Source organism: Oncorhynchus nerka, linkage group LG13, assembly GCF_034236695.1.
Source record: "Oncorhynchus nerka isolate Pitt River linkage group LG13, Oner_Uvic_2.0, whole genome shotgun sequence".
Lineage (NCBI taxonomy): Eukaryota > Metazoa > Chordata > Actinopteri > Salmoniformes > Salmonidae > Oncorhynchus > Oncorhynchus nerka.
The window spans coordinates 48,313,314-48,601,671 of record NC_088408.1 but is presented as its reverse complement, the minus strand read 5'-3'; the positions used below and the strand labels follow the sequence as shown (position 1 = coordinate 48,601,671).

The following is a 288,358-nucleotide window of genomic DNA, read 5'->3' as shown; positions in this document are numbered from 1 at the left end:
AGAAATTAACTGTGTGTGGTTAAATGGAAAGGTAAAACACTGATGTGATGTGGCAATATACAGTGCATTCAGGAAAAAACGTCTTTACATAAGTATACAGACCCTATAAATGTCCTGTTTCCATTGAAGCATCCTGTTTCCATTGATCATCCTTGAGATGTTTCGACAACTTGATTGGAGTCCACCTGTGGTCAATTCAATACATTGGACGTGAATTGGAAAGGCACATACCTGTCTATATAAGGTCCCACAGTTAACAGTATATGTCAAAGCAAAAACCAAGCCATGAGGTCGAAGGAGTTGTCCGTAGAGCTCCGGCACAGGATTGTGTCGAGGCACAGATCTGAGGAAGGGTACCAAAACATTTCTACAGCATTGGAGGTTCACAAGAGCACAGTGGCAACCATCATTCTGATATGGAAGAAGTTTGGAACCGCCAAGACTCTCCCTAGAGCTGGCCGGTCAAACTGAGAAATCAGGGGAGAAGGGCCTTGGTCAGGGAGGAGGAGATGGGAGAACATTCCAGAAGGACAACCATCGCTGCAGCACTCCATCAATAAGGCCTTTATGGTAGAGTGGCCAGACAAAAGGCACTCCTCAGTAAAAGACACATGACATCCCTCTTGGAGTATGCCAAAAGGCACCTGAAGACTCTCAGACCATGAGAAACAAGATTCACTGCTCTGAACTCTTTGGCCTGAATACCAAGTGTCACATCTGGAGGAAACCTGGCACCATCCCTACGGTGAAGCATGGTGGTGGCAGCATCATGCTGTGGGGATGTTTTTCAGTGGCAGGGAGACTAGTCAGGATCGAGGGAAAGATGAACGGAGCAAAGTACAGAGAGATCCTTAATGAAAACCTGCTTCAGAACGCTCAGGACCTCAGACTGGGGCAAAGGTTCACTTTCCAACAGGACAACGACCCTAAGGAAACAGCCAAGACACCATAGGAGTGGCTTCGGGATAAGTCTTAATGTCCTTGAGTAGCCCAGCCAGAGCCCGGACTTGAACCCAGTCGAACATCTCTGGAGAGACCTGAAAATAGCTGTGCAGCGACGCTCCCCATCCAACATGACAGAGCTTGAGAGGATCTGAATAGAAGAATGGGAGAAACTCCCCAAATACAGATGTGCAACGCTTGTAGCATCATACCCAAGAAGACTTGAGGTTGTAATCGCTGCCATAGGTGCTTCAACAAAGTACTGAGTAAAGGATCTGAATACTTCTGTAAATGTGATATTTCAGTTTTTTTTAATTGTAAATTTGAAAAAAAAATCTAATAACCTGTTTTTGCTTTGTCATTATGAGGTATTGTGTGTAGATTGATGTGGGGGAAAAACAACTTAATCCATTTTAGAATAAGGCTGTAATGTAACAAAATCTGTTAAAAAGAATCCAGGGGTCTGAATACTTTCCAAATGCACTGTAGGAAGGATCTAGGAATGCTCTTTCAAGGTACAACTAGATCGGAAGTATATTAGTCACACAGAGAATGGTGAGGAAAGACGCCGGAGTTGCTCCGGCGTTTAACAGGTAACATGGTTTTTGGGTTTGTTTGGGAAGTTTGGTTTCCATGGAAAGTTTACTTTTATTGAAGCTGTTCTACAAAAGGGAACATGGATGGGACAGTGTTCTGCGCCTAGATTTATGTCTCCATTTATGTGGAACTTCGATCCTTCTGTTCAAATCCTGATCCAACTCTTCCGTCACTCCAAGCAGCAGCACCAACCATGCTGCATATTTGCTCAACGATTGTATAGACATCGCATGCACTTGCACACATACAGTACAGTAGTTAAATCATATATTATTAGTAGTTAAATAGTGACGAGTTGATGACTACTACTACACAGTATATGGAAAGTCATTATTTTTGGCAGGGGGAAACATTTCATTTTAGATACATTTCCTTGCTTAAATACTGTAGAATTACAGGGTTAAGAGGAGGTGAACACAATCTCATTGTTTTATAGATCTGAGCAAGAAGAAAGGGTTGCAGATTTTCAGTAACTCCAGGATTCTAATAGGGGGGTGAAATTCATCTGGTGGAATGTCCCCCAAGTGCAGACCTCATAAAAGTATGTCATAAAAACAACATCAATATTTAATGACATCTTAAAAGTTATAGTTGGATGCACGATTACAGGACGTGGATGTTTAAAAGGCACGCTATAAAGCAACATTTTTTCCATAGAAGCAAAGGAGAAGGAGTTTGAACATTTAGGACTAACTGGCTGGGTTTGCCATGGAAAGTAAACTAAGAAAAATGCATCATCAATTGATTTTTGGACCCTATTTTTCCTCATTGATTTGTCTTCATTACTTTGTGCGGAAAGGTCTATTGTTCCAAAAGTTAGGATCATTAAACATAATACTAGTGGTTCAATTGACCTGTAGTCTTTGACGGAATCCAAATCTACTCACGTCATCTGATTTACCACCATTTATGTTCCAACCGTAACATGCTACCATTATGATTGTGTTTTTAATTTTTACTCAACACCAGTTGGCAATTGCTCTTAAGTACTTATCCAAGAAGTGTTAATTAATCAGTTTCTTTTATTTGTATTTTTGTTGATTTAAGCTGCTGATTTCTTCACTCAAGATAATGTACAGCACTGCACAGTTTTAATTTATGCTTGTGGGCTGTCTCTGTATCTGGGTTTGAATGCGGAAGTCATTGCCTCGTTGGCCATCTATTTCTTTGTGAGTGAACACAAATAACCCCCAAGTTCCGATAAAAGAACAACAGTGACAACACAAATAATACTTGGAATTACGTCTGGAAAGATGGAAGCCTTAAATTCTATTCTAGACGCAATTGAACAATGTTGGCAGTGTGGGTTTGACAGTTACTGTGATGCCAAATTGTAGATCATTGTTGACTTGTGTTAAACTTCTTTTGAGTTAGAATATGACTGTTGATATTTGTCAGTGACTTCCATTAACCCTAATCAGAACAGTATATCCTGTGATACTGTGCAGTGAATTTTGGAGCATTTAATACCAAAAATCCTTTCCTATATCATACAGTGGCCGGATAGAGTTTAGGCTGATTAGCTACAGTGTTGTTTATGTTTATAACCTTGGTTAAGATTAAGCTTGTTGAAGTTCTGCATCAGAATTCATTAATATATATGGCACGGTACATTACAACATTTTACAGCTCGTAAAACGTATTTTGTGTTTTCCAGTACATTAAACCTTTGTGTTACCAACACTTTTGTAAATGAAATTAACCTTTTTTGGGGGGTTTCTTTGCCAAAATAGCCTTAAACTAATGACGTTCTGGCTTCTGTGCATATGTAAGACTGATGCTGTCACTACATGAATCCTAACAATGGCCGATAAAACACACGGCCAGATGGCCTAACACAAATACAAAATTACTCACTTTAATGCAATTTACTTTCTGGTATGTTGTCATAAAATGCATAACTGATGACAATAAAACAATTGTGTTTTGCTGTAGAATATGTTTACAAATGTGGATTTAGATCATTCTCATGACTGTGAAGACCTATAATCTGTTCATAAAAATATTGCTTTGGGAAGACTATGGACATGGCGCTCAAACCTCAGGAGACACATTTTACATCTGACTCTGGCTTCAAACTGCAAACAGAGAAAACACTTGTCTGGCTCATCATTCAACTGGGAGGGCAGGTAGCCTAGTGGTTAGAGTGTTGGACTAGTAAACTGGGAGGTTGCAAGATCAAATCCCCAAGCTGACAAGGTAAAAATCTGCTGTTCTGTCGCTGAACAAGGCAGTTAACCCACTGTTCCTTGGCTGACATTGAAAATAAGGATTTGTTCTTAACTGACTTGCCTAGTTAAATAAATGTCATCCTTGCTATCTGTCTAGGTTTGTTACAGACAAAGGCTAACTTGTTTACTCTTTAACGCTAAGGTACTTAAAGGCACTACTTTTTTTTAAATTATTTTTTATTTTACCCCTTTTTCTCCCCAATTTCGTGGTATCCAATTGTTGTAGTAGCTACTATCTTGTCTCATCGCTACAACTCCCGTACGGGCTCGGGAGAGACGAAGGTTGAAAGTCATGCGTCCTCCGATACACAACCCAACCAAGCGGCACTGCTTCTTAACTTGTTATGGAGCATGCGAATTTTCGCAGTCTTTAAAAAAAAACTACTTTTTTTTTTTAATTATTTTTTATTTTACCCCTTTTTCTCCCCAATTTCGTGGTATCCAATTGTTGTAGTAGCTACTATCTTGTCTCATCGCTACAACTCCCGTACGGGCTCGGGAGAGACGAAGGTTGAAAGTCATGCGTCCTCCGATACACAACCCAACCAAGCGGCACTGCTTCTTAACACAGTGCGCATCCAACCCGGAAGCCAGCCGCACCAATGCGCCGGAGGAAACACCGTGCACCTGGCCACCTTGGCTAGCGCACACTGCGCCCAGCCCGCCACAGGAGTCGCTGGTGCGCGATGAGACAAGGACACCCCTACCGACCAAGCCCTCCCTAACCCGGGCGACGCTAGGCCAATTGTGCGTCGCCCCACGGACCTCCCGGTCGCGGCAAGGCACTACTTTTGACCAGAGCTCATAGGCCAATTTGTGACAAAGCCTCAATCTCACCAGACTGTTAATGGACCAACAAAGGTCTGTAAGGCCTGTTGATGAGTTCCGTCTATAACTCAACTGTCTTCCCCTTTTCTCCTGCTAATGGAACAAGTGGAGGGAACCCACGGCGGTGTAGCTAATACTCAGTGAGTGCTCACCAGTCACCAGGCAGTCTACCCCAGTGGAAACATAGGGATTGATTAGCACTTTCAGATGCCACAAGAACCAGGCACCATGCAGAGCATAGAGCCCTTTTATGACCCCTGTGACATAGCACAGACGCTAGGATAGTTAGTGTTTCCTAGCAAAGGCGTCAAATTTACTAACTCGAAAAATGATCTCCCAGTAAAATGTGCTTGTTTAGAGTAATTGGATATGACAAAGGCAATGAAAAATGTCTCCAGATTTAAAGAAAATGTGGTTTAAAGGTGGTGACATTATGCGTGAGGACGAGCCTGTTGTTATTTAGCTCATTCAGAAGTGGTGGACCATGAGTAAGAGGAGTATTCCATCTGAATAACTGCAGAGGTGAGTGAGGAACCCACTTTCCTTTAGAATTTGTCATGGTTTCCCACAATTGATGGTCAAATAATCCCAGCAGTATATGCACTCAAAGTACCTGCATTAGACACAATATGCCCCATTAAGTCATTCAGTCTGACTTCAGGGATTCAAGTAACCAACTCATCATCAAGCTTTGATTATTTGAATCAGCTGTGTAGTGCTAGGGCAAAAAGCAAAACGTGCCCCCAGGTGGGGCCCCAGGACCGAGTTTGGGAAACCCTGATCTACATCAATCCTAACAAAGGCGAAGACATCTGCTTTGCTGCATTCAAATCAGTTGGAAAGAGCAGACGGTGTGATGGGGGGGGGGGGGATTCCTACTCTCAAAGCAGCCTATTCATTAGAGAAGTAAATATTTCCAGTGACATCATGTCCACTTTCAATGCAGAAAGCGTAAAGTCGGGGGATTTGCTCCTGTTCCATGGCACGGAGATCTCACTGGGATCGGGATCACTTACGGCCTCAATCAGAAGCAGCTGTTGGGCTGTGGGCACACACTGCAGAAAGTTACCTTTGTCATACGTGTACCTTGTCCTCCAAATAACACCATCCCTCGAAACGACTTCTAATTTAGAGGTCACACACATGTTGCACTTTTGAGTAGCCTACCTTTTCTTTCTTACATACTCCATGTTGTCTTTCCTAGTTGTAGTGTTGAGGTAGCTATATCCCATTGAAGTATTACGGATACTGAGATTATTCCACACCAATACATTTTAACCACCACATGAGTCTAATCCTGCTGTCATGGACGTAGTCGATTGTGAAACCTTAAAATACCCCTATAGCTTCAGATGTCTTTTGAAGAGTTTTTCTGAGGAGTGACCCGTATTTGCGTTGCTTGGTTGGCAGCAGGGGTACATGAAAGGTTGTAAAAGCACTCTTACAGACAAAGTCATCTCTCGTCTTGACGTTGGGAAGGGTTATTAAGGCTATTATCAGATAAATGAATAGATGCCATTGTTCCCAAACTGGATATTGTGTACAGTTACTAGATTTTAGAAGTATATTGAGAAATCAATGAATACAATTTGAGTGAGGACTTTTCATTGAAGTATTTGGATTATATTCAAAGTCTAACCAGTTAAATGTATCCACCAGGAACAACATTACATTAATTTGATGTTAAAGCTGACCAGGTGACTGACCATAAGCAAAATGTATTATATCTTCTTCAATGCAAAACAATATGCAAGCCAACTGACTAATTACAGGGGGCGCATACTTGCGAACATTTGAAAAAGTTTAAACTTGTCATGTGTCTCAAAACGTGCAATCTGCCAGTTAAAATCGTTGACGTAGTTGCATGTGATATAATGCTACATGTTAGCTGTTCCTATTACATAACCTGTGTAGTACATGGGGATGTGAAACTTACTCCTCATCCTGAAGTGTCCCCACTTGCGCCAGTGAATAGCTAGCTTTCCGCATGGCGCCGACTGTTACTTCAGGAGGGTGGTCACATGAGCTAACAAGGAAGAGGTCCTGGGTTTCAGCCTCTGTGTGAGTCGAATCAGGAGGAAGTGGTACTCGCTAAGCAAGCAGCCTTACTTCCGTTACAATGGTCAGTGGTGTAAAAAGTACCCAATTGTCATACTTGAGTATAAGTAAACATACCTTAATAAACAATGGTAAAAGTGAAAGTCACCCAGTAACATACTACTTGAGTAAAAGTATTAGGTTTTAAATATACTTAAGTATCAAAAGTAAATGTAATTGCGAAAATATACTTAAGTATCAAAAGTAAAATTATAAATAATTTTAAACTCCTTGTAATAAGCAAATTAGACGGCACAGTTTTTTTGTTTTTTTTAATTTATGGATAGCCAGGGGCACACTCCAACACTCAGACATAATTTACAAACTAAGCATTTGTCTTTAATGATTCCACCAGATCAGAGGCAGTAGGGATGACCAGGGATGTTCTCTTGATAAGTGTGTGAATTGGACCATTCCCCTCTCCTGCTAAGCTTTCAAAATATAAGGAGTTATTTTGGGCGTCAGGGAAGGAGTGAAGAACAGACACCCCAAAAAAGTACACCACTGACAATGGTGCCTAGTGACTCGGATCTACAGTTGCATTCAGCTCAGCTCTGGGGTCTCTTTTGAGTAAGTTTGAGGGTTGAATGTAGCACATGGTAATGTGTGAAACTTGCTCCCCAGACTGAAGTGTAACCCACAGCATTGTCCTGTCTGGGGTCCTGAGCACTCTGAAGCAGGTTTTCATCAAGGATCTCTTTGTACTTTGCTCTGTTAATCTTTGCCTCAATCTTGACTAGTCTCCCAGTCCCTGCCGCTGAAAAACATCCCCACAGCATGATGCTGCCACCACCATGCTTCACCGTAGGGATGGTGCAAGGTTTCCTCCAGACGTGACTCTTGACATTCAGGCCAAAGAGTTCAATCTTGGTTTCATCAGACCAGAGAATCTCGTTTCTCATGATCTGAGAGACTTTAGGTGCCTTTTGGCAAACTCCAAGTGGACTGTCATGTGATTTTTACTGAGGAATGGCTTCCATCTGGCCACTGTACCATAAAGGCCTGATTGATGGAGTGCTGCAGAGATGGTGGTCCTTCTGGAAGGTTCTCCCATCTCCACACATGACCTCGAGAGCTCTGTTAGAGTGACCATCAAGTTCTTGGTCACCTCCCTGACCAAGGCCCTTCTCCTCTGATTACTCAGTTTGGCAGGGCGGCCAGCTCTAGGAAGAGGCTTGGTTGTTCCAAACTTCTTCCATTTAAGAATAATGGAGGCCACTGTGTTCTTGGGGACCTTCAATGCTGCCAAATTTTTGATGTACCCTTTCCCAGATCTGTGCTTCAACACAATGCTTTCTCGGAGCTCTACAGACAATTCCTTTGACCTCATGGCTTGGTTTTTGCTCTGACATGCACTGTCAACTGTGGGACCAAATAATGACAAATTAATTGAATTTACCACGTGGACTCCAATCAAGTTGTAGAAACAGCTCAAGGATGATCAATGGAAACAGGATGCAATTGAGCTAAATTTCGAGTCTCATGGCAAAGGGTCTGAAGACTGAATATTTAAGGTATTTCCGTTTTTTTGTTTTTAATACATATGCAAAAATGTTTTTAAAAAACTGTTTCTGCCTTGTCATAATGGGGTATTGTGTGTAGATTGCTGAGGATTTGTTATTTATTTAATCTATTTTAAAACAGGGCTGTAATGTAACAAAATGTATAAAAAGTCAAGGGGTTTGAATACTTTTCGAAGGCACTGTATGCTTCAAGATTGTTGGGAGGTAGGGACAAGCTTAGCTTGGGTGGGCAAGGGTTGGTACAAGCTTGGCTTGGTTGGGCCAAAGGGGGAGGAGGAGGTGGAGAGGAGAGAAGTGTTTGGCTTGGGGGAGATAGAATGAAGGATTTAACTATACTACAATGTAATTGTTTTTCTTTGTCTGACTTGCAAACCTGCTATAAAATGAATAGGCATTCCAGACAGATTAGGAGAATATGTCATTATTATTCCTTGTCTTTCATTATTGCTAAGACTCAATGGTGGTTATTGGTGAAAGTGGATAAGGGCTCTATCCGAGCGATTGGTACAGGGTGACTGGGAGGGCATCAGACACTTCTCTGAAGTATGTGTGGGTTCTCCACTCATCTCACCTCAGTCTCTCGGTGGACCCATTCTCCCCAAGTAGACCACCATCAGCCACCATACTTTAATTGAATTTACAAGGTAATACAAACTGACCACAGTACTTAAGTCTTTCTCCAACAATTACATAATCAACAGACTTTTGGTACATTAGGAGAGGAGTTGGAGCATAAAAGCCCGAAAAGGCATAGTGCCACAAAGTACAAAGGGGTACTGTTTTTTTGTGTGTTCTCTGTTAAATGTATGCTCAGCCCACATGTTAACAGCCTCTATATTTGTAATGTAAACAATAACTATGTATTCATACTATGACTCTCCCATTCCATGGAATGCCAACCGCCCTCATATGACATGTCTGCTAAAATGTTTTATCTCGTTCTTCAATGATAGACAGAATAGACAAGGTTAAGTAAAGACCAACAAAATCCAACTTAGTACATGGAATATGCACAGGTTGATGATGGGGGGGATATGGTTCTTGAGATTGTCCGCAGATGTGGTTTTCTTGCAAGAGTTGCATTTTAAAAAATGAGAAATGTCATATTTAAAGAGGAGCTGGGTTCGAGAAGCCTATGTTGCCACCTACTGTAATAATAGCAGAGGGGTAAGCAGCCTGATAAATAAGAATACAACCTTTTCCCTTATATCCCAGCCCATGGACCAAGAAGGCCGTTTTCTAATGTTGAATTGTACCTTACATGGTGAAAAATGCACATTGATGTCATTGTATGTCCCAGCAGGGGCAAATCTGGTGTTTTTAGATAGAATTCAAGCTATATTAGATCAAATCCAGAAAGGAACTATTATTTTAGTAGGCGACCTAAATTAAGATTGACAAACATAGCAACAAAAAAGGCAAATTCAAGGAGCCTCCAAAGAGGCTGAAAATGTTCATCTCCACAAATAATTTACAGGAAACCTGAAGATTACTATTCCCTACTACAAAACACCACTCCTTTTTTTCTCAAAGTAAGAAAACCTACTCAAGAATTTACTACATTCTATTTTTTTAAATGCACTCAACAATTTACTAGGTAAAAAAATCCATTACATAGTGATATTAGATCATTCTCTGGTATCATGCTTAATTACACCAACAGAAAATACACTTAGCGACAGAATATGGAGAATGAACTGAGGACATCTTCAAGACCCGAAATGTATTAAATACGTAAATGAAAAATGAAAAACCTTTAACTTTATAAATGTAGACACGCAGGACAGACCCCTGATATATTTTGGGATGCTTTTAAGACGTACATTAGGGGAATGATAATCTCATGCTCGCAAAAGTTGAATCTGAGTTAGTGATTTATTTTTTATAATTTTTTTATTTCTATCTTAGAAAAAGCCCAGAAAAACCTTTATAAGATAAAGAAGAAAATACCATTTCTGAACTCAAGTAAGAATATAATATTTTACTCTTGAAGAAAACAACAACTACAGGTTAAACCCAAATAAAGCATACAACTTAATGTCAAATAAACCTGGTAAACATCTCTCAGCCCTCACAAAATTAATACACCAAACCAGTTATATGTTTAAAAGAAAGATACAAATGTGTTAATTAGAAACAACAACTAGATTAATGACAATTTTAAAAGCTTCTATGAAAATCAATATGAATCAGAACTAAACAACAGACTGATCCTACAGCCTTCTTAGACTCAAGAACCCTGAAGCAATTATCAGCAGACAAAAAACCGAGACCACCCAAAAATAAATGTAAAAGACAATTAAAACATTGTTGCAGAGATAAGCACAAGGAATGGACAGCTTTCCCATAAATTCTACACTGAAAAATGTAAAAGCAACATGGAACAATTTCAAAGATTTTACTGAGTTACAGTTCATATAAGGAAATCAGTCAATTTAAATAAATTCATTAGCCCTAATCTATGGATTTCACATGACTGGGATTACAGATATGCATCTGTTGGTCACAGATACCTTAAAAATCAGTATGGGTGTGGATACAAAAACCAGTCAGTATCTGATGGGGCCACCATTTGCCTCAAGCAGTGCGACACATCTCCATCGTATAGAGTTGATCAGGCTGTTGATTGTGGCCTGTGGAATGTTGTCCCACACCTCTTCAAAGGCTGTGCGAAGTTGCTGGATATTGGCGGTAACTGGAACACACTGTCGTACATGTCAATCCAAACATGCTAAATGTGTGACATGTCTGTTGAGTATGCAGGCATGGAAGACCTGGGACATTTTCAGCTTCCAGGAATGGTGTACAAATCCTTACAACATGAGGCCTTGCATTATCAAGCTGAAACATGAAGTGATGGCGGCGGATGAATGGCACAACAATAGGCCTCAGGATTTCGTCATGGTATCTCTTTGCATTGAAATTGCCATCGATACAATGCAATTGTGTTACCATAACCTATCCGCCACCATGGGGCACTCTGTTCACAACATTGACATCAGCAAACCGCTCACCCACACAAGACCATACACACTGTCTGCCATCTACCCAGTACAGTTGAAACCGGGATTCCTCTGTGAAGAGCACACTTCTCCAGTGGCCATCAAAGGTGAGCATTTGCCCACTGAAGTCGGTTAGAATGCCGAACTCCAGTCAGGTCAAGACCCTGGTAAGGACGACGAGCAAGCAGATGAGCTTCCCTGAGACGTTTCTTACAGTTTGTGCAGAAATTCTTTGTTTGTGCATACCCACAGTTACATCAGCTGTCCGATTGGACGTACTGCAAAATTCTCTAAAACAACAATGGAGACAGCTTATGGTAGAGAAATGAACATAAAATTATCTGGCAACAGCTCTGGTGGACATTCCTGCAGTCAGCATGCCAATTGCACACTCCCTAAAAACTTGAGACATCTGTGGCATTGTTTTGGGACAAAACGGCACATTTGAGATTGGCCTTTTATTGTCCCCAGCACAAGCTGCACCTGCGTAATGATCATGCTCATGATCATGATCACGTTTATTTCAGCTCATGAAACATGGGACCAAGCCTTTAACTTCCCAACTGAAATAATACATTTGATTAAAATATTATCTAAATGTCCAAAAGCAAAAATATACACAAATAATACATTATCCGATTAAATTTCTTTAGAAAGAGGCACGAGACAGGGATGTCCTCTCTCCCCCCTTCTGTTTGCACTTGCAATTGAACCTCTTGCAGAAAGCATTGCCTTTAAATTGTTTAAATTTGGTCAAACATTTTGGGTAGCCTTCCCAAGCTTCCCACAATAAGTTGGGGGAATTTTGGCCCATTCCTCCTGACAGAGCTGATGTAACTGAGTCAGGTTTTTAGGCCTCCTTGCTCGCATGCGCTTTTTCAGTTCTGCCCACAAATTTTCAATGGGATTGAGGGCAGGTTTTTGTCAATACCTTGACTTTGTTGTCTTTAAGCCATTTTGCCACAACTTTGGAAGTATGCTTGGGGTCATTGTCCATTTAGAAGACCCATTTGCTACCAAGCTTTAACTTCCTGACTGTTGTTTTGAGATGTTGCTTCAATATATGCACATAATTTTCCTACCTCATGATGCCATCTATTTTGTGAAGTGCACCAGTCCTGCCTGCAGCAACGCACCCCACAACATGATGCTGCCACCCCCGTGCTTCACGGTTGGGATGGTGTTCTTCGGCTTGAAAGCAAACCCCTTTTCCTCCAAACATAACGATGGTCATTATGGCCAAACAGTTCTATTTTTGTTTTATTAGACCAGAGGACATTTCTCCAAAAAGTATGATCTTTGTCCCCATGTGCAGTTGCAAACCTTAGTCTGGCTTTTTTATGTCGGTTTTGGAGCAGTGGCTTCGTCCTTGCTGAGCGGCCTTTCAGGTTATGTCGATATAGGACTCGTTTTACTGTGGATATAGACACCTTTGTACCTGTTTCCTTATCATCTTCACAAGGTTCTTTGCTGTTGTTCTGGGATTGATTTGCACCTTTCGTACAAAAGTATGTTCATCTCTAGGAGACAGAACGCGTCTCCTTCCTGAGCGGTATGACAGCTGCGTGGTCCCATGGTGTTTATACTTGCGTACTATTGTTTGTACAGATGAACGTGGTGCGTTCAGGCGTTTGGAAATTGCTACCAAATATGAACCGGCCTTGTGGAGGTCTACAAAAAAATGTCTGAGGTCTTGGCTGAGTTCTTTTGATTTTCCCATGATGTCAAGCAAAGAGGCACTGAGTTTGAAGGTAGGCCTTGAAATACATCCACAGATACACCTCCAATTGACTCAAATTATGTCAATTAGCCTATCAGAAGCTTCCAAAGCCATGACATAATTTTCTGGAATTTTCCAAGCTGTTTAAAGGCAGAGTCAAATTAGTGTATGTTGACTTTAGACCCACTGGAATTGTGATACAGTGATTTATAAGTGAAATAACCTGTCTGTAAACAATTGTTGGAAAATGTATTTTTGCCATGCACAAAGTACATGTCCTAACCGACTTGCCAAAACGATAGTTTGTTAACAAGACATTTGTGGAGTGGTTGACATACAGCCAAAGTGTATGTAAACTTCCGACTTCAATTGTATGTCTGTATCAGCTTTGCACATCTGGATTTAGGGATTTTCTCCCATTCTTTCTTGCAGATTTATCAAGCTCTGTTAAGTTAGATGAGGAGCTGTGGTGAACCATAATCTTCAATTCTTTACACAGATTTTCAATGGGATTCAAGTCTGTGCTTTGGCTGGGCCATTTGAGGACTTTCATATTATTTTTCTGAAGCCATTACAGCATTGCTTTGGCTGTATGTTTGGGGTCATTGTCCAGTTGGAACTTAAATATTTGCCCCAGTCTAAGGTTGTTTGCACTCTGAAGCAGGTTCTCATCAAGGATTTGTCTGTATTTGGCTCCATTCCTTGTTCCCTCTACCTGTCTCCCAGTCCCTGCCGCTGAAAAGCATCCCCATGGCATGATGCTGCCATCACCATGTTTCACAATAAGGATGCTGTTCGATGGGTGATGAGCTGTGTCTGGTTTTTGCCAGACATAGAGCTTTGCGTTCAGGCTAAAGAGTTACATTTTTGTGTCATCAGACCACATAATCTTTTGCCTTATGCCCTGTCTTTCAGGTGCCTTAATGCTAACTGTCATGTGCCTTTTTCTTAAGAGTGGCTTCCATCTGGCCACTCTCCCATAAAGCTCAGATTGGTGAAGTGCTGTAGAGACTGTTGTCCTTCTGGCAGGTTCTCCCATCTCAGCCATTGAACACTGTAGTTCTGTCAGAGGGGTCATTGGGTTCTTGGTCACCTCCCTGACCAAGGTCCTTCTTGCCCGGTTGCTCAGTTTGGTCAGACAGCCAGCTCTAGGCAGAGTCTGGGTAGTTCCATAATTTTTCAATTTCCCAATTATGTGCACTTGGAAACGTTCAACACTCTGGAAATTGTTTTATACCCTTTCCCAGATATATATTGCCTTCAGAAAGTATTCGCACCCCTTCACTTTTTCCACATTTTGTTGTGTTACAGCCTGAATTTAAAACTGATTAAATTCAGATTTGTTGTCACTGGGCTATACACAATAACCTATAATGTCAGTGGAATTATGTTTTAGGAATGATTTAAATCAAATTACATCTGAAATGTCTTGCTTTCCAAGTCACATAATAAGTTCCATGGACTCACTCTGTGTGCAATAATAGTGTTTAACATTGTTGTTGAATGAGTGTCTCTTCTCTGTACCCCACACATACAATTATCTGTAAGGTCCCTCAGTCGAGCAGTGAATTTCAACCACAGATTCAACCACAAAGACCAGGGAAGTTTTCCAATGCCTTGCAAAGAAGGGCACCTATTGAAGATGAGTAAAAATGTTATAAGCAGACATTGAATATCCCTTTGAGCATGGTGAAGTGTGCCAAAAAAATGTCTGCAGCATTGAAAGTTTCCAAGAACACAGTGGCCTCCGTCATTCTTAAATGGAAGAAGTTTGGAACCTCAAAGACTCTTCCTAGAGCTGGCCGTCTGGCCAAACTGAGCAATCGGGGCGATGGACCTTGGTCAGGGAGGTGACCAAGAACCTGATGGTCACTCTGACAGAGCTCCAGAGTGGAAGCATTATGCTGTGTGGATGTTTTTCAGCAGCAGGGACTTGGAGACTAGTCAGGATCGAGGGAAAGAAGAACAGAGCAAAGTACAGAGAGATCTTTGATGAAAACCTGCTTCTATAACGCTCAGGACCTCAGACGAGGGCAAAGGTTCACTTTCTAACAGGACAACGACCCTAAGCAAAGAGCCAAGACAATGAAGGAGTGGCTTTGGAACAAGTCTCTGAATGTGCTTGAATGGCCTAACCAGAGCCCAGATTGAACCCGATCAAGCATCTTTGGAGAGAACTGAAAATAGCTTTGCAGTAACGCTCCCCATCCAACCTGACAGAGCTTGAGAGGATCATCGAGAACCAACAGTGAACAGTTTTTTTCCCTTTTTTTCAATTTCCGCCTAAAATGACACACCCAAATCGAACTGCCTGTAGCTCAGGACCTGTAGCTCAGGATATGCATATTCTTGATATTATTTGAAAGGAAACACTTTGAAGTTTGTGGAAATGTGAAATTAATGTTGGAGAATTTAACACATTATATATTTTTTTTAATCTTTTTTGAAATGCAAGAGAAAGGCCATACATTGAGATAGGATTCTAGGTGTAATTTAGATGTTGTCCACAAATGGCAGCAGTATGTGTAAAACATGTTTCAGACTGATCCATTGAAGAATTACATCACTACAAAATATGTTGTGTCAAATCTGCCAGGAGTTTGCCCAAATGTGCTGAATTGGTCAATGTATACATAAGTACATAACTATAGAGAACATACAAAAATAGTATGGTAATACATACTCCCAGGAATGTCATACATGATGGATCATTAAATCCCCTACAGAAACTGTTATGCAGGTGAGTGAGGACCCAAAAGCGGTTTAACAGAAACAGAGTCTTTTAATGTCCAAACACAGGGAAGACATAAATCCTCTTCAGATGTATCGGTTGACAAAATAGACAACCCGCAGAGAGGGCGACAAATAAATCATAAAGTCCTCTGATCTTTACAGGAGAGTCCCCTTCTAGCAGCAGAGGAGAATAGCAGGGTTAGCGGCAACAGACTGCTGGTCTCTCCGGGTAGGCGCGGGTTGTAGAGGACAGAGGTACCTGATCACACGTAGCATCTGATGAAGAGGCAGATTACGACAGGACGGGACAAGGGTGAAGCAAACGAGAATCTGACAAAGACAGAAGCAGAAACAGAGAGAGAAATAGAGACCTAATCAGAGGGAAAAAAGGGAACAGGTGGGAGAGAGTAAACGAGGTAGTTAGAGGAGATGAGGAACAGCTGGGGGAAGGAAAGGGAGAGAAGGTGACCTAATACGACCAGCAGGGGGAAACGAAGTGAAGAGAAAGAACAGGAACAAGACATAACATGACAATACATGACAGTACCCCCCCACTCACCGAGCGCCTCCTGGCGCACTCGAGGAGGAAACCTGGCGGCAACGGAGGAAATCATCGATCAGCGAACGGTCCAGCACGTCCCGAGATGGAACCCAACTCCTTTCCTCAGGACCGTACCCCTCCCAATCCACTAGGTACTGATGACCACGGCCCCGAGGACGCATGTCCAAAATCTTACGGACCCTGTAGATAGGTGCGCCCTCGACAAGGATGGGGGAGACGAACGGGGGCGAAGAAAGGGCTTAACACAGGAGACATGGAAGACTGGGTGGACGCGACGAAGATGTCGCGGAAGAAGAAGTCGCACTGCGACAGGATTAATGACCTGAGAAATACGGAACGGACCAATGAACCGCGGGGTCAACTTGCGAGAAGCTGTCTTAAGGGGAAGGTTTTGAGTGGAGAGCCATACTCTCTGACCGCGACAATATCTAGGACTCTTAGTCCTACGCTTATTAGCGGCTCTCACAGTCTGCGCCCTATAACGGCAAAGTGCAGACCTGACCCTCTTCCAGGTGCGCTCACAACGTTGGACAAAAGCCTGAGCGGAGGGGACGCTGGACTCGGCGAGCTGGGACGAGAACAGAGGAGGCTGGTACCCGAGGCTACTCTGAAAAGGAGATCGCCCGGTCGCAGACGAAGGAAGCGAGTTATGAGCGTATTCTGCCCAGGGGAGCTGTTCTGCCCAAGACGCAGGGTTACGAAAAGAAAGACTGCGTAAGATGCGACCAATAGTCTGATTGGCCCGTTCAGCTTGACCGTTAGACTGGGGGTGAAAACCGGAAGAGAGACTGACGGAAGCCCCAATCAAATGGCAAAACTCCCTCCAAAATTGAGACGTGAATTGCGGACCCCTGTCCGAAACGGCGTCTGACGGAAGGCCATGAATTCTGAAAACATTCTCAATGATGATTTGTGCCGTCTCTTTAGCAGAAGGAAGCTTAGCGAGGGGAATAAAATGAGCCGCCTTAGAGAACCTATCGACAACCGTTAGAATAACAGTCTTCCCCGCTGACGAAGGCAGTCCGGTAATAAAGTCTAAGGCGATGTGAGACCACGGTCGAGAGGGAATGGAAAGCGGTCTGAGACGGCCGGCAGGAGGGGAGTTACCGGACTTAGTCTGCGCGCAGTCCGAACAAGCAGCCACGAAACGACGCGTGTCACGCTCCTGAGTGGGCCACCAAAAACGCTGGCGAATAGAAGCAAGCGTACCCCGAACGCCGGGGTGGCCGGCTAACTTGGCAGAGTGAGCCCACTGAAGAACGGCCAGACGAGTAGGAACGGGAACGAAAAGAAGGTTCCTAGGACAAGCGCGCGGCGACGGAGTGTGAGTGAGTGCTTGCTTTACCAACCTCTCAATTCCCCAGACAGTCAACCCGACAACACGCCCCTCAGGGAGAATCCCCTCGGGGTCGGTGGAGGCTACTGAAGAACTGAAGAGACGGGATAAAGCATCAGGCTTGGTGTTCTTAGAGCCCGGACGATAAGAAATAACGAACTCGAAACGAGCGAAAAACAGCGCCCAACGAGCCTGACGCGCATTATGTCGTTTGGCAGAACGGATGTACTCAAGGTTCCTATGGTCAGTCCAAACGACAAAAGGAACGGTCGCCCCCTCCAACCACTGTCGCCATTCGCCTACGGCTAAGCGGATGGCGAGCAGTTCGCGGTTTCCCACATCATAGTTACGTTCCGACGGCGACAGGCGATGAGAAAAATACGCGCAAGGGTGGACCTTGTCGTCAGAATGGGAGCGCTGGGAAAGAATGGCTCCCACGTCCACCTCTGACGTGTCAACCACGACAATGAACTGTCTAGAGACGTCAGGTGTAACAAGGATAGGTGCGGATGTAAAACGCTTCTTGAGGAGATCAAAAGCTCCCTGGGCAGAAACGGACCACTTAAAGCACGTCTTGACAGAAGTAAGGGCTGTGAGAGGAGCTGCCACCTGACCGAAATTACGGATGAAACGACGATAGAAATTCGCGAAGCCGAGAAAGCGCTGCAGCTCGACACGTGACTTAGGGACGGGCCAATCGCTGACAGATTGGACCTTAGCGGGATCCATCTTAATGCCTTCAGCGGAAATAACAGAACCGAGAAATGTGACGGAGGAGGCATGAAAAGAGCACTTCTCAGCCTTCACATAAAGACAATTCTCTAAAAGGCGCTGGAGGACACGTCGAACGTGCTGAACATGAATCTGGAGTGACGGTGAAAAAATCAGGATATCGTCAAGGTAAACGAAAACAAAGATGTTCAGCATGTCTCTCAGTACATCATTCACTAATGCCTGAAAGACAGCTGGAGCGTTAGCGAGGCCGAACGGCAGAACCCGGTATTCAAAGTGCCCTAACGGAGTGTTAAACGCCGTTTTCCACTCGTACCCTCCCTGATGCGCACGAGATGGTAAGCGTTACGAAGGTCCAACTTAGTGAAAAACCTGGCTCCCTGCAGGATCTCGAAGGCTGAAGACATAAGGGGAAGCGGATAACGATTCTTAACCGTTATGTCATTCAGCCCTCGATAATCACGCAGGGGCGCAGGGTCCCGTCCTTTTCTTAACAAAAAAAAACCGCTCCGGCGGGAGAGGAGGAAGGGACTACGGTACCGGCGTCGAGAGCTACAGACAAATAATCTTCGAGAGCCTTACGTTCGGGAGCCGACAGAGAGTATAGTCTACCCCGGGGGGGAGTGGTTCCCGGAAGGAGATCAATACTACAATCATACGACCCGGTGCGGAGGAAGGGAGGTGGCCCTGGACCGACTGAACACCGTGCGCAGATCGTGATATTCCTCCGGCACCCCTGTCAAATCACCAGGCTCCTCCTGTGAAGAAGAGACAGAGGAAACAGGAGGGATAGCAGACATTAAACACTTCACATGACAAGAGACGTTCCAGGAGAGGATAGAATTACTAGACCAATTAATAGAAGGATTATGACACACTAGCCAGGGATGGCCCAAAACAACAGGTGTAAAAGGTGAACGAAAAATTAAAAAAGAAATGGTTTCGCTATGATTACCAGAGACAGTGAGGGTTAAAGGTAGCGTTTCACGCTGAATCCTGGGGAGAGGGCTACCATCCAAGGCGAACAAGGCCGTGGGCTCCCCTAACTGTCTGAGAGGAATGTCATGTTCCTGAGCCCAGGCTTCGTCCATAAAACAGCCCTCCGCCCCAGAGTCTATCAAGGCACTGCAGGAAGCTGCCGAACCGGTCCAGCGTAGATGGACCGACAAGGTAGTACAGGATCTTGAAGGAGAGACCTGAGTAGTAGCGCTCACCAGTAGCCCTCCGCTTACTGATGAGCTCTGGCTTTTACTGGACATGAAATGACAAAATGACCAGCGGAACCGCAATAGAGACAGAGGCGGTTGGTGATTCTCCGTTCCCTCTCCTTAGTCGAGATGCGAATACCCCCCAGCTGCATAGGCTCAGCACCTGAGCCAGTGGAGGAAGATGGTAGTGATGCGGAGAGGGGGGCAACGGATAACGCGACCTCCCTTCCACGAGCTCGGTGACGAAGACCAACCCGTCGTTCTATGCGAATAGCGAGTTCAATCAAGGAATCCACGCTGGAAGGAACCTCCCGGGAGAGAATCTCATCCTTTACCTCCGCGGAGACCCTCCAGAAAACGAGCGAGCAAAGCCGGCTCGTTCCAGTCACTGGAGGCAGCAAGAGTGCGAAACTCTATAGAGTAATCAGTTATGGATCGATTACCTTGACATAGGGAAGACAGGGCCCTGGAAGCTTCTTCCCCAAAAACAGAACGATCAAAAACCCGTATCATCTCCTCCTTAAAGTTCTGATACTGGTTAGTACACTCAGCCCTCGCCTCCCAGATTGCCGTGCCCCACTCACGAGCCCGTCCAGTAAGGAGAGATATGACGTAGGCGATACGAGCTGTGCCCCTGGAGTACGTGTTGGGCTGGAGAAAACACAATATCACACTGGGTGAGGAACGAGCGGCATTCAGTGGGCTCCCCAGAGTAACACGGCGGGTTATTAATTCTGGGCTCCGGAGACTCGGAAGCCCTGGAAGTAGCCGGTGGATCGAGGCGGAGATGGTGAATATGTTTCGAGAGGTCGGAGACTTGGGCGGCCAGGGTCTCAACGGCATGTCGAGCAGCAGACAATTCCTGCTCGTGTCTGCCTAGCATCGCTCCCTGGATCTCGACAGCTGAGTGGAGAGGATCCGAAGTCGCTGGGTCCATTCTTGGTCAGATTCTTCTGTTATGCAGGTGAGTGAGGACCCAAAAGCGGTTTAACAGAAACAGTCTTTTAATGTCCAAACACAGGGAAGACATAAATCCTCTTCAGATGTATCGGTTGACAAAATAGACAACCCGCAGAGAGGGCGACAAATAAATCATAAAGTCCTCTGATCTTTACAGGAGAGTCCCCTTCTAGCAGCAGAGGAGAATAGCAGGGTTAGCGGCAACAGACTGCTGGTCTCTCCGGGTAGGCGCGGGTTGTAGAGGACAGAGGTACCTGATCACACGTAGCATCTGATGAAGAGGCAGATTACGACAGGACGGGACAAGGGTGAAGCAAACGAGAATCTGACAAAGACAGAAGCAGAAACAGAGAGAGAAATAGAGACCTAATCAGAGGGAAAAAAGGGAACAGGTGGGAGAGAGTAAACGAGGTAGTTAGAGGAGATGAGGAACAGCTGGGGGAAGGAAAGGGAGAGAAGGTAACCTAATACGACCAGCAGGGGGAAACGAAGTGAAGAGAAAGAACAAGAACAAGACATAACATGACAATACATGACACTAACCTTCACATATCTAGATGGCTGGGTGGGGTGGGTGTGGAGCCAGACAGCAGTGGGGTCAAACTGTAGAACCCAGTTCCTACATTTGAATATAAAAATGGATTTTTATCAAACAACACTATGCTACATTATCTCTGGGACCCTCAGGCTGACAAATCAGAGCAAGATGACAATGTAAGTACATTATTTACCTTCAGAGGTGAATGTATCAAAGCAGTTGCCGTTATAAAAGTGTTTAGTTGTTGTGCACTATCCTCAAATAATAGCTTGGTATTTGTTTTTGCTGTAATAGCTAGTGTAAATAGGACACTGCAGTTAGATTAACAATAGTTAAGCTTTCTGCCCCTATAAGACATGTCTATGTCCTGAAAAGTTGGCTGTTGTTTACAACGTCATTCTAGTCACATTATCACAAATTGATAATCCCCCGGTTTAGGGACACCGATCCCAAAGACTTTAACAAAAAAGCTTTTAATGCGAGGGGACCTCGAACCTAAGGTTTCTGTACCCTAAAGATTCACAGTCAACCGCCTTAGCGGCAAATGCCACCTGGCAGAGATGGTAATAGGGGTACATGACAGTTATTTGATGAGATGATATACGACAAACTGAAATGTTTTATAGACTTCATCTTTAACCACCAAAAGCACATGGATGTGTAATAACATGGGATCATGTATGCAAAAATTTGACTCTTGAACGTTAGTAGCTAGTAGCCTAGTAAAGGATGCATCATGCAGTAATGCCATTCTACAATTGTGAAAGACCAAGTGGAACAAAAGTAAATTTGAAGGTTTAAAATTTGAAGGTTTAAAATATCCCTCTGGTGGCCAAGTTGACTTATTTTAAGAAATGCCATTGGTTGGTGTACATAAAGTCTGACCTTTGATAGGCTGTACTTTGTTACAGGAAATATTCACTGGTCAGGTTAGCATAGGGCTAAATATGCCAGGTTATCTCATGGGAACACCTATATATGTAGCATTGTATCACATGCAACTACGTCCTGATTTTATTTAGCTGATGCACATTTTGATACAGAGAAAACATTTCTAATGTTTTCAAGTATGGACCCAGTATGTCTACACTGGACCCACTATTATGTTCTAACTGTGGAACAAGTCCATTTAATGTTGATTTACCTCGTTCTGTTGGACCTATACAAATGATGACAGCAGCATGCAGCTTTAGTCAAACTGCATGAGGTCTGACAAATGTCACCTCTTTCCTCTTCATAAATGTCTGACAGAGAGCATTAGCACTCCAACCTGTTCCTGGAGAGCTACCGTCCTGTAGGTTTTCACTCCAACCCCTAATCTAGCATACCTGATTCTAATAATTAGCTGGATGATAAACTGAACCAGGTTAGTTAGAACTGGGATTGGGGTGAAAACCTACAGGAGGGTAGCTCTCCAGGAACAGGGTTGGAGACTCGTGTTCTAGTCCCTACTCAAACCTGACTGGTGTGGAGGTGACAACAAACTGGACAGTATCAGAAATCACTCTTTCTGTGTGTGCGTGTGTGTGTGGTGCGTGCGCATGTATGCGTTTGTACGTGTGTGTGCATGCGTTTGCACGTGTGTCTGTTCTAACAAGTTCAGACAAAAATAGTCACCTTTGGCTCTTACCAGCAAGCTGCCCACATCTCTTTGACTCATCTGCACCAACGCCCACACATCACCCACACATAGGTTGTCCCAAATTGCCGCTATTCCTTATACAGTGCACTACTTTTGACCAGACCCTATGGACCCTGATCAAAGGTATTACACTTTATAGGGAATAGGTTTCCATTTGGGATACAGCCTAGAAGATTCATGCTCAGTGGAAAAAAAATATGCACAACGCCTCTCTTCAAGACCTCTTCAAGTTCATGCATTACCAATTGTGGTAATGTGGGGTGTAAACCGAGTCAATCGTGAATGGAGCAATCTAACTGCACTACAATTGAGTACCAAGCTCTAAATCGTCTCTAGAGAATCCACTAGCTACCAGGTATGCCTAGCTAATAAGCAAGCTAACAGGCTAGGTGTGCTAACAGGCTAGGTGTGCTAACAGGCTAGGTTTGCTAACAGGCAAGGTGTGCTAACAGGCTAGGTGTGTTAACAGGCTAGGTGTGCTAACAGGCAAGGTGTGCTAACAGGCTAGGTGTGCTAACAGGCTAGGTGTGCTAACAGGCTAGGTGTGCTAACAGGCTAGCTTCTGTAAACAGGTTAGAACATTTTTCAACTGAAGCTGAGTCCTCAAAGTATCTTTAACCAAGAGAAGTGTGTACTCATCTTATTTCTTATTGGTCTTTGTCAGCCAAGTTCAAAGCCAGAGAAAACTTTCCAGATGACGACAAAAAAAAGAGTTGCAACTGAATTAACACAGCATGAAGGCACTTGGAGAAATAGATTAACAGCAGCACTCTGGTTCCTGTGCAGCTTATGTGCCCACAAAGATCCTGGGAAAAAATATTCTGTTGATGGTTAGGTACTATTGTCCAGTGGACTATCATGATAGCTAGCTGGCTAGCTACATTTCTGTATAGAAGATAATCTTTGATTTCAGACAGTTATTCTCCGAAATGTGGTGGTCAGTGCAGAAATTTGTTATGAGTCGATCATATTTGTCTGAAAACGAACTAGTAGGCAGTTTTTGATGATGGTGTAATCATAGCTAGCTAACCAGCTGCATACCAGCTAACCCTTGATCATGACTTTCAGTTCCATTCCATTGCACATAGGAGTCATTGGATAAAAGTGTCTTTTGTTAAGAGCCCCATCGCTCGGTCTGAACATTAATACTCATCACTTGTGGTAAGGTTTTGGAAGCATAAGGACCTCATCTTTCATATCAGCGAGAAATCATTTTCAAAAAACAAAAGGTTAAATTGATACACGCCTTTTATAGGGTTAGGGTCAGTGTTCCCACACGGGCATATCTCCATGTTACAGTGCGTGTTTACAAAAACAGACAGAAGACAGAGTAGACTACCTGTGCTAATGAACTATCTGTGTCTCCTAACACGTGTATGTAAATGGCAGATGGATGCCACAAACGTGTTGTCACTGAAAAATACTATCAGTTGCAACTGTGTTAAAACAGTGTACAGTGTATAGTTTGTATTTTGCATTTGTGAAATTATTTTGATGTTAAATGAAAGTAGAAGGATTTGTGTTTCTAGAACCATATCGCAATTTAGAATCGATTCACATTTAGGTGGAATATTTGACTGTTTTGGCTTCCAGAGCCAATTTGCCTTTAAACAAAACATGTACAGTATGATCCTTGGACTATAAGGAACAATGATGTAAAGTACTTAAGTAAAAATACTTTAAAGTACTACTTAAGTGTTTTTCTTTTCCTTTTTACTTTTAGTTCACTACATTCTTTAAAAAATGTTTAAACTTTTTACTCCATACATTTTCCCTGACACCCAAAAGTACATTTTAATGCTTAACAGGACAGGACAATGTTCCCCTTCACGCACTTATCAAGAGAATAGCTCTGGTCATCCCTACTGCCTCTGATCTAGTGGACACAAGTTTGTAAATTTAGTTTTGTTCTGTGCCCTTGGCATAATTTTCAGTTTTTTTAATACAAGGGTAGCCATCTGGTTTGCTTAATATAAGGAATTTGAAATTATTTATACTTTTGATACTTAAGTATATTTGATCAATTACATTTACTTTTGATACATAACTATATTTAAAACCAAATACTTTTAGACTTTTAATTAAATAGTACTTTACTGGGTGACTTTCACTTTTACTTGAGTCATTTTCTATCAAGGTATCCTTACTTTTCCTCAATTATGACAATTGAGTACTTTTCCCCCCTGTAAGCTCTTTTTCCACCAGTAAGCTCTGAATACACATAACTACGCTAGCTAGCTAACTCCACAATTTATCTTGCTATAGCTTAGTTGTTTTTATAAGAAAACGGTTGAGATAACTCAAATCATGTCGCAGGCTAGCAAGTCCAACTCGGCAACAATGTTATTGGGGTGCAGGAATATTAGAATAGTCTTTTACTTTTAAGATAACCTTCATTGAGTTTATGGTTAGTTCTGCTTACGGATCTTAAATCTGGTTACGGAGAAATTGTCCACCATGTTTTTTTGTTTTGGTCAATTATCGATACTTTGACGTCAAGTACTGTACTACTTCAGTGAGTGATTAGGCTACTTCAGACAGTGCGGATAACAGGGAATTGTCAAAAGCATAGAACCCAATTTCAGCCAATCAGAATGCAGATTTCTCCAAAGCGGTTTTATAATACAAATGATTTATCCTCTCATCTGAATACATAGTACCTGTCTCAACTACATCAGACCGAGAGAAGCTAGTTGAATGTTAGCTAGGCTAATTGAGACTACATAACTTTAACTGTGCGCTATCTCCCCTTCTGAATCCTACAGTAAATAACAAGAACTTCATTCAAATGATTAAGTAGCAGCCTACCTGTTGGCTCTTGGTGTTGTATCCCGTCCTTCTCATTTAACTTTTAGTTCTGTCATTTTAATACCACTGAGGCAATTTGAACATGAAAAAAAAGGTTAATTCTGAGCATGAATCAAATGGTAGGCCTTACTGTGATCTGTCCTGCAACAGTGAACCACAGAAATATGGACAGTTGTAGGACAATGTGGAAAAAAAATAACATTTACCTCATTCCTTCCAATATCAGAGCAGTATGTACAAGTATACAGTATACTGAATTGTAGTGACCCTGCCTTTACGTACAGTATATCGTCTCCCCCAAGGGAGCTTCATTTCTTGGAGCTGTCAACAGAGTGCAAGTCTACGGACCAGAAGGTTGAGGGTTCGCAGACTACCCCAGACAAACTCACTCTCTCTATCTGTTTCATTACACTATCTATAAAATGTCATCAATTATTAAAGGAAACATAGTAATTGTGGTGCTCGTCGGGGAACCTTGATAACAACCATTATTTCCATGAAGGATGCCAGACAGGACCAGGGCACTGCCTGATATTTAGTGATAACAGACTTGGTGCTCCCAACCACAAATAATAGGCGTTCATGGAATCCGTGGTGATAAAACACAGATACCAACCACACAAGCCTTTGTACTCGCACCTCACAAATATCCCATTGTTTACTCAGGTGAGCATAGACTCTGACAAGGGGAAGTCCAAATAGTTTTCCACACAAGTCACATGTGGATGATTATTGTTTTTTGAAAGGAAATGAAGTTGGAATAAAACAGTCAAAATGGCAAGGGGATATGAGGATCTGTGATGTCTATATCGTGTAGTCATTAGAAGTAGTTTGACATCTTCAATTGCATGTGAACACACATAAAACATCTAAAACTGAAACATGTGCACTGTTGGAGTTCAGTACCTCCTTCCTCTCCCTAGTTGAAAACTGATCTGACAGAGTGGATAGGTGAAAGTATTTAGTTGGAAACTCTTCTTTTCCTGTCCCAATTCCATCAGATCAATGATCGCTTCAAGGGAATGAAGGATGTCGGCCTATGTGTTTTCAAAATATTAAAAAAAGGGACACCTTTTGAAGAATAATTTAGCAATAACTTAAGCTATAATACAGAATGGTAACATCTGTTATTTCTTTCTGACTCTTACAACCCTCTAAATTAACATCCTGTAGCTGCCTCCAAACAGCTGAGTTTTCTTTCCACTACTATGAAAACTTAACAAAGGTGTTTGGCATGAAAACACAGCAGTGAAGGTTGTCAAACCAAAGGGCTTAAAAGGGAACAAACGGACAAACTTCCCCCAATGGTTTCAGTACCTGCATGAAACCAATAATTAATGGAATATGAGGTTATCAAAGACTGAGCTCACCGCAGTTGTCTGCTCACCCCCTGAGGATAAAGTGGTGGATCTTGGGAGGTCTGAAATGGGGAATATGATGATGAATCATTGCTGTTGTTTATTTCCTTTGAGACACCATATATAGTAGCAATACGTGTTTCTTAGTAGCAAGAAATGCTTTTAAAGGTCCAATGCAGCCATTTTTATCTCAATATCAAATCATTTCCGGCTAACAATGAAGTACCTTACTGTGATCGTTTTCAATTAAACTTGTCAATAATAACAAACAAAAAATTGCTTCAATCAATCATTTTGCTAGGACTGTCTGGGAGTGGTCTGAGTGGAGAAGGGAAAATTGAAAATGAGCTGTTATTGGCAGAGAGATTTGGACCTCTCTTTCTTATTGATTAATTAACAAATTTGGAAGGCCAAAACCTCAAAGCTTCTTGGCTCTGTATGTTTCTGGGTCTTGTATTATACAAATACTGATCAGGTTGTCAGTAACTACCAGGGTAGTTACAAACAGCACAGGAATTAAATCATCAACACATGTGTTGATCACATTTTTATAAACGCTGCAGATATTTGCTTTAAAAGCAGCATCCAAATTCATAGCATGTAGTGATCACAATATAATAGCCATTTCTAAGAAAACCAAAGTTCCAAAGGCTGGGCCTAATATAGTGTATAAGAGGTCATACAATAAGTTTTGTAGTGATTCATATGTTGATGATGTAAGGAATATTTGTTGGTCTGTGGTGTGTAATGAGGAGCAACCAGACGCTGCACTTGACGCATTTATGAAACGACTTATTCCAGTTACTAATAAGCACGCACCCATTAAGAAAATGACTGTAAAAACTGTTAAACCCATTGGATTGATGATGAATTGAAAAATTGTATGGTTGAGAGGGATGAGGCAAAAGGTATGGCAATTAAGTCTGGCAGCTCAACTGATTGTCAAATGTACTGCAAATTAAGAAATCATGTGACTAAACTAGAGAAAAAGAAAAAGAAACTACATTATGAAACAAAGATAAAGAATGATAGTTTAAAGAATGACGTGTTGGCGCCCCCAACCTTTTTCTTTCTCTTTCTCTGAGGTCCTGAGCCCTAGGACCATGCCTCAGGACTACCTGGCCTGAAAACTCCTTGCTGTCCCCAGTCCACCTGGTCGTGCTGCAGCTCCAGTTTCAACTGTTGACCTGTTCACCGGACGTGCTACCTGTCCCAGACCTGCTGTTTTCAACTCGCTAGAGACAGCAGGAGTGGTAGAGATACTCTGAATGATCGGTTATGAAAAGCCAACTGACATTTACTCCTGAGGTGCTGACCTGTTTCACCTTCGACAATCACTGTGATTATTATTATTTGACCCTGCTGGTCATCTATGAACATTTGAACATCTTGGCCATGTTCTGTTATAATCTCCACCCGGCACAGCCAGCCACAGCCCTCATAGCCTGGTTCCTCTCTAGGTTTCTTCCTAGGTTCTGGCCTTTCTAGGGAGTTTTTCCTAGCAACAGCATTGCTTGCTGTTTGTGGTTTTAGGCTGGGTTTCTGTACAGCACTCTGTACAGCACATCAGCTGATGTAAGAAGGGATTTATAAATACATTTGATTGATTGATAGTTAAAGCTTTGGGGCACCTTAAATGACATTTTTGGGAAAAAAGCCAACTTGGCTCCTTTAGTTATTGAATCAGATGGCTCATTCATCACAAACTCCACTGATATTGCAAACTACTTTAATGACTTTTTCACTGGCAAGATAAGCAAACTTAGGGATGACATGCCAGCAACAAACGCTGACAATACAAATCTAAGTATATCGGACCAAATTAGGAAAGACAAGAACTGTACTTTTGAATTCCATAAAGTCAGTGTCTATCAACAATGACAAGCCACCAGGGTCTGACAATCTAGGTGGAAAATTACTGAGGATAATAGCAGATGATATTGCCACTCCTTTTTGCCACATCTTCAATTTAAGCCTACTAGAGAGAGTGGGCCCTCAGGCCTGGAGGGAAGCTAAAGTCATTCCGCTACCCAGGAACTCCCCAGGGTAGCAGTTTAGGCCCCTTGCTAAAATGTTTTTTTACTAACAACATGCCACTGACTTTGAGTAATCCCAGAGTTTTTATGTATGCGGGTGACTCAACACTATAGACGTCAGCTACTACAGCGACTGAAATGACTGCAACACTCAACAAAGAGCTGCAGTTAGTTTCAGAGTGGGTGGCAAGGAATAAGTTATCCCTAAATATTTTCTAAAACTAAAAGCATTGTATTTGGAACAAAAGACTGAACCCTAAACCTCAACTAAATCTTGTAATAAAAAATGTGGAAATTGAGCAAGTTGAGATGAATAAACTGCTTTGAGTAACACTAGATTGTAAACTGTCATGGTCAACACAGTAGTAGTAGCTAAGATGGGGAGAAGTCTGTCTATAATAAATCGATGCTCTGCCTTCTTAACAACACTATCAACAAGGCAGGTCCTACAGGCCCTAGTTTTGTCGCACCTTGACTACTGTTCAGTCGTGTGGTCAGGTGCCACAAAAAAGGACTTAGGAAATTTCAATTGGCCCAGAACAGGGCAGCACGGCTGACCCTTGGATGTACACAGAGAGCTAATATTAATAATATGCATGTCAATATCTCCTGGCTGAAAGTGGAGAAAAGATTGACTTCATCACTACTTTTATTTATGAGAGGTATTGACATGTTGAATGCACCGAGCTGTCTGTCTCAACTACTGGCACACAATCGGACACACATGCATACCCCACAAGACATGCCACAAGCGGTTTCTTCACAGTCCCCAAGTCCAGAACAGACTATGGGAGGCACACAGTACTACATAGAGCCATGACTACATGGAACTCTATTCCACATCAAGTAACTGACACAAGCAGCAAAATTTGATTTAAAAAACAGATACAAAAACACCTTACAGAACAGCAGGGACTGTGAAGCAACACAAACATTGACACACACACACACACACACACACACACACACACATTGATTTAGTAATGTACATATGTGGTAGTGGTGGAGTAGGGGCCTGAGGGCACACAGTGTGTTGTGAAATCTGTGAATGTATTGTCATGATTTAAAATTGTATAAACTGCCTTAATGTTACTGGACCCCAGGAAGAGTAGCTGCTTTGGCAGCAGCTAATGGGGATCCATAATAAATACAAATAAACTATTCTGGGTCTGATTTAGTCCTCAATATCAAACTGAAACCCTTTTTGGGTGTGGCAAGTGTAAGTGTAACCGAGAAATGGCTAGCTAGTTAGCGGTGGTGCGCGCTAATATCGTTTCAATTGGTGACTTCACTCGATCTGAAGCCTTGAAGTAGTTGTTCCCCTTGCTCTGCAAGGGCCATGGCTTTTGTGGCACGATGCTTCAAGGGTGGCTGTTGTCGATGTGTGCAGAGGGTCCCTGGTTTGAGCCCAGGTATGGGCGAGGAGAAGTTCTCCAGTGAGGTGGTATACTGCAGTGTGTGCTTTTAAATCTGGACTCATATCATGGACCAAACCCAACTGTTGAGAGCCAGGCGATCCTAATACTCAAATGATGTCCACTGACTCATCGGATGAAGCCTTGTAACTCTTTGTCTAAAAATAACACCAATAATTGTTCATCATTGATTAATATATTAGGCCACGTTTTGTTACCGCAAACATACACAAAGAAACTGTCCTGGCATTCAAAATGATATCAAATCAGCTGTGTGTCTCCAAATCCTGTGGGCACAGTGGGTCCTTGTGGTCTGCAAAATGAAACTGAAGTTGAAGTCGGAAGATTACATACACCTTAGCCTTTAAACGCAGTTTTTCACAATTCCTGACATTTAATCCTAGTAAACATTCCCTGTCTTAGGTCAGTTAGGATCACCACTTTATTTTAAGAATGTGAAATGTCAGAATAATAGTAGAGGGAATGATTTATTTCAGCATTTATTTCTTTCATCACATTCCCAGTGGGTCAGAACTTTACATACACTCAATTAGTATTTGGTAGCATTGCTTTAAATTGTTTAACTTGGATCAAATGTTTTGGGTAGCCTTCCACAAGCTTCCCACAATAAGTTGGGTGAATTTTGGCCCATTCCTCCTGACAGAGCTGGTGTAACTGAGTCAGGTTTGTAGGCCTCCTTGCTCGCACACGCTTTTTCAGTTCTGCCCACAAATGTTCTATAGGACTGAGGTCAGGGCTTTGTGATGGCCACTCCAATACCTTGACTTTGTTGTCCTTAAGCCATTTTGCCACAACTTTGGAAGGATGCTTGGTGTGATTGTCCATTTGGAAGACCCATTTGCGACCAAGCTTTAACTTCCTGACTGATGTCTTGAGATGTTGCTTCTATATATCCACATAATTTCCTACCTCATGATGACATCTATTTTGTGAAGCGCACCAATCCCTCCTACAGCAAAGCACCCTCACAACATGATGCTGCCACCCCCGTGCTTCATGGTTGGGATGGTGTTCTTCAGCTTGCAAGCCTCCCCCTTTTCCCTCCAAACATAGCGAGGGTCATTATGGCCAAACAGTTCTATTTTTGTTTCATCAGACCAGAGGACGTTTCTCCAAAAAGTACGATCTTTGTCCCCATGTGCAGTTGCAAACCATAGTCTGGCTTTTTTATGGCTGTTTTGGAGCAGTGGCTTCTTCCTTGCTGAGCGCCTTTCAGGTTATGTCGAAATAGGACTTGTTTTACTGTGGATATAGATACTTTTGTACCTGGTTCCTCCAGTATCTTCACAAGGGCCTTTGCTGTTGTTCTGGGATTGATTTGCACTTTTCGCACCAAAGTACATTCATCTCTAGGAGACAGAATGCATCTCCTTCAAGAGCAGTATGACGGCTGCATGGTCCCATGGTGTTTATACTTGCGTACAATTGTTTGTACAGATGAACGTGGTACCTTCAGGCGTTTGTAAAATGCCATGATGTCAAGCAAAGAGGCACTGAATTTGAAGGTAGGCCTTGAAATACATCCACAGGTACACCTCCAATTGACTCAAATGATGTCAATTAGCCTATCAGAAGCTTCTAAAGCCATGACATCATTTTCTGGAATTTTCCAAGCTGTTTAAAGGCACAGTCAACTTAGTGTATGTAAACTTCTGACCCACGGGAATTGTGATGCAGTGGATTATAAGTGAAATAATCCTGCCCTCAAACCAGGTGTGAACGGTACTTGCTAGCAGTGAATTGCGAGTGATTAGTGCCGGTGGACCATCATGTCTCAGCTTCCTAAAGAAAAATCTGGCCTCCAAAAACAAAAAAGAAAGACGAGAGAGAAAAGAAAAGTCGTCACCGAATTTTTCACAAAGGAAGGTGGGTGGAGTCCGTGAGTGGTGGAAATGAACCTCTTAGCTTAGTCCATAGTGAAATAGTCTACTTTTGCTCCCCTAACATTAGTTACTTAATATCTTCACAGAAAATTATGTGTTTACATTTCGCTCCTCTTTTAGCCAACATTTAATCAATGCAGGCAAACTTTTAGCAAGCTAATCATACTAAATCAGTTGTTCCTGCCCCTGTCTGGTGCCAGGACTTAAATATGGTCGGTTACTGAGTAGTGGTGGTGATACGCAATTGCAGGTAATTTGGGTCAATATTCTGCAGGATTCAGTGCTGTCAAATTTTTTCTTGGTGTGCATCCAGTTAATTTAAGTCAACAAAATGGTAGTAACTGAAAATTTGGTTATGATGTTATTACAAATGGTATTATATTCTAGGATATATTATCATATGCGTCATGTACACTCTACAGAGCCAGGACCCTTTTCAAGTGATGTAGTTTTATCAGGGAGGAGTGTGGAAATGGAGGAAGTGTCACGACTTCCGCCGAAGTTGGTGCCTCTCCTTGTTCGGGCGGCGTTCGGAGGTTGTCGTCACCGGCTTTCTAGCTGCCACCGATCCACGTTTATTTTTACATTTGTGATGTCTTGATTGTACTCACCTGGATCCCATTACATTATTATTATTTCCCTATGTAACCCTCTGGTTCTCATTACGTTTTGTGCTTGATTGTTCCTGTTTCTGTGTTAGTCTGTTGTGTTAGGGTTTGTGATCCCTAGATGGATTCATTTTTGCTGATTATTTTTCCAGAGTAAAGTACGTTATTTTATTCAGTTCTGTGTCCTGCGCCTGACTCTGTTCTCACCTCTGCACAACTAACGCATGGCAGAATGAAGCACCATTTTAATGGAGTCAGCAGGTGCACCAGTAGAGGAACGTGTCCAGCAGCACACAACGATGCTCCAACATCTTGGCACAGCCATGGATCGCGTGCTGCTCACCATGGAGCGATGGGAAAAAGGGGGATTTCCCACAACCCCATCAACTTCACTCCAACCAACACCACAACCCACACCGCTGTCCACCCCTCCGTCATCTGTCCACCCCTCCGACATCCGTCATCTGGACAAGTGTATATCTATAGAATTTCCTGAGTTTTCTCCGCATTCCCGGCATAAGGCGTTAGTAGATTCAGGTGCAACTGGGAATTTTTATTGACCGGTCGTTTGCTCTTAGATTAGGGATCCCTATTGTTCCTGTTGATATTCCCTTCACTGTACATTCCTTAGATAGTCGTCCTTTAGGGTCGGGCCTGATTAGGGAGGTCACAGCTCCATTATGTATGATAACGCAGGAGGGTCATAAGGAGATAATAAGTCTCTTCCTGATCGATTCTCCTGCATTTCCTGTGGTGTTGGGGCTTCCATGGTTGGCTTATCATGACCCCACTATTTCGTGGCAACAGAAGGCTCTCAAGGGATGGTCACATCAGTGCTCAGGGAGGTGTATAGGTGTTTCCATAGGTGCAACCACGGTGGAGAGTCCAAACCAGGTCTCCACCATGCATATCCCCTCTGAATATGCCGATTTGGCTCTCGCCTTCTGTAAAAAGAAGGCGACTCAATTACCACCCCATCGACGGGGGATTGTGCGATAAATCTCCTGGTAGACGCAGCACTTCCCAGGAGTCACGTGTATCCTCTGTCACAGGAGGAGACAAATCAGAACATTTGAGAGAGAGCCAGAGTCTAATTCGGACAGAACTGGTAGGCCTAAAAACTGCCTAATTGCCAAGTGAAAAGCAGCCTTTTATTATAAAAAATGTACACAAACACTTGTATGAGAAAAGGCTGTCCTGATAACTGGTAAACTAAACACTAACTATGGGTGAATAACTGCTTATTGTAACGTCTACACAATGTCTCCCCCTTGTGGGAGTAAGACTACTTTGGTAACTTTATGACAAGTATTTGTTTGTTTTTTGTTGGAGAGGTTAATAATGAGATGGAAATCCATTTGAGTTACATATCCTTAACTTCTTTGGGACAGGGGGGCAGTATTGAGTAGCTTGGATAAAAAGGTGCCCAGAGTAAACTGCCTGCTACTCTGTCCTAAAAGCTAGAATATGCATATAATTAGTAGATTTGGATAGAAAACACTCTGAGTTTCTAAAACTGTTTGAATGGTGTCTGTGAGTATAACAGAACTCATATGGCAGACAAAAACCTGAGAAACAATCCAACCAGGAAGTGGGAAATCTGAGGTTTGTAGTGTTTCAACTCTTTGCCTATCCAAGATACAGTGGAAATGGGGTCATGTTGCACTTCCTAAGGCTTCCACTAGATGTCAACAGTCTATAGAACCTTGTTTGATGCTTCTACTATAAAGGAGGGGGGAATGAGAGGGGTTTGAGCCAGATGTCTAGCAGAGTGTCACAAGCTGGTCATGCGCATTCAAATGAGAGGTAGCTTGCATTCCATCGCATTTCTGAAGACAAAGGAATTCTCTGGTTGGCACATTATTGAAGATTTATGATAAAAACATCCTAAAGATTGATGCTATACTTAGTTTGACATGTTTCTATGGACTGTAATATGACTTTTCGTCTGAACTTTCGCCTGGACCTACCAGCGCGTCGTCAGTTTGGATTGTGTACTAAACGCGTGAACAAATTAGGTGTTTGGACATAAAATGATGGACTTTATCGAACAAATCAAACATTTATTGTGGAACTGGGATTCCTGGGAGTGCATTCTGATGAAGATCATCAAAGGTAAGTGAATATTTATAATGCTATTTCTGACTTTGTTGACTCCACAACATGGCGGATATCTCTTTGGCTTGCTGGGCTCTGAGCGCTGTACTCAGATTATTGCATGGTGTGCTTTTTCGGAAATACTTTCTCTAATCTCTATGGAGGACCTTGATGAAGAAGGAAAGGCTCAGTTGTTCTCTTTACAACTGGAAATGGACCGAATGTATGAAGAGAGAGCAAAAGGGGCATTTGTAAGATCAAGAAGGAAATGGTTGGAGGAAGGGGAAAAAAATCCAAAATACCTTTACAATTTAGAGAGAAATATTCTGAATTTACATCTATTCATAAGCTTGATATAGATGGCAAAGAAAATTAAAACCCCAAAAATATTTCAAAATATGTTTCAGAATTCTATGGTAACCTTTATACCAGTAATGCCTGTCAGACTATGCAAAATTCATAGATGAAGACTTCCAAAAGTCTTGTGATTCAATTATTTCTATCAATTAAATTAAAAAAATGTATCAGCCAGTTAAAAGAGAACAAATCTCCCGGGAATTATGGCATTATTTAACATTTAACATTTAAGTCATTTAGCAGACGCTCTTATCCAGAGCGACTTACAAATTGGTGCGTTCACCTTAAGACATCCAGTGGAACAGCCACTTTACAATAGTGCATCTAAATCTTTTAAGGGGGTGAGAAGGATTACTTTATCCTATCCTAGGTATTCCTGAAAGAGGTGGGGTTTCAGGTGTCTCCGGAAGGTGGTGATTGACTCCGCTGTCCTGGCGTCGTGAGGGAGTTTGTTCCACCATTGGGGGCCAGAGCAGCGAACAGTTTTGACTGGGCTGAGCGGGAACTGTACTTCCTCAGTGGTAGGGAGGCGAGCAGGCCAGAGGTGGATGAACGCAGTGCCCTTGTTTGGGTGTAGGGCCTGATCAGAGCCTGGAGGTACTGAGGTGCCGTTCCCTCACAGCTCCGTAGGCAAGCACCATGGTCTTGTAGCGGATGCGAGCTTCAACTGGAAGCCAGTGGAGAGAGCGGAGGAGCGGGGTGACGGAGAGAACTTGGGAAGGTTGAACACCAGACGGGCTGCGGCGTTCTGGATGAGTTGTAGGGGCTTAATGGCACAGGCAGGGAGCCCAGCCAACAGCGAGTTGCAGTAATCCAGACGGGAGATGACAAGTGCCTGGATTAGGACCTGCGCTGCTTCCTGTGTGAGGCAGGGTCGTACTCTGCGGATGTTGTAGAGCATGAACCTACAGGAACGGGCCACCGCCTTGATGTTAGTTGAGAACGACAGGGTGTTGTCCAGGATCACGCCAAGGTTCTTAGCGCTCTGGGAGGAGGACACAATGGAGTTGTCAACCGTGATGGCGAGATCATGGAACGGGCAGTCCTTCCCCGGGAGGAAGAGCAGCTCCGTCTTGCCGAGGTTCAGCTTGAGGTGGTGATCCGTCATCCACACTGATATGTCTGCCAGACATGCGATGCGATTCACACCTGGTCATCAGAAGGGGGAAAGGAGAAGATTAATTGTGTGTCGTCTGCATAGTAATGATAGGAGAGACCATGTGAGGTTATGACAGAGCCAAGTGACTTGGTGTATAGCGAGAATAGGAGAGGGCCTAGAACAGAGCCCTGGGGGACGCCAGTGGTGAGAGCGCGTGGTGAGGAGACAGATTCTCGCCACACCACCTGGTAGGAGCGACCTGTCAGGTAGGACGCAATCCAAGCGTGGGCCGCGCCGGAGATGCCCAACTCGGAGAGGGTGGAGAGGAGGATCTGATGGTTCACAGTATCGAAGGCAGCCGATAGGTCTAGAAGGATGAGAGCAGAGGAGAGAGAGTTAGCTTTAGCAGTGCGGAGGGCCTCCGTGATACAGAGAAGAGCAGTCTCAGTTGAATGACTAGTCTTGAAACTAGTCAGGGTAAGGGAGAAGGTCTCCGGAAATGGTCTGGAGAAGAGAGGAGGGAATAGGGTCAAGCGGGCAGGTTGTTGGGCGGCCGGCCGTCACAAGACGCGAGATTTCATCTGGAGAGAGAGGGGAGAAAGAGGTCAGAGCACAGGGTAGGGCAGTGTGAGCAGAACCAGCATTATTAACATTATTAGTGAATTCTATAAATATTTTAAGGAGGCAATTGATTTAGGGGTCCTGCCTGTTTCTATGACACAAGGCCTCATTTCTGTAATACCCAAACCAAATAAAGATTCTATGATGTTAGAAAATTGGAGACCAATCACATTAATGAACAATGATGGAAAGTTACCATCTTTGCAGAAAGACTTTAAAAAAGGTCTCGACCAAATAATTGATGATACCCAGTCTGGTTTTATGAAGGGCAGACATACAATATATGTAATATTAGACTAGTATTGAACTTGATAGACGACAATGAGAACATTATGGAAGATTAGCTTTATTTTATTTCATATAGTTGAACATTGTTTTCTTTTTGAGACTCTTCGATTTTTTGGGGGGTTTTGGTCAATATTTTCAAAGTGTAATTAAGACACTTTACAATAATAGTAACAGCTCTGTTAAATTATCCCATAGAACTTCACAGAGATTCAACATTAGACATGGAATTAAACAAGGGCACTGCGTTCATCCACCTCTGGCCTGCTCGCCTCCCTACCACTGAGGAAGTACAGTTCCCGCGCAGCCCAGTCAAAACTGTTCGCTGCTCTGGCCCCCCAATGGTGGAACAAACTCCCTCACGACGCCAGGACAGCGGAGTCAATCACCACCTTCCGGAGACACCTGAAACCCCACCTCTTTCAGGAATACCTAGGATAGGATAAAGTAATCCTTCTCACCCCCCCCCCTTAAAAGATTTAGATGCACTATTGTAAAGTGGCTGTTCCACTGGATGTCTTAAGGTGAACGCACCAATTTGTAAGTCGCTCTGGATAAGAGCGTCTGCTAAATGACTTAAATGTAAAATGTAATTAAACAAGGATGCCCAGTGTCTCCTTTCTTATTTTTATTGGTCACACAAGTTATGGCACTTCATATAAATAAGGATAGTTTTTGGGGTATTCAGGTACATGACAAAGAGAGAAAATGTTCACAATTGGCTGACGACACCAGAATTTTTTTGAAAGATCATAATGAAGTCAGGAAAGCTATTGAGTGTATTATGGTTTATCTCTGAATATTAGAAAATCGGAATTATTTGCGTTAAAAAGATGTGACTTAAATTCAGTATGTAATATCCCTCTAAAAGATGTGATCACATATCTTGGTATTAAAGTTAGCAAAGATCAGAAAGAAAGGGCCAACTTAAATTCCTCTCCTATTGTAGAGAAAATTGGAAAGAGATTTAACTCCTGGTTATTAAGAGATCTTTCTTTATCTGGATGTGTACTTTTGTCCAAATCTGAAGGTCTGTCCAGATTAGTTTACACCTCCCTTGCCTTGGATGTTCCTCTGTCAGTAACTAAAATGGTTGATACTAAATGATTTAACTTCATATGGAGGAATAAAATGTCATTATTTAAGAAAAGCGGTAATATGTAGCACCCAAAGTGAGGGAGGGTTGAATGCTCTGGATTTTCTTTTGCAGAAGTCGTTGCCTCTCCTTGTTCGGGCGGTGCTCGGCGGTCGACGTCACCGGTCTTCTAGCCATCATTGATCCATTTTTCATTTTCCATTGGTTTTGTCTTGTTTTCCCACACACCTGTTTTCAATCCCATTCATTGCCTGTTGTGTATTTAACCCTCTGTTTCCCCTCATGTCTTTGTCAGAGATTGTTTATTGTCAGTGTTGTGTTTATTTTATAGGTGCGCGATGGGTCCTCGTACCCATGTTTGTTTATATTCTTTTCTTATTAGTGCTATGGAGCATGTTACGTGGACATTCATTACAAGACTCCATTTTACACTCCGTTTGACTCTCCTGCGCCTGACTTCCCTGCCACCTATACACACGACTCTGACATATGGATACAAAACTATTTAAGAAATAAGGATTTCATTTGGAATATCATCCCTCATTTAATATTCCAACAGATTGGTGGTCTAGAATTATTACTCAAATGCAATTTTGATATGGGTAAAATCCCTATTAAGCTTGCAAACTTTCATAAACAAGTACTTCTAACTTGGAACCTCATGTACAAACACAATTTTCCCCGACATAGGTATACAATCTGGAATAATAAAGACATAAAATAGAAAAACAAGTCTTTGTTTTTCCAGAACTGGTTTGACAACATTATTTGGGTTAAACAATTATTGAATAATGATGGACAACTATATGATTATCCAGAATTTGAGAACACACAATGTTACATTCACTCCTGAGGAGTATCAAATTGTGATTAGAGCTATTCCTAAAAGTGATCTTATTTTAGGAGAATATAACAATACTCCAAGTGCAACTGTTGAGGATTTTGTAGCCTTAATACAATTAGAAGGAAATTACGTTTTAAACTATGAATGTAATAACATTTATATAAGGAAACTATGTCAATTATGTTACTATTCCCTCTGCTAAAATGTACTGGAATGCAGCCCTAGGACAAGTGAACTGGAACAAAGTTTTGTTGTTGTCTGGTAAATATTGTATATCTAATAAGGTGAAAGAAGTATCATACAAACTCATTCATAGAATCGACCCTGTAAAGACCTTTATTATGCACAGATTTAAAATAGCTATGGATAACAAATGTGTATTTTGTGATTGTAACCCAGAAACTATTGACCATTTATTTTGGGACTGTTCTTATGTCAGAAGATTTTGGAGTTAGAAGATTTTATTTTAAAAGAAACAACTATTAATGTGAATCTGAGAGACTCATGTTTTATTTTGAACCAAATGATATGGACCCTGATTTAACTTTCATTGTTCATCTTTCATGGAAGATTCTTTATCCATAAAATGAAGTGGGCAGAGAACAAACCCCTCTTCACATTGTTTAAGATATAATTTAAATATTCTTTTGAAATGATCAGTAAATGTAAAAACAAAAAAGAAATACGCACCATGAAAGTATTTAACAAATTGAAAATGAATCTTGATATGTAATACCCCTGTCTGTTAGGTTTATGTCCTCTTGTTTGTATATTTAAGTTTTTTGTATTTGTTGTGTTCATAATAAAAATAATAATAATAACAAAAAATGTATACTTGGTTCAAAAATCTGCTGCTGATTTAATTATTTTGTTTGTTAAATCGTTCCATAGATGAACATGTTAATTTATTTTAATTGAAGAGGTTAATGTATATTTAAGTTATATTTATTTTAAGTTATTCATTAATGTTAAGATTATTTTTCGTTCAAGAATTTTACCATTAAAATTACATTTAGAGTGGAAAAGATGGCCTTTAGCACATTTCTGATATCAGTCAATGTCAGGAATCAGTCTTGCATCAAATAGTGAATTCCACTGTATGCAGAATGTTGCATGCATGTCTGCACAGTGTTATATTTTCACAGCTCACTGTCAGTAAATATCATACAGTAAATATTGGACTACAAGAGAGTTGCAGGCCTGCAAAGTTAGAGTTATTTAAAGCTTTGAATGGGTCGATTGGGTTCTGGACGTGTGTGGTTACAGCAATTGTGCAGAGTTGGTGTGGCCTGTGGTGGTGGTGGAGACCAATGTGATATCTTTCCATGGGGCCCAAAATCCCTGGCGGCGCCACTCCCTACTCCCGCTAAGACACAGTTCAGCACGAGTCACTGACTAAAGTAACTGTGGATGTCTACAATGCGCTGCATTGTGGAAGACAACAGATCTGATCCAGTAATTGGACAGTCATGCGAGGAGCGTAAGTAGAAACAGAGATGGAGATGCAGTAAGGCTCAGTTGTCTGTTCTAATCTGAGATGTTGTGCACAGAGAGCCTGGAGGGTCAAATTAAAAATTGGGATGAAACCAAAGATATATACCTGGCTCTGTATCATCATCGAATTGCTACAGTGAGCATCTAAATGTGGACCACATGGCCATCGGTGTGTGTAAGTGGGTGGGTAAATATGGCAGAGACAGGAGGTGGGCGGGGGGAAAGAAAGATTGACTGCCAACGCCAAGAAACCACAGTACAAAAGTCATTATGATCCACTTAATAAATTCAAGGACTTTTTAAATTGACGACGCAGTGATCAAGACCTATTCAATGCAGGCCTAATTTGTATGTTTGTCACAGTATTTCAAATATTGCTGAAGTGCACGTGAGTGTGAGCATTCAAATGACCCTGAAGAACCTTGAAATCCTCACTCAACAAAGACACTGCCAAGAGCGAAGCAAATAGACAAATACTTCTCAGGGACTGTGGTGTGTCAAATGAAGTCCTCACCTACCAATGAAGACAAACAATACCTCTAAGAACAGAACTGTATAAACCAGATGTTCTCTCCAGATGAAATCTTGCGTCTTGTGACGGCCGGCCGCCCAACAACCTGCCCGCTTGACCCTATTCCCTCCTCTCTTCTCCAGACCATTTCCGGAGACCTTCTCCCTTACCTCACCTCGCTCATCAACTCATCCCTGACCGCTGGCTACGTCCCTTCTGTCTTCAAGAGAGCGAGAGTTGCACCCCTTCTGAAAAAACCTACACTCGATCCCTCCGATGTCAACAACTACAGACCAGTATCCCTTCTTTCTTTTCTCTCCAAAACTCTCGAACGTGCCGTCCTTGGCCAGCTCTCCCGCTATCTCTCTCAGAATGACCTTCTTGATCCAAATCAGTCAGGTTTCAAGACTAGTCATTCAACTGAGACTGCTCTTCTCTGTATCACGGAGGCGCTCCGCACTGCTAAAGCTAACTCTCTCTCCTCTGCTCTCATCCTTCTAGACCTATCGGCTGCCTTCGATACTGTGAACCATCAGATCCTCCTCTCCACCCTCTCCGAGTTGGGCATCTCCGGCGCGGCCCACGCTTGATTGCGTCCTACCTGACAGGTCGCTCCTACCAGGTGGCGTGGCGAGAATCTGTCTCCTCACCACACGCTCTCACCACTGGCGTCCCCCAGGGCTCTGTTCTAGGCCCTCTCCTATTCTCGCTATACACCAAGTCACTTGGCTCTGTCATAACCTCACTTGGTCTCTCCTATCATTGCTATGCAGACGACACACAATTAATCTTCTCCTTTCCCCCTTCTGATGACCAGGTGGCGAATCGCATCTCTGCATGTCTGGCAGACATATCAGTGTGGATGACGGATCACCACCTCAAGCTGAACCTCGGCAAGACGGAGCTGCTCTTCCTCCCGGGGAAGGACTGCCCGTTCCATGATCTCGCCATCACGGTTGACAACTCCATTGTATCCTCCTCCCAGAGCGCTAAGAACCTTGGCGTGATCCTGGACAACACCCTGTCGTTCTCAACTAACATCAAGGCGGTGGCCCGTTCTTGTAGGTTCATGCTCTACAACATCCGCAGAGTACGACCCTGCCTCACACAGGAAGCAGCGCAGGTCCTAATCCAGGCACTTGTCATCTCCCGTCTGGATTACTGCAACTCGCTGTTGGCTGGGCTCCCTGCCTGTGCCATTAAACCCCTACAACTCATCCAGAACGCCGCAGCCCATCTGGTGTTCAACCTTCCCAAGTTCTCTCACGTCACCCCGCTCCTCCGCTCTCTCCACTGGCTTCCAGTTGAAGCTCGCATCCGCTACAAGACCATGGTGCTTGCCTACGGAGCTGTGAGGGGAACGGCACCTCAGTACCTCCAGGCTCTGATCAGGCCCTACACCCAAACAAGGGCACTGCGTTCATCCACCTCTGGCCTGCTCGCCTCCCTACCACTGAGGAAGTACAGTTCCCGCGCAGCCCAGTCAAAACTGTTCGCTGCTCTGGCCCCCCAATGGTGGAACAAACTCCCTCACGACGCCAGGACAGCGGAGTCAATCACCACCTTCCGGAGACACCTGAAACCCCACCTCTTTCAGGAATACCTAGGATAGGATAAAGTAATCCTTCTCACCCCCCCCCTTAAAAGATTTAGATGCACTATTGTAAAGTGGCTGTTCCACTGGATGTCTTAAGGTGAACGCACCAATTTGTAAGTCGCTCTGCTAAATGACTTAAATGTAATGTAAATGTAATGTTCAAAATCCTATTGCCCTAGCTACGTAAGGAGCATATGGCAAGCCTCGGAGGAGTCCTTCTTCAGTAGCAGTAGAAGAGTGAGTTTCCCCTCAACACAGTAAGCTGTGGGAGGTATGACTGTCCCAGTGAAGGAGCATTCCTCCCAGTCAGAACTACTGACTCACACGGCTGGACTGTAATGACTGCATAAGGGACACATGGTTTCTTGTCATCTCAATTGTAGGGCTGGAGAAAGCATTTGGAAAATCAATGTCAACTGGAAATGGGGAAGGAGGAATTCAGCAGAGATTAAATAAAAATGTAAGACTCATTTATCCCTCTAAACATGATGAATGCCCGTACGTCACACGTTCACTCAAAGTCCTGTAAAAATGTGTTTTGCCAACTTTTTGAAGGTCCAAGCAAGCACATTGTGACAACTCACAGGGATGACTCGCAGGATTCCGAACAGTGCACAGACAAGTAAATGTATCATATGGTCAATATTCCTGTCAAGTCAGTATCCCTCAGATCCGCCTTTGTAGCCTAGGTTTATTTATTTTCCAGGAATCAGTTTTCCAGGAATCAGTCAGTTACTGCAGTCAGTGAGTCACAAAGCTGTAGGCCAAGCGTTCACTGGTTACTCACTAACAAGCCTTGGAGAGAGAAGGAGAACGTTTTCTACCATGCATTAATCAGAGTGAAATGGACTTGGGCTCACTTAGTTAGCCGGGCCCAAGCACCCCTTCTATAACACCAACATCTGTCCAGACTCTATTATTCACCCCATTAGCTACTTCATGGAATGATACCCAGCTACTGATTCTTTGGAAGGCGGTCCGCTTACTTTCTGGCAATCATGACTCATGATGAAGGAGCGGTTGACTACTACAGTATCCCCAATGAAGTGGATTCGTCAAGGTGCCATTCCTCGAAACCATGTGTGTTTCTCAATACGCTAACTCCCCATATCTTACGACCAAAATAAGGGTTCCAAAAGGGTTCTTCGGCTGTCCTCATAGGAGAACCCCTTTGGGTTCCATGTAGAACTCTCTGGAGAAAGGGTTCTACATTAAACACAATATGGTTCTACCCGGAACCAAAAAGAGTTCTCTTATGGGGACAACCAGAGAACCTTTTAAGGTTCTAGATAGCACCTTTTTTTCTTAGAATGCATGGTCTCAAAAGGATGAGACAGAGAGGAACAAAAACTATTGGATGACCAATGATTGTCTGAAGCCAAATGGGTAACACTTTACTTGACACACAGTCATAACCAAGTCATAATATGTCATAACAGTTTAAATAACTTATATTGTCATGACCCTATCTGTATATTAACACCTGTTGTGACATACATTAGGTTATTTTATGGCTGGTTATGACACCTGCATAAGAGTGTTAAAACCATTTATTCAAATGTATTTTTTCCCGAAAGTTTATTTCTTAAATCCTTTGTTGTTATTGAAATGAATTCTTTATAGTCATTATTTTAAATAAAATCATATATACTTTGACACTGTCAAGAAGCATTATGGCCATCCTGTGTCACTTTACTTGGACTAAGAAAATATCACTTTATGACACACTCCTGAAGCATTATGACCATGCTAATCATGCATGCCCTTATGTCAGTCATCAGTCAAAAAGAGGGTGTCTTGTCATGCTGCTGAAATCTGCTCCTGCATCCCAGTCATCAGCAACAGAGCATTGGGGTAGGTGTATGATGTCTGACATCAATGTGTGCGCAATTACAATGATAATTTAATATGGTCAATTTCAGAAAATGTAGGCTATGGGGTAAAGGAATGTTTTATCTTGTGTGGTAGGTTTTGTGGATTTAGACACACTTATGTAGGTGTCATAACCAGCCATAAAATAATGCAATATATGTCACAAACGGTCTAAATATGTGTCATGACAGTGTTACGACCATATTATGATAGGTTATGACAAGTTATGTCAGCTGTTATGGTTATGACCGTGTTATGACACTAGGCGTCAAGGAAGTGTTACCGCCAAATTTACTAAAATGGCATAGGTCTTAAAGCGTGATGTTAATCATACACTTTCCTGGGTGACTCATTCAAGTAGCACTTTTAAATAAATCATAACTGAATAATTGAATATTGAGCCTTCAGGAACTTCAGGAACTAACCGGAAGGTCGAATCCCAGAGCTGACAAGGTAAAAATCTGTCATTCTGCCCCTGAACAAGGCAGTTAACCAACTGTTCCCCGGTAGGCCGTCATTGTAAAGAAGAATGTGTTCTTAACTGACTTGCCTAGATAAATAAAGGTTAAATAAATAAATAATAAAGTGACAAATATGATATATTTTGCCCATTGCTTAAAAGTTCAAACGATCATCTGTATTTACTTTGAGACCAATCATTCCACAGCTCAACAGCGGTTCACTGCAGATAAACTCTATTCATTCCTCAGGATAGGGAATTCTTTCCAGCACCATAAATCTAGTTGCAATAGAGTATGGGAATGAAAGAGATGTAAAAAATAATACATTTTCCTGTTAAGTCAATTTTTCTCATGTAGACTGTATGTGCCCTTAAAATCTTGTATGTAGGTCTTGTATGGATTACAATCAGGAGACAAGTTGCAGCACTGGAAGCGTTAAGCAATAAATCACATTTCTGACATTGGTCTTTTTCTTATTGAGAATGATGTACAGTATGTCAAAAAGCTATAACTTTGATGCGTTTCCTAACCATAACCAATGATGTTGTAATATTCTACATCATGTAAGAAACATAAAATGAATGGATTTTAGTCAAGCCAGTGATGATGGAAACTATGGGGGGAGAGTGAGTGTGAGAGAGAGAGAGAGAGAATGGAGGGGAAAGAGAGCGAGAGAGAGAGAGAGAGGGGAGAGAGAGTGAGAGAGGGGGTGGGGGGGGGCAGACTACTGTATTTAGGTACATAGTGTCATTGGTCATTGTACACAGACAGAGGGAGTAGTAGTACCGAAACCTGTCTGATCTGGCGGAAGCTTAGAAAACAGGGAGCTCCCCCTCCTGTCCAGCTCCAGCCACTCCATCATATTCTTGGAGTTCTACCCTTGATGGAGTGCCAAGTGCATCTGTCAACAAGTAGTAAAGCCATCAGACGTTTCGAGGGGGAGAGCATTCTTCAGGAAACAAACAACTGGCTGAACACTCCTCTCCAAGGGGTGAAGAGTACAAACTGTCACATTTTTTTTTTCCGGGAATCATATGCTTTTATTCCTTGAATTACTGTTGGTGAGCAGTTGGTGAAAATCATATTTTTGTTAATAAGCAGTAATAAAATGAGGTACAAATATTTGTGTTTGAAATGGAAGCTGACAATGTACTATCAGTATTGGATATAGAGAAGCTCTGAAGTTCTGTTAAAGTAAATTATAGGCTACTGGTATTTCAATATTCTTGTACATTCACCTCAAAGAACCAAAACAGAATGAGATGCCACGTCACTCTTTAAATATCACCTATTCGCGATTTTCTCCTATGTTGGTGGAAAGAGTCAAAGTAATTTGTGTTCTTTAATTGATTTGGAAGGTGTAGCAATTCTGAGCCTTGGATTGATTATGTATACTACTATCTTACCATCTCCGTGACTCTTTTTGAAATGTAACGATTCTGTTTCAGACTGAAACTTCTTCAGAATTTCTTTCTGAGTTTACTTTAGGTTTACTACTAATCCAGGGGTAATATAACAGCTAAAGTGAATGTAGAAACTAAACGACTAAGGAACTTAAACCAATATTGTTAAAAGGCTGTGTATTTTGACTATTAGCATTTATTGCCCTGACATAATATGAGGGAACATTTTCAGACACTTTGCATTCCTGAGTGATTATGTTGCACAGACTTAAAATTGACATGACATAAACTTAAAGTAAGCACCCTGTTTGTATTTCCCTCATAAAATCTGGTTAAACTGATTTCATTACAATTTAGTCATACGTTTTGCATTAGTTTCCATAAAATAAGCCTGGCAGACTGACCCGCTTCAAATAACACTAGCTATGGAAGTTCAACCTCACCAGGACCCAGGAACTGTGTTACTCTTGCTTGATACATTTTCACAGTTTGGTGAGTGAACTGTTGCAGGCTGATAGCTCAATGGCATTACAAACCCTGGTTTAGCATCACAAACCATTTAAATACATAATGAGCAAAACTCCTCGGCTTGTTTGACTACCTTAGCCTTAGCATTTCAACACAAACTTGTTCTGTAGATACAATGTTAAAACTGTCTAACTCATTAAAGAATTTGAGTGGTGGCTACTCAAACATCTCTAACGGTCAGTAGAACCCAAATCATAAAAGTGGTACTAACTCATGTCAATAAGATATCTTATCACTTAATGTTGTTGAGTACTGTTAACAAATATTAGGTTATTAAGTAAATAGTACAAGTTTTACAAGTTATGATTATTTCATATTTTAAAGTTAATCTAACATGAAATAAGTTGTTCTTATTGTTCAGACCGCACCACTCTCTGGAGAGCACGGTGGTTGTGGGAAGTGCAGTTGCCGTACCAGGTGGTGATACAGCCCGATAGGATGCTCTCAATTGTGCATCCGTAAAAGTTTGTGAGGGTTTTAGGTGACAAGTCAAATTTCTGCAGCCTCCTGAGGTTGAAGAGGCGCTGTAGCGCCTTCTTCACCACACTGTCGGTGGCTCCAGCAGTGCAACGATGCCGGCCTCGGGGATGATCCAGAGGGCGTGGTGCTGGGCGATCCGGACGGAGACGGTGGAACTCCCGTAGCATTGAAGGGTCCAACACGTCCTCCACCGGAACCCAGCATCTCTCCTCCGGACCGTACCCCTCCCACTCCACGAGGTACTGAAGGTCCCTTGCCCGTCGCCTCGAGTCCAGCATAGATCGAACTGAATACGCCGGGACACCCTCAATGTCCAGAGGGGGCGGAGGAACCTCTCGCACCTCAGACTCCTGGAGCGGACCAGCCACCACCGGCCTGAGGAGACACACACGGAAAGAGGGGTTAATAAGGTAATAGAGGGGAAGCTGTAACCTGTAACATACCTCGTTCAGTCTCCTCAGGACTTTATATGGCCCCACAAACAGCGGACCCAGCTTCCGGCAGGGCAGGCGGAGGGGCAGGTTCCTGGTCGAGAGCCAGACCCGGTGCGAACACCGGGGCCTCACTGCGGTGACGGTCTACGCTGGATTTCTGGCGCAGCACGGCCCACTGAAGGTGAACATGAGCGGCGTCCCATGTCTCCTCCGCATGCCTGAACCAGTCGTCCACCACAGGATCCTCGATCTGGCTCTGATGCCAAGGCGCCAGAACCGGCTGGTACCCCAGTACGCACTGGAAAGGGGAGATGTTAGTGGAGGAGTGGCGGAGCGAGTTCTGGGCCATCTCTGCCCTGGGAACGAACGCCACCCACTCCCCCGGCCAGTCCTGGCAATAAGACCTCAGAAACCTACCCACATCCTGGTTCACTCTCTCCATCTGCCCGTTGCTCTCGGGGTGAAAACCCGAGGTAAGGCTGACCGAGACCCCCAGACGTTCCATGAACGCCCTCCAGACCCTCGACATGAACCGGGGACCATGTTCAGACACTATATCCTCACCCCGTAGTGCCGGAAGACGTTACACACGGCCTCCGCAGTCTGTAGGGCCATATGGAGACCGGTCAAAGGGAGGAGACGACAGGACTTAGAAAAACGATCCACAACGACCAGGATCGTGGTGTTACCCTGTGAGGGGTAACACCACAGGGTAACACTGGAGGGGAGCGGGCTCTGTATGTAACGCCTGCTCAATGTCCGCGTCCAGCTCCCACACGACCGGCGCTACCAGGCAGGAGCCGCTCCTCTGTGTCATACAGCCAGGACAGTGCGTCTGCCTTCACATTTTGGGAACATGGTCTGTCGGACAGGGAAACACAAAAAAAAGAAAACACGGCCCACCTTGCCTGACGAGGATTCAGTCTCCTCGCTGCCCAGATTACATTTACATTTAAGTCATTTAGCAGACGCTCTTATCCAGAGCGACTTACAAATTGGTGCTTTCACCTTATGACATCCAGTGGAACAGCCACTTTACAATAGTGCATCTAGGTCTTTTAAGGGGGGGGGAGAAGGATTACTTTATCCTATCCTAGGTATTCCTTAAAGAGGTGGGGTTTCAGGTGTCTCCGGAAGGTGGTGATTGACTCCGCTGTCCTGGCGTCGTGAGGGAGTTTGTTCCACCATTGGGGGGCCAGAGCAGCGAACAGTTTTGACTGGGCTGAGCGGGAACTGTACTTCCTCAGTGGTAGGGAGGCGAGCAGGCCAGAGGTGGATGAACGCAGTGCCCTTGTTTGGGTGTAGGGCCTGATCAGAGCCTGGAGGTACTGAGGTGCCGTTCCCCTCACAGCAGATGTACTCCAGGTTGCGGTGGTCAGTCCAGATGAGAAAAGGGTTGTTAGCCCCTCAAGCCAATGTCTCCACGCCTTCAAGCTTTCACCACAGGCAACAACTCCCGGTCCCCCACATCATAATTCCACTCCGACGAGCTGAGTTTCTTCGAGAAGAAAGCACAGGGGCGGAGTTTTGGTCACCCAAGCGCTGAGAGAGCACGGCTCCTATCCCAGCCTCGGACGAGTCCACCTCCACTATGAAAGCCAAAGAAGTATCCGGATGGGCCAGCACGGGAGCCGAGGTAAACAGAGCCCTTAGGTGACCAAAAGCCCTGTATGCCTCAGCCGACCACTGCAAACGTACAGGACCCCCCTTCAGCAGTGAGGTAATGGGAGCCGCCACCTGGCCAAAACCCTGGAGAAATCTCTGGTATTAATTGGCAAATCCTAAAAACCGCTGCACCTCCTTTACCGTGGTGGGAGTCGGCCAATTACGCACGGCTGAAATGCATTCACTCTCCATCTCCACCCCTGAGGTGGAAATGTGGTACCCTAGGAAGGAGACAGCCTGCTGGAAGAACAGGAATTTCTCAGCCTTGACGTACAGGTCAGGCTCCAACAATCGTCCAAGCACCCTGCGCACCAAGGACACATGCTCGGCGCGCGTAGCGGAGTATATCCGAATGTCATCAATATACACCACTACACCCTGCCCGTGCAGGTCCCTGAAAATCTCATCTACAAAGGCTTGGAAAACTGATGGAGCATTCATCAACACATACGGCATGACGAGGTACTCATAATGCCCTGAGGTGGTACTGAATGCCATCTTCCACTCGTCTCACTCCCGGATACGCACCAGGTTGTACGCGCTCCTGAAATCTAGTTTTGTGAAGTGCGCCCCGTGCATTGACTCAATCGCCGTGGCGATGAGAAGTAGCGGGTAACTGTACCTCACAGTGATTTAATTTAGACCTTGATAGCCAATACACGGGCACAGACCTCCCTCCATCTTCACAAAAAATAAACTCGAGAAGGCAGGTGAAGTGGAAGACCGAATGTACCCCTGACGCAGGGATTCGGAGACATGTCTCCATTGCCGCCATCTCCGCTTGTGACAGGGGATACACGTGACTCCTGGGAAGTGTGGCGTCTACCAGGAGATCTATCGCACAATCCCCCTGTTGATTGGATGTTAACTAAATCGCCTTCTTCTTACAGAAGGCGAGAGCCAAATCAGCATATACAGGGGGAATGTGCACGGTGGAGACCTGGTGTGGACTTTCCACCATAGTAGCACCAACGGAAACCCCTAAACACCTCCCCGAGCACTCTCGTGACTACCCCGTGAGAGCCCCCTGTTGCCACGAAACAGTGGGATCATGACAGACTAATCAGGGAAGACCTAGCACCACGGGAAACGGAGGATAATCAATAAGGAAGAGACTGATTCTCTCCTTATGACACTCTTGCGTCACCATGCCCAGGTGTGCGGTGACCTCCGTAATCAAACCGGACCCTAATGATCGACCGTCTAGGGCGTGAACGGGGAAGGGCATATCCACTGGAACAATGGGGATCCCTAATTTATGGGCAAATGATCTGTCAATGAAATTCCTAGCTGCGCCTGAATCGACGAGCGCCTTATGCTGGGAATAAGGGGGAAACTCAGGAAAAGTACAGTTCAAAAACATGTGGGCAACAGAGAGCTCTGGGTGAGCATGGTGTCGGCTCACCTAGGGTGACTCGAGAGTGCTGCCTCGACTCCCAAAGGAACCTCCCCAGCACCGACCGGCAGTGTGCCCTATGCGGCCACAGATGGTGCATGAAATGGAACCTCCTCCGGTCTCCCTAAGCGCAGCACCTCCCAGCTCCATGGGTGTCGGAGTGGTGGTGCTGGGGGATGGAACCGACAGACCCTGATCTGGACGTCCGCGGGTAGCCAGCAGGTTATCCAACCAAATGGACAGGTCCACCAGCTGGTCAAAAGTGAGGGTAGTGTCCCTGCAGGCCAACTCCCAACAGACGTCCTCGTGCAAACTGCAACGATAGTGGTCGATCAGGGCCCTGTCGTTCCATCCCATGCCAGCGGCCAGGGTCCGGAAGTCCAGAGCGAACTCCTGGGCGCTGTCGTCCCCGTCACCTGCCTCCTTCTCCCCACACGGCGTTGGCCCACTCCAGGGCTCTCCCTGAGAGGCATGAGACGAGGGCAAACACCCTCTCTCGGTCCGAAGGTGCCGGATGGACAATTGCTAGGTAGAGCTCCAGCTGTAATAGGAAACCCTGACATTGTGCAGCCGTCCCATCATACTCCTTAGGGAGGGCAAGACGAATCCCACTGGGACCGGGTGAAAGAGGGGCGAGTAGTGGAGACCTTGGTTGAGCTGGCGGAGGCGCTGGAGGACCTCCCTTTCTCTCCCAGCGATCCATAGTCTGTAGGACGCGGTCCATGATGGCACCGAGATGATGGAGCATCGCCGCATGGTACCCCAATAACAGGGGTACCAATGTGCGAACAATAATGGTTGCCACTAAGCACAGGTGAAAACAGCACCCGGAAAAAAACAAACGGAAACGTACCGACTTGAACAACAAAGAATCACACACAAAGACATGGGGGGAATCAGAGAGTTAAATACATGACCAGTAATTGGGAAATGACAACCAGGTGTGTGGGAAACAAAGACAAAACCAATGGAAAATGAAAAGTGGATCGGCAATGGCTAGAAGACCGGCGAAGTCGTGACAGGCACACACAAACAAGCAAGCTAAAAGCACTGTAGCCTAGCAAGAATAATCAAGTTTTTGTTCCAACAGTCATTATTTTATTTGGGGTCCACAAATGAGTGTGTAAAAGGTGTGTGGTCGAACTGAGAACTGGAAAAACAAAGAAGTGAACAGCTGTCCAGAAAATACCTCCAGTACGTTAATGCTAAAGTGAGTAGCTCATTTGAGATATGTATTTATCTTAGTAACTAGAGTGTTAGCTAATTTAGCCAGCAGCCAGTTGGGCTAGCTAAGCTTGATAGTGGCATAAAAGCTAACTGGTAGCCTAGCTTGCTAACAAATAACAACATTTCCTTCCCTTCAAGGATTTTTTTCTATCCCCTCAAGGTGACAGCTAACGTTTTAAAACATTTAGGCGTATTTTGTATTACTGGCTAATATAAACTAACTTAGCTAGCTAGCTAGCTTGTTCCAGTTATTTTTCTCATCATAAATGAAGTAGGTAGAGTAGCTACCTTGTGGTATGGTTTTGTGAAATAATTATATTTTCTTGCAATATCGACACAATTTTTATTCGTGATTAATATATTTTCAGTTTGGAGTGGATCACAGACTAACACTACCACCACATTGGGTCTGGACTGCGAGGGACCGCTGCTGACGACCTAAGGGGTGTTAAGAGTGTACAACTTAAATTTTCTGTTAAATAAATCAAATACAAAAGATTGGCCTATGTTTGCATTTTTACAAAAAAATGTGTTGTCATTGGAGATCTGGATTTGCTATGCAGCATTTTTTTTAATAGAAATAGATGTGCTTCGGAAATAGCAACTTGGATTAAACATTACGATGTTTGCCTTTCTGTGCCTTGTATAGCCTACTACTGAATATGTTGCAAATGTAAGTTCAGATATGTCAACTTCATGTGAAGAGGCACAATGATTTTCAACACCTGAACAGGTAAAATCATTTGGGAGCTGGACATTTCATGAGTCGGATTTAGCCCATTTTCAATCAGACATACGAGGATGAATATTACTTAAAGATATCTATTAAAATTAGGATTTTTATTTGTACAGATACAAAAATGATCAAGTAATGACTACAGATATGATACATTTCTCAAAATATGTGGATTTGTTCATGCTAAGTATAAAGGCTTAGATATGTCAGCATGTTGACATACCCTTTCCGGAGTTAGAATATTCTACAAATACAGTATGTAAGTGGGTGCACGTACATCAGGTGCGTGTCTTGAACGTATCTCACCCCAGATATCTCCCTGGACTCATACGGTAGCAGGGAGATTTCTGAGGTCCGGATGATTCCCAGTGATTCCCTTACGTCTGAAAAACATGTGAGTGAGCTACACGTTCTGTCAGTTTACAATTCGTGCCTACAGTTTGACCCGGGGTTATCCAAGGTGACCTTGTTACCTACACCACCTTTATACCTAAGGTCAGCAATAGTTCTAATAGTCTCGCCTTAGAGCTTGTGTATTTCCACCCGTCGCCATTCACTTCTGCCGGAGAAGAGTGTCTCCATCATTTATGTCCTGTACGTTCTTTGCATATTTAAGTAGATAGAACGAGAGCATTACGCAAGACCGACCAACTCTTCATTTTCTGGGCGCCTCCCTGCAAGTATTGGCCCCTCTGTCATCAATGGCTATCCCATTTGATAGTGGAAGCTATTATATTGGCTTATAATAGCAAGGGTTTTACAGCCCCCGGTGGGCCTGAGGGCTCATTCCACCAGAGGTATGGCTCTACCTATCGGGCACCTACTACCCACCTATTGGGCATGTTGGGCCACCCCTCATACATTTCTGAAGTTTTACCGATTGGATGTCACTGCACCTTCGTTGGCGCATACTGTCCTCAGTGTCGTAGCCTCTGATGAATGACACTGTTGGGTCTACCCTGGGTTCAGAGAGCATGTCTGCAATACGGGAGTTGGCCATATCCCATAGTAATACATGTCTCGTTTTTTCTCAAACAGTGAAAGAACAAAAGTCTATAGAATATAGGCCATGATCCCTTGAATAAGAAGGTACACCACCATTCAAAAGTTTAGGGTCACTTAGAAATGTCCTTGTTTTTGAAAGAAAAGCTAATTTTTTTATCCATTAAAATGCTGCTACTCTCTGTTTATCATATATGCGTAGTCACTTTAACTATACATTCATGTACATACTACCTTAATTGGGCTGACCAACCAGTGCCCCCCACCCACCACCCGCCAACCCCTCTTTTACTCTACTGCTACTCTCTGTTCATCATATATGCATAGTCACTTTAACCATATGTACATACTACCTCAACCAGCCTGACTAGCTGATGTCTGTATGTAGCCTCGCTACTTTTATAGCCTCACTACTGTATATAGCCTGTCTTTTTACTGTTGTTTTATTTCTTTACCTACCTATTGTTCACCAAATACCTTTTTTGCACTATTGGTTAGAGCCTGTAAGTAAGCATAGCACTGTATAGCACTGTCTACACCTGTTGCATTCAGCGCACGTGACAAATAAACTTTGATTTGATTTGATCAAACTGATCAGAAATACAGTGTAGACATTGTTAATGTTGTAAATGACTATTGTAGCTGGAAACGGCTGATTTTTTTAATGTAATATCTACATAGGTGTACAGAGACCCATTATCAGCAATCACTACTGTGTTCCAATGGCACGTTGTGTTAGCCTTTTAAAATGATAAACTTGGATTAGATAATTGATCATTAGAAAATCCTTTCGCAATTATGTTAGCACAGCTGACAACTGTTGTTCTGATTAAAGAAGCAATAAAAATGGCCTTCTTTAGACTAGTTGAGTACCTGGAGCATCAGCACTTGTGGGTTCGATTACATGCTCAAAATGGCCAGAAACAAAGTAATTTCTTCTGAAACTCGTCAGTCCATTCTTGTTCTGAGAAATTAAGGCTATTCCATGCGAAAAATTGCTGAGAAACTGAAGGTCTGGTACAGTGCTGTGTCCTACTCCCTTCACAGAACAGCACAACTGGCTCTTTAAACAGTTTTCAGCTGTGCTAACATAATTGCAAAAGGGTATTCTAATGATCAATTAGCCTTTTAAAATGATAAACTTGGATTAGCTAACACAACGTGCCATTGGAACACAGGAGTAATGGTTGCTGATAATGGGTCTCTGTACACCTATGTAGACATTCCATTAAAAATCAGCCGTTTCCAGCTACAATAGTCATTTACAACATTAACAATGTCTACTCTGTATTTCTGATGTTATTTTAAATGGACCAAAAATGAGCTTTTCTTTTAGAAACAAGGACATTTCTAGAGTGACCCCAAACTATTGAACGGTAGTGTATATTACTCCAGTATTTAAAGGCAACACAGACATTTCTTTTCACTTAAAAAAATACATGCTTGAAGTAAGGTATTAAATAAGGCCTGACATTAGCTAGGGAGGAATTCTCTGGGCATTGTAAAATCTGGAAGTAATGGAAGCCAAGTCCTGTAAATATTATCTGATGAAATGGTCCATCTGATCCTTTAAATGTTTGACTAACTAGTAATCAGGGTCTCCTCTGGAAAAAATACAACATATCTATGGAAGATTGCATTTGCTCTCCCTCTAGGTTCGTCTGAGACAAATGCTAGAAAGCAGGGAGGACCTGATCCTAGATCAGCACTCCTGAGATGCAATATGAATACGGGCCCTGGCCTTTACTCTATAGACTTCTGTTCTTTCACACTTTTCTCTTGTATTGACTCAATTGGATTGTCATATTTTGTTCCATTGTTTTTGCTATCATTACCATTCATAATATTAATTCAACCAAATATGAAGAATAAAACCATAACTCAAAACTGGCTAGCCACGTGTATGGCTGTTCTGAATCTTGCCTTAGCAATTGATTCCATTTCCCAGTCGGATTAGTCTATACTCCAGTCACTGTTGGTTACCCTCAAATAATAAGAAAGGAAGCGTATGTCCATCAAAAAGTGTGGCTTTACTTGAACCCCTTTTCAGAGTGACACTGATTATTCTATATTCCATATTCCATCCACACCACAATCCTTCATAATATGGGGATTGTTTCAACTTTCCAGCATTACCAAGACCGCACATTCAACATAAACTTTTAGATTTCAGTCGAATGTGTGTCACCTATCCATCTGCCCTGTGAATATAGGTCTATGACTAAATATGATTCATTCAATCTATAACACTAATACAGTACCAATGCGGAAAATGTGCCGTATGGCAACAAGTGCTGCAGTTCTCACACACAGGCTGACGTCAGGACTTCATTACCCAGATCAATCAAAAAGGAACAGCCTGGGTCTCATTTTTTAGACCAAGTTATTCTTTCTTAGTCACGTCAAGAAGTAGCGGGAAGTGGAACTTCTTCACTCAGTGGTTAAAGATGTCAATGTCATCCTGTCTCCATGACAACAAATGCTGTTGTTTAACCCAAAGACTTGAGCTTGCAGCAGGCTTCCCATGTCTCGTCTCTGTCGTGGCTGGGCGGACCTCCGAAATCTCCAGATGAGTAGGAGTGTTTCTGCTCTTGTTCTGTTCATACTGGACAAGGGTGAAATACACATGTGCGGTTTCAGCCGCTTAAATTAAAACATGTTGAAAACAGTGTTGCCCATTTCACCGTCATTGAACCGCAGGGAGACCCAGAGGGCTTGGAGAGCCCCAACACTTGGAAATCTAGGAAATCGATTCCCATAATAAAAAATCCCTATTCACTCACAGCTGGCAATGTACAATATGGCTGTATTCGTTTTAGGAAGTTGCCACAGAGTCAATGTGAACTTAAATGTAGTCGGAGTGTAACGATGCCCAGGAGAGCATTGCATAATGGACATTACATGAACCCTGCAATGGATGAGGAATTGCTCAGAACTACCTCAAGTCTCTCATCATGTCGTGGAGAGCCTTCAAATGCATTAGCTTTCACTATAAAACACATATAAGGTGTTTCATACCCATTAGCGGTTGCACAAGAATTATGATAATTAAACATGGCACTCTATTCCTTGCTAGGGGCTGGATTAAGTAATGCATTTGACCAAACACATTATGTATGAATGGCCATTTTATGTCTAAACTCAACATTGTGAGGGCAGGAAAACAAAAGGCCTTGAAGGAGCATTTAAACATGTTGTCATGTAACCCAACACCCAAGCTCTAATTTGCATTGCATTAGTTTCGGCTATTGTAACTGGCTCCAAGGAAACAAGTGGGCTCAGACATCGAAATGAAATGTGTTTGGGATCCAAGGTTCCTTTAACGGATGTTGTATCTTTAGCCCCTAGTCTTGCAATTAAGTAAAAATGTCAATCACTGATTATCTTTATATTTTGCCTCAAATCCAATATGACATCCAAAATCAAATATAGCTTCCATAATAGCATTTGAGGGAGGTTAAAACCCATGTAAATATGAATTTTGTAAATGAGAGGAATTTTTACAGAATTGTGTATAACACTCACACCTATAAAGACGGTTGATGTTAATCAATTTGATTTTGAATACAATATGGCCAACATGATTACATTTAAACACCTTAGCCTGCCCTTCTTCATTTTGCATTGTGTTACTCTGTCTTTAAAATTGGTGGGCCAATTGTGCGCCACCCTGTGGGACTCCCAATCATGGCCGGTTGTGATTCAGCCTGGAATCGAACCAGGGTCTGTAGTGACGCCTCTAGCACTGAGATGCAGTGCCTTAGTCCACCACACGACTTGGGAGCAGCCGAGCCAACACATTTTTCAATGTGTATTCATGTTTTAATCTCATTCACACACTTAAAGCATATCAACAATGGGCAATTCCACAAAGTAGAATAACAAGCCTTTCACAACACAAGCACACAGTAGCGTAACCAAGTTACAAAGCAACCGTAATACAACAGTCAGCTACTCTAGTAGTGTTTATGTAAAGCCCTCCTTTCCCCACTAAAACTATGTTTGCAAGGTTGATTCAACGTATTTGAGGTGACCAGGACATGAATGCATCCTTAAAGGGTGAGGAGACAAAGTAGCCAGTTGTAGTTCTGGGGCCTGACCAGTTTGCACAGCTAACTTGTCATTCTGGGAAAGCTGCAGCAACAAGGGTAGTATCCTTCCTGTGTGACTGGTGGGTTATTGGGGATGAGGGGTGATCCGTTTCCATTTCTACAGTTCACCATAGGCAGTCCGCAGATGCAGTTTGCATACAAAAGAGGCCCATTTATTAGCTGGAATGTTATCCCAGCCTGAATGATGCTGGGGATACTCCAGTAGTGGAATGGTTGGTTGTCTGGTTGTGAAGGAAAGTCTGTGAAAGGGCTGTCACAAACAGACTTGTCTAAAGATCTTTCCAATGTCTAATTGGCCTGTGGGTAGAGTTTTTTTTATGTTGAATGCGGCTAAAAGTCCCGCAGGTGACATCCTGCATATTTCTTTATATTCCTTCGGAAGTCAGGTACTATAGGATGATAATTTGGCCCATATTAAACATGGGTGGTTAACATTGATTACGGACTGGGGCACGGCCAGCAGGAGATGTGGAGAGTAACCTGAGGTTACCTAGAGTTTGGTTAGTGTAGCTAGGTCATAGACTATGACTAAGAAGCGTTGGTTGTGAGGGACATAGCACAGCTCCACACCCATATACATTTGAAGATGATCCCTGGGCTTTGATGGACAGTAAACGGTTTGCAGAGGTGGAGATGATCAAGCAACTGTCTCACAGTCAAACCCCGGCCAACATAAACGATCACATACAGCAGGTTTAACCATCCTAAAGTGCCTCTTGTTTGCAATAAATGGCATATGTCCTTCTCGGAATGTTGGGATTACTGCAGTTTCCAAGACCAATGCATGAATGCATGAAGCTCATTCTTCAAATGCCACTGAACAAGGCAGTAAGCCAACTGTTCCCCGGTAGGCCGTCATTGTAAATAAGAATTTGTTCTTAACTGACTTGCCTAGTTAAATAAACATTTGTTATATATATATTTTTTTTTAATTCGAGTCCAGTTCAGGTGCCACATGGGCTGGCCAGTCATGGTTGGTAGCAAAATAGGTACATATGAGGACAATGCACGCCAGCAATTTCCAGACGGCAATCCCCCCCACCCTCTCAGAATGGCCTCGTCGGGGCATGGACTTTACAAGGTGTCGAAAGCATTCCACAGGGATGCTGGCCCATGTTGAATCCAATGCTTTCCACAGGTGTGTCAAGTTGGCTGGATGTCCTTTGGGTGGTGGACCATTCTTAATATACAAGGGAAACTGTTGAGCGTGAAAAACCCAGCAGCATTGCAGTTCTTGGCACAAACCGGTGTGCCTGGCACCTACTACCATACCCCGTTCAAAGACACAAATCTTTTGTCTTGCTCATTCACTCTCTGAGTGGCACACATACACAATCCCTGTCTCAAATGTCTCAAGGCTTAAAAATCCTCCTCTTCATCTACACTCATTGAAGTGGATTTAACAAGTGACATCAATAAGGAATCATAGCTTTCACCTGGATGCACCTAGTAAGTCTGTTAGGGAAAGAGCAGGTGTTCTTAATGTTTTGTATAGTCAGGGTAGACTGCCCAGGTGAATGCAGGTAAAAGCTATGATTCCTTATTGATGACACTTGTTGTAGAGCTAGGGATAGGGTGGTCAGGGTTGGATTCTCGTTCCTTTCGTTGAACCCAGTTGCCTCATTGATGCTCAAAGATGCTCAGTTACACATCAAAAAACATGTGTAAATGTATGCATTTTTGTCAGGCAGGACCATACAGCACTAAATGAGAGCAAAGTGTACTTGGGAAGTTGGCTATTCCACCACAGATAAACTGAAAGGTGGTGCCAAAAAAAAGAGCTATTGAGGCAGACACTGCTAAATGTATGAAATTAACTGTCAATAGCCATCTACTAGGCAGTTATACAGTGTGTTTAAAAAACAAAACTAAATACAAGGTCAATTCGGGGACTGTCTGTGTATTTAAATTGTTTTATCAATATTTATTTGCTTCTGAATCTCAGTCTCTTCAGCCCAGCGAGTAGGTTAATGAGCTGTTTTAACAAGTGACTCTTGTGTCGGATTACATTACATAGCCACCGCCACTGAAGGCTGAAAAGTCCTGCCTCTCTCCCGCTTATTTCAAAGACCCACTTCTTTGCAAAAAGATATGCATATGTATGTCAAACGAAGCACAATGCTGGAAATCTATCCGCATCCACATAAACTAGTACCGGCATTGTTCTTTGACAAACACAGAAGGTTGCATATTGAATTCAATAGAAGAAAACAGAGAGAGAGAGAGAGAGAGAGAGAGAGACTGCCAGTTCCTTAATGTAGCCTTTGGCTGTATTATACAGCCAAAACATTAAGGAACTGGCAGTCTCTCTCTCTCCTTCTCTCTCTCTCTCTCTGTTTTCTTCTATTGAATTATATGTAGCCTAATATTTAAACACTTAGGTAAGTGGGCAGGGGAGAACACTTGGCATGACTAATTTGAAAACCGTAGTTAGGCTGTTATAAGGTATTATACGCTGAGTTTACGAAATATTATGAACACCTGCTCTATCCCTGACAGACTGACCCGGTGAATCCAGGTGAAAGCTATGATCCCTTATTAATGTCACTTGTTAAATCCACTTCAATCTGTGTACATGAAGGGGAAGGGTTAAAGAAGGATTGAGACATTTGAAACATGGATTGTGTATGTGTGCCATTCAGAGGTTGAATGGGCAAGACAAAAGATGTAAGTGCCTTTGAACAGGGTATGGTAGTATGTGCCAGGCGCACCGGTTTGTGTCAAGAACTGCAACGCTGCTGGGATTTTCACCCTAAACAGTTTCCCGTGTGTATCAAGAATGGTCCACCACCCAAAGGACATCCAGTCAACTTGACACAACTATGGGAAGCATTAGAGTCAACTTTGGCCAGCATCCCCCGTGGAACTCTTTCGGCACCTTGTAGAGTCCAGGCCCTGAAGAATTCAGGCTGTTCTGAGTTTCAGCTTTGTGTGGCTGAAATGCCAGGCCCTAACTTTTCCCCCAGTCCACCCCTGTCAGAGCTTGCAATATGGGGTTACATGAGCTGCTAGTTGGGGCAACCTGCACTGCAGCGGCTACAGTTTAGCCAATACCCCTATGTGCCACAGCCCATTGAAGGCACTAATGGCACAGTCTCATGGCACAGGGAGAAGGGCTCAAATGCAGGGGCAGGAATGGGTAACAAAGACATAAAACTCTTAATGGACAACACATTTAGAATTCCTGGCACTAAAGAAAACATTTGTCTTAATAAAGGAGGTGTTGATTTGAATAAGTCACCAAACCAGTCTGTGACATACATATGGCCTTCGTTAAACGTTGAAATGATTGTTTGTATATTTCCATGGGACCCTCTGATGTGGCTGAGAAGTAATTATTTTGAATTTGTTTTTTTTAATAAAGGAAGAAATCAAGACATGCATCCCAAATGGCACCCTATTCCCTATGTAGTGGACTACTTTTGACCAGGGCCCATTAGGTTTCATTCAAGATTAGTGCACTTTATGTAATAAATAGGGTGCCATTTGAAACACTGGGCTTGCGTCTGTCCTCTTTTAATAAACATGCCATATTAAGGTTATCAGTAATGAGGAGTTGACAAGGATTTAATGTCTGGTTTTGAGGTCTGTCAATGTGACTCCGCTTAAACATTTCTCTGTACTTGTACTTCGAAAGTATTTGCCCCATACTAGCTCAATTGGCTTTTCTTTTGGAATAGCTGAAAAACTAGCTAGGGCTCATTTAAAACTCATTTAGTCAAGTTAATTATTAGTCAGTCATTAATATAAGTACAAGGACATGTTTTCCTTCAGTTGGGTCTGAATTCATTGCAATGGAATTGTAATTAAAGTTGCCTTTTTGGACTGATAGAGGGAGGCTGCTCTTGTGAGGCATTTGATAAACAAATGGACACTCACTTTAGTGACCTGCAGACAATTCACTAAGTAAGTCTAGATTAGGAATGCGAAGCGAGGCGGCCATCTCTGTCGGCGCCGGAAGTCAATGATTGGAAATTAGGTTAGAAATTGGTTGCTGTTAAACAAATCGCATGGATCAATCAACATGTTCTGTTTCTCTGACGGATACATCTCAAGACGTATAAGAGGGAAAGTTACCATAAACTGTGTTACACTGATCCCTATTAGAAACAAAAAACTAAGTTTTAATTGAGAGGTAGGCATTGGTCTGAAGCTCAAAAATAAAGGAAATTCACATGAACACCACAATGCCTACTCCACCCATGCACTACCAAGGTTTTCCAGCACACAGCTTTGACCTACTACAGTAGCTGTGTTAGTCTAGTGTACATCAAATAATGTGTGGGCAGGTTGCTTAGGATTCAAACCTTCTCAAACTGCCTTATTCATACTCTTAGAGGAGGTGCTTCCACAATCATGTGATTTGTGTCACAATCAAGTTAAAGTATTGGATTCGTCACACACCAGACTAATCGCATCCCACTACCTTTTCAAACTTTTTCAAATGATCTGAAAATAAGCTTTGCTTTTAAACTTACAAGACCATCATTTGATTAAGCGAGTGAGCCGTTTTGTCTTGCAATAATGTGGTGTCTGTCTGTATTTCTTTAAACCTTTTTATTAAGAAAAAAAAATATTCCATTACATCGATTTTTGATCAGTAGGTGCCCAACATAACACCAGGTGGTAGTGTGTTGGACACAGACACTCATATGTAGAGGTCTATAGAGCCTGTCTGCATTCCTGATTTATGAAATAACACATATGGAATCATGTAGTAACAAAAAAAAGTGTTAAACAAATTAAAAATATGTTATATTTTAGATTCTTCAAAGTAACCACCCTTTGCCTTGATGACAGCTTTGCAAACTCTTGGCATTCTCTCACCTAGCTTCACCTGGAATGCTTTTCCAACATTCTTGAAGGAGTTCCCACATATGCTAAGCACTCGTTGGCTGCTTTTCCTTCACTCTCTCATCCCAAATCATCTCAATTGAGTTGAGGTCAGGTGATTGTGGAGGCCAGGTCATCTAATGCAGCACTCCATCACTCTTCTTCTTGGTAAAATAGCCCTTACACAGCATGGAGGTGTGTTGGGTCATTGCCCTGTCATTGTCTGGTTTGCACTTTGTCCCACTAAGCGCAAAATAGATGGGATGGCGTATCACTGCAGAATGCTGTGGTAGCCATGCTGGTTAAGTATGCCTTGAATTCTAAATAAACCACTGACAGTGTCACCAGCAAAGCACCTCTACACCATCACACCAATGCCAAGAGAGGCAAAGGGTGGCCATTTGAAGAATCTCAAATATAAAATATATTTTAATTTGTTTAACACTTTTTTGGTTACTACATGATTCCACATGTGTTAGTTCATAGGTTTGATGTCTTCACTATTATTCTACAATATAGAAAATAGTAAAAATAAAGGAAAACTCTTGAATGAGTAGTTGTTCGAAAACTTTTGACCGGTAGTGTGTGTGTATATATATATATTTAGGCTGTTTGAGAAGGTTTGAATCCTGAGAAACCTGCATACACATTGTTTGAAAGACAACAGACCAACATAGTTACTGTGGTAGATCAAAGCTATAGGCTTGAAAACCTTAGTAGAGCATGGATGGAGTAGTCAATGTGGTGCTCGTGAATTTGCTTTCTTTTTCAGCTACAGACCAATGCTTACTTCTAACTTAAAACATTGCTTTTTGTTTTTAATTTCCATGGTTTCTACACCGGAAGATGATTTTCTTTTAAAGGGGGAACTGCACCTGCTGACTCTTCCTCGTTTTTTGGGTTGCTTAAGAAATGCAGGTGGCCATGAGAGAAGCCAAACGTGTGTTGGCTTGGGGGCGTGGTTTGATATGGGTTTCTTGAGTGTGTCCTTGACACCACCAAAACATACCCATCTGTCAGAACCTTGCCCAAAGCTGTTTCCACCCAGTCAGCCACAACAAACAAACCTCCTGCAGGTTAAGTTCAATAAATACAGGCAAATGTATGGTGAGCAGCTTTGAATAGGTCAGAAGAATGCAATGGCTAAACTTATATAGATATTGTAAACTAAGTGTTTTGATAACTTTCAAATGTAGTAACGTTTCCATGTAGAGTAAACAACCCTTTACATAATGCCATAGAATCAGTGTTCGGCTAATATAACAATGTGCACCTTTCATTGTAATTGTGAGCCGGTACAGATACTGTGCCTATCAGCATTTTGTCTGGTGGTAATGGGGCTACCTTGGAAAACATCCTGTGTGGTGTCCCCTATACAACAGGAGTTCCCTGATCCTGGTGCAGAATACACAGGGTTTCTCCCTCCCTCTCCATATTGATTTTTATCGAATTGAATGGTAATACAAGTAAAAGTTGTCTAGTAAAATCACGTAATATTGCAAATCTCCATGTGCTGACTCCATACATATTTCTGTGAACACATACACACATAGTCACTGTTCTATTACCACTGGCAGTAAGGATAGGTGATATCTGACACACAAACAGGTATTATGTAGACGTTTGAACAGGTCAGATAAAACCTACCCAATGATGGTCTCCCCATCAAACGACTGAGGCTGTCGTCTGGCAAAAGCAGTTCCAGTCCATCTGTAGAAATAGGCAGAGTTGAGGCAGAAGTCATCAGTGACACATGGAATGAAAAGGGTGTTGCTAATACTGGACATGTGTGTTGTACTGTATTAATAGTAATCACCTCATAGTGGATGTGTCGAGTGGAAATGTTGAGTACCAGGTCTCTCTGCATCGGTGAACACACACACAGTCACTGTTCTGTTACCAATGGCAGTTAGGGATGGGTGATATCTGTCAGACAAACATATACTATGTTGAAGTTTGAACAGGTCAGACTAAACCTACTTAACTCTGTTCTGTTCTCCCCACGACGACTGTTGGCGAGAAGGCAAGAGGTGAGGTTGGAGGTAAGGTCTTTACCAGAGCAGCATAGATCAGCTTCTGGCCCCTCATCAAAGATACTGGTCGGTCACACACACAAAACACACACACACAGAGCACTGATTAAATGATCAATGGTGGTTATGAGTAGCCTGGTGGAACCAACCTGATCACTGCTTTCACCTTTCTATTTCACTTCAGATATCATCAAATGTGAAGTGAAATAGAATGGGGAACACAGCAATCAGGCTAGGTTATGCCCTGGATTATTATATGTATGTACGAGGTAGAAAATAAGCAATAAATAATGTCAGTTTACATAAATGATGTCTCTGAATTGGGTTATCAAATGTATCAAAGTAATGAAGAGGGTTGCCTTCTGTATTTGTATAAATGATGAGCCTGTGAAAGCTGTGGCCGCTGACAGGTGAAGGTTGCTGGCAGGATACTTGCAAACATGAGGCTCACAGTGAAGGCATGTCTGCATGATGTTGATGAGGGGCCCCCTGCTGCTTTTCTCTGTGCTGCGTGTTCGGCTGCAAACAGGACATCTCTCGAACAACTGCAGCAGGTAATCTTATGAGGGGGTGTCGACTAGGAGGGCCTGTGACAGGGTGATGTAATAGACAGCCAATTTATTCATTGCATTTTGTTCTAAAGAAAGGACAAAGATTTTTGCTAATACACTTCACAACCAAAATGACTGTATCTGTTGCATCTGCTTGGCTGGGGAATTAGGCTACTAGTTCATCAAGCAGGGTGTTTTTGAATACAACTTTTAAAATATACATAACCAGGTACATAACCTGCAGTCTATGACCATGCTACCGGTATACTCACCACCATGGTACTGGAGACCAACTCCAACCACCTATTCCGCATTATAGGGTCCGTAGACAGGGCATGCAAACCATAGTTGGTCAATCTGTAGAAGGCTTTTCAGTCTCAAATGTCCGTGATCCTTTAAAACAAATTCAGTGAAGGGAAGCAAAGTGGGCTTAGGGGTGATTTGCACGTGAAGCTTGGCAAAAAGGGGCATGATTTGTTCACATAATTGTAATCCAAACCCAACCTTCATTTACTCATTGTGACACACTGAGGATCCAAACTCTTATCCTATTTTGTAGTACATTTTGAGACTCAATCTAAAAAGGATTCTAAAAAGCACAATTCAGTTTCTCTCAAACATAATGGAAAATGAGAAACAAAATGACAATATTCACATAAGTACATAGGTTGTTAGAAAACCAAGACACTGATTTCCAAACGAGGTAACATGTTTCTGACTCCTATCGATGTCATATAGCCATTTTTAAGGGATTAGTGGTTTTTTTAGGGGCAGTCGCTCTTTAAACATTTCCACATGCAAAAAATGATTATTTTTTTTGCAACCAAAAGTCTGTAATTGGCAGTGCTATTGGAACCTTTAATTTGGCCTCTGCTAAAAGGTCTGGGGCCTCATTTATAAAACTGTGCGGAGGATTCACGTCAAAAGGTGGCATACAGACAAAACACAGAAAGTGCTTACGCACTAACATATTCTGATTTATAACACAGTGCGCATGCAAGTCCCAAGCCGGTTTCCCTTTATAAATCACAATCAACTCGAAATGTTGCGCACGTGTGCGAGCGTCTTGTACCACCACCCTTTTAACGCCCATAGTTATAAATTGCCTATAAATAGTCAGTGAAGCGCCCCTAATTAATATTCATCCATACTGACTGCATAAAGGCAAATCCCGACAGAAAGGCAAAAAAATGAATTTCACCCAGTGTGAAATGGAAGTTCTTGTAGGGGAGACTGATGCAAGAAAAAAAAATTGTTTGGTGGACACAGTGTGGGCATTACAAATACCAAAAAGGCGTTAGCGTCCAACCACATACTGCCACTCTGTATGCTGCTGGCTCAGAAGGTCGGAACCTCTCAGAAAAAAGTGGTCCGACCTAAACGTGGAGGCCAAAAGGCGCATAGCCTTACACAGACAAAGTGTTGGTGCCATGGGCAGGGAATGGGGACACCGGAAATCAAGCGACTTGCTGTGTTCTAGAAGAATCGGATATACACGACACACCGGAAGATCCAGGTATGTAATTAGTGTTCCCTCATTTGAAAAGAGTAAACTAAATGCATTCAAGTTTAAACATTTGACAAACAATTGGGACATTTTCTATTGTTTTTAGTTGCTGCGTGTTCCAGCGGAGTCGGTGGTGCTGCAGCTGAGCAGGAGCTGAGTGCGCCCAGCCCCGGGGTCTCCACTGCACCTCACAATGCTCCAGCGTCCGTGTCCTCACAGATGTAATCCTACAAATGCAAAGAGACACCATCGACGCTATCAACGAGGTTGCCAAGGAGTTGAAGTGGGACATGCATGGCTTGTTTTCTGCAGGTGCTACTCTGTGAAGCTGGGCCCACTACAGCACAGAGATCCAAGAGAACAGCTCTTGGTAATCGAAACTGGTTCATAAGCCACTCATCATTGGCCAGTAAATCTGTCTGGTCTCTGAATTCTCTCTCCGAATTCTTCTATTCGCCAAATCTTCCAACCGTGCCAAAGCAGCCATTGTGCGCCATTACGTATTGGTATTGCGTGCCATTTTATACCCACCCATTTGATTGTCAAAGCTTACCAATTTCTTAACACCTTCAGGTGTGGTAAATACCCTGATTGTAACTGACAATGACAGGGCCATTATCACATTGACAGTTCCGCGCAACGAACATGAGAACAATAAACGAAACTGTGCACTCCTATCTGCCCGACTGAGGCATCGAAAACGGCATCAGTTTAAACGTAATTTGTCCTACCGTTCACCTTATTATTTATGAGAATACATTTCATAACATGTAAGTATTGTTTAATAATTACAGATTCAATTAAATATGATTCCCGATTAAACTGTAACCGATTAAACATATTTGAGGGGTTATTTTGTAAAAACATATCTCCGTTTGTATTGATTATCCTAAATCATGTTTTCTTTAGTGTGCACTCAAGGGAACTCTTCATATATAATACATGAGAGGTAATATTTCGATTTATTTTACACAATAGTATCAATTTCAAAGCGTTTCTCAAGTTCCATCCTTCTGCCATCGGACTCCGTTTCTAATTTCTCCAGTTTATGTGCGTAAGTATGGGTCAAAGTGTCCGTGGAGGACCGCACATTCTCCCATCACGTTAGTATTTTATAAATCCCAAAGTTGGCTTAGAAAGTGGCGTAAGCCTTTTGTGCCTACTCAACGCTTATAAATGAGGCCCCTGGGCCTTATTGACATAGGTGGTGTGCTTGCATAACTGCAAGGGTTGCCGGTTTAAAGCCTGGTCTCTTGGCTGTTGCCCTCTAATAGCTCAAATCAACCCCACAACATGATGCTGTTACCCCCGTGCTACACAGTTGGGATAGTGTTCTTCTACTTGCAAGCCTCCCCCTTTTTCTTCCAAACATAACGATGGTCATTATGGCCAAACAGGTCTATTTTTATTTCATCAGACCAGAGGACATTTCTTTGTCCCCATGTACAGTTGCAAATCATAGTCTGGCTTTTTGTTATGGCGGTTTTGGAGCAGTGGCTTCTTCCTTGATGAGCGGCCTTTCAGGTTACATCGATATAGGACTCGTTTTACTGTGGAAATGGATACTTTTGTACCTGTTTCCTCCAGCATCTTCACAAGGTCCTTTGCTGTTGTTCTGGGATTGATTTGCACTTTTCGCGCAAAGTACGTTCATCTCTAGGAGACAGAACACATCTCCTTCCTGAGCGGTATGACGTCTGCGTGGTCCCATGGTGTTTATGCTTGCGTACTATTGTTTGTACAGATGAACATGGTACCTTCAGGCATTTGGAAATTGTTCCCAAGGATGAACCAAACTTGAAATACATCCACAGGTACACCTCCAATTGACTCAAATGATGTCAATTAGCATATCAGAAGCTTCTAAAGCCATGACGTCATTTTATGGAATTTTCCAAGCTGTTTAAAGGCACAGTCAGCAGTGTATGTAAACTTCTGACTCACTGGAATTGTGATGCAGTGAAATAATCTGTCTGTAAGCAATTGTTGGAAAAATTACTTGTGTCATGCATGCACAACGTAGATGTCCTAACCAACTTGCCAAAACTATAGTTTGTTAACAAGAAATTTGTGGAGTGGTTGGAAAAACTAGTTTTAATGACTCCAACCTAAGTGTCCGAAAACTTCCGACTTCAACTGTGTATATATATATTCCAATGCCAACATCTGGTATGTGGTTCTCGGTAACAGCTGGATGGCTCATTATGCGAGGCAGGGAGTGTGTTGTGTACCTCCAATCATGGTGATTTGCAAAATTTCATCGACACATTGGTGTCATATAAACTCTCCTTCCAGACTCATATTAAACATCTCCAATCCAAAATTAAATCTAGATTCGGCTTCCTATTTCGCAACAAAGCCTCCTTCACTCACGCCACCAAACATACCCTCGTAAATCTGACTATCCTACTGATCCTTGACTTCGGCGATTTCATTTACAAAATAGCCTCCAACACTCTACTCAGCAAACTGGATGCAGTCTATCACAGTGCCATCTGTTTTGTCACCAAAGCCCCATATACCACCCACCACGCGACCTGTATGCTCTTGTTGGCTGGCCCTTGCTACATATTCGTCGCCAGACCCACTGGCTCCAGGTTATCTATAAGTCTTTGCTCGGTAAAACTCCGCCTTATCTCAGCTCACTGGTCACGATAACAACACCCACCCGTAGCAAGCACTCCAGAAGGTATATCTTACTGGTCATCCCCAATGCCAACACCTCCTTTGGCTGCCTTTCCTTCCAGTTCTCTGCTGCCAATAACTGGAACGAATTGCAAAAATTGCTGAAGTTGGAGACTTTTATCTCCCTCACCAACTTTAAACATCAGCTATCTGAGCAGCTAACCGATCACTGCAGCTGTACACAGCCCATCTGTAAATAGCCCATCCAATCTACCTACCTCATCCCCATATTGTTTTTATTTACTTTTTTGCTCTTTTGCACACCAGTATTTCTACTTGCACATCATCATCTGCTCATCTATCACTCCAGTGTTCATTTGCTAAATTGTAATTACTTTGCTACTTTGGCCTATTTATTGCCTTTTTTTCTATTGTTTTATTGACTGTACGTTTGTTTACCATTCATGCCGATGCTGTATGTTGACATAAGTCTGCTTTGTTGTCATGTGTTCTTTCAATATTATATGTATGTATGTATATTTGTGTAATTTGTCTGCAGACTGTGCATATTGCATTCAGTTTGAACATGCAAAGGCTTGTCAGTCTTGATATTTATAAAGTCCATTTAGGACCATCAACTGAGGATGTCCTGAAATATATTCTATACTTCTGGTCATTTTATGGGACAATAAGGTCACTTGAATGACCAAACACATTAGCACAGTCCAAGCCTTTGATGATACGTACTTAATCTTACCTATATCTAAGTTGTTTGAACATGTAGCCCAGGTACACACACCAGTGATGCAGCAGAACTTGTGCATTTGCCCTCAGAGATCCTAGTCAAACACTAGGTTTGATCTTCATGTGTGAATCATTCTTTACTGTGACAGTGACATAATTAACAGGCTGTAAATGGTTCTTGTTTGTTTCACACTGGGCTTATGAAGCGACCTGGAACTTGGGATACATCCCAAATGGCACCCTATTCCCTATATAGTGCACTACTTTTAACCAGAGTCTACAGGCCCTGGTCAAAAGTAATGAACTATAAAGGGAATAGGCTGTCATTTGGGATGTAGCCTTGATCTTCACAGAGCCACAGAGGAGCAGAGCGGCAAAATGCACTGAGATCTTATGAGACATACAGTGAAACAGCAGCTAACTTAAGTTAACCCCATAATGAACATAGACTCTACTTCCCTATTTAGTGCACTACTTTTAACCAGGGCCCATAGGGCTCTGATCAAAAGAAGTGCACTATAAGGAAAAGATTGTAGAATAATCCAATGACTTACTGCTTGTTAAATGTTTGCTATTTTTTCTCCAGCCCCTCTCTTTACTTTGACAAGTCCAGATTGCAGGTCCAGATTCACAAACCAGACGGATTACCAGAACGCGTACTCTGAACGTGTCTTCACTGACATTTTAAACCTCTCCCTGACCCAGTTTGTAATACCTACATGTTTCAAGCAGACCACCATAGTCCCTATGCCCAGGAACGTTTTCAAAGGCTGGTAATGGCTCACATCAACACCAAGAGATTCAAAGATGATGCAGTCTCTCCACACTGCCCTTTCCCACCTAGACAAAAGAAACACCTACGTCAGAATGCTGTTCATTGACAACAGCTCAGCATTCAACACCATAGTGCGCTCCAAGTTCATCACTAAATTAAGGACCCTGGGACAGAACATCTCCCTCTGCAACTGGATCCTAGACTTCCTGACAGGCCGCCCCAAGTGGTGAGGGTAGGCAAAAACACATCTGCCAAACTGACCCTCAACACGGGGCCCCTCAGAGGTGCGTGCTTAGTCCCTTCCTGTACTCCCTGTTCAACAACTACTGCATGGCCTCGCACGACTCCAACACCATTAAGTTTGCCGATGACACAACGGTGGTAGGCCTGATCACCGACAACGATGAGACAGCCTATAGGGAGGAGGTCAGAGACCTGGCAGTGTGGGGCCAGGACAACAACCTCTCCCTCAACATCAGCATGACAATGGAGCTGATTGTGAACTACAGGAAATGGGGGTCCGAGCATGCCCCCATTCACATCGACCGGGCTGTAGTGGAGTGGGTCGAGAGCTTCAAGTTCCTCGGTGTCAACATCACTAAGGACCTATCATGGTCCAAACACACCAACACGGTGTTGAAGAGGGCACAAAAACGACTATTCCCCCTCAGGAGGCTGAAAAGATTTGCACAGATGCACCATTGAGAGCATCGTGACTGGCTGCATCACCGCTTGGTATAGCAACTGGTTGGCATCTGACCGTAAGGCGCTACAGAGGGTATTGTCAAAGACTGGGTGGCAAGGCAAGCAGTACCGGAACGCCAAGTCTGGGACCAAAAGGCTCCAGAACAGCTTCTACCCCCAAGCCATAAGACTGCTGAACAGTTAATTAAATGGCTACCCAGACTATTTGCATTGACGCCCTTTTTTCTGCACTGACTCTTTTGCATTGCCTCTATGCACACTCACTGGACTCTACCGACACACTCACACTACTACACTGACACTCCAACACACGCAAGAACACACAATACCTACTGTATGCTCACACACACACACATTCATACTCTTTCACATACTCTGCTGCTATTCTGTTTATTATCTAACCTGATTGCCCAGTCACTTTTACCCCTACCTTAATTGCCTTACCTACCTCGTACCCATGCACATTGACTCAGTACCGGTATATAGCCTCGTTAATGTTATTTTATTATGTTTCTATTTCATTTTTTTATTTAGCAAATTCTTCTTACTTTTTAACTCTGCATTGTTGGGAAAGGGCTTGTAAGTATTTCACCTGTTGTATTCGGCTCATTGTGACAAATAAGATTTGATTTGATTGCAGACTCCTTAAACCAACAGAAATGCTGATCTCCGTGCATTTAATTATCCGATTAGAGCCATTACATTTGTTGGTACTAATAAGAAATATGTGAACAATGTACACTGCAGTTGAATCAAGATGCTAGTCTCTCTTTGTGATAGGTTAAAGAGGGACGTTGCTCCTTTCTAATGCATGAGGATCTATAAGCAAGACAAGGTTTACTATTCAAAACGCAATCAATGTCAGGTACTAATCAGATTATATGAAATCTTTTCTGGCTTTTGAGTCTTTCCAGTTGAATTCATCCTTTCAGAGACATCCTTACTTTGTCAACCACACAGCTTTACAATGTCATCACTGTGATCATGTCCAAGATCCATTTATATTCCATGTGGCAATGTGCCACTGCAATCGGCAAAACCAATGAGAGAGGGCCATACAGACCTTACAGTAACTATAGTTGAGATATAATCTGTAGCGCAGAAGAGCTGTGTCATAGCATGTGTTATAGCTGTGTTATAGCGTGATTGAAATGTAATTTCCGATTCAGTGAATGCAGTCTCCACAAACGTGAGAGCATTGCCTTTAAATTTAAATTTAAACATTTGCATTTTTTAATTAAATCAGTTTTGCGGAAGATCCATGATATAGCATAATTAAAATGTAAAGGTGATATCCAATTGAGCCAACATATGCAGCTTTGCCTTTCAATATAATTTGCGCTGTAGCACGGATCTTCCACGATACAGATTGAATCTAGGCCTAGACCTAAGAGCAGTTAATGATGTCATCAAGTGATACCAGTGCCAGTAGAAACATGTGTCTTTCACACTACAAAGTTAATTGCATTGTTGGAGTACATTTGTAACACTTACACTTCCTAAACAATAGGGTTATGTCATGTTTGGTTAACTTTTGAAAGCTTTCTGAAACTGACAAAGGACAGGCATGAAATGATTAATGATTCACATACTGTACTCTTCACAGTTGTCATAATACCATCCCACCTGTAAGTGTGCGCATGTTAAAACAGAAAGAATGCTGTACTACGTCATGCTTAGCCTGGTGGCTCATGGTCACAGAGTAGCACAGCATATGTCTCCTACAAAGATCAGTAATTGTTGCTATTTGGCTAACAGATTCTTCCAAGTGATTTAGCACCAAAATAGCTATTTATTTGAAAGGCATAAGTGGTGGTCATGCACAATTATTCAACATTTACATTTACATTTAAGTCATTTAGCAGACGCTCTTATCCAGAGCGACTTACAAATTGGTGCTTTCACCTTATGACATCCAGTGGAACAGCCACTTTACAATAGTGCATCTAGGTCTTTTAAGGGGGGAGGGGGGTGAGAAGGATTACTTTATCCTATCCTAGGTATTCCTTAAAGAGGTGGGGTTTCAGGTGTCTCCGGAAGGTTGTGATTGACTCCGCTGTCCTGGCGTCGTGAGGGAGTTTGTTCCACCATTGGGGGGCCAGAGCAGCGAACAGTTTTGACTGGGCTGAGCGGGAACTGTACTTCCTCAGTGGTAGGGAGGCGAGCAGGCCAGAGGTGGATGAACGCAGTGCCCTTGTTTGGGTGTAGGGCCTGATCAGAGCCTGGAGGTACTGAGGTGCCGTTCCCCTCACAGCTCCGTAGGCAAGCACCATGGTCTTGTAGCGGATGCGAGCTTCAACTGGAAGCCAGTGGAGAGAGCGGAGGAGCGGGGTGACGTGAGAGAACTTGGGAAGGTTGAACACCAGACGGGCTGCGGCGTTCTGGATGAGTTGTAGGGGTTTAATGGCACAGGCAGGGAGCCCAGCCAACAGCGAGTTGCAGTAATCCAGACGGGAGATGACAAGTGCCTGGATTAGGACCTGCGCCGCTTCCTGTGTGAGGCAGGGTCGTACTCTGCGGATGTTGTAGAGCATGAACCTACAGGAACGGGCCACCGCCTTGATGTTATTTGAGAACGACAGGGTGTTGTCCAGGATCACGCCAAGGTTCTTAGCGCTCTGGGACGAGGACACAATGGAGTTGTCAACCGTGATGGCGAGATCATGGAACGGGCAGTCCTTCCCGGGAGGAAGAGCAGCTCCGTCTTGCCGAGGTTCAGCTTGAGGTGATGATCCGTCATCCACACTGATATGTCTGCCAGACATGCAGAGATGCGATTCGCCACCTGGTCGTCAGAAGGGGGAAAGGAGAAGATTAATTGTGTGTCGTCTGCATAGCAATGATAGGAGAGACCATGTGAGGTTATGATAGAGCCAAGTGACTTGGTGTATAGCGAGAATAGGAGAGGGCCTAGAACAGAGCCCTGGGGGACACCAGTGGTGAGAGCACGTGGTGAGGAGACGGATTCTCGCCACGCCACCTGGTAGGAGCGACCTGTCAGGTAGGACGCAATCCAAGCGTGGGCCGCGCCGGAGATGCCCAACTCGGAGAGGGTGGAGAGGAGGATCTGATGGTTCACAGTATCGAAGGCAGCCGATAGGTCTAGAAGGATTACATTTATTACATTTACATTTATGTCATTTAGCAGACGCTCTTATCCAGAGCGACTTACAAATTGGTGCGTTCACCTTAAGACATCCAGTGGAACAGCCACTTTACAATAGTGCATCTAAATATTTTAAGGGGGGTGAGAAGGATTACTTTATCCTATCCTAGGTATTCCTGAAAGAGGTGGGGTTTCAGGTGTCTCCGGAAGGTGGTGATTGACTCCGCTGTCCTGGCGTCGTGAGGGAGTTTGTTCCACCATTGGGGGGCCAGAGCAGCGAACAGTTTTGACTGGGCTGCGCGGGAACTGTACTTCCTCAGTGGTAGGGAGGCGAGCAGGCCAGAGGTGGATGAACGCAGATTCATGGATGGATGAGATGAGATGAGAGCAGAGGAGAGAGAGTTAGCTTTAGCAGTGCGGAGCGCCTCCGTGATACAGAGAAGAGCAGTCTCAGTTGATTGACTAGTCTTGAAACCTGACTGATTTGGATCAAGAAGGTCATTCTGAGAGAGATAGCGGGAGAGCTGGCCAAGGACGGCACGTTCAAGAGTTTTGGAGAGAAAAGAAAGAAGGGATACTGGTCTGTAGTTGTTGACATCGGAGGGATCGAGTGTAGGTTTTTTCAGAAGGGGTGCAACTCTCGCTCTCTTGAAGACGGGAGGGACGTAGCCAGCGGTCAGGGATGAGTTGATGAGCGAGGTGAGGTAAGGGAGAAGGTCACCGGAGATGGTCTGGAGAAGAGAGGAGGGGATAGGGTCAAGCGGGCAGGTTGTTGGGCGGCCGGCCGTCACAAGACGCGAAATGTCATCTGGAGAGAGAGGGGAGAAAGAGGTCAGAGCACAGGGTAGGGCAGTGTGAGCAGAACCAGCGGTGTCGTTTGACTTAGCAAACGAGGATCGGATGTCGTCGACCTTCTTTTCAAAATGGTTGACGAAGTCATCTGCAGAGAGGGAGGAGGGGGAGGGGGAGGAGGATTCAAGAGGGAGGAGAAGGTGGCAAAGAGCTTCCTAGGGTTAGAGGCAGATGCTTGGAATTTAGAGTGGTAGAAAGTGGCTTTAGCAGCAGAGACAGAGGAGGAAAATGTAGAGAGGAGGGAGTGAAAGGATGCCAGGTCCGCAGGAGGCGGGTTTTCCTCCATTTCCGCTCGGCTGCCCGAGCCCTGTTCTGTGAGCTCGCAATGAGTCGTCGAGCCACGGAGCGGGAGGGAAGGACCGAGCCGGCCTGGAGGATAGGGGACATAGAGAGTCAAAGGATGCAGAAAGGGAGGAGAGGAGGGTTGAGGAGGCAGAATCAGGAGATAGGTTGGAGAAGGTTTGAGCAGAGGGAAGAGATGATAGGATGGAAGAGGAGAGAGTAGCGGGGGGAGAGAGAGCGAAGGTTGGGACGGCGCGATACCATCCGAGTAGGGGCAGTGTGGGAAGTGTTGGATGAGAGCGAGAGGGAAAAGGATACAAGGTAGTGGTCGGAGACTTGGAGGGGAGTTGCAATGAGGTTAGTGGAGGAACAGCATCTAGTAAAGATGAGGTCGAGCGTATTGCCTGCCTTGTGAGTAGGGGGAAGGTGAGAGGGTGAGGTCAAAAGAGGAGAGGAGTGGAAAGAAGGAGGCAGAGAGGAATGAGTCAAAGGTAGACGTGGGGAGGTTAAAGTCGCCCAGAACTGTGAGAGGTGAGCCGTCCTCAGGAAAGGAGCTTATCAAGGCATCAAGCTCATTGATGAACTCTCCGAGGGAACCTGGAGGGCGATAAATGATAAGGATGTTAAGCTTGAAAGGGCTGGTAACTGTGACAGCATGGAATTCAAAGGAGGCGATAGACAGATGGGTAAGGGGAGAAAGAGAGAATGACCACTTGGGAGAGATGAGGATCCCGGTGCCACCACCCCGCTGACCAGAAGCTCTCGGGGTGTGCGAGAGCACGTGGGCGGACGAAGAGAGAGCAGTAGGAGTAGCGGTGTTGTCTGTGGTGATCCATGTTTCCGTCAGAGCCAAGAAGTCGAGGTACTGGAGGGAGGCATAGGCTGAGATGAACTCTGCCTTGTTGGCCGCAGATCGGCAGTTCCAGAGGCTACCGGAGACCTGGAACTCCACGTGGGTCGTGCGCGCTGGGACCACCAGATTAGGGTGGCCGCGGCAATGCGGTGTGGAGCGTTTGTATGGTCTGTGCAGAGAGGAGAGAACAGGGATAGACAGACACATAGTTGACAGGCAAGCATACTTTTCTACTCAGGCAAACAAGGCAATCCTGGGGGAGCAACCGCTCAATATTTGCATCTTTGGACATATGTGGTAGGCACAGAACTTTCTCAACTACAGAATAAATCTGTGTTGGAGCATCATAATCAATGTTTTCGAGAACTGGTCATCATTTGTCTTCTTATATTTATTTTATAGTCAGTTTCTTCCAGGATGTTCTGCTTCCTGTCATTACACCATTCCATTCAATAATGTCTACCTACATAAAAACATTAAAGGTGTAATACGCAGAAATCGCTCCGCCATTTCCTAGTAGCAAAAATTTGAATATTTTGTCTAATTTAAGTTTATGTGACAAAACAAGCAATGTAGAGAATCTTTGTACCATATAAACCGCTGTGAATTATATTTCCTATAACCCCAAATATTGTATTTTCAGCTTTTTGAAGCTGGTGTACAAAACCGAAAGTAATAGACGCGAAAACGGAATTTAAGAATGGGAAACGTAGAAATAGCACAGGGAATAGATACACCGCTTCTTAGGCTTTCACTAAGAATGACATATCTATATCACACATTTCTATGTGAATTTGATCAGGTCATCCAAAACCTTTCATATTGCAGCATTAAAGTACCAATGTAGCCATTTTTATCTCAATATCATATTTCTGGGTAACAATTAACTGCCTTACTGTGACTGTTTTCAATTACAATAGTCAAAAAGAAACAAAAATTGCTTCTTAGCAAGAGCAATATCTCAAGCAAGAGTTTTGCTAGGACTTTCTGGGAGTGGTCTGAGTGGGGATGGGAAAACTGAAAACTAGCTGTTAATGACAGAGATGTTTGGAACTCTCTTTCTTATTGGTCTATAAACTAATTTACAGCCTAGTGATGTCACCAGACAGGCCAAAACTCCATCCCACCAAAACAAGCTGAAATTTCACTTTTTAAACAGCTCTTGCACTAAAAGGGCAGTATCATCATTTTCACAATTTCACAGCACTATTTCAACCTCCTAGTGTGTAAATGTATATACAACCCCAGAAAATCCCGTTTTTGACTGCACAGGACCTTTAATCCAATTGAATGTTTCTGTGGCTTTATTTTCAACCTCATGTGCTTGGTCACAGAGTGCTGAATCCGCAAACTAAATGCATTTCTAAATATTGACAAGAAGTGATGTAAGAGTAAGATGGAGCCAACTTCAAAGTTTTAAAAATATAATAATATAATTCCATAGGAATGTATTTAGTGCCTGACTTGATAGCAGGTCAGGCAAGTTGCAGACAAACACAATTAATACATTTTACTCTTTATTACTTCGCTCTATAAAGTCCTGTCCATAATAATAATAATAAAAATAATAATGAAAAAGGGGATTGTCATTTACCTTTGCCCTTTTTCAAAGTAAAAGTCACACAAAAGCCCTTCATGGAGGAACATGATAAATGTGTAGTAACGGAACAATGATCTCACAAACATCTTTTAAACGTATTTTATTTTTACCCTTTTATTTAACTAGGCATGTCAGTTTACAATGACTGCCTAAACCAGCCTGGACAATTGTGCGCCTCCCTAAGGGACTCCTGATCACAGCCAGTTGTGGTACAGCCCAAGATCGAACCAGGGTCTGCGGTGACGCCTCTAGCACTGACATGCAGTGCCTTAGACTGCTGCGCCACCCGGGAGCCATGGAGAGACAGCAGAGCTTGTTTCCTGGTGAAACTCAATGCGCAGGGCTGTATAAATAGCATGCCTAACTCAAGGTTTCTAATTGAAACTCTCACTCTTCTTGAACAATTTACTGTCTGTTGTAATGATGTCTGTATGTTAAATGACTAAGGAATCTTACCGAGCATTTATTGTTAAACGGGGAGAAAATTAGACTGCTGAGCCGTGTAATGCTGTACCTTATGTCTAGAGACATTGTAGAGGAGAAATGTGGAGTCAGGGGAGATTGTTTAGAGAGTCATTTTCATTGGACTGTGTCTCAGTAAGAACAGTGTCTCAGTTGACACTCCAACCTTGCGTGAACAGCTATGTGGAGCTAGTAAATGCATGCAGTATGTAAGCGAGTATGATGAATGCAAGCTATAATCTAAGACGGATTTCTGACGTAAACACAAAAGGCACAGGTTCTCTCAAGTACTTTCTTTCAAATATGCGTAATGTAGTGTGTGTACTGTGTACTGCGGACACCCTAAAAGATTCCCTTGTACAGTAAGGGTTACCGTCTGTTCCAAAATGTCCATAAAAGTTCCTTACTCTTCAGTATTAACAGTATTTAGAGCTGAATTGACACTAAACTATGATCTATACTTGTTCGTGGTGTATAATCAAGAACACACAAGATGACAGTATATCACCATTTACCTCATAATTTAAAACAGCTTCTATCTCCAGGCCATCAGACTGTTAAACAGTCACCACTAGCCGGCATCCTGCTCTGAATCTTAGACACTGTCACTAGCCGGCTACCACCCGGTACTCTACCCTACACTTTAGAGACTGCTGACCTATTAACACTGGTCACTTTAATAATGTTTACATACTGTTTTACCCACTTTATATGTATATATTGTATTCTAGTCCAAGCTCATCCTATATTCATATACTGTCTGTTCACATATATATATATACACACACAGTATGTACACAGTATATACAGTGGGGAGAACAAGTATTTGATACACTGCCGATTTTGCAGGTTTTCCTAATTTTTATCATAGGTACACTTCAACTGTGAGAGACGGAATCTAAAACAAAAATCCAGAAAATCACATTCTATCATTTTTAAGAAAATCAGAAAATCAAATCACATTGTATAATTTTTAAGTAATTAATTTGCATTTTATTGCATGACATAAGTATTTGATCACCAACCAACCAGTAAGAATTCCGGCTCTCACAGACCTGCTAGTGTTTCTTTAAGAAGCCCTCCTGTTCTCCACTCATTACCTGTATTAACTGCACCTGTTTGAACTCGTTACCTGTATAAAAGACACATGTCCACACACTCAATCAAACAGACTCCAATCTCTTCACAATGGCCAAGACCAGGAGCTGTGTAAGGACATCAGGGATAAAAGTGTAGACCTGCACAAGGCTGGGATGGGCTACAGGACAATAGGCAAGCAGGCAACAACTGTTGGCGCAATTATTCGAAAATGGAAGAAGTTCAAGATGACGGTCAATCACCCTCGGTCTGGGGCTCCATGCAAGATCTCCCCTCGTGGGGTATCAATGATCATGAGGTGAGGGATCAGCCCAGAACTACACGGCAAGACCTGGTCAATGACCTGAAGAGAGCTGGGACCACAGTCTCAAAGAAAACCATTAGTAACACACTACGCCGTCATGGATTAAAATCCTGCAGCGCACGCAAGGTCCCCCTGCTCAAGCCAGCGCATGTCATGGCCCGTCTGAAGTTTGCCAATGACCATCTGGATGATCCAGAGGAGGAATGGGAGAAGGTCATGTGGTCTGATGAGACAAAAATAGAGCTTTTTGGTCTAAACTCCACTTACCGTGTTTGGAGGAAGAAGAAGGATGAGTACAACCCCAAGAACACCATCCCAACCGGATGCTTTTCTGCAAAGGGGACAGGACGACTGCACCGTATTGATGGGAGGATGGGGCCATGTATCGCGAGATCTTGGCCAACAACATCATTCCCTCAGTAAGAGCATTGAAGATGGGTTATGGATGGGTCTTCCAGCAGGACAACGACCCGAAACACACAGCCAGGGCAACTAAGGAGTGGCTCTGTAAGAAGCATCTCAAGGTCCTGGAGTGGCCTAGCCAGTCTCCAGACCTGAACCCAATAGAAAATCTTTGGAGGGAGCTGAAAGTCTGTATTGCCCAGCCTGAAGGATCTGGAAAAGGTCTGTATGGAGGAGTGGGCCAAAATCCCTCCTGCAGTGTGTGCAAACCTGGTCAAGAACTACAGGAAACATATGATATCTGTAATTGCAAACAAAGGTTTCTGTACCAAATATTAAGTTCTGCTTTTCTGATGTATCAAATACTTATGTCATGCAATAAAATGCATATGAATTACTTAAAAATCATACAATGTGATTTTCTGGATTTTTGTTTTAGATTCCGTCTCTCACAGTTGAAGTGTACCTATGATAAAAAAAATTACGGACCTCTACCATGCTTTGTAAGTAGGACAACCTGCAAAATCGGCAGTGTATCAAATACTTGTTCTCCCCACTGTATTTCAGTGGAGGCTGCTGAGTAAATGGAATGGCATCAAACACATGGAAACCATGGAAACCATGGAAACCGTGTGTTTGATGTATTTGCTACCATTCCACTAATTCCACTCCAGCCATTACCACGAGCCCATCCTCCCCAGTTAAGGTGCCACCAACCTACTGTGATATATTTCAATTCCTGACTCTGACATTGCTCGCTCTGATATTTCTTCATATTTTCTTTTTACCATTTGGATTATGTGTTTATTGTTATTGTGTTATATTACATTACTACACTGTTGGAGCTAGAAACATAAGCATTTCACCGCACCTGCGATAACATCTGCAAATTTGTATACGCAACCAATAAACTTTGATTTGACCTTCTTGTCTTTTTATGCCATAACAAGCAACAGTTAAATATGCTTTCACCATTTAATTTACTACACTGCCATATTATGATGGTATAACAACCAATTGAATGACACTGCATAGCTTATTACTGTGTAAAAGTATGATTTACTGTGTGGGTAATTACACAATTGACATGGACTTTCCCTTGACCTTCTCAGGAAAACATCTGTAACTACATGTTTTGAAGGAGCGTCTCGTATCACGGCTTAAACACTCATCTTTGCTCTTTCCTGACTGTCTCTCTGTGATGATGGAGTTTGTGTATGGACTCTGTCGGCGATTGAACTGAGGCGATACCATATCAGTTGGGAAAAGAGCCGATGCTACAGAACCATGTTGAGTTCTTCTGTCCTTTTGAATTCCAGGTGCTCATCCTCGGACTCCGCGTTGGAACTCTCTATTGGAATGTAAGTAAACAGAGGAGAAGGTGAAAGGAATGAGGAGAAACATCACCATAATAGATATGTGGGATCATCTCTGTGGGGGTGGTGAGGGAGGCAGATTAAGCAACTATCAGGAAAAGGAGTGGCTGCTCAAGGAACACCTCGTGTTGTGCAGACGAGCCCCTCTGCCAGACTATCTCCTAGCTGTTGCTGCCTCTTTATCCATGAGGTCATCCCTAGCCAGGGAGATTCTGTGTGTTTATAGTTCTGCTAAGTGCCTTCAAAAGCCAGACAGAAGATAGGTTTTTCTTGCACGTCACAGCGACATATAAAACAAGGGTCTCTACATTGTGTTTGAAAGCTGCTCTCCTGTGACCGAATGGTTTGAAACGTTAACGTCTTTGCTAAAAGCAACAGGGTCAAATCGTATGGATTCAATATTGTTTTTCACACATGACCAGGTGAAGCATGGTAACTTTATACTTTTGTTAATTTCTCCATCCACACTCGAGTCATTGTGACACTACGGTATTAATCACTTTCAAACAGATTTAAGTGCTCGAGCCCTGTGTGTATGCAACACTACAGTACCCGAGTTCCATTAATCAGAGAAGTCCGCACTGACAAATGAGGCGTCAAGTGTTTGATTATATTCTGCAGATGTGAGAGGTTTGAGCACCAGCTCAAACGTGAGCCCCAGTGGCAGACCCCACAGTCCACCAGACACGGGAATGCTTCCCAAATGACACCCTGTTCCTTATATGGTGCACTACTTTTAGCCCTATGACCTCTGGTCAAAGGGAGTGCACTATAAAGGAAATAGGGTTCCATTTGGGACGCACCCAACTGCATCGGGAATGGTTTGCAAATGTGCAAACGGCTTCTCCTTCATCTGGCCTGGCGTCTGTGAGACAATGTGCTGCACTCAAAGTCAGAGCACCTGTGCCAATAGTATCGTCTCTGACCCCAAAAAGGTGAGTCACGCCTGGCTTTTGAGAGGTGGATTACTTTTTATAAAGTCAGTAATATTATGCATCCATAACACGACGATGATGACACACTCTTTTCCTACCGTGTAGTGCTTACAATGTAGGTCGGCCATAAATCATGAATACTTCAAGGACCAAGGATGCTGTTTAAACAATTGGATGTGAATTCGAGTCGTCCCTTTGATGAGCTTTTTGGTGGACAGGTTCAAGGAGAGGGCACATGATATTGCTTTTATTCTCACTGACCTTGGCTATATCATCAGAGAAAATGGTGACTTGAAACTATTTCTGCAGGAATTCTGTTGAGAAATGTACCAGCATCAAAGAGCAGCATCTTAATCTGCATACCTCTCTAGCAACGGTCCAAGTCAGGGATTCACATCAAAGGCTCATTATTGATAAGAGTGGTGTGAAAACAGCAAACCCACTCCTCTTCCCTCCCTGCTCATCCCTTTTCAGTAAAGTACCAGAACTGTGCTGATGAAAAATGCCAGAGCTGCATATAGACGTAGTGAACATCCTTAAATATTTTCAGTTGTATCCTTAGGAAAGCGCTTTCAGTCCAAATGTTTGAACTACATCTAAGGGAATGGTGCAGTGCACATCCATGTCATCTAACCATCAGACATAACTGGGACACATGGCATCCAGTTGAACAAAAATCATCTATATTTTCCCAGCTTCCAGTTGCCTACATGGATGTATTTAAGTTCATAGCAACAAGTAGTTTGTGTGATTCAGACCATGCTAAACGTACCCTTAAAACAAAAATGAAATCAACTCCAAAGCAGTTAAGCCAGAGCTGATGAGGTGTTTCCATGTAGTTAATAGGTTCTGACATGATGATTGTAACAAATACAAAGTTGTGAGCCTGACTTGTGTACTTAGCCATTACGATTTATGTTCGGGGCTCAGGCAAATGATTCAGGAGGAAAATATCTGATGAGCAAAAGTGGTGCGCAAATTGGTCAGATTAAATTAATTAGTGCCTTCGGAAAGTATTCAGACCCCCTGACTTTTTCCACATTTTGTTACGTTACAGCTGTAATCTAAAATGGATAAAATAAATAAAAAATCCTCAGCAATCTACACACAATACCCCATAATGACAGGTTTTTAGAAATGTTTGCTAAATGATCACAAATAAAAAACAGAAATACCTTATTTACATAAATATTCAGACCCTTTGCTATGAGACTTGAAATTGAACTCAGGTGTGTCCTGTTTCCATTGATCATTCTTGAGATGTTTCTACAACTTGATAGGAGTCCAATGGTGGTAAATTCAATTGATTGGGCATGATTTGAAAAGGCACACACCTGTCGAAATAAGGTCCCTTAGTTGACAGTGCATGTCAGAGCAAAAACCAAGCCACGAGGTCAAAGGAATTGTCAATAGAGCTTCAAGACAGAATTGTGTCGAGGCACAGATCTGGGGAAGTGTACCAAAACATTTCTGCAGCATTGAAGGTCCCCCAAGAACACAGTGGCCTCCATCATTCTTAAATGGAAGAAGTTTGAAACCACCAAGACTCTTCCCTGAGCTGGCCGCCCGGCCAAACTGAGCAATCGGGAGAGAAGGACCTTGGTCAGGGAGGTGACCAAGAACCTGATGGTCACTCTGACAGAGCTCTCAAGTTCCTCTGTGGAGATGGGAGAACCTTCCAGAAGGAAAACCATCTCTGCAGCACTCCACCAATCAGGCCTTTATGGTAGAGAGGCCAGACGGAAGCCACTCCTGAGTAAAAGGAACATGACATTCAGCTTTGAGTTTGCCAAAAGACACCTAAAGACTCTCAGACCACGAAAAACAAGATTCTCTGGTCTGATAAACCAACATTGAACTCTTTGGCCCGAATGCCAAACGTCATGTCTGGAGAAAACCTGGCACCATCCCTACGGTGAAGCATGGTGGTGGCAGCATCATGCTGTGGGGATGTTTTTCAGCAGAGACTGGGAGACTAGTCAGGATCGAGGCAAAGATGAACGGAGAAAAGTACAGAGAGATCCTTGATGAAAACCTGCTTCAGAGCGCTCAGGAGCTCAGACTGGGGCGAAGGTTTTACCGTCCAACAGGGCAATGACCCTAAGCACACAGCCAAGACAATGCAGGAGTGGCTTTGGGACAAGTCCCTGAATGTCCTTGAGTGGCCCAGTCTGTGCCCGGACTTGAACATGATTGAACATCTCTGGAGAGAACTGAAAATAGCTGTGCAGCATCGCTCCCTGTCCAACCTGACAGAGCTTGCAAGGATCTCCAGAGAAGAATGGGAGAAACTCCCCAAATACAGGTGTGCCAAGCTTGTAGCGTCATACCCAAGAAGACTCGAGGCTGTAATCGCTGCCAATGTACTGAGTCAAGGGTCTGAATACTTATGTAAATGTGAAATCAGTTTATTTTATTTTATAAAAGAGCAAACATTTCTAAAAACCTTTTTTTTGCCTCAGCATTATGGTGTAGTGTGTGTAGGTTGATGAGGGAAAAAAACAATTTAATCAATTTTAGAATAAAGCTGTAAATTAACAAAATGTGGAAAAAGTGGGGTCTGAATACTTTCCGAAGGCACTGTAAGTGGCATATAAAAGAAAATGCTCAGAGTAGCATGCTCATTTTCTCTTGACTACACTATACTAAGTTAAGTACCTTTCCAAATTCATCTTTATATGTTCCTAGTCCCCTCATTCCTTCCATATTTCAATCTCATGGCAAAGAAGTAGCTCAATTTGCTAAACTTGTCCTCGCGTTACAAATTCCTGTCAGACACTTATACTCTGATAATTTGTCAGAAAAAAACATGGTTAGAAATGCATAATGGTTTCACAATTTATACATTAACTGGCCATTTTCTCTCTCGCCACTTGACTTTTTCTTTGTTCAAACTAAACCACACCTCTCATGAACTTTGTCTCATGAACTAGTACCAAACAAAATAGTTCTGCCTTCAGGGTGTCCAATCAAAATGAGTTGACATCCTGTCCTCATAGGCAGATTTGTCCCAGAACAAAGTAAATGTTATTATAGTTGACTAGATTTGATTGTGGTAGACGTGTTAATACATATCCCTGAAAACAATCCATCTTCAAATCATCTATTTAGCTGGTGTGATATAATGATTGACACGATAGTACATTTTCAGTAGTTTTATTGAAAAATGCCTCTTGTGTTTCAGAAATAAATAAGAAAATAAGGCAGTGGAATTCACAATGTGCAGTTAAAACATGAAGCAGCAATACCATATCCATAGTCTTGCACACAAATTCCAACTGCATTCGATATTAATAAAACAACAAATGACAACAACTATATTCTGATTAACAAACCATACTAAATATACACCACAGACATGCAATTCCACCTTTTGGTCAAATCAGCTGTGAGTTGATATAAGAAAACGGATAAATATTTTGTCTAAAGTTACAAAATGGAAGCCATGTTTAACTGCAGTACTGAAGATGAAAACTGTAGGTAGATGGTGAACAAATGGCCATCTTTCAAGTGAGAAAAAAGGCAAAAGTATAAAATAGGAAATAAAACAACATTTTTGATAATCAGCCATTTTGGATGAACCGTAATTTTGGATGAACCGTAAAAGAGGCGTTTTTTTGTTGGATGCCCCAACACTGTGTGAACAAACATTTGTTTTCCTTTAATACCTTTGAATGATGGTTTTGTCATGAAGAGTGCATTGTCCAACACTGCAATTCAATAACACTTAATGCAGATATGTTACAAGCAAAATACACAATAGGGAAGACAGCAAGCTTACAGATGTGTCATGTCTTTGCTTCCCCCTCCCCCAACATATGATTTAAGGTACTTCCAAATATAGAGGTATCAAACCCCTTTTTAGTGGAATGTGCATAGCCCTTAATGACACCATATGTGAACACAGCAACAACAAAAACAAGAACAAAAAAAAGAATATCCTCTTTTTATGAACCCATACTTTTGGATTCCATTCTTGATAGTGACCTCTTTCGACGCTCGTTTTGTGAGTCGTCTTCTTCTTCGGGTATTGGGACTACGTAGGTTTCAGGCTCAGGTGGATATGGGTCTGCTTGGAAATAGTGTTTTATGCCAATTGAACAGGAGTGTAATTTGCAGAGTATGTCAGGCTCAACATGCACAAAAATGAATTGCTGTGTTAGGTTTTCTATTCAGGCTTGGACATACAGTATACTGGTGAAATGACAATTGAGTGGACGTGGTCATATCCCTCCATATGTTCTTTTCAAAAGGCACTGATAGAAAGTAAACAATTCCGTGCGTTTTATATATCTGTGTGATGTTAGTATTACACCATGTTAATACAGTTTGAGTGGTGGGTGGGTTCAATCGTTCAGTGCATTTTCTATGTCTGTGTGATGTTAATGATACAATGTCAATACAGTTTGAGTGGCGGGTGGGTTCAATCGTTCAGTGCATTTTCTATAGCTGTGTGATGTTAGTACAGTTTGAGTGGCGGGTGGGTTCAATCATTGAACAGAATCATCATTGCCATTTGCTGCAACTCATTCATTTACAAAATATCAACACAAAATATCAAAAGATCAAGTAAGAGCTCTTACCACCAGCCTATTCATACATTTTGGAATTGGGAGGTCATTCCTCATAACATAACAGAGGTAACCAGCTGGTACTGGAATCAATGCATGCTACAGCATAATGAATGGCGATTCTCAGAATGCTACTGCCGTGTACATAGGTAGAAAAGCTAAACCTTCAAGGTCACATCGGCGCAAAAGGCACGTGGTTCAATATGGCCCTGAGCAGTCTGCGTGTGTTTATGCTACAGAAACATCCCTTGTAGGGACGTGATAGAAAAAGGAAGCATTCGTGTTGGCATTCACCAAGCAGCAGGTTACTAGGCAAAAGCATAACTACAGGTGTTAAAAACCACATTGAGTGGATGCGATTTAAACATCATTTACAAGGCATCATTAGTTTATTTACAGATTTCACCTCAAGAGTAACCATGTTAATGTTGTTGTTGAAGTATTTGGTGTTTGTTTGTTTGTTTGCACATGCTTCTCCACCTGATAGAAGGTCTTTGTCTGCTCGTTCTCTGGCTTCAAGATGCAAACAGGCAACTATGTTGTTGTCATCACCGGTGCTTGTTTGATCTAGTTGCTCTACAATGTTGTTAGTACCGGTCCTCGTTGTTCTTGTCTTTCTCAACATAGCTTGTTAATCTTATCCTTTGGTGGCTTATCCTCAAACAGCTCTAGAGCGCGTGAGCAAGCAGGCCTTTTTTTTTCTCAGGAATTCAAAGTGAAAGCAGCACAGGCGATTTAGAAAGTTTACTATGGTGAACCTGAAATAGGTCAAACGAGGTGTTAGTCTTCAGTTGGTATGGGAATATTTACTTTCTCTCCAAATGTTAACAAATGAACTATCACAATTTATATATAGTAGTTTCTGGAATAGATCCATTTTGTCAGCCTATACTGTACTCACTTATGTTACGTAATAACTATGTAGTAACTACACATGCTTTTCACTCATGTTTCATGCTTCGGTGACATGCAGTCATTGAGGATGTCATGCCCATCAACCTTTCCAGTTATGTACCTCTGTATCCTTGTCCATTGTACGGAATGCTGACGCACTGGGAAGAGTCACAGTAGCCAGGAGTGCCAGGTTGGCCCCTAATACCTGTGAACCCTTGGCGCCCAGGAGGACCGCGGGGCCCGGAGGAGCCTGCAGGGCCTGGAGGGCCGGTCCGAGCTTCGCCTGTTGGGCCTGTGGAGAGAGAAATCACAATCGACCAATTAGAAGGCATCGGCATGTCATCACATTTACATTTAAGTCATTTAGCAGACGCTCTTATCCAGAGCGACTTACAAATTGGTGCGTTCACCTTAAGACATCCAGTGGAACAGCCACTTTACAATAGTGCATCTAAATCTTTTAAGGGGGGGTGAGAAGGATTACTTTATCCTATCCTAGGTATTCCTGAAAGAGGTGGGGTTTCAGGTGTCTCCGGAAGGTGGTGATTGACTCCGCTGTCCTGGCGTCGTGAGGGAGTTTTTGTTCCACCATTGGGGGGCCAGAGCAGCGAACAGTTTTGACTGGGCTGCGCGGGAACTGTACTTCCTCAGTGGTAGGGAGGCGAGCAGGCCAGAGGTGGATGAATGCAGTGCCCTTGTTTGGGTGTAGGGCCTGATCAGAGCCTGGAGGTACTGAGGTGCCGTTCCCCTCACAGCTCCGTAGGCAAGCACCATGGTCTTGTAGCGGATGCGAGCTTCAACTGGAAGCCAGTGGAGAGAGCGGAGGAGCGGGGTGACGTGAGAGAACTTGGGAAGGTTGAACACCAGACGGGCTGCGGCGTTCTGGATGAGTTGTAGGGGTTTAATGGCACAGGCAGGGAGCCCAGCCAACAGCGAGTTGCAGTAATCCAGACGGGAGATGACAAGTGCCTGGATTAGGACCTGCGCCGCTTCCTGTGTGAGGCAGGGTCGTACTCTGCGGATGTTGTAGAGCATGAACCTACAGGAACGGGCCACCGCCTTGATGTTAGTTGAGAACGACAGGGTGTTGTCCAGGATCACGCCAAGGTTCTTAGCGCTCTGGGAGGAGGACACAATGGAGTTGTCAACCGTGATGGCGAGATCATGGAACGGGCAGTCCTTCCCCGGGAGGAAGAGCAGCTCCGTCTTGCCGAGGTTCAGCTTGAGGTGGTGATCCGTCATCCACACTGATATGTCTGCCAGACATGCAGAGATGCGATTCGCCACCTGTGACTCCGATTGGGCATAAGCAGCTGAATGCGTTGAGCTCATCAGAGCAGGAAGCTCCGTTATCACCGTGACATCAGTGGGAGCTATAAGTGTAGTAACTGTTTCTGCCACAACGGTTTGGAAAATATTTGTTCTTTTCTTTTTTTTAACTGAAGCAGGAAAACCCTGGATTCATTCGTTGATCCTTTTTCCCCCTCTGTTTCGTCTAGACGTTTTATAAAAGCTAAGCTTGGAATGTTTCCCTCAGTCTCTCATCCATGGTCCTCTAAGTCCTTTAAACATGTGTTGTTTATGTGACCACGAGAGAAAGACCTCAGTAAATACATCCGATTGGCCCCTGAACAATGACTCACCATCAGCTATCTTCCCCTGTCATCTGGGCATTAACCCTTTCCCTGATTCAAGACCACTTCCCAAGTCTTGACCTTGTAGACCTTGAAGCCCAATGCTGTATAGTTACGCGTGCTGAATTACAATGGGAACGGATGTCTGTATTAGCTGTATTGCAACTCTATGGCCACTGGCAAGACAAGCTCATATTATTGTTGGATGACCTGGCAGGCAGTTTGGCTGGAATCTGTTCCTGTAGCTCCATTACAGGGTTCACACTGTCTGATCTCTGGTTTCAGAACTCAATCTATGATCTCTGTCAGCGCACTGGTCCAGTGTGCCGACAGAGATCGTAGATCAGCGACAGCTTGTAATGACTGTGGTACTGCTCAAGACGTTAGAATGGATGAAGACTAAGGCGAGCACATCATCTGAAATGGACCAACTCTGGTTACTATCCATATCAAGTTTGACGCTGCTAATCTGTTTGGTACATTAAATCTGTGATGTACATAAACCCAGTGGTGTAAAGTACTTAAGTAAAAAATCATTTTAAATACTACATTTTTGTTGACATTTTACCTGTGAATAGAAAATGTATTTCAACATCTGTGCGTACGAGCACCTCACACACAAAGACAACGTAAATCCCCTAGAAGGCAGAGTGTTTAACTGGGAAAATGCTGAACGGCAGCGTTGGTCATTTATTAAACACAGCTGCCCCAGCACTGCTTCAGGCAACACCTCTGAGCTTAGCAACGCTTGGTTAAGCAGCCTTTAGTTACAGCTAAGGAGATTTTAACTGGGAGAAATGGTTCAATTCATAGTGACACATCCAGCTTTAAATGAGAGATGTGGCCAGAATGACCCCCATTACTGCAGCTAGAGCAACGTAACGATTGATTTCCCCTGATTCTACCAAAGAATATGACGCCATGCGAATCACTCGGAGAGATTTAAGCTTAATGAATGAGAAGTATTGCCATTTAGACAGATGTGACGCAATGCAGGACAAAAGACAAAAGACTGGATTGTTATGGATCTGGAGCAAAAATGTGAAACTAACCAGGTGGTCCTCTTTGTCCTCGCTGTCCGACTGCTGCTGACCCTCGATCACCCTTCTCTCCTGCAGGGCCTGGGAAACAAATAGAAAATCACTCACAGCCGACAAAGACAAGGACACACACTCAAAGAGTAAACCCTAATGCAACCACTATGAGCGCACAGGAATTGACATTTTCATGAAGTTGCGGGGGGTAGACATTTCCTGAGCCACTGAAAACAGTCTGAGACAGGCCTATGGAAAGACACACAGAAACACAGACATAACCACTGAGATGAATGGAATATGTTGTGAAGATGAGACTTTGGAAAAGTCGGTGAAGGCTTCATTCCATTGCTATCGCAGCAATTCTAAGACGGAATTGGTATGTCTATGGAAAAATGTCCCGTCTTCGTTCCAACCGTGACAATACCACAAAGCAAGACACTCTAGTTAAGCCTACTGATACTGAACAGCTGGGCTAAGGGTGTCAATTCCTGGAGGCCCATGTGTCTGTTGGTTTTTGTTACTTCCTTTCAATTTGTAGTAAGACCTAGACAACCAGGTGAGGGGAATTTCTAAATAATCAATTACCTTAATTGGTCAATCATGTACATGGAAGGAGAGAAAATCCGCAGACATACTGCCGTCCAGGAATTGAGTTTGACACCCTAGAGCTAAACCTATTGATAAACAGCTTTATCAGTTAACATAGGGGAAATCTTGGGTTCCTGACAGTCATGGACATCCTGACGACGTACCTCTCTCTCCTTGCTGGCCAGGTTGTCCTGAACTTCCTGGGAATCCATTCCTGCCTGCCTGTCCAGGCTCTCCACGGGGACCCTGGTTACCGCTGGGCCCAGCGGGTCCGGGGGGACCTGGGTTGTTGCTACTACGGTAACCGCTGGGAATCTGGTTCAGCATGGAATTGACTCTACTCATTTGTCCTGAAAAAACAATGATAAACATAAACACTCAGAAGGCAACAGACATTTTGATTTCTCTCTGGTGAAAGAAGTACTTCCAAATGTAGTGCTGAAAAAAAAGGCCCACTCACCATTTACTATCTGCTCACACACTTGTCTGGCAATGGATCGCATCATATTCTGAGGAGCAAAGTCGCCCTAGAAACAAACAGAGAGGAAGGCTTGGTGATGAATATACATGACTTAATGAGATTTACTGTGGTTCACAACTTGGAGCTAGAGATGTTACTCACTCTCTCTCCTCTGTCCCCTTTAATACCATTGGCTCCCTGAAATGAAATGAAAGTACAAGGCCGTTACATCTCACTGCATACAGATGTATGTACTGTATGACACAAAAACGTTGCCTTTCAGTGGTTTGCATGACATGCAGAACTGTATTATGAGATTTGGTGAGGTGGATGCTTACCGAAACACCTGTGTCACCAGGCTTTCCTGGTTTTCCTGAAACCCCAGGCATTCCAGGAGATCCAGGAGGTCCCTGAATAGTGACAAGACCAAAAACAACCAATCAAATACATGTATTGCACCATGCACTTCAAGGAACCACAATGGGAAGTCATCGACTTTGTTGTTATCCCTGTCAAGTTTTAAAATTGTATTTACATTTTTTTTTTAAGTATGTATTTTTTTTAAACTTGCAAATAAAACAATCAATCAATCCGGTGACACAAACAACGGACGGAACAAATCAGAAACAGTGACGCAAACAAAAGAACCATTCAGATACAGTGACACAAACAACGGACGGAACAAATCAGAAACAGTGACGCAAACAAAAGAACCATTCAGATACAGTGACGCAAACAACGGACGGAACAAATCAGAAACAGTGACGCAAACAAAAGAACCATTCAGATACAGTGACACAAACAACGGACGGAACAAATCAGAAACAGTGACGCAAACAAAAGAACCATTCAGATACAGTGACACAAACAAAAGAACCATTCAGATACAGTGACACAAACAAAAGAACCATTCAGATACAGTGACGCAAACAAAAGAACCATTCAGATACAGTGACACAAACAAAAGAACCATTCAGATACAGTGACGCAAACAAAAGAACCATTCAGATACAGTGACGCAAACAAAAGAACCATTCAGATACAGTGACGCAAACAAAAGAACCATTCAGATACAGTGACGCAAACAAAAGAACCATTCAGATACAGTGACGCAAACAAAAGAACCATTCAGATACAGTGACGCAAACAAAAGAACCATTCAGATACAGTGACGCAAACAAAAGAACCATTCAGATACAGTGACACAAACAAAAGAACCATTCAGATACAGTGACACAAACAAAAGAACCATTCAGATACAGTGACGCAAACAAAAGAACCATTCAGATACAGTGACGCAAACAAAAGAACCATTCAGATACAGTGACGCAAACAAAAGAACCATTCAGATACAGTGACACAAACAAAAGAACCATTCAGATACAGTGACACAAACAAAATAACCACTCAGATTACGCTCAAGAAACTTCTGGTCTGTCTTTACTATAGTTTAGGAGGCTGAGTTTGACAGTTCTTAAATGTCTTTATCTCCCTGACTTGACTTTGTCTGAGCATACCATTGGGCCTGTTGGACCTCTGGATCCAGCCTGTCCTTCCTTTCCTTGGGGTCCCTGCATTCACAACACACAGACAATAGAGTTAAACAAGTTGAGCTGATGGGATGAAGTTCATTTGACAGACGACATTGCATGATCATTAGACAAAGGCCCATTGATTTTACTGACCCTCGGTCCAGCAGGTCCGATTGGGCCGGTGGTCCCAGCTATCCCAGGTGGACCCTGGGGGAAAAGGCGGAAACACAACCCACGTGAGAGCTGGACTTTCTTCATTTCTTTCTCACAGCTCACATTAACACAGGACACCTACCTTTGGACCAACCAACTCAAACCAGTTTATTTAACCACCAGTTTCCTGTGTGTCAAAACAGCACATTTCCCATTTATTTCAAATTTCCTTTTGTATTGTCAAATCCTCTCTGGCCTTTGATGCTTCGCATAAAATGTACAGGGAACATAATATATTCCAGATCCGTTTTATTGGCCATTATAAATCAGGACTGCATACTCTGCAAGTCGTTAAATCCATTTTGCTATATCATCTGTTCTATCATGTTCACCTGCAAACACTAGCCACAATCTATTTAAGCGATGGGTTCACCAAGGCTTTTATCTTGGAATTGATCATTATTTTACACTTGGTAATTCATTCTTCAGTGTCTTGTGGCATCAACAAACCGGCATGAATTCTAAACTGAGGTAAAACAAAAATGTAGGGAGGGGGAAGGCTTTGTTCCCAATTGACTCCTCTGCATAGATGTACTCTGAGTTTACTGGTAGACACACAGGGGGCTTCTCCTTGTAAATCAGTAAATAAAAGGGACAGGCTTTTTCTAGAAATACAAAGATGCCATTTCATGTATGAGGACTGGAGGGGGCTATTTGTTTATGGCATTGTGAGTTTCATGGAAACCATCTCAGAGGATCTCTAAAATGCAGACGTTTGACGACACATGGAAGTGCATTGTTGCTCTGTAAAACGTCACAGGCGAGGCCTGGAAATCATTGATGGGCTCGCATAATGTTGTCAATATTGATGAAGTAGAAGAGCCAGCTATGTTATGTGAGCAGAGTAATGCTCGTTTACCATTATGTTCTGTGTAGCGATGCCATCTATCATAGAGGTTTGGTATGTTAAAAAAAAAAAAGACGGGTGTTTGTGAAACTGGATTTTCCATTATTCTATATCACCTCATCCGCTTTGTATGGACCACAGTACAACTGACACAAAGAGGAAGGACTAATGTGCACAGCCTAAACCGAAGCCCCTGGTTAAGAAGCGTTGTATATCAAGGTGATTTGTTTTCCACTCAGTTATTCTTAACTTCAAGAAAGATTCAATACAAATGTGGGAATCTCAACCTGCCTCTTTGTGAGTTCTCCTCATATGAAATATTGTCTGTGGCTTGCCACATGAAGAGAGGCCAGAGACGCAGAATATCTGTACCCTGTGAATTATCCCCGATTTACTGTTCTAAACCACAGCCAGGCCGGTGAGCCAAAGCAACACTCACTTTCTGTCCAGGTAGCCCAGAATCACCAGCTTCTCCCTTCGGTCCTTGGCGGCCCTGAAACAGCGGAGGGAGAAACACATTCACACTCAGTGGATAACAACATAATACTTCCTCCAAACTCAACACTCACTAACCTTCAGGTGACAGATCTAAGAAAATGTGTTGTGCCAATCTGTCTTTAGCCCAAGATAAACACGCTGTGATGAAAGTTCTGTGCGAGATGTGTGGAAGTGTATTGGTGACGTCTGAACAGTCTAATGGCAAATTCCTTTTTTTTGTTGTGAAGAAGTGGATAAACATTCGTCTTGAGTTTGGGTGCTTTTCAGCGAAGGAAATCCCAGTGGTGATTAATGTAGCATTGAGCTGCATTGAGATTAGGCTGGTTTAACATATCCCTAGACATGAAGAAATGCAGGCTCAACAGGCCTCTGCCACAATTACTCTGCAGCTTGTGATTTCCTTACATAATGAACGGACAAAATGATTCCTATTCGGTGTGTGGCGGCATCGTGGGATTTACGTGCAACTGCTGGAAACTAGCCGTGCGCAGCAGCAACGCCCGTGGCTGGGGAGAGGGGAGGGTATGTGGCGTGTGGAATGTGTGAGTGTGGAGTGTTCAGTGTAAGAGTGAGACTCACAGCTTCTCCTGGAATAGACAGCCCGCTAGATCCTTGAGGGCCAGGCAGACCCATAGGTCCTGGCAATCCTGTATCTCCACGCGGTCCAATTGGACCCTATCAGAGAAACAAAGACAAGAGATAAGTATCAATTAGAGCTGGAAAGAATGTTGCTATTGAGATCTCCAGACTGAAAATAGCAGTGCAGTCAAATATGCTACTGTTGCAATCTCTGGAAGAAGGCACCAGAAACCGTGGAATGCCTACACTGTCAAACCAAGCCACCCTGACATTTCGAGAAGACTGACATACTCCTAATAAGTGAATTCAGATGTGTTCCTTCCTCTTCAAAGCCATGAAACTGTAAACAGTTCTCAGTTTTCATCAAGAGCAGAAAAAGCTTTAAGGAGTCTCCAATATCCCACATTCTCCAAACTGTGTCAAATGCCTTGACCACTTTATGACTTGCCTGCCGTCGGTTATAGCCCTGCAGTCCTAAAGAGGGAATCTGAGAGGTGAGGTTAGTGAGGTACTTACAGCCGGGCCAGTCTCTCCTCTTTCACCCCGGGGACCTTTGCTACCAGGTGCGCCCTGGTGAAGAAAGATCATTTGTCAAGTTAGCACCGGGTGTCCAGAAGCTCAGACCCATACTCATGATGGATACTCCCTCCCTGGGGGCTTCATAGTCATCACTGTAGTTTCCTTCTGGCTTGCCCTTTTAAAATGAAATACCAGCCAACTTGTTGTTGTGCATTGTACAGTCAGTCCTACATCATGAATGCATGTATGTCAGAGGCAACTGTACAGTACATGAATCAAAATGTGTCAAAAATATACTTTTCGATCAGCAGATCAATGAGTTCACTAGAAACCCTGGCCTGCAGCATAGAGATGGAAGGAAAACAAGTCCTAAATGCCACCCTATTCCCTATGTAGTGCCATATGGGCCCTGATCAGAAGTAGTGCACTAAATAGGGAACAGAGTGCTATTTGGAGACAAATAAATAGAGAGTGTAGTGGGTGTATCTGGTGCTTACCACTGCCCCCTGTGTTCCCTGGGGTCCTGTGCTTTCCGAGGTACATGTGCAGGCGTTGGGGAGGGACGGGCACTTGGACTCTTCTCTCTGATAACAGGGGAGGGAACAGACAAAGAGAAGTGTTGAGCTGCGATAACTAGAAGGAGTTGGGCTAAAACACAGACCCATTACTGACTAAGTCTCTCCAGATAAAAGTGTCTGCTAAATGACCGAAATGTAATGTAAATGTAAGCAGAGGAAGGGTCAGGAGGTTACAGGATAAATGTTATTACGTTTGTACTAGCAGTACGGTATATCTCAAGGAAGACAAACTGATGAAGTACATGCTCACTAGATAAGAGCAATATTTTATAGAACAACTCTAATCAGGCAGATGTGTTGGCATGCAACCCTATTCAGCCTGAGTTTCCAGGAAGTCCATTGTTGTAAGCCCTACCCACAAGACATGAAACACATTAAAACACATTCTGGGTGTCCAACCGACAGTGATTGTGCAGCTCTGATTTGTTGAAACAGAGGCGTGTTCTTGGATCTCTCTGGCGGAACAAAAGGGAGAAAGTCCAGATCAAACAGGGGCATTGTCTTGACAGTTTGGTATTGTTTTCTGTAGGATGTACGTACTGTTGAAGGCCGTTCGAAGTTGTGATGCCTTTACAGTCGACAGACGTTGCTTCTCCGCCTACCGGCCGGGCTCTGGGACGGCGTAACTGCTAATCAGCAACACTCTCTCCTTGACAAAAGGTGTTTGAAGCTGCAGCTGGGCCATTTAAACCCAGACATGGTTCTTTAACAGTCAGGACAGGAGACCATAATTATAGAATGGCCAACTAGGATTGTAAAATGAATGTGCCTCACAAACATCCATTGAGAGTCTTCCAAGAGTTTGAATAATTTAAGAAGAAAACAAAAAAACTCAGATTTCCTGTTCTAACTGATGAACGTTCTTTTTCTGCTGCCAAAATGTGCTCTGTAGTGAGGCACTTTTTCATTCAGCTTCGACTTTGACATATTAGAGAGAACTGCCTAGGGGTGGTTAGTCAAGTGCTAATCATGCCATACGTAGCTGCTCGCCATTCACTTTTCCATAGGTTGAGTGAAATATACGAAGCTTTCTGTCTGTTTGGAATCAGATTTGTAGGGATGCCGTTTCACTTTTACTGCATCTGTTATACAAGTTATCAGGACAGCATTAGAATCCAAGACACGGCTCAGAAAATACAGGCTTGTTTTTCCATTGTTCCTCTTTACGTGTTCAGGATGAGGTAAGCATGTTCTAAAGCAGAGATGTTCGATGGATATGAGTCTGTTTGCTGCCGTGTTAAAAGGTGAGACAAGCAAGATGCATTGTCTAATACGCACATGTTCACACGCATGCACACACACACACACACACACACACTGGACTTGATCTCAGTCACGGACACTCATGCCAGGCCGAAGGCACACACACACTCAGAGGCTCAACAGGTGTCAAAAGGACTATGGATTTGGGTCAGTGAAGATGCTTACAGACTGCTCAAGAGCTTTTTTTTGCAGCCTGTTAAGTTGTCCCGCCTCTCCCCTCCAGGGAGGTGTAGGGTGAAGTTGTCCCTAGTCACTGATCGGCATTTTTCCCCACTGATGGTTAAGGTTAGGATTGGGGGGAGAGGAAGTTGATCCTAGATCTGTACCTTGGGGAAATTTCAGTGGAGGTCCACTGAGGCTCCTCTTACTCACCATAGACGGAAGGTCACAGCATCTGTCTCTGCTCGTCCAGCCCAGGGTGCACACTATATCGAACATCTGGAGCTGGAACTGTGGAACAGGGGGAAAAAAGAAGGAAACTTTACATACTTCCTCCGCATCCCAAAATATAAAATAAGAAAACAAGGAGAACGTGGAGACAGAGAGCCCGCAGAGCATCAGATAAGGATAACAGGCACATTCCACTTGGGATGCACTGTGTTGGAGGGAGTGAGCTTCAAGGCTTCCTCCTGTCATAACAGCACTCAGATACACAGGAGCACTAAAACCGTCATGCTAGTAGGCTTGTAGGTCCATATCCTTTGATGTTGTAGGACAGTTCACTTACAGTTGCAGATTCACCCTTGGAGCCAATGGACTTGGACATTTTGCCCAGAACTTGATAGCCATCCGTGGACGTGTTTCCAGCTTCCTTAATCTCCTTGTCCGCCACCTCTTGGCAGTCGAGGTTCAGCTTGACATTGGTGGGGGAAACAAGGATGTGGAGCTGCAGACAGAAAAGATTGAGAGTTGTTACATTCTTCGTCCAGGACATACTTTCGTCTAGGAACGTCTGCTGTCTATCCTAAAACTCTGCAAATCATTGGGTTATCTGGGGTTGGCAACAGAGCACAGAGAGACACAGGGTGTATTTGGATGTGTTATTTCCTCTCCTTGATGTGTTGAGCCTTGAATCTCTCCAAAAGAGATAGGCCAGAGTACAATAACAAGAGCAGCACACAAACATGATTTCAATGTGTTCCGATGATGTAGAGTATCCTAAAAGTGCACACAGGGTAAGATACGCTCAGGATAAGATAATCACCAAAATTCCATCGATGTCATCTCCATTCACTGTTAAATACATAACATTAGTCATATAGCATGTCATATCATCAGTAAGATTGAGCGAGTGTGGTAGAACACAGTAGGCAATGCCAGATCAGCTGTTTTGCTTGCCTACTGATTTACAGAGCACCGCCATCCAGTCATCTGTCTCATTTACTTTGCGGTGATGGGTTTAAAGTGATGTGGTGCACACCAAGGATGAGTCTTTCCACCACTGTGTTTCACAGAGTCAATGTATACACTGCGTTGCTAGTCCTGACTCAGATCGACCTCACCACATTTTCTGATGATGTTGTTTTGTGGCGCGGCATAAGAAGTGCTCCCTTTTCACCCTTTCCCTCTATTGCCAAACTTTGAGAGGCTAGCTGCTGTTCTGGGGAGTTCAGCTGTAGCCCAGTAACCACATTCTTACTGAGCATGCAAAATGATATTGTACAGTACCGAGCCATGGAGTCAGCCCCAGAGGTTTGACAACCACACACTGTTTAATTCATTGTGGTCGACAAATGTACAGCTATGTTTAGCCGACCACGAGCAGAGGAAACTCGTATCTCAGGATTCTTCTCGGAGAGCATGCAGACAGACAGCGGAGCACGCTCCGTAATTTATGGAAACTGTGAGTCTATTTTGGACAGCAAGAGGGTAAATAAGGCAACGGTACTGTGAGAAAGAAACTCGGCTCAAGGAAATGACATCATCATCAGCGCTCTAGCGTGAAGAAGAAATGCAGCACCTCTAGGAATGCTCTACACAGCCTCAGACTGTCTCCGGTTTAAGACCTTGGGCTGAGCCATTCAGAAACAGCAATACAACAAATCTCTCCTTGTAGCCCATCAAGAATCAGACACACAAAACCTTCAACTCTAAGAAAAGGGATACTATGCTATCGTAACCCCAAAAAATGTTGTGTGCAGCAGGCAGGACCGTAAAGATGGCATTCCCGGTGAGCTCACTGATGTGACATCCAAGACAGACGTCGGAGTTTCCCTTGACCTCTGGTCAGTGACTGGGACAGATTATACAGCTCCTCCCAGACCTTCTACCATCATATGACCATATCCTCTCTCTCTCTCTCTCTGACATGACCATCGCCATGTATTACCCTTTTCATTCACAAGTCTTGGGTGTTCTCTATCCATTTGGTCTACATATGGTTTGCGTTTTGCTCACTGACTCAAGCTTCCATGAAATCCATATGCCTTTACAATATGCATTAGGTTGTTATTGTATTATCCAAACACAAGACAGTGGTTTTTGATAACGAATTAAATGTTTGATACTTTCAGCATGATGAAAAGCAGAGTCCATACTGTCAGGGTATGTCAACACTCATTTATCATCTTTGTGGATATTTAAACGAACTCCAAACGGCTATTAATCTTGGTTTAAGAAACTGCTTTAGAGTTTGATTCCTGAGGGTCTGCTAAACCTACTATATGCTTACTGTAATCTTAGTTGAAAGAAAGGGTTACTGGCGAGAGAATAAAGCATTCAAACTGTCATCAGAAACAGGCAAATAGAGATGGTTTATACCAGGGGTTTTCAAACTGGGTTACAGACTGTCTGCATATTGCACCAAATGGGTACTGAATGGGGTCCGCAATTTTGATTTTTTTGCTAGCTGCAACATAACACCATGGATAACATTTTTATTTCTCTGCATCCAATATAAAGGAAGTTAGAGGTAGTTTCTAGCTAGCTTTAGCGCAATGACTGGAAGTCTACAGGAACAGTTAGCATGCTGGCTGGTTTAAACCCCCAGCATGCTGGGGGTTTAATATGGAATCAAATTACATAATCTTTTCTGTATAGTAAATTGCTATTTTAAAGCAAATTTTCTTGCATGTGTATTCATGATATATTTGAGTGACTAAAAATTACAACAATATCTATGGGCTAACAAAACTAAATAAAAAAACTATTTCTAGATCTGGACACTTCTGACAAATTATAAATAGCTCTCTAAGGTATGTAATGACTAACATGACAAGAGGAACTGATGATGTCCTACCCAATTTGGAAATTGCCCCTTGTGCATTCTACTACTACAACTTTCAAGAGTAAGTTTAATACAGAATCGGTGACCCGTCCTCGTGCTCACCTCATTAGCATGAGGTTGTAAGAAACCAAAAAAAAGCCCAGGACATAGACATATCTGATATGGGCAGAAAGCTTAAATTCTTGTTAATCTAACTGCACTGTCCAATTTACAGTAGCTATTACAGTGAAATAATACCATGCTATTGTTTGAGGAGAATGCACAATTATGAACTTGAAAATGTCTGAAGAAACCAATTAGGCACATTTGGGCAGTCTTGATACAGCATTTTAAATAGATATGCAGTAGTTCATTGGATCAGTCTAAAACTTTTCACATACACTGCTGCCATCTAGTGGCCAAAGTCTAAATTGCGCCTGGGCTAGAATGATTCATTATGGCATTTCTCTTGCATTTCAAAGATGGTACAAAAACAAAACTTTTTTAAAAAGTATTATCTTTTACCAGATCTAATGTGTTATATTCTCCTACATTAATTTCACATTTCCACAAATTTCTAAGTGTTTCCTTTCAAATGGTATCAAGAATATGCATATCCTTGCTTCAGGTCCTGAGCTACAGGCAGTTAGATTTGGGTTTGTCATTTTAGGTGAAAATTGAAAGAAAAGGGCTGATCCTTAAGAGGATTTATTAAAGCTGCCCCCACTGCCGACCCATAAAATATATTAAACTATGTATATATTTTTAGAATACCGTCTTTGAAAACTAACAATCAAATAAAAGCTAGACAGTCAGGGAGATAAAAAAAATAACTGTATTCAGGGCATATGGCTATTGATTTTGTTCTAAGGTTTGAGGATTTCTTTTTGTGTGAATTTCAGTACAATTTTCTCTAAACTGCCAAGATACCTTTATCTATCTAGCTAATAGACTATGTTTGGGTTTACACTTCCTCTTCCAATGAACTGTGGGGAGGTCAAAATAATGAAACTGTCTACCAAATTACCAAATCTGTTCATTCTAAAATGTTGATTACTTTTATTTGCCATTATCATTCACCTGATAATAAGACACAATGTGATTGTATTTTTTACTAAGATATGATGGGGGTTCCTGGGTTGCCGGTTTGCCTGGGCAGGGGTCCCTGGTTAAGAAAAGTTTGAAAACAAGTGGCTTATACAATAGTAGCAGTGAGGTTTTTTTTACTGACTGATATAATGGAATTGTATTTTGACCCAATATACACACAGGAGGCTCCCAATTCCTTCAGTGGAGCACATCTGTTAAACCTATTTTAGGGAATTTTGTATCATCGGCGGTAAGTAAGACCTTTCAAACGCTGAATTAGCAATTTCCTGACTGCTTAGGTCGAGATAAATCAGCCTTGCGGTGAAGCAGTGCAACCCGGCTGTTTAAAATCCCATAGCCCTCCTCACCACACAACACTATCCTAAACCTGCCAGAGTTGGCTAAGAAAACAAACCAGGACATCAATCAAATAAGGGAGTGAGAGTCTGGGTTCAAGCTAGCCCATCTAAATTGTGTTTGTTTATGCTGCATATTCTGGCAGCAGGGCGAGAAGAGTGGGTTCTATAAGTCACCAGTTCTGTAACTGACACGGTCATCTACTTCTTAAAAATACATTATGCATCCTGCAAAGGAAAGTTTCAACCGCTACACTGACTGAGGGAAATTACAAGTGAAAAGCGCTTACCCTACTCAATCCCTACTCATTACTGTCTGTCTGTGAGTCTGTCACTGTAAGAAGTGTGGTTGAGGTCCTGTCCCCAAGTGAGAGCTGGACATTTCCTAGCTTTGTTTCCAAATGGCACCCTATTCCTTACACTTTATTTACATTTTTTTGATTTAACTAGGCAAGTCAGTAAAGAACAAATTCTTAGAGCACTACTTTTGAGCCCAGCTGGACAACACTGGGAGAGATAGTGCATACATAACCATGCTGGAAGACTGGGACAGATACAGCATACATAACCATGCTGGAAGACTGGGACAGATACAGCATACATAACCATGCTGGAAGACTGGGACAGATACAGCATACATAACCATGCTGGAAGACTGGGACAGATACAGCATACATAACCATGCTGGAAGACTGGGACAGATACAGCATACATAACCATGCTGGAGGACTGGGAGAGATAGTGCATACATAACCATGCTGGAAGACTGGGACAGATACAGCATACATAACCATGCTGGAAGACTGGGACAGATACAGCATACATAACCATGCTGGAAGACTGGGACAGATACAGCATACATAACCATGCTGGAAGACTGGGACAGATACAGCATACATAACCATGCTGGAGGACTGGGAGAGATAGTGCATACATAACCATGCTGGAGGACTGGGACAGATAAAGCATACATAACCATGCTGGAAGACTGGGACAGATACAGCATACATAACCATGCTGGAGGACTGGGACAGATACAGCATTCATAACCATGCTGGAGGACTGGGACAGATACAGCATACATAACCATGCTGGAGGACTGGGACAGATACAGCATACATAACCATGCTGGAAGACTGGGACAGATACAGCATTCATAACCATGCTGGAGGACTGGGACAGATACAGCATACATAACCATGCTGGAAGACTGGGACAGATACAGCATACATAACCATGCTGGAGGACTGGGAGAGATAGTGCATACATAACCATGCTGGAGGACTGGGACAGATACAGCATACATAACCATGCTGGAAGACTGGGACAGATACAGCATTCATAACCATGCTGGAGGACTGGGACAGATACAGCATACATAACCATGCTGGGAGGTAAACCGCAGAACAGAGTCGCCGCCCCTACAGCAACGGCGAGAATTCCCCTGCGGTCGGCTACCAGAGGCAACAGAGGCAAGGCTTGCATCCAACATCCAGGCAGAGAAACGGCAGCAGAGCCAAAAATGGGATAGCGATAGAGAAAGAGAGAGAAAGAAAGAGAGAGCGAGCGAGCGAGCGAAAGAGAGAGCGAGCGAGCGAAAGGCAGGCAGAAAAACCTCCCCCCAGCCTGGCATTCCACTGCCTCTCTGATGTAATTATTTAAATAGTTATAGCAGTGACCCAATATTTTCCAGACTAGCACGCCAAGCAGCGACTAGCAGTACATTTTAATGGTCTCCGCAAGAGGACTTATAGATTCTAGTGAACGTTTGTGATAGCGTTGTTAAATGACTATGTCCACAGCCCCTATGAGCACACGGCTCTGACCTTATGGTAAATGGAAACTCCAGTAAATACCAGCGGGAAGTACTTCCATACAGCTCTCAATGCACAGAGTATACACAGACTGCCTATGGTTCATCTTTAATGGTCTCCCTCCCTCAGGCTACAACTTAATGCGCTAATCCAAGAGATCCAAGAGATCCAATATGCCAACAGAGTCTGATTTCTCTGCCCCACTTAGTCCAGTTTCTCCCGGGAAACCAACAGCCATCGAATTAGAGCCCAATGTGGAGTTGGAGCTGGACCAAACATGACCACTTCAGCTTAGCATGAACCAGTCATTTGATTAGCTTCAAAGTCCAAACAAACGGGTAAAAGATCAATGGCCACTTCCATCGCTTGATTACTTTGAGAGGCTTTGATTACCATCAATAACGTCAATCTATGCGTCATGTAACATTGGGTTTTATACAACTTACAGCCAAAGACCATCTGTTTGCATGAGCAGACACTGTTCTGCAGAACACATGTCTGTAGCTGTACCGGGAGGTACACCTCCTGTAATATACAATTGTATTAGGAATGCCATTATCTGTGTATCCTCAGGACATGCAAGCTGACGGCAAGAAGAAAGGAGACAAGTGTGATTGACGTGCCATACCTCAAGTCCAGTCGCCAGGCCCCTGAATGTTCCACAATCTGGCCATTAACTTCACTACACCCAGTATATTCCTCCAATCCAAACAGTCACGCAGACAGGCAAGTCAGGTAAGTTTACCTTGTGGAAGCTTCCATGGAAGATTCTCTTCACTTGATCATTGTCGAATGTGACCCTCTGGATCTCCCCCCTCGTATCCTTGTTATAATAGGAAATGGTTTGGCTGGAAGCTGAATAGAGAAAAAAGGAGATTGAGGAGAGAAAAGAGGTTACAGATAGCTCTCCAACGTCGCATTAGGACTTGGTGTCATGCAAAGCTCCTAAACTAGAAACAGGACTCCAATACCATTGTCATCAACGGGCAGTGTATCATGAAGCAGATCTGCTTTGTGAAAGCTGCATCACAAACAACATGGCCGGGGATTTATAAAGGCCAGCTGAAGATAGCTTATACAGGATGTTGGAACCGGAGGAGGGCGAGTGTGGTTACTGAGGGAGACCAAAGCAGCCCTGGGCTCTGGAGCCCATTACGGTCCCTTCACTGCTCCCATGAGAGAACGTCAGACAGAACAACAGAAATCTATCTACAGCTGCTGGATATGATATCGCCTCCTCACACAACACTACTTCCTCCTTCCTCCGATGGCTGTGTCACAAATGGCACCCTATTCCCCATGAAGTGTACTACTTTTTTTTGACCAGGGTCCATATGGTTCCGGTCAAAAGTAGTGCACTATGTAGGGAGTAGGGGGTCATTTTGGGACCCTATTCCCCATGAAGTGTACTACTTTTTTTTGACCAGTGTCCATATGGTTCCGGTCAAAAGTAGTGCACTATGTAGGAGTAGGGGGTCATTTTGGGATGCAACACCAGTAACATCTTGTAACCCTCATTGTAAAACCCTATGTACTCGACCCCTTCAAATCCTCAGAGCTACAGAGCCTTACGATCAATGGTGACCCCGACTTCAGGCTTGTCGTCCTTGGTGGACACCTGCCAGATGTCAAAGGCCTCGTTGGGTGTGTCCGGGAGGAGACGGAACATCATGATGATGGTGTAGGAGTGAGGTAGTCCGTCTGGGTGGATCTCCCTGTTCAAACCCCCACACAACCCCAACAATAAGACTGACCATTAAAAAAAAAGACAAAATACACAATAATCATTTCACCATTAATATACATGTGTACAGTATTACTCTATGCCTATGAACCACCGTGATGTGGCTGATGTTTTTCCATAGAGTCGCAAGCAGAGGTAAAACTCTGTGGCGGAAGGTTAAGCTGACTGGAGATATACAGTATTTGATAGGCCTACTGTGTGTGTGGCTGATAAAACGCTTAGAGATGTACGGTGTAGGAGATAGCCAGTGTAGTTGGATGTCTCGGAGCTACGTGGGATGAGTGAACCCAGCAGTACGCCAGAACTTCAGATTAAGCTAGAACACTGCTATAGGGCAGTCCATATTCTGACATGTTGGGACCTGTTGGGTCAGCCAATTACAAGCGAATAAGCAGGACATCGTACATTAATTGACCTAGTTTAGAGGGGAATGGGGTCTAACATTTTGTCTGAACATAGTTGAGTATGACGTGTCATCTCCAAGTGCCAAACCAACATTAATACAGTTTTTACTGCATGGGAAAGGCCCACAAAAAGGTAATGTTTAAACAAGTCATTTCTTAACACCTGCACTCCCTGCATTGACCTACATCTCCTCAGTCTTCCTGGATTCGAGCAGAGACAAGCTTTCAGAGTCTGAGACTATCATTATAATGTGCTGCAACTCAATTATCCCTTAAATCCATTAGCTCACAAAAGCAGTGCAGAAATACACTGCAAATGAGTGGATTCGGCTATTTCAGCCACACCCATTGCTGCCAGGTGTATAAAATCAAGCACACAGCCATGCAATCTCCATAGATCAATCAATCAATCAATCACATGTATTTATAAAGCCCTTTTTACATCAGCCGATGTCACAAACAGACATTGACAGTAGAATGACACGTATTGAAGAGATCAGTGACTTTTAACGTGGCACAGTGATAGGATGCCACCTTTCCAACAAGTCAAGTTTGTCAAATTTCTGCCCTGCTAGAGCTGCCCCGGTCAACTGTAAGTGCTGTTATTGTGAAGTGGCAACGTTTAGGAGCAACAATGGCTCAGCCTCGAAGTGGTAGGCCACACAAGCTCACAGAACGGGACCCATCACTACAGAGTTCCAAACTGCCTCTGGAAGCAACATCAGCACAATAACTGTTCGTCGGGAGCTTCATGAAATGGGTTTCCATGGCTGAGCAGCCACACACAAGCCTAAGATCACCATGCGCAATGGCAAGCGTCAGCTGGAGTGGTGTAAAGCTCGCCACCATTGGACTCGTTCTCTGAAGTGATGAATCACGCTTCACCATCTGGCAATCCGACTGACAAACCTGGGTTTGGCAGATGCCAGGAGAACGCTACCTGCCCGAATGCATAGTGCCAACTGTAAAGTTTGGTGGAGGAGGAATAATGGTCTGGGGCTGCTTTTCATGGTTCGGCCTAGTTCCAGTGAAGGGAAAACTCAAAGCTACAGCATACAATGACATTCTAGATGATTATGTGCTTCCAACTTTGTGGCAACAGTTTGGGGAAGGCCCGTTCCTGTTTCAGCATGACAATACCCATGTGCACAAAGAAGAACTTGACTGGCCTGCACAGATCCCTGATCTCAACCGCATCAAACACCTTTGGGATTAATTGGAACGCCGACTGCGAGCCAGGCCTAATCACCCAACATCAGTGCCCGACCTCAATAATGCTCTTGTGGTTGAATGGAAGTCCCCACAGCAATGTTCCAACATCTAGTGAAAGCCTTCCTAGAAGAGTGGAGGCTGTTATAGCAGCAAATGGGGGACCAACTCCATATTAATGCCCATGATTTTGGATTGAGATGTCCGACGAGCAGGTGTCCACGTACATTTGGCTATGCAGTGTACAACCACAAGAATTGACCATTCAAAGCCAAAGACAATGATAGCGTGTAAAATTTCCAAACAGGACTTCTGAAAAACCTGGTGATTTTGTAATCCAAGACAATGGTATCGCCGACTCACGTGGTGGGCTGGGTCAGGAAGGAGTTCTTATGGAGTCTGTAGGCTGTGTAGCTGTTGAAGGAACCAGGTTCCATAGACACTCCCTTGATATAGCCATAGGTCTTCTCTGTCAGGTTGAACGCCTCCAGCATCCTGAAGCCTACAGCACAAGGTGAAGAACTCGTTTTAAGTTCTAGAACTTCTCAAACCAATGAGGGAATGATGCATGCGGTTTCTGCAGACGGTTCTAATTTGAGATGTACATAAATAATAATCTGAGCATTTTTACCAGGCGATGTGAATCCATTTAGGTAGATCAGGGGACAAGCTGTGAAAATAATATCAAAGATTAGCAACAGTTCAATTTGTTTCTAGAGTTTTATCTTGGGCGATAAATGAAATCGCTTACAGCTAAATACTATAAGTGGTATCCAAAATAACAAACAACAAAACAGCTTACATGACGTCGCTGTTTCGCAAATGAAGGTCACAAGGTTGTCTTGGATAGTTGCAAAGGCGTCAAAGTCGTCCACAACAAAGATGTGTCTGTCGCTTGGCTTGCTGCCAATGTTCTGCAGCTCAGCAAAATCCACATCGGCAACACCAACCACAAACACACTGTAACCTGGAGAAGGAGCACATGCATTCTCAGAAAACCAACTGCACTATGTGCATGGGGTGATGCTAAAATGCTACAGATTTCTAATACCTCAATGACAACATTTACAAGCATTATGGGAAATGACTGACACTGGGTTGACTTGAAGATTGCTGTGCAGCAAATTGAGCAACCCTTACCAGCATGCTGCAGCGTGGCAGCGTTTTTCTTCACCTCATCCTGAGAGCGACCGTCTGTGACAGCTACCACAACCTTGGGGACATTCCTCCTCATTCCATTTTCTGGGGCGAACACCTTCTCCTTGACATGCATCAAAGCAGCGCCTGATCAAGAACAAAGAAAGGTAGATTAATGAAGGTGATAGACAACAATGTATACTCAAAGGGTGGATATATGCCTGGCTCCGATGAAACATGTTGGTGTCCATTGCAAAGTCACTTTTACCTAAGGCCCTGGGCAAAAGAAGTGCACTATATAGGGAATAGGGGGGCATTTGGGAGACAGCCTAGTTGATGGAAGCTGGGTTTGGGGAGCCTCACCGGTCTTAGTGTTTCCTCCTCGGTACTGGATCAGCTGTAGAGCAGCGAGAGCGTTGCCCTTGTCCGAGTAAGAGTTCAGCCTGAACTCTGTCTTTGCTTCATCGCTGTACTGCACGAACGACACCTGTTTCCAAAGTAGAACGCATTACAAGGAGTTATAGTACGATTTCATACCGCACCTATTATTCTAAACAGTTCGCCAAGTTGACTAACAATTACAACTTGCTTTTCCCACTATTTACAGCATGACACACCTGCATTCCTGTCGATCCGATGACGTCGAAGGCTCCAATCATGCTGAAGACGAACTGCACCACTTTCCGGAAACTATCTTCTCCAATACTCCACGAGCCGTCAATAAGGAACACCACATCTGCCTTGGCACCTTTGCACACTGAGGCAAAAGAAAAAGAACTCAGTGAACTGCACTTAAAAGATTCCATGGCAGGCACCAGATTCTGGGCCGCCTGGAACACCAGGCCCGATAACAGAGAAAGGCATGATAATGAGAGTCGGCAACCTCAAAAATAAAAATAAAGTCTGCATGAATCTCACAAACAAAATCATTGAGAGAATGAAATTACATAATGAAGCTATACATGGCAATTATTGGTTTAATTGATCACACTTTCCTGAAGAAAATGAAAAAAAACTAGGAACATTTGGTTACTATAAAGGCTTCGAGATAATGTCTGCCTGATGTGATAGAGCACTTTATTTTTGTATCTCTCGCAATCCCCTTCTTCCAAGTCAGAATCCATAAACAAGTTTTACACCATACCTTATCAAACAAACAGCTTCTTTGGACTTTCTCAACACCTAGGTCAGTCATTAGTCAATGGGGGAGTTCCCATTGAAAACCCTGGAGGGTCTGTGTGGAGCATGTGGCGGCCATTACTTTAACACTGGCACCACTCTGATCCAGAGGAAATATCTCTGCAAGTCTCTGCTTCTGCCAAATAGTGAGATTTTGATGGCATTGCATGTTTTCTGAACCTGGCTTTTTATGACCCGCAACATTTTGCACTAAAACACACTCAAATTCAAATGTCGATGACTTTGCAGTTGACACCTTGTTTGGGCTCCAAGGAAGGCTTCAAATGTTCTATATAGCATTGGTGAATGTGGTGCCGTTTGGTGCTTTGGCAATATGGAGGTGATGGATACTGTATGTCGTAGTCATCATGGCGCCATTGGTTCTTACCTGCCCATGCAGGAGGAATGGTAGGTGGTGGTGGAGGAGTGGGGGGTGGCGTTGGGGCTTCAGTAGGTTTGACCACTTTGAGAAAGAGACAACAAAGTGTCAGTGAACATCAACAAAGAAATGACAAATTCGGATAGCACATCGGCACCACTTGTGTAAAAAGCTGAAGACTACTGAGGTAAATGCACTGACTGTAAGTCACTCTGGATACGAGTGTGTGCTAAATTACTCAAATGTAAATACTCACATGTTCTCTCTTTGGTGCTGACTCCAGGGCCCTCGAGGTTAGGGGTCTGAACGAACACGGTGGCGCTATAAAGAGCGTCAGGGGAGAGCCCCTTGAAGCAGTACTGGCTCTGAGCTGCAGTAATGGTGATCTCCTGCTGACCTTTACTGGAGGCTACACACAGATAAAACAAGGAGAAATGTGAGACATGTTGACATGTGTTGAGAAGAGAAACATGTTGACATGTGTTGAGAAGAGAAACATGTTGACATGTGTTGAGAAGAGAAACATGTTGACATGTGTTGAGAAGAGAAACATGTTGACATGTGTTGACTGCCGAGGCCGCTGCCTGAAACGTTGCTCCTCGTAAAAATCACGGGTCTTCTCTGAGTACGAAAAGCAGAGTTAATGCCATTCAGCTGGGGCCATGACAGTGCAAATAGATGTAAGATTGGTGTTGTCACGCTACACATGTAATTCAATATGAATTGTTTTGGGGAAAATGGAGAACGTTTTACAAAATGTGGTATTTTTGGTCAAATGAACCATGAGACCAAGACAATGGCCTTATAAGGGCAAATATCCCCTCAATCACTTCTCCTGGGCTGACCCCTTGCTGCTCAAGGTAGAAGACCAAGATTATTGCGCAGAGATGTATGCTATGATCCTCATTCCTCAACCACATTCCACTTCAGTAACAAACACTTGGCATTCCAATACTGACTTGGAAGCTCAGTCTGTCTGGGAAGCATCTTTAAAAAGGTCGCTAGCTTTTCAAACCTTGGGGACTGTTTACTTTCGGTGAGTGTTCTCTATTCTCTACCACAGTTGTCTTTCTGACAGAAGCAAAGCCTGCTTAAGTTTGGAAATATGTCATGGGTAGTGATTACCATGTTCATATTTAAATCCTTGAGATACTGCGTCTTGTTTTTAACAGTTTATACCTCTACTGAAAAAAATAATAATCGGGAAACAAAATAATGATTGTTGTTATACAATACATAGCCTAATAGACTACCGCGTATTACGCACGGCAGAATTAATCATATTATTTTTTACGATTTAATACGTATAATAATTGGTCTAACCTATTGGATCCTCCAAAATGAAACTGAATTGTCCGTAGAGTTCCGAGGAGGATTGTGTCGAGGCACAGTTCTGGGGAAGGGTACCAAAAATGTCAGCATCATTAAAGGTCTCCAAGAACACAGTGGCCTCCATCAGTGGCAGGGACTGGGAGACTAGTCAGGATCGAGGGAAGGATGAACGGAGCAAAGTACAGAGAGAGATCCTTGAGGAAAACCTTCTCCAGAGCGCGCAGGACCTCAGACTGGGGCGATATTTTCACCATCCAATAGCACAACGACCCTAAGCACACAGCGAAGACAACGCAGGAGCGGCTTCGGGACAAGTCTCTGAATGTCCTTGAGCGGCCCAGCCAGAGTCCGCACTTGAACCTGATCAAACATCTCTGGAGAGACCTGAAAATAGCCTTGCAGCGACGCTCCCCATCCAACCTGACAGAGCTTGAGAGGATCTGCAGAGAAGAATGGGAGAAACTCCCCAAATACTGGTGTGCCAAGCTTGTAGCGTCATACCCAAGAAGACTCGAGGCTGTAATCGCTGCCAAAGGTGCTTCCACAAAGTACTGAGTAAAGGGTCTGAATACTTATGTAAAAGGCTGCAGCGTAACAAAATGAGGAACAAGTCAATGGGTCTGAATACTTTCCAAATGCACTGTATGTGGAAATAGCACTTTTCTATGTTTTGCAGTCAAAAATATAGAGGAAGATAAATGTTTACAATGACATCATCAACCAATTACTAGACAATTAGTAGGCGAAAGCACATGGACACTGATTATGTCATTGGAAACATTTATCTTTCAACAAAACATATTTCTTTCAACAAAACATAGAAATGTGACATTTTCACATATGTTGATGTTGGGATGATGCTGGAGATGATGAATTTGAAGTTGAACATGTAAAACAGTTTAAGCACATTTCTCTGCTGTGAAACCGGAGTAGTCTATCAGAATGATTGAAAAAGGGACAACGGGAAAGCGCAGCCGCCATTCGCTATTCGAGTGCAGACGGATGATAATGGTCCATTCTAAATCAAAACAAAGGCAGCACATTAATAAAGACAAGATTACATTGAGAATAGTCTGATGAGTTCGAATATTTTCACTTGATGAGGGAACAGCTAGTGCAACAGAGCTTTTTGTTTGTGACTTTTTACAAAATCACCAATATAGTTGCATAGAGCAGCCCATATATGTTTGGATTTATAAGACATTCTGAAGTTTTGTGTCATTCACAACTAAAGTTGCCAAATAACTCAAAATCTAGCACTGTAGGACCTGTTTCAAATGGTCACTTTCACACTCAACATAGCTCATATGCGCACTCGCTCGGGAATGGTAAAAGTTTACTATAAAATCATTTCATAAAAAATAATGGCACAGAATTTATGAGCCAGTCAGACAGTCGGCCATCTGACACAATGTCATGACAGTCGCCATCTGACACAATGTCATGACAGTCGCCATCTGACACAATGTCATGACAGTCGCCATCTGACACAATGTCATGACAGTCACCGCCCTAGGTCTACATGTGAACATGAATACAGATGGATTCAAAGGCCGACAGTAATAAAAAAGGATGTCATCTTTTCAGACAGAGACAACTAACACTTGGTGGTCGGATGCTGTCAGAACACGCCACATTGATGCATTCTCCTTCGAGAGATAAACACAGGGGCGGGCTGAGGATAAACAGTCGTGTGAATCTCTAGACCCAATCTCAACAGCCAGCACCATTCCAATGTTCTGGACACAGAGGAGGTTGTGGCTCTGATCACTGGGGATCTATAGCATCTCTGACTAGTGACTGACTAACACCAACTACAGCATGTGTCGATGCTCCTTCTGAAGTCTCCTTTATGGCTTCAGACATAAGAAGAAGCATAAACTCAATTATAATGCAGCAATTCTTCAGGGTAGAAAAAGAGTCCCTCGTGTAGCCAAGCTTAAAGGTGCGATCTGAAATGAACGTTTGGCTGAGACTTACGGTCCAGAGGGTTGAGCTTGATCCTGTAGGAGGTGGCAGCCCTGTGAGGACTCCACTTGACGCAGAACTTGTCGAAGCCAACGTTGTAGGTCTCGAGGTTGGTGACGTTCAGGTAGACTGGAGCAGAACACAAAAAGACATTTCTCAGACTGACTTCAAGACCGAGTCCCAAATTTGCACCCTATTCCCAACATAGTGCACTACTACAGACCAGGGCACAAAGGGCTCCGGTCAAAAGTAATCCACTATATAGGGAGCCATTTGGGGATGGTTGACATTGATGCTTCAGAAAGATGATATTTGTAGATCAGATACATACGTGTTGTTCCTTGTCCTTCGAGGGCCCCGCTCATGCCAGCATCATACTGGGCAAACACTTTGACATCGTAGGTGGTGCCAGGGAGGAGGTTCTGGAGGGTGTATGAAGTCACATCACCCACAAACACATCCAAGCTCTTACTCTGATCTTCTTCTGCAGGTAAAAACAACACAACCTCTACATTAATAACAGCTACACTACAACACAATCTCTACCTTAATAACAGCAACAGTACAACACAATCTCCACATTAATAACAGCTAAACTACAACACAATCTCTACTTTAATAACAGCTACGCTACAACACAATCTCTACTTTAATAACAGCTACGCTACAACACAATCTCAACTTTAATAACAGCTACGCTACAACACAATCTCTACTTTAATAACAGCTACGCTACAACACAATCTCTACTTTAATAACAGCTACGCTACAACACAATCTCTACTTTAATAACAGCTACGCTACAACACAATCTCTACTTTAATAACAGCTACGCTACAACACAATCTCAACTTTAATAACAGCTACACTACAACACAATCTCAACTTTACTCATGAGGATAAGGAGAAGAGCAGACCTATCTAAACCTGAAATCATCTCATTTGAAATGTAAAGATGGCCCTTAGATTTCATGCAAATGATTCTGGATCCTTACATAGTCATTGCTGTCAAACTTTTACTTTGCACTGCGACCTTTGACGAGTAAAACACGGTATTGTGACATTGTGAAGTGCTGTAACTTTTATTTCCGAGCGTGTTATGGGTCCCTGCTCATGATTGCATGCACAGAGTCGGACGTCATCTCACCCGCAGGCGTGTAGACCAGCTTGTATCCGAGCACCGGAGACGGCGAAGGGTCCCAGGCAACACGGAAGCGGGTGTACCACTCATCCGAAACGCGCAGGTTCCTGGGCTCCAGCAGGCCAACTGTAACCAAGGCAGAGCAACAGAGTGAGTAGAAACATGTCCACATTCAATCAGTCACAGCAATTACCCTCAACAGCAAGTAGGGCCATGACACCATTTCCAGTCTTGCTAACCCTCAGTGCAGTAAGGCACCACATTACCATAGCACACAGCCCGGCCTGCTGCTAGACTACTGCTGTTTTTCCTCCTCCTGTGTTTATGAAGACTATTATGAGTAATACATGTGTTTAGATTGGATAGATTTTTCCATGGTCTTGCTGAGGGAGCTGGGCAGTGGATGGGTGGGTAGTCGGGTTGCGGCGTAAGCTCCTCGTTGGAGCGAGGCCCATCCAAACTGCCTAGCTGGCACAGTGGTGCCTCGGTCTAAGCCAAGACATAAAGTTTCTATTGTTTGTGTAACTCGGGACTAATGTTCGCCAGTCGTTGAGCTTTCCCAGTTGCTCTACTGTGAATTCCCCAATCCTCCAAACTCTTCAAACTGAAACATGTTGGAATCGGTTGGCTATTTTGTATGGCTCTTTAAAGTATTTTCCACTCCTGTGCACAGGTCTCACTCCCAGCTCATCAGGCTTGGAAATTATGTACAACTAGCTAGACCATTAGGTGTTCAGTATACCAGACTGAACACTTCCTGGCCACTTTTCTAACCGCCTTACCTGTGCGTCCGGGCCCGTTCAGCGATCCCCCTGCTCCATCAGCATAGATGGCTTCCACAGTGATGTTGTAGGGAGTGTCAGGAAGCAGGTTCTGCAGGATGGCATTGTTTCTGTTGCCAGGGACAACGGTCTGTAAGGAAAAACACCAGAAAGAACTGTCAGTTCCTTCAAAAACAGCTTCTCAACACACTTGACATAGTCCTTTCAGCTCCTAGCGGAGCAAAGCGCCTCAACACACAAAGGAATGTAATTGCTAATGGAAGCTATTTGTCGCTGCTAGCCTAGCTCCTACGTCACTGCAGCATAGAGAAAACGGGGGTAACCAGGAGGCTAATAATGAAAGTTACCTGTCCTCTTAAAAAAAAAAACATCTGACGATTTAGCTCAAGTGACCTTTCATTTCAAATTCAGCATGCTAAAAGACTCCTTACATTTTTCTCTAGTTAAGTAGAGTTTGTTAACACAATAGTTACCTTGCTAGGTAGGGAGCAATGATGCAGCACAGCTGGGCTATCCTTAACTGGTGCTCATGTTTAAGTCATTAATAATAGACTGTAAGGTAACGTAATGTTTCCAGTGATAATGTTGATCTTACCGAGCATTTAATTCATCTTACTAATCAGCAATTAACTGTTGTGAGTGATATGCCTTCAGTGCTTTGGCAGTAGTAACATTATCACGTTGAACAGAAGGCTTAATGCTAGTGTATGGGATGTGTATTTGATTTGCCACTCAGCTACATATAAAACGAGACATGTTTAGGCCATAAACTCAACTCATCCCTCGAGTCAAACTCGAAGTCCTGTGCTACATGAAAGTTTGTTGAGAATGACTTTGAACTCACAAACTCGGTGATGGGGTCTCCTGTGGTGGGGGCGTAGGCTATCTTGTACTGCTGCACGGTTCCCTCAGCGTGGTCCCACCCGATGGTCAGAGTGTTGGTGGTGGCATCAAACACCCGCAGGTTCCGAGGTCCAGCACGGGGCACTGCAACAACACTGGGTTACACTCACACACATGCACCTAGCAACCACCGCTACACCGTGTGTTTGTTGTATATAGCTACGTGTATGTGTGTGCGGACGTGCTTGAATGTAGACTACAGTATAAGCAAGTATGCCTGGAAGCGTGAGTAACGCGATCATGAGCCGGTAGTATCAATGTAAACAAAAGTCGCATGAGTCAGTAGTACCAATGTATACAACAAAGTCAGATTGATTGGATTCAAGTCTCACATGTTTTGCCGTCTCCCTTCACCGGTGGTCCCTCCCCGTCGGCGTACAGAGCCAGGACGCTGACCGAGTACGGTGTGTCGGGAATGAGCGAATCCAAGAACGCGTTGTTGATATTCCCCGGGACCAAGACCTTTGGCAAGGTCACAGGACATAGATCACAATGATGGCTTACAAGAGAGGAATCATGGTTCGTGTCCCAAATGGCCCCCTGTTCCCTATTTAGAGCACTCCTTTTGACCAGGGCCCGTAGATGCACCCTCAAATGAGCTTCTTCAACCATACTACTCTGGCACTAGACACGGACATAATGAGCTCACTGTGAATCCCTGCTAGTGATTCCTTGGAAGGAGCCTAGTGCAAAGGCTAGCGGGAAGTACTAACAACGCCCCGAAGAGGTTTAAAAAGATAAACAAATGCATTCATTTTGCTTAAAAGTGACTGATAAACAGTTAGTGTTATGGAGGCAAATGAAGACGACGCAACCAACAGCAAAGAGACCAGCGCTCTGTCATTGAACAGGCCTCAACGTGTATCTCACCCCTGTTTCTAACAACAGTGGAGCCTAGACTCGTCATATCATCAGGGTAATCACTATCACGACGCAGCCCATTATCCATTAGCATGTCCGAGGGAATGCTATTACATCATGCTAAACACAGCTGCTCTTTAAAGTGGTCTACCCTCGTCTACAGTTTATCAGGGGATTCAGCAGAACATCTCTGTATATAACACAGTATATGTCCTCCAATTCTTCAAATGTAAGAATTTGCAGATCTCTCGCGTATGTGCACATCCACATTTTCCAAACTCCTAGTGATACAGTAAAAGCTGTTTGTTGGGCAATTAGCTCCATCTTTCTCCTGTAATCCAAGATATGTTCATCGGTGCATGAAACAAATCCTGATATTCAGATAATTAAAAGCCAAATAGCCTGGATTTCCGCATGAATGAACACTAACCTTATTACAAAGTACCATCTGTGTCGGCTTCTAAACAGACTTCCTACAACACTCTTCCAGAGGCCTTTCGATATCGTTGCTAAACGTGGAGCCCAGCAACCATTTTCTACTATTTTTGCTTACGTTCCCTTTCCTTCTGAGTGGTCTGAGCAGAGAGGGAGAGTGAACGGGAGGGTGAACATACTTCCCACCACACCACATTGGAGAGAGATAGCTAGTATGTCCCAAATGGCACCCTATTCCCTATATAGGGCACTACATGGGGAATAGGGTGCTATTTGAGATGCATCCATTGAACTTACCGTCTCTGCAGGTCTTTCTCCGGACAGAGGTGTGTAGATGACACGGTACTGCTGCACCTGGCCAGAGGCTGGCGCCCAGCGCACGTTCAGGCTGTTGGTGGTAGGGTTGTACACCTGGACGTTCTTAGGAGGGGTGCGTGGAACTGGGGGTCACAGAGGGTCATAGAAAATCAAAAGGGGAGAGGGCAACTGCTAGATTGACTTCCCCTAACAAGTTAAGCTATCTTAACAACCCAAACCAACAACAACTTTGATTTGACTCTCTAGGAATTAAGTAAAGATACCACAAGAACATTTTAGAATTATTTGACTGCTAAGTTTCAAATAGGACGTAGCTCAGTAAAAAAAAAGAAAATACAAATGCTGAGGGGTGCAAACTCTCCAGTCTCCAAGTGATTTTATAGTGTCTATGTAGACAGCACATAGAGAGAAGCAACACAGTTTGGGTTTATGAAAAAAAACTCTTAACTTCCCGTTTAAACTAAAACAGATGTTCATATTCCTCTGGCATTCCGCACTTTAGCCCAATAAAGCTAGATGTAGTAGGTAGACAGACCCAGCCACCTTATTGAGAAGCAAAGTAGAACCTATTTGTCCAACAGTGAGCTTCATTCTATACTGAACACGTGTACAAGTGCACATGCATATGGTGTCTTTAGGAAGATTACTCTGTCAAACATCTCTTCGCATTTGGCCGAGGATCAGAGCACATCAGATGTGAATCCATGATCATAAATCTGTGTCCGTCTCAAGACTTGAAACTGACAAGGACATAGCGAGATCAAATAAAATGCTTGACTTCCATTAGACGTCTTCATATTAGCACAAACGGAGTCTCTGGCACCTCCCGTGGAACCATCACGCACCATCAGCTCTGTAATACTGATATGCTCCGCTGGTATCACAGCTTTCCAATTAACTTCTCTGGGATGGATTTCTGCTGACTCAGCATGGCAAGCCATTTGAGCAGAAACAAAACCGATGCACACAACCTGGTGCAAAAACTGCACAGACACAGGCAGGGCAACCCAACTAGCAAGTATTATTTTTATGGTGAGATAAACTACCCCTCTGTTGCGGGGGGGGGTATGATGCTACTGAATCAAAATAACTGAATAAAGCACATCTTTGTCCCAATAAGAACAACATGGATAACTTACGTGTCTTTCCAGTCTCAGACTGGCGCAGGCCCTCTCCCTCGGGGTAGACGGGGACCACTGTGATGGTGTAGGGCGTGTCTGAGAGAAGGTTCCTCAGGACGGTAGAGGTGGTGCCACCAGACACTTGCTCCTGTTCACAGAGAGGTGTTTGAGATGCATTATCAATGTTTATACCATTGATTGGTTGAATGCTGCAGCATCCGTATTAGGAAGTAAACAAATTCCTAATATGGATGCCGTACTCGACTCAATTCTGATTGGTCAAGAGATACCCTGTACAGTATCAGATGTTAAGGCACAGATAGTTGGTGGTCTTACCATGTCCTCGGCTCCGCCAGAGGCAGGGACGTAGAAGAGACGGTACTGGCGCACGTTGCCCTCCGCTGGCTCCCAGCGCACCTTCAAGGAGCTAGTAGTCGGGTCTATGACCTGCAGGTTCTTCACACCACCCAATGCCTCTGACAAGTCACCAAACAACGAGTTGAGCATCAAATCACTTTTTCGATTTTGCTGCATATTTGTCTTTTTCTCACTGTATTGTACCTGTATTGTGTAGTTTGTTCAGTCATGACTTACTTGTCTTTCCATTTTCAGAAGTTCTCTTCCCTTCAATATCGCCATACATAGGCACCAATGTCACTTTGTACTCTGTGTCTGGCACAAGGTTCCTGAGAACGGTGTTGGTTGACATCCCAGAAACTGTGGTCTGAAAAAGAGTTATCGGATTAACAAGAATGTAAAGTAAAACCACACTACTAAAGACATAGCATATTCAATTATTCACCGTACATGTTTATAGTACGCAAGTTAGTGAGTGTGCAGATAATCGCTTTGATGCACTATGAAAGGAAGTGTTGACTTTGTACCGTGAGTTCAGGCCCTCCTGCTAGTGGGGCGTAGATGACAGTGTACTGGCGCACATCCCCCTCAGCTGGCTCCCAGCGTACCCTCAAGGAGTTGGTGGTGGGGTCAGTCACCTGCAGGTTCTTCACTCCACCCAGAGGCTCTGAAGAAGAAATAACACAACAACATCCCTGTAAGTAAATGGCGCCAAGATGCTCAATCTGTTACTGAGTCTGATATGGAAGCATATACAGTGGGGTCTGAAATGATTAATACCCTTGATAAAGATGAGCAAAAATGACAGTGTACAATAAATCATTTAAACACTGAACTATGCTCCAAAGACATTGGGAAACTATTTTATTTTATAGTAATACAAAAATGTGGATGTCGGAATTTGTGACACCTCTGTTTTCAATACCTTTCAATACCTCACCTTGCGAGGATAATGGGACTGAGCCTTTTTCTAAATGTTTTTCTAGTTGGACAACATATTACACCATTCCTCCATAGAGAATCCTTCCAGATCCTTGATATCCTTCATCTGCGCTTATGGACTGCTCTCTTCAATTCAAACCACAGGTTTTCAATGGGTTTCAATGGTTTTCAATGAGTTTCAAAAGATTGAGATGGCCATTGCAAAACTATTGATGTTGTTACCAATTAACCATTTATTTGTATTTGGGGTAATGTTCTTGCTGGACGATTCACTTGCTGCCAAGTTTCAGGCAACCACGTGTTTGGCTAAAATATCCTGGTACTGGATAAAGTTCATGATACTGTTGTTGAGCAAGGGCCCAAGGACCAGTGGAAGCAAAATAGTCCCATAACATCTAAGATCTACCACCATATTCTATAGTAGGTATGGGGTTATTTTCTGCTCCTGCATTGTCATTTCAATGACAAACCCACCACTGGTGTGCATTGCCAAATACCTCTATTTTCATGCCCTTGTTAAAGTCAACAGCATCTTGAACTTGACCCATTACCAGAATATTTGAGCCAAAAACCTGGTTGCCTCTGCCAAGAAGTTGCAACTTCCAGCAAGACAATAACCCCAAGCTCACATCAAAATCCACAAACAAATTGGCCACAAAATCATTATTTTGCAATGGCCATCTCAGTCTCCAGACTGAAAACCTGTGGTTTGAATGGAAAAGGGCAGTCTATAACCGCAGATGAAGGATCTGGAAGGGTTCTTTATGGAGGAATGGTCTAAGATCCCTCCCAATGTGTTTTCCAAAAAAACACTTGAGTAAAAGTTGCCTTTATCCTCGCAAGCTGAAGCATTTATTGGTATTGAAAACAGGGGTGGCAATACTTTTAAATTCTATCTTTTTGAGAAAAATAAATATTACTTGTTAATTAAACAAAATCTCTTTCTCTGAGCAATCATATTAGTAAAAAAATATATCATTGTATTTTTGCTCATCTTTTCATGTGTCAATAATTGTAGATAGTTGACAGTTACATTCTTCACTAGTGTTATAGTATGGGGTTTCTGAGTAAAAAGAAAGTTTTGAAACGCTTCACTCACTTGTTTTTCCCATCTCAGACTGCATTATGCCATCCACGTCTGGGTAGACTGGGACAACAGAGACGTTGTACTGGGTATCGGACTCCAGATTACGCAGGATAAGGTTGTTGGTGCCTCCAGAGACTTGCTCCTGTTCAGGGCAAGTGCAGATCAATGTTAGTACTGTAGAACAATTCCATAATTTACTTATAGTGTAAACATGGCTAAGTTGACCGTAAAATGGCTAGAGAGATGAATAGGAGACGTGCCATTTGCTCCTTCCCATCTGGCTGGGCCACGTAGAAGACCTTGTAGTTGCGCACGTTGCCACAGCCGGGTCCCAGCGAACAGACAAACTGTTGATGGTGGGGTCGATGACCTTCATGTTCTTCACTCCACCCAAAGGATCTGAGGCAAAAGAGACCATTACTGTACAAGCTGAACAAGTAGCAGACATTTTGAAAATGATCTGTTGCTTAGATGGTCTTTGAATAATTTCACCCCGTTCAGTTCAACTCACTTGTCTTTCCATTCTGAGACCTAGAGAGACCCTCCATCTCATGGTAAACAGGCACAACTGTCACAGTGTATTCCGTGTCTGGATTCAGTTCCTTCAGAACAGTGGTGGTCGTTGTTCCAGACACCTGGTCCTGTTCAAGAAAGAAGAAGGGAGAATATCAGTCAGAAACAGGGCTAACTTACACCTGAGCCATGTTGACTAGCTATAGGGGAATACACCATAGGCTTATGACACTTTAAATGGAAGGATGGGCTGATTGTAATGGATTTCACCCTCCACCAGCCTCCAATGGAATACACAATTTTTAGTGCGTTAGTAGGGGTGTTGTGTTCGTGAGGTGATCCGGACGTACCACTTCCTGCTCCCCGCCTGCAGTTGGGATGTAGACGATGATGTACTCGCGCACGTTCCCCTCAGCTGCGTCCCAGCGCACGTTCAGGGTGCTGGTGGTGGGCTCAATGACCTGCAGGTTCTTCACGAAGCCCAGGGGCTCTGAGCACCAAGAGGAAACAGGGCAGCTTAGCCATCACGGCCATTTGAAAACAATGATACACCTGTTGCACAGCTATGTTTTACTACTACTATATACCTATTGATTATGTCTGCAGATGAGCTAATACACATTATGAACTGGGTGGTTGAAGCCCTGAATGCTGATTGGCTGAAAGCCATGCTATTTCAGACCGTATACCACAGGTATGAAAAAAATATATATTTTTACTGCGCTAATTACATTGGTAACCAGGGGTTTGTGGTATATTGCCAATATACCACGGCTATATATGCATGCACTCCGCTTTGCGCTGTACATAATAACAGCCCTTAGCCGTAGTATATTGGCCATATACCACACCCCATCAGGCCTTATTGCTTAAGTAATTAATGTCTTTCACTTTAGAATTTGCCCATAACTATCACCAGTCACTGAGAGCATCGTGCAATAAGTTGTCGTTACTCACTTGTTGTTCCATCCTTGGTCTGGGTCTGACCATCTCCTTCCGGGTACACTGGCAGCACAGTGACTCTGTACTGTGTGTTGGGAGAGAGGCTCTTCAGCACTGTGGTGGTTGTGCTCTCTGAGACTTCCTCCTACAAAGGAAAAAAAATTGATGGTGTCACACCAACAGAAACTCCAACAGACATACTGGAACACTATGGCTGCATCCCAAAAGACGCCCTATTCCCGTGCATAGTGCACAACTTTTGACCTGAGTCTTTGGGCCCTGGTCAAAAGTAGTGCACTATATAGGGAATAGGGCGCCATTTAGGACGCAGTTATATCTCATACACCAGATCCACACGAGAAGGCCCATGTACCACCACTGTTCTGTGATCTGTAAAACTACATGTCCTGCTCTAGTTTCTCTCACCCTTCTGTGGAGTTTATCTTGACAGGTTTGATTTTGAGCAAAAGCCATGCGCCACACTGTTCAGGCCAATTCTAAACAGATAAACCAAACAATGCTTTAGACCAGTGGTTCCCAAACTTTTTATAGTCCCGTACCCCTTCAAGCATTCAACCTCCAGCTCCGTAACCCCTCTAGCACCAGGGTCAGCGCACTCTCAAATGTTGTTTTTTGCCATCATTGTAAGCCTGCCACACACACACTATACGATACATTGATTAAACATAAGAATTTGTTTTTGTCACAACCAGGCTCGTGGGAAGTGACAAAGAGCTCTTATAGGACCAGGGCACAAATAATAATAATAATATAAATAATCAATAATTTTGCTCTTTATTTTCCATCTTACATATAAAACCTTATTTGTTCATAGAAAATTGTGAATACCTCACCACAGGTTAATGGGAAGTGTGTGTTTGATAGGATGCACATAACTCTGCAATGTTGGGTTGTATTGGAGAGAGTCTCAGTCTTAAATCATTTTCCACACACAGTCTGTGCCTGTATTTCGTTTTCATGCTAGTGAGGGCCGAGAATCCACTCTCATAGGTACATGGTTGCAAAGGGCATCAATGTCTTAGCGCGATTTGCCAAGGCAGGATACTCTGAGCACAGCCCAATCCAGAAACCTGTCAGTAGCTTCTGATTAAATTAAATTTTCACAGAACCGCTTGTTGCAATTTTGATGAGGCACTCTTGTTCAGATATCGGTAAGTGGACTGGAGGCAGGGCATGAAAGGGATAACAAATCCAGTTGTTTGTGTCATCCGTTTCGGGAAAGTACCTGCGTAATTGTGCACCCAGTTCACTCAGGTGCTTCGCTATATAACATTTGACATTGTCCGTAAGCTTGAGTTCATTTGCACACAAAAAAAATCATACAATGATGGAAAGACCTGTGTGTTGTCCTTGTTAATGCAGACAGAGAAGAGCTCCAACTTCTTAATCATAGTCTCAATTTTGTCCCGCATATTGAATATAGTTGCGGAGGGTTCCTGTAATCCTACATCACCCAGATAGGCCAGTCGTGTGAGAAACTCGCATCGTGCAAGTGGTCGGACAAGTGAAAATTATGGTCAGTTAAGAAAACTTTAAGCTCGTCTCTCAACTAAAAAAAAAACATGTCAATACTTTGAACCCTGATAACCAGCGCACTTCTGTATGTTGTAAAAGCGTTACATGGTCGCTGCTCATATCATTGCATAATGCAGAAAATACACGAGAGTTCAGGGGCCTTGCTTTAACAAAGTTAACCATTTTCACTGTATTGTCCAAAACATATTGCAAGCTGTCAGGCATTCCCTTGGCAGCAAGAGCCTCTCGGTGGATGCTGCAGTGTACCCAAGTAGCGTCGGGAGCAACTGCTTGCACGCGCGTTACCACTCCACTATGTCTCTCTGTCATGGCTTTTGCGCCATCAGTACAGATACCAACACATCTTGACCACCAAGTCCATTTGATGTCACAAAGCTGTCCTGTATTTTAAAAACATCCTCTCCTGTTGTCCTGGTTTCCAGTGGTTTGCAGAAGAGGATGTCATCCTTAATTGACCCCCCATTAACGTAACAGACCAGGAGCAGTGCCAGGCCTGCCACATCTGTTGACTCCTCCAGCTTAACGCATAGAATTCAATAGCTTGTATGCGAAGCAGTATTTGTTTCAAAACATCTCTTGCCATGTCACTGGTGTGTCGTGAAACAGTGTTGTTTGATGAAGTCATTGTCTGCATAGATTTTATGGCCTTTTCCCCCAGCATTGTCCCAGCCATATCCGCGGCAGCAGGAAGATTTAAGTCCTCCACAATAGTATGGGGCTTGCCTGTCCTAGCTACTCGGTAGCTCACCATATAAGACACTTCTAGCCCCTTCTTATTAATAGTATCTGTTGCTTTTATACATATCTTACTACTCGAAAGTCGTCTTAATTCTCCCTCCAAAAATTCCTGTGACTTAATTTTCTAATTGGCATGTTTTGTTTCTTAATGTCTGCGCAAGAGTGAAGGTTTCATCAAGTTGTTAGATAGAACTTTTGCACATACAACACACTGTGGCTGGGGAAAGGCATTACTCCCAATATAAGTGAACTCCAAATCAATGTAGTTCTCATCATATTTGCACCTCTTCGATGGTCCAACGTCCCTGTCTGTTGTTCGGTGCTTTTCCGGGTAAGGGAGCAGTAGCTCTTCGGCTGCATCAGATTCACAGCTGTCAGTGTCCATGCTAGCTGGGCTAACAACATATGTAGAATTACTGATGCTAGCATTGGATGTGCTCGTGGAAGCAGAACAACTTGTGTCGTCGACAGGTGCAGGTGTAGTACTGCTGGTAGTAGAATCTAGGGCCTTACATTTTTTTTAAACATTAATCAATTTTCGAGCAAACGGAATGAGCAGCAGCTATGATTGGCTACATATGGACCGTTAGTGGAATTCCCGCGAGAGAGTAACGGTTAATGTGATTGGATGTTCATTATTTGACTAGGCCACCTGTATTTGACATTGTGTTGTTATTTTTGCTGAACACTAGATGGTTAAAAACACTCATATCCCACTTTGGGAATACCTGCTTTAGAGTATCTTGTTCCGTATACGCCAAACCAAACCAAAAAGTCCATTGCATTAGAGTTGTGATCACAGAGCTGTTCACACTCTGTTAGCTCCTACGCAGCCTGAACTCCATCCTCGCTAGGCTACAACGGCGTTACTACTCTGCTGCGGCCTCTCGTCATGCTTAACACAGCAGGCGAACTGCTAACGCTAAGTCCTCAATGTTAACTCCTCAACACTACTCCTCATGCTGGGCTGACGAAATGCCCACTCCACAAAGTATGCCGTGCAAGGAAGCTGGATTCTTCCCTCCCACAGGATTGGAAACCATTGTGTTAGGCTGAGCTCAGGGGGATTACACTGTCAACAAATGTAACATTACCGTATCAGTGATGAGTTATATGCTTATGGAGATAGGCAGTGTGGATCGGAGTACAGTAGAATACTCACAACAATCTCAAGGCCTCCTGCGACGGGAGTGTAGATGACTTTGTAGCCCTGCACATTGCCGTCAGCTGCGTCCCAGCTGGTGGTGAGGGTGGTGTGGGTAGGGTTGGTGACCTGCAGATTGGTCACTCCACCCAAAGGCACTGGGAATAGAGATACAAGTGTGGCATTATGATTATTATATGATTCTGTGATTATTGGAGAAAATCAAGTAGACCATATTTCACATTTCCAATATTCCCAAATCACAAAATAGGCTGTATAGGCTATCAGTTCATTTGATGTTTCTACTCACGTGTCTTTCCATTCTCCGACTGGCGTTTCCCGTCCCTGACTGGGTAGATAGGCAACACTGATATTGTGTAAGGTGTGTCAGGCTTGAGGTTTCTCAGAACAATGGCGGTGGTGCTTCCAGGTACTTGCTCCTATTTACACGAGAGAAAAAGTGATGAAATGCTTTATCACAGTTTAATTTCCTAAACGCTATTTATGAGGTCATAAGGTGAAAGAGACCCACCATTTCCTCTGGTGTTCCTCCAGCCACAGGAACGAAGAAGATCTTGTACTGGCGCACGGCTCCGTCTGCTGGGTCCCAGTCCACCTTCAGAGAGGTCATGGTGGCTTCAGTCACCTTCAGGTTCTTCACTCCCCCCAACGGTCCTGGTGAGGAAAACAACATCAGAACCAAAACTATAGAAAACCTGGCCCTCATCCATTATATCCCTCTTATCTCATTAATAATCATCTTACATTGAAAACTCACAGTTTACGGAAGCTTATTGCTGCCAAAAAAAGAAAGAAATGGCCGGACAAAGAGAAAAGTTCTCTTTCAGGCAGCAATGAGGTTCCGTACCTCCATACCGTAAAAGGAAAATATAAAAAGTGAATACAAATAATACAGCATACAGTGGGTACTAATGACAATTTATGAGATTTATGCATGCCCTGGCATCTGAGTTGTTCTGAAAAAGTAGAAGTGTGTCTTGGTTGCAATCAAGGTTCACGCATGGCGAAAGATTGCTTGGATGTCAGCCAGTCTTACTTGTCTTTCCGTTCTCAGACTGCCTTCTGCCCTCTGTCTCGGTGAAGACAGGTACCAGTGAGACGGTGTAGAGGGTGTCTGGTTGGAGGCCTCTCAAGACAGTGCTTGTGGCAGTAGCAGCCACAGTTTCCTAAAGATTACACAAACACAACCCAACTATTAGCCTCTACCCATCCCAACATACATGTGTTATTATATGGCAAGCAATGGGGAAACAACCATTTCTACACTATCAGCTACAGCACTCGTCCTACCATGGCCTCAGCAGCTCCACCAGCAGCAGGTACATAGAAGACTTTGTACTCCTTGACTTTCCCATCGGCTGGCTCCCAGCGCACGTTCAGGGTGGTCATTGTGGGGTTGATCACCTGCAAGTTCTTCACTCCACCCAGGGGCCCTTGGACACACCAAAGTTCAAGTTAAAAGCCATTAATGAAGAGCTACCCTCTACTTATGATACTCTGAAAGTATCATTATCTCCGTCCTTCGTCCGATGTCAGCCGGGCTTACTTGTCTTTCCATTCTCAGACATCTTCTTGCCATCTCCCACTTCGTAGACCGGCACGACTGAAACGGTGTAAATGGTGTCTGATGTGAGGCCCTTCAGGACTGTGTTGGTTCCAGCCACAGTCTCCTTTACATTATGCAAACACAATACAAGTATTAACGTTTGCCCACTCCCAACATAACAATAACTAAGGTTGTATAAATCACAAAATATGACAAGCAACTATATTCAGTCAAACAGGAGTGTATAAGGATTATGAGTACTCATACCCTTGACAGTAACCACACTTTCTACACTGTCAGTTACCAGTCCTACCATGCTTTCAGCTCCACCGGCAGCAGGTGCATAGATGACTTTGTACTCTTTGACTTTCCCCTCGGCCGCGTCCCATTTCACGTTCAATGTGACCATGGTGGGGTTGGTCACCTGCAGGTTCTTCACTCCACCAAGAGGCTCTGGACACACCAACCAGGGCTTTAATAATATAACTTGATACTGATTGATAGTACTTATTACAAGTACCATCGTATCTTATGGAGTTTGCATGTAGTTCAAATCCAGCAAAAAAAGAGTTATCCTCTCCATTGATGATACTAATGGGTTTCAAGGCCATTAGGCAGTCTCTGAAACATTATACTGATTGAACTTGGTATTGCAAGGAGTCTGTATAAAGTTTAAATACAGACTCAATGTAGAGTTATCCTCCGCATTGGTGGATATTTATGGATTCACTCCATAAATCAGCTTTTAAGAAGGCCATTATCAGTCCCTGAAAAGATCACTGAATAAGTGATCTTTAGAAGATCTTTAACAATCTTTAGACGTAGATGTCAGCCAGTCTTACTTGTCTTTTCGTTCTCAGACTGTTTCTGTCCATCTCCCACTTCATAGACAGGCACCAGTGAGACGGTGTAGAGGGTGTCTGGCAGGAGGCCTTTCAGAACCGTGGTGGTGGAAGTGGCATCCACAGTCTCCTTTACATTACACAAACACAACCCAACTATTATTAACGACTGCCCACTACCAACATGCCAACTATACATGTTTTGAATGGCATGAAAACAACCATTTCTAACAAAACTGTCAGCTAGAGTACTAGTCGTAATTAGTGATGAGGGGGAGAAAAAAAAATCGCAATTTATATAATCGCAAAATAATTTGAGGGAGATAATATATTGATATATATATATATACACATACAGTACCGGCCAAAAGTTTGGACACACCCATTCCTTCCAGGGGTTTTCTTTAGTTTGACTATTTTCTACATTGTATAATAATAATGGTGAAGACATAAAAACTATGAAATAACACATATGGAAACATGTAGTAACCAAAAGAAGTGTTAAAAAAAATCTAAATATATTTTATAGTTGAGATTCTTCAAAGTAGCCCCCCTTTGACTTGATGACAGCTACCTTGTCACAACAAAACTGGCTCAAACGCATTAAGAAGGAAATAAATTCTACAAATGAACTTTTAACATGGCACACCTGTTAACTGAAATGCATACCAGGTGACTACCTCATGAAGCTGGTTGGGAGAATGCCAAGAATGTGCAAAGCTGTCATCAAGGCAAAGGGTGGCTACTTTGAAGAATATCAAATATAACATATTTTGATTTGTTTAACACTTCTTTGGTTACTACGTGATTGCATATATGTTATTTCATAGTGTTGATGTCTTCACTATTACTCTACAATGTAGAAAATAGTACAAATAAAGATAAACCCTTGAATGAGTAGCTGTGTCCAAACTTTTGACTGTTACTTTCAGAGCTTGAGAGGATCTGTAGAGAAGAATGGGAAAAACTTGCCCACTACAGGTGTGCCAAGCTTGTACCCAAGTGCCTTCGGAAAGTACTCAGACCCCTTGACTTTTTACAGATTTTGTTATGTTACAGCCTTATTCTAAAATGGATTAAATTGTCTACACCCATAACGACAAAGCAAAAACTGCTTTTTAGAATTTTTTGCTAATTTATTACAAATAAAAAACAGAAATATCACATTTACATAAGTATTCAGACCCTTTACTTAGTACTTTGTTGAAGCACCTTTGGCAGCGATTACAGCCTCGAGTCGATTTGGGTATGACGCTACAAGCTTGGCACACCTGTATTTGGGGGGTTTCTCCCATTCTTCTCTGCAGATCCTCTCAAGCTCTGTCAGGATGTATGGGGAGCGTTGCTGCACAGATATTTTCAGTTCTCTCCAGAGATGTTCGATCGGGTTCAAGTCCGTGCTCTGGCTGGGCCACTCAAGGCCATTCAGAGACTTATCCCGAAGCCACTCCTGCAAGTGTCTTGGCTGTGTGCTTAGGGTCGTTGTCCTGTTGGAAGGTGAACCTTCGCCCCAGTCTGAGTTCTTGAGCACTCTGGAGCAGGCTTTCATTAAGGATCTCTCCTAACTTTGCTCTATTCATCTTTGCCTCGATCCTGACTTGACTCCCAGTCCCTGCCGCTGAAAAACATCCCCACAGCATGATGCTGCCACCACCATGCTTCACTGTAGGGATGGTACCAGGATTTCTCCAGACGTGACGCTTGGCATTCAGATCAAAGAGTTCAATCTTGGTTTCATCAGACCAGAGAATTTTGTTTCTCATGGTCTGAGAGTCTTTAGGTGCCTTTTGGCAAACTCCAAGCGGGCTGTCATGCACCTTTTACTGAGGAGTGGCTTCCGTCTGGCCACTCTACCATAAAGGCCTGATTGATGGAGTGCTGCAGAGATGGTTGTCCTTCTGGGAGGTTCTCCCATCTCCACAGAGGAACTCTAGAGCGCAGTCAGAGTGACCATCTGGTTCTTGGTTACCTCCCTGACCATGGCCCCTCTCTCCGATTGCTCAGTTTGGCTGGGCGGCCACCTCTAGGAAGAGTCTTGGTGCTTCCATTTAAGAATGATGGAGGCCACTGTGTTCTTGGGGACCTTCAATGCTGCAGAAATGTTTTGGTAACTTCCCCCAGATCTGTGTCTCGACACAATCCTGTTGTGGTGCTTTACGGACAATTCCTTTGACCTCAGCTTGGTTTTTGCTCTGACATGCACTGTCAACTGTGGTGTCTTATACAGACAGGTGTGTAGGACTACCTGACATGATGACTCCTTGCTGTCCCCAGTCCACCTGACCGTGCTGCTGCTCCAGTTTCAACTGTTCTGCCTTATTATTATTCGACCATGCTGGTCATTTATGAACATTTGAACATCTTGGCCATGTTCTGTTATAATCTCCACCCGGCACAGCCAGAAGAGGACTGGCCACCCCACATAGCCTGGTTCTTCTCTAGGTTTCTTCCTAGGTTTTGGCCTTTCTAGGGAGTTTTTCCTAGCCACCGTGCTTCTACACCTGCATTGCTTGCTGTTTGGGGTTTTAGGCTGGGTTTCTGTACAGCACTTTGAGATATCAGCTGATGTACGAAGGGCTATATAAATACATTTGATTTGATTTGATTTGTGCCTTTCCAAATCATGTCCAATCAATTTAATTTACCACAGGTGTACTCCAATCAAGTTGTAGAAACATCTCAAGGATGCTCAATGGAAACAGGATGCACCTGAGCTCAATTGCAAGTCTCATAGCAAAGGGTCTGAATACTTACGTCAATAAGGTATTTCAGTTTTCAATTTTTAATACATTTGCAAAAATGTCTAAAAACCTGTTTTCGCTTTATCATTATGGGGTATTGTGCGTAGTTTGCTGAGGATTAAAAAAAAAATCATTTTTAGAATAAGGCTGTAACGTAACAACATGTTGAAAAAGTAAACAGTCTGAATTCTTTCCGAAAGCACTGTATGTATGTTTTTGCTACTGTAGTTGGCTGTACCTGCTCCAGAATTCCAGTATGTTTCATCCTATAGCTTGTTTTCTATCTTATTTTAAATAGTGAGCCAACATGCGTTTAGCACATTTATTTCCCTGCCTGATCAAAACCAGTTTTCTCTTGTCTCTCTGCAATTCTCTCTCGTGAGAATTGCAATATACATTGTTTTTGGCAGCTAAGTATTGTGATTTCGTATTGTGAGATCCCTGGCAATTCCCAGCCCTACCTACCATGGCCTCAGCACCACCACCAGCAGCAGGTACATATAAGACTTTGTATTCTTTGACTTTCCCCTCAGCTGGCTCCCAGCGCACGTTCAGTGTGGTCATGGTAGGATTGGTGATCTGCAAGTTTCTCACTCCACCCAGGGGCCCTGGATACGCCAAAAAAGGCTTTAATAATATCACATTATATTGATTGATAGAACTTAATAAAGTACTATCTTATCAAGTTTGTATGAAGTTAAAATCCAGCAATGAAGAGTTATCCTCTCCATTGATGATACTAATGGGTTTCAAGGCCATTAGGCAGTCTCTGAAACATTATACTGATTGAACTTGGTATTGCAAGGAGTCTGTATAAAGTTTAAATACAAACTCAATGGAGAGTTATCCTCCGCATTGGTGGATATTTATGGATTCACTCCATAAATCAGCTTTTAAGAAGGCCATTATCAGTCCCTGAAAAGATCACTGAATAAGTGATCTTTAGAAGATCTTTAACGATCTTTAGACGTAGATGTCAGCCCGTCTTACTTGTCTTTTCGTTCTCAGACTGTTTCTGTCCATCTCCCACTTCGTAGACAGGCACCAGTGAAACGGTGTAGAGGGTGTCTGGCAGGAGGCCTTTCAGAATTGTGGTGGTGGCAGTGGCATCCACAGTCTCCTTTACATTAAACAAACACAACCCAACTATTAATGACTGCCCACTACCAACATGCCAACTATACATGTTTTATATGGCAAGTTGAATGGAAAATGTTATGTTTGTGCTTTTCTAATAACCAATTTCTGTGTTCATGCAAGGGACTGACTGAATGAATCCTCACTATCAGCATCTGCAATTTGGCAGTATGCCCAGAACCTTGTTTTGAGAACGAAAGAATATCTCAGTTTCAAGGTTATAGCTTGGAGAGAAGAAGCATTGTGAGGTATTGGTCTGTCACATTCAAGAACCAGTATTTGTCGGTCACATGCATGAACCAAACATGAATGATGAATTAATTACGAATAATGATTCAACTGAATCATGCAAATATAACTGTCTGTGTACGCAGTACATTAGAGGACTAACGGACAGCCCCCGTGGAGCTCCTGACAGACGTGTACTATGTTGCATCAAGTTTGTTGGAACCTCTCCAGCTAACGTACAAAAACAATTATTCATTAAATTTGACTTTGAATATCCCTCTGTAGAATTTCCACGACACAAGCAATGGGGAAACAACGATTTCTACACTATCAGCTACAGTACTCGTCCTACCATGGCCTCAGCAGCTCCACCAGCAGCAGGTACATAGAAGACGTTGTACTCCTTGACCTTCCCATCGGCTGGCTCCCATTTCACATTCAAAGTGGTCATGGTGGGATTGGTCACCTGCAAGTTTCTCACTCCACCCAGGGGCCCTGGATACGCCAAAAGAGGCTTTAATAATATCACATTATATTGATTGATAGAACTTAATAAAGTACTATCTTATCAAGGTTGTATGAAGTTAAAATCCAGCAATGAAGAGTTAACCTCTCCATTGATGATACTAATGGGTTTCAAGGCCATGAGGCAGTCCCTGAAACATTCTACTGATTGAACTTGGTATTGCAAGGAGTCTGTATAAAGTTCAAATACAGACTCAATGTAGAGTTATCCTCCGCATTGGTGGTTATTTATGGATTCACTCCATAAATCGGCTTTTAAGAAGGCCATTATCAGTCCCTGAAAAGATCACTGAATAAGTGATCTTTAGAAGATCTTTAACGATCTTTAGACGTAGATGTCAGCCAGTCTTACTTGTCTTTTCGTTCTCAGACTGTTTCTGTCCATCTCCCACTTCATAGACAGGCACCAGTGAGACGGTGTAGAGGGTGTCTGGCAGGAGGCCTTTCAGAACCGTGGTGGTGGAAGTGGCATCCACAGTCTCCTTTACATTACACAAACACAACCCAACTATTAACGACGGCCAACATGCCTATGCAACCCTGTTTGACTGAAGATACTGTAGTTGTTTACCATATTTTGTGATTCATAAAACAAACTATATCAAACAATACAGTGATATGCTAATTCTTATTTTTGGATGTGAATTGTTGGGAGTATTTTCTACAGTCAGCCAACTGTACGCTGAGAGACTTCCTACCGGTCCTACCATGCCTACCATGCTCTCAGCTCCACCGGCAGCAGGTACATAGATGACTTTGTACTCTTTCACTTTCCCGTCGGCCGCCTCCCATTTCACGTTCAGGGTGGTCATGGTGGGGTTGATCACCTGCAGGTTCTTTACTCCACCAAGAGGCTCTGCGTAAAACCAAATGGCTTTAATATGGGGTTTCAAACATTTGACTGTGTGTTCTTGTTATAATATTGATTGAACTGAAGTCAAAATCCTGTACAAAATGGTCTTATCTTCTCTATTGATTGTACTCTAAAAGTATACATCTATTGGGGGAATGTTGTGGGTGTTCTCTGGCCTGTTATACGCCTGAGGGTTCGAGAGATCCTGTCGTCAGGTCCACTTACTGGTCTTTCCTCGGCCTGAGATGTCTTTGGCCTCTCCGCTGGGGTAAATGGCAGCCACGGTGACAGAGTAGGGAGTGTCAGGCGTTAGCTTCTGGAGGATGACACTGTTCTTCTTCCCTCCTACCTGGGTCTGTTTGGGAGACAACATGTCAACAAGTCAGAGTCTTTTCTATGTCTCTGGGAGGATAGAACCTCTCACTTCAAAGTTTAGAGAGCAATACATTATAAAGGGCTGATAGATGGATGACAAGTAACACTGTTTCAATGGTTAGCGCTTTCCTCGGCTCTGAGACTAAATGCCCTGAAGCCCACTAGCTAGCTACCTCGGCAGTTGAGGCCAAGCAGAGTTCTTCGACACTGTCCCGGGGAAGCCATCCAAACGTGACCAATGTAAACTCCAACTCTATCAAAGCAGCAATTGAGTTTCTCTATAATCAACCAATACATGAATCGTTTATTTACCTGATGCCATTTGTGTGAACAGAGTTGCTCATTCAAACACCTTAGGAGAAAACAATTGCCTTTCTCACACTACTCTGTTCATCAACAAGTAGTATGTAAAGGGAAGACGAAATGGTCTTGAGGGACACTGGACGTCATGGAAGCCTTTTACGTTGCAACATCATGCCGATTAATGGGCACTACAGTAAGCAACAACTATTGACAGCAGGAAGCGGCTAAGCCATTGAGCGGAAAGACATACGATGCCGTTTCCATTGCATTTGCTTATATCTGACATATCTACTTCGCAGCTCACCTCAGCAACACATCCACTGTTTGTGCTTTGACATCCCTAAACCATCATATCGGAGAAAGGCACTTGAGGATCCTCATATCACCCAAGTGTGAACGTCATGCCTGGCTTATATGCCTTATGTTAAATCAACAAGTCTTCAGACCCACAGCAGCAGATGTCTCCATACTGTTTTAAGTGTACAGAGACACAGTACTATAATAGCAATAATGTGCTATGACGCGATCAGATGTACATGCAACAGCTCTGTCCCAATGGTGTCATGTTGAGATCACGGTTTAGAGAACTGACACCTTGTTTGGGGTGCCCTGTCATAACTTCTCAGAGACACTTAGGAAAATTGTTTAACTAACCAAATTCTTTTCATATTAGCGCATTGTCAACCCCCAAAAGTTCCTAAAGGAATTCCCAAGCAATTTCCGTCGCTGCTCACAATTAAGTTATCAGTTAGGAATGTGGGCTTGGCTGCCAGATACAGTAAGTACACAAACAGACCGGATAGGAAGACAATGTCATGATCAAATGTCAAACTAACGATGTGCAGGAAGACAAAAGAGCCTGTTGTTAATACATTTACATTTTACACATTTTAGTTCTGGTCCCCTGTGGGAATTGAACCCACAGACCAGCGCCATGCTCTGCCAACTGACCCACACGGGACTACTACTTACTACTCTTGTCAGTGGGGGGGGGAGACCACTAGTGGGTCCCAAGAGGCAAGGGATTTCATGTTACAATGAACCAATTCAGAAATGCTTCAGTACTTCTATGCACACGGATTTAGCCCTTTGACTTTAAAGGCATAGTTTTGGCCGAGTTACAAAATGACATATTGGTTTCGTTACCCTGTAAGCAGTCTCCGGAAAATGTATGACAGCAATCCATTCTTTGGTTTAGTTTTCCTGGCACTATTTCCACATGCTAACGTTGTAGCATTTGTGGCACAAATCCCATTGATGTCATGGGACCGATGTTAGCCTTTTTTGCACGTCATGTCCAAATCATCCAAAAGTATCTCAAATGTATTGCTGAAAGTCACTTACAGATGATTTTAACATGATGTGCAAAAAAATGCTAACATCGGTCCCATGATTTGAATGAGATTTGTGCCATAAATGCTCAAACGTTAGCATGTGGAAACAGTGCCAGGGAAACTAAACCAGCGCATGGATTGCTGTCATACCTTGTCCATAGACTGCTTACAGGTTAAGAAAACCAATATTTTATTTTGTAATTTGGGTGAACTATCCCTTTTAAGGTTTTGGGCTGTTTATCTGTTGGCCTTAAAAAGTACTGATGCACAGATTTTCCCGTTTTCATCATTGGGGTTAAACTACTTCAGGCACATTGGAGAAATTACACTGATAACAACCGACATCACCGCTCACTTACAGACCAGAAAGTAAGAACAACCTACTCTAAATTATAGGTGAGTAAACTGAGAGATATCATACCCAGAAGGTATAATTAATCAAGTTAAAGGATTTAGTAGTCAGGGTCGTCATGGGCGGCCAAAGCTTATCAGTTGCTCAAAATACACTCTTAGTTAGAATTATTCAAATGTTTCAAGAAACTACTGGAGGTTGTGTGACTTACTGAGAGAGCTTTGCCTCCAGCTACAGGTTGGAAAGAGATCTTGTAGTTCTGTACGGGACCTGGGGCGTGGTCCCACTTCACTGTCAGAGTGACCGTGGTCGCGTTGAACACCTGCAAGTTCTGCGGAGGTCCAGTGGGAGCTAGGAACACATTACAATCAATACACTGACCCAAGACAGTGGTCATGTATATACAATGGCTGCAGGGCACATGACACAGCCTTTACCAATTCCCAAATGATCACTTGGGGGTCATGAAGCTGGATGAAGCAATGACGGTAATGATGGGGGGGGGGGGGGGGTGAGATGATGGGAACACATGATTTGGTGATGAAGTACACATGATTTGGTGAGGAAGAACACATAAGCGACACAAAAGGAGAGTGAAGCAGCCGGTCAGGTTACCATTAAATATGGCACATGCATTTCTAATGATGGGGACATTGATAAGGAAGACATTGTGACATGATGAGGCTTGACATTAAAGACATGAGGAAGGACAACATTACGGCATGAAAAACGACATTAAATGACATGAGAAATGATATTATGACGAATGGTTGACAATGAGGTGTCTGTGGTGGAATGTCCGGTCCCTGCGGGTCAGTAGTCACACTTTTGCATTTGCAGCTCTTTAAAGGCACATCAATGCACATGCAGATGATGATTTATTTTTAAGTGTGTTTTCCATCAACAACACTGTCATTATCGTTCGCATTACCATAATAATTATAGTCATGAATATTACAATGACAATGTCCTTCTCCGTTTCAAATAACATACCAGGTGTGGTCATCTTTAACACTGGAAAAAGAGAACGTTAAAGAGAACAACAGGTTATTTCAATACGCTGTGGACCACATCTGTGGTCTAACTGGAAAACATGAATGGAATTGATAGGAGGATGACAGAGGAGAAGAAGAGAAGGGTCAACCTACATGTGCGCTGGCTGCCAATCAGGTCCTCGCTCTCTGACTCGTCTGGGTAGATGGCCGTGACGGTGACATCATACAGGGTGTCCGGATCCAGGTTCTCCAGATTATGGGACGTTTCATCACTGTTCAGGATAGACTGGAGAGGGGAGGGGTGGGGGGAGTGAGAAAGGGAGAGGGAAAGAGAGAGTTGAGTGAGAAAGCATAAACAGTCACATTTCACCACTCCATTCAATCCTGTCCGCTCTATAGCAGTAGATAGTCCAGTCAGCGATCACCGTCGGCTAGCCACTTGATCAACGTACATATTGGAAGTTGTTCTCTCCCTTCTTGGTCCAGCCAATTCGGTAGAGGGCCACGTCAGGGGCCCCGTGTTCCCAGGTGGCCCTGAACGAGGTCTGGGTCACCTCGGACAACTTCAGATTCTGCGGGGCAGGAACAACATCTGTACACATGGACAGAGACGTGAGAGAGGGAGACGTGATTATCATGAGGAAGTCCTGAGAGATGAGGCACAGCCATTTCATCAGAAGGGCTGCGAACCATGTGAGGAACATTTTTGCTGCGAGTCCATTTTGTGGAACAATCGTCGACAAATGGGTTTTTGCGTGTGAGTAAAACAAAATGTCCTCAAATCATCTGTGATTAATGATGAAGAAGGCCCCATGCAGTGAGTGACAGCAGACACACACAAACACACAATTAACTAGACACACACACACACACACTCCCCTCAGGGAACAGTGGCTTCATGTTTGGGCTTCATCTAGAAAGACGAGAGGCTGAATCCAAGGGGGATCTGCAGACTGAATTCTCACCATACAGACACACTCAATTCTCACCATTACAGACACACTAATCTCTAATCTACTGCTCGTCAGCCAAACAATAAATCAGACAAACGATTGTGTACCTGTAATGGCTTGTCCAAGCATAGAGTTTCCAATGCCTTCGTCGTAAACTGGGGTGACAGCAACGTCGTACTCAGATTGAGAGATGAGGTTGGTAAGAGGCAGGTATGTTATATCACCATTGACTTCAACCTGGCAGAAAAGGGGTATTAGGATTATAGGATCAACAAACAATTAACAACCGTATTTTCTGCTGAACAACTAGCATGAACTCCCACTACTAACATTAACATAAACTCAGATTGTCCCATTTTGAACATTGATGTTAACCAACACAATGTTCTCGAAGTGAAATCCCCCTCTTTCCTCTCTCCAATTTCTTTCCTTGCTATTTCTAAACGTCATCAGCACATTTGAGAAAAGCCTCATGAATAATAGTACGTGTCCTTAGAAAAGTCCTCCGGCTATATTGGTAATTCCAGAGGATGTTTAATGGTAGGAAAAACCCTTGAAGTCAAAAAGCTTCCAGCAGGAATGCGGATAAATGTCTCTTTCAATTCAGTTTCCACTTCAAACTTCGAGAAAGAAAATCAAGAAAAAGGTGTCCATAACAGCGACAGTCCTCCAATTGTAACGTGGAGGAAAAATCTGTGGCAACCGACAGGGCAGACCTTAGAACATAAATCCACAGAGAGAGGCTACTTTGGAGACAGCAGACTTCAGATGTTATCCATGAGAGGAGCTGGTTGGATGTATCCAGTGGAGGCCCATAGCTCATCCATCAGTCATTTCTGGAGGTTCTTTCAGGGGTGTCCAAAGAGACACCTCCTTCAACATCAATTTTGAGCTTTCTTCACAGCTTGGCGGTCTCTTAAATGTAAGTGAGAAATGATGACGAGTGACGCCAGTGATATATCTCTGAGCCTGTGGCTGGGTGCTGGGGCCAGGGTCTTCTCTGACTGCCAGTAGGCTTCTTTCCCCACATCGACGTGTGCTGGCCTGCCCATGGAGTCAAGATCCCAGTCTACTGAAAGGGCTGCTATTATAACCCCTGACTTCAGTGGCCTTCCCTAAACAGCTAGGCGATCATAGAGAACGTTGAGTTCCTCACTCACACTTTTCCCATGACCTCATGGCACCACTGTAGAACCTTGAGGACAGTATTTGTGTGTCCTAAATGACACCCCATTCCCTACATAGTGTACTACTTTTGACCAGGGCCCATAGGGCTTAACCATACATGTTATTTATTGCTGTAGCTAGAGATTGTGTTTCAAAACCTTTCAAATTGAAAGGAAAATTCTATATTAGCGACAGGCCTGTTTAAATGTGTGGTGCTCTCGTCACCTCTTTGAGCTCTCCTTCCTCTGGCTTGTAGGTGATGATGTACTTGAGGACTTTCCCTGGGGATGCGTCCCATCTGAGCTTCATGGCACTATGGGTGACACCAGTGATCCTCAGATTACCCGATGGTGGCAAGGGCACTGGGTAAGAGGAATGACAGAGAAAGGGATAGAGAGGGAGAAAAGATGATCTACCTCACTTGCTTTGGCAATGTTAACACATGTTTCCCATGCCAATAAAGCCCTTGAATTGAAAAGAGAGCGTGTGGTAGAGGGGGCAAGGGAGTGAAAGTTAGTGAGTCTTAGACCCATCTATGTATTGTAAGGTAGTACACAGCTCTATAGGGTCATGGTGGGGGAAAGAGATGTTGATACACTCCCATATCTATTGGGTGAAATACCCATGTGGCATCACAGCAACAAGGGCAACCAGTGAAGAACAAACACCATTGTAAATACAACCCATATTTATGTTTGCTTGTGTTCCCTTTTGTACTTTAACTATTTGCACATCGTCACAACACTGTATATAGACATAATATGGCATTTGAAATGTCTTTATTCTTTTGGAACTTTTGTGAGTGTGATGTTTACTGTTACATTTTTATTGTTTATTTAACTTGTGTGTATTATTTATTTGACTTGCTTTGGCAATGTAGACATATGTTTCCCATGCCAATAAAGCCCCTTAAATTTAATTGAAATTGAGAGAGAGAGAGAGAGAGAGAGAGAGAGAGAGAGAGAGAGAGAGAGCGAGAGCAAAAGAGAGAGAGAGAGAGAGAGAGAGAGAGAGAGAGACAAAAAGAGAGAAAGAGAGAGAAAGAGAGACGAGAGAGGAAGAGAGAGACACAAAGAGAGACAGAGAAAGAGAGAGAAATAAAGAGAGACAGAGATAAGAGGAACATACAGGTGACTCCTTGGTCTATGAGGGGGTTGCTGGCTGCCACTCCATGTAGGGCGAACAGGGTGAGTGTATACGCTGTGTCGGTGATAAGATCCTTCAGCTGAACATCATTCACATCTGCCCCAACTCGTACCTGCACGGCAGGGGAGGCAGGAGAGGGGGGAAGGGGAGAGGGAGAGAGAGAGAGAGAGAGAGAGAGAGAGAGAGAGAGAGAGAGAGAGAGAGAGAGAGTGTTAGAGCAGGCCGGACGACAAAGGGGAACAAAACAACAAGACAGGACTTGTCAAAAGGACACCTTTTGAACACCTGGTTCACAGCGCTAACTGGTATGCCTGCCTTGCTGCCTTCAGTCCATAGTGAAATCCCTCTAAAGGGTACACTATGTCTTGCCAGCCCTTGCAGAAGCCTGCAGTTCAAAATATACAGCATTTGTTAAGATTTTCTTTGGTTAATATCATCTCAATGACTTCACTGGTGAAAAAATCATCTGCACAGGGTCAGCATGAGCAAGTCCTTCCCATTACCCTATGGGTCCAAAGGGTCTGTTTTTTTGTAGGCCTTGCCTGAACACCACTGTAAACGTCCACTTCCTGCTCTGTGCAGAGATCATCACATTGCCATCTGGAATGAGTAAGGCCCCACTAGCAGAGGCCTTGGCTTCAAGGAGTTATAAACTGGATGGGGATATGCTGATCATGCACATGGAGCTCCTATCCAACGCGTCCTCCACCAGGATATGTGTGTGTGTGTGTGTGTGTGTGTGTGTGTGTGTGTGTGTGTGTGTGTGTGTGTGTGTGTGTGTGTGTGTGTGTGTGTGTGTGTGTGTGTGTGTGTGTGTGCGTGCGTGTGTTCTCCTACTCACCTCTTTCTCCACAGTGGGCACAGTGGCATTGATGGCACGGTAGAGCAGCATATAGCCTGTCGCCCCTTCAGCCTTCTCCCACCTCACCTTAAAGGTGGTCATGGTCTCGTCGTACACAGTCAACTTGATCACCCCGGGTAGTGGCACTGCGGAGAGAGCAGGTAGGAAACCCACAGTTAGTCACCACCAGTCGAAGCTCTCCTCTATCCTGGCACCCCAACAGTGGAACAAGCTCCACCCTAACATCAGGAGAGCAGATTCCCTGCCCATCTTCTGGAAATGTTGGAAAACCTACAACCACAGCTACCCACCTAACTCTAGTCTATTGACATCCACAACACAACCCAGCCACCCACATCTCTGTGTTTACAGCTGAGCCACACTAACAGATTACACAGGAGGGCCCTGGTCAAGAATAGTGCACTATTATAGGGAATAGTGTGCCACTTGGGTTGCAAACGTCAGTGGTGAAAAGTACTTAAGTAAAAATACTTTGAAGTACGAGTAGTTTAAGTAGTTTTTTGGGAGTATCTGTACTTTACTAATATTTTTTGCCAACTTCTACTTCATTCCACATTCCTAAAGAAATAATGTACTTTTTACTCCGTACATTTTCCCTGGAACTGAAAAGTACTCATTACATTTTGACAGGGAAATGGTCCAATTCACACACTTATTAAAAGAACATCCATGGCCATCCCTACTGCCTCTGATCTGGCGGGCTCACTAAACACAAATGCTTCGTTTGTAAATTGTGTTGGAATGTGCCCCTGGCTATCTGTAAATAAAAATGTAATAAACGAATATTAGGAATTTGAAATGATTTATACTTTGACTTTTGATACTTAAGTATATTTTGGCAATTCCATTTACTTTTGATACTTAAGTATATTTAAAACAAAATACTTTAAAAACTTTTACTCAAGTAGCATTTTACTGGGTGACTTTTACTTGATTCATTTTCTATTAAGGTATCTGTACTTTTACTCAAGTATGACAATTGAATCGTTTTTCCACCACTGATCAACGTGTTAGCTTAAACTGACAACTAAAGGAAACTATGGTGATCTCACCCTACTATTACGGTGTCCAAGTGGAGGGCGACAAAACAATAACCATGCTTTATGGGAGTGAGAAATATCTTAGCACATCCACCATGTAAATCAAAGGGACACATTTCAAAAGTAACAACGTCCACTAATTAAGTACAAATAGAACAATGAAAGTGGTCAGTGTATTTAACCATCATGTGAAATTATGTCCGTTTTCTTAAGACACTTTTAATGAGGCCCAGAAATGAGAGAACAATGGTTATTCTCCTCATAAGAAGGGAAACCTTATGGGAACTTGTTGTTTAACACTTTACTGCCACCAATCAGATATACACCCAATATAACCCTGGTGGTGTAAACAACCCTGTATAATACGCCTCCAAGAGCAACATAAAGTTCCATCCATGTTCAACCCATTTAAAAACAGCCTAATAAGCATGGAGGGCATGGGGATGTAGTTAATTTCAGCATCGTATACCGTAATGAAACAAATGAGCTCCTACACCAGTGGAACTCATTGGAGCGGTGTTGCTATCCCTACATTAAAGTTCCCTTTTAATCATCCCTGAGGGCAACCGACAGACGTCTTTGCGAAACTCATCTCATCTGCAGCTCTGCTGAGTCATTCAACTTCCAAATAAGGCTATTGGATTGGCTGAACCGGGCCACCTTTCCAGGAAGTGATTACAAGGTTTACTCTGGGTAATTGGGACGAGGTTGTGTGAGGAAACGGCGGAAGAGGAATACAAGACAGAGAGGAGAGGGAGCAGCACGGCTGCAACACTTACAGGTGGTTTCAGTGCCCTTCAGTGGCTCTTCGCTGGTCTCCCCTCCGGTCACAGAGAAGACGTTGATCACATACTCCGTCAGAGGGGTCAGCTTGGTCAGGACCACAGTGGTGACCGCCCCATCGACAATCATCTGAGGAGTGCAAAGGAACACGGTCGTTATGCAGGAAACCCCGCTTCAAAATCCAAGTACAACAGGAGGATGGTCCAAAAAGCTGAGCAGAAAATAAACAGCAACCGCAGATTCGTCATGGGATTATATTGGAATTACAGCAGGTCAAAGTCAAATGTCCCAACTAATACGGCACACATTTAGGAAACCCCAAAACAAAACTAACAAAACTAATCTTCTCGCACACATACTACTCTCTCTTCAAAATGTCAGAGGGCTATCCAAAATAACGGAGCACATATATCATCAAATTCAATGTTAAATCTGATTTACTTGTGTGAAGAAGATTTTTGGGGTCCAACGCAAGCATTTGAAATGAGGTGAGTATGGATGGATAAGCCAATAATCCGTTTCTAGCAGGAGAAGTTTTGTTACAAGTCTAAACTACAGGCCTATCTCAAACCTCCCCTTCAAAACATGGCCTCTCATGAACTTTCCGAACCCTTTCAGTCAGGCTTCCGGGCTATACATTGCACTAAAACTGCCTTGGTAAAGGTAGTGAACAACCTCCTCTGTGCTGCTGATGCTCTCAACACTCTCTTCATCCTTATCCTCCTGGGCCTGTCTGCAGTATTTGATACTGTCTGCCATTATATTTTAACTGACCGTATGGAGAGGCTTCTTGGAGTTTCCGGAACACTCCTTGCCTAGTTCCACTCCTATATATCTGATAGACAACAGTTTGTCTACATTGGCAACTGCATGTCTGCCCCAGCCCCTGTATCACAAGGTGTCCCACACGGCTCAGTGTTACATCCATTGCTGTTTAGTATTTACATGCTACCCCTTGGCCAAATCCTCTGTCAATTTTTACTCAGATTTCACTGTTATGCAGATGACACACGAATCCACATCCACACAAACCCCAACTCCACTATGTCACCCCCCCTCTGTTGTAGAGTGTCTCCGTGAATTGAAAACTTGGATGACCATCCTCACCATCCCTCGCACCAGACTCTGCTCCATGTGAGACCGGGCTTTAGCAGTTCAGCCCCCCAAAACTGGAACTCCCTCCCTCTCCATGTCAGAACCTCACAACCCATACACATATTCAAATCCACACTAAAGACGCACCTCTTCACACGGGCTTACCCGCATTCTCTGTTGTCTTAGCTTTTATGCTCTGTCTAGTTCACTTGCCTGGTTAATCTGTTATCATGTTTAGTGTACTCCATGGTTAGTCTGGCCTCACTTTTAGTGTACTTTTATATACTTCTTGCTTTTTATCCTGCTGATTTTATTGTGTATGAAAAGTGTCTTTGGGAGTCGAGAAAAGTGCTTAAAATACAATGTATTATTAAACTGACTGGGTCTGGTCTTAGGTTGAGGCCTAGTGGAAACTCTTTGGTCTCGCTTTCAGACAGGGCTCACTAGAACCACCCAAACCCTGAAGAGGGCCAATGAAAGCAAAGCATGGAATAGATCCATTCTTTCACATAAATGTGAAACTGAATGCAGGTCTGCCTCAGCCACTGTTGTCCACTTCTCAAGGGTGAGAAGAGAGCCAAATTAATCTGATCAACATGATGAAACGGATCGATGATGACAACTAGGTGGATTTAAGCAAACAATTCACTGTGGATAACACTTGATAACCATGAAATCTCCCGTTAGGCAGCATAGAAGGCAGTTCCTCCTTCAGAAACTCCTGGATAAACAAAGTGAAATGAGGCCGTTGCCTAAGTGACCCTGATCACCTCTGGCAAGATGAACCATAGAGGTCTGAGAGAGGAATTCAGAACAAAAGGAATAATAGAGCCAATTCTCTGTTACACACTCGTTCTGCATATTTATTTGGACAGTGAAGCAACACATTTAATTTGGCTCTTTACTCCAGCATTTTGGATTTCAATCAAATGTTTCATATTAAGTGACAGTACAGAAAGTGACCTTTAATTTGAGGGTATTTTCAAACATATCTGTTTTAATGTTTAGAAATTAAAGCACTTTATGTATCTAGTCCCTCCATTTCATGGGGTAATAAGTATCTGGACAAATTTACTGACATGTGTATTCAAATAGTCAAAAGTTTAGCATTTGTTCCCATATTCCTAGCGCGCAATGACTACATCCAGCTTGTGACCCTGCAAATTTGTTGGATGCATTTGCAGTTTGTTTTGGTTATGTTCCACATTATGTTGTGCCCAAATAAAAATGTATGGTAAACAATGTGTTGTGTCATTTTGGAGAAACTTGTATTGTAAATAACAATATAATATGTTTCTGAATACTTCTACATTAATGTGGATGCTACCATGATCATGGATAATGATGAATGAATCGTGAATAATGGTGAGTGAGAACGTTACAGAGGCACAAAGACTCATACCAACCAAGACATGCTAACTTCTCACCATTACCAATAAAAGGGGAGGTTAGAATATTTTATTTTGGGGGGGGGTATGATATATACTCCTCTATAACATTCTCACTTCACTGATAGATAGACTAGAATATACTGTATTCTAGTCAAGGCTCATCCTATATAACTACTGCTGTACACACCTTTTCTATTCACATACTGTCTATACACACCATTCACATACATACAGTGCTCGACTTGGACTGAAATAGGTGCCGGTACTCATGTTTGTACTGTTTATATTTAGGTGGAGGAGTTCAACAATACTTTTGAGCTAATATTTTATAGGAGCAGCAGGAGCTCAGGCAGTAGAACATTTGGAGCTAATTTCCTGCAATTCTATCCATTTTTTAAATTTTCTATTTTACCTTTATTTAACTAGGCAAGTCAGTTAAGAACAAATTCTTATTTTCAATGACGGCCTAGGAACAGTGGGTTAACTGCCTGTTCAGGGGCAGAACGACAGATTTGTACCTTGTCATCTCGGGGATTTGAACTTGCAACCTTCCGGTTACTAGTCCAACGCTCTAACCACTAGGCTACCCTGCTACCCTTGACGTGGGGTTTTGTACTGCGTATTTATATACTGTCACGACTTCCGCTCGAAGTTGGTCCCTCTCTTTGTTCGGGGCGGCGGTCGAAGTCACTGACCTTCTAGCCATCGCTGATCCTCTTTTCATTTTCCTTTGCTTTTGTCTTGTCTTGAATCGCACCTGGTTCCAATCCCATCAATTACATGTTGTGTATTTAACCCTCTGTTTCCCCTTATTGTCTTTTGTCGGTGATTGTTATTTGCAAGTGTTTGTGCACGTTGGTCCTGTCGTGCGTAGGGCATTGTACCCATTTGTTAGATGGGTTATGTTTCCCGGTGAGTTTTTGTTGAATAAACTGCGCCGTTGGAAACACAGTTCTCTCTCCTGCGTCTGACCTCTCTGCCGCCACATAGCTCATTCTATTATTTCTACCACTGTACATTGCATTTTAGTTCAATTCTATACACTGGATTCTTTACATAGATCACTCTAATATACAGTATCTAATGCTGTACATAACAGTCTTAGTATATAGTGTAAATTCATCCGGTGTATTTACATATGGATTGCATTTGGATTACTGCTACAGTGCTATTTGGATATTAATTGGATTCGTTCCCGACATTTCTTGATTTATTCATTCAATTTGTATTATTATTATTATTATTGTGTACTGTTTGACAATTTACTGCATTGTTAGCATTAGTAACATAAGCATTTCGCTACATCTGCTAACCTGTGTATGCGACCAACAAACTTGGATTTGATTCGATTTTGGGTGTACTGTATCTAAACCAGGTGTGAGAGCTGACGCTCTTCAGTTCAAATGCAGTAAACGTGGAGAGATGTGCTGAGCTTGGAGAGGTGAGGTAAGTGAGGTACAGTACTGTAGGCTATAGGCTTACCTGTTCGGTGATTCCTCCCACCACGGGCATGTAGTCGACGCGGAACTTTTCCACAGGACCTTCAGGACCGGTCCAGGTAGCACGGAACGAGTGGTGGGTTACCTCGGAGGTTACCAGGTTAGTGGGCGGGTCTAGGCCCCCTGCACGGGAAGTGGCGGGAATTGAGCAAACACGTCAAACATTTCATGACCTGAACACTCTCACAAATCTGTCCCGAACACCTTAGCCTCATTGACACAGTGCTGTTGGAGCTTTTTCTATATATCAGACCAAAGTCTTCTTGAGGAAATAGTTTCCCTCCCTGTGTAGTAAATCACCATTGTGTTTCCTCCTAAATTTGATTTAAGGACAGGAGTGTGTCCAAAAATCAAAAGTTTCCATCAAATGGGTGGACCTTATGTAACATAAGTGAAGAAACTCAATTTATCAAGTGTGTGAGGCAACCTTCGAGACAAAATCCAAGTGTTGGCGTTCAATCTGTCTTTTTATTGGCTCGTCTCATTAATCACGCTGCTCTTATTACTATTCTCTGCCTTCTATGCTAATCCATTTATGCAACTGATGGGAGAGATCAGTACAGCTTGTTCTGGGTGACAGATTAAATTACTTTCTAATGCCTGCTCTCTGCCATCTGTGCTGCTTTTGGCATCTTAGATTAGAAAGACCCCTAACCGCTGTACCAAGTACAATACACAGCTTGACTCGGGAGAATAATTTTACAATAGCAAAACTTTAAGTTGAGCATTGCTTCACAAATCCATGTTTCTCTCAGTGATTGGGAGAGAGTTCGATAATTAGAGAGCGAGAGCGAGAGCGAGAGAGAGAGAGAGAAAGAGAAAGAGAAAGAGAAAGAGAAAGAGAAAGAGAGAGATGGCCTTACAGTACCTGGACCCTTCACACTGTTACAGAGGTTGATGGTGAGCTCATCCACTATGTCTAGCAGGAAGGAGAAATCATTCACATTGTACATGTGAATCTCATCTGGGTCTGAGGCAATGGATCTCAACTCATTCTCATCAGCGTTCTTCACACCTAAAAGTCACACAACACCACACTATTTACTTATGTGGGGTCTGGACAAAAATATTGTCTTCTCATCCATCTTTTTCATACAGTCCAAGCGTTGAAAACCTTCTCATTGTAAAATGTCTGTTTTCACTTGACATGGTCACGACCTGATGATTCGCTGAACCATGACAGATTTAGAGTTATACACTAGGAGGGTCACTCACCGATGGCGTAGAGCTCGATGTTCTCATCCCTCAGCACCTGGGAGTTGGTGATGATCTCGTCCTGTGACTTGCCATCAGTAATGAGCACACCGATCTTGCGCGAGTCCTTACGCAGTCCCACGTTGGTCTTGAAGTTGTTTGTGAGGATATAGTTCAAGGCCATACCTACAGAGAGACATTCGAGAGATTGTTTACCTCATTGCAACTCCCCTCCAAGTCTCCGACCACTACCTTGTATCCTTTTCCCTCTCGCTCTCATCCAACACTTCCCACACTGCCCCTACTCGGATGGTATCGCGCCGTCCCAACCTTCGCTCTCTCTCCCCCGCTACTCTCTCCTCTTCCATCCTATCATCTCTTCCCTCTGCTCAAACCTTCTCCAACCTATCTCCTGATTCTGCCTCCTCAACCCTCCTCTCCTCCCTTTCTGCATCCTTTGACTCTCTATGTCCCCTATCCTCCAGGCCGGCTCGGTCCTCCCCTCCCGCTCCGTGGCTCGACGACTCATTGCGAGCTCACAGAACAGGGCTCCGGGCAGCCGAGCGGAAATGGAGGAAAACTCGCCTCCCTGCGGACCTGGCATCCTTTCACTCCCTCCTCTCTACATTTTCCTCTTCTGTCGCTGCTGCTAAAGCCACTTTCTAAATTCCAAGCATCTGCCTCTAACCCTAGGAAGCTCTTTGCCACCTTCTCCTCCCTCCTGAATCCCCCCTCCTGAATCCCCCTCCCCTCCCCCTCCTCCCTCTCTGCAGATGACTTCGTCAACCATTTTGAAAAGAAGGTCGACGACATCCGATCCTCGTTTGCTAAGTCAAACGACACCGCTGGTTCTGCTCACACTGCCCTACCCTGTGCTCTGACCTCTTTCTCCCTCTCTCTCCAGATGAAATCTCGCGTCTTGTGACGGCCGGCCGCCCAACAACCTGCCCGCTTGACCCTATCCCCTCCTCTCTTCTCCAGACCATTTCCGGAGACCTTCTCCCTTACCTCACCTCGCTCATCAACTCATCCCTGACCGCTGGCTACGTCCCTTCCGTCTTCAAGAGAGTGAGAGTTGCACCCCTTCTGAAAAAACCTACACTCGATCCCTCCGATGTCAACAACTACAGACCAGTATCCCTTCTTTCTTTTCTCTCCAAAACCCTTGAACGTGCCGTCCTTGGCCAGCTCTCCCGCTATCTCTCTCAGAATGACCTTCTTGATCCAAATCAGTCAGGTTTCAAGACTAGTCATTCAACTGAGACTGCTCTTCTCTGTATCACGGAGGCGCTCCGCACTGCTAAAGCTAACTCTCTCTCCTCTGCTCTCATCCTTCTAGACCTATCGGCTGCCTTCGATACTGTGAACCATCAGATCCTCCTCTCCACCCTCTCCGAGTTGGGCATCTCCGGCGCGGCCCACGCTTGGATTGCGTCCTACCTGACAGGTCGCTCCTACCAGGTGGCGTGGCGAGAATCCGTCTCCTCACCACGTGCTCTCACCACTGGTGTCCCCCAGGGCTCTGTTCTAGGCCCTCTCCTATTCTCGCTATACACCAATTCACTTGGCTCTGTCATAACCTCACATGGTCTCTCCTATCATTGCTATGCAGACGACACACAATTAATCTTCTCCTTTCCCCCTTCTGATGACCAGGTGGCGAATCGCATCTCTGCATGTCTGGCAGACATATCAGTGTGGATGACGGATCACCACCTCAAGCTGAACCTCGGCAAGACGGAGCTGCTCTTCCTCCCGGGAAGGACTGCCCATTCCATGATCTCGCCATCACGGTTGACAACTCCACTGTGTCCTCCTCCCAGAGCGCTAAGAACCTTGGCGTGATCCTGGACAACACCCTGTCGTTCTCAACTAACATCAAGGCGGTGGCCCGTTCCTGTAGGTTCATGCTCTACAACATCCGCAGAGTACGACCCTGCCTCACACAGGAAGCGGCGCAGGTCCTAATCCAGGCACTTGTCATCTCCCGTCTGGATTACTGCAACTCGCTGTTGGCTGGGCTCCCTGCCTGTGCCATTAAACCCCTACAACTCATCCAGAACGCCGCAGCCCGTCTGGTGTTCAACCTTCCCAAGTTCTCTCACGTCACCCCGCTCCTCCGCTCTCTCCACTGGCTTCCAGTTGAAGCTCGCATCCGCTACAAGACCATGGTGCTTGCCTACGGAGCTGTGAGGGGAACGGCACCTCAGTACCTCCAGGCTCTGATCAGGCCCTACACCCAAACAAGGGCACTGCGTTCATCCACCTCTGGCCTGCTCGCCTCCCTACCACTGAGGAAGTACAGTTCCCGCTCAGCCCAGTCAAAACTGTTCGCTGCTCTGGCCCCCCAATGGTGGAACAAACTCCCTCACGACGCCAGGACAGCGGAGTCAATCACCACCTTCCGGAGACACCTGAAACCCCACCTCTTTAAGGAATACCTAGGATAGGATAAAGTAATCCTTCTCACCCCCCTTAAAAGATTTAGATGCACTATTGTAAAGTGGCTGCTCCACTGGATGTCATAAGGTCAATGCACCAATTTGTAAGTCGCTCTGGATAAGAGCGTCTGCTAAATGACTTAAATGTAATGTAAATGTAATGTAAATGTTTAGAGGCCCAGTGCAGTATATTATTTTATATCATTTCCACAAGTTGGAATAATACTGTGAAATTATGAAAATTATGATAATCCCATTTTAGTGTAAGAGCTGTTTGAAAATACTGTTTTGGTGGGATGGAGTTTTGGCCTTCGTGGTGACATCATCAGGCGGTAAATTAGTTAATAGACCAATAAGAAAGAGAGTTCCAAACCTCTCTGCCAATAATAGTTAGTTTTCAGTTTTCCCCTCCCCACTCAGACCACTCCCAGACAGTCCTAGAAAAATTATTGGTTGAGAAATTGCTCTTTGCTAAGAAGCTATTTTTTAAAATATTTTTTTACCATTTTCATTTAAAACAATCACACTGGGTACTTAATTGTTAGCCTGAAATGATTTGATATTGAGATAAAAACATCTGCTTGGACTTTTATCACGATTAAGTTAAGTGAAGTTATTTTAAGTTAAAGTAAGTTAAGTTAGCTTAGGTTTTTTAAAACAGATGACAGCTCGGAGTTATCCCTTCATTTGATGATACGTCACCTGTCATGGTGTTTCCCCCTTTGTAGGGCAGGTCAGCCACAGCTTTGAGAAGCCCATCACGGGTTGGGTGGGCATTCAGATGCCACTCAGTCTTGGGGTCTCCACTGTACTGAACCATACCTGGAGACACACACAACACAGCATGAGACTATACCTACCTCCAATCAAAGTGATTGTTCAGAATGTAACATTGATTTTCAATTATGGCATCAACTCCAGATCAAACTCAATTGAGTTGGGTGGTGAACCTATGCCATCGTACACATTGCTAATGGGATTTGATCAAAAGAAAGATTACCGATCATGACTCTATCAGGGTTGATGTCAAAGACACCAACGATGCGAGCGATGAAGGCGCGGATGGTTTTGAAGTTCAGACGGCCAATACTCCATGAGCCATCGACCAGCAGGATGATGTCAGCCTTGGCCTGGCTCTTACACTTGGCTTCTGTAAGGGGTGGAGGAGAGGGCCGTGAAAGGGAGGCCTGATACCATGGACACCCCTCGGATTTGACCACTTAGTACAGTCCATGTAGTGTGACAGTAGAGAGGATGTGTGTAGGAAGGGACGAGGAGAGGGGTGCCAAAGAACAATAGAATAATAAAAAAAACTGTTTCAGACAGACATGCACAGGCAAAATACACACACCAAATACAGACATCAACAAGCAGGAGGCAGAAAGGCATTACAAATATCACAATAACTATACTAAAAAACAATACGTACTATACAATAATGTTTCTACAATAAACTATCTATTGCTTCAACATGTTTTGCAGCAGTATTTTTATCTTGCGGGGGGGGGGGGGTCAACTATTTTCTTTCCCCTGGGGGTCCATCTTCTTTTTTTCTGTGTATATCCAAAAAGCTTTTTGTGGCCTGCGGCTCTTCGGGAAGCTTGTGGGGTTTCTGTCGTTGGGTTTGTCCCCTGCCTCTGAACAACAAGAGCAACCAGCTCACAAACGATATACGAGAGACTCCTCTCCCCGAGTTATTGCACATTCCTGCTGTGCTCGCTCCTCGACACCTGTGGGGGTGAAAGGGTGGTTGCTCGCTCGTCCTGCAGCCGAGCAAAAGGACCCGGAGTCGTTCAGACACGGAGCTATGCAATCTGCCCACTGTATCTGCAAATGAAAACAGATTAGAGGAGAAAACAAAACATTTACCCACTTTCTTTACTGCAGCATGGAGAAACAGGTGCTTGACGATGTGTGGGGGATAGCCCCTCGTAAAATGTGTATCTGGTTATATATGGAAGCAGTTTGTTTGAGTTACACAACGCGGGTAAACAAAACGCTTGTAAGCTCAATGTAAGTCTATGAGACATTCCCCAACAAAACCACCTGTCATCAACTGAGACAGTAAGACACTGTAGAGGAGTCTTAACGACTTAAGTCTGGTCATGATGGACTGGAACGTCCCTAGCTCTGCTCTGATCGGTGCGGTGGGCAGTGTGTCACTGTGTGTCAGTGTGTCTGCTCCCCGTTACTGAGAGGAATTTCGGGCCAAGGTCGGCAGCTCTCTTAGGGTCTTTTATGAGAAACATTTTCCTAGCCGCATAGAGCTCTGCTTCACGGCAGCTCGGGTGCACTGCATACTCTCCTGGTTGTAAAACATCTCTAATTAAAAGCAGAGAAACCCCCCCCCCCAACTAACTTTTTTTTTTGCGAAGTAAAAATGAGAAATATGAACTTTTGCATGTCAGGAAGGATTAAGGAAGAAACAATATGGCTGCTGGGTCAAATGGGCACAGTGATGAGAAATATTTGTTTGTGGCAAAAGATACACAAACATGTTTGGCACGCTGAACGTTTGGAGTTGTGGGGGAGTGTAAGTCATCACACAGTGGCACTGCAAGAAAAAGGAGGTCAAGACATATTACCCATAATTAATTCATCCTACAAATATCATAATGTCTTGTTTATCACCATGCTGTGATAAGTATCATATGCACCATATGAAATTACCCTGGTACCCTGGTTCAGTTTCCTGGAGCGTTTGTGAGAATTCTACAGAATATGTTTTGCTTTCACGAGACCAGAAAAATAATTGTTTCTCGTGCGATTAGCAAGACGCACATTCTCCATGACGTTAGCGAGCTAGCTTGTTTATAACGGGCCAAAAAATGTCACCCGACTCGCGCTGTCGCGTCACAGTACCTGGTACTCTGGTCCTGGATCTTGGACCCGCTACTCACGCAGGACCAGAATTCGTTTCAGCCAGTGTTCGATTGTGTTTCGCACATGCTTTAAAGCGTGATCAGGGTACCAAACGCTCCAGAGATTTTTGAAAGTGCCTTTAACATGATATGAGGTAGAAAAAAGGCCATTGAAGCCAAACAGCTATAAGTGATTAGAATTGATGGCAGTGTGATGTGGTGCTTTATTCCAATGAGTTTGTGATGTGGATTAGTTTAGACAGACACATAATTCCCTGTAATGGGATGATTAGCGTCATACTCTAACTCGCAGTGGAAAAGCCGGCTGTGGCTAGGACATTGTGTGTCTGTGGTTTGGTCTGTGTGTCTATCTGAGTGGTTGTTCTGTGGCTGCCTCCAATACGGTGCCCTATTCCCTATATAGTGCACTGCTCTGGTCAAAGCTAGGAAATGAGGTGCCCTTTAGGATGCAACAAATGTCTGTTTGTCGGTAGTCGGTTACGTTATGGTATTGTAAGGTTTTACCGTTCCAAGGTTCCAATGGGACTTCGGGTGCATCGGAGAGGGTAGTCTTCTCCTCTCCAGCCAGTGCAGCAGAATGGCCTCCATCAAACATTCCAAACACTGCTACAGAGTACTTGGTTCCGGCCCTGATGAGATGGAGAGATGAGATTCAAATGACTATAGTCAATAGTAGTGCACTATATGGAATAGGGTGCTATATGGGACGCAGCAAATGTCACAAGGCAGAAGACTTCCTGTCTGGGGTTATAACTTCCTGTCTCTCACCGGAGCTCCTCTAATACCACAGTGTTGTCATAGGGCCCAACCAGCAGCTCTCCTAGGTCGATATCATTGCCACTGGGGTGGAATGTGACCTTGTAGCCACGCACATCTCCAGGGGCTGCGTCCCAGGAGACTCTGAAGCTGGTCTTGCCAGGGTCCGAGGTCTTCAGGTTTCTGGGAGCTTTGTAAGGTGACACTACAAGGGGACAAACAGAGCAAACATATCAGTTCAAACTCGTGAAGAAAGATCGTAACTTCATCTTTGGCAAAGCTAGCCATTTTTCAATGAGATCAGCCAACCCACATTCCAGTCAGTTTCTCATTAGTCCATAATACAAGTCTTGAGTCCCAGCATGGGTCCCAAATGGCATCCTATGCCTTATAGAGCGTACTACTTTTGACCAGAACCATATGCACATCAACAGTAGTGCACTACAAAGGGAATATGGTGCCATTCCGGCGTCAAAGAACCCAATGTCATTCCATGTGTTAGTAAGTGGTAAGATCTCTCTCTCTATCTCATATATATATATATATTCTTTTATACCTTTATTTAACTTTGTGTTAAATATATGTGTGTATTAACCAAGTCTCTGAGGTGTCCTTAGTGAAAGATACCTGTCCCACTCCCACAGTGTTTCCCACTGCACCCTACTGTCTCATCTCATGGGGTTGAATTATGGACCAACGTACGTGTCGTTCCTACTCCTTGCCTTGCTTTTCCTTCTCCCCGCTTGTAGATGGGGTGCACCGTGATGTCATAAATGGTCATGGGCGTCAGTCGCTTCAGCACAGTGGAGGTGGAGGTGCCAGGAACCTTGGCGAACATCTCTTTGCCGCCATCGGTGGGTACGTATGTCACTCGGTAGTTGATGACTTTCCCCGGTGCCGCCATCCACGTTATCTTCATGCTTCGCTCGGTCTCATCAGACACAGTCAGAGCCTTCGCAGCAGCAGACACTGAGGACAGAGAGGAGGAGAATGTTCGATTCGTAGCGAGGATGTTGAGAAAAATAATCTAAACGAGAGTTTGACTCATATCCCCAAATCTGTTTATCTTAAAGGCCCAGTGAAGTCAAAAACTTGATTTTTCTGTGTTTTTAGATACAGTTGAAGTCGGAAGTTTACATACAATTAGGTTGGAGTCATTAAAACTCGTTTTTCAACCACTCCACAAATGTCTTGTTAATTTCTTATGGCTGCAGGGGCAGTATTGAGTAGCTTGGATGAAAGGTGCCCAGAGTAAATGGCCTGCTCCTCAGTCTCCTCAGTCTCAGTTGCTAATATATGCATATTATTGTTAGTATAGAAACACTCTGAAGTTTCTAAAACTGTTTGAATGATGTCTGTGAGTATAACAGAACTCATATTGCAGGCAAAAACCTGAGAAGAAATCGAAACAGGAAGTGAGAAATCTGAGGTTGGTCGATTTTCAACTCAGGCCCTATTGAATTCACATTGGGATATGAATGAAGTTGCACTTCCTAGGGCTTCCACTAGATGTCAACCGTCTTTAGAAACTTGAATGAGGATTCTACTGTGTTGTGGGACTGAATAAGAGCTGAATGAGTCAGCTTACTGGCAGAGAGCCATTTCCTGGTCACGCTCATTCCGCATGATATCGCCCTGCGTTCCGTTGCTCCTGTAGACACAAAGGAATACTCCGGTTGGAACTTCATTGAAGATTTATGATTTAAAAAATCCTAATGATTGATTCTATACTTAGTTTGAAATGTTTCTTCGACCTGTAATATAACTTTTTAAAATTTTTGTCTGAAGTTTTTGTGTACCTAACGCTAACAAAAGTAGCTACTTTGACATAATTAACGGACATTATCAAATAAATCAAGCATTTATTTTGGAACTGCGATTGCTGGGAGTGCATTCTGATGAAGATCATCAAATGTAAGGGAATATTTATCATGTAATTTCCAGTTTCTGTTGACTCCAACATGGCGGCTAATTTGATTAATTTTCTGAGCGCCGTCTCAGATTATTGCATGGTTTGCTTTTTCCGTAAAGTTTTTTTGAAATCTGACACAGCGGTTGCATTAAGGAGAGGTATATCTATAATTCCATGTGTATAACTTGCATTATCATCTACATTTATGATGAGTATTTCTGTTGAATCGATGTGGCTATGCAAAATCACTGGATGTTTTTGGAACTAATGAACGTAACGCGCCAATGTAAACTCAGATTTTTTTATATTAAATATGAACTTTATCAAACAAAACATACATGTATTGTGTAACATGAAGTCCTATGAGTGTCATCTGATGAAGATCATCAAATGTTAGTGATTAATTTTATCTCTATTTGTGCTTTTTGTGACTCCTCTCTTTGGCTGTTTTTCTGTGGCTTGGTGGTGACCTAACATAATCGTTTGTGGTGCTTTTGCTGTAAAGCATATTTGAAATCGGAGACTGTGGTGGGATTAACAACAAGATTACCTTTAAAATGGTATAAGATACATGTATGTTTGAGGAATTGTAATTATGAGATTTCTGTTGTTTTGAATTTGGCGCCCTGCACTTTCACAGGCTGTTGTCATATCATCCCGTTAACGGGATTGCAGCCCTAAGAAGTTTAACAAACTATAGTTTTGGCAAGTTGGTCAGGACATCTACTTTGTGCATGAACCAAGTCATTTTTACAACAATGGTTTACAGACAGATTATTTCACTTATAATTCACTGTATCACAATTACCGTGGGTCAGAAGTTTACATATACTAAGTTGACTGTGCCTTTAAACAGCTTTGAAAATAGCAGAAAATGATGTCATGGCTTTAGAAGCTTCTGATAGTCTAATTGACATAATTTGAGTCAATTGGAGGTGTACCTGTGGATGTATTTCAAGGCCCACCTTCAAACTCAGTGCCTCTTTGCTTGACATCATGGGAAAATCAAAATAAATCAGCCAAGACCTCAGAAAACAATTGTAGACCTCTACAAGTCTGGTCCATCCTTGGGAGCAATGAAGGTACCAAATGCCTAAAGGTACCACGTTCATCTGTACAAACAATAGTACGCAAGTATAAACACCATGGGACCACGCAGCCATCATACTGCTCAGGAAGGAGACGCATTCTGTCTCTTAGAGATGAAGGTGCAAATCAATCCCAGAACAACAGCAAAGGCCCTTGTGAAGATACTGGAGGAACCAGGTACAAAAGTATCTATATCCACAGTAAAACGAGTCCTATATCGACATAACCTGAAAGGCCACTCAGCAAGGAAGAAGCCACTGCTCCAAAACTGCCATAAAAAAAGCCAGACTATGGTTTGCAGCTGCACATGGGGACAAAGATCGTACTTTTTGGAGAAATGTCCTCTGGTCTGATGAAACAAAATAGAACTGTTTGGCCATAATGACCATCATTATGTTTGGAGGAAGGGGGGGAGGTTTGCAAGCGGAAGAACACCATCCCAACCGTGAAGCACAGCGGTGGCAGCATCATGTTGTGGGGGGTGCTTTGCTGCAGGAGGAACTGGTGCACTTCACAAAATAGATGCCATCATGAGGGAGGAAAATTATGTGGATATTTTGAAGCAACATCTCAAGACACCAGTCAGGAAGCAAAAGCTTGGTCGCAAATGGGTCTTCCAAATAGACAATGACCCCAAGCATACTTCCAAAGTTGTGGCAAAATGGATTAAGGACAACAAAGTCAAGGTACTGGAGTGGCCATCACGAAGCCCTGACCTCAATCCTATAGATAATTTGTGGGCAGAACTGAAAAAGCATGTGTGCGCAAGGAGGCCTACAAAACTGATTCAGTTACACCAGATCTGTCAAGAGGAATGGGCCAAAATTCACCCAACTTATTGTGGGAAGCTTGTGGAAGGCTACCCGAAATGTTTGACCCAAATGAAACAATAAAAAGGCAATGCTACCAAATACTAATTGATTGTATGTAAACTTCTGACCCACTGGGAATGTGATGAAATAAATCAAAGCTGAAATAAATCATTCTCTCTACTATTATTCTAACATTTCACATTTTTAAAATAAAGTGGTGATCCTAACTGACCTAAAACAGGGAATTTTTACTAGGATTAAATGTCAGGAATTGTGAAAAACTGAGTTTAAATGTATTTGGCTAACGTGTATATAAACTTTCGACTTCAACTGTATATTTGCACACTATGAGGTTGGAATAATAACGTGACATTTTTAAAATTATGATAATGCCCTTTTAGTGTAAGAGCTATTTGAAAAGGCCGCCAGAAATTTCAGCCTATTTTGGTGGTATGGAGTTTTGGCCTGCCTGGTGACATCACCAGGCGGTATAAGTCAATAGACCAATAATAGACAGAGTTTCAAACCTCTGCCAATAACAGCTAGTTTTCAGGTAACATATCCCTCCCATTAGGCTAATCCAATTAGGACCCTTCACTCAGACCGCGACCAGACAGTCCTAGCAAAATTCTGTCTTGAGAAATTGCTCTTCGCTAAGAGGCTATTTTTGTTTCTTTTTTTGCCATTTTAATTGAAAACAACCACAGTAAAGTACTTAAGTGTTACCCAGAAATGAATTTATATTTTGATTTAAAAAAACAGCTGCATTGGACGTTTAACTTTGCCTTTCCCCTATTGTGAATGAAGCTAAGCTCCATAGACCATGTAATAAGGTGCATTTGTTCCACCATTTCGGAATAGTCAAACCAAAGGCAATCCTTCCAAACAGTTAATTATCCACTAGTCTTCATCCGTTCACTAGGAGGATTGTTATTGGCGGAAAAAAACATGACCTCCAACTTCTCAATGTGTTGATTGACCTGAATGAACCTGTAAACCTTGTTACCGGAGATCCATTGGTTCCGCTGTGCGAACGTAATGAGGTAAGTACGGATATGAAAGGTGAGGTCCCCTGAGAGTGTCTCAAGGTTATTTACTGTTCAAAATATGCTTGACTTGGCCTGCCAGAGTCAATAAACTAAATTACTTTCCATATCTACAAATGTCTAATCAAACCATCTCACTGGTTCCTCAAGTGTTTGAGGACATTTCCATCAATGTGATTTCCCATGTGTAGGATAGAGGGATGTGTGGTGGATTTGATAGTGTGTCTAAATACTGCTCCCACGCACCCTAACAGCAGTATACAGGAAAAAAATTAAATCCCCTCCACAAAAGTGAGGTTATCTTAGATTCTAGAACACATAATGCATAATAACTGTCACCACCTCGGCTTTCCACTGCAAACCACAGCTTAAAAGGGAGTCTTAGAAATGACCCTTTTCCAAAATACCCGACACCAAGACAAAAGAGTTCCAGAGAGTGAGGATGATGAGTACTGGAATGGAATATTTTCATATTTTATCAATTTGTTTAAAAGAAAATCTCAATCTTGGCACTGGCATAGTGCTATTGTATGAAAATATATGTGATGGCCCAAGGAGAGTTTCAAACCGTTCGACAGGTCTACAAAATGCTTCATGGATACATCCAAACCACCACAACTAGCACCACTTCAGTGACTCATTACTTTGGTAATCCCAGTGGTGAGACTTTGATTGTGTCCCAAATGACACCCTATTCCTTACTTAGTGCACTACTTTGGACCAGGACCATATGGGCTTTGGTCAAAAGTGTTCCACTATATGGGGAATAGGTTGCAGTTTGGGATGCTGCCATTGTATCCACCTCTGACGTCCAACACTGAGAGCCACAAACAGAATGAACGGAGGATGATGTGTAATAAGTCTTACCATCGGTGGTCTCCTGTCCGGTCAGTGGGTCCCCGTCTCCTCTGCCGTAGGATGCCACGACAGACACCTGGTAGAGGGTCTCAGGTGTCAGACCATCCAGGACAGTGTTGGTGACATCTCCAGGGACCGTCTTCTCCCCTGACTCGTCACTGTACAACGACTTCCAGCGGATCCTGTACATCTTCACGTTTCCAGGGGCAGCCATCCAAGACGCAGCAAAGCTGGTGTCCGTTACGTCGCTGGTGACCAGGTCCTTGGGGGAGCCCAGTTCTGAAACAAACACAAAGGGGAAAAAAAGATCAGATTTCTGGGTGAGGATTTGGGAGAGGATACGGGATGCAATGGTTGGTTAATGAGAGTCAATGAACGCTCCACCACACTATCCGGATAGGCCCGTATGCACTTCTCAGTAAAGGAAGAGAAAATGCTCAACTCTAAATCATCTTGCATAAACAAGTAAAAAGGGTGCTTAGAACCGTAAACAATATGCACTTTTGCAAACAACATAGAAATGCAGTGCCTTTGACAAATCCCCACAGCCCAGCTGTATCTAAGCATCCATTTTGACTGACTGCATCTGGCCAATGGCACTACTCAAAATGCAAAGCATTGAAACCCGTGTCCAGAGGACAGCATAGTTAAACAGCTAGTCACATCTATAAAAGGCAAAAGAGCAGCAGAGATACCACATATCTACCTCGGATGACAAACATGCCTCGCACTCCGACTGGACCTGTGACATATGGGCTGACTTATAGGAGACTCCCAATTAACTAAAGGTCAACAGGGCACATCTGCTTCATATACTGGATGGATGGAGAGAGTGGTGGAGGGAGGGAGGACACTGACAGGAGCTATGGGTCTATGCGAGAGCGTGGTCATGATGTGGGTTCTCACCACTGTTCCTAACTGATAAAGCAGACAAGGGAAGCCTGTTTGCCTTCACATATAGATTTGTTTCATTAAACAAGACCAAAACTAATTTCATGTGCACATGGCTCATGTTACTGCAAAAAGACACATGAAGCTTATGCTGCACAGAGCCAGCAGTCTATAGGGACTAAAGACATGACTGGGGTTTGTGAATGGCGGTGACTATCTGCATCGCCATTGTATATGTTACATTGGGCGCATTCGTTTTGCATCACTCTGTGCCACTGCCGGGCGGAGTTTGCTCCTAAGGGCGATAGCTCACCGACCCTGGGAACCGAGCGATGCAAAACAAACTCACCACATTGGTCATGAGTTGAATAGAGGTAAAACATTGCATAGTAGTACAAACTCTGTCTGTTTTTGATAATAATGAAACATGTCTGGTCGAGTGATCTAACTAAACAATGTAACTACAATGTAACAGAGAGTAGCCATTAGACATACAACACTTCACTTTCTGCCAATGGACATATTGGGATTGTAATGGATAGTGCACTGCACAGTCAACCGATTATAGTGGACCACAGCCAGTATTACTCTGCAGATACAAGATGACATTTTCACGAATCATCAAAACCTGTGTTTGGTTCATAGTGTGGTGGATCCGAGACAGACTCTCTTAATTGTTGTAGGATAGCCCAGAGCAGGACTACTGGTGGATATTTACTGGTAAGACACGTGACCAATCTAACCATGCCACCACGAGCACATCGAGCAGATTCTGACTTAAACCATTACCTTTTGTCGTTTTCTCATCTTACCACTGAAGCCAAACAAGCTAACCGATAAACGCAAACGTCCGGTGGGGCACCGGATCAACATGTGAACATGTGTCCTCTTTCATATTGAAAAACAAACATTTGGAAGTACTGTTATACCTCAGGGGGGAAAAAAAGATTTGTTTTTTTTTTCCTGACAAAGAATTGTACAGGGAGAGATGTTAACTTTAAGCATGTGTTTAATTTTATAGATCAACAAGTAAGCTGCGTCTGATTTCAGGAAAAGTCTTTCCAACTGCCACGCCAAAAATAATCTATCAAACATAATATAATCTGAAGCAACCCATTCCAGTCCCGGCTAAAAATCTAATTTCCTTCATTTTACTGGACATGTACTGCCTCAGTCCACATGGGCAGGCTCTCCGTCTCCACCACAGAGGCACAGCAGCAGCCACTGCCATTGGCTCTCACTTTCAATGTCTGGGGGTCTGGAGGTTTTCTAAATATCAAGCCACAGGCGGCTCTCGCAGGGAATCTGGCGCTCGGCGGCCCGGCCTGAAACCCACTCAACCCTATTATAAGGCAAAACTGAACAAAACCACAGTAAATTCAACTCGCTTTCTTTTAAACACTACACTTACCATTTCTCTCAAAAAAAACAATCCACTATTTTGGCTTGGAATATTTTCTGAATAAACAACCATGTGATTTTACGGCTGCCTGCATAACATTGAATAACAATGTTAAGCCAATCAAATGAGTCAATTGTTGAAACGTAACAAAATATATACACTATGTTTCTATGTTCTATTTTATCTGCGCTCACTGTAGCCTTCCAACACCAGGCGGCATTGATTTTGTTCAGGCCTTTGACATTCTAAATAGCCTTGACATATCAAGCACGTTGCAATCTCCTCAAGACTCAAGACAAAACTCTATCCAGCGGAGAAATCTGCTGTGCATTTGTATCCAGCACTGATATTAAGCCAAAAGAGCCTAAAAGTTCAGTACCACAGTCAAAACAAGCTGGAGCTTTAATGTTTGAGGTTTGAACCTTGCTTTCATATTCTTTAGACCCTGGTCCAATAGAAGGGAGAGTGCAGGTCCTGAAGTGCAGTCTGCCCACTACATGTTTGTCTTCACGGCATCCCTGAGGATCAGTCAACAGCAACTGGAATCCTTTATAAACTCTGACAAATGCCAGATAGGGGAGGGAGAAAACGTTCTGCTCACTGCGAGGGGGGATTCTAAAGGTGCTATCTATCCTAAAGGAAGACAACTATATAGCTACAGAGCCCGAGTCCCAGTAAGAGTAAACCACCTCTTGACTAGGCCTTCAACCTCCTTTATGCTCGTTGTTGATTCAATTTCCATGCCTCGCTTTGGTTCTTTTTGATTCCCGGCAGTCTGGGCTCCTCGTCATCACCACTCCCTGATGAAAGTGGATGGTGAGTGCTCAGTATGGAGGCGGCCAGCGTTTGCACAGCTTTGAAGTATTTTCCCAGGTAACACTTTCCATACGCCTCCTTTGTCTTTAACATTCATTATCTCACCACTTTCCCTTTTTCATTTGTTTTCTTACAATTATTCTGTCCTCCTCCTCCCACATCGAAATATTAAATTAGCAGGGGGAAAACGTACAGTGTGCTCCGTCGATTTAAAAAGGAATGAAAAGGAATGTGAACTCCAAGTCAGAAGTCATCCTTTTCCCCCAATAGGGACTGGAGCTGTGCTGGAGTGTGTTGCGGGCCAAACTGGGCGCTCCACAGAAACGGCCACCCCCATAGGCAGGCCTAGGGTACGGCCGAAATGGCACCCTACTTCCTATACAGTGCACAAGGGTGCCATTTGGGACGCAGGCCGGAGCAAGGTGAGGGTCCACTACCCCTTAAGTGTGTCCAGGCATAAGGCCTGACAAATAATCACAAAATGGACTCCCCTGGTCAAATTTACTCCAAATCCCCACTACCTCACTGGGGCCAAAATTATTGGATTTTGCTCTGTTTATAAGGACTTGCAGCTAGATACTGTACATATTCATCATTAAAGTACGTGCCTTCTACAATATACCACTACGGTTCAGTTTTGTTTTAGGAATTCACACAACATTGTTACAGTGGGAGAAATTGCAACACACCAAATCCAGTAATTCCACTGTTTTCAGTTGGGAATTGAAACATACCATAGGTTCTTCCCAGTGGTTGAGTCCCTAGCCTTCCAGTGGAGCCCAGCACAAAGTGATCAGTGTGTGTCGGCTTGGCGGCGTGAGCGAAAGTAGAGAGAGTCCCAGATGCTGTGTCAGAAAACTAACTAACTCAGAGACTCTGCGACTCTGTCGCTCAGGAGAGAAGAAAGTCTGCCAGCAGGGGGCCCGGGGCCTCCCCAAGTTGCCCCGACATCCATGGCAGGCTCAGACACGTTCAAGGACCATGGCCCATTCCCAGTCACACCAAGTCAAGGTCCAGTCAAATATGCACCATTGTGCAAAGCCTGGAGACGGAAGGCTGGCTAACGTCAAGCTCTTGGCATTTTTTTCATGAATGTAAAAGGGAAGGATTTAGTGGAAAAGGCAAAAGGGATGAGATGTTCTCAGTTTAAGACTCCTCTTTTGCTCCTTCCTATTGCATTGCATGTGCGACTGTTGCCAAAACAGTCTAATATCGCCTAGTGGTTCTGCTTTATGTCAGCTCTGATGCTACTTCAAAGTCCATTCCATTGAAAATGGGCCACAGTGGCAGGTAAAGAACTAGGTGAGCACCACTGGGTGTGATACAGTAGCTGTGTTATTGTGGCAGCGATCCGGGGCAACCAGCTTGACACCGCCAGCCAAAACACAAGCACACAACGTGATCTCCAGCCTCCAGAGGGATGGAGCTGAGCTGACTAAAACAGCTATAGGAAAACCAGATGGCTGACTCACTGACGCTGGCTGACTCTCTCTATCTATCTATCTATCTATCCCAATTGGTCCCAGGGATTCGCACAGTGAAAAAGCTGAAATTCGCTACTTCATTCATCTGCTTGCTCTGCCCTTAGATTTAGCCTCACATTGAAGTTGTATACCATGTTATTTTCAGGACAACCAGGGCTACAAGTAGAACACAACATTTGGCATAAACAGTTGCATTCATGAGTTTTATTGACAAATGTCAATGAACAATAAGGTCTGCCAAGCAAAAACATGATACAAATTTATACCAATACTAAAAGTAGAGGGAAAAAAATCTCAGTTGGAAATTAATATCCAGCTAGTCAGTAACAACTATGTGGCATCAGCCATATGTGCTATTTCATAGTTTTGATGTCTTCACTATTATTCTACAATGTAGAAAACAGTAAAAATAAAGAAAAACCCTTGAATGACTAGGTGTTCTAAAACTTTTGACCAGTAGTGTATGTGAGCTTATTACAGTATCATAGACATTATGTCCTCAGATTTCCTATGATCTTCTATGTAGACGAACCCCTTACCTTCTAACGATATTTGTGTGGCTTGTGAACATTATATAGCAAAGCAGAGCGTGTTCGTGAAAGTCACAACTCATCATAGTGGGGTCATAATAGCTTGTAGTTCAAACCGTTCAGACTTTACATACGTTTTTGTGAGAATAACTGTTTTTCGGGATCCGCCCTTGTCTCACAAACACCACTCTAGCTGCACTCCAATGAAACAACTCTCTGCTTTACCTTCCAGTGTGGTTCCTTTCCCCTCCAGAGGGTCTCCTAGGCCAGAGGAGTAGCGTGCGCTGACCGCCAGATCGTACTCCGTGCCAGGCAGCAGGTCCTTCAGAAGGGTGTTGGTGTTCCCTCCCTTCACCGACACCTCCTTCTTCTCGCCACCCGCCGACGGACGGAAAATGATACGGTACTGGAGGACGCGGCCCGGTGCCGCCGCCCACGAAAGCCTCATGGTGGACACGGTCTGGTCAAAGACCTGTAGGTCACGAGGAGATCCCAGCGCTGGGAGAGAAGAGGCGGGAAAAGCCACACTGTCAATGGAGGAGCCAATCAAAGTTGAAGTTGTTGTCTGTAGGCTATGGCATATGACCAATTAGCTGAGGTGTCCAGTATAGCCTGATTATAGTCTGTTGTTAGACAAGACAGATTGTAAAGACCACAAGTCTTCATTAATGCAAATCTTAAGTCATATAATTACAGAAACCTTTAGATTTTTGGAAAGGTACGCAGTGGATAGCACAATAAGGGCAACATTGTGAAGAAGATTGAGGTAAAAACACAAATCCATCTCTGAAACAGCTGGGTGGTGAATGCCAAAGAGGCACAGGCTGGAATACTTTCTACCCTTTCAAAGGCTCTGGAAGTAAACAGCTGCCTTATTTAAAGGAGCTGGAACATCCGTGGGCACTAACTGCTCTGAGAGCTGATAATCACTGAGAAGAATGTGGCTGCCGTGGTGAATAAGAGTACATTTCTGTTTATTTCCCCTTGCTCCTTTGGCTCCGACGCTGTAAACTACAGCATGACTGGACACACACACACAAACACACCTCCGGTATGCATCGAAAAAAATCCCCTCTTAGATTGCAACCCTTTTGTGATGCCTTTCCCCCAAAAATCTAATGACACAGTCATTTTGGGTGGAAAATTAGCTCAGTAGACCACGAAGTTGAAATAAATTAACACTTTGTCGGAAACAAAAGGCATGTTCCGTTCACACCCCTGGAGGGATGGTATAAGGGAGTAGGATTCCTAGCCTCAGTCCCCAGCATGAAAGGTCTCAAATAGCTTTTCTATAACATAATTGGCTAAGACGTTGCAAGGCAGAGGAGCCCTAGTCTGAGCACAGTGAGGGACTGCGATGTAAAAGCTATACTATTAAGCAAACGCAGAGATGCCTGTTACATAAGCAGAGATTTTAGTCACCTTCTTTGGTGGTGCCATCGATCTTCATCTCAGCACCAGCGCCCGACTGGTACTCTGCAGCCACCATCACGCGGTAAGTTGTCAAGGGGAAGAGCTCTGGCAGCACGATGGTGGTCTCATCGCCGACGGTGGCTGTCTCTAGTCTTGTGCTGTCACCCCTGACTGGTACGTAGGTTAGACGGTACCGTACCACCGCCCCTGGTGCTGCCGCCCACGACACCCGGAAACTGTCTGTCGTTTCCTCTGAAACCCTCAGGTTACGCACTGGTCCTTGTTCTGCAACAAAGACGGTGGGATTAGAGGTCATAAGGAATTTAGAGGTTATACAAATATAGTAGAACAGAAGTTAAGGCATTGGCATCAAATTCTTTATCTGTTGGTCTGACGGTGCTGACCATCTAGTGTGGTCTCGAATCCATTCAGAGGGAAGCTGTCTCCTTCGGTGTACTGGGCAAAGACGTTGACCTCGTAGTGGGTGAGGGGTGTGAGGTGAGGCAGCAGAGTGGTGAGCATGTCCCCAGGCAAGGACATGGACACAAAGTCCCCGTTGACGTCAGCAGCAGGTCTGAACTGGATCAGGTAGGACAGGACATTGAGGGCATCGGTCTCCCAAGTGGCTCTGAAGCTCCTGGCGGCAACCTCAGAGAAAGTTAACAACCTCGGTGGGAGTAAGCCTGGAGGAGATGGTAGATGACTACACGTTAGGTCACAACACTCAGGATGCGTCCCAAAAGGCACCTTTATTCCCAGCCTCCCATAGGGCTCTGGTCAAAAGTAGTGCACTGTATAGGGACTCAAGTGCCATTTGGGATGGAGCCTCAATAACACTCAAACATCTCTATTCCATTAGTGTATTGTTTTCTATGTGTACAGTTATTTATGTTGTCATAATAGATAAGGAATATATCGTTGGGTAACAAAACCTTGTGTGAGTTACGCAATACACTGGCCATGTAATGCAGGGCGACTAATATTTGGTATTATATTTCCACATGCAAGTCATCTTACTGCCCTGAGAGGGCAAGAGTTTTTACATGTGTGTAACACATTGCTAAACAGAAGATGATAACTTTGGAAAAGAGTATTGTGACAGATGTAATTGCAAGCATATGTTGTATACAATCTTCGGATTTTCTCTTCTACTTCTCAGGTCATGGACCAACAAGACCAAGGTAGAGTGGAGTCATTTTCAAGAGTTATTCTCTCCGAATTGTCCAAATAGAAGCAGTTGATCAAAACTACATTGATTAATAAAGTATTTTTTTTAAATTATTTAAAAATGTGAACAATTTTTGCCACAATTCATCCAATTCATCAAATTACTCATGTATAGTATTTCAAAACATGGTTATTTGCTCAAAATCAAGAAATCAAAAACGTAAAAAGCGACTAATGTTTCGGATGTAAGTTATACATCGGAAATCCGTGCTCCTTGCTTGCTGCCATATGGCGCTGTATGATACTGTCTGTGCCAGATGTTAGCTTCACACTTTACACACTGTTCGAATCTCATCACAAACAACTTCCGCATTTGAGCTACTTTGCAACTACTTAGCATGCTAGCTAATCGAACACTACCCTTAACCCTTTACCCTAACCCCTAGCCTAGCAAAAAATTGGAATTCGTAACATATCATTCGTTTTGAAAATTCATAACTTATTGTATGAATTGCAATTCGTAAAATATTGTATGAACTGCAATTCATAACATATCATACGAATTGTAATTTGTCACATGGATGATGGCCTTCCACAAATTAATACATACCATACGAAAAGTAACATATCATATTAATTGAAGTGCCCAGGATTTACTTTTACTATGTAATTCAAAGAATGCTAGCATTTATTTTTGTATTGCAAACATACTGTATCTAAGGCACTTCCATTAACATCTTAGACTTTGGAAATACTGGGTGCTGGGCCATTATCTCCATTGAGAATATATGGCATACACAAATGTCCCCCATATTTCTTGTTTGCAAGACATTCTATTTAGCTCAGAAATTCCTTTACTTACTGTAGCCTAGCAGTTTGGTGAGTTGGGCCAGTAACCGAAAGGTCGCTGGTTCAAATCCCAGAGCCAACTAGGTGAAAAGTATGTCGATGTGCACTTGAGCAAGGCACTTAATCCTATCTGCTCCAGGATCGCTGTCAATAATGGCTGATCGCTGGCTTTGACCCCACTCTCCGAGGGGGTCTCAGGGGGAGTGGGATATGCCAAAAAGGAATTTCCAATTCACACATGTACATGTGTGGAATACGACAAATGTAAGCACCCCCCTAATTACTATTATTTTTAACCATTATCTTCACTTGAGTACAGTTGGCATGGGTTTACTGACTAACAAAAATAACTACATCATGCAGATATAGAGAGGGTCCTACTCACTTTTCTTCCTGATGTTGAGGAGCTCCTGCTCAATCCTCAGGCAGATGGCCTGGGTGAGCTCTTTGGAGATCCTCTGGAAGGCGTCAAAGTCCTCCACGGTGTACACATGGGTCTCCACAGGCTCGGTAGCAATGGCTTCCAGTTCAGACCTCACAGCGTCCTTCACGCCCACGGCAAAGATCTCCACGTCTGCTTTCTTCAGATTGGTGGCCGGGTCCTTGAAGGAGTCGGACGACTTCCCGTCTGTGATGAGGATAGTGACGCGGGGGACGTTTGGTCGCGATCCTCGGGTGGTCAAGAAGATCTTCTCCCTGACATAGGTCATGGCCCTTCCGGTGTTGGTGGAACCGCCACGGTAGGGGAACGTCCGGACGGCGTTGACCACAGCGCTCATGTCGTGGTGGGTGTTCAGGTAGAACTCAGTGTGAGCGTCCCTGCTGTACTGAACCAAGCTGATCTGAATCTTGTCCTGTCCAATGTCAAAGGAGTTCACCAGCACCTCCAGGAAAGCTCTGACTTTAGCGAAGTTGGACAGTCCGATACTGTACGAGCCGTCGACCAGAATGACAACATCAGCTTGCACGTCTACTCCAAGAGAACATTCTAGAAGAGGACACAAAAACATCTGTCATGTCATGACAAAATCAGACACTGAATAACTACAACAATGACTGACATACAGTATGACTTTAAGATATTGTTGTAGAGTATACTCACCAAGGGACACTTTGACCGGCTCAGTCTTCTCCATGGTTATGATGGGCTCACTGGGGGTCAGGCCCTTGAGGGCAAACAGGCTGATCTGGTACTCTGTGTCTGGAGACAGGCCCGTAACCATCACTGAGGTCTGGCTGGCGCCTACGTACAGCTCGTGGCGCTTGCTGCCGGCCATCATGGGGATCAGCTGGAGCTTGTAACCCGAGACATCTCCAAAGGAAATGTCCCATGTCACCCTCATAGACTTGGAGGCCATCTCCATGACTCTGAGGTTTGATGCTGGTTCAATAACTGTAAATGAACAATCACAACAAATAAATCACGACGGGAATTTGTTCCTCTCCCTAGCTGGAAAAGTTTTGATCCACCCCCATTAATTCCTTCATCTCTAATAATTTCTTCAAAGTTTATCCACGCCAAAACCACTTCCAACATTTGAGTCGTAAAACTGCATTTTTACCTTCCTCTCCGCTGACGAGCGAGTTGAGTTGATCGTCCACCCCCGAGCACACATGGGTAATGAGCTCTTTCTGCACATTTTTGATAAGGTCAAAGTTGAGAATATTATAGACATGGGTCCTGTAGGGGGTTGAAGCCATTTGTTTTAGCTCGTCCTCATCTGCTCCTTTGATCCCTAAATTGGACAAAGAACAAAAAAGTTGTGTAAAATGTATATGGTCTCTTATAAAAAACTGGGGGAAATGTTCCATATCACCATTGTAATTCTGATCTCCCGACAGTTTCAGAAGGTTTACTCATTCATAGTTAAAACCAATAAAGTCCAAACACTCCTTGTTAAAGTCAATGGCGGCACATGAAAATTATTCCGAATGTAGGAATTAATTGCGGCATAGTTTCTCAGGTTCTTATTATACTGAATAAAACAAGTGATCTATAAAGATATGAAATGATACAAGAGGTCTTTCCTTCTTTTCCACTTTTAAGAACAACCAGCTGGATTCACTATGGAATATATAAATTTTTCAACAGGCCATGTCATAACTTCAGTTGGAAAGAATGACAACATGGTCAAAATGTGTGAAACACATTTCATACCATTCTAACTTGTAGGTTTCTCAGGATCCTTTACTTTGTGATATGAATACGTCAATTTACTCTCGTGACTATAGAATATATATAGACAGGATTAGCAGTATCAGTAAGACATAAACAGGGTTAGATGACAGAAAGGTAGCCTGTAGTCACATACCCAAGGTGAAGATCTCCACCCCCATGTTCTTAAGTTTCTTGGCAATGTTCTCCACAGGGTCTTGAGACTTCCCATCTGTGATAATCATGGCCACCTTCGGAAAGCCTTTCCTGGCACCGTTTGCCTCAGTAAACGTGTTTTTCAGCAAATAGTCCATGGCCTCACCTGTAACAAAGTGGCATGACGTCCCTTTTGGTTATAACATTGCTCATTTGATTCACTCTACCAACCTCAGAGAGTTGTTAATGACGAACTATGGCTTTGTCAGTTGGTATTATGTTATTATTGTCTATTGTATAGCCAGGTACTGTACATGGGATGGGTAAGTACCTGTCATGGTGTTTCCACCCTTGTAAGGCAGTGTGTTGATGGCTCTGAGGAGCTCGCCCCATTTCACGTGCTGGTTGAGGTTAAACTCTGTCTTGGTATCAGTGCTGTACTGGACCACGCCCACCCTGGTCTTGTCCTCCCCAATCTCAAAGGCACCCGCCATGGCGGAGATGAAGTTACGGATGTATTTAAAGTCTCTTCCAGCGCTCCATGAACCATCAACTAGGAACACCAAATCTGTGACGGCACTGAATGAGCACTCTGGGAGAGAAGGAGTGGTAGAGAGAAGGAGAGAAGAAGGAAAATGAAAAAAAGTAGCATAGACTGGAAAAAATGGGAGAGGCAAATTATTTGAGCTGAGGAGAAGCATGTCCTGTTTGCGTAGCTTTACAAGTCCCCGATAGCTGTATCATTGACCAAAGAAAACAATGTGAAGAGTGCTGCTAGGCAAATATATACAGTGGACAATGAAAGTAGCCTCCAGGTGCAAACTTTGGTCCAGGCGTTTTAACATTATTGTATGAAGAAAACAAGGAAAACTACCCTCTTAACACTCATATACTAGACAGGAACTATGGAAAATCAATTAATATTTCTTATTGGCAAATGCAAATGCTCAGATAGGACCCTAAGGTGACAAAGAAAGAATGCAGTAAAAATGTTGATGTTATAGCCATCCCTTTTGACAGAATACCAAAATCAGCACTGTATTCATCAGGCTCTTCATCAGACTTTTATTTGACGAGCCGGTGGTCATTCACCATCCTCACGAGACCAGATACCGGGTTAGGGATAGTGGCATCAACAGTGCAGTCAAGAATAATCAGATTGATATAAACCCAGCAGCCACCATCCAGCTCAAATGGTTATATAAACTATTAGGGTGATACTTTGAGATGTAAGCCCTCATAGCGGGTACAGTCTTTGGGAACACTACGAAAGGTGCAGTGAAGGTACAGTGGGTGAATAGGGGGTTACCTGGAGGGTATTTTCCAGGTAAGCCTTCTGGATAGAAATAACATCAGAGAGAGAGAGGTTTTCCCCAAGCAGCAGTAAGCATGCTGGGGGAGGCCACAGTGCTCTTGTAAAGAGCTGTATCCATAACAGTTTCCACTTTTCTCAACCTGGCTGTGTTCTCTTCCAGGTCCTGCCCCCTGACACAGGTGTTAGTTCCACACCACTGACCCCCACACTGAGCATGTGCAAACTCCTTCACTTAGCATGATTGACAGCCTGACTATGACAGGCAGCAACGTTATGATCTATATTTTCGAGAAGAACTGATTTGGCTATACAATGGGGCATTGACTAGAATAATATGTGGAAACTCCCTCTACTGTGCTGTCGACCACACACCAACGGAAAGAGACCAGGCACAATAAGATACATTTTAAAAAGACTGTAGCATATGAACAAACTGGAAAATGTTGTTAACTGTGAAGTGTCAGAAAAAGAAAAGGACAATGACGCAATGGACTTACTGACTGAGTCTGTGACCTGTGGTTTCCTGGGACCTCCTAGTTCTGTGCCACTTGAGTGGACTGAAATACAAGCAATGAGACAAAGAACCATGTGAGTTAAAAAAACAACAAATAAATATATTTAACCTTACCCACAACACCTTAATGTGAAAGAGTCAACTAGTAGCATGGGGGGGTATATATTTGATGAGGTTGTCTCTAATAAAATCAAATCCATTAGGGGTCACAACGACCAGGCAGGCGAAGCCAGCTCCCAAATTATAATGGACTGATGCAATTAGTTACGGCAGTTTTCTCAGTAATCTCTAAAGACCCGGACTGGGCTGCTTAGGACTCTAGCATCAGAACTAAGGACCGGTTCCAAAGAGGCTTCCCCACCAAGCAGTTCATATTACATTACATCATACTTGAATCACTGTTAGACTTGGGAGAGGGGTTGCCTCTGTGTTAGGGCCATGGATTGTCCTTCCTCTTTCTATACATTTGGAATCATTCACCAGTAGACTAAATCCTCAAAAAAGTTATACAATTGCACCATTGAGAGCATCTTGACTGGCTGCATCACCGCTTGATACGGCAAGTGCTTGGCATCCGACCGCAAGGCACTACAGACGGTAGCGTGTATGGCCCAGTACGTCACTGGTGCCGAGCTCCCTGCCATCTAGGATTTCTATACCAGGCGGTGTCAGAAGAAGGCCCTAAAATTTGTCAAAGACTCCAGCCAACCAAGTCATGGTCTGTTCTCTCTGCGAACGCACGGCAAGTGGCAGCAGAGTGCCACGTCTGGGACCAAAACCTGAACAGTTAATTAAATATCTACCTGGACTTTCTGCTTTTTACCCCTTACTTACATGTCAATCAATCACCCCAACTACCTTGTATCCCAGTACACTATCATGGTACTGGTACTCCTAGTATATAGGCTGTATATATCCTCGTTATTGTTATATTATGATGTTACTATTTTCTTTTTATCTATTTGATAATGTTCTTACTTTTAAACTGCATTGTTGGGAAAGGGCTCTTAAATAAACATTTCACGGTATGGGACAAATACAATTTGATCTGAAATAAGACGTCGGGGGGGTCCCAAAAGGCACCATATTCCATATAAAATGCACTACTTTTGACCAGGTCCCAAAGGGCTCTGGTAAAAAAAAGAATAGTGCACTACATAGGGAATAGGGTGTCATTTGGGATGCAATCTCTGTGATAAAGGCCATGCAGTAATTCAGTGTCATTCCTCTCTCTAGTCTGAATCAATCACCAGTAGACTAAACAAGTGTCTGTGACCGTAAGTGACTCACTTCATTCATCAGTATAGTCTACATAAGATGTGATAGTAAACGACTCACTTGTGAGCTTTCCTGAGATGGGCAAACTTTCCTCTGACCCAGAGTATGCAATGATTGTTACTACATAGTCCTTGTCTGTTGTCAGATCTGTGATGGAGGTCTTAGTGGCAGTGGCATGGAGGGATACATGTTTTGTTGGTTCGTCTATGGAAATAATACAGTTAAAAGTTAAGGGTTAGGGAAATGAACAATTCTGAATCTCAAAATCAAGCAATTTATGCCTTAACATTCTTAGGTGTTCAGTGCATGAAATGTTTAATATGTGGATCCCATAATGAATTGGTGAAAACAGGAAATCTAGGTGTTTTGTCATGTCAATGGCAGTGATTGCTTGCTACACAGGTAATGTTGCAGTAAAGGTAATGAAGTTGAGAGAGATGGCCTGCAGAAAAACAGACCACCCACCTGTGTCTGAGGCCACTTGTATCTTGAATCCCTCTATCCGTGTTAGTGGAACATTCCATGTCATTTGTACTGTGTTCTCATTTAAAATCTTAAATCTCAAGTCTGAAGGTGGTTCAACTGTGAAAAAAAAGTTGCAAATGTTAACCTCAGCTTTTGCACAAATAAATGTATTTATGATTAAACATAAGGTGTAGGTAACACATATCCCAACAATCAACACTTCAAGGTTGAAGTTATCCGATTCATTGTTGGGGCAAACAGCAAGAGGTGACAAGGCAACATAACATTTGAGACACGAGCAGCCATTTTGGAGAAAAATGACATTCGTTTGAGCTGTCCGACCACAGTCAACAACTCAAGCACATACAATATAGCGAGGAGAATAACAAAGGGTGGCAAAAAAAAATATCCACGGGCACAATGACTTTTGTTTACATTGACTAACTAACATTTTGCATGCTGATAAGGTCATGCCTAAACTGAGTCACCTGACAAAAACATATGCCTTTCATAAAACTTGTGGAAATGGATTTTACAATGGAGTCTTCTCATACCTCATATACCATGGTTGTGTAAAGGCCGACATGCAGTCATACATAGCCTTCAGTACATTGTTGCTTTTGATTGACCCATGTGTATGAATCCCATCCATTGCAAACCTCTTAAAAGAATACACAACGCCATTTAAGACCATTGGGTACATCTTTTCCAACCCCTCTAGCGCTAAGTAGTGAGAATCCACAATGAAAAAAATATATTAGGAAAACACAAATCAAACAGAAAAGCAAAACAAACCATAAATGTGATTGGTCACAGTGAATGGACTGTCTGAAGATCATGCACATGTACATGAAAAGTTGTTTATAACAACTTAAGGAACCGGACAAAAGTTTCCATGTACAAGACGGACCAGAGAACATATTTTAGAAATATTTTAAAATGATATTCGTCTATTGGGGGATGGGTTTAAGTAAGTTAGGCTATTAAGAGAAAACAGCATTAACAAGAGTAAAGTATTAAAGGGATGCCTTTGGCAGTGAAGGCCGTTATCTACTTCCCCAGAGTCAGATGAACCCATGGATACCATTTGTATGTCTCCACAGGCAGTTTGAAGGAAGTTGCTAACTAGCATTAGTGCAATTGCTAACAAGCATTAGCGCAATGACTGTAAGTCCATGGTAACTGCTAGCATGCTAGTAGATACCATAGAGTTCGTCATTGCGCTAACGCTAGTTAGCATTGGCTTGAGAAACTGCCTCTAACTTCCTTCATACTGGATGCAGAGACATAAAAATGGTATCCATGAGTATCCTTTTAAATAGCCTATGTAGGAATGACAGAATGTCTAAAGATGTCTAAAATGACAAATACAGTAAATGATAAGTATGTGGTTTAAGATCAATCTGCTTGTTGATTAACTATAACAAGATAGTGTGTCAGTGGATAGTGCAGTGGTGCATAGCAGTGTAAGTATGGGTTTCTAGTCTAAATAAGGGTTTTCTAAATAAAGGGAAGCTGGTGGAGATCAAGAATATCATTCTAAAATATTGTTGAAAAGCCATGACTCAGGACAAATTGAATGCAAATTTGCACAGCAAATGACCTGAGCGAAGCTTGTCCAGTACAGGATATCAAAAATGAGAACCACCAACCTGGCAGATCAACTCAAGGGCCATGGTCTGCTCCTTCTCTGTTTCCAAATGGACCCATCAAAACCATACAGTACTACCCACATTTTCTTTGTTACGAAGCTCTTAATTAAAGCACACACACCACAAGCAAGCACAGGCATACGCATGTACACACAGTCCACAAAGGCATGCACACGCAAACACACGCAAACACACACACACACAAACCTCAATGATGGGCCAAAAAGTTTTGTTGGAGTTATGACTCTTTCTCTTCGTTTCTGGTTTTTCCAAGTAGTTCAAGATTTGGTCAGTGAGCATCCTGGTCTCAACATGTCAAGCCATTCAACAAGGAACCTACAAATGTGGGGGGTGGGTGCTACTATGACCTCTGTTTTTGACCTCTAGTTCTGGCCATCAAGGTTCAAGTGTGTAGGCTACAGTCTCCTAAAAAGAGAGGCCTTCTCTTAAAAAATACGGGGTCTATATGATATGCTAACAGAATACTATAGCCTGATTATAGCCTGATTTAATGAGAAGAAGGCAGTGCTGTAATCTGTAATTTATATGAATGGTCATGGAAGCTTCTGAAGAATGTTTTTTCTCAGTTTTTGGAAAATCATTTTAGACACTCATATTTTGTCTTTCTGTTCCATCAGACAAGAAGGAAAATCAAGCCCCCTTTTTCTCCAAATGAAAGAGGAGACAATTGAGTTCTCGGTTCATTTTTACTTAGTACTGTATTAGCATTTTTACTCTATTACATCCCTTACGGGCAAAACATGTGTTACTTCCTTCACTTAATTGTTTTACCTAGCTCCTTTATCATTACCTAGTTCTTGTATTATTTCCTAGTCCTTTATCATTACCTAGCTCCTTTATCATTATCTAGTTCCTTTATCATTATCTAGTTCCTTTATCATTATCTACTACACTGTCATGACTTCCGTCGAAGTCGGTTCCTCTCCTTGTTCGGGCGGCGTTCGGCGGTCGTCGTCACCGGTCATCGCCGATCCACCTTTCATTTTCCATTTGTTTTGTCTTGTTTTCCCACACACCTAGTTTACATTCCCTCATTACTTGTCGTGTATATAACCCTCTGTCCCCCCCCCCATGTCTGTATGTGAAATTGTTTATTGTCAAGTTGGTATGCTTCTGGCTGGTGTACGCCGTGTTTTGTTTTGTACCCGTGCTTTGTGGCAGCCAGGCTTTGTACTTGATTGTGTGTACTTTGTGCTGCCTCACTTGTTCTTTGGGCATTTGTTTTTGTGATGCGGTTGCGTCCTGTTTTAATAATTGCCTGAGTAGAGTGCTTTGTCCACTCATCTCTGCTCTCCTGCGCCTGACTTCCATGCACCAGCTACACCCACCCACTGACATGTACCTTCCATTATCATTACCTAGCTCCTTTATTATTATCTAGTTCCTTTATCATTATCTACTGTACCTTTCATTATCATTACCTAGCTCCTTTATCATTACCTACCGTAGTTCCTTTATCATTACCTACCGTAGTTCCTTTATCATTACCTAGCTCCATTATCATTACCTACCGTAGTTCCTTTATCATTGCCTAGCTCCATTATCATTACCTACCGTAGTTCCTTTATCATTACCTATCTCCATTATCATTACCTACCGTAGTTCCTTTATCATTACCTAGCTCCTTTATCATTGCCTAACTCCCTTGTCATGACCTAGCTCCTTTATCATGACCTAGCTGCTTTATCATTACCTAACTCCTTTATCATTACCTAACTCCTTTATCATTACCTAGCTTCTTTATCATGACCTAGCTCCTTTATCATTATCTAGTTTCTTTATCATTATCTACTGTACCTTCCATTATCATTACCTATTTCCTTTATCATTACCTATCGTAGTTCCTTTATCATGACCTAGCTGCTTTATCATTACCTAACTCCATTATCATTACCTAGTTGCTTAATCATTATCTAGTTCCTTTATCATTATCTACTGTACCTTCCATTATCATTACCTAGTTCCATTATTCCTTTATCATAGCTGCTTTATCATTACCTAACTCCATTATCATTACCTAGTTTCTTAATCATTACCTAGTTCCTATATCATGATGAAGTTATGGTCAGATTTGCCAAATGGAGGGCGAGAGGAGAGCTGTGTAATCGTCTCTGTGTGTGGAGTAAAGGTGGTCTAGAATTGTTTTCCCTCTGGTTGCACTGCTGATAGAAATCAGGTAAAACTGATTTAAGTTTCCTTACATTAAAGTCCCTGGCCACTAGGAGCGCCGCCTCAGGATGAGCGTTTTCCTTACAAATAAAATGTCATTTGATTACCCAGCTCCTTCATCATTACCTAGTTCCTTTATCATTACCTAGTTCCTTTATCATTACCAAGCATCTTTATCATTACCTAGCTCCATTATCATTACCTAGCTCCTTTATCATTACCAAGCCTCTTTATCATTACCTAGCTCCTTTATCATTACCTAGCTCCATTATCATGACCAAGCTTCTTTATCATGACCTAGCTCCTTTATCATTACCTAATTCCTTTATCATGATAGAGTTATGGTCAGATTTGCCAAATGGAGCACGAGGGAGAGCTTTGCATGCGTCTCTGTGTGTGGAGTAAAGGTGGTCAAGAATTTTTTTCCCTCTGGTTGCACTGCTGATTTATGTTTCCCTACATTAAAGTCCCTGGCCACTAGGAGCGCCGCCTCAGGATGAGCGTTTTCCTTACAAATAAAATTTGATTTGATTACCCAGCTTCTTTATCATTACCTAGCCTCTTTATCATTATAAAGCTCCTTTATCATTACCTAGCTCCTTTATCATTACCTAGCCTCTTTATCATTATAAAGCTCCTTTATCATTACCTAGCTCCTTTATCATTACCTAGCTCATTTATCATTACCTAGCTCATTTATCATTACCTAGCTCATTTATCATTACCTAGCTCCTTTATCATTACCTAGCTCCTTTATCATTACCTAGCTCCTTTATCATTACCTAGCTCCTTTATCATTACCTAGCTCATTTATCATTACCTAGCTCCTTTATCATTACCTAGCTCATTTATCATTACCTAGCTCATTTATCATTATCATTATCTAGCTCATTTCATTATCATTACCTAGCTCAGATTTATCATTACCTAGCTCATGATTATCATACCTCAGATCTTTAAATTAGGAGGGCCAGGGAGAGCTTTGTATGCTCTCTGTTTATCTAGAATTGGTCTAGACCCCCTCTGGTTGCATATTTAACATGCTGATAGAAATGAGGTAAAACTTTTATTTCATTAAAATCCTGGCCACTAGGAGCTTTATCATTATTCCTTTATCATTACCTTTCCTTTATCATTACCTAGTTCCTTTATCATTACCTTCCTTTATCATTACAAAGCTTCTTTATCATTACCTAGCTTCTTTATCATTACCTAGCTCCTTTATCATTACCTAGCTCCTTTATCATTACCTAGCTCCTTTATCATTACCTAGCTCCTTTATCATTACCTAGCTCATTTATCATTACCTAGCTCCTTTATCATTACCTAGCTCATTTATCATTACCTAGCTCCTTTATCATTACCTAGCTTCTTTATCATTACCTAGCTCCTTTATCATTATCTACTGTACCTTCCATTATCATTACCTAGTTCCTTTATCATTACCTACTGTAGCTCCTTTATCATGACCTAGCTCCTTTATCATGATAGAGTTATGGTCAGATCTGCCAAATGGAGGGCCAGGGAGAGCTTTGTATGCGTCTCTGTGTGTGGAGATGGTCTAGAATTGGAAAGGTGGTCTAGAATTTTTCCCCCTCTGGTTGCATATTTAACATGCTGATAGAAATGAGGTAAAACTGATTTAAGTTTCCTTACATTAAAATCCCTGGCCACTAGGAGCGCCCCCTCAGGATTAGCGTTTTTACAAATAAAATTTGATTCCTTTATCATTACCTAGTTCCTTTATCATTACCTAGTTCCTTTATCATTACCTAGTTCCTTTATCATTACAAAGCTTCTTTATCATTACCTAGTTCCTTTATCGTTACATAGTTCCTTTATCGTTACCTAGTTCCTTTATCGTTACCTAGTTCTTTTATCGTTACCTAGTTCATTTATCGTTACCTAGTTCCTTTATCATTACCAAGCTCCTTTATCATTGCGTAGCGCCTTTATCATTACATAGCACCTTTATCATTAACTAGTTCCTTTATCATTATCTAGTTACTTTATCATTACCAAGCTTCTTTATCATTACGTAGCGCCTTTATCATTACCTAGCGCCTTTATCATTACCTAGCTCCTTTATCATTGCGTAGCTCCTTTATCATTACGTAGCGCCTTTATCATTACGTAGCACCTTTATCATTACGTAGCACCTTTATCATTACCAAGCTCCTTTATCATTACCTAGCGCCTTTATCATTACCTAGTTACTTTATCATTATCTCGTTCCTTTATCATTACAAAGCCTCTTTATCATTACAAAGCTTCTTTGTAATTACCAAGCCTCTTTATCATTTCCTAGTTCCTTCATCATTACCTAACTCCATCATTACCTAGCTCCTTTATCATTACCTATCTCCTTTACGGTTACCTAGTTCCTTCATCGTTACCTAGTTCCTTCATCGTTACCTAGTTCCTTCATCGTTACCTAGTTCCTTTATCGTTACCTAGTTACTTTATCGTTACCTAGTTCCTTCATCGTTACCTAGTTCCTTCATCGTTACCTAGTTCCTTTATCGTTACCTAGTTACTTTATTGTTACCTAGTTCCTTCATCGTTACCTAGTTCCTTCATCGTTACCTAGTTCCTTCATCGTTACCTAGTTCCTTAATCGTTACCTAGTTCCTTAATCGTTACCTAGTTCCTTCATCGTTACCTAGTTCCTTCATCGTTACCTAGTTCCTTCATCATTACCTAGTTCCTTCATCATTACCTAGTTCCTTCATCATTACCTAGTTCCTTCATCATTACCTAACTCCTTTATCATTACCTAGTTCCTTTATCATTAACTTGTTCCTTTATCATTATCTGGCTCCTTTATCATTATCTGGCTCCTTTATCATTATCTGGCTCCTTTATCATTACTTTACTTATTTTTTAAACAGATTTCTTCCCTTCACCAGAGAGTTGGGCCTGCTCGAGGAACTAGGTACTGATGACAAAGTCCTATAAAAAAAATAATCAAGCAAGTGCCCCTCCTAGCGCAAGAAAGACTTCACTACAACTATCATGCTGAGGGAGTCGCCCCTTCACTAATTTCCAGACTAGCCTACTACACTATTAGAAGAAAAGGTGCTATCTTGAACTAAAAAGGGTTATTCGGCTGTCCCCATAGGAGAACCCATTGAAAAACCACTTTTGGTTCCAGCTAGAACCCTTTTAGATTCAATGTAGAACCCTTCTACAGAGGGTTCTACATGGAACACCAAAAAGTCATACCTGGAACCAAAAAAGGGTTACCCTATGGGAACAGTCGAAAAACCCTTTCGGAACCCTTTTTTCTAAGAGTGTATTCCACTTTGAACTTTTGAGATTTTAAAAAAATCAACTAACCAGTTTTAGATAAAAAAATATATAATTGTGCATTCCATAAACTGTACTCAAAAGTTTAAAGTGTAATGTTTGGAAGTATAGGGGGTTGTCACTAATTACCACAGCCACAAAGTCAGAATGGGCTATTGTAAAAATTCATGACAACAAATATTTGCTTTTTGGTCTTAATTTAAGGTTAGAGTTAGAAATAAGGTTATCAGTGTGGTTATAGTTAAGGTTAGATTTCAAACCAGATTTTAAGAATATACATTTTAGAAATAGGCAGGGTTTAGTGAGGAGTACTACTTTGTGGCTGTGGTAACTAGTGACGACTAAGTAAAAGGTTAGCCTACCTACCCTAGGCTACTTGTTTGAGTTGATTCAACCTTTCACAATTAATAGGCAGAGAAAATTGGATCAAAAGACAAATGAAATAGCCAACCTATTCAAACACAACAAAAATACAATAATCCATAGGCCTACCGATGAAATAGGCCTATAGGCAAAGGCCTACATGAGATACAAATACTGTAGACATTTTATTTCAGCAAACATTTATTCATAAAATAAAGTATTGTAATTTCACCTTGAGGAGTTAAAAAACAGATACAACTAGCTACAGAGATGGGGGGGGCTGCACAATTTTCATTCGGATCAGATGTGTTTAATTAATAGTAGGAACATTGGAGGGGGGAGGGAGGACAGGACAGCGGGTGAGGGGTAACTTTACCTTGAGCCTCGACGGAGGATAGTAGCACTGCAAGGAAGGCAGCCGCTGCCAGAGACAGCCTTATCTTCATTTCGAATCGCTCTCTCTCTCTCTGGCTCAGCAGAACATGAATGAGGCTACAAAAGGCACGGGCAATTACACAAGGATCTCAGCAATGCGCCATCCTTCAACACACAGCCTACCTTTAATGACCACAAGCAAAATTTGACATTTTAGTCATTTAGCAGACGCTCTTATCCAGAGCGACTTACGGTAACGAGTGTATACATTTTGTTCCTTTTCGCAAATGTCCTATCATCCAATAGCCTACTCTTATACATACAGTGGGTATTATATCATGAGTTTTCACCCCCCTTGGATGTTTTGTTGTGTGACAAAGTGGGTTTGACTTAAATTTAGTTGTGATTTTTTTGTCATTGATCTAAACAAAATACCCCATAATGTCAAAGTGAAAGGATGTTAACAAATTAATAAAGATTGAATAACTAAAATATTGCAAAAGTATTCACCCTTTTTTTTAGGCGAGCCTAAATTAGTTCAGGAGTAAAATTTGGTTTAGGAAATCACATAAATTACATGGACTCACTCTGGTGAAATAATGTTTCAATCTGCTTGAAAATCTATGATCCCTAAACACTTTGACAGCGCTTGAAGAATTTTGAAAAGAACACTGGGCATATATTGCACTATCCAGGTGTTTAATTTTGAATTCCTTTTTTTAATATTGCATTTTTATTTTCACTTTGACATTATGGAGTATTTTGTGTAGATCAATTTGAATAAAATCTCAAAAAATACATTTCAATGCCACTTTGTACAGCAACAGAATGTGAAAGAAATCCAAGGGAGGGGACACTTAGGATATGACACTCAGAGTGGGTAGTTAATATAAAAGACAAATGGCAAGACCATTGAACGTCCAACTGCATTGGCTTAATAAATTAACATATTGTTAAATAGCATCTTAAATAGCATTAAAATTATCCACAAAAACACACAATCAACTTTCAATGCGGTTTAAATGCACAGCTACAAATGGAAAAAAGTCCCTGGTAGGTCTACACTTTTCTATGGGACAAGTGAGCCTGCTGTAGTATCTGATCAAAAAGGCTGTCCCCACTAAATCAAAACGTGCCTTGAGGAATACATTAGAATAGATGGAGATGGAAACGCTGTGCCTCACTAGCAAGACATAAAAACCATAACTTTCACAAACTTGTACAAACCCTATGAAAACACAATGCATAGCATTCCGTGGTCTCACAACACAAAATCCAAATAAAAGGTTCAAAGGCGCCAGAATGCAGGTGCGCCAGATGCAGGCTGCTGGCCATCACTCTGCTGCTGATAGAGTAAACGATTTCAAAAACTTGACCATCTTTATCCAGCATTGCATGTTGATGTTAAGTGTTATAGCGAAAACTGAATACGCTAACAAGTAATCAATATGTTGTTTCTTCTCAAGTTAAATTCTACTTTACATCACATACATCATTACACGAAGAAGCAGTCAAATATTCCAACACGCACGGCATTTACGTCATGGTTGTTGGGCTATAATTATGGGCTATATTTAATTTCAAACCAACACGACACCGTGATGATAATAAGGTAAATGAACAATATGGAAATGCTAAAATACTTGCCCAGAGTCCAATTTTGGGATAGCCTAGCCTACTTCCCTGGTCTCCGGATGACCACAACTCACCTCACTCTCCCCATCTTCCTCTCAGAGAGCCTAAGCAATAGTCTAATCCATACTCAATTAATTCAATACTGACCTGTGGAAATGATGTTTTCTCTCGTCTCAGAATATGAAAAAGTAAAGCCTCTTTGGATATGCCTCTTCTGCCTAATGATGGATAAAAGCTTCACTTGAGGAGAATCAAGTAGCCTAAGCACAGACGAAAACTCAGTGCTCCTCTTGCGGAGGTCCCAGATAAGAAGCCTTTTTCCAAGTGGGAAGACTCTACACAATCTGCTACTTAATAGGGGGCTGTTCCCAACTCTCCCTTTTACATCGTAGGCTCTTACGACAGCCAGCAAGCATGGAACCCTGCCATGGATTGACATGTGCAGCCTCTCAAAGTGTGGGGATTACTTTTGGAAACTTTGCATAGTTTTCTGCATTCCTTTGCAATGATGCCCCTCTATGTGCTGTATCCACAAGTCCACTGCAAATTAAAGGGATACGCATCTGCGTTTGGAAACCAGGAGATGTTTTACTGGCAGCCGTTAAGCCGTTATTTTTGTTTGACAATGGAACAATGGAAAAATCCTCAACAGCCCAATATCATTTATTAAGTGACCAAGTTTAAGAGTCAGTAACCATGTCCTTCTAATTTAATGTGCTTTATGTCAGTAGATAAATATTTATAAACGTATTATGTTATTGAAGTATTTAATAGGTCTTTGGATTCAACTCAGAAAATGTCAATAAATTCTTAACAGTCCAATCAGAATTATACAGGCAAGGCACGGGGAAAGGGTGATGCTTTCTGTCCTGGTTCCTTCTCGGTGAAAAAAGTGAATTGATAGGCCTAACTGAATTAAGGCCTAGGCCAAGATAAAACAAACCCTTTGTCCTGCCTATCTAAAATAGGCTATTGGAGTAGTCTAATAAACCCTCATTTATGATATACAGATTATAGCCCTACAGATCATTTGGAAGAGTAACTTTCCCAAATGAACATTTTTGATAATTGACATGTTATTGGAATGAAAAGAGATAGTCACGTTTAAACTATTTTATGACGGAATTCAGTTACCTGGCCATAGACCGATCATAATGTGCGCCCCAATCCATTCCCTTGAAGACATAGCCCTCTAGTGACTCAAGAGGCAAAATGCTCATGCAAAAGAAAATTCCTGCAGTGCTGGTTCCTTGCGCAAATAAGTTCATTCAAAAAAACATTACATTTCATGAGTTAAAGGTCTGATAAAAACACTTTCTGCTACTCAACTTCGTAACGTGCACAACCTATCACCATTTATTAAATATACAGCAAATTGCATCTCATGACATTTTCCCATGATATAGTCTTGATTTCTGTAGGCTTAGAGCTCAAGGGACATTTCAAAATAGAAGCATCATTTTCTGATCTAGATATACTAATTTCTTTACAATGTATCATGAAATAAATTTAAGACTGCCCTTGACCAAATGTAGCCTAGTAATCTTAGACTGGCTTTAAGCCAGCCAAACTGTGCAAAGTAGGGAACGTGTAATCAGGTAGCCTAGTGGTTAGAGAGTTGGACCAGCAACCGAAATCCCTAGCTGACAAGGTAAAAATCGATTGCTCTGTCCCTGAACAAGGCAGTTAACACCCTGAAATTGGGGCATAATTGTTCTCTTTGATGCTGTTTATAATAAGATCAGTGTGTATATCCAGTCAGGAAATTTCTAAGACAAGATTACTTTCCATTTACAGCACGGATAATAAATTCCCATCATGAGAAAGTCAGTAGCAAACCAGATTAACAACATGGTTAACGCCTTTCTTCCTCTGCCTGCGTTGATGATAATGAACACTTACCAGACATCCAGATGTAGGCTACCACCAACATTCCTCCATACAGACTATTGTGAGCATTGTTCATTCAGTGTAGTTTAAAAGGACAAGAGAAACCAACAAACTTCAGCCATGCCCAGTAGATCACCTGCTGGGTTTCAACAAACGGTGGCAATACCACATACAAAATGGTTGGCACATTAACAGAAAATGACAACCAATGTTCTGTGGTCAGAGGCGATAGGATGGCCGCCCGCTGCCGACGTTTATGGCGTCCCGTACTTAAACTATAACATTTACACACAAAAAGAGACCACTTGGTAATGAGAGGCATATTTAATCATCCTCAGTTATAAATAAACAAATAATTAAATAAATATTGATCCCATGAACATGAAACAAAGCCATTATGACATGCCAAATCAACCCCCTGATGACACAGAGACTACTTTTTACAACTAATAGGGTGTCATGTAGAACAGGTAAGCCCAGCAGCTGGAGTCACTCCTTCTTCTTGGGGAAAGCGGCACAAACCAGTTCATATACGACATATGCAGATCCTGCAATAACATAAAACATCATTACTAATTAAATAGTGTTATTACAAAGGTGTTGAACAACTTAAAGTGGTAATTCACAACCAGACTATATACACCAAGATCTGGTGTCACCATGGATTAAATAAATAAATAAAATGTTTTACCATCGAGTCCATCTGTACTCACCTAGGATGGTGAGTGCCATTGTTGCTCTGTACAGGATGGCGTCGCTGACACCCCCTTTCAAATGAATTGGAATCCCATTGTCCTCCTGGTGAAGAAAAACATACTGTATCAAACTCATGTCATGCACAGCAACATGTAGTATAAGCATCCTACTTCCTTTAAGCCCACCAAAGATGTGGTATTTGCCGAGTGGACATGGACTTACTTGACATTCCATTCAGCTTCTAGTGGCACAAAGGGCCTCAATGGTGCATCTACAGCCAACTCTGTTCTAGGTGGTTGAGTGGTCATTAATACCCCCAAAATGGACCAGTCTAGATAGCCACAGAATGCAACATGTTGCCATTTTCATTATTGACAGCAAGATCTGCAATGCACCCGTTTTAGAACGCATTTACAGCAACAGTCTGCAGTTATTGAAAAGCAGCCAATGAGGCATAGTCCATGTCCCGAATGGCACGCTATTCCCTATTTAATGCACTACTTTTGACCAGGAGCCACACTTACACTCTACATGCAAATAAGTAACGCCAACCCAGTGAACTGTCCTTCAGATGTACTTATCTGTCAACTACACACATCTCAGGCTTCATCGTGTAAAAAGAAACTACAGGAGCAGACATGTCACCAGTTATTAAAACACATATCACATTGTCATTGATTTGAAACGACATTTTCCTTGACATTGAACTGAAATCAGAGTACGTTTTTAATGTTGAGCTTGAAATAGACATTTTAAGTGTAAACTGCCAATTACCTGGAAATGCTTCTGTTTATGTGGGACCTTGTTCTCCACCTGCCTGCGCGCACTAGTGCTCAGTGTCCGCCGCGACACCTGCTGGAGCGCCTGTCAATTAACGGAAAAGAGGCATCCATTTCTAAGCCCCACACCAGCACCGCAGTTTCACAGATCTGGAGATTGTAAGATCAACGCTGGTTTGCAATAGGCCTCTGTCTATCTGAATATTCAACAAATTAGCTAGTCTGCCATAAAGACTTGTCAGAACGTAAACTATAGAGAAGCTACGGGCACCCAACGCAAGTCTGATAGGATATGTCCTCACATGCCTGCTAAAGGCTCGTGATGCTGGCTTCTCGTGACCTTTTAGAATGCATTAACAAAAAAGGCAGACCGATGGCATGGAATGCAATTATATTAAGAACTCCACTCAAAACCATACCAAACCGCATCTTACTTGAATGTGTCGGTACATAGCTCCACGTCAACAGTCGTCGTATGGTCGTACAAGGACACCGGAAGACTGCGCATCCACTATTTTCTTCTTTGAAAGGATTTACTGACGCATCACGAAAACTTGCGCATGCTGCCACATAATGGTCAGGAGTGGGTACTTGGAGAGTAGCCAACACATGAGCCACCATTCTCTCCTTTTCTGAGCTATAAAAAAAGCCTTAAGATTCTCACAAATTTGTATACATATTCACTTTTTCCATTTCGCAACAAAAGGTACATCTCAAAACATTTCTAAATAAAAGCAGGTGACTAAACAAAATGAGTTCAGACATTTTTTGTCAAGCAACAGACAGAATCTCCAGGTAATAAATCCATGGCAACTCTAAAGTGCAAAACAAATTTCAATTTGCTGCTGTCTTAGTAAGAAAACAAATGGAGGTTTACACAGACTAACGTGAACAGTAGCCTGGTCCCAGATCCGTTTGTGCTCTTCCCTACTCCATTGCCAAGCCAAATATGTTTGGCATGACAATTCCATAGGGAGTTGGCAAGAGAGCAAAGAGCCTGGCACCCAGACTCCTGTACATGAATAAAGCTTTGGTCCCTGAGAAAGTCATTTTCAAGGTTGTGTAATATTACATAAACTTGACTCAAGCTCTGCACATTCCAGGTAGCTAATCATTACTGTATATACTGAGAGTAGAAGTAGATACAACGCAAGCAATCCGTAACACTTGCCCTGAAAATGAGTGCACATCCTTGTACAAGCTATAGACTCCTATCTGCAGTGTAAAAAGACCAGACAAATGTGCCTCAAACTACTGTACAGTAACACATAACCTACTTGTATGAAAACAAAAAGTCTATAGCCTTGATTCTTGAAGCAATTCTAGCCTAACAGACTGTTCAGATTTGCTTGACAATATTCAAACGTTCTTTTAAATAATTTATTCATAGAGATGAAAACATCTATGACTGACATGCACATATTTCTGCAATAAAAATGATCTGCGATAGAATGCTCACGTCGATGTAGCGTCATTCAATTTCAACTTACTGCCACTATAACGACTTGACAGCAAAACTGCCTACAGTACATAGCTGCATAGCTTCCTGACCATGAAAAATAAATACGAGAGAACTTTCACTTTATCGTAACTTTCCCCTGACATCTACTCATCCAATACTTGCACAGCACTTTTGACAAGCAGGCCATTCTTACATACAGTACACAGGCCAGGCACAAGCGTACCACCAGAGCTTGTAATTAGCCACTGGCTATGTCCGCTTCCTCTGCTAGCCAGCATGCAACATACCTATAGGACATCTTTAGTTAGGGATATCAGCGCTGTGGTTGCGGCTGCCATATTTGTGGTGGATGAGGACCACCCCCAGGAAGAAGCAGACGGAGCCCACAGTGATGTAGGCGACGCCCAGGAAAGGGTTCTTGCCCCCCCACCTCCATCTAGGAGACGGTGCTCAGGATCACACGCTTCCACACTTCAAAGCTACGAACAGGATAGTCTGGGATCAGCTCATTAAGGTTGAAAAAATGTTAAACTTCAGACGCATTTAACATCTGACTAACCGAAGAACTCTGTAGCAATAAGGACCTTAACATATCATACAAAAAAAAAAAAATGGACTCATTATGAATATGTTAGTTTATATTAGTGGAAACGACAAAGAAAGCCAGCATTCATCTACATCCAGCAGGTGGTATCTATTGTTATAGCAAGTGAAGGAACGGCCACCTACTGCACACGGCTGGACATCGACCTGGTCTGTCTGACCTATTATGACAATGACTGATTTGAAAAAAATGAATACTACATCACAAGCCATCATTCCACAGACCCAAACTTCCTGTACAGCTGTATCATTTGAACAGCTGCCTGTGAAAGGATACTGTAGGTGACTTCCAGGGTGTAGTTGCCCCGGGGAAGAGTCGGCGTCACGTTCTTCTGGATAATACAGTACAGCTTACAGAAGATGGGGAAGGCAGCTGTGCGCATCCACACAATAAAGTCCTCATTGATGAAGTCATTATTTTCAGCGTCTGTGTCCAGCTCATAGACAGGCTTGCGCCAGTTGATCGGCTCGGTTGTTCCAGGGGGAGGAAGTGACCGTGAGTTTCCTAGGAAAAGACAGTGAGACTCCTTATCAACTTCAACGTTAACAATTCTGAAAGCTTGCTTACCTTGGAAAACACTTGAGGTTGGGGTTGCCTCCTGGGTTCCTGAACTTCACATGCTTGTCTGTCCACCAAGCGATGCCCTTCAGAGGAATTTGGATTCTTGTGCCATTAGGGTCAATGTAACACAGCTCCAAAGTGTGAGGATAAAGATCCTGACTAAACGGAGCTGCTCTTATTTCAATCCTTGTAATTCTGACCTAAAGAAATGCTGTTGGCGACGGCACAATGGGCATGTTTTCATTACGAGCGTAAGGCTCACTCCTTACTAGGGTTCTTTGGACATTACAAGCAGACAGGTAATGTTGCATGTAGGTCATAGCACAGAACATGACATCTTGACAATTTGAGGGATATGTCAAATAACTGAACATGTAATGCTGATCAGTCAAAAGTAATTGCAGATATTCAGGAATGCAGTGTCAATGTTATTGGTACAGAACAATATTGTTCATTTTGGACTGATGTCCAACTGAGCATTCTGCTCAATGCATCAATGAGCGCTGATGAAGATTTCTTTAAAAGCGCATTACAGCGGCTTGGAACTATGACATTCAAAAGGAGACATAACTAGTAGGAAAAACATATTGATGTCGCCAGATTGACTTTATACGCAGTATAAGCATTGCTAGCTACTTTTGACTAACTTTGCTAGCTAATGACTACACGGTCATCTGTCTAAAGTAAATTTGACGACATGATAATGCTGGAAAAGTGGTTTCCTACTAAATATTTGGACTCCTTTAACAATGTCATTGTATTTCCTGGCACTAGTGTAATTTAGACAGAACGTGACTGAATGACGGAGGTGCAACATATGAATACAGCACAAACTGAGTGAATGAGACATCATGCTTCAGACTTACTTCAAAAGGCTGTTCCAGAGAGAAGGGCAATGCACAGGTGCTGTTCCAACTAAAGCTCTATGAGCAGTCGAAGCATGGGCTGGACTTCTCAGTATAATCAATCTGTAATTAGTTGTGATGTGTACAGCTAAACATACTTTCCAAATATCTAGCAATCTGCTGCATCTGGGGGGGAATGAAGAGAACTATTAACATTATTTTAATGGTGCACCTGGCGTCAAATACATAACCTTGATAGGACTTGTTCAAGTTCATATTCTTTATTGATACCAATCATTTAAAATGACAGTGGTAGAAGCATATATACAAGTGGTGAAGGTTCAAACAAGCAAATATGTCAAATAAAAAAAAGTTTTGCTCCATGAAGTAATCAGACTGTGCACGCCGCAATCTTGTCTATTTGAAGTCTACTCTCATCAATTGAGACAGGTGGGTCCACCCTAAAGATGGCAGCGTACACATTGTTGGATTACTTCATGGAGCAAAAAATAATATTTTAATAATGGAGCATTTTCCAAACTCAAAAACAGAACCCATGCAATTGGACAGACATTTTATTAGACTGTTTTCACGACTCGAGGACGAAGACCGTATCATCGACTTAAGGTTGGTCGAACATGTGCTTTGCTACACCAAACAGTACCTAACCTGTAACTCCCAGGATAATGGATACCAAATGTTCTTGGTTAAATCAAATGATCTGGTGTTACAATCTGTAGCTAGTTTGGGACCCCTTCCCTTCGGGCTTGTTGAGTAGCTAGCTTGCTCCACATAGGAGTAGGTTGCTGGTTATCCCAAAGGCCAGCAGATGGCAATAATGAGTTGTTTCATTTTACAGTCCAAACGCATTGTATGCAGCAGGCAATACACTCATATCCCTGGTGGACCGGTTCATACCTAAAACATTCTCCATTCAGGCTGCAAAGGTTTCAATGTCCTCCTAAACTATATTTAATGGTGAGTGGGAACTGGGGAAAATAGGCTTACTTTATGTAACACCATTTTCCACCACCATGCTAGAGAGGCTAATGCCTAGGAATGCTAGTCCCGGATGTTGCGTATCGCATTCAGTCAATCAGGTTGCAGCAGACTGCTGCAACAAATCTCTACACTAAACAAGCAAGTAAAGTGTAGAGAATCATTGTCCATCAAACAGCTGTGAAATATTTTCCATAACCAAAAATGTATTTTCAGCTGGTGTACAAAACCAAAAGTAAGACGCAGTATCTAAACTTAATGGGAAGCATAGAAATAGCGCCCATAGAACAGATATACAGTTTAACTTGCTTTCAATGAGAAAGAAATGCATGTTATAGATCTGTCACTGAATTGTCAGGTTGCCCAAAAGTTACATACCAGTCTCTTTAGCTAACATTACACTCCTTTTCATTGCCAAACAGACTTGCCTTTCTGCCATTTTCAAATATGAACATTCTATAATAATGAGCTTGAGAAGAACAGCGGTAACCAGTCTGTCGAAAGTAGCTAACAAATATCTAAATTCTCAACCTAAATACATACTGCAATTACAATCACAAAACCGTCATGCTTTGATTTTTAAAGTGGAAGTGATAACATTTTAGCAACATGAAATCTTATAAAAATCTGTTCATATACACCCCCAGGAAGAATGACACCCTCTTTAAAGTTTTCTAACGAGAGCACTTAGATATGGTCATTTTCACGGTTTCATAGAATGTTTGGGAATTACTATTAGTAAGGCATTGGTGAAGATTATATAGTAATATAGAGTGAGAAAGTGGCCATGCTTTCGCAAAATGAAGACACTTCAGTAAATAAAACCTGTCTTGTCCAGGGCCGGACGCAGACCGGTGACCCATAGCCAAGCAGAGCTTCAGTAGGCCCATATGCAAATAATCAATTTGCTACACCAGCCTGACATTCACTTTGAACTGGACTGTGTTAACATGCAGTAGCAACAGCGCAACTTTAGAATGTATTCCCTAAAAGCCACCTCAATTATTTCTGCAAATATGTATATTCCACGAGAGTCCTCTTATATTTGTGAACTTCAGTCCTATTGATTATAAAAACATGAAGGTAGGCGTCTCCCTCAGTTGCCTATACACATTAACAACTAATGCTAGCCAAAGTGAGATCTTCTCAAATCTAAAAAGGGATAATTAGATAAGCGCTCAAGCTAACTAGTTCGCCGTCAGTGGCACTGAAACGATTGGGAATAATAGCCTGCTTGTCCTTCTGCATCTTGCCTGCCAATGCATTCTTGTTCCAACCCACGTTTTGACAACTGAATGAGAACTTGCCTGACTGACCATTTGATCAATGCCAAATACATTTGATTGACAACTAAGAGGTATGCGAACTATGGATAACAGTCGTTCAAGTTCAGCATCGCTAGCAAAGCGATTCACGTTTCTAGCTAGCCAACCAAATGACACCTGCATCTCTAGCTCTAGCCACCGAAAAAACACGAGGGGAAAAAGTAGGTCACTCAACAACTCTTCCAATAACATCCTCCCAGCAGCTAGCTAACTAATGTTAAGCTCGGTGTTAAAAGCTTGCTAAATAAATAGCTAGCTACATAAGTAGATTGAGTTTGACACCCCTGAGCTAGCCTATCAGCGCACAGGCATATTGGAAAAAACAAAAGCAGAATTCGCGGGCCAGATATAGCCCATTTTGTTTTTGGGTCGTGCAACTGCGACCCAAACTGGCCATTGATTTATTAGAAATTATGGCCCTTTATAATGTCCACTTATGTACGTAAAATAGCATATTAAAACAAACTAAATAATATTGGTCCAGCCTTGGCTGCAATGCTTGCAGATGTGCATAACATTTATTTATTTTACTTTACCTTTATTTAACTAGGTAAGTCAGTTAAGAACAAAATCTTATTTTCAATTACGGCCTAGGAACAGTGGGGTAACTGCCTGTTCAGGGGCTGAACAGATTTGTAACTTGTCAGCTCAGGGATTTGAATTTGCAACATTCCTGGGCTACCCTGCCGCCCCAATATTCTGCGAGCCTAAATAACAAAAACATAGCAATAGTTTTGTTGTAATATTTGAACTTAAAACATATTTATTTTTTGCACTGCATGGATCACCGTTGCAGTTGAATGCAGCATTGCTGCCTGCCTAGGTTATTGCTAAAATATTACAGTAAAAGGCCTACATGTTGCTCCTTTTTATGGTGTTTTGTTGCAGGTATAGTTTTGGTTGATTGTCAAGCTTTAAAATATCGATGACACTACAACATTTTAGTAGCCTGGCTAGGACTGCATTTGTCTGTACACTTTCCCCTCCACCGCATGCACGCACGAAAGCAGTGCAATTGAAGTTGAATTCACCTACGTGAGCGCATCAGGCTGTAATTACATAAAGTAGATTACTCATTTACGCTTGTGTGTCCTATTCGCCCCGCGGGCCTTGTGTTTGACACATGTGCGCTAGCCCATTAGCCACTTTATGACTGATTTGCGATCATCGCATTGACATTTCCAGTGTCAGTTAAAATCGTGTTTTTATCAAATAAAATGTCATTGAAACTGAAACAGTGCATCCTAAATGGGTGGAGGCAGCAAACAATGTACCAGGCCAGCTGTGATTTAGAACCCGATAGCAACATTTATTGGACTACCAAGATATGCATTGATCAATTATATTAATCAGGCATTTAACTGCATCCATAGATTCTGCCAACGGCTTACTCTATGTAATGGCATTTTGAATCAATCCATTTTTTAAACCGCTTATAAAGTTGGTTTATGCATACTGAGAATTTGATATTTGACTGATATGATTGTTTCATATCTGCAAAGTAGTTTAGGCTGTCAGTTCCACTTTAAGCATCAAAATACAACGACTTGCTTACAGCTAAATGTTTTTTTACTTATAATTCTAATTTCGAGGCTCCACATGTTGGAAATAACATTAAAGTAGTTTTCCATGACCACAACCTACTCCGCCGTAAATCAAGCTGCACGTTGAGTTTGCCGAAGTGAGTCACCTTGGCAATGGCAAGGAGTGGAATGTTAGCTAAAGACTGGTACCCAGAATAGTGGAAACTAGTGAACCTGCCCCCTTACCTCAAACTCTTTGATGTTAGACGTGATGTAGAGTCCGATACCAATGGGGATGAAGATAAACCAGATAACGAAGAAAGCTGGGAGAACTGTGCCCGCTGTCAGAATGAGTTGCCAAGCAGGTAATCGTTGTTTAAACTCAGTTACCGGGCTTTTTATTATTGATGGTCCCACAGGTACGGCGATGTAACAGTCTTCCTCCTGCGCGTTGTAGCTCGACGCCATCATGGTTTCTGACCGAAAACAACCAGTGTGTCAGCTATTTTAGGTAGTCTCCCTGAAGCTGAAGAAGCTAACAGTTTAGCTGAGGCAAGTCTGAGAAAACGCTCTGATATATGTGCTAGTTTTATAAAATGTTATTTCTCCATATATAACTGTTTTATATTAAGATGGCTTGCCCGACAACCCAAGCCAGGAAGTTCTTACTGCGAAGCGAAAATAAGTGATTACATAACATATGATAAACGTTTCTTTGTGGCAAATATTATCATTCAAACTATAGCTAATGTCTAAGTCAATGAATGATAATTATTTTATAATTCTCGTGTTTTTCCCCAATAAATTGATATTGAATATTTTCACCGGACCTGAATTAGACCAAACCCATTTATCGGTCTAGTAGGAGATATATTTATGAACTCTCAAATAATGACAATCCATTTGAATTGTCAGGTTAATTGTTGCAAACAAATAACCAGCTGATAAATAACCATAAATGACCATTTAGGGCATAATGCAGAGTTCCCCAAATGGCGGACTGCAAGTGGAATTTGATTGATATTAGCACCTCAAAGTTATTTTATTTATTTTGGGGCATCAAATACTGTAAAAACACCAGCAAATCAGCTCCAAGTTAATTTAATTTTGAAATTCTGTTCCAAAGTACTCCCACACGTAATAGAAAGATGCACTCACTTGCCCGTTTATTAGGTACAACCGTCTAGTACCGGGTCAGACCCCCATTTCCCTCCAGAACAGCCTGAAAGGTTCCACAGGGATGTTGGTCCATGCTAATGTGATGGCATCACGCAATTGCTGCCGATCCGGTACATTCATGCTGCGAACCGCCCATTCCATCTCATCCCAAAGATGCTCTATTGGGATGAGGTCTGGGGACTCAAGTAAACGGAACTCGCTGTCATGGTCCAGTTAAAGTTTCCACTCCTCAATTATCCAGAGTTGGTGATCGTGTGGAGCCGCTTCTCGTTTTCAGCTGATAGGAGTTGAACCCGGTGTGGTCTAATGCTGCAATACCCCATCCATGACCAGGATCACACCACTGTTGTACTGCGTCAGTGTCCGTTTGTGGCCCATCTGTTAGCTTACACGATACTTGCCCTTCTTTGACCTCCCTCTCATCAACAAGCTGTTCTCACCCCCAGGTAGGTGCTGATGTTTTGTGTTTGTCGCACCATTCTCGGTAAACCCTAGACACTGTGGTGAGTGAAAAGCCCAGGAGGGTGGTCGTTTGAGATACTGGATCCAACACGCCTGGCACCAACGATCAAAACACACTTTCGCTTAGGGCACTCGTTTAGCCCATTTTAACGTTCAATCCATCAAGCTATCTTGTGATCGACAAAATTACTTTTGTTATTTAGTGATATATATTCCCTCGTTAATGTCTATTTTTGTCCTCTCAGGACTTCCTTATTTTCCAGCCCTAATGCCAGGTTTGACAATGTACCTGTCAAACAGTAACAGTTGGTTATGGCATACATTTTGACAGCAGAGTCGCAACTTATCCAGCTGTGACACGCAAGGAACATGTGATTTGGGACTTGTATACTTCGTATTTATAAACATAACACCTTTCCCACCATTTGTTTTATTTGATTAAGTCCTTTCTTTTTGTCCCGTCAACACCATCGATAAAGTGTTTGGCTCGAGGCCGCTTGGAAATTAATCTTAATCACCAAAGCTTCATTCAAATATCAAGTTTGTGAGGAGCAAAACAGTGAGCTGACGCTCCCTTTTAATCTATTATAAGCAGGCCTAAATTATTTTAGCTATGCTTTGGACGTGCATAAAACCCCTTCTATGACGTAGGTTACATGCCCATCATGAAATGAGAGCTTCTGTGAATACCGGTGAACCTCGTATTTAGAATTTATTCTCCTGTAACAATTGTTTATTTTCCCCATTTCACATTCTTAAAACCCAAGCCCTCTGTAAGCTACCGTTACTCTAGGCCTACTATAACCTAGTCCGGTTCAACAGCAATGCGTCACCTTTTTTCTATCATTCCATTTTAAATGTATTTCTTAAAACATTTTTTACAGTGCTTGTTTTTCATAAAATCTTATTAAAAACAAATTTATTAGAATGATTCACTGTTCTGGTTTTATGATGAGAAAGTTTGTGGCACGCATGCAATGCAACTTTTGGAGTAGTCTGAATGCAGTCGTTAAGATGGTCCCGATATGTACAGTACCAGTCCAATGTTTGGACACCTACTCATTTCATTCCAGGGTTTTAACTTGATTTTTTACTCATTTCTACATTGTATAATAATAGTGAAGTCATAAACTATTAACACATATGGAATCATGTAGTAAACAAAGTGGCACTCTCAACCAGCTTCATGAGGTAGTCACCTGGAATGCATTTCAATTAACAGGTGTGCCTTTAGTTAACATGTGGAATTTCTATCCTTAATGCATTTGAGCCAATCATTTGTGTTGTGACAAGGTTCGGGTGGTATACAGAATATAGCCCTAGAGAAATGACAGTCCATCATTACTTTAAGACGTTAAGGTCAGTCAATACAGAACATTAAGAACTTCTCAAAAACTATCAAGCGCTATGATGAAGCTGCTTCCCTCCCAGAGTTCTCTGCTGCAGAGGAAAAGTTCATTAGAGTTACCAGCCTCAGAAATTGCAGGCCAAATAAATGCTCCAGAGTTCAAGTAACAGACACGCCAACATCAACTGTTCAGAGACTGATTCAGGCCTTCATGGTCAAATTGTTGTAAATAAACCACCATGAGAGGACACCAATAAGAAGAGACTTGATTGGGCCAAGAAACACAAGCAATGGACATTAAACCGGTGGAAATCTGTCCTTTGGTTTGATGAGTCCAAATTTGAGATTTTTGGTTCGAACTGCCATGTCTATGTGAGATAATTTGTAAGTCGCTCTGGATAAGAGCGTCTGCTAAATGACTTAAATGTAATGTAAATGTATTGAGACGCAGAGTAGGTGACCGGATGATCTCCGCATGTGTGGTTCCTACTGGGAAGCATGGTGGAGGCGGTGTGATAGTGCTTTGGTGGGGACACTGCCTTGCATTCTAAATAAATCACACTTAACCAGCATGACTACCACATCATTCTGCAGCGAATCGCCATCCCATCTGGTTTGCACCTAGTCCCACTATCATTTGTTTTTCAACAGGACAATGACCCAACACACCTCCAGGCTGTGTAAGGGCTATTTGACCAAGGAGAGCGATGGAGTGCTGCATCACCAGACCTCAAACCAATTGAGATGGTTTGGGATGAGTTGGACCACAGAGTGAAGGAAAAGCAGCGAACAAGTGCTCAGCACATGTTGGAAGAGTGCGTGTAACCTGTCAAGGCAAACGGTGACTACTTTGGAGAATCTAAAATTGAGTTGTCACAACCTGGCGACAAAGGAAGTCCATACATTGGCAGTTAAGTAGTAACAAAAATATGTATTAAATAAGTATAAAACTACAAAGGAAAACTAACCTGTAAGTATGAGAGTAGGCATGTGAGGGGTGTAATGAAGATGCATGGATGAAGGTAAAATGTGTGTAAGTGTTAAAGGGTGCACCTATTCAAAAAACAATCAACCAGATCACAAAACAAAATGGTGCTTGTGGCGAGAGAGAGAGCCAGGACTGGGCACCAGGAACTTTTATCTCCTAGTTGATCCCAAACCCAATTGAAACATGTCACCTTAATGACCCAATCAGCAAAAGCACAAACATAGGAGGCAGGGAGAGCGTAACACCCACTCCTATAAAAATTGGGCACTAACAACAACCCAAAAACAAAACCACACATATACAACAGATCAAAAACCATACCTAAAAGTTTCAGACAAATACTATACAAACCAAAGAGGCCCACCGGATGCCCATGACAACAATCCGTGGGAGTGGGTAACAGTCAGGTTGTGTCACACTAACCTTCCAGTAGTCAGTGCAAAATCTAAGAGAACCATCTGGCTTGCTCACCAAGAGACACGGGGAGGCCCAACTGAAGAATGATGGTACAGCGATATTAACTAGCATGTATTTAATCTGAGTCCAAGTGACATAGCTTTTCCAATGAGACATGACACAAACGTTTAATAGGGACAGCATCCCAACATCAATATCGTGCACTGCCAAATGTGTACGAGAAGGTGTCAGCAAACAGACTGAAAATCAGTGATCAAATCAGTTAACTCTGCTTGACAATAAGGCAGGTGACCCAACAAACTCCAAGTTTGCAAAGGAACTCTGAAATCGTCAACCTACCCTTGCAAAATACCATCAGGGCCCGGCATCCCCTCTTCCTCACACTGCCACTGTTTGTGAAGCTGGAGTCACCTCAGATCAACGGATTCCACCAAAATAACAGAACTAACCACGTCAGTTTTAGCACAGTTATGATTTAGTCAATTCAGAAGACAAACCAGTATAATAGGGCTTTAGCAAATTGACATGGCAGAGCGGATTCGACTTTCTGCGCTCAGGGGTAGTAATCAGATTCTGGTTCGGAAATTGTTCGATCTGAACTGTGTATGGGCCGCTGAATTTGGCCTGAAAAGGAGAACCGATAACGGGCAGCAGGGCCAGAACCTGGTCCCCTGGACTAAAGTCTCAGCGCAACTCACCGGTCAAACAACCTTTTCCCCCCCCTTCACCTGAGAGGATGCCAGTTTTTCTTTAGCTATTTCACAAGCCATGTACAACCTGTGTCAGAAACCATTGACATGACAAATTTGGGGGACGCTCAACCACCTTCCAATCCTCCTTTATTACAGCAAGGGGACCACGCACAGTATGACCAAAAACAGGGTCATTAGGACTGAACCCCGTGCCCTCGTGATACTTCTAACAGTGAGCAGCAACCAGGGTAACCCCTCATCCCAGTCACGTTCTAATTCAGTGCAGTACTCGCGTGATAGCGACTTCAAAGTCTGATAAACGCTCAAGGGCCCCTTGACTCTGCACTTGAAAAGCACTGGCCTGATTATGTTTTATATGCATTTGTTGCAAGACTTGTGCAAATATGTGCGAAGTGAAGTTGGAACCATGATCGCTCTAAATCACCTTAAGTATTCAAAAAAAATTGAAGTGAACTGTGACAAAGCCTTCACAACAGACAGTGGATAGGCTGCAGGATATCTTGTAGCCTGACAAATCAGTTCACATGTAGGTGCTACCAGCTTTAGAACAGGGTAAGGGTCCAACACCATCAATAATCAAATGCTCAAATGGCTGGCCTGTAACAGGAATAGGTTGTATGTTGCAGGACTGGCCTTAATCTGATTAGGCTTCCCAGTCAGCTGAAAAACATGGCATATTTAGATGTTTAAAGAAAGACATTTCCGATTACAAGGCCAATAAAAGTGACCTAAAACGCAATCATAAGTGACAAGAAATGAGAAGTTCTCCAAATTTGATCTCGAAGCTTAGAAGGAACCACGATCTGAACAATAGCATCACATACAACTTTTGCTGTGAGGTGTCCATTTCCTCACCAACAACTGATCTTGAATGTAGTACCCCTAGGCAGCACTACTTAAACGATTATCAAACTGTTCAGCTATGTGTTGTGTAAGTTCCGTTTTGACCCTAGTGTCAGCACAGCTCATAGCACGAGTCACAGCGCATGCAGAGAATACCTCCGGGAATCTCTGTAGGTTATAAGCTGGTTATGAGAAACCACCAGAGGAGATGCGTCACACCAGACACGACAACCGGCTAAGTTGTTACCCAAATCACATGAACACAAGTCAACGGGCAGAAAGGGACCCACCCCAAGGGAAACACCACCTTGCATTAGGTCAGATATAAGTTTGACTTTATGCAAGGGTACAGACAAAAGTATTCAAATCTATCATTTGAATCAGGACACTGGTTCCTGTATCCATCTCCAGAGAAAAAGGCAGAACAGACTCCAAAACAAACCATTCAGAGGCACCCGTGTCTCACAGAATCTCTACTGGCACGTCACTTCCCAACAGTGAAACATAACCCTCTGACAAATAATAAATACTTAAAGACTTGGACTATTCTTGAGCAACAGGATTAGCATGAACAGGCTCAGCTAACGCAACAGGTTTTAAATTTGTGCTGGCCAATCTGCTGACCTTTTTTACCAAGGACAGGACATTATCTCTTCCAGTGGCCTTTACCTTAATAATTAGTTATTACTAACATCATTCTGTCCACATGCAACACGTTCAGATCTAGATGGAAATGCATCATTACCAGAACCAAAATAATTTGCTGAACGAAATCCACTTGAACTGTTCCTCTGGGGAACAGCCTTTGGGGATCAGTACGTACGCATTTGCCAAAACAGCAGCTTCTGTCCGTACTTTATGTTAATTTATATAGGTAGCAAGACAATAAGGGACAGACTAAATTGTTCGAGGACAACTAGCTTGTACAAGCTTCAAAACTAGTAGACCAAAGATTGAATCGAGTTAACAAATTCTGTGAAAACTCAACATGGGACTGTTTTTCACCTTTCTTCAACGTTCTGAAACGCTGTCAATACACTTCAGGGACCAACTCATAAAACTGCTGTCCTGCATACTTAACCTTTAAGTAATCATCGCCATCTGTAGCGCTAAGAGATGAGTGAGCCCTACTGGTCAAAACACACTGTAGCGTCATTCTCAAAAGAAAATTCACCTGAAAGCTTGCCTTCTCTGACAAGTTCTAACCGTTGATGTTGCAACCGCAGTTTAGCTTGCTCTGTATCCTGCTTCAACCTTTCAAATCAAGTTATTTTTGCCGTTTAAACCATTCCAGATCTTTGACATGAGCTGCAATAAAGGGAACAAATTTTTCTGCTCAAATGTCAAACCAGCACTAGACGCAATTGGTACAGCCAAGACAGCTTGTTCACTCAATTCTGCCTTGAAAATACCAGCTGAAAGCAAATTAGCTGACAGAATAGACCTTACTGGATCCTTGAGACATTAGTCACTGAGCTCACTCACTCAACTTCAAAATCTGTTCCTTCATAAACTGCATAAGTAACTCCTCAGAAGGAACACGGGACAACATCCGCAATAGAAGCCATAATGCTACTACCAAATTAACAGATTAGTACATAGCAAAAACAAATGAACTTTACTTGAGTTTTCACAAATCCTATTGTTAAACTTAACCCTAGTCGTCGCTGGCTTTGCAGCAGGTATTGATGCACTAGAGCCCGCTGGCACGAAGGAGGAACCAGCTTGCTAGTAACCAACCTCGAACCACAGATGTACTCCAGAGACAACTGCTTTAACCTCTGTCACCACACGAAAATAACAAACGACACAACTTGCCCCCAGTGTGAACATACCGCTATATCTAACAGGGTGAAAGACCATATCTCTGGGCAATGAGTTATGTCTGCCTCAACTTCTCACCGTCATACATTGCAAAGACAACTCACCTCCATAATCCGATGACCGAACAAGGAACAGAACAAAGTGTCTCTAGACAATACAGGACAAAGAGACTTCATGGTCTTCTCTCCACCAAACTAACCTGTGAAGTATGAGAGTAGGCATGTGAGGGGTGTAATGAAGATGCATGGATGAAGGTAAAATGTGTGTAAGTGTTAAAGGGTGCACCTATTCAAAAACCATAATCAACCAGATCACAAAACAAAATGGTGCTTGTGGCGAGAGAGAGAGCCAGGACTGGGCACCAGGAACTTTTATCTCCTAGTTGAACCCAAACCCAATTGAAACATGTCACCTTAACGACCAATCAGCTCCACCTGTCCCCAATGTGCAAGTAAAAGCACAAACAGAGGAGGCAGGGAGAGTGTAACAGTTGTGTAACACTTTTGATGTCTTCACTATTATTCTACAATGTAGAAAATTGTAAAATAAAATAAAGAAAAACCCTTGAACGAGTAGGTGTTTCCAAACTTTTGACTGGTACGGTATGCATCTGTCCTCTCACACAAACCGCAGCAGCGTTAGCTCGGGTCAAGGGCGTCACGTGCGGCTTGAGTCTTCAAGACTTCCATTGAAGAACGCTCAAGCCGCACGTAACAGCCTGAACCAGAGCTACTGTAGAGTACACGCTGCATACCCCTTTTATACAACTCCATGTGGCTATTTCGCAGTGATGTAAGCCAGAATCCAGAGGTAATACTATTCGAAAGCCCACAGAATTGAGAAGAGAGCCTTGTTAGGTGCCCTGAGGTTAGAATTAATCTCCATGACAGTCTGCATGCGGAGTTCTGACTGTTTTCCGATGGTCGTCGTCTGTTGGCATGGCCTTATGGTTGCGGTGGCACACTGTAAGAGTAGAGTAGGGATGCAGGGCACTTGTCATAGGTGTAGGAAGGAGTTCCACATTACAGTCTCATCATCTGGGCTCAACTATCACATGGTGCACAATATTTCCTGTGGGGACAAGAAATCAATAAAAGGACCATGAGTGATACTGTGCCATTGCATCCTCACTCAGACCAACCAATGAAGACATGAGGGTCATTATTCAAATAGAGGTAAGAGTTACGTCCCAAATTGCAACCTATTCCCTATATACAGTGGTGTACAACTTTTGACCAAGTCCCATAAGGTTCCGGTCAAAAGTAGGGCACTATATAGGGAATAGGGTGCCATTTGGGATGCAGAGGACAAGAATGAGTTTGTCGATCAACCGATATAATTATTTAGAGCATTGTTTAGCTTTGTTTTTTTATAACACATTTTATAAACATGACTGATTTTTGTATCTGCAAAATTAGATTCATCCACACTTTGATCCACCAAAATCTGTCAATCAAACCCCAGGGGAGTGAAGGCAGCCGACCATTTGCAGGATCAGGATGCAGCTGAGTGAAAGTGGAATTCACTTGTGAATCTGTGTTTCAGCTCTCTCATGTTTACTGTCCCTGGCCTGGTTTCCAGATGCTTCTCTTCGGAGGGAGACCCTACATGAACCCAACTCCACCTTCTCTTCTCTGTCTGGGTGTCCCAAATGGCACCCTATTCCCTATGTAGTGCACTTCTTTTGACCAGAGCCTTATGGGCCCTGGTCAAAAGTAGTGCACTATATAGGGAATAGGGTGCCATTTGGGACATCCCCACAGAGAAGGTGGAGCTGGGTCTGGTACCCATCACCCTCCATCTGTAGCTGGCTCTACAGAATATTCAGGAATGCCCTCCCATGCACCATGACATAAGCAAGTTATTTTGCTTCCTGCCGCATTTCACTTATGTAAACCTTTGTTCATCCGCTCATTAGGATAGTAGGATGTGTTCCCATGGGAGTGGTAGGCTGTGGTTTGTATTATCGGTTTAGAGAGTGAAAGGCTGCTTGTTAAAAATAAGTATTTCTTAATTGCTCTAGTCTAGAGGGTGTTTAATCAAGTGGTGCATGGCTATGAGATCCAGACCTGTGACCTGCTTTCCCTCAGCGCTTCCTTTTCACATCCTTGTTTAATTAGTTTTTGGAACAGGAGCCATTTTGGAGGAAAAACTGTAGGCCTCAATGGTCGCTAGCCAAATGTAGTGGACCTTACTGTAAGTCCATAGTCAAGGTAAATGTAGACTTCATGAATCATTTACCATAGAAACGACATTACATCTAGTGATCAGAAAGACTGCTCAGTTATTTTTGACTCTCCAATTCTGCAATTTCAGATAAAGCTGTCTGTTGTCCAGGTGAGGGAGCTATAATCCAACATCAGAACATATCTTAAGCCAGCAGAACTATCTGCGTCGACTGGGCTGCAGTGGAGAGGGACAAAAGCTTTTAAGTTCCTCATTGTGCACATCAGAGGAGCTGACATGGACCAATCTCACTGACACCATGGTGTGAAAGGCACAACTCCCCCCCCCCCCCTCCTCCAACCTCCGGCATGGAGCCTCAGATCCTCAAGAAGTTTAACAGCTGCACCATCGAGAGCATCTTGACAGGCTGCGTCACCGCTTGGTATGGCAACTGCACTGCCCTCAACCACAAGGCTCTACAGAAGTTGGTGTGGATAGCCAAATACATCATTGGGGGCGAGCTCCCTGCAGGACATTCACCTCCCTTGACCAAGGCCCTTCCCCCCGATTGCTCAGTTTGGCTGGGCGGCCTGCTCTAGGAAGAGTCTTGGTGGTTCAAAACTTCTTCCATTTAAGAAAGATGGAGGGCACTATGGTCTTGAGGACTTTGTGCTGCAGACATTTTTAGGTACCCTTCCCCAGATCAGTGTCTTGATCAAAAGTGTCTCCTCCCCTTCATCTACACTGATTTGAAGTGCATTTAGTGACATCAATAAGGGATCATAGCTTTCACCTGGTCAGTCTGTCATGGAAAGAGCAGGTGGCCTTATTGTGTTGTACACTCAGTGTAGATAGGTTGTCATTTGGGATGCAGTCACTGAGTAAAGTTCAATGACTCAACAAGGAAAAACCTCTCCCATTAGCACCTCTGCATGACTCCGCAATCAAACGGTTTGAAGTACAGTGTCACTTTACAGGTCACTTTGTTTTTAATTGTATTTGCTCGTTAGGTAATCAAACCTTTGATATGTGATGGATTTTGTGTACTTCCAGATTGTGGCTCTGCAGCTGTGAACTGTGTGGAAGCCTTTACATTAGTAAATGAAAGCCTACTCCAAAATATCAGGTATGAAAAGTCTAGTTCACATTTTTATTCTGATTAACTATTTCATTCCTTTTGTATGGATATACAGTACTAGTATTATGAACAAGCAAGATTACAGATTAGGCTTTTGTTTCTTTTGCTTAGTATGCAGTAAGCAATTTTATAGATGTAGGACTCTACAAAGCAGTATGGATTTTTTATTTTACCTTTATTTAACCAGGCAAGTCAGTTAAGAACAAATTCTTATTTTCAATGACGGCCTAGGAACAGTGGGTTAACTGCCTGTTCAGGGGCAGAATGACAGATTTGTACCTTGTCAGCTCGGGGGTTTGAACTTGCAGCCTTCACTAGTCCAACGCTCTAACCACTAGGCTACCCCGCCGCCCCAGGATAAAGCACTATGGAAGTTTCCATGATTGTTACTCGCCTGCATTCACTAAATTCTTTGTTTAGTGAACATCAAGAAGATTTTGCATTGTCATTTCTCCACATGAATAACAAACAGTGTCATACTTTATTCCAAATAATGTTTATTCATTTTTAAATTTGGTGCCACAAATTAGTGACGTTGATGACAACCTAAATGTATTTTATATGCAAAACCCATTAGAGCGACCGTATTCGGAAACCTCCATAAGAAATTGTGAAATAAACAAGAATATTAACATGAATTATGAAATATCAACAACTCAGTGTGACAACAACCCAGGTGAGGGATTAGTAACATGTCAATCAAAACAAAAAGCATTTCAACATGGATATAAAAATATTTTTTGGGGAAAACATTCATAATTACAATACAATTTCAATGCTTTTTACCCCAATGTTTAAAAAGGAGGAAAGGGACATGTCTGATATAGCTATTCTGTGTTCCTGTTTGTATCTGAGCAGATTAAGGTGCCTGCAACACCTATCCTATTCTATATGTTTTTGGCTGGCAACAGACTGGTCAGAATTGAATGATGGGTGACTGAGTCCATAGACAGATAGCGGGGCCACATTTCCATGGCAGTGTGTGGCCCTCAGCACTTCCCTCCCCCTGTGGAGGTAGAGCTGCAGACTGTCGACCTCCTCAGTTCAATTTTCATTGACTGGCACTCGGCTCGCGACTCTAACCGTGTCACAGTAGAGACACCTGTCACAACTGCCTTGCCTGTTTTCATACCTTTTGACATAGGGATTCGTGTGGCTGCGGCACGAGTTGACTGCACATCCGCCCCGGGCTGAAAGGAATCACACAACATAAGACAAAAGTGCAGACAGAAAAGTTTAAAAGTATTATTGTAAACTAGCACAAAAAAATGATTTACTTAGTGTACATTTGGTGAAAGCTTGCCATCCTGAATTTGTTATCAAATTTTGTCACATGCACGGAATTTAACCTTACCATGAAATGCTTTCTTACAAGCCCTTAATTAACCAACAATGCAGTTCAAGAAAGAGTTTATAAAATATATGGAAGTAAAAAAATAATATATAAAAATACTAATAAAAAAAGTTAACACTTGTTAGAACAGTGGTGCAGAATTACATGTAAATTAAAGAAATCAATTTACACAGGTTCAAGAGGGATGACAAGAGTTGGCCATATTGGATATCGATTGTGATTAGAATTAAAGTGCTGCATTTCTTATCCTTCAAAAAGGTTCCATCCATACAGAGCCTCTAAATCTAGCTGTATGAAAAACCACAATGTTACCATAGCTCACCTTTAACCCTTCACAGCATTAAGAGCATTTCAAAGCTAGCGTCACAAAAATGATTTACATTGAGTTAACAGAACTTGGGAGAGGAGATTGATTATACATTACAGTATGCTGTTCATATTGCTGATGTGCGGGTCAGCCCACTTTAGAAGTCAAACATCCAAATTGGTCATCACTGGTCCATTTTCAGTTAAGGGAGGAACATGTCAGTTTGTGCCAGTAGAAACAGGTGTGTCAACACAAGACCCTTTGAGAGGGGCCTTTTTAAGGTGGGGATATGCGTGTCAATTCATTCCAGTGTTAGTATTGGTCATCGGTAAAAGGAGTGCATTTGATTTTGGTATACCTGGAAAGAGTGCTATCTAGGGAGCAGACACCACCTGATATCATTTTGAAACATTTCAGAAGCAACTGAAATATAAGAGATTGGATATCATTTAGATGGTTTGTCTGAAAAGAAAGTAATAGTTTTTCAATTACGTGACTAACAACAATATAGAATGTATTCAGCATACCAGCTGAAAATGGTTACATAAAATATACAATACAAAGCTTCTCTGTTAGTGAGACAGCCGATGTTCATATCATCATAAAAGGGAGAGGAGGAGCTGAACGGCAGAAATAACTTATGTAAATATACTAGATTTTGACTACTCACCACAGACTGAGTTGGCCTGGTCGGTGCCAAGGTGATGGGAGTGATGGTGATGCTGCTGGTCAATTTGTTGGGGGTGGTCTTCCCAGGAGCGGTGGTGATGTTGTTGGGGTGTCGCGGGGAGCGCAGCACCGTACCTGGGGATGCCTCCTTGCTCTCTGTGCTCACACTAAGGGGCCTGACCGTCACTGTGGGGCTGCTACTGCTGACATCTGATGGCCTCTTGAACTGAGGTCCAAGGTGAATGTGGATCTTGTTGTCCTCCGTGGTGGTGATTATGCTGGCATTAGAGTTGTATTTTCTGACGGGCATAGGCAATGCCTGCTTCTCTGGGGTCACTTTGAACACAGCCCGGCCCATGGTGCTCATGTCATGGGGCTCTGGGGATGCGGAGGCAAAGGCCTCCGTCGCAGGAGTGGTGCTCACTGTAATGATGGAGACGGGGGAGAGGGGTCTGTTCGAGTCTGAGTAGGAGGAGCCCTTACTCCTATCTGGGGACTTGGCCCTGGAGATGGTGGTGATGGTGACTGGAGACTTGCACCGCTCAGGCCCCCCCATCACGCCCTCACCCGGCTTGCTCTTTGAGAACACGGTGGTGGGCTTGGGAACAATGGTGATGCGAGGCCTCTGCAGGCCCAATGTGGGGATGATGGTGGCGCTGGAAAAGAAGTCCTCAGCACGAGGGCCGGTGATCTCCAAAGTGGCAGTGCTGTTCTCGTGATCGGGGGTTACTCGAATGTGCAACGGCTGGCCTGGCTTTTGGGACATGGACAGCTCTGGTGGACGAGGGGAGGAGTCCCCGTTGTCCTGAGGGTTTGGGGTCTTCTCTGGGGTGGTCTGAGTGATCGTCACTGTATCCTTCTTCTTCATCCAGGGGATCCATGATTTTCTCATGCCCAGCTCGGTGGTTGCTGGGGGGTAGCGCTCCAGCACAGTTACAGGCTTTTTCAGACCCCTCTGCCTCAGGTTGCTCATGATATGGTTCTCCTCCAGGACAGATTTCCTGATGAACACTGCAGGTGTGTCCTCCTCGGCAGGTTCACTGACCACCACGTCTGTCTGGACTGCGGTGGAGGTGACAGGGACGTCAACTATCCTCCTTCCATTCATACTGGGACGCAAGGCGCGGCTGTACCGCTTGGTGACCTCCAGCTCTTTGGTGAGGTTGATCACGTCTTGGCTCAAGCTCTTCTTCTTGTCCTCCTCCTCCAGGAATCTCTGCTGGAGTAGGGAGTAGTCCACTTGCAGCTGGGAGAGCTGGTCCTCCTTGTTCATCAGCTCGTGGATCTTCTCTTTGAGGGCCTGGACATCTGCCTGCAGGTCTCTGGTCTTTGCCTCCTCAAACCTGCAGAGCATCCTCAGCTCAGCCTCCTGGCTCACCGCCTCTCCCTTCTCTATGGCTTTGTTCCTGGCAGTCTGACTCTTCATTTCCTCCAGCAGCTGAGAGAGGGCATTGGCCTTGTCCTGCTCCATTCGAAACTTCTTCTCCAGTAAGTCGTACTCATCCTCTGTCTTCATCAGGTCACCTTCCACCACCTCAAGCTGTTTGAGGCGGTTTTTTAGCCTTTCAATTTCCTGCGTTAGCTCCTTGAATTTGTTTTCCTCGTCTGGGGGTCTCTTGCTGTCCTTATTGGCTCTGATTTTTAACAATACCTTTTCTGCCTCCTCTAGCCCATCCAGTCGTTTTTTCATTACACCGACCTTGGAGCTAAGATCCCTGCACTTTTCCTCTTCACTTGCTAGTTTACTTTTCAGTTCATCTTTCTCTTTAGTAAGAGATGTCACTTTTACCTCCATTTCTGATTTCAGTCGGAGGAGCTTTTTGCTCTCCTCAATCAACTTTTCTGTGACCTCCATAACTTTACTCTGCTCAGTTTTGAACATTTTATTTAAATCATCGCTCTTTTGCTCCTCCTGTTTTATTCTCTCAGTCATGTTCCTTCTCTCATCCACTAGTATCACTGTAAATGACTTCAGCTTCATCAGGTCATCCTTTAGGCCCATCTCTGCCTTCTCAAATCTCGACTCAGAGTTCTCCAGTTCTTTCACACGGTTTTTCACCATGTCCAGCTCACCAACCAAGTCCTTTGCCAGTCCTTTCTCTCTTTCTAGGTTAATATGAAGTGTTGCACACTCTGATTTGCTCGTGTTGAAAGCCCTCTCCAGTTTCTCCAGATCCACCATTCTCTTCTGCAGTTTCTCCACCTCCAGCTTCAGCTCCCGGCCGGTGGTCTCCTCATCCTGCAGCCTTTTCCTTAACTCTCTGGCTTGGCTCTCCGTCTTGGTGATCTCCTCATCCTTGCCCTCCATCTCCAGGACTGTCTTGCGCAGGGTCTCCAGCTCTGCCATGAGGCTGGAGTTCCCACACTCCCCCTTGCTGATCTTGTCCCTTAGCTCGAGGAGGTCCTCCTCTGACTTCTGTAGTGCCTTGTTGTTCTCCTCCAGCTCCTCGATCCTGTGGGCCAGGCCGGCCAGCTTCAGGCGGAGCTGACGGCTCTGGGACTCCTGGTTGGCCAGCTTGGCAGTCATCTCCTCATGCTCCTGGGTGAACTTGGCAGCTTTGCACTCCAGCTCTGCCTCTAGCCTGAGGACCTTCTGGCCGTCTTCCTTGGCAGTGCCGCGTACAGCGGCCAGACGCTGTTCTCGCTCCTGGAGCTTGCTGCTGAGGTCCTGGACCTTCTGGCTCTGCTGGTCGATCTGCTCAATGTGGAGCTGCCGCTCATCCACCAGCATCAGGGCAAAGGACTTGAGTTTGACCAGCTCCTCACGGACCTTCTCTAGCCTCCTGCTGTGATCTTTGTCTTTACGAGCCTGGTACGCCTTCTCCTGCTCCAGCAGCCTCTTTAATCTGGGAGAGAGCGAGAAGAGGGGAGGGGGAGAAAGTGACCGACAGAGAGCGATGAAGTGTGATTGAGAATTTACATTTCAATTTGATAGGCTTTATTCAGATGTTTCACCTGATGATGATGATGATGATGATAATAATAATAATAATAATAATGAATAATAAATCCCCCTCTGTATGAAGTGGCCGTAAAACTGTATCTACTACATTGTTCCTGCTGATGTAATTACAGTGTACAGGAACAATGTAGGCCTGTTCCTGTACACTGCTACATAGTACTTACAAATATTGAACCTTTGAGTTCGTAAACTACAAATAGTCTGGGGGAAAAAAGCATTTCAATAAAAATGTCTCACAAATCTCCAAAGTTAAGTAACATTTCCCAGAGTAGAGGAGCCTGACCAGACTCAGAATGAGTTCCTTATCCCCAGCCCAAAACCCCGTGGGCAGTGGTGAGATCCCGGATGGGAGGTAGGCAAGCAGAATAAATGGCAAAGGCATGATAGAAGAGGAAACAAAGGAGGGGGTGGGGGGCAGATTAGAAGCCTGAACACTCATATGATTCTCCCCAACAGGGGCAACACTGCCCGTCACACTGAGCAAAGTACCACAATATCAGAGACATGCTAGCTAAACTGTAAAAAAAACACAACCAGTGTCCTTAAGACAGAGTGAACCTTAACGGAATAATGGGAGTAGATGTTTTACTAATCTCTGCGGGAGTCTCTGTGCAACTGCTATAGAGTGTCTGCTGCCTGCAACAGGTCCCTTCCATATGATTCTCACACAACCACACTAGAAACTCAGTGCATAATCAGGAGAGAGTCCGGATCATTGTCCGCTGTTGCTTTGCATTACAAACAAATTTTCCACCAGCAGCTGGTCTAACAATGCACATGATACTGTAACAGCCAGACTACTCTGTTTCTTAAAAGTTTCAACAGCTCAAACTCACCCAGTACTGGTCGGGATGGATTAACTAGGTCCTTGCCTAGCGTGCTTTAGATAGTGCTGAGCTGTATTCAGGCAGGCATCTACTCCCTCTCACTGTGTCGTGAGAAGGCCCCCAATCCACGAGGAAATGGCCATCAAATTTCAAACATGTCATCGATGGACAGTGAAAGGTGAATTGTGTAAAATTATCCCTGCTCCACTAGCTGGTGGTGATGTCATCCCTCCTCCCATTTATGCCACAGAATGGTGCTGCCCTTGTTTGGCCACAGAGGGGTTCAAGCCAGGGGGGAGGCTTTTCACACTATCTTTCCTGTTCCCCTGCTCTTTTCTCCCCCTTTCTCCTCCAACAGAGAAGGGGAATTGTATTTGTGAGATTCAGTAGATTTGCAGCAGCCTTTTAGACCAAAGGTAAATGTATATTGAATTATCCTACGTTAGCAGGGCTTCTTTCCACTTCCAACACACAAACTGTTGTCTTGCCTGACCCAATTGTTTCTTGTCCATCTTGCAACCAACCATGTTCCCATAGAAACAAGGCAACAATGCAAGGGGAAAGTTGTTGTTTTGGGAACAATGTCACACTAGTGCATAATTGTCTGCCCCTTGAATGCAAAGAGAAGTAAATCCAAATTTCGATCTTTGTAGGATGCTACTGCTACATCCATATTACAGTCGCAGTTGTAAATGAGAACTTGTTCTCAACTGGCCTACCTGGTTAAATAAAGTTTAAATCAAAAAATAAATTGTAATAATTAAGATGCCAGATCCTAAGGTGGTAAGGTAAGTGGACTTGTACATTTTCACAACAGGATTAATTTGCTGCACCAGAAGCCCAATCATAGAGTGGTTTCAGATATTTACTGCACTGCAGGGTAAAAAAAAAAAAAAAGCGCTCTCACCCACCCCTATGGGCCCTGATGAAAAGTAGTGCACTATTTAGGGAATTAGGGTGTCATTCCAGACACAGACAATAACTCCTGGCTGGGAGCAACACTTGTGGTCTTGTTAAAGTGGAATCATGCAAATACCACACGGATGATGTCACTGGTCATAAAACCTGTGTCACAAGGTCCAGGGTGGCCCTCACACAATCTGCCTGGCAGCTTGTCAAGCAGAAAATGCTCCAGATTAACAGCAATACAGGAGTCAAAGGTTGCATGACCCAACGAAAAATAATTTACCATTAGCTACCCCAGCATTTCAGGAAAGAGTATACAGGCATACTTCAAGGTATCCAGATAATCTTGAGGAGACCAAGTTTGCATTCCTAATGGCACGTTTTTCCTCTTTATAGTACACTACTTCTGACCAGAGCCCATAGGCCCAATGATGATATGACATATAGTTCTGCAACAAGATACTCCCTTTATTCCCCCCCATTCTCAGTGGTGATGACAGTGTTAAGAATATGAGCCAGGTGTCACTTCACTGATTATCGTGGCATTATGAATAAGTCCTTTAGCAGGTGACCAGCATGTTTCCTGGTGGTCAGGGCTATTCATAGTCACTCTGTTGACAGAGGCCTATCAGTGACGGCAAAGAAGGTCCAAAACCTCCTACACAACATGTCTGTGGCCAAGCTAAACCCACAGCAGAGACTGAACTAATGTCATACCAATTACAGTTACTATAACGATCACTATAACGAATCTTCAAACAGAAAGGAAGTCACATTTGAAAATAACTACTCTAATTGGAATACTTTTTTCATCTGGAACAGAATTAGCTTGTTGAATTTTTTTTTGCTTCAGTTTAATTAACAGATATGGTGATAATATATTTTAATTCAGAGATAATATACAGTATCCATTTCCTCGTAAGAAGAACGACTGACTGAAAGACCTCATAGAAAAGGAGCGGGAGAGGTTCCACCATGGTGAATGAAACGCAAACAAAGATCTAAGTGGCTTAGCAAAGTTCTCTCACTCCTCTGTGGACTGACTGGCATCCTATCACAGGTGCTCAGGGTTGTCCACTATGACATCACCTGCAGGGAATCTCTGAGATGACTGCAGCTGGGAGGAATGTGTTATCACATGGTGCTGCAAGCAGAGCGGGGGAGGTCATCGGTGACGGGGGCAACTGGAAATCTGTGCATCAGCAAGCACAAGAGCATGCAAGTATATAGCTTGCTACAGACTCACACAAGACAAAGCTCACATTTATAAAGTAGAATGCTACTTTATAAAAACCTTTCAAAACCAGAAAAGGACATCTACTAACCAAATGAGTAATGCATTTGAGGTGACTACATTTGGAGGTGGATTATAATAATTGGCATGCATTTGAATTGTGCAGAGGTCACAAGTCTCATTTCACATGTTTCTGAATGTGAGCCACTCAAACAAAATATGAATATAAAACCTCCAAATCTAATATTACAACATTGAATATTTTCAATACTCCCTCTACTATTTGCTAGAAGCTCCATCCACATAAACCTAGCTAAAGGCTTTAACTAAATGTACGTACGGTTGATGGTCAGCTCGATGTTCCCAACTTGCTTAATACTGGCCATTTCATCAAGGTAATAAGACTGAGGTCATCGGCCTTCATCTCCATGCTACGTCCGACAGACCGCTAAACCTCGATTCATTCACCAGTTCACTGAACCAGCCATTCTACATGTCCTCAGCACAGAAAAACAAAGTGAATCTCAGGTTGAGAACAGGAGTAGGTTGACATTGCCCTTAGATGCTGATCGTGGGTCAGTTTAGCATTTTCCCCCACTAATGGTTAAAGTTAGGATTTACTGTCTGGCAGTGTAGATCACGTCCGCAAGTAAAAGGTTGACCTACCAATTACACTGAACAGAAATATAAATGCAACATGTAAAGTGTTGGTCCCATGTTTCATGAGCTGAAATAAAAGATCCATGAAGTTTCTCCATATGCACATAAAGCTTATTTCTCTCAAACTGGCCACACATTTGTTTACATCCCTGTTAGTGAGCATTTCTCATAAACACAGGTGCACCTTGTGCTGGGGTCAATAAAAGGCCACTTTAAAATGTACAGTTTTGTCACACAACACAATGCCACAAATGTCTCAAGTTTTGATAGAGTACAATTGTCATGCTGACTGCAGGAATGTCCACCAGAGCTGTTGCCAGAATTTGAAATGTTAATTTCTCTACCATAAGCCACCACCAGCATCATTTTTGAGAATTTGGCAGTACATCCATCGGGCCTCACAACCAGACCACGTGTAACCATACTAGCCCAGGGCCTCCACTTCTTCACCTGTGGGATCATCTGAGACCAGCCACCCAGATAGCTGATGAAACTGTGGGCTAGCACAACAAAAGATTTTCTGCACAAACTGTCAAAAACCATCTTAGGGAAGCTCATCTGCGTGCTCATTGTCCTCAAAATGGTCTTGACCTGATTGCAATTTGGCATCGTAACAGACTTCAGTGGGCAAATGCTCACCTTTGATGGCCACTGGCACACTGGAGAATTCAATTGTACTGGGCAGATGGCAGACAGCGTGTATGCGAGCATTTATTTATTCATTTTTGGTACTTTTTACCCCGTTTTTCTCCCCAATTTCATGATATTCAATTGGGAGTTAGTCTTGTCCCAAGACTGCAACTCCCGTACGGACTTGGGAGAGGAAGGTCGAGAGCCATGCGTCCTCCGAAACATGATCCCGCCATGCCGCACCGCTTCTTGACACACTGCTCACTTAACCCGGAAGCCAGCCGCACCAATTTGTTGGCGGTAACACCGTACAGCTGGAGACAGAAGTCAGCGTGCATGCGCCTTGTCGCCACAAGGAGTCGCTAGAGTGTGATGGGACAAGGACATCCCACCTGGCTAAACCCTCATCTTACCCGGACGACGAGATTTTAGATTCTTCAAAGTAGCCACCCTTTTTCTTGATGACAACATTGCACACTTTTGGCATTCTCTCAACCAGCTTCATGAGGAATGCTTTTCTTCGTGACAAAAAAGAAAAGAAGAACCAAAGTAGTTCACTAAGGCCTTTACTGGTCCTGTATTAGTGGACTGATACTGTAGACCTCTAGCGTGGGCCAAAATATTCTCAGCTCCCACGTCCCCAAAATTCTTCCTGCGGCGATGCGGCAGCGGTTTCCAGTTCCTGCCAATATCCAGCTATTGAAAAGGAATCGGACAACATTCTACAGGCCACGATCAACAGCCTGATCAACTCTATGGGGAGGAGCTGTGACGCGTTGCATGAAGCAAAAATGGTGGTCACACCAGATACTGACTGGTTTTCTGATCCACCCCCCTACATTTTTTTAAGGTATCTGTGACGAGTCATGTGAAATCCATAGATTAGGGCCTAATGAATTTATTTAAATTGACTTATTCTTATATGAACTGTTACTCAAAGTCTTTGAAATTGTTGCATGTTGTGTTTAAATTTGTTTAGCGTAGTTTGTTCTTACTGATGATACATTTTAAAGCAATGAGACTGATGCAACAGATCAGAACGTTTAGCAAAATAATTTTGATAAACTATTTCTTCACGTTATAAGTGCAGTAATGCACACACGGCAGTAGGCTACGCCGTGTGTGCATTGTTCCAAAATGCAATTAGAGGGAACACACTGTTCTGGAAAACACACTGCATATGCCAGTGGTTTCCTGTGACAGAGATGAAAATATGTTAGAATTTTATAAGGAGGGGAGATCTAAAGATGCAAAAACTAGCATGGTTTACTAATATGAGTCAGATTGTCTCGTTGGCTGCAGGACAATGAAAGAAGGTTGATTTGAAAACCAATAGAACTTGATATAAATGCTGGTTTAATAATTCCCTTAACATTTCTATGGTCTGATTCTGGCTAGTGTACTCTTAAACAAGTTAAGACATGTTTCATAAAATTGCATATAACTTCCAGGTTATATCCAATCAAGTTTATGGTTAAATAGTTTAAAAAATGTTAACTGCCTCTGCTCATATCACAGGGTGAGTGATGTGTGCAGTGTGCAACACGCACTGGCCAGTGGCCTGCCTTTCCACTCTTGTGAACTAACCATGCCTCGCATGTCAGAATTCAGCCATTAAATGTTAATGTTAATAACCCTACATTATATTTGTCAAACATTACTGCAGTTTAGCCTTTATGTAAGTAAAAGCCTGAAAGTGTGGCTATATTTCCTGGCACCTCCCTCATATCAGCATCGGTGTGGACATCACCTAGGCTACACTTTAATTGTTGTACAGCTAACTGCCAAAATAAAGGAAACACCAACAAAGTGCCTTGGCATAGATTCTACAAGTGTTTGAAAGCTTTTTATACATGACCCTTAACATAATTGCTTAATTAACTCAGGAACCACACCTGCTTTCAATATACTTTGTATCCCTCATTTCCTCAAGTTTACCTTTAATTTTGTCAGTTACCTGTGCATTTATGCAAAATAGATTTGAATGTTATTCTAATTGGCCTTTTTAGAGGCACATCTGTGTGAATTTCTGGCTCCGTTGACAGCCCTATTTATTTATTTCAGTAGTACTCTTATTTCCCTTTTAAGTCACTGAATGACCTAGGGTCTAGAGTAGACACGTTGGCAAATCAAAACTAAAATAAACAAAGTATTTTAATTTGGGATGTTCATCTTCAGTTTGGGATAATTGAAATTGCACTTCGGGACAAATCTGGGATGGTGATGGGAAAAAAAGTTATTCTCAAGCCCTGGGCATCTATATTCACGAGTGCATACATGTTTTGAATGTTGAAAATTAGTAAAAGTTTATGAACATTTCATAAATGTATTGTTATGTTGTTGTGTAACTAGCAAACTATTGGTTATGAGATACTAAAAATGGTTTTATACCGAGCGATTTAATGCTAGGTTGGCTATTTTAGCTAGACTAACATTAGCTAGCTAGGTAAGCCATCACTGTATCTGGATCTTCCCCTTTTCAACTGCAGCTTCAGATGAACAGCACTCAGCGAGTCAGTGTTTGCCTTTGTGAAAAAGTAGCTAGTAGAGATGTCAATGCCAAAGAGGAGAAAAATACAGGACATAAGATTTTTGGGGGGAGTGCAGAGGACTAAGTAAATAAATGAATGGCTAAATAGCTAGCTAGTTACATGGAACAATTTATAATAGACTGGTACTATGTAGTCAGCTAGCCAGCTATATTGCCAGACAGTAAATCAATAATTTAGCTAATGAAAGCAGAACTTAATTCATGTTAATGAGCTAACCCCATCATTGTTAAGGCCAGACATTTGTGTCATATGATAATGGTATTTGGTCATGATTATTGCAGGGTTCAAAGACAGTGGAGAGAGAGAGAGAGAAAGCCCTGCCCATGTTGATGCAGGGTAAAAACGAACAAGTCATCATGTGAGAATGAGTTAAGGGCACTATCAGTTAAATTCCTCATCTCTACAGTTGTTGCCTGCATTCTGATTTAATTTGATTGTCATGGCAGGGGTCAGAGAGAGTCAGTAGAGAGAGGGAGAGCACCACCCATGTTGAGGCACAGGGAGAGGATGAACAGGTCATCAGGTGCGAATTTGGAATTTACGTTAACACAAATAAAATAAAGGATTTCTACAGATTTTCAGCAGCATTCTCTGCAGAAAATTTTAAAAAAATCCCTGCCGATTCTGTTTGGGTCTATATATAACGCATTCTGGTAAAGCATGTTGCACAGCAATTGACATCGCACACAGATTGGAACTATCAGTTGAACTGATTTTTGCTGACTGTAGCCCAAGTGCTTTAAAACGTTGCCTGCATTCTGATTTAATTTGGTTGAAGCCATGGCTGCACTCAACAATGACAATGCAGATTGAACCATGTTGCAGTCTGTCATATCCACCAGGAGAAGCCTGATACCATAGATAAGAAAACAGTGTACCCAAAATGTATTTCTGGCAGTGACAGGCATTAACATGTATTTAGTGCATTTAAGTGAAGATCTGACCCCTCTCTGTGCCATAGGAAAGTATTCAGACCTCTAGACCTTCTCCATTTTTCTGTTAGCCTCATTCTAAAATTAATTTGATTAAAAATAAAATAAATTAATCTACACACAATACCCCATAATGACACCGAAAAAAAGTTTAGAAATTAAAATGGATTACAAATTAAAAATACAGTATTTCCATAAGTATTCAGACCCTTTGCTATGAGACTCAAAAGACTCCGGTGCATCCTGTTTCCATTGATCATCTTGAGATGTTTCTACAACTTGTTAAGAGTCCACCTGTGGTGAATTCAATCAATTGGACATGATTTGTAAAGGAACACACACCTGTCTATATAAAAAAAAAGGTACCACAGTTGACAGTGCATGTCAGAGCAAAAACCAAGTCATGAGGTTGAAGGAATTGTCCGTAGAGCTCCGAGACAGGATTGTGTCGAGGCACAGATCTGGGGAAGGGAACAAAAAAAGAAATGTCTGCAGCATTGAAGATCCAAGAACACGGTGGCCTCCATCAATCTTAAATGGAATACGTTTGGAACCACCAAGACTCGTCCTAGAGCTGGCCGCCCAGCCAAACTGAGCAATCAGGGGAGAAGGACCTTGGTCAGGGAGGTGAAAAAGAACCCAATGGACTCTAGATCTGTCAGAGTGACCCTCTGTGGAGATGGGAGAACCTTCCAGAAGGACAACCATCTCTGTAGCACTCCACCATTCAGGCCTTTATGGTAGAGTGCCTAGACGGAAGCCACTCCTCAGTTCAAGGCACATGACAGCCCGCTTGGAGTTTGCCAAAAGGCACCTAAAGGACTCTCATACCATGAGAAAAAAATATCCTCTGGTCTGGTGAAACCAATATTGAACTCTTTGGCCTGAATGCCAAGTGTCACATCTTGAGGAAACCTAGCACCATCCCCACAGTGAAGCATGGTGGTGGCAGCATCTTGCTGTGGGGATGTTTTTCAGCGGCAGAGACTAGGAGACTAGCCAGGATCGAGGCAAAGATGAATGGAGCAAAGTACAGAGATCCTTGATGAAAACCTTCCAACAGGACAACGACCCTAAGCACACAGGCAAGGCAACACAGAAGTGGCTTCAGGACAAGTCTCAATGTCCTTGAGTGGCCCAGCCAGATCCCGGACTTGAACATCTCTGTAAAGCTGGCTTTGATAATAGCTAGTGCCTACGCAGCTGCCTTTCTGCAGACATCTTTTAATCTTAATTCAGACTAGATATTTAGTGTTTGGAAAACTTGGTCACAAATTGAGGAAGATTTTACCATTGGCCTCATGGGGTGTGAAAACTTTCTGAAGGCACTGTGTTTTTGTAAAATGCTGCACTGTCTCTTTAAGAGCGTCAAGTTGTGAGCGATGACATGCAAGAGATCAGTCATTCATTGCTATGATCATTGGTCTTCTAAAGAAGCTATCCCTTTTCCTTTCTTTCTGTGCCCCCAAATGTTTAGATACAGTATACCGGTAAAGTAACCTGGTTGTTAGTTAGCTAATGAGGTATCATGACTGGATAAGGTTTTAACAAATGCCCCTGATTGGTTTTGTAACGACCCGTGACATGCCTTATGAACAGGGCCTAAAGAATTACCTTTTTGGTCCACCAGCACTCAGATTTGTCCCCCCCCCCCCCGATTTCCCCAGTTTTGTTTTTCAGGTTCTCCCTCTCAAAAAAAAAAAAAAAAAAAAAATCACCTTTTCATTGTTATAAAAGGACAACAATGCTTAAACCACATCAGGAGAGAAAAAAAAGTACATGTTATTTTGAAGTGTATAGTTGCTCTTTCATTTCAATTGCGCACCTCAAGAGACTGGTGTTTGGCCGGCAGTGTTTCTGTACTGCATGCGCAATAGCAGAGTTTGCAAAACACCACCCGATTGATACAAATCATCATATCATCATATAATTCTTCCAGGTAAGCCTACTTTGCAGTTAACATTAATTTGTTTTAGGGGAAAGCCTTTAGCTAACCGGCGACACAAAGTGGTAGACAAACTAGTGCAGATTCATACAATGTCTTTCTCTCAAGGGCACTCGGAAACAACTGCACAGTGAAGCCCATCATTACAACAAATATTATCTGGGTGATTTCTTTCCTGGTCGCACTAGTGATACCAAAATAAAATGTCAGGTCGCACAGCAAAATATCTAGGAGTATATGAGATCAAAATGGTCGCACTTTAGAGCACTGCGGGCCTTGTGATTTGCAGAGTGCTGTGACAGATTGGCACACAACCAATTGTAACATGATGTAATTACTCATTTGCGTACTGCAGCTACCGCAAGGTGGGGGGCAGGGGCTCTGTGGGCCCCAAACCTCAAAAATATATAAACACACCATAAGCCATAGGAAAATGTGTAAAATAGTCATGGCAAAACATGGCAATATGTGTTGCAGGAAATTAGCTTTAAAACAGGAACATTTTCTCTGAATTATGGCAAAATGTGTAGAATAGCATGAGATTAGCTATACAACTACAAAGGTTCTCATGGCAGTGTAGAATTGCAGGAAATTAGCTTTAAAAATTCTAAATTCTCTTAGCCTCATTGCAAAACATGTAGAATAGCATGAGCTAAGCTATAAAACTGTACATTTCTCTGCCCCATGGCAATATATGTAGAATTGCAGAAAGTTAGCAAAACTGCGGTACGCCACTGTACTTACACACATGGAATAAGGAACATGCAACTCTCTCTCACCTCTCCCTCTCCTGCTCCAGCAGGTTGGTGAAGTCATCACTCTTGTTCATGAAGTCTGTGTGTTTGAGTTTCTCGCTATCCAGCTCATTAACCGTGCGGCGGTGACACTTCTCGGCCAGCAGCAGCTGCTCCAACATACGCCTGTACGTCTCGCGATGCTTGTCCTCCAGCCGGTCCAACTGATCAACATATTAGAAGGTTTTCAAATGACATCCACCATGTTTTCATTCCAAATTGCACCCTATATAGTGTACTATTTTTGACCTGGGCCCATATGACAAAAAATAATTCGCTATTAGGGGAAGAGTGTGCCATTTGGAGCACACACCATGTCTGAGTCATTCAAACACTTATCTATCCAGTATAGTCATTAAAAACATTTACCTTTTTATCAACACTGTATAGCAAATTATAGTTAATCTATATTTATTTTGATATTAACTTCTATAGCAACCTGGACTCTGGGGTAAACGTAACATAGCTAGGGTATGGGTTAAGGTTAGGAATTAGGTTAAGGTTAGAGGAAGGGTAGGCTAACATGCTAAGTAGTTGCAAAGTAGCTAAAAAGTAATAAGTAGCTGCGAATTAGCTAAAATTGTCTGTGATGAGATTGCCTTATGTAAGCATACCAAACATAATACAAATGTGAGTGTCCCAGATTTACATTTACTATGTTATATCTCGTCTATGAGACCAAACTGTCTATAGTGGTACTCACCTCTTGCATGGGCATCTCATAGACGTTATCCCCAAGCATTGTAGTGTTGGTCAGAAGGCTGTCTCTCTGCAAGGCCTGGAGGGGTTTGATGGGGGCAGCTGAGCCGTAATGGGCCTCCAGGGCTTTGGGTCGCGGACGCTCTGACTTCAGCATGTGGATGATATCCTCTCTGGCCTACGGACAAAAGGAGCAGGGGGTGTTAGGTCACCTAAGAACTATTTACACAGGGACAAAGACAATAACATTATTTACCTTCTTTATTCTCAATGACATTTGAACCACTTCAAATTGACGGATGTGGCTTTGTTGTTGTGAGTAGTGACACTTGGGAGGTTGCTTTTGTTTTTGAGTTGGGAAATGTGAAACTTGTGTCCTAGTGAAGATACTACTTCCCCCTTTAACTGTTTTAAATGTGTTGTGAGAACTGCATTTGTTGAACTGGGCCCAGGTTTATCATTATTCCATACTTTTATCCATGTAAGTCCACTTAATCTTTCAACTACATGTCCTTCAGTTTGTTTGGTTGGTCAATTGGCTGGTCTAGTTAATTGAATGCAGGTTTGTGGGCCACACCCCTAATTGGTTATTGCCCACACCTGATTGTGTTTCTCCTTTAAAAATAGAGTTTGAGAAGAGTTTGGGGAGTTCTTGACAATGTGGTAAGAGGCTAGACATGCGATGTAGCTTAAGGTTCAAGTGTTCTTTTTGTAGCCTTTTGTTGTATATTCTACATATTTTATCCTCTGATCTGTTTTTAATAAATATTTATACATTTTTTGATAACTTTTCAGTTGTATTTTTAACTTCTGTATGGCGTGACGGCCAGCTCCGTCAAAGGAAATTGGTTAAAGTTCAGTTTTGCTCACCAACCCTGTTCCTGGGGAAGAGACCCTTCTGTAGGGTTTTGCTCCAACTTCAGTTATAACTAACCTGGTTCAGTTTATCAACCAGCTAATTATTAGTCAGGTGTGCTAGATTAGGGTTGGAGAGCCCTGGGTTAGAATAGACATGGGGGACTTTATACAACTATTTTGAAGTATGATCATTCTATTTAAGTGACCACAGGGTAGGGTAACTATTTTAAAATAAACAGCACATTCATAGTTGTTTTCCTGCACTGTGAGCTCAGCTTTCCCCACAGTGGGGTGCTGTTCTCCTTAGCTAGACCCCTGAGTGTCTCATACAAATGCAATCCAAAAGTTCTCAACCGACCCCATATGCCCAGGTTTGAGTAGTGCACTAGGGAATAGGCTGCCATTTGGGACATTATACATTCTTGAAGGACAAGACCCTTCTTTATCTCACTCCTTATAAATGATTAATAGTTTAATTATTGCCGTACCACTGTTCTAGAATATCATTAGCAAGTAATTTAGTATGAACAAGACCATTCTGTGTTCACAAGACCTTGTTGATAATACATTCAGAGCATGTTGGATTTCAACATGTTCAGGGTTGGATTTCAACATAAGGTGTAGGAGGACGTGTGTTGTTTATCCCAAGTTGCAACTTTGCAAAGTCATCAACATGCCTAAACAAATAAGCTGGATGTAGAAAGAGAGGGTGCATTGATGGCAGTAGCATCACTCCCTCCATAGAGCCCCACAGTAGTTATAACCTAGCTCCCAAACACGGAAATGGTTCATTGATTCTTCCCATGGGGGATTTTAGAAACACTTAATAATGGCTGTATTTTGTGTAGGCTTGCAGTGCTAACACAAAAGACACCCTATCCCCTCAGCCCTCAAATTAAAAGTGGACACTTCTGATGACGTCTGACGAGTATACACTTTCAGGGCAAGGGAGGAGATTTTTGTATTATGAATAAAATACATTCATAATAAAAAGGGGCGAAGGAGGAAGGAATGCCCGGAAATTCGGTACTCATTCATCCCGCGATGATTGTGTTTTCAGCCACCAGTAGCTTGTCGGTGCTTTATATGCACTACAGTCAATTATGATTGCATGTCTACTTACATGAAATATATAATTATGAATATACACCTACTGTATAATGGCTAGCAAATGCTAAATAAATGTTAGCCTGCCTAGCTGGAACTTCTGAAGAAAAATGTTTAATTTCTACAATTTCCAAAAGCTAACCAAACAAAAACATAATTACTTTTACGAGACGTGTTTGATCCGTCATGTGCATAAGTAGCACAATTTCGAACTTATTTACATTCGTTTTTACTTACACTTGTATGTTGACTCCAAATATTGACGTTGAGGTTTTAATTTTTGTCCACTCGCAAACTTGACTAAAAACGTGGGCTTACATCGCAAACTTCCCTTGCTTGGCTAATCATTTGGACCGCCCGCCAAGATGTTGACCGGGATTCCCCCAAGGGCATAAGGTGAGGGTAAGTGGACGAGGGTGTGTCTTTTATGAGTTTGAACAGCAACCCGGTGTGACGTTTTCATAACCATGTAAATCTCTCTCGGACATGGTGATTTATCAATATATTCGGCTCTATTTTTTTCTCAGATTTGAAAATGATAATTAGCATCAAAGTAGATATCATGCAAGGCTGCAAATCCCAGCAAGCTCCTGCACGTCTGCTTTAGCTGACACCTTTGCTAACAGGTATTGTGTATTTTAAAACTTGCCCAAGACAGTTAACAGAATTGTCCATTTAAAGAAATGTAGCCAATTTATTAATTACTACATTTATCTAACATTAGATAGTTAATCCAGAGATATTTACCTTTGCCTGGAGTCGGCAGTCTCGTGCAGATCATCATGGTATTTGTAGTTCTGCATGATAGCCACATTAGCAGCTCATTAGCGTTTCATTTGGGGGGGGGGGGGGGGGGGGTAAATACAGCCGAATATATTGATCAAATTCAAGAGAGATTTACACGGTTATCAAAACGTCACGCTAGGGTGAGCCTACACAAAAAACAGCCCTTATTTTAAGTGTTTCTAAATCCCCCTATTGGAAAAATGAATAGTGGAAAAACGATTGGAACCATTTCCCTGTTTGACCGCTAGGTTTTGTGGGTTTTATGACTCATACTGTGGTACTCTATTGAGGCTTGATTATAAATGGAACTCCATTAAGAAAATAATGAACAGCAGGCTTAACACTTTCATTAGGACCCACAGAGTGGGGCAGCGTGGGAAGGTAACAGAGTTAATGGCTGCTGACGCTGAGGTTGACTCTCAACAGCAGTGAGTCAGCATCATGACTCTTGGGTTATGCACTCCTGGTCACAGTAACATGTCAAGCCAGACACATAGACTGAGATGATGAGGCTGAGATGTTACCACCTGCCAAATATAACACAAACCACTTACCACAATGTTAGCTGTTACCTAGCACACAGCAGCACAGTGTCAGTGGAGAAACTCTGAGTGCATCCCAAATGGCACCCTATTCCCTATACAGTGGTGGAAAAAGTATTAAATTGTCGTACTTGAGTAAAAGTAAAGATACCTTAATAGAAAATGGCTCAAGTAAAAGTGGAAGTCACCCAATAAAATACTACTTGTGTAAAAGTCTAAAAGTATTTGGTTTTAAATATACTTAAGAATCAAAAGTAAATGGAATTGCTAAAATGTACTTAAGAGTCAAAAGTATAAATCATTTCAACTTCCTTATATTAAACAAACCAGACTGCACAATTTTCTTGTTTCCATATTATTTACATATATCCAGGGGCACACTCCAACACTCAGACATAAATGACAAACAAAGCATTTGTTGTTAGTGAGTCTGCCAGATCAGAGGCAGTAGGGATGACCAGGGATGTTCTCTTGATAAGTGTGTGATTTGGACCATTTTCCTGTCAAACTTTTGGGTGTCAGAAAAAATGTATGGAGTAGAAAGTATATTATTTTCTTTAGGAATGTAGTGAAGTAAAGTTACCTAAAATCTAAATAGTAAAGTACAGATACTCCCAAAAAACGAAGTAAAAATAAAAACGTAAGTAAAAATACTTTAAAGTACTTATTAAGTACTTTATGCCACTGCATATATTGCACTACTTTTGACCAGGGCACAGCAGCACAGTGTTAGTGGAGAACCTCTCACCTGCACCTCTCCTTCCATGACTCCCAGCAGACGGAGAAGGTCCTCCTTAGAGAGATCTGTCAGCCCTGCTGCCTTCTTTTGTCCTCTGCTGCTCTCTGTGGTTGTCTGGGGCCTTTTCGCTGATCCAGACACCACTGACTTCCCCTCTATCTCTTCTCGCTGGACCTTCATTTTCCTCTTCACCAGCTCTGGTGTGTTCTCCCCCTCCTCTTTTGGGAATGCTTTGGTGGGCTGGGTGACATGGTTTATCTGTCCGTCGTCTGGGCCCTCCATGGCTGTGCTGCACCTGGACCGCATTCTCACCTGCAGGGCGGAGACAGACAACAGGGACACTGAATCCACAGCCCAAATAGTTCACACTATGTTATCCAAAGAAATAACTTGAAATTGCCCTCTTGGTGGCTGTAAATTCTTTAGAGACGATGAGGATTCTATCAGTTTCCTTCCCTGGCTTTGGATAGCAGCTATTTTGATCACAGTGGCCATTGGGGAGGTAATAGTCAGTGGCTCCTCCACTCCTGGCATAACAGGATCATGTTTTGTTTACAAAGCCTGAGTCATGTAGTGCGTCATTATCTCTGCAGAGTAACATAATCATTTGACAGTATTGAATGACAAATAATATGCCATGAGATCACTTCTTAAAGAGAGTGACGGGATCTTAAGCACTTACAAATTTGTAACATTGTACGAATTGGAAATCGTAACATATCATACAAAATGGATGACATTGAACACAATAGTGCACAATTTCCGGGGACCCGTTTTGTAGCTTGTTAGTGTTATTTTCTAAGCCACTGGCTGAAATGATTCAAAACCTTATATAACACTGCCCTAGAATAATGTTTTTGTTAAATTAATATTCTCTGAGCATTAAGTATATGCCTATGTCTTTCATGGCATATGTTTTGAACTTGAAACTGTTGCTAACATTTCTCAGTGGAGATCTCCCTCGGCCATGCATACAACATAGACCTGCAAGAAAGCTTGTACAATAGAGAGTAAATAACATTTCTGTCATTTCAGCCACATTTAAATATGACCTCAAGACTTGTAATCAATAGCAGAAATGCGACATGTTCAGAATTTCCCCTGTGATCTCACATAACTTAACCTCTCACCTCTAACTAATGCCCTTTGGCCTATGTCATTCCCGCTGTACTTGTATTTCACACTGCTCCCTTATTCTGTTTCTTAAAATGCTAAACTTAGGTGTGGGACCCAACTCTGGGAGTGAGAATGGTCTAGATGAATGTTCTCATAGGGACTTTTTAAAAACATCTGGAATCAAAGGAATATTCTAAAGCAAGTAGCTATAATAGCAAGTGTGTTATTCTAACCTGGATAAACAAATATATTTAGTGTGACGTTAATGCATCAAAAAACATGTGTGACCTTGAATGGTAGGCTATGTGAACTAACGTATACAAATACATGACTACCATGACTTTTTAGTATTCTAGTGTAACTTGTAACCTCTTTCACCATACACTTCCTCGCTATGTGCAGTTAGACTAGGGATGAGGTTAGCATAGTTCTAACTACAGTATATGGAGTGGGTTAATTACTGCTTTTACTGCAGGGAGGATGTTTCCTGGCCAAGAGCTCTCGCCTCCTACTGTGCCAAATCAGATCCATTGTTTCCATTGTCCTAGAATCTATAGAGCCAGAGTCACGCTTTCCATCATGTCACACCAGCGAAGCTGCTACAGTATGCTTGGCCTGGCTGGCCTTGTTTGGACATTGATCAGACCAATGTTTGTTGTCTGTGTCTGTAATAAGTCCGCATCGCCATCAGAAGCATCATAATCAAAGCCGATATGCTGTGAAAATGCAGATCCCAGAATATAGTCATAACAGATGGGCAATTTTAATTGAATTTGGATGATAGATAACTGATTTGTTCTGTGTGAATCAAAATAATTTGCTCTCATATCAGGGGTCGAGCTTTGGGACAATGCCAGTTATGACGATGGTCACATCATCAACACAACAGCCCAGGCAGAAGACACAGACACAGAGGATCCATAACCTTGGAGGGAGGGAGCGACACGGCGGGGGTGCTCAGGAAAGGAACACGATGAGGCCATTGCATATGAATGGGGCCAAAGTTCCCCAAGGTTGCACAGATGAAAGCAGCGTGTGACTCAGGCTGAGAGAATCCTGGCAGCCAAATGGTAGCAGCCACTTTAGAGTTGGGCGTTATTAATAGTTGTTTCAGGGGAGAAGCCAAGCACTCCACCGGGTGCAGCCATGGAGCTGTCTTCATTTTGAGTGTCAGTTTGATTCGAACCAAAACGAAGAGTTGTGTATAAGAAAATAAAGCCATGACAAGCCCAGGGTAACAGCAGGCAGAATATTACATTGGAATGTTTACCTAAAGGTTCTGTATCGAATATCTCAAAACGGGCTCAGGGGAAAGAGTGGCAATAATATTTACGATGATATTCTGAAGTGGATTCATGCCATATAAAGTCACCCACTACAAGTTACTGTACATGTTCTTCTCGGTCTCATGCCCACCCTTCAATAACAGTAAACTTAGAACAGAAAACAAAAATGGTGGTTGGTAATACTGTTGTTCACAACTCCCTTTAAATGTGGATTCACAGGACAGGAGGTTTGTGGCATCTTAATTGGGAAGGCTGGGGTCATTACCACAATGGCTGGAGCGGAATAGTGGAATGGTATCAAATACATCAAACACATGGTTTCCATGTGTTTGCTGCCATTCCATTCGCTCCGTTGCAGACATTATTATGAGTCGTCCTCCCCTCAGCAGCCTCCACTGATTCACTGGCACTATCCAATGGTAGGCTAATACGCAAAGCCTCACTATAAACATGGTAACAGTTCACACATTGAATCACACCTTCCCTTATTACTAATGACTATGCTACAAGGCACAACTTTCCTGTTGCCCAATATCACATGTTGATCATCACAAATACTTCTGGGGATGTGATCGTGCCAGGCTGGTCTCCTCAACTTACACTTGAGCCTTGCTAAAACCTGGGACAGCTGTGGCCCATAGCTGATGGTAGAGCATAAGCGCATCACAAATGGAGCCCTATTCCTTACACAGTGCACAACTTTTGACTAGGGCCCATAAGGAATAGGCTGCACTTTGGCATGCGCCCTATGTGAATTCTCTGCCCATGAAAATAGGAAGGTAAATAAGGGCAGGGTCCCTATTTTTGAGCGGGGCCTTTGGCCGGGCGGCATGCACAGCTGTCTGCTGGTGAAGTTTTCAGTGAGTATTTATAGGAGCCCCGTCCCTCAACTTGTGCAGTGGGACCCAGAAGTGGAAATGCCAGAAGGTGATCACTTTATAAGCCATCAGCATTCTAATCAGCTGTCAGTACTTATATTTTACTCCACAGCTGTAGGTTTTCACACACGCCAGTACATCCACATCACACAGTTGCTCATTCGTTCCTACGATCCTCCGCACACATTTTTTCGAGAGGTATGCAACATCCTTTGATATTCAAAGACCGCTGCTATTTATAGAAATAAAATGGCGGATATTGATATCATTTCTTGCCTTCTCTAACAACACACTCCTCCATGGGCATAATGACAGCGCAGCTAATCAGGGAAACAAAGACTGGTGGTGTTGGCCTAGGCAGTCAGCAATGACTCTCATAATATGTTATATGATATGTATAAACATCTCTCTGGCAGGCTGACAGCATCACATCTTGGTATTATGGCAGGTCCACCTGCTAGTTTCTCTCACGGTGCATTACCACATACTGCAGTGAAAGGGAGAGTGTTTACCGGGCTTCCTAATATTCATGCCCATTATGGGAGCACCCTACTACGGCCCTCTATCAATTGGGGCCGGCCTGAGTGATTTATGGAAGGTTTAAGATATTTTTTAGAATGCGGATTAGGATACACGTGCTTAACTTCAAGCGTGTCTGCTCTCAGCTCGTCCAACACTTCCTTTTGTCACACAACGCCTTTCAGATGTATTCTTTGGTTCATTTGGTTCCTGTATAGTTACAGAGGAAGATCTGACACATTGTCTCGTCCAATCAAGGCTACTTGAATGTGGCGAAGGCTCCCTGTGGACGGTCTCACAGACTAGCCAACTTAGCCCCAGTAAAATGAGGTACTGGCAGGTGCCGGCAGCTGTCCAAATCCCCCACTACTTGATTTTGTAGCTCTTCAAAAATGTCCCTTTGAAATAGAATTTCAATTCAGTCATGCATGCGTCTAAAGACTCCCAATGTGACTAAATATGGGAAGACGAGCATAGGGGATAGGATTTTGAAAAGCGAAAATCCTATCCTGCTGCAGCAACTCACTCAGAGTAAAGGGAAGAAAAAGCAGCATAACCCGACTTGTGTAACGGGACCATACACTTGCCACATCTATACTCCTCTGAGGATTTTACTGGTGACAATATGCTGAGTAGATTTCACCTCATTTCCAAAAGCAAAATATTATGCTGTGGTTGTCTTGGCAACCATGTATGGGGTAGACAGTAGAGAGAGCTGTGTGCAATATCAGAACTTATACGCAGCTTTGCACTTCGTTTATCAGACGATTGAGTAATCTTCCTCTGGGAGTCTGCTTCACACCATGCTGTATTCATGAGTTCAGCTGCCACTGTCGGTAAAAACCAATGGACAAAACAATCCAAACAAAGCTATAAAAACTAAAAGAAAGTTCTGATGTCACCTCTAATGAAATACCACTCAATTCAAACCCCTATGACTCTGTCAGTGAGAGACACTGTGTGCATTCCAAACCTCGGTTACCTCTGGGTAGCCTGTGATTAGCTACAGTATATTATATTCAGTCTCCCACTGTAAGGTGAATACCACTGAGAGTTTATAGGTTCAGGAGGAGGTCAATCTGTCTTTTCAATGTCACAGCTCTCTGTAAATTCATTGGAAAATAGGCACTTCCTGAAGTCTCCTACCATTGCTACCTACCAACCCAGACAAGTTTGTGACAAAAGGTCAGGGTAGGGTCAAAGGTGACTGGGGGGGGGTTCAGATCAGGGTGGTAAAACAAAACTCTGTGAAACAGGAAGGAAAACTGTCGACAAGGGTTCAGTCACTCAGAGCCAGGGTTGGGTAGGTTACTTTCTAAATGTAATCTGTTACAGTTACTAGTTACCTGTCAAATGTAATCAGTAACATAACTTTTGGATTACCCCAACTCAGTAACGTAATCTGATTACATTCAGTTACTTTTAGATTACTTCCCCCTTAAGAGGTATTAGAAGAAGACAAAGTATGTTACCAGTTGAACAACATCTATTGCAGGATGAATCAATGTTAAAGTTTACATAGCTGGCCATATATGGATGTTAAATTTTACTTTATGTGTTGGTTTTGTAGGCTTCTTCTAACCCATTGCTTTCTACTACATATAATAATACGATTAAATTATATATTTACATTAAAAACCAAAGTCGATCAGAATTCCAGTCATGCCAATAAATGGTATATCACTTGATCTTCAAGAATAGGACTTGGAAATATGGAAGGATAGATTAGCTAAATTGTTTTACCTGAGCATAACCCTTAAACTAAGGATTTATAAGCCAGTCCTACTCTGTTTATGATTTTATTGTCATGGAGGACTGATTGGGCTCATTGATACAAGTTGAAAAATAAATGCTGCGCTCATGGAATGGCATGCTTTGTGCACTACTGAAAAGTGCTATTTACATGTGAAAAATAAATACAATGTGCTGCATTTGCTATAGGCCTATTGTTTACCTTTTTGTTGGTGACACTTTGATATCTTGATAATATGCAGCTGTTTAAAGGGAAAATCCACAGATGAATCAATAACAAAATGGCCGCCACCGCCTCTATTTTGGTAAAAAGCTGAGAATGGGCCTGGAAAATGTAACCACTCTCAGATTAATAGACAGAGCTATGGATGCAAATGATTGGTTTAACCATGTTATGAGGCTATACAGTGTTTGTTTACATTTACAATGTTTACAAACATTGGAGAAAAACAAGTTTATATTTTGGGTTCTCATGGAGTGTGACAGTTAAACTAAGCTCATGAGGCGTAAGTTATATTCTTCAATAATTAATTGATATATATACACAGTATACACACACCTACTCATTCAAGGATTTTTCTATATTTTACTATTTTCTACATTGTAGAATAATAGTGAAGACCTCAAAACTATGAAATAACACATGGAATCATTTAGTAACCAACAAGTGTGTAACAAATCAAAATATATTTTATATTTGATATTCCACAAAGTAGCCATAGCAAAGCTGCCTTGATGACAGCTTTGCACACTCTTGGCATTCTCTCAACCAGCTTCATGAGGTAGTCACTTGGAATGCATTGAAATTAACAGGTGTGCCTTGCTAAAAGTTAATTTGTGGAATATCTTTCCTTCTTGGATGTAGCAACTACAGATTGCCCCTTCAAGTCTATCAGAAGTGTGTGAGTTTGAGCATGTGTCCATTAGGCCTATGGATTTTTTTTTATCAGCATGAATTAGATTGAGCAATAAAAGCCTCACTTTTATTCCATAGGCTGGGATCCACATTGCAGCTCTTGCAAGAGCGCATTTTTCACTGGCTGTCCACTGGTTTCAAAAATAATGATTGATAGGCGGCTTAAACTTCTTGAATTCAACCATTATTGGGTTCAAATACACATTTAGATTTGTGAACAGCTATCCACAACAACCACAATCCGTACGGTGCAAATAGCTAAATAAGAGAGCAGCAGTGTGATTCATGTCAATGCGCTATGTAGATATCAATAATAAGTGATATCCGTATCGCCGTAGACTTCACCACTGCTGCCATCCTTACCTCCAAGCGTTTATTCAAATTGGATAATCTTTGGATGCCGACAGCAGTCGCACCATTGGAAGACATACAGTGGCTTGCGAAAGTATTCACTCCCCTTGGCATTTTTCCTATTTTGTTGCCTTACAACCTGGAATTAAAATGGATTTTTGGGGGGTTTGTATCATTTGATTTACACAACATGCCTACCATTTTGAAGATGCAAAATATTTTTTACTGTGAGACAAACAAGAAATAAGACAGAAAAAAACATAAAACTTGAGCGTGCATAACTATTCACCCCCCAAAGTCAAATCTTTGTAGAGCCACCTTTTGCAGAAATTACAACTGCAAGTCTCTTGTGGTATGTCTCTATGAGCTTGGCACATCTAGCCCCTGGGATTTTTTCCCATTCTTTAAGGCAAAACTGCTCCAGCTCCTTCAAGTTGGATGGGTTCCGCTGATGTACAGCAATCTTTACATCTTTAAGTCATACCACAGATTCTCAATTGGATTGAGGTCTGGGCTTTGATTAGGCCATTCCTAGACATTTAAATGTCCCCCTTAAACCCCTCGAGTGTTGCTTTAGCAGTCTGCTTAGGGTCATTGTCCTGCTGGAAGGTGAACCTCCATCCCAGTCTCAAATCTCTGGAAGACTGAAACAGGTTTCCCTCAAGAATTTCCCTGTATTTAGTGTCATCCATCATTCCTTCAATTCTGACCAGTTTCCCAGTCCCTGCCGATGAAAAACATCCCCACAGCATGATGCTGCCACCACCATGCTTCACTGTGGGGATGATGTTCTCGGGGTGATGAGAGGTGTTGGGTTTGCGCCAGACACAGTGTTTTTACCTTGATGGCCAAAAAGCTCAATTTTAGTCTCATCTGAACAGAGTACCTTCTTCCATTTGTTTGGGGAGTCTCCCACATGCCTTTCGGCGAACACCAAACATGTTTGATAATTTCTTTTCTGGACACTCTTCTGTAATGCCCAGCTCTGTTGCATGTACGGCTTAAAGTGGTCTTATGGACAGATACTCCAATCTCCGCTGCGGAGCTTTGCAGCTCCTTCAGGGTTATCTTTGCTCTTTGTTGCCTCTCTGATTAATGCCCTCCTTGCCTGGTCCATGAGTTTTGGTGGGCGGCCCTCTCTTGGCAGGTTTGTTGTGGTGCCATATTCTTTCCATTTTTTAATAATGGATTTAATGGTTCTCCATGGGATGTTCAAAGTTTCTGATATTTTTTATAACCCAACCCTGATCTGTACTTCTCCACAACTTTGTCCCTGACCTGTTTGGAGAGCTCCTTGGTCTTCATAGTGCTGCTTGCTTGGTGGTGCCCCTTGCTTAGTGGTGTAGCAAACTCTGGGGCCTTTCAGAACAGGTGTATATAAACTGAGATCATGTGACAGATCATGTGACACTTAGATTTCACACAGGTGGAATTTATTTAACTAATTACGTGACTTCTGAAGGTAATTGGTTGCTTGGATATTATTTAGGGGCTTCATAGCAAAGGGGGTGAATACATATGCACGCACCACTTTTCCATTTTTTATTTTTTATTATTTTTTTAAAACAAGTTCTTTTTTAAATTTCACTTAATCAATTTGGACTATTTTCTGTATGTCCATTACATAAAATCCAAATAAAAATCCATTTAAATTACAGGTTGTAATGCAACAAAATAGGAAAAAGGCACTGTAGCTTGGACTGTAGCCTACAAAAGCCTATTCCTGCTCTTTTCCCACGATCCATCAAACACATTTGGTGTGTTATCATAGTGGTCTCTGACTTAAGTCAGACTCGCTCACGTTGAACAAATTTAAATGTGCGCCTTTTTTCTATGCTGATTTGAACGTCATCGAGAAGATTTTATTTCGCAAATATCCTTTCTGAAATTAACAGTAATCCTCGAAGTAATCATCTAGTTTTTCAAAAGTATCTGTAATCTGATCACAATATTTGTGTGGGTCACTGACTCAAAAGTAAAGCCACAAAACCCCTCTAGTCTATGAATCACAGGAGTCTCTTCCGTGTGTCAGACTACCAGATAGACTTGAATGAGCACTGTATAAGAAAGATATCTTGACAACCCAGACATTTTAGGGACCATTTAATCTTCCTATTTGATTTTCTGATAAAAGTAAAGAATATATTCTAACTCCAGCGTTGGAAGCCGTACATATCATTTTAGAGGTATATGTATGAGTGTGTGTGGGGGTCCAACACTAGCAGGTGGGTTCTGCATGTGCCACGGGCCAGGGGGTAAGTTGTCAGTAACGAGGTTACATTAAGATTGCTATATTTATGTCATCTGCATGAAATACTACAGATCGGAACCCGACGCGGTGATATTCCACTCTCGGCTGTATACGTACGTCAGCACTTGAGGCAGTAAATGTTTGATATTAATAGTGGACGTTGTACAGTACAGTGAGGTCTGTAATATTACATTTACACAGTGGTAAGATGTCCATAGAGGTTTATTCAAATGTGTATCAGTGGTCGGGAATGTTTTATTTGGTGTTATTCCACATAACAAACCATAGCAGTAAACGACACAGTACATGTAACCTAAACAGATGCATATAACCAGATGGCCATGCAGTTCTATTCACAGAGGCTATAAAATTTCAAATCAAATCCAATCCAATTTTATTGGTCACATACACATATTAAGCAGATGTTATTGCGGGTGTAGCGAAATGCTTGTGTTCCTAGCTCCAACACCAAATAAAACATTCCTGACCACTGATACACATTTGACTAAACCTCTATGGACATCTTACCACTGTGTAAATGTAATATTACAGACCTCACTGTACTGTACAACATCCACTATTAATATCAAACATTTACTGCCTCAAGTGCTGACGTACGTATACAGCCGAGAGTGGAATATCACCGCGTCGGGTTCCGATCTGTAGTATTTCATGCAGATGACATAAATATAGTAATCTTAATGTAACCTCGTTACTGACAACTTACCCCCTGGCCCGTGGCACATGCAGAACCCACCTGCTAGTGTTGGACCCCCACACACACTCATACATATACCTCTAAAATGATATGTACGGCTTCCAACGCTGGAGTTAGAATATATTCTTTACTTTTATCAGAAAATCAAATAGGAAGATTAAATGGTTCCTAAAATGTCTGGGTTGTCAAGATAGCTTTCTTATACAGTGCTCATTCAAGGCTATCTGGCTGTCTGAGTCATAGAAGGGACACCTGAGATTCCTACAGTAGAGGGGTTTAGTGTCTTTACATTTGAGTCAGTGACCCACATCCTTTGGCAACATCACATGACATCATTATCTGCCACCTTACAAGGGTATCTGAAGTCAGACAAATGAGTGAGCAGCAAGGTTCATGTGAAAGCTGGTATAAAAATAGAAATCAGACTTTTGAGCAAGTTCAAAGTTGCAGACAACAAAGAAGCCAGGCCAGGTTTTTTTTATTAGGGTTTTTAGCAGAAAGCAGGCCTGGGTTCGGGCTTCTCAGAAACCAGACTGGATCCAGGACTAAAGCCACATGAGTGGATCTTACTTGAAAAGAGGAGGTTCGGCTGCAAGGTCAATCCAAAGCCTTGGGCTACATATTAAAACGGAATAACAAATCACAATGTGACGTGAGTCTAAAAGAGGCACAGTGCTGAAAGGGAATGTTTCATTCAAAACTATTGCTATCATAAAAGGAAATGGAATATAGTGCACTTAATTAAATACCACAATAACTTGTTATAAATGTGGTGTTATTTCAATAGTCCTATTTCCATTGCCAAGCCTAATAGGGTGTCTTGAAGATTGGCCGTGACTTGACTTCCCTGTCCTCATCAAAACTCTCACAGTCCGAGTCAATCCTCAGTCCGACATGTTCAATCAGCAGTGAAAATGAATGAGCAAAAGATATGGCAGGTTGGCTTCTATCTTCACAAGCCTCTGTGCTGAGTCCGAATCAGTGGTTATGGATCCAGCAAACTGACACCATTAGCCAGATGTAGTTCTCAAGCTGGCCAGTCTCAAATGCCTTTCTGGTGGAATGACGATGAAGTCACTTCCCTCATAAAGCGAGAGACAAAGAGACAGCGAAGAGCGAGAGAGAGGGGGAAGAGAGAGAGAGAGAGAAGAACGTGTGAGAGTTTGAGACCCTATGAGAGAGGGAAGAGATTTAATGCTGACTGTGTTTTATTATTTTGATTTTTACAGCCTATTTTCTCCCTGAGCCTGAAACACTCAACTATTTGTTTGTCATCAGTTTCCCAGAAAACACATGCTGTCATAACATCTAGGAAAGTCAGGACAAACAATTAGAAAAAAAGACAGCTCACAGAACAGTCTGTAGATAGATCAGCCTTATCTTACAGTAAACATGCTTTAAAGGCTTTATATCAGTAAAGATGAGTTGAGAGACGTGTTATGTTCTGAATCCAAATCACAAATGGTCCTCCATTGGGGTGAGCATTTGGGATTAAATACATACAGTACATCTGCTCTTACAAAGCTGAATTATGTAAACCAGCTGACCAGCTATCATTTGAAATCCTTTGATTCCCCTTGTTAGGAGCAGTACAATAGCAAGGGCTGGGAATGATTGTGAGGTGCTTCAGATGCAGCTGTTCAAGCTGATAATGAGAGAATAATCTAGAGACATTGTGTGAGGCCAGCGCCACTCCAAATCAGTGTGTGTGTGTGTGTGTGTGTGTGAGCATGCATGCTGTCCATCCCATGCACCACACCTTCAGCTCTACTTCAGTGTGTGGGCAGGCTGGATGATTTCACTAAGTGTGGGCTGATATGGAATGTTAAATAGCATAGTGGTAATGCATGGTTACCCTTGGTCATTTTAAAAGAGACACACCCTTGTGGGATGTAAACGCACCCACAGCATAATGCTGACAATGGGTTATTCAGTCAAATGAGTTAATCTGTAATCTCCATTCAATATTTTTCATGATATACTATTTTTATGAAGTGCATATAACGATCTGTGGTAGAGATGATATATAGTATTATTTAATTCACAATATTTAGTGATCTCAGCCAGTGTTTTTTGTGTCATCATCTGGCAAGCAGGTTAGTGTTTTTCGTCATGAATCTTGTTCTGGAGGCAGCTCGGGAGTGGTCACTAGCTGACACAGCCATAAAATCTGATGTTAAACCTAACCTTAACCGCACTGCTAACCCTAACCTTAAATTAAGACCATGAAGGACATTTTTGTTTTCATGAATTTGTACAATATCGGCAATTTAGATTTTGCAGCTAGCGAAAATCGCTCAGTTCTGCCTCCAGGAAAAGACTAATCCAAAAAACGTCAACAAGGCAAAGCACCCAAACAAATGTAATCCATCTCTCTCTCGTCCCTTATTTTGCTGTCATGGGAACAGCGGAGCTGTTGTTATGAAACAAAACATGAGGACAGGCCCTGCTGTTTCCCTCCATGGGAGATTGCTGAGCTGAATTAGCTAAGTGATCTCATGGTTCACTGTCTTATCACTTGGGCCTTGGCTGCCGGTGAAGTAATGCCACAGGCACAAACTGAAGCAGATGATTTAAAGACAACCGCTGCCAGAGAAACTTACAAGAGCACCAGGGAATGCAGTGTGATCATTTGAGTTACAGACTGGAGGGGAGGACAAAAGAGAGGCTCCGCAGGCAGTAATTTAGTTTCTCATACATAATACCCGATAACTACCCAACCTGTCAATAATCTGTCCAGATAGGTATACTCCATTAAAGTAATTCATGCTTGTTAATAGAGGTTAAGGAGGAAGTATAAAAGTGTCCAAGAATAATATCCGTATAAATTGCCCTTTGAGAAATGGTCATTGATATGCAACGGGACCTCACTATGCCTTCAGTTGTTCTGAACGCTATTGGCATTGTCCAAAATATTTCTAAACAAACTGACCTCTGACCTGTCCATTACAAAAGACAATAGATTTTTTTAACCCTTGATCATCCTCCACATAACACACAGGATAGCTATGTGGAGTTCCTAAAGCCGATGACAATGGCTTGATGATGCAAACGCCACTGAAGCCCTCCCGTACCCACATGGACAGCAGACATTTATTGTTTCATCACAGAGGGAAAAATATTTTGATCGGATTAATAATAACTTTTTCCACTGTTTTTATTGTAAGTTATTAATGGAACGTTCCCTAGTCCCTAGGGATGTGACTGCCTGGCACGGGACGCTGCAGAGGGGAGGACGACTCATAATAATGGCTGGAAGGGAGTAAATGGAATGGTATCAAACACATGTGTTTAATGTATTTGATACCATTCCACTGATTCTGCTCCAGCCATTACCATGAAACTAGTCCACCCCAATTAAGGTGCCACCCACATGTGCTGCCTGAGTATGTATGTGTGGTACCACAGGCTGGCAGAGGACACATCTAATGGCTACCACTGGAATAACAGTGAGAGGATGGGATAGCATCGCTGTTTACTGTGTGCCTTCAAACAGTGGGGTCTCTCATGGAACCTCTTATCAGAATAAAACCCATTGGGAACATCTATTGTTTTGACATGGGAAAACGTCAAAGTGGACAGACATGGTAGTGATAATATCAGCCATTAAGCTGACGCTTTTCTCCAAATTGACTAAGTCATGCTTGCGTACATATTACATTTGGGTGGCCCTGGGAATTGAACCCACAACCCTGGCAGTGCAAGCACATTGCCATACCAGCTGAGCCATACAGGCTTAATAATAAGAGAGACATTCTTTAATGTTAATTACTTCAACTTAACTTGTCCAAATTTCAACTTTCATCCAACGTGAACAAGTTGACATGTTTAGATACAAATCTCACAGTCCAAAGAAAGTTGAGCAACTACAGTATGTTAGACCCAGATTTATCATTGTATTATTGCGTCATTTTCTCTACATTCCCTGTGTTGTTACTCAGCTATTAGTACATTTAATATATCCTCTAGAGAGAGAGCTAAAGCGTTCTTCTGGTAAAAGATGTAATCAATGAATGCCTCCTAATGTACCATTTCCTGAATTGAGTCTGGACCGGACGTCAGATGGCAGCAACTAATGTTCTTTCCCAACTCACTGATTCACAATGTGCTCCACTTTACGAACTAGAAACCATATAATTGGACATCTAAATGTCCCAAAATTTAGTCCATACAAGTTTATTTTTGCGAGGAAAAGAAAAGCTTTTCAAACCTATGAAGAATAGCAGAATCATTTCCCCTTACCTGTTCTCAATGGTACCACATCACAGGTGACGACAGGTCAAAAAGGAATATCTCAGTTACTGAGAATCAAGTCCCAGAGTAAAAAGTCTCTCCTCAATGTCTGTGTTCTTCAGTTACCTTGACTGTGTGTGTCAAAAAGAGACATATCAAATGTAGATGATCTATACTCTCACCTCTTACTTTTTTCTTTTAATAACTTGTTTCCCCTCTTCTCTCCTGTCAAGGCAACAGAGGCAATGCAAGAGGCGTCTGAAGATGAACACCAAGCTTTGTCCTCTCCAGAAGTTTGGGCCGGCAGAGTCTTTCACAAACTGAGAGGATGAGAGAGAAAAGCGAGAGAGAGAGAGAGAGAGAGAGAGAGAGAGACCAGCAAGCAAGAGGAGGTGGTCAGAGCTGCTTTTGTCTGAAAAGTCCGATTTTCCTTCAAATGGAGATATCCAAAGTAAGATGGAGAGGAGGGTAGAAATGTGGAATATAGCCTTTGTCAGGTGCCAGGACCCTGCCTTTTCCCCTTTGTTCCTGGGCAGGAGAGTGTAGAGCTTTGAGTGTAGCAGAGTCTGCCTGGGCTATATTTAACAAGTGTTCTCAGTCACTCATGGCTGTTAGCAGCTGAGCAGATTGAGGGAAGCTTTCCCAAGCCCCTCTGACAGCTGAACTATCCCACTCTGAAGCAGGCAGGGGAAGTCCAGCTCCACCACTCCCGCCAGAGCAGAGGCAGGGTTAGCAAGGAGGGCTCAGTCTCTGCCTGGTTAGTCAATTCACAGTCATCTTTTCTAAGAAGCAAATGAGAAAATCGCAGGTAAATAATATAAGATCACCAGTTTGCCTTCAACCATTTGAGTATGAGAAGTTAGTTTATTGTTTTTGTGTAAAGGTGGTTCCACTTTATGCATCCATTTGCTTGCTCAGCAATTTTTCCCTATAAGGATTAGACCACTGATACTGTACAGGGGCCAAGTTAACCTTTTCAAACAAAAATGATTTATTGAGAGCCATAAATGTGAGAACATTTGTTCCCAATAAAACCAAGTCAAAACAAAGCATTACAAATGAGAAGCAGTGATACACTCCTGTGAGACTTCTGCTGCGGTAGTGTTACAAGCGTGACATCTAGCCTTAACAAACATAGGCTCTGTTGACACCAGTGTTGTAAATGTCATTGTCTAAGGGTGTATGACCTTGTTCACGCTGTAATTGACAATGGCTCTCGCACCGAAGCCACTTGAACAACACGTCTTTCTTTAAAGTGACGGCATTTAAGAAACATAAGCATTCGTTGTGAGAGTAACTCCAGCAGCATTACCAGTCACCATTGATATAGAAAGGAGTAATCCCAACCTTTTGTCAACTCTTTCCAATAAAACTAGCCTAAAGGTCAATCAATCAAGTCGGTTCTATAATGACACATGAAAGCTGGAACTTCAGACAGGTGCTAAGTTGCTAGGTCTCCTTGTTGAAATATGGTATCTAGTCTGTCTGTCTCCCAAATGGCAACCTATTTCCTATGTAGTGCACTACTTTTGACCAGGGCCCATAGGGTTCTGGTCAAAAGTAGTGCACTACATTCGGAATAAGGTTCCATTTGGGACGCAACCCTAATGCTATTCAATACCTCGGAAACAGATGTACAGTATGTGTTCACACAGAGGTCTTATTAATGCACAACTCATTATACTTGAACCACACGCCCCAATGAAGTCATAAAGTTGGTGTGAGAGGAGATGTTGTTGTTTTAAAACGTGGATCCTTCTATATTTTTAGCCGAGAGCTGATGGTGGTCATTAAGATTCAGTGTTGCACTTGTGGATAACATGAGTCACTTGAGACATGGCTGTGAAGTGACCAAACTGTTTCAAAGTCTAAGTATTTTATTAAGTAATCTAGTGGTTAGAGATAATTCTTCTGTGTAGATGACATACACTGAGTATACAAAACAATATTAACATCTGCTCTTTCCATAACATAGACTGACCACGTGAATCCAGGTGAAAACTATGATCCCTTACTGATGACACTTGTTAAATACACTTCAATCAGTGTAGATAAAGGGGAGGAGACAAGTTAATGAAGGATTTTTAAGCCTTGAGACAATTGAGACATGGATTGTGTATGTGTGCCAATCAGAGGGTGAATGGGCAAGACAAAAAATGCCTTTGAACTGGGTATGGTAGAGTCCACGCCCCGACAAAATGAGGCTGTTCTGAGGGCAAATGGGGGGCTGTTTCCCTACAATTCTATCCTAATATCCTTCTATCCTTCTTAATTATTATGTCCACATTCGATCTTCATCCTGACATGTACCATAACAACAGTAAAATGACAACTGAAAGTTTATTGTATAATTCTTATAAATCTTTCCGGAACTCGAAGGGTGATGGTGTGCTCATAACTGTGGCTATGGTTACAGTCTTCCATTCTCTCCTAATGCACAGGGAGCCGGAAACCAAAGCACTGCACATTACTGACAATTGAGTCAGGGCCTCTCCTTCTCTCTGCTCCCTAATGCTCCGAGATGGTTATCATGGTCAGGACCTCTCTGTTGGGCATTTCATCTGGGGTTACTAAGATACTGATCAAGTCAGTACCTTTTGAAGTCATTTTCAAAATGTTCGGTCTACCTTATCCAACGTAAGAGCCCTTCGATTTTTGTATGGACCCAATACCTTTGCTCAAGATCTTATCGTTTGCAACTGTACAGTTCCTCTGATCAATCAAAGAAATACAGTGAGAGATTCATGTCGTTACCATTGACAATACATTTAGAAATGTATGTGTATAACTCTCCACGACCTCTTTGTAATCAAAGCCAAATCAAACTGCAAGGTGCATTGAATCAAGCTCTGTCATTCAATCTAGCTAATAGATACATTGGTGTGTTCCATTGTGAGAAATGCTAAGTGTAGAATTTGATACGGCCCTCAACAGACTCATCCACGGTAAGGCAGGATGAGCAAATAGGCAGCAAGGCAGCTCTGTCACATAGCAACCCAGACCTATTTTGGGGAGGTGTTTAAATGTGCTTGTAACCCTCTGATTGGCACACATACACAATCCATGTCTCAATTGGGGCGGCAGGGTAGGTTAGAGTGTTGGACTAGTAACTGGAAGGTTGTAAGTTCAAATCCCAGAGCTGACAAGGTACAAATCTGTCGTTCTGCCCCTGAACAGGCAGTTAATTCACTGTTTCTAGGCTATCATTGAAAATAAGAATTTGTTGTTAACTGACTTGCCTAGTTAAATAAAGGTTTTTAAAAAATTTGCTTGTAAAATCAAGGTCCATGTTATTTTTTATTGGCAAGTAAAATCAAAGCAACATTGGATACACTGTACTGAATCCTACGTATTTGGATGAGGTTGTTTTAGATATTAGGTTTTCCCCCCATGGGTATCCAGAGGTTCATAATGATATTTTGCCCTCTGTAGATTACATATATCTATCTTCACAAGAGATGGGTTCAGCATCTGTAGCGTGTCACATTTGGCAAAGGAAAATGTATCAAATTATTTACACATTCACACGGTTCGTTCTAGGTGTCTGGAAACAGATGTTTTGTGACTTCCATTAAAGGCTAGATCTCTGTCCTCTTTATTGCAAAATATAAATTATGCAACATCTGTTTTGCAGTTTTTCTGGTGAGCGATTTCATGCTAATGTCATTAGCGCACCATAACGTGCCAAACAAAATAATATCCTATTGAGCTGCAACATAATGTAACATAATGTTTCCGATATGTGTAATGTCTAGCTTGTGCGGAGCTGGCTAGAGCAGTGTTAGATTTTGCAACACACAAAATTTGTTTTGGGAAATCATTAATCATCCGTTACTAGTAGTGGAGCTTCAGTAATAACACATTAGCTGAGATTTGTGCATTAAATAAGGAGACCCCCCCCCCTTTACATTAGTCTATTTAGCCTTATGTATGAAAGCCCTCATCTGTTTTGTATTATGGGGAACATAGGACCCTTTCAGTTAATATCACACGTCAATGGTACAGGCTGTTAGGCTATGAATATTTAATTATGTTTTCATGCCACTGGCTTTACCATAATGGAGTTTCGGTGGAGACAATGAATAGGCTACTTGACTTTGGGTTTTTACAGTGGGAGCATATGATATAGTAGGCCTATGCATTGGAGAAATGGCTGCATCCAATTACAACAACCAGGAGGCATTTCAGGGCATGCCACTTTACAAATTTGTATCTGATTATTTAAGATAAATGCATACTTTAAAAAAATGAAATGGAAAGTTATTACATATATTTGTACAGCAGCTCTTTTATTCTGGGGTATAATGATTTCATTCAGAGCAACAATACAGCACTGAGAAGTGAGTCGGCTATGTGACATGATGAGAGGGTGTTGTACTCAGAGATGGTTCAGCTTCTACTGGAGAGTTGTCGCCACCTAGCAGTTCTCTGCGGTTTGGGAATGGGAATTAAGGGAGGTGGTATTTCTGAATGAAATCAGTTATGCGAACACTGCTGAATAGTAGGGATGGGAAGATAGCTTTTTTCTTGTCTTCGTCAATACATCATATTTTGTCACTTCGCACATAAGCACTTAGTTTCAAGCAGCTTATCACGGTAGATTATTGTAACCGTGGTTCAACTTACTTGCAGTTGTTTAGCCAACCCTTACATTCACAGGCCGAATAATACTACAATGAGGCAACAGCAGCAGAGGTGCCGAAGTAGACCCACATGTACTATTTTGATAAATGTTTTTACCTAACACCGCTGAGTAATAGGCAAATCAATAACGTTGGGCTTTTCTACCAAATTATTCTTGCCCCATTTACAACTAGCTAGGTACTTTGTAACAATCGAATGGGCACAATGTGTGGTAGAGCTAGCACAATTATTCTGAGACCATTACGGTACATTTGGCAATTTAACTGTTTGTTGGCTGAAAAAAAGGTAATCGACACATTCTGCGTTGTGCGTAGAACCACAAAAGCCAACTCGCGAGCCCTCTGCGAGATTGGGTCGCTGGTGAGCAGCAAACACCATCTGAAAGAGAAAGAGAACATGGAATAAACATGGCACACAACATAAGCTTTTTTGAAGGTAAAGTGAGACTTTAAAAAAAAACTAGCTAATTGTAAAGTCAAGGCGGCAATGTTTGTTATCGATCGCATTCCCTTGTCTCTAAATGAGACGTCGGATCCAGCGCGCGTGCCTCAAATTTGGTTTCAATCCTGTTCGAGAGCGCTAGCAATTAGCTAGCGAGCTATTCCCTGCGGAACTAGCTGGCTACATTTATTCACATAACTTACATCTGAAGCTACATTGTTCACCGTGAATGGACATTTCAGAAACAAAAACGACATAGGCACGATTAAAATGGAATTATCCGAGTCACGTTGCTTTACTGAACGCCGTCTGTAGTTATGCTAGCTACTAAGCTATCTAGCCCGTGTATGTCTGACTAGCTACCTAGAAGCTAGCTGACTACCTACTAGCTAAACTAACTACCCTCAAATGTAGGACATGGGACACGGTTTTACTGACATAAGTTTGCGCCGTATTTTACAGGAGTAATTTGTTTACATAAATTATAGCTTGCTGTGTCGTGGGGTGAAGTTGTAACTTACTTGTGGACGTATGTACTGTAGATAATGGTCAAGATTGAACAGTCAGACAGCAAGGCCTAGCTGGCTAACGTTAGCTACCTAGACATAATTGTTGACAGGCCTTCATGTCAGCTATACTTTTACATGTCCTTTTGTTTTTCATTTGATCATATTTAAGTGGATCAATCTAACGTTATTTGTTGGTTAGCAATCAAGTTGACGCTAGTTATAAACAATACATTATTTCTGCTTTTCAAGGTCTTAAAGCTCAGAGAATGGTTGTCAGTTTCCATTTCAGACAGCGCATAACAAAGTAGCTAGCCTGATGGTGTTCATGTAAATAGCCAGCAACCCAATAAGGACAAACCATATGCGTTATAATATGCATGCTTATATCAAAGTGCTAACTAGCTCAAAAACAAGGAAGAGAACACTTCTGTAAGCACCATGCCAGTGTGGAATGTGGTGTCTCCAAATTCAGTGTGTTGGGGGTGGGGGAGTTGAGGCTATAGGTATAGCTACGGTATATCATCTGCACATAACTCTTAACAAGATAAACACTTTAAAAATATTTTGCTGTTAACACTCGTAGTCATGACCAATTAAGTAATATACCTAAGTTGCCTGTGCCACAGACTGTGGAGCAAGGAAGTAGTTAATGAGGACAGTATGCAACCCAAAGGCATATTGATAAAGGCAACCCCTGGAATAACTTTGTTTATTAGTTATTTCTATACTAAATTACTAGCTCTATAGACAGATTCTAAATGTAATTCTAGAAAACTCTACAAAAAAAAAAACATGAAAATCTTAAATTATAAATAACTAAGTTCCTACAGTGGGTCAGCTAAGTGGAAAATATCTTGCTGTACCTAGCATGGGCTGTCTTGCTGCAGTCTGTCTGGCAACAGTGCCCACAGTGTTGAGAAGGGAACAAAGCTGCAGTGACTGTGTCATTGAGCCATGGGTTCAAACCACCGAGCCAGACTCAAAGCAATCCTTCAACTGCTGTGCCTATCTATGACTGGTGCCTATCTATGACTGACCAGCCTCATTCATTTAGACTACTGATGGTGTTGTGAAGAAGGTGGGCTAACACATGTAGGGTGGAAGCCTTGATTTCATAACACTGTAAGGATAGCCTACAGTGTTAAGAAATCAAATCATAGCTAGTCGGGTGAAAATGGAACAAGCTCAGTGGTCAAGCCATGACCTAATTATCTAGGCTACAGTTGGTGTACTAAGATCCGGTATATATACATTTCTAACTCTTAGCCTAAACACTTACAGTGACAGTTTTTGACAGCAAAATATAGACCCTTTGGCTAACTGCCACATCCACAGCTTCACTGCATACCCTGCTGCTGTGCCACATAGTATTTATTGGAAAACATTTTAAGTGCTTCCTTGAAATGGTTTCCTATAGTGGTGAAATGTCTATCCTCAGATATTGATATGGAGAGGCCTACAGTTATGTGATTGCACAAAACACACCTACTCAAAGCATCATGCAAATAACTTTTTGTGAAATACCGCCATCCAAAATCTGTTTCTGTCGTCGCTAAACCAGCTATTGTGATTGTCGTGAGATATTACGACTCCACCGTGTCTCATTTTCGAGCAGCATGGTGCTACGCCTCTAAGCCTGTTACACATTTATGATGAGAGTCACCATAGGAAATTAGTCTTGTCGTCCACAGAGAGGGGGGAGTAGCTCCTTGGCAAACACCTGCTCTGTTGTCAGCTGCCGCTGTGTCTCCTCTGCTTACAGTTTTATCGCAGACACGATTTAAGCTTTATTCATCAAAGAACATAAAAGGGGGTTTCAGTTATTTCTTTGTTGACTTGACTTTAGGTTGAGGCTATTTGGCTTCATCTTAACATCAGATTCATTATCTAGTTGTAGGATTACTCATGAATCGAAGTTCTCTTTGATGATTTGAATTATGCATGTGGTGCTAATACAAGCAGTGTTGAAATGATTACTGCAACTCCTAGAAGTGCACATGATCGTTACAACTGATGCCCTCACTTTCCCGTCGTATAACTGAACTCATGCAAGTTGTGGTTTATTATATTCAAGCTCTGGATAGATCAGAGGCCAGGCGAGATGGAGGGTACAAGCAGAACTGGAGCTTTTCTCTTTCTGAAGGCAGTGAAGAGGAGAGGAGACATGAGTAAGCATTTCTCCTCCGGACCTCATTTCAACACTCAGCATCGCTGCATTGCATCAATTTCACCCTGCCACCCGCCGTATCCACCAGCCTGACAGACCCAAAGATTCTTTCTGTTCTGTTTATTAGTATTCCCACCTGAGAGCCTCCCTGCCACCAGCTTAATATACAGATATGGCCACATGCACACGCACTGTCTGCATGCAGAGTCTGTTTTGTAATAGAAGTGTGTAGACTGTAGAAGTGTTTTACACTAGGGATACAAACTGACAGTGATGTTACTGTAAAACTACATGTATCACAGAATCATGTGGTTTCATATGACATTGTAATTCAATAATTGATGTAATCCAGTAACTTAAGGAAGTACCCAATATGTTTATCCAATGGTTTGAGCTAAGTGGGCATAAACCCAAGGCATTATCTAACCACGCTCTTCCACCCCTTTTTCTCTTCTTTTTTCCTAAGCTGCACATCGGTGATGACCACGAAGGAGATGGATGGACAGCAGCACTCATCCCCAGAGGGGCAGAAGGTACTGTAGGCTACCTCCCTCACTAAGGAAAGCCTTATCTTGCACCCCTCCGCGTTAATCGCATTTATGGCATTGTTGCTCGCAGCAGGCTACAGGCTTTCTGCTCTGTCCTGTTGGTGCCCTCTGCCGTTCTGTCTCACCTCTCTCCCTTTTTTATATGTCCTTATTCTTTTCTGTCAGAACATTTAATCCGATGAAATTTATTGTGAATTTGATATTATTTTGGGGTATTATTACTAAATATTCAAAACCTGTTTCTCTTGTCTCAACTGAACAGTGAATACGAACATCAGCTCAGTGGTGTTTTTGCCATAACTTTACCGGGTTGTATCAGCGTTTAATGCAGCATCACTCAGGCATATACTGTATGCTCTCAGCAGAAATGCACTGCAACATACTTTATGTAATCAGATCCTCTTTGTTAATTCTCTTCTTTGTTGTCTCTCTCTCCACCAGTCCCCCGCTCTTAGGCACTTCTCTTCTGCGGATCCCCTGAAAACATACGAAAACAGGCCAAATACAAATAATCACATAAGGGCTCTAAACAAACTAGGAACTGGCAAGAGACTAAGGTATGGCACATTATTGTTGCTAGTATCTCTCCTGTCCAAGTTGGAACGTTTTGATGACAATGGCAAATATCATAATGAACCAATTCGACCTGTATTCAGTGAAACCCGGCGGATGTTGTTTCTCTGCTTTCCTCTCTAGTGAAATCCCATACCCGGTAGCAACGACGTCACCAATGCCGAACAGAACAGACTATTTAATCGGTAGCCCAACAACGCCTCAAGGGGTCGTTCTACAGGGGAGACACTTTCAGCACACCCACCATGTTCCTGCTGCAATGAGGAAACCTGTCCAAAGGTATGAGCCCTCACGGAAGTCACACTCTAGTCATTCTGCATAACAAAGCATTGAAAGCGACTCTGTGGTTTTGTATGTCGGAACGCTTGATTTTTTTCCCAAGTTGCCAGGTAGGGCTGCACCTCCATTCGATCGACGAGAGAACATGTTACTCTCCCTTTTTATGTAAGGGTTTGGCTAATTGCCATCAAGTTGGAGGTGCAGCCCATTTATTCACGGATCATCACCATTATTGTGTTAGACTTGATTGTATTGGTAGACGAGACTTACTCTCTCCATTTTCCTTTCTTAAGCAACCTTGACTTAAAGGAAAGGTAAGACATTGAACCCAGTGGATTTTCTCAGCCATGCTTTGTGCTGCAACCACTCGTAGTGAGCTGAATGGTCTGATCTCTTTGTCCTGTTCTGACTTTGCATTTCATGTCATGCTGTAGTCAAAGCAGTAGTGCCTGTGCCTATGTGCATTTGTAATTTTTAGCTAACTTAATACCCTGCTCAACCTGCATCCACCCACCTTTGGTCTGGATCTGTAGGGCACTGACTGAAGTCTGTTTGCATGGAATATCCCATGTCATGTGTTTCATCATAGCCTTACTCCATTGTGAAATAGCTTCATTAGCGCTCCTATGATCCACTGCGGATTTGAGTTGTTTACCTCATTTATGGCTGTTGACAAACAAAGTATTTGTTTTAAATGGCTGTGCTTCTGACCAGAGCCATAGATTTAGACTTATCTAGATATATGGCTGTGCTTCTGACCAAACTGTGCCATTTTTCCCGCAGAAAAGAGTACAGCACCACCCAGCAGCAGATCCAGCCAGTAGAAGTAGAGAGTATCATTCTCACCTGTCCAGAGAGCCCAGGTACATTCACTGTGCCCTTACATTCACTGTATTTCAGGGTTTCCGTTATGAAAATGTGGCGCCGGACATTTGAACGGCAGCATTTCAATTTACAGGACATTTGAGTAATGTACCGGACCCATGTGCAGTGGGTGCATAACCTGATTAGGGTGTCCAATCACCGTTCTCAGAATGACAGAAGTCACATTTTAGATTATGGTAGATAATCTTCCCGGAATATGCAAGTCGAGGATGCAATGACGTGTCCTTGAGGATGTTCGAAGAACTGTCCACATTTATATTTTCCTCAGATGACAAAATGAGTAACGAGTAGCAAAATCGCAAGCTTATGTTTTGGCGGAACGCCAGTTTCAAGTTTGGAGAAGAACGTTTCACTGTAAAAAAATGCACCTTTTATAATAAAGCATTCCATGCATCATCACATTTGCAGACTTATGTAAGATAGCCTACTATTCGTAATGTGATGAGTAGATTGGATAGTCAAATTTAGGGTAATAATATAACTCGATCACTGTTCGCAAAAAAAGACAGTTCAATGCATGGCTGAGCGCGTATAGCGTAGAGGCCTGGGCTATAGGCCATATCGTTTACGTTCCTTCTCTGCACGTGAAACGCATTTCTTGCGATTCTACTGAACTTTATATGACTGGAGACATTAGCAGAATCTTGTTAAATAAAACAAATGACAGGGGGAGCCTACTCTAACACTGACAAACAATCAAAACATTTCTTGTCCATATAATAGGCCTATGAGAAGGGGATACACAACTAGAATATGACGTCCATCTAAACTGGAGGAGGTAATTATTGTCCAAAAACAAACTTTTTAAGTGGCACTGACCCAACAATGATAGAGTGAAAATGTGCAGTGTGCACCAGGGATATGGCTATTGCTCTCTGCTGGTTCCAATATGATAGGCTATAGGCCTGTTGTTCTCTCAACTAAAAGACAGATTAGTCTTGTTCATTGTCATCTCTTTACAGCAATAGTTTGGAAAGCAAATGGCTATGTTTTCTTGTGATTGAATGTAGAAATATTGTGATATGCCTGGCTGGGGGCCTGTACTTTTCACTGACAGTCACAACTCAACAACCATCTATGTGGTATTTGCAGTGTACGCTGCCAAAATTGCGCGGGTTGCCTTTCCTCCCGACTGTAGGCAATGCGATTCTTAAAAATCCAAAAAGTGTTTTTTTTTTTTTACGGCTAGGAGAAGCTAATGATCCTGTGACCAAATCATGCTTTAGTAACCTATTTTGACATATGGTCTTTATTTATGTATCGACAGGAGTAGGCTAATTAGGCTATATAATTTTGCCAATTTAATTCAGTTTACTAAGGGAAGGCTTAGCTTCCCCTAGCCTTGAAGACGTGCCGCATATGAGCCTATGCCAATCTACTATCCCCCATTGTAGAAAAGTCTACCTATTCTATTGGTCAGCTTGTCGAGAAACAAATAGCCCAAACAGGCTATGGGACGATAGATCCCAAATTCATATAAACAGTAAGCCTAGGCAACATTAACAAACAAAAAAAAGTTGAAGCAATGAATCTGCAACATATCAGAACATTTAGCTTAAAATGTTGATAAACTATCATTTCTTAACTTTTTTTTAGCGCAGCAATACGCACAAGGCAGTAGGCTACGCGCGGATGTGCATTTGGCCACTGGACAACAAAAGAAAGTAGAAAACCAATAGCATATGGATGTCTGTATAAATAATTGCCTCCGGATATGGTCGGAATTTGCCTAGGCTACTTTGAAGCAAGATTAAACATGTCTCCATAATATGTAGTAAAACGTTCAGGTTTCAAGCAATTAAGTAGCGACACTGAACAAAAATATAGTACATTTCTATGATTTTACTGAGTTACAGTTCATATAAGGAAATCGGTCAATTTAAATAAATTAATTAGGCCCTAATCTATGGATGACTTGGTAGACAGATAAGCATCTGTTGGTCACAGATATAGTCTATTCAGACCCCTTGACATTTTCCACATTTTGTTACGATGCATCCTTATTCTAAAATTGTAAAATTGTTTTTTTCCCTCAACCTACACAGAATACCCTATGTCAAGGCAAAAACAGGTTTGAACATTTTTGCTAATGTAAAAATAAATGGAGTGAAATATTACATTTACATAAGTATTCAGACCCTTTACTCAGTACTTTGTTGAAGCATCTTTGGCAGCGAGTCTTCTTGGGTATGACACTACAAGCTTAGCACACCTGTATTTGGGGAGTTTCTCCCGTTCTTCTCTGTAGTTCCTCTCAAGTGCTGTCAGGTTTGATGGGGAGTGTTGCTGCACGGCTATTTTCAGGTCTACAGAGATGTTCGATCAGTTTCAAGTCCGGACTCTGGCTGGGCCACTCAAGGACATTCAGAGACTGTTTTGGCGGTGTGCTTAAGGTCGTTGTCCTGTTGGAAGGTGAACGTTCGCCCCAGTCTGAGATCCTGAGCGCTCTGGCGCAGGTTTACATCAAGGATCTCTCTGTACTTTGCTCAGATCTTCTTTCCCTCGATCCTGACTAGTCTCCCTGTCCCTGCCACTGAAAAACATCCCCACAGCATGATGCTGCCACCACCACCATGCTTCACTGTAGGGATGGTGCCAGGTTTCTTCCAGATGTTGTGATTGGCATTCAGGCCTAAGAGTTCAATCTTGGTTTCATCAGACCAGAGAATTTTGTTTCTCATGGTCTGAGAGCCCTTTCGGTGCCTTTTGGCAAACTCCTGGCGGGCTGTTGTGCCTTTTACTGAGAAGTGGCTTCCGTCTGCCCACTCTACCATAAAGGCCTGATTGGTGGAGTGCTGCAGAGATGGTTGTTCTTATGGGGGGTTCTCCCATCTCCACAGAGGAACTCTAGAGCTCTGTCAGAGTGACCATCGGGTTCTTGGTCACTTCCCTGACCAAGGCCCTTCTCCCCCGATTTCTCAGTTTGGCAGAGCAGCCAGCTCTAGGAAGAGTCTTGGTGGTTCCAAACTTTTCAATATACGAATGATGTAGGCCACTGTGTTCTTGGGGACCTTCAAATGTTGCAGAATTTTTTTTGTACCCTTTACCAGATCTGTGTCTCGACACAATCCTGTCTCGGAGCTCTACGGACACTTTCTTCAACCTCATGGTTTGGTTTTTGCTCTGACGTGCACTTATAATTGTGGGACCTTATATAGACAAGGTGTGTGCCTTCTCTAAATCATGTCCAATCAATTGAATACACCACAGGTGACTCCAGTCAAGTTGTAGAAACATCTGAATGATGATCAAGGGAACAAGATGCACTTGAGCTCAATTTTGAGTCTCATAGGAAAGGCTCTGAATACTTATGTAAATTAAGCATTTCTGGTTTTTACTTTTAATAAATGAGCAAAACTTTCTAAAAACCAGTTTTTGCTTTGTCATTATGGGGTATTGTGTGTAGATAATAATTAATTTATTTATTGAATCCATTTTTAGAATAAGGTTGTAACGATTTTTTTTGTTGGAAAAAGTCAAGGGGTCGCATTATTTTCCGAATGCACTGTATATACAAAAGTATGCAAACACCCCTTCAAGTGAGTGGAGTTTTGCTATTTCAGCCCCACCTGTTGCTGATGAGATAAAAACAAAATTGAGTACACAACCATGCAATCTCCATAGACAAACATTGGCAGTAGAATGAAGAGCTCAGTGACTTTCAATGTGGTACCGTCATAGGATGCCACCTTTCCAACAAGTAATTTCGTCAAATTTCTAGAGCTGCCCCGGTCGACTGTAAGTGCTGTTATTGTGAAGATGAAACTTCAGGGAGCAATAACGCCTCAGCCGCAAAGTGGTAGTCCACACAAGCTCACAGAACGGGACCACCGAGTGCTGATGAGCGCAGCGCGTAAAAAAAGTATTTCATCGGTTGCAACTCTCACTACTGAGTTTCAAACTGCCTCTTCAAGCAACGTCCGCACAGTAACTTTTAGTCGGGAGCTTCGTGAAATGGGTTTCCCTGGCCGAGCAGCTGCACACAAACCAAAGATCACCATGCGCAATGCCAAGTGTTGGATGGAGTCGTGTAAAGCTCGCCATCATTGGACTCTGGAGCAGTGGAAATGCATTCTCTGGAGTGATGAATCACTCTTCACCATCTGGCAGTCCGACGGATGAATCTGGGTTTGGCGGATGCCAGGAGATTCACTACCTGCCCGACTGCATAGTGCCAACTGTAAAGTTTGGTGGATGAGGCATAATGGTCTGGGGCTGTTTTTCATGGGTCGTGCTAGCTCCCTTAGTTCCAGTGAACAGATGGCTACAATATACAATGACATTCTAGACAATTCTGTGCTTCCAACTTTGTGGCGACAGTTTGGGGAAGGCCCTTTCCTGTATCAGCATTGATATTGGCGGGAACTGGAACACACTGTCGTAAATGTCAATCCAGAGCATTTCAAACATGAAAGAAATTGTGTACAGATCCTTGCTACATTGGGCCGTGCATTATCCTGTTGAAACGTGGGAATGGCAGCGGAGGAATGGCACGACAATGGGCCTCAGGATCTCGGCACGGTATCTCTGTGCATTCAAGTAGCCATTGATAAAATGCAGTTGTGTTTGTTGTCCTTAGCTTATGCCTGCCCATATCATAACCCAACCGCCATGTTCACAACATTGACATTAGAAAACCGCTCGCCCACATGATGCCATACACTCAGTCTGCCATCCAGGTACAGTTGAAACCAGGATTAATCCGTGAAGAGCACACTTCTGCAGCATGCCAGTGGCAATCAAAGGTGAGCATTTGCCCACTGAACTCGGCTATGATGCCAAACTGCGGTCCGGTCAAGACATTGGTGAGGATGACGAGCACGCAGATGAGCTTCCATGAAATGGTTTCTGGCAGTTTGTTCAGAAATTCTTCGGGTTGTGCAAACCCACAGATTCATCAGCTGTCTGGGTGGCTGGTCTCAGAGGATCCCGCTGGTGAAGACTGATGTTGAGGTCCTGTGGTAGGGTGGTTATACGTTGTGATGCCGGTTGGACGTACTGCCAAATGATATAAAACAATGTGGAGGTGGCTTATGGTAGAGAAAAGAACGTTCAATTCTCTGGCAACAGCTCTAGTGGACAATTCATGCAGCCAACATCATGATTTTCGATACATAATGTTTGTGATACAAATGTAAAAGTATCTAGGCGGTAGAGGGTGTCTGGATGTGGCTTTGCAGCCTCACTCTCTGGCAGTGAAGGCTGTAAGGTCTGCGGGGCAGCAGATCTGGGCTGAGCCTCCTGCCTGTGTCTGCCAGAGGGGGATTGCAGCAGGCCTCGCAGATTAATCCGCCCGCAAAGCTCCTCTGAGAGGAAGGAGAGAGAGCGAGCCTGGCAGTCACAAATGAGCATGGGGAGGAAAGCAGCACACACAGGCAGTCAGGCTAATAAAGCACACTGTGCCTGGCCAACCAACTCCTGCACAGTGAAATATTATGGGAGTGATGATGATCACATGTGGTGCAGCAAGGTGACCTTGGAACATTGGAACACTGCATCCGTGTGAAACTTTTCCCCAAGGGTAATTTTTCCCACTCTGGCAATTTTTGTTTGTGTTGAAGATGCGGCTGGTTCTCAACAAGTTGTTACTGCACACTGTATATGACAGATAAGTCATATTTTTCCTTTCCGTCTTTTGTTTCCTTTTTAGCCAACGACAACTCGAGCATCAAACGGCGTGTCCAGCAGCACAGTCGGAGAGCGTCGGCGGAGGGCTGTTGTAGCTTTCCCTCGCAGGTTCAGACCGAGGAGGTAGGAGTCGTAGCTTATACACTTTGTCATCTCGAAGTAGGAGTGCTGATCTAGGATCAGTTTTTACTTTTACATTATAATGGATATGTTAATATGGACGGGGGAGGCTGATCCTAAGTCAGCACTCCTACTCTGAGACGCTTTATGTATAGGCCAGGCCAGGCCCTGTAAGTGCATGTCTCTGTGTTCATCTAGATTTGACTGTTTAGTGTTTACCATGCAGCCTTTCCATGTGAGAGGACTCTGACCCTGCTGGGCTGGAGTGGCAGCTACTCCCCTCTGGGCCTTTCTCTCAGGCCTTGCTAGTCAACTATCAAACCATCCAGCCTGCTCCTTCCTGTCTGAGTCATACCTTTAGTGTTGGGCCTAGAGCCAGAGAGGAATACATACCTGACTAGAAAGAAGCATGTTTATCAGTTGCACTCAGTTGACCATTTCAACCCAAAAGGGCAGACGGGTTTTAAGACGATACCCCTGACAGATAGTGTTGAGAAGAAAATCTAAGTATTTGAATGTGAATGCATCTTCTGCTGAAATTAAATTGTCTCTTGTCTTTTCTGCAGGCCCTACATCCAAACGTGGTGTGCGGGAAGTGTAGCAAATCCAGTGACAACAGCACCATGTGTGAACACTGTGGGAACCCCTTGGCGTTGGAGGCCCCCCACCTCCACCACCCCCCTGCAGCCCAGCCTACGTCCCCCACGCCCAGACCCCCCCATCCGACCCCATACCCACCAGCACCCGTCCCCAGGAGCCAACAATCTACAGCTGAGGAAGAACAGCTTTTATGGTTCGGCCTCGACCTTGAGGGCGCCACCGCTGCGCGTTGACACTGTGATGAACCCGCCCATCCCGGTACGCATTACCACCCGGGCCGGCCTGTTACTGCCACACAACGGGAGACCCGTGGGGGCTGGGCTAGTGGGGAGCTGCTGCGCCGGGAAAGTCGCCGCCAACAAAGGCAGGAGGACGGCGGCCGCCAAGATACACAAGATCAACGACCCCAGTAAGTCTACTGGTCCATCCCGACCTGCTAAGTACTCACTTCTCGCATCTCTCTACGGTGGTTATTGTCAGAGTTTACCTCAGGGCTTTGCATTATGTAAGGTAGTGCAGGACGTTTTCATTTAAACTGGCAGTACAGAATGTTCTTGCTAGTAGCCCACACACCTCACAACCAGTAGCACCTGTCTGTATATCTTACCTCTCTCACACAAGGTCACATTTGTTTGCAAACGAAGGCCACTTTTCAAAATCTAAATCTCCTGCTCTTCTTGAAAGAATACATTCAACTATGGTGGAGCGAGTGACTCATTCTCAGTCATGAAATGTGTGTGTGTGTGTTCCAGTCGTGCTGTCCAGTGACGACGATGAGGAGGATGAAGCCGACGACGGCAGCACTGGTAGCGTCAACAGGCTGGACAGCGTCTCCCCGCTGCCCGCTGACTCGGCCCACTCCTCGCCAGCGCCCTCCGGAGGCAGGGTCGAGGCGGCAGTGAAGAGTAGCGCAGGAGAGGAGCAGGAGGAGATCACCTCTGATTTCTTCTCCGACGTCGACAGCAGAATCTCGCTACCCAAAAGGAACCGAATGAAAGATCAGGTGTGTGTCCGCTTCTTTGAAATACACTGAACGTACAAAACATTAAGGACACATGCTCTTTCCGTGACACAGGCTGACCAGGTGAATCCAGGTGACAGTTGTGATCACTTATTGATGTCACTTGTTAAATCCACTTCAATCTGTGTATTTGAAGGGGAGTAGAAAGGTTGAAGAAGGATTTCTAAGCCTTGAGACATGGATTATGTATGTGTGCCATTCAGAGGGTGAATGGGCAAGACGAACGATTGAAGTGCCTTTGAACGGAGTATGGTAGTAGGTGCCAGGCGCACCGGTTTGTGTCAAGAACTGCAACGCTGCTGGGGTTTTTACGCTCAACAATTTCCTGTGTGTATCAAGAATGGTTCACCACCCAAAGGATATCCAGCCGCCAACTTGACACAACTGTTGGAGTCAACATGTGCCAGGATCTGTGTGGAACGCTTTCAACACCTTGTAGAGCCCATGCCCCGACGAATTCAGGCTGTTCTGAGGGCTGGGGGGGAGACAAGTCAATATTAGGAAGGTGTTCCTGTTGTTTGTTGTACTCTGTATACATTTTAAAGGATTTGTAACATTTTTATTCAGACTGGGATAGCATGAAATGAGTCGTGTCGGGGGCTGGGATTTGTACCCATGTTGTGGTAGTGCGCCCATGTGCTGCAAGCGGCCGCGTTATATGCTGCACCAGCCTCTGTGTATAGGATATAGGACTTGTGTGGATACGTAATGAAATGTTGTTGATCCCCTCAAGGATGTTTCTGCAGTTCTCCTCTCAAAGGTTGGGCACAATTAGTACACGGGCCCAGCTATAGTGAGCCAGTCTGATAGTGAGCTGTTTTGGAACATTTCAGTTTGGATTTATTGACCCCGTCTGTCAGAATGTCCTTGAGAACTCAATGTTCCTGATCTGCTCTCTCAAGGTAACATTGTGGGTTGTTTTGCTTGGCAGCAAATTATATTACTGGGTGTTTCTTTGTTCACTAAGATAGTCCCACTCCCAATGGCCAAAAACAACTAACGATTAAGTCTCCTAATTTACTTTTTGTGTGTTCAGGATTGTTTTCCTTTTAGAAACATACCGCTCGTGACATTTAGCTTTCAAACTAATTAGGCAGCTGAATCTAAATGACCAGTTGAGGAAGAATCTGATATTGTTGGCAAGACGAGTACTGTACATGATTGGTCGCTAAGAGGAATGAATGATATGAAGCGGCAGATTTCAAGGCTGACCGTGTGTTTTTCAGTTTGGAAACCAAATACCTGACGACTCTACACCCAGGAAAAAACAGAAGACCTCCCCCTACAAGCTGGACAGCATCATCCTGGACTGTAGGAGCGTGAGAGTAGGAACTCTTCGCAGGATGGTGACCAAACCTGTCATTGTAAGTACTCCGCTCCTGTACTCTGTTCTCTCTCTGTACAGACACTCAGTCGTGCTTCAAAAAAATATTGCCAAAACAATAGCCTATAGCAATATGGTCAAAGCTGAAATTATTTATACTAATTGTCTTACTGACATAATGTATCATTCAACTATCTCTGTCTTTCAGTTTACGGGCGATTACATTCAACTTGAAACTGAAGGTGAGAGACATAAGAACATAAAATGTCTTACGCATTTTTTTTCCTTTGCTCTCCAATGACAAAATGTTGTAGATGCATTATACTCACATTCTTGTACAGTATGAAGGGTGGCATAATTCCAATGCATTTCCCAAAATTCCCATGTTTTCTAGAAATTGTAGTTGGAGGATTCTGAATTTCCTGCTTATTCCCACCTGTTTCAGGGAATCTTCCAACCAGGATTTCTGGACAACCTGGGAATTGTGGAAACGTTACTGAAATTCTGCAAACCTAACGGCATGTGATGTTTTAGTGCTTTGTATCCCAGGCCCTGAAGTGGATTCTCTGGAGAAGGTGCGTCTGCAAGCGTCTGGGCTTATCAGCTGTGAGTGGTGCAGCGTGAGGAAGCTGCCCGTGCTCTTCTTCCAGACCAACCAAGAGGAATGTCTGCGGCTTCGCACCCAGCTCAAGATGACCCGCGACAAGGGAGGCCTGTGGTACGACTGTGCCAGCAACGGTGAGGACTGCCAATCCATAAGTGAAGCATCCTTGCCAGTTGTAACATCAGTAGTCTGTAAAATAGATAGATGAATGTGTTTTTTGTTTACCAAACTTGTCAACGTTGTCCCCCTGTTTTTGGAGAATACTTTTCTATGACGTATTTTTTTTTTTTGCTAAATCAAGTCTGTGACCTCACGGTCTACAAAATGTCAATAAGTCTTATTGCTCTCCCTACTCACCCCAGACTCTGACGAGAAGTACATCGTGCTGATCTTTGAGAACGGGCTGTCGTTGCACGAGCAGATGATTCTAGAGGAGATTCTACAGGAGATCGGCCGAGTCAACAAACTCAATGAGTTCCCCACTAAACTGCCGTTTGATGAAGCTAACATCAGATTGGTCAACTACAACAAAGCAACAAAAGAGAAGGTGGGCTTTATCTAAATGGAAGATTAGCATCTTGGATCCTTTTGAGACTAGCTAACAAAATATGTGTTGCCGGTGTTGCCTTTCCTTGGCTTCAGGTTTTCAACAAACAGTCTCTTTTTAAACAATCCCTTGACCATGATATTTTGGTTGCATCACTTTCTTGTAGGTAAAGAATAATAACAACAACAATGGCGGTAAAGCCAACAACACACCGCCACCAACAGTGCGGACACGCATGGCCACACGGCAGCAGACCAGCACGTTCTTCGATGAGGAAGACGATGACATGGCTGAGCTCCAACCCACCTTCACTGGACCAATCGTAAAGTACGAGGGTTATCTATCTCCTACACCTGGGTCATGTTCAAGAAAATGGCCTGAAATGTGAAGGGGCTAGCACTCATTTTCTGTTTCAAACCATTTCACTTCGGTGTGCCCTGTCCTCCTAAGTATCATTCTAAAGTGTTTGTTCCTAATGGTAATTGGATGGTTGTGTTGTAGGTTGATGGTGTACCCACCTCCTCCAGCCAAGGGGGGCATGTCAGTGACTAACGAAGACCTCCACTGCCTTAACGATGGAGAGTTCCTAAACGACGTCATCATAGACTTTTATTTGAAGTTAGTGGCTTTCACGTTCCGTTGTATATTTCCCATTGTTGTTTTTTGAAGTCACATTCTAGGTTTGATTTTCTATAGGAACACAAAGTGCCTGCGTTTGTGGTATACTGGGAATTTTGCCAACCTTACAAAGGGAGTGGATTAACTGTTTTTCTATGTGTGCATCTTCCCTTTAGATATTTAGTTTTGGAGAAGTTGAAAAAAGAAGACTCACAAAGGAGTCACGTGTTCAGCTCCTTCTTTTACAAGAGGCTCAACCAAAGAGAGAGGAGAAACATCCCAGACACCACCAACCTAACGTGAGTCTCCTCTCCTCTGCCCAGAGCGGCCCAACAGCCCCCAGATCTATATGTGCTGTTTTGCCAACTCATTTGGTCATTATCACGGCAAACATTGTTTTAGTTGTCAAGGCGGCACAAACTGATGCGGGACCAGGCAAGGGGAACACATTTCAGACAGAGTTCAGTAAACCATGTCTCTTGTTTGCCAGGATCCAGAAGAGGAAGCACAATCGGGTGAAGACGTGGACCCGACATGTAGACCTGTTCCAGAAGGACTTCATCTTTGTTCCCATTAACGAGTCGTGAGTGCTGCTCAATACCCCTGCCTGCGGCCAAATTACATCCTATTCCCTATGTAGTGCACTATATTTGAGCGGAGCCCGACTATATAAGGAAGGGAAAGGGGATATCTAGTCAGTTGCACAACTGAATGCATTCAACCCAAATGGATCAGAGCGGTGCGGGGGGCTGCCTTAATCAACGCCTATGTCATCAGTGCCCAGGGAGCAGTTGTTGTGGGGGTTAACTGCCTTGCTCACGGGCAGAACGGCAGATTTTTCCACCTTGCCGGGATTCGAGCAAGCAACCTTGCGGTTACTGTCCCGAGATGCGAATTTCAACATGGAAATTAATTGACTGTTTTCTTGTCTCAAGTGTAATGATGAAGGTGAACAGACTGATGCAAAATAATAGACAAAGATGGTAGACCGAACTGTCTCTATTAACCAAACCCATTGCTGTATGTGTTTCAGAGCCCACTGGTACTTGGCAGTGATCTGCTTCCCAGGCCTTCAGGGCCCTCAGTTTGTGGCCAACCCCCTATACCAGGCCCCGGAGTCAGCACCAGGGCCAACACAGGCTGCCCCTCAGGGCAGCCCCCCTGACCACTGCCGGCCCCTGTCTCCAGAGCCAGACCACTTTGAGCCTCTGTCCCCAGACAGAGAGGAACCCGTGGCCCCCTCAGAGAAGCTGTCCCTCAGTGCCACCGAGGCCTCCTCAGGGGGACACTCTCACAGCGAGCAGCCAAAGGGTGCGTCCACCTGTCCCAATGGGGGCCAAGAGCCTTCTAAGACCTCTGGAGCCAGGGTGAATGGACAGGTCAGCGCCCAGCCACAGTACACAGGTAAGCCATAGGCAGACGTCACTACTTGCAAGTAGCATTTCATTGCACTGTGTGCAATACACTATGTTGTGTCCTGCGCATATGGCAAATCAACATTGATTGCGATTTCTTGGAAACTGATGGGAAATGAATCTGTGATTCATTGGCCTTTTTTAATTATGTTTTGCAGATGGTCTGCACAGAATCAGTGTGTGTTATGGATCAGGAGGTGGCAATGGTGATGACACCCATACCTTTTCAGATGATCAAAGCTCCTGCCAGGTAACGGTGGAATTTGCTTCTCTGTTTGGTGACATTTCCAAGGAAGTTAAATGGATGTTATGTGTCACGTTGTTTTTCCTTTTGTCTAGGATGAGTGCAGTGAGGATGGTGCACTTGCTGAGGACCCGGTTACCCCTGAGAGTTCGGAGTGTACCTCCAAACCCACCATCTGTAAACAGTGAGTAGGAGAGGATGTTCTACTTGTGCCAGTAGATGGCGATATTGCTCTCCTGACACCTTTGTGGCTCGTGTGATTTGAGGTGATTTGTCCATTCATATTTACCTCAGAATCACAATGTTTAAGCATTTGCTGAGTGATTTTTGTTTGTTTTTCTCAGGCCCTGCATTCTCATCATGGACTCGTTACGTGGCCCTGCCAGATCTTCAGTCGTTAAAACATTACGAGAGTAAGTCAATTCTTTCATACTGTTCTGTATATTGTAGTTTGCCTAATTTGTACATCATCTAAGTATTACACGCATTGGCGCACCAAAGCAAACCTTCCCAAGCCATTTATATTTAGTGTTTCTGTTTGTGTGATTTGCGTGTGTAACTGCAGGTATCTGGAGGTGGAGTGGGAGGTGAGGAAAGGAAGTCAGAGGAGTTTTGGGAAGGATCAGATGAAGGGCTCCAACCCGCGTGTGCCTCAGCAAGATAACTTCAGCGACTGTGGAGTCTACATCCTGCAGTATGTGGAGAGCTTCTTTGAGGTGAGAGCATAGGCTGAAGGCAAAGCGGCTCTGTTCAAAAGTAGTGCACTATATAGGGAATAGGGTGCGGTTTTTAGGATGCACACGACGAGAAATACAACCAGTGCAGTGTATAAAATAACAGACACCTGGGGCCATATAATGAGATGTGGTCGGTTTTCATTTTCTATTGGTTGTATTTTTAGATTGCCAATGTTTACCGAATTGATTTACTGTAACAACTACTGATAGCTGACTCTGCTAGCCAGAAGTGAATCCCAAATACGGATACCAGCTACTGTTTTAAAGCAATCGCACCAAACCAGGCCTTTATCGACTCTTGATTTTGAAGCTCATTTTCTACCTTACAACACTCCAAAAATAGATAGGACATTGCTTAGGCGTGAATCCATAATAATTACATTTTTCTGCCCTCCATTCAGAGTCCACTTGCCAGCTTTCATCTCCCTGTGAACCTGGCGGAATGGTTCCTGCAGCAACGGATGAAGACTAAACGCGAGGAGATCAAGGAGCTCATTCGAAAGATCCAATCCCAACAGAAGAAGGAGGCGGGCCAGGGCTCAGCCAAAGGCTCTCCTGGAGAACAGGTGGTGGGAGGAGAGGATACAGAAGAAGGTGTAGAGATACAGATTCAGAACTTTCCCGTCAGCCCCTGAGGTGCATTGTCTGGTCTGACACGGCTACCTACCTACTCTCTTTTACTTTGACATGACGGTCCTATCTATCGGGTGGGGCTCCCGCTGCCTGGCCAAGCCTGGAGGTCGGTCCGTCTGCCTTCCTGCTGCCAGGGCCTGATTACATGCTGCTGGATTACCCCCCCCCCCCCCCCCCATTATTTCCTAACTGTCCTATTCCTTCCATTTACAACAAAATAAAACATTTTACATTTGTATTGAATAAAACGTGTACATATGCTGGATGTTTTTGCTGCCTTTGAGATTTACTGTTTTTGATGCCGTGCTATACATGGATGATCATCATCCATATCTGTTTTCTTCATAGATGTTCTTTTTTTTCGGGTGCAGAATATACTGTTCCGCTCTTGTATCATATTTTTTATGCATCTGACTGAGTTGTGTAGAGAACTTGCTGTTATTTGTCATTTATAGCCATACCGGTCTGGAAGAAAGTATCATTTTCAAAATCCCAGTACCTCTCTTGAATTGCTTAGCCAGTGCTTGTTAAAGGCCAAGTGCAGTCAAAAACATGATTTTCCTGTGTTTCATATATTTCTCCACACTAGGTTGGACTAATACTATATGATAATACTGTATAATGCCCTTTTATTGTAATAGCTGTTTGATGGGATGAAGACATCACAGCTAGTTTACCATTTTCCCCTCCCCACTCGGACCCCTCCCAGATAGTCCTAGCTAAATTCTTGCCTGAGAAATTGGTCTTTGCTAAGAAGCTATTTGTTGCTTTTTGACAATTTTTAATTGAAACCAATCACAGTAAGGTACTTACTTGTTTCCCAGATATGATTTGATATTGAGATAAAAATGGCTGCATTGAACCTTTTTAAGTCTCTTTATGTGAGTGGATGGATCTTGAGCATTAAACACAGAGATGCAAGAGCACATAATTTGCCTTAGTTTTTATAACATACTGTTTGTCAGCCTTCTTCCTTCAGTTGTTGGTTTTCCTCTGCATAAAACATGAGTTGAGTGCACCTTTCTTTAGTAAAGTATTTGGGACACTGTTACTGTAATAGAATTCATGTAATTCCATGAGATGTCATCCCATATTCAATATCGCTGTTGTAGAAGTGCATTTGTGCCTGGTTTCATCATCTGGTCGCCCGGGGTTGATAGGATGAAAAGATGGTCATCTAGATCTGCCTGTCCTCTATTGTTTGAACAAATGACTGCTATTATCCATCATTATCTAGGGATGATTGGGTCTTGTCATTAATACAGCGATATACAGTTAGTTGATTTTCCTTTGCTCAAAATATTTTATTTTTTATTAGCCTAGCTCAAAAAATTTCATTTACAGGTAACTGCCAAAATAAAGGAAACGCCAACATAGTATCTAAATAGGGCGTTGGGTCACCATGAGCCGCCAGTGCACCCAGAATGGCTTTAATGCGCTTTGGCATAGATTCTACAAGTGTGAAACGTGAGGGATGCACCAGCATTCTTCCACGTGGAATTCCATCATTTGGTGTTTCGTTGATGGTGGTGGAAACCACTGTCTCAGGCTCCGCTCCAGAATCTCCCATAATTTGGTTGAGATCTGATCCCAGTTTTTAAAAGATATCTATCTGGATTTCACCTATCGGATAGTATTAAATGGAATGAATAGAACAAGAGTCCCCATTCAAGTCAATGATTGGTCCGTTCTATTCTATTTCTATGTATTTTATCCCATCCAATAGGCCAAATCCAGATAAATAACTTTAAACTGGGCCCTTATGACTGAGACAAAGTCAATGAGATATCTTCTAGCCATGCTAGCTAAAATAATGGGCAACTTGGCATTTTTATACTTGACCCTAAGCATGATGGGATGTTTTAATTGCACAATGAACTCGGGAACCACACCTATGTGGAAGCACCTGCTTTCAATATACTTTGTATCCCTTGTTTACTCAAGTGTTTCCTTTATTTTGGCAGTTAACGACATATTCATAGGCTTAATTTATTATCTTTAAAAAATAATTATCTACTTTTTTCAGTTATCACAATGATCTTAAATATACTGTATTTGAAGAACAAGTATGTTAAAATAGCATGGCTTTCCTCTCCGTGTGTAGCATTTTGAGTTCATAGAAGCGTTGCATTCATTCCGACCTTCCCTCCCAACAGGTTCTTAGAAACCAATGTTACCTTCCAAATGGCACCCTATTCCCTTTATATTGCACCACTTCTGACCAGGGCACCTATATAATGGACTACATTTGACTAGGGCCCATTGTACTCTCGTCAAAAGTAGTGCACTGTATTTGGGATGCAGACAAGGAGTGAATAACCTGGAGCTGCCTTACCTGCCTTTTAAGTCTTTACTGCGGTTATGGTCACAGACAATGTTGTGTAAATATTTTAGAAGCTGAAGTAGGATCAATGCATCCTCGCACTTTCCTTTGCAATGGAACGAACAGTATCTATTGTCCCTCTGAAATGTCAAGTGCATCCAGACCTATTCTGCCAGTCACCATAGTTTCCATGGTGTATAGGCCATAATGCTGTTTGCACAGCTAGCCTTGTTTTTCATGCGGGCTTGCCCTAGTGGGATGGTGAATAGACAAACAAAAACTCATTTCCTCCAGCACAACCTGGATTTGCATTTCTTATGTACGTCATGCAAGGTGGCCAATGAACTAGCTCACCTCACCAGGTGTGGAGCGTAATATATGTGTGCTTTCCCCTCTATATCATATGTCCCAAATATATCAAATCAAGTTTTATTTGTCACGTGCCGAATACAACAGGTGTAGGTAGACCTTACAGTGAAATGCTTACTTACAAGCCCTGAACCAACCATGCAGTTTTAAGAAAAATACCTACAAAAAAAAGAAAGTAACAAATAATTCAAGAGCAGCAATAAAATAACAATAGTGAGGCTATATCCAGGGGGTACGGGTTAGTCGAGGTAATTGAGGTGGGTTGAGTTATTAAAATGACTGCATGGATAATAACAGAGTAGCAGCAGTGTAAAGGGGGGTGGGGCAATGCAAGTAGTCTGGGTAGCCATTTTGATTAGATGTTCAGGATTCTTATGGCTTGGGGATAGAAGCTGTTTAGAAGCCTCTTGGACCTAGACTTGGCGCTCTGGTACCTCTTGCCATGCGGGAGCAGAGAGAACAGTCTGATTAGGGTGGCTGGAGTCTTTGACCATTTTTTGGGGCCTTCCTCTGACACGGCCTGGTATAGAGGTCCTGGATGGCAGGAAGCTTGGCCCCAGTGATGTACTGGGCCGTACGTACTACCCTTTAGTGCCTTGCGGTCGGAGGCCGAGCAGTTGCCATACCAGGCAGTGACGCTCTCGATGGTGCAGCTGTAGAACCTTTTGAAGATCTGAGGAACCATACCAAATATGTTTTGCCCTCTTCACGACTGTCTTGGTGTGCTTGGACCCTGTTAGTTTGTTGGTGATGTGTACACCAAGGAACTTGAAGCGCTCAACCTGATCCACTATAGCCCTGTCGATGCGAATGGGGGTGTGCTCGGTCCTCCTTTTCCTGTAGTCTACAATCATCTCCTTATCCTTGATCATGTTGAGGGAGAGGTTGTTGTCCTGGCACCACACGGACAGATTTCGGACCTCCTCCCTATATGCTGTCTCGTCGTTGTTGGTGACTGTTGTGTCATCGGCAAACTTATTGATGGTGTTGGAGTCGTGCCTGGCCGTGCAGTCATGAGTGAACAGGGAGTACAGGAAGGGACTGAGCACGCACCCCTGAGGGGCCCCCGTGTTGTTACCTACCCTCACCACCTGGGGGCGGTCCGTCAGGAAGTCCAGGATCCAGTTGCAGGGGGAGGTGTTTTGTCCCAGGGTCCTTAGCTTTGTGATGAGCTTTGAGGGCACTATGGTGTTGAACGCTGTGCTGTAGTCAATGAATAGCATTCTCACATAAGTGTTCCTTTTGTCCAGGTGTGAAAGGGCAGTGTGGAGTGCAATATAGATTGCATAATCTGTGAATCCGTTGGGGCGGTATGCAAATTGGAGTGGGTCTAGCGTTTCTGGGATAATGGTGTTTATGTGAGCCATGACCAGCCTTTCAAAGCACTTCATGGCTACAGATGTGAGTGCTACAGGTCAGTAGTCATTTGGGCAGGTTGCCCATGGAAACATGTTGGCATTTCAGACAGACAGGGAGAGGTTGAAAATGTCAGTGAAGACACTTGCCAGTTGGTCAGCGCATGCTCGGAGTACACGTCCTAGTAATCTGTCTGGCCCTGCGGCATTGTGAATGTTGACCCGTTTAAAGGTCTCGTTCACATCGGCTGCGGAGTGCGTGATCACACAGTCATCCGGAACAGCTGGTGCTCTCATGCATGTTTCAGTGTTACTTGCCTCGAAGGGGGGAAAGAAGTCATTTAGCTCATCTGGTAGGCTCTCCTTCCTCCCATTGTGTGCACTTGTTCACTTCCCTGTACCTTTTAAAGTAAATTAGTGGAATAAGAAACATGGTGGAACCTACCACTAGCCAATGCCTTCACCAATCCAATGCTTTTAGAATTATGGGAAGTAGTAAACAATTCAGGAGACATGAGACATTATTGGGACCCACCGGTGAGGTGATATGAGTACACTTGAGGCACCATTTTGTCCCATTGTCTGTGTGTAGAGAAACATGAAGCAGATGTAGCCCTGGCCTCCTCTCAGGTGATTCTCTAATGATATGTAGCGATCAGCTTTCAATCTGGTATTGGATGACTTCTTTAGGGGGGAAAACTTCACCAGTTTAATGTTACTAGGTCACTCAAAAATGTATGATGCCCAAGTCGTGGTGTTGTGTGGAAACTTGGTCTGCAATGCTGTCTGTCTTCCCTTTTCTTAGCAACCCAGCATAATTGCTTGGAAATAATTATGGCTATTGAGCCACATAACAGTAGATGCATAGACAGTTTAAAAAAGATAAGGGATACATACTCTGGATATAGAAAACATTAAGAACACCTGCTCTTTTGATGACAGACTGACCAGGTAAAAGTTGTGATCCCTTATTGATGTCACTTGTTAAATCTGTTTCAATTAGTATAGATGAAGGGGAGGAGATTTTTAAGCCTTTAGACATGGATTGTGTATGTGTGCCATTCAGAGGGTGATTGGGAAAGACCAACGATGTAAGTGCCTTTGAATGGGGTATGGTAGTAGGTGCCAGGCACACTGGTAGTTCTTGTGTCAAGAACTGCAAAGATGCTGTCCCCCCCCTCCCCGTGTCTATCAAGAATGGTTCACCACCCAAAGGACATCCAGCCAACTTGACACAACTGTGGGAAGCATTGGAGTTAACATGGGCCAGCATCACTGTGGAACGCTTTCAACACCTTGTAGAGTCCATGCACTGACGAATTGAGGCTGGTCTGAGGTCAAAAGGTCGGGATGCAACTCAATATTTGGAAGGTGATACTAATGTTTGGTATACTCGGTGAAGAATTTTAAATGTGTTCAACTGACACTCAGTGTTAAGCGCTCCCAATGGTCAATGGATGCTACTGCGTGTGATGCTCATGACGTCACGAGCAATTCCCTGGGGTGTATTCATTCCGCCTATTCTGTTGCAAAACGTTTTTTAAACGGAAGCGAACGAAACGAAACGGGCGGAACCTACTTGAATTTGTCCAATAGAAACTCTCGTTTTGCTCTCTTTGCTTCCGGTTGGTTCTTAAGCGGTAAATGGTTACCGTAATGAATACACACCAAGACTTCTGAGGGAGTCGGAGGTGCTGCTGCAGGAAGGGGAGCTCTGGGAGAGCTCGGAGGTTGGATCTGCACCCGGCAGTCTATCGTGGAAACTTTACATGTTTTATAGACAATTAGTGTCCGACTGCACAGGTTGAAACGCATACGAGGTAGGTAAAGTCCGCGACTGTCTTTTTCCTCCACAAACTGAATCCAATGTAATTGTTGAAAGCTTTGGAAATGGTGGTAGTTTTCCGTAGCTGGCTAACGTTAGCAGGCTACATTGATGCCAATGGAGGCTGTCAACACAGTAAGCGATTGACATCAAATGTATCATTTCTTTCGAAAACCGTAAACGCTGCATCTTGGAATGTGGAATTGTGTTGCCTATGTCGCTGAAAGCAATGTTCCCTTTCAGAAAAAACTACAGGTTTCGAATGATATGAACATATATCTGGAAAATTCGACATTTGACAAACACTCCAGGACAGAACAATGTGGGAATCACTGGTTCGTTACAACACTCTTCAGTTCAGTCGTTTCCCAGCTGTAGAGCATGCCAGACGGTTGTTTTATAACCGTTCCAAGGAATAGTTTTATTCCAATAGAATCCTGTCAATCGCGCATCACCAACGCGACTCCATGAGGATTAATGGAACCCTTACTTGTCCCCTGGCCGTGGTGTACCGGTTTGTGTATTCATTGTCCACAGTGTTAATGAAGTATGGGCTTAGGCCCGCATATATCTTACAGTACACAGTGTTGAAAATAGAAACAGAGATGTCATCAATGGACACACAGGTGTGCGTGCTCTCGTTATGATCGCAATAACTAATGCCAACGCTCTTTTCACATGTGTAGCCTACTGTCCTGAGAATTCTACCCTATCTGTTAATGATTACATAAGAGTTCAGTGTGTTCAATGTAATCAACGCTGTTCTCGGGTCTGACAACTAGACCAGACAGACCACTGATGATGGAAAGAACTAGAGGTTTCAAGTTGACAATTTTCCATTGGTCCCACTGTTTGTGGAGGGACGTTTTCCACAGAACATTATTTGTCATCGTTTTTCGAGGGACTATGATCTTTGGTCATTTCCCTACCTGGTTTTACGAGAGTGAATTGGTATGAGTCATGTCACAGTGATACTGCTGCTTTTTACCACAGAGGTGTAATACCTGTGACATCCTGCTAGTAAATGTTGAGGGAATTAAAACTTCAAAGTGCTTTTCATGAAATGCTCACTTCAACACCCAGCTCCTGAACTAACCTGTTTTGTTTACATTCTGAAGACCATAATGGCGAGACCCAGGGGAGGACCGTTCTCAATTTTTCAGAAGTTCACTAAAGCTAACCTGACTCATAAGAAGGCAGTAGTGTCAGAAACTTTCCAGTGGCCCTGATCCAATGATGAAGACAGTGAATATGCATGCATGCACTCCCTGGGATATGGCTGATGCTTTCCACGGGTGCCAGTAAGATAGGCTACTGTGCGCTCAATTGGGAGTTGAGAAGTAAGATGACTAGAGACAGATTAGTATTATCTTTACAGCAAACCGTTTTTTCCTACAATTGAGCTAGGTCTATTTACCTGCTTTTCATTGACCTCTGCAACTCAACAATTAGCTATTTGATAGACTATTTGCGGCGAGCGCTGCCCAAATTGCGCGCTTAAAACAATCCACAGGTCACTTTTAAAAGACTAATGATCCTCGGTGGCCAAATCATGCTCTCCGGTGTATTATTTTTGAATGATTCTATTTATTTGTGTATAGACATCCTAGGAAATCTTGGCACATTTCATTCAATTTACTTTAGGGGAAGCCACTAGCCTATTGGACACGCCTCCAATGCTGACATTATTATTGAAAGTAACCGGTGCTTAAAACATCTGGTTGAGGCTTATAAAGGCCAAGTTCAAATGCCGTGTTACATTTCAAGCAATCGGCGCACTGCCAAAACAGTTAAATTTGCTGGTCAGCCATCTGGCCCCATCTCTGCTTTAAACATTTTTTTTAAATGAAAGGTGTGGCAGGCTGGCAACTTCTCTCCAGGCAATGCTCCGCGTGGTCCTAAAGCCAGCCCCGCTAGATGCTTAACAGCAGTTTCATTTGAATTGGGATTGGAATGATTTTAGTCTACTTTTTTGTAGCCTACTTTTACATTTTGGCCATGGGATATGATATGGCGCCATACCCTGTATGAAGGCCTTTGGATTTACTGGCGCTGCGCGTACACTATAAAACACAAGGTTTTTGAGGCTGTAAAATGCAATCTCGCTGGTTACTTATTTGATTACTGTTGTCTGTGTGTTGATTGTGAAACTTGGAGATGTTTTCCTAAAACAACATCCCACACATTGGCCTAGCCAGGGTTACTGTGACTCTTTCATCAGGCGTTGGCTACATCCTTGATAGTGCCCTACATTTGACTGGGGTCCTGGTCAAAAGTAGTGCTCTATATCGGGGATAGGTTGCTATTTGAGACGCAGACATTGACTCCACCCATAACCGAAGCAGATTTAAGGCTAACCACCACAGTAGTGCGGTGGGTGCCAGTGATGACAGAATGGGGACGGGACTGCACAAATGGATTGTGTTTCTGGATGGTATGATGCTCCTATGTAAGGTTCCAGACCCCATCACCTTTGTAATTAGTGTAATGTGAGCTGAATTAGTCATGTCCCAGTGATCAGACTGAAGTCTCAGTTTAGTGTGATGAGTGTCACCTTACACAGTTTGCGGTGTAGGCTATCGAGCCTCTTCTCCAGGTGCTGTGTCTGTTGTACGTGCGCGCACACATTCATCACAAGTCCACCAAACTAGCTTTGTTGTACAGGACAAGATACTTAGATTGAGGGGCAATGGAGGTTGGAGCTGTAAAATGAAAGTATTTAGTTTTTCTTTCATTGTGCTATTAGCACACAAAACAAATTATGTTCTGGTTTGAAGATGTTTAGGGGTGTAAACATTCATCTTTAAATCCAATTGGGATGTTAATGTTAATAAATAAAAAAATCCCTAACCAAAACTTTTTTTCTTCCACAAAATAAAAATCCCAGCGCAGTTATCACAACTTCCACTAACAGGCGAATACTTAACACATAAATGCTGTAACGTTAGTAGGAGACATCTTTCAAATGATTTGCCATGGATATAAAGCACTCTGCACGTAATCGTTGGAAAAATGGCAGAGAAAGGCAAGCAACAGTAACGAAATAGCCTGCTCTGCCCTGAGTCAATACTGCTGCCTGTGCTTTTTAGTGGGCCCAATGTTACAACATATCGATTGTTGCTTTGGAAACATGTCGACAACTTCATCAGCAAGCTGTCAAACAATTGTAAATAAGTGAGAAGTTACATGCTGTTTATCAGTGCAGTGCCCAACATCCTTGGCTAGCTAGCTAAAGTTCCATCTGTGTTTGTTAGGGAATCTACCTAGCAGCGGACAGGCTACAGCAAACTAAATCAGCTGATGAAATCACTGGTGACTGATTTATACTTTACAACTTTCTCAGGGCAAGTTTGTCTCTGCCCCAGTATCTGTGTTTCATAGCGAGTGAGGCATGCACAACGGGTTGCGGGAAGCAATGCTAGCGAATGGATTTTGAAATATTGATAAGTGGCAGTTGGGACATCGAGTGTGCATCGTCTCCATGATCATTTTGGCCCAAACACTTGCGGACTAGTGATCACTATCGAACAAAACAGCAAGTGCCCACTCTATAAAGGGCTTATGGGCGAATTGTTCAGTTTGAGATTCAGATGGACTGCGGTAGATAGAACTTCATTGCCCCATAGAGGTCATAGGCAATATGACCATATTCGCATTGTGAATAAGTGTGGAATTGTATTCATCTTTCTAATTAAGACATCCCCCCCCCCCCCCCCCCCCCTCATCTGTCACTTATCTATATGATTCACTTCCGAAACCAAATGGCTGAGCCTCTGTACTGACCATGGCACATTTGGAATGACAAGTACCACCTCACACTGTTGCGTTTTGGGTGTGGGCTCGATTCTTCCGTTCATTTGTTTTTATCCCTCTATAGCTCAGCTGTGAACTTGGCCTTATTGCCAAACTTAATGCCTTACGTGATTTAGCTGGCAACATGCATGCAAATGAACCCAGACATGTGTGTAACATACATTGCATTATACCTTGTCCCGGATGCCAGAGATCACAAGTTTTTGACCTTTGGAACCTCAAGCCAAGGCTGCCCTCAGAAATGGCGTTAGCCTCTATCTGTGTGTCTCTGTACCAGATAGTCTGTACTATTACTGTAAGGACAATAGCCTACATGGTTTAGACTACAGTGCACGCTACAGTTAACGTAGGCCATTTCCATGTAAAAGGACCCATGAGCACCAACGTGAAGTTCATAAGGCCGCATACGATTGTGTCAAATGAAAGCAAAGGGTCTATATTTGAGAAATGAAGGCATATATACTTTTTTTTTCCAATGCAAAGCCATTTTGATTTCTGGTTTAACAGATGGAGTAGGGGTCTTTACTTTTAAGACTTTCTGGTAGCTGTTTTATATTAGAAATGCCTCAACCCAATAATGTTGATGGGTAAGACCCTTGCCAACTAATATCAATGTTTTTGTTTAGTTGTAGAATTAGAATAATAGCCAATGTGTCAAATAATACCCAAACATGCAAAAGGAGGATTATGGCCTGTTTCTACCTTTTTTGTGTACTTATTCAGGATGCATCACAATGAACACATCCCATATCTATAAGTATGCATTTCTGTATAGTAGACATCAGGGACTCACGATGTCATTCACTTATCAGGTGTTAATCCGCTTTATTTACTGTACCAAAATATATATTTTTTCAAACTCAAGGGGTCATATCTCTACCAGTGCCCAAGGCTGAATAGACCTAGTAAAACACAGCCACAACACACAGGCTAGACAGAGGCCTATTAAATCCATTTATTTCCATCTCTTTTCACGGTCTGCAGCCAGCTAGTGCTCTAAGCTATGAGTTTAGACTAAAAAGTTGCTGTTGACTCAAGCATGAGGAGTTTCCATTTGTAATATATGACTGCATTATTGATCCCTTCCATTGCCATCCCTGAAGGCTAATTAGGTATTTATTCTGAACAAAAATAGGCAACGTTTTTCAAATATTTTACTAAGTTAACAGTTCAATTGACTGATTTCCTCATGAAGTCAATTAATTAAGCCCTAATCTATGAATTTCACATGACTTGGAATACAGATCTGCATCTTGGTCAAAGATGCCTTTAAAAAAAGAATAATAGAGGCGTGGAGCAGAAAAGCAGTTTAGTATCCGGTGTGACCACCATTTGCCTCATGCAGCACATCTCCTTGGCATGAAGTTGATCAGGTTGTTAGTGGCCTGTGGAATGTTGTCCATCCAGAGCATCCCAAACATGCTCAATGGATGGTGACATGTCTGGAAGAACTGGAACATTTTCAGCTTTCAGAAATTGTGCAGCAAACTGCTCGTCAACATGACGTCATACATGTTTTCTGCCATTTTCCTCGTACTGTTGAAACCGGTATTCATCCATGAAGAGTACACTTCTCCAGTGTGCCAGTGATCCTCAAAGGTGTGAATTTACCCACTGAAGTCGGTTACGATGCCAAACTGCAGTCAGGTCAAGATCCTGGTGAAGATGACGAGCATGCAGATGTGCTTCCCTGAGATATTTTCTGACAGTTTGTGGAGAAAATCTTCGGATGTGCAAACCCAGTTTCATCAGCTGTCTGGGTGGCTTGTCTCTGACAATCCCGAAGGTGAATAAGCTGGATGTGGGGGATCCTGGGCTGGCATGAGTTACACGTGGTCTGCAGTTGTGAGGCGGGTTGGACGTACTGCCAAATTCTCTAAAATGACACTGGAGGTGGCATATGGTAGAGAGATGAACATTCAATTCTGTTTCATTTATTTTTTTATTTCAGGTTTTACTGCTAGCTTGAGTTACCCAGGGTGGATGAGTTCCATGTCGTCATGGCTTTATATAGTACTGTGCATTTCCTAGCCTCTGTTCTGGACTTTGGGACGGTGAAGAGACCACTGGTGGCATGTCTTGTAGGCTATGTATGGGTAAAGCTTATTCAAGGTGAACTGAACCCATATTATTCCATCAGCTCCCTTATCCCAACCCTGTGACATAAAAGGGAATAATAGGCTGGTGCTTTTAATTGAGGAACTTAAAAAAAATAAAAAAAAAAATAGGCTATTCTACACAGAAATATTCTGGTTCTATAGATGGAGTAGTGGAAAAGGTTTTGCCTCGACCATGGGATGAGCATTCAGCGTTCACTGTTTAAAAATGAATAAATCAGCATTTCGCCACAGCATCCATTATTCACGTGTCTTTATCGCCTTTTAATCATGTGTAGCTTTTTACTAAACTTAGCTCTCCACTGTGTTGCTATCCGTCCTGTACCTCTGCTGATTCTCAACTAGTGCTTTTAAGAAACACAGTGGGATAAGCAGCTTGAGGCCTCCAGACCCTATTGTGGGTTTTGTCGGTCTGGGTTTCCTGGGCCTAGTGTGTGTGTGAGGCCACCACGGTTTTCCTTCCAGTCCAATTTGGCTCCAGTCAGTATCTCCATGTGTTTTCCATGTTCTCTTAAGCTGGATAAGATTGATTTGCCTCTGGGGGAAGTGGGGACTCCTCTCCTGGTTCTTTGGTTGGCGGTGTGCCTCTGTTGCTATTGGAGTGTCTTCCGACCATGGCGCCACTGAGGCTTCCACTCTATTCATTGTGGGCATCTGTAGAGTCTCTGAGTCCCAAATGGCACCCTATTCCCGAGTGCACTACGTATGGCCAGAGACCTATGGGCCCTGGTCAAAAGTAGTGCGCTTTAAAGGGAATAGGGTGCCGTTTGGGACGTGCACATAGAATAATCAGTGGTGTTCACACAGCAAAGAGATTACTGTACGCCTGAAAAGACAAGATTGTGGGGAAGAGATTTTGTCTGTATGTCATGAGGGACTGGCGGTAGAGGAAGTTATCTTAGGGGTTAGTTGACAAAAGACCGACGGCACAGACAGGGCCCCAGTTCTGTCTCGTTTTCAGTGAGTGGAATCCTTATTTGAGTGACTCGCAGCCAAAATTAGCCTGTGCATACAGTATGTCAATGGAAGATTGGCACGAATCGTTGTATGTGACGATGGAATCAAAGATTATGGCGCACTACTCGACGCATGATTTGAAATAAAATAAGAGTGTGTACTTTTTTAATATGAACTTGAATAGTGATGGGCTTCTTGCCAGAGGAGTTTAAAAGCTCCTGGAAGCTGTGGTGCCAATAAGGCTGGGCACATTAGAAGTGAATTGACACTGAACATGTTAAGCTCATTTAACATGTTTTACTGATACTTTAATTTCAGGTAATAATGTGTGATCTGTAAGCCACCTTGGCCCTTTTTTTAGTCAGTTTGACTCTTTAATAATACCAGTGGATGTAGCCTATATCTAGTGCAGTGCAATTAGGATTAAATCCTCTCGTCTATGCTCAGGCAGAAATGCTGCTCAGTTCATTAGGGGCAAAACATTTGTTTAATCTTTTTGTGGATTAAAGTTGGATTGAATTTGAACAATTGTTATTTAAAGTGCTTTCGGAGAGTATTCGGACCCCTTCTTCCACATGTCATGTTACAGCCTTATTTTAAAATGGATTAAATACAAGTTTTTCCCTCATCAGTCAACACAAATTTGCCCCATAATGACAAAGCGAAAACAGGTTTTTAGAAGTGTTTCAAATGTTATAAAAATAAACCAATACATTATTTACATAAGTATTCAGACCGTTTGCTATGAGACTCAATTGAGCGCAGGGGCATCCTGTTTCCATTGATCATTATTTAGATGTTTCTACAACTTGATTGGAGTCAAATGGTGGTAAATTCAATTGATTGGACATGATTTAGAAAAGGCACACACCTGTCTATATAAGACACCACAGTTGACAGTGCATGTCAGAGCAAAAACCAAGCCATGAGGTTGAAGGAATTGTCCGTAGAGCTCCGAGACAGACAGGATTGTGTCGAGGCACAGATCTGGGGAAGGGTGCCAAAACATTTCTGCAGCATTGAATGTCCCCAAGAACACAGTGACCTCCATCATTCTTAAATGGAAGAAGTTTGGAACCAACAAGACTCTTCCTCGAGTTGGCTGCCCAGCCAAACTGAGCAATCAGAGAAGGGCCTTGGTCAGGGAGGTTGACCAAGAACCCGACGGTCACTCTGACAGAGCTCCAGAGTTCCTCTGTGGAGATGGGAGAACCTTCCAGAAGGACAACCATTTCTGCAGCACTCCACCAATCAGGCCTTTATGGTAGAGTGGCCAGACGGAAACCACTCCTCAGTAAAAGGCGCATGACAGCCCGCTTGGAGTTTGCCAAAAAGCACCTAAAGGACTCATGAGAAACAAGATTCTCTGGTCTGATGAAACCAAGATTGAACTCTTTAGCTTGAAGTGTCGTGTCTGGAGGAGACCTGTCACCTTTCCTACAGTGACTCATGGTGGTGGAAGCATCATGCTGTGGGATTGTTTTTCAGCAGCATGAACTGGGAGACTAGTCCGGATCGAGGGAAAGCTGAATGGAGCAAAGTACAGAGTTCCTTGGTAACCTGCTGCAGAGCGCTCAGGACCTCAGACTAGGGCGACGGTTTATCTTCCAGCAGGACAACGACCCTAAACACACAGCCAAGACAACCCAGAAGTGACAAGTCTCTGAATGTCCTTGAGTAGCCAAGCCAGAGCCCGGACTTGAACCCGATCGAACATCTCTGGAGAGACCTGAAAATGGCTGTGTAGCGACGCTCCCCATCCAACCTGACAGAGCTTGAGAGGATCTGCAGAGAAGATTGGGATAAACTCCCCAAATACAGGTGTGCCAAACTTGTAACTTCATACCCAAGTAGACTCGAGGCTTTAATCGCTGCCAATGGTGCTTCAACAAAGTACTAAGTAAAGGGTCTGAATACTTATGTAAATGTAATTTTATTTTAAAAATGAACATGTCTAAAAACCTGTTTTCACTTTGTCATAATGAGGTATTGTGTGTAGAACTATTTTAATCCATTTTAGAATAAGGCTGTAATGTAGCTGTAAAGTCGAGGGGTCTGAATTCTTTCTGAATGCACCGTATGCCCAACACCTCTAAACAACTGTATGAAATAGGAATTAGGCCCAATAGGAAGGAATTGATTCGATCCACTAGACCTGTAGAATTTGTCCAATGTTTAACTTAAGTTGTAGAGTCCCTCTGAGAAACTTTTTTTTAATGGGGTTAGACTTGAGGAAGATGATTCTTGTCAATCTTTAAGCTGTGTAACAGGGGTTGTAGGTTGAAGTTAGGCTTTGGATTCACTGCATCTGCTGACCTCATCAAAACCAAATTCACTGGACTGGGAGGGAGTTCACAAAATGGAGTCTCTAGGAATGAGGGAGGGTGGGACTCAGGAGGGGAGGATTCTGTCCACTTCAATAGCAAAAAGCTGGTAATCTTCTTATCCTTTTACACTCCTAGTTTGGGCAAGGCTTGGCTTTAGGAGAGTAGTGCTTCAGCTTTTGTACAGTTGCCTATACTGGGTCAATCGCTCACTGGGCACACAAACTGGAGAAATGTTGTCAAATTGAGAACATGAGCAGTAATACAGGCCGAGTTCAGTTACTGTTGGCTACCTCCTGAGTTTAAAACCCTTGTTTTAAACCCTAGACTCATGTCTGGTGAGCTTGACCCCCTAGTAGCCATTACCTTCCTAACGTGACCCTAGTAGGCATTACCTTCCTAGACCAGACTGGCTGGAACCAGGATCAGGGAACTTCTCCTGCTGAGCCTATGTCAGCTCCAGTTAACAGGGCATGGATGAAAGCCCTATTTCTGACCTGCAGTCAGGAACCTTAGAATGAGTTTACCAGACCAATTGCCAAGGTTAGAGGTTTGGAACCTGTTCTACTCTATTTCTTTGGGTGGAACCCTTTCTGACGAAACAATTCTTTTGTGTGAGCATGACAGTGAGAAATGGAATTCCCTACATAGTTATAACAAGAACTTAAATCATTAGGCCCTATAGTTTCAAAACCTGTTTTTGTCAGGTATGTACAGACTATGTTCTAGGGCAAACCGACGCACCCTTCAGTGCAGGGAAGCAATACTTTTATAGTCTCTCTCACTCTGGGACATAGGTCATGTCTCGACAAACCACCTCCACCTGACTCTTACTCTGTGATGCAAGTTCTAACAGCGTTATTAAGCATGACATATGTTCTTAAAGTCCACACTAATCTGCTGGAGTAGGCCTCTCCCACTCTGAGCTCATACCACCATTAGCTTACATTTTGCAGGCTGCAATAATTGCTATATCTGATATCCAATCATGTTAAACACATTAAACAGGAAACGATAGTTCATACCAGTAATGTGCTATATTTTATAGCGCTAAGCATAGCCATAGAAAGAAAGGCTGAGTGTCATAGAAATTGAAAGAGACTTTGCAGGCAGATTCACAAGGCTTTGAAGGCTCAGCTCTTCTTGGCACATTCAACACAGCCTCCAGGCCCATTGTTTCTAAACCCATCACAGGGTTTTGTGTTCAGAAGCTGTCTGTGTCCCAAATGGTACCCTATTCTCTGTATAGTGCACTGATTTTGACCAGGGCCCCTAGTCTCTGGTCAAAAGTAATGCGCAGGGTGACATTTGGGATGCAACCTCTTTTTTAATTTTTTTTTTTTTTTTTTTTTTTTGTCTCTACCACGTGACTTTGCTTTACCATGACAGTAGGCTCTGTGTGCAGCGGACAGTACAGACAATACTCCAACAATCCTCTTTTGTTCCCGCTGTGGCCGAGTGAAGAGTAGGCCCGACATGCATAACTCACAACCCATTCAAACACTGCCTCTCAACTATTTCCTCTGCTAAGGTAGCCGTGTCTTTCTTTCTTTAGAATGGAAAGGCTACAATCTGCCTTGATCTCCGGCTCCTCTTCAGAAACACACAAGAAACCTCAACCAGCAGCTGCCATTGGCCTGAACGTTCAAATGAATACCACTGGTTAACTGTCTTCACAGAACTGTCCCTTTTCTTAAATACCATTTTGGTTAGAGTGAATAGGCTTGGCTATGTCTCCCAAAACAAATACACACACACACACTCCCACCCCTCGTGGCATCCTCCCTAAGCTCTTCTCCCATATTTTCCTCCCTCTGTTTTGACAGATTGTGGCATCCTCAGAAGAGCGAGAGTAGCGTGAAAACGTGCTTTGGTGATGACATTCTATCTAACAAAATACATTTGACCAAGACACATGATTTTCATGTTCTGAATCATCAATCATGAAAATTCTCATGACCCCAACCATATGAAGACATTTGTGATTAACAGCCAATGTTGACTTTTTTTGTTTGTTGAGGCTATAGCAGTCAATGGAAAAATATTCAAAAATGCTGACCACCCCGACCGCTTTGCGTGCTTGGTTCTATTTGAGACGCTCAACACGCTGCAAGTCCTGCCTCTCCCATCTCCTCATTGGTTTTTAGGAGCATATGCCCATGTGGGTGATTGAAAGATGAACTGAGGTCCCCACTCCAGTTGGTGGTGGTGGTAATGCACCTTAAAGTTGGTTGCCAACCTCCATATGAAGGCCAAAGAAGACTAGAGGAGGAGTGATGACTAGAAATTAACTCGGTTTAACGTTACCCTTTTTATCTGTGGATTCATTGTCGGCGTAGAGGACGTTGTGCATTTTAGGTTAAAAAAAACAATGTTTATATATCCCTGGACAAATTAGCTAGCAACAGCATGCTAGCTAGTGATTTCCATAAATGTTTAATACTTTTCAAATGAATATAGTTGGTTTAGAGTTTGTTTTGATATTTCATCCTGCGTGTCCTGATCGCGTCTGGTGTGGGTGGGCCAAATCAACATGGCGCACGCAAGTGGTCAGCATGTAACAGTATTTCTGATTTGTCTTAACTCATCTTTTTTTTTTAAATGTCCGGCTATGACTGTCAAATGCAAATTAGTCTAAAATGTCTAGCTCTACGCAACTAACGAGATGAGTGTGCTTAATGAATGTCTGAGCTTTGCAAAGTCGGGGCGTGGTCAACAGTACGCACCTCATCTCTGCAGACGAGCACACTAAACCCAGCTTCACACAGATGTGAGCTGGCGAAGGGTACTGTGAGTTTTGATGTTCAGAGGAAGGCGGCAGGGTATTCCCTTTGAATCAGGTACCAAAACCCCTCCGCAGGGTCCCGTGAATGCGTTGTCTGCAACATTCTGTCACATGACTGCTCGAACAGTTTTATTTCACTTACCTGCATGACAACTGAGCCAGGATCACAGTCAAACGGATTGGGAAGTAGGTCCCGAAGTGCTCTGCCAAACATTGGCGGTGAGCAGTCACCACTCGTGTGCGTCACTTACTGATGCTGTTCTGCTGTTTTCTTTCAAAAGCATGATTCGCTTTTGAAAGACATTCTTTCCACTGAATCGATCACTCATCTGTCGAATGTTTTTGTCTTTCCCCTGCATGCTTATGTTCAGTTCATTCAGTTTCCCAAATATGTCTGTTACATAGGCAAGGAGACATTCTTTTCATTACACAACGTCAACCAAGTGTTTAAAAAAATATATATATATATATTTTTACATCCATTGTGAATCACAATAGTTCCCCTCTTAATGTGAAATCTTTCCAACCCTCCCTGTTGATAACCACCAAGCCTTGGTGTGTAGCCTGGTCAGCGTGAAATAGAACATCGTCATGTTCTGATCCCACATCTCCACATAGCAACAAAACAACAACTAACAGGCAGTGGATGTGGTTTACAATCGAAGTTACCTGCTGTAGTAAATCTCAGTTCTGTGATAAGCTCTTGCCGACAGTTGCTCTTGTATCATACAGTGCGTCCATATGACAGAGGGAGACACCATTCATAACTAGAGTGCAGATGCCGTCCCGCCTTGGATGGAGCTCCATCTGTTGCGGATGCCCACCGTTCAACCCCATGGGATCTGTTTTTCGTCAATATAGCCACGCAGCACACTGAACATCCCCTGTGCCGTTTCATGCTTGTGAATTGTGAGACTGAACGATATTTCCTTGTGAATAGTATTCCCCCGAGATGTATAGCAAACAGAGGTCAATGCATGGGAGTCTTAGCCTCCCTCACAGTTAAACATCCATTTGGAGAGCGTAAGCTATGGAGTTCTTGACTTGTTCAGTTGATTGCCAGCAATGGCAACACTTGAAGAATTGATATCTGATAAAAGGTATTGATGTGAGTTTCTGTGCCTCTGCCTCCCCACACATTATTTTCACCATATACATTTTGGGCGGTAATATGTAAGTCTCTGTCATAGTGTTTCGTAGCGAGCCTAGCCATGAACTGTAGGAATGATTCCAAGGGCAATGGTCAAGTGGCCTTTCCCCATTGGTTGGTTTAATTTGATTCTTTTAGAATTGAATAATTTTCGTTAAGGGTAACCACATTTTACAATGACTTTTGAGATACACAACTAATATTGTCTTTGTATGTATATATTAGTTTCTCTGGATTTGGGAAATTTTCCTGCAACCTCATTTTCATATCAGGCGACCCCTAATTTGGTTACTGCTGCTCTAACATATTAACATTTTATATCCAATAAGTCAAATTTTGTTACCTAATACATCTGATAATAAACACCAAGCTCTGGCAGAACGGTGCAGATTCCTCCCTAAAACTTTTGAGAATTTTACATTTTGTGGTTGTGCGCTCACAAGATACTTTGGGGGAAGCTGACATTTCACGTGTACACACAACACAATCACTGATGCAACTGGTTCATCATGATGGCATAAGGCTGTGCGAACTCTGCATGACGGTAGTGCGTATGTCGCCTTGTTGCTGCTAATGTACCTGACTCCAGCCGGGCTCATTATGACAGTAAAGCAAGATTTAGTGGTTTCGTTGAGCTGAACAACAAGTCAACCCTTAAGTTCCCATGTCATTTTCTATGTTGTATGCTGAGCTTCTTTGAGTTAGGCCTACATTTTGAATGTTACTGAAAAAGAGCCGTGCATTGCTCAAGTTGTTCATGTCCGAAACCAATTACTGGCCTTGATGTCTTCCTCAAATTTCTTTGCTTATTATGTAAATTGTAAGAGACGTGGGCTGATAAGCAAATACCTCCTTGTTACACAAGCATTGTCCTAGTAGGTGTGTCGAGCCAGCGTGTCATGCCCCCCAAAATAAATTCCTGCCAGGCGTTTGCCCGGGCACCGTGCTGAAGGTGCCATGATCCAGCAATGCATCACAGTAGGACTTTGTCTGTCTCAAATGGCACCCTGTTCCCTATATAGTGCACAACTTTATTAATATTTTTTTTTACTACAGCCATATAGGCCAGGCTGGGCACTAGTCCTACACAGGGAATAAGGTGCAGCCCTTGTCACAAGGCCAGGCAAATAAGTCTCGGCGTGCCTTTTCCTCTGCCCAGGGATTGGTAACATATTTTCTTCAAATGCACATTGCTCAACCTATTTCAAATGTGCCAGAGTGCCTTACATTAGTTTATTGATCAATGGCGTGAGCTGTGAAGATGGACTGGCATACCTAAAGTGAGTTCAGGAATCTTTTAATGGATTGCCTGAATAGAGTAGCAACTCGTACTCGCTCCAGAATCACATGATCAGGCGTGACTCTATTACTGTGTTACCATCATATAAACGGAGACTGCAACCCAAATGGCACTGACTAGAGTATTGGGACGCAGACAGAGTCCGATGGCTTCGATCACTGTGTTTACTGTCCCCTCAGTTACCAGGAGGGAGGAATTGTTGTCAGCCAAATGTGATATCTGCCTGATTTATCATGCGGTCTGTACGCTAGACTGATAGTCCTTCCCACCATTATTAATAGCTGCATCGGAAAACGCCATTCGCAGATGTGCAGTCAGTGCTTGGTTTGCATTTCTGATTGTTATTTCACATGCCAATGGATGTGATGATGAACATGCCAGTCAGCCCTGTGATGGAACTCTGACACATACAGAAGGAGAGCCCTTTGCCATGGGACCTTTTAGTTTTAGACTACGAGCTCAAATGTGACCACAATTCTGCTTGTGAAAACATGGGCCTACATGCATTTTTAGGTGCTCATTGAACCTGCAATAATTCTGCTGAAGCTAAACTGTCAGATGTTAGTGTGTAGGCTTCTGTGGGTGGGTATCAGGTTCAGTCTTGCCTCGCTCTTCATGGCTCCAGTGTCTTTCCATGTCATTTCAGCAATCCATGACGCCCACCATCTCAGATTTTTCTGAAATTGTTTCTGTAGTTGGAAACCGATAAGACAAGTATTACAGAAACCTTATTCTGTTGAGTTAGCTTAATTTCTCAGAAATCAAATTATAATTCATTGCACCCAAATAAGCATTTTTATTTATAGGATTCATTTGACAGCAATCTATGCGGTGGTTTTGTTGGACACCGCATAGACACATTCCATTTTTTTATGCATTAGGTTGATTTGGACATGAAGTGTGTAAATGCTCATATAAACTTAGCAAAAAAAAGAAACGTCCCGTTTTCAGGACCAGGTCTTTCAAAGATAATTTGTAAAAATCCAAATAACTTCACAGGTCTTCGTTGTAAAGGGTTTAAACACTGTTTCCCATGCTTGTTCAATGAACCATAAACAATGAACATGCACCTGTGCAACTGTCGTTAAGACACTAACAGCTTACAGACAGTAGGCAATTAAGGTCACAGTTATGAAAACTTAGGACACGGAAGAGGCCTTTCTACTGACTCTGGGGGAAAAACACCAAAAGAAAGATGCCCAGGGTTTCTGCTCATCTGTGTGAACGTGCCTTAGGCATGCTGCAAGGAGGCATGAGGACTGCAGATGTGGCCAGGGAAACAAATTGCAATGTCCGTACTGTGAGACGCCTAAGACAGCGCTACAGGGAGACAGGACGGACAGCTGATCGTCCTTGCAGTGGCAGATCACGTTTAACAACACCTGCACAGGATCGGTACATCTGAACATCACACTTGCGAGATAGGTACAGGATGGCAACAACAACTGCTCGAGTTACACCAGGAACGCACAATCCATCCATCAGTGCTCAGACTGTCCCCAATAGGCTGAGAGAGGCTGGACTGAGGGCTTGTAGGCCTGTTGTAAGGTAGGTCCTCACCAGACATCGCAGGTAACAACGTCGCCTATGGGCACAAACCCAATGTCGCTGGACCAGACAGGACTGGCAAAAAGTGCTCTTCACTGACGAGTCGCGGTTTTGTCTCACCATGGGTGATGGACAGATTTGCGTTTATTGTTGAAGGAATGAGCGTTACACAGAGGCCTGTACTCTGGAGCGGGATCAAGGTGGCGGGTCTTTTGTGGTCTGGGACGGTGTGTCACAGCATCATCGGACTGAGCTTGTTGTCATTGCAGGCAATCTCAACGCTGTGCGTTACAGGGAAGACATCCTCCTCCCTCATGTGGTGCTCATCCTGACATGACCCTCCAGCATGACAATGCCACCACGCACAGAATGAGCAGTGTGACTGATCTCCTGCAAGACATGTTAGTGTTCTGTCATGGCCAGTGAAGAGCCCAGATCTCAATCCCATTGAGCACGTCTGGGACCTGTTGGATCAAAGGGTGAGGCTAGGGCCCCCCCCCCCAGAAGTGTCCGGGAACTCGTAGGTGCCTTGGTGGAAGAGTGGGGTAACATCTCACAGCAAGAACTGACAAATCTGGTGCAGTCCATGAGGAGGAGATGCACTGCAGTACTTAATACGGCTGGTAGTCAGTGTTTGGTGTGGCCATCTTTTGATTTTGACCCCCCTTTGTTCAGGGACACATTATTCCATTTGTTAGTCGCGTGTATTTTTCACTTAATAGCAGGAACAGCGTCTAGTGTTCAGAACCTGGTAGTATTAGTGTTGGAGGGGACATAAATCTAACTTTAAGTTCTCTGAAAAAATCTACTTCTCCAAATTCACTGAGAATACATTTTACACAGGATGAGGAAAGGCAAATCAGAGCCGCAGCTGCATACTACATGGGTGACTATTTCTTGGGATTCCTCATGTCTAAGTCATTGTTAGAAAAAAGTTTGGTCCAAATCGGATGTTAGGTACTATATTTAGTTTAATATTATATGAATCTTATTAAGTGCCAATTTGGGTGCAAACAATTAAATTTCTCAGATCAAATTATTTCAATAGAATGCTTCCAGAATCTTATCCGTTTCTAATAACTGGAACGATTTTGGAACAATCTGAGATGGTGGGGGTCAAATCTTCCTCCTTGTGCTTTTTGAGGTGGAACAACCCTCCAGGCAGTTCTAGTAACCCATTTTGGTTCATGTGACTATATTAGAGTACTGCATGGGCATGTATAGTACGTGGTAGTATGTGTTGAGGTAATGTCTAACTGGGTTAATTTAGCTTAAAGATTGCTTAAGGTTAGGGGTTGGTTTAAATGCTACAGTTCTGTCACTCGAACGTGCCTTTTGGTCTGTAGCAGTACTCCATGTACCCACCACCTCCTGATGTGGTTTCAGGAATGAATCCTGCATCATCAGCTCTGTCACGGGTCTTCGCATTGAGAACTTCCTTCTCCTCAATAGACTGGTCAGAGTGACGTTAGCCAGACGCCAACGAGACGTTAGCCAGACGCCAAAGAGTTATTGGCCAAGTG

General features: G+C 43.0%; 4 protein-coding genes and 1 long non-coding RNA gene across 9 annotated transcripts; 1 reads left to right on the top strand and 4 right to left on the bottom strand.

Annotated features, from left to right (window-relative positions):
- Nucleotides 1-87,396: 87,396 nt before the first annotated feature.
- On the bottom strand, nucleotides 87,397-185,487 carry LOC115139619 (collagen alpha-1(XII) chain-like). The gene is given in 87 exon segments (XM_029677215.2): nucleotides 87,397-88,469; nucleotides 88,727-88,897; nucleotides 91,292-91,360; nucleotides 92,029-92,214; nucleotides 92,325-92,391; nucleotides 92,487-92,522; nucleotides 92,663-92,734; nucleotides 93,842-93,895; nucleotides 94,010-94,063; nucleotides 95,356-95,409; nucleotides 95,994-96,089; nucleotides 96,510-96,563; nucleotides 97,010-97,096; nucleotides 98,726-98,803; nucleotides 99,081-99,239; nucleotides 105,563-105,672; nucleotides 106,390-106,532; nucleotides 108,538-108,676; nucleotides 108,806-108,844; nucleotides 108,977-109,141; nucleotides 109,315-109,458; nucleotides 109,675-109,798; nucleotides 109,929-110,068; nucleotides 110,879-110,953; nucleotides 111,126-111,278; nucleotides 114,182-114,298; nucleotides 114,501-114,653; nucleotides 115,317-115,436; nucleotides 116,093-116,222; nucleotides 116,937-117,079; nucleotides 117,328-117,457; nucleotides 118,589-118,731; nucleotides 119,749-119,878; nucleotides 120,067-120,206; nucleotides 120,325-120,454; nucleotides 120,615-120,754; nucleotides 122,129-122,258; nucleotides 122,377-122,438; nucleotides 122,441-122,515; nucleotides 122,628-122,757; nucleotides 122,980-123,119; nucleotides 123,587-123,716; nucleotides 127,029-127,168; nucleotides 127,321-127,450; nucleotides 127,543-127,685; nucleotides 128,068-128,197; nucleotides 128,322-128,464; nucleotides 128,578-128,701; nucleotides 128,891-129,030; nucleotides 129,420-129,549; nucleotides 132,626-132,768; nucleotides 133,151-133,280; nucleotides 133,878-134,020; nucleotides 134,403-134,532; nucleotides 134,767-134,906; nucleotides 135,129-135,258; nucleotides 137,479-137,618; nucleotides 138,261-138,281; nucleotides 138,416-138,548; nucleotides 138,715-138,854; nucleotides 139,323-139,452; nucleotides 140,608-140,744; nucleotides 141,511-141,640; nucleotides 142,370-142,515; nucleotides 144,210-144,342; nucleotides 148,182-148,321; nucleotides 149,067-149,213; nucleotides 149,414-149,578; nucleotides 152,536-152,655; nucleotides 152,834-152,983; nucleotides 155,220-155,344; nucleotides 155,484-155,676; nucleotides 156,174-156,440; nucleotides 161,198-161,467; nucleotides 166,537-166,809; nucleotides 167,734-168,009; nucleotides 168,129-168,407; nucleotides 170,126-170,728; nucleotides 170,843-171,133; nucleotides 171,303-171,476; nucleotides 172,053-172,217; nucleotides 172,383-172,643; nucleotides 173,864-173,923; nucleotides 175,219-175,362; nucleotides 175,624-175,740; nucleotides 183,514-183,629; nucleotides 185,295-185,487. Coding segments are annotated over 86 exon segments (11,919 nt in total). The 5' UTR covers nucleotides 183,584-183,629; nucleotides 185,295-185,487; the 3' UTR covers nucleotides 87,397-88,458.
- A 1,859-nt stretch (nucleotides 185,488-187,346) lies between these two features.
- On the bottom strand, nucleotides 187,347-189,051 carry LOC115139617 (cytochrome c oxidase subunit 7A2, mitochondrial). The gene is made up of 4 exons (XM_029677212.2): nucleotides 188,947-189,051; nucleotides 188,508-188,597; nucleotides 187,751-187,835; nucleotides 187,347-187,585 (listed from the first exon to the last, which is right to left on the bottom strand). Exons 1-4 carry the CDS (start codon nucleotides 188,962-188,964, stop codon nucleotides 187,527-187,529), a joined length of 252 nt encoding a protein of 83 aa, XP_029533072.1. The 5' UTR covers nucleotides 188,965-189,051; the 3' UTR covers nucleotides 187,347-187,526.
- A 1,334-nt stretch (nucleotides 189,052-190,385) lies between these two features.
- On the bottom strand, nucleotides 190,386-204,670 carry LOC115139618 (uncharacterized). The gene is made up of 3 exons (XR_003865133.2): nucleotides 196,078-204,670; nucleotides 190,855-191,082; nucleotides 190,386-190,469 (listed from the first exon to the last, which is right to left on the bottom strand). It is a non-coding gene; the product is annotated as an uncharacterized LOC115139618 (long non-coding RNA).
- A 2,718-nt stretch (nucleotides 204,671-207,388) lies between these two features.
- LOC115139616 (filamin-A-interacting protein 1) lies at nucleotides 207,389-242,113 on the bottom strand. Of its 5 annotated transcripts, XM_029677209.2 has the most exons (7): nucleotides 241,442-242,113; nucleotides 227,422-227,724; nucleotides 223,385-223,558; nucleotides 222,667-222,845; nucleotides 209,241-212,085; nucleotides 208,929-208,993; nucleotides 207,942-208,099 (listed from the first exon to the last, which is right to left on the bottom strand). In XM_029677209.2, the coding sequence occupies exons 2-7, from the start codon at nucleotides 227,716-227,718 to the stop codon at nucleotides 208,036-208,038; spliced, it is 3,624 nt and encodes a 1,207-aa protein (XP_029533069.2). In that variant the 5' UTR covers nucleotides 227,719-227,724; nucleotides 241,442-242,113; the 3' UTR covers nucleotides 207,942-208,035. The 5 variants fall into 5 exon arrangements, with proteins under 5 accessions (XP_029533066.2, XP_029533067.2, XP_029533071.2 ...); XM_029677206.2 differs by lacking the exon at nucleotides 208,929-208,993 and having other exon boundaries at nucleotides 207,389-208,099; nucleotides 241,442-242,112; XM_029677207.2 differs by lacking the exon at nucleotides 208,929-208,993 and having other exon boundaries at nucleotides 207,389-208,099; nucleotides 241,615-242,112.
- Nucleotides 242,114-246,368: 4,255 nt separating this feature from the next.
- LOC115139614 (sentrin-specific protease 6-like) lies at nucleotides 246,369-265,831 on the top strand. The gene is given in 25 exon segments (XM_029677203.2): nucleotides 246,369-246,511; nucleotides 249,101-249,194; nucleotides 249,660-249,726; nucleotides 250,183-250,298; nucleotides 250,438-250,593; nucleotides 250,887-250,907; nucleotides 251,377-251,456; nucleotides 257,129-257,229; nucleotides 257,793-257,939; nucleotides 257,941-258,235; nucleotides 258,579-258,829; nucleotides 260,074-260,211; nucleotides 260,380-260,413; nucleotides 260,721-260,909; nucleotides 261,138-261,322; nucleotides 261,489-261,649; nucleotides 261,824-261,940; nucleotides 262,117-262,239; nucleotides 262,431-262,523; nucleotides 262,974-263,344; nucleotides 263,514-263,605; nucleotides 263,695-263,783; nucleotides 263,944-264,012; nucleotides 264,165-264,315; nucleotides 264,738-265,831. Coding segments are annotated over 25 exon segments (3,402 nt in total). The 5' UTR covers nucleotides 246,369-246,483; the 3' UTR covers nucleotides 264,972-265,831.
- Nucleotides 265,832-288,358: the final 22,527 nt, after the last annotated feature.

Excerpts from the sequence above, each read along its gene's own strand:
- LOC115139617 (XM_029677212.2), bottom strand. Across the intron at positions 187,836-188,507 it reads ATAAACAGAAGCATTTCCAG|GAGGACAATGGGATTCCAAT; the intron begins GTAATTGGCAGT and ends TTTCTTCACCAG. Across the intron at positions 187,586-187,750 it reads AATGGCACTCACCATCCTAG|GATCTGCATATGTCGTATAT; the intron begins GTGAGTACAGAT and ends ATGTTATTGCAG.
- LOC115139616 (XM_029677206.2), bottom strand. The coding sequence starts at position 227,718 with ATGCGGTCCAGGTGCAGCACAGCCATGGAGGGCCCAGACGACGGACAG. Across the intron at positions 212,086-222,666 it reads CTGGAGCAGGAGAGGGAGAG|ATTAAAGAGGCTGCTGGAGC; the intron begins GTGAGAGAGAGT and ends GCTCTCTCCCAG. Across the intron at positions 208,100-209,240 it reads CCAGGCCAACTCAGTCTGTG|CCCGGGGCGGATGTGCAGTC; the intron begins GTGAGTAGTCAA and ends GATTCCTTTCAG.